Consider the following 283753-nt stretch of genomic DNA (forward strand, 5'->3'; position numbering starts at 1 on the left):
GCATACAGGTCTTTTACCTCCTTAGGTAGGTTTATTCTTAGGTATTTTATTCTTTTTGTTGCAATGGTAAATGAGATTGTTTCCTTGATTTCTCTTTCTGATCTTTTGTTGTTGGTGTATAAGAATGCAAGAGATTTCTATGTATTAATTTTGTATCCTGCAACTTGACTAAATTCGTTAATTAGCTCTAGTAATTTTCTGGTGGCATCTTTAGGATTTTCTATGTATAGTGTCATGTCCTTTGCAAACAGTGACAGTTTTACTTCTTTTCCAATTTGTTCCATTTATTTCTTTTTCTTTTCTGATTGCTGTGGCTAGGACATCCAAAACTATGTTGAATCATAGTGACAAGAGTGGATACCCTTGTCTTGCTCCTGATCTTAGAGGAAATGATTTCAGGTTTTTACCACTGATAATAATGTTTGCTGTGGGTTTGTAATATATGGCCTTTATTATGTTGAGGTAGGTTCCATCTGTGCCCACTTTCTGGAGAGTTTTTATTATAAATGGGTATTGAATTTTGTCAAAAGCTTTTTCTGCATCTATTGAGATTATCATATGGTTTTTATTCTTCAATTTGTTAATATGGTGTATCACATTGATTGATTTGCATGTACTAAAGAATCCTTGCATCCCTGGGATAAATCCCACTTGATTATTGTGTATGATCCTTTTAATAATCCTTTTGATTCTGTTTGCTAGTAATGTGTTAAGGATTTTTGCATCTATATTCATCCGTGCTGTTGGCCTGTAATTTTCTTTTCTTGTGATATCTTAGTCTGGTTTTGGTATCAGGGTGATAGTGGCCCCATAGAATGAGTTTGGGAGTGTTCCATCCTCTGCAATTTTTTGGAACAGTTTGAGAAAGATACTTGTTAGCTCTTCTCTAAATGTTTGATAGAATTTGCCTGTGAAGCCATTTGGTCCTGGATTTTGTATTTTCTTTTAGAAGATTTTTAATCACAATTTCAATTTCAGTGCTTGTTTTTTGAGGTAGGATTGTATTGCTATAAACTTCCCTCTTAGAAGTTGTTGTATAACAAAGGGAGTCCAACTTGAGGATGGAAGATGCCTTAGAGGACTGGGGCGGGGAGAGTGGGGGGGGGGACTCGAGGGGGGGAGTCAAGGAAGGGAGGGAATACGGGGATATGTGTATAAAAACAAATGATTGAACTTGGTGTACCCCCCAAAAAATTTTAAAAAATTAAAAAAAAGATAAAAAAAAAAAACAAAAAAAACAACTTCCCTCTTAGAACTGCTTTTGCTGTATGCCATAGGTTTGGGGTCATTGTGTTTTCATTGTCATTTGTCTCTAGTTATTTTTTTTTAATTTCCTCTTTGATTTCTTTAGTGATCTCTTGGTTATTTAGTAGTGTATTCATTTTTTTCTGTAATTAATTACTAATCTTATAGCATAATGGTCAGAAAAGATGCTTGATACGATTTGAATTTTCTTAAATTTACTGAGGCTTGATTTTTGACCCAAGATGTGATCTATCCTGGGGAATGTTCTGTGAGTGCTTGAGAAGAAAGCATATTCTCCATTTCAGGTGGAATGTCCCATAAATATCAATGAAGTCTATTTGGTCTATTGTGGCATTTAAAGCTTATGTTTCCTTATTAATTTTCTGCCTGGGTTATCTGTCCATTGGTGTAAGTGGGCCTTTAAAGTCCCCCACTATTATTCTGTTACTGTTAATATCCCCTTTTATGGCAGCTAGCACTTGTATTATGTATTGAGCTGCTCCCATGTTGGGTGCATAAATATTTATAATTGTTATGTCCTCTTGGATTGATCCCTTGATCATTACGTAGTGTCCTTCCTTGTCTCTTATAACATTCTTTATTTAAAAGTCTACCTTTTGGGGAGAAAAGATGGCGGCGAAGTAGAGGGACGTGGAGTGCATCCCTCTCCACAGATGCATTGGGAATGCATGGAAGGACGCAGTAATTCCCACAGAGAACCAGCTGAACACCAGCAGACGGCCTCAGACACCAGAAAGGACTGCGGGGAGCCCGACATAGCCGGTAGGGAGGCATCTACGACAGCTCAAAGAGGGTGAAGCGGCAGAGCTGTGGCAGACGGGAGGGAGTGAGAAACATACGGAGGGTCCGCAGCGCAGCTCAGCCTTCCCGGACCGAGACATCGATCCGCGGCTGAACGGAGGGTCCCGGAGCGGGAGCGTGGGAACTGGAGAGCTGGTTCAGGGTGAGAAACATTGTTGCCGGTAGGGTGACGGACCGAGAGGACAGGAGGGAGGAGGTCCGCGGAGAGGAGTGCCCGTCCCTGAGAGCTGCCTGGCCATGATGGCGGCTGGAGGCTGCAGGCTCACGGGCAGGGGGGAGGAGCAGCGCACTTAGCCTCTCTCTCTCTTTCGGTGCCTCTGCAACAGGCAGTGGAGAGATGCCCGTGGGCCACCTAAGGCGCTCAGGGATAACAAGCACCCTCAGGCGCTCGGGCGGGGCTAGATTAAAACCCCTTGCAACGCCAGCAGCAGGGAGACTGCCCAGAGAAAAAAAAAAAAACAACAACAGCAACAACAACAAAAAAACCCCAGAGAGGCCCAACACTAAGACTTTCTGTTTACGCCTGAGCCACCAGCGTCCCTCTGCAACAGGCACCTCCAAGCCCGACTGAAACAACAGTGCGCCACTGCTCACTCACTCCCAGGAGAAGGAGCCACTATTGTACCCTCTCCCTCCCCACACACCGATGCTTACAGACGAACAATAAAGGAACCTCTGCTGGACCTCTGCTGGTCACAGACTAATGCAAAAAAACCCAAGGCAAGGAGAAGGACACTTACAGCTGAGACGCTAAGGAAACAGAAATAGTAGTATCAATACCTTTTGAACTGGTCCGTTCTGGGATCAGTTCTGGATTTTTTTTTTCTTTTTCTTTTTCTCTCTCTCTTTTTTTTCTTTTTTCTTTTTCTTTATTAAATACGATCTTAGCCCTAAGGGATCTACAAGTTTTATAAAATAATTTTTTAATGATATTTTTTATTCTTTTTTTTTTTTTTTTTTTGCCTTTTTATATACTTCTATATCTAGCTAAGTTTTTGGTAGTACGGACAATATATCTCTCATACTTTCCTTTCATCCCTATCTTTTATACATTTCTATTCCTTTCTTTTTATTTGCATATTTCCAACCACATTACACTCTTCTGTTCCCCTTTCTTCCAGCCATTTTAAGTTTATTTTATCTTAACATACTTATAAGCAACACTATCGGTCTGCTCAGACTCCTTGCTCTATTCTCCAGATGACGCACTGCCTTGGTATTTAATATTATGCTTTTGTCTTTATCTTAGTTCTTAGTACAGTTGTCTAATTACATTCTGAGAATCTCCATTCTCTCTGGTGGTACTCTGGCTCTTTTCTATATTTGATCCTAGCTTACAAAATCTGCCTGGATTAATGTTTGTATGTGTAAGGTGTTATTTGTTTGTTTGTTTGCTTTTGCTTTTGTCTCTGATTTGTTCTGTTTCAGTTGTCAATTTCTGCTGGGTTTCTCTTTGAATATCTGAGAGCACACTGGGGTTCTGTCAGGTCTTTCTAGAGCCTTATGTCCTAACGGATTCAGTAATCGTGTGTCTTATACATGTATGTGTTTCCTAGACTTAATATTCGTTTAATCCAATACTTGGACATTAGTCTGAGGCTTGGACAGTCTTCTATAAACACCTCTATCGCCAGGACAAGCAACCCCAAAACTTTGGACAACCATGAGGAAACAAAGAAACACCATGCAGGCAAAGGAGCAGGAAAAAAACCCACAAGACCAAATAAATAAGGAGGAAATAGGAAAAATGCCTGAAAAAGAATTTAGAGTAATGATAGTAAAAATGATACAAAATCTCGATAACAAAATAAAGCACAAGAAACAGTTCATAAGAACTCAGAAAAACAAACAGCAATGGATAACAAAATAACTGAAATTAAAAATACTCTAGATGCTATAACCAGCAGAATGACTGAGGAAGAAGAATGAATAAGTGAGTTGGAAGATAGAATGGGGGAAATAAATGTCACAGAGCAGGAAAAAGAAAAAAGAATAAAAAGATTAGAAGACAGTCTCAGAGACCTCAGTGATAACATTAAGCATACCAACATTCGAAATATAGGCATCCCAGAAGAAGAAGAAAACAAGAAAGGGTCTGAGAAAATCTTTGAAGAGGTTATAGTGGAAAACTTCCCCAACATGGGAAAGGAAATAATTAATCAAGTTCAAGAAGCACAGAGAGTCCCATACAGAATAAACCCAAGGAGAAATACACCGAGGCACATATTAATCAAACTATTGACAATTAAACACAAAGAAAAAATATTAAAAGCAGCAAGAGAAAAGCAACAAACAACATATAAGGGAAAACCCATCAGGATAACAGCTGACCTTTCTACAGAAACTCTGCAGGCCAGAAGGGAATGGCAGGATATACTGACAGTCCTGAAAGAGAGAAACCTACAGCCAAGAATACTCTACCCAGCAAGAATCTCATTCAGATTTGAGGGAGAAATCAAAAGCTTTCCAGACAAGCAAAAGTTAAGAGAATTCAGCACCACCAAACCAGCCTTACAACAAGTGCTAAAGGAACTTCTCTAAGTAGGAAACACAAGAAAAGGAAAACACCTACAAATACAAACCCAAAACAATTCAGAAAATGGTAATTGGAACACACATGTCAATAATCACCTTAAATGTAAATGGATTAAATGCTCCAACCAAAAGACACAGACTGGCTGAATGGATACCAAAACAAGACCCTTCTATATGCTGCCTACAAGAAACTCACTTCAGACCAAGGGATACATATAGACTGAAAGTAAAGGGATGGAAAAAGATATTCCATGCAAATGGAAGTCCAAAGAAAGCTGGAGTAGCAATACTCATATCAGACACATTAGACTTGAAGGTAAAGACTATTAAAAGAGACAAGGAAGGACACTACATAATGATCAAGGGATCCATTCAAGAAGAACATATCACAATGGTAAATATCTATGCCCCCAATATAGGAGTACCTCAATACATAAGGCAAATGCTAACAGCTATAAAAGGGGACATCGACAGTAACACAATAATAGTGGGAGACTTAAACACCCCACTTACATCAATCCAAACAGATCATCCAAACAGAAAATAAATAAAGACACACAAGCTTTAAATGACACATTAGACCATCTCGACTTAATTGATATTTATAGGACATTCCATCCAAAAACGACAGACTACACTTTCTTCTCAAGTGCACACGGAACATTTTCCAGGATAGATCACATCTTGGGTCACAAATCAAACCTCAGTAAATTCAAGAAAATTGAAATCATATCAAGCATCTTCTCAGACCACAACGCCATGAGACTAGATATCAATTACAGGAAAAAAACTGCAAAAAATACAAACACATGGAGGCTAAACCATTCACTCCTAAACAACCAAGGAATCACTAAAGAAATCAAAGAGGAAATCAAAAAATATCTAGAAACAAATGACAATGAAAACACAACAACCGAAAACCTATGGGATGCAGCAAAAGCAGTTCTAAGAGGGAAATTTATAGCAATACAGTCCTACCTTAAGAAACAAGAAAATGATCAAATAAACAACCTAACCTTACACCTCAAACAACTAGAGAAAGAAGAACAAAGAAACCCCAAAGGGAGCAGAAGGAAAGAAATCATAAAGATCAGAGCAGAAATAAATGAAAAAGAAAGGAAAGAAACCATAAGAAAAATAAATAAAACTAAAAGCTGGTTCTTTGAGAAGATTAACAAAATTGATAAACCATTAGCCAGACTCATCAAGAAAAAAGGGAGAAGATGCAATCAACAGAATTAGAATTGAAAAAGGAGAAGTAACAACGGACACCTCAGAAATACAAAATATCATGAGAGACTACTACAAGCAACTATATGCCAATCAATTGGATAACCTGGAAGAAATGGATACATTCTTAGAAAAATACAATCTTCCAAGACTGAACCAGGAAGAAATAGAAACTATGAACAGACCAATCACAAGTACAGAAATTGAGGCAGTGATTAAAAATCTCCCAACACACAAAAGCCCAGGACCAGATGGGTTCACGGGCGAATTCTATCAAACATTTCGAGAAGAGTTAACACCTATCCTTCTCAAACTCTTCCAAAATATCGCAGAAGGTGGAATACTCCCAAACTCATTCTACGAGGCTACCATCACCCTGATACCAAAACCAGGCAAAGATGTCACAAAAAAAGAAAGCTACAGACCAATATCACTGATGAATATAGATGCAAAAATCCTCAACAAAATACTAGCTAACAGAGTCCAACAGCACATTAAAAAAATCATACACCATGATCAAGTGGGGTTTATCCCTGGGATGCAAGGATTCTTCAATATACACAAATCAATCAATGTGATACATCATATCAACAAATTGAAGGATAAAAACCATATGATCATCTCAAGAGATGCAGAAAAAGGTTTGACAAAGTTCAACATCCATTTATGATAAAAGCTCTCCAGAAAATGGGCATAGAAGGAAATTACCTCAACATAATAAAAGCCATATATGACAAACCAACAGCCATCATCATTCTCAGTGGTGAAAAACTGAAAGCATTCTCTCTAAGAACAGGAACAAGACAAGGGAGCCCACCCTTACCACTATTACCCAACACGGTTTTGGACATTTTAGCCATAGCAATTAGAAAAGAAAAAGAAATAAAAGGAATCCAAATTGGAAAAGAAGTAAAATTGTCACTCTTGGCAGATGACAAGATATTATACAAAGAAAATCCTAAAGATGCTACCAGAATACTACTAGAGCTAATCAATGAATTTAGTAAAGTAGCAGGATACAAAATTAATGCACAGAAATCTCTTGCATTCCTATACACTAGCAATGAAAAATCAGAAAGAGAAATTAAGGAAAAATTCCCATTTACGATTACAACAAAAAGAATAAAATACCTAGGAATAAACCTACGTAAGGAGGAAAAAGACCTGTATGCAGAAAACTATAAGATACTGATGAAAGAAATCAAAGACGTTGCAAACAGATGGAGAGATATACCATGTTATGGATAGGAAGAATCAACATTGTGAAAATGACTATACTACCCAAAGCAACCTACAGATTCAATGCAATCCCTATCAAATTATCAATGGCATTTTTCACAGAACAAGAACAAAAAATTCTACATTTTGTATGGAAACACAAAAGACCCCAAATGGTCAAAGTTATCTTAAGAAGGAAAGATGGAGCTAGAGGAATCAGGCTCCCTGACTTCAGATTATACTACAAGACTATAGTGATCAAGACAATATGGTACTGGCACAAAAATAGAAATATAGATCAATGGAACAGGATGGAGAGCCCAGAGATAAAGTCACACACATATGGTCATCTTAGCTTTGACAAAGGAGGCAAGGATATAAAACGGAGAAAAGACAGCCTCTTCAATAAGTGGTGCTGGGAAAATTGAAGAGCTACATGTAAAAGAATGAAATTAGAACACTTCCTAACACCATACACAAAAATAAACTCAAAATGGATAAAGATTTAAATGTAAGGCCACATATTATAAAACTCTTAGAGGAAATCATAGGCAGAACACTCTATGACATACATCAAAGCAAGATCCTTCTTGACCCATCTCCTAGAATAATGGAAATAAAAATAAACAGATGGGACCTAATGAAACTTAAAAGCTTTTTCATAGCAAAATAAACCATAAACAAGGCAAAAAGAGAAACCTCAAAATGGGAGAAAACATTCACCAACAAACAACTGACAAAGGATTAATCTCCAAAATATACAAAAGCAGCTCATGTGGCTCAATATCAAAAAAAACAAACAACCCAATCCACAAATGGGTGGAAGACCTAAATAGACATTTCTCCAAAGAAGACATGCAGATGGCTAACAAACACATGAAAAGATGCTCAACACCACTAATCATTAGAGAAATGCAAATCAAACCCACAATGAGGTATCACCTCACACCAGTCAGAATGGCCATCATCAAAAAATCTAGAAACAGTAAACGCTGGAGAGGGTGTGGAGAAAAGGGAACCTGCCTGAACTGTTTGTGGGAATGTAAATTGGTACGGCCTCTATGGAAAACAGTAGAGAGGTTCCTTAAAAAAACCAAAAATAGAACTACCATATGACCCAGGAATCACACTATTGGGCATATATCTTTCGAAAACCATAATTCTAAAAGATACATGTAGCACAATATTCATTGCAGCACTATTTACAGTAGCCAGGGCATGGAAACAACCTAAATGCCCATCTACAGATGAACAGATAAAGAAGATGTGATACATATATACAATGGAATATTACTCAACCATAAAAAGGGATGAAATGGAGCTATATGTAATGAGGTGGATAGACCTAGAGTCTGTCATACAGAGTGAAGTAAGCCAGAAAGAGAAGAAAAAAAAAAGTATGCTAATGCATATATATGGAATCTAAAAAATGGTACTGGTGAACACAGTGGCAGGGCAAGAATAAAGAAGCAGATATATATAATGGACTTGAGGACACCAGGGGTTGGAGAATGGACAGCTGGGATGAAGAGAGAGAGTAGTATTGACATATATACACTACCAAACGTAAAATAGATGGCTAGTGGAAAGCTGCTGCATAGCACAGGGAGGTCAACTCGATGATTGTGATGACCTTGAGGGGTGGGATAGGGAGGGTAGGTGGGAGGCTCAGAGGGAGGGGATATGGGGATATATGTATAAATACAGCTGATTCACTTTGTAGTACAGCAGAAACTGGCACAACAGTGTAAAGCAATTATACTCCAATAAAGATCTGAAAATAAAATCTATTGTGTGACATGAGTATTGCTACTCTAGCTTTCTTTTGATTCCCATTTGCATGGATTATCTTTTTCCCTCCCCTCACTTTCAGTCTGTATGATCTGTAGATCTGAAGTGCACCTCTTGTAGACAGCATGTATACAAGTCTTATTTTTGTATCCATTCAGCTAGTCTGTGTCTTTTGGTTGGAGCACTTAACTCAATTACATTTAAGGTAATTATCAATTTGAATGTTCCTATTACCATTTTCTTAATTGTTTTTCATTTGTTCTTGTAGCTCTTTTTCTTCTCTTATGTTTCCTACCTAGAGAAGTTCCTTTAGCATTTGTTGTAAAGCTGGTTTGGTGGTGCTGAATTCTCTTAACTTTTGCTTGTCCTTAAAGCTTTTGATTTCTCTGTCAATTCTGAATGAGATCCTTGCTGGGTAGAGTAATCTTCATTTGTAGGTTTTCCCCTTTCATCACTTTAAATTTTCCCTGCCACTCCCTTCTGGCCTACAGAGTTTCTGCTGAAAAATCAGCTGATAACCTTAAGGGGATTCCTTTGTAGGTTATTTGTTGATTTTCACTTTCTGCTTTTAGTATTTTTCCTTGGTATTTAATTTTTGTTAGTTTGATTAATATGTGTCTTGGTATGTTGCTCCTTGGATTTATTCTGTATGGGACTCTCTGTACTTCCTGGACTTGATTGACTATTTCCTTCCCATGTTAGAGAAGTTTTCAACTATAATCTTTTCAAATATTTTCTCAGGCCCTTTCCATTTCTCTTCTTCTTGTGGGATCCCTATAATTTGAGTTTTGGTGCATTTAATGATGTCACATAGCTCTCTGAGACTGTCTTCATTTCTTTTCATTCATTTTTCTTTATTCTGCTCCCTGGCAGTTATTTCCACCATTCTGTCTTCCAGCTCACTTATCCATTCTTCTGCCTCAGTTATTCTGCTATTGTTTCTTCCTAGTGTATTTTTCATTTAAGTTACTGTGTTGTTTATCGCTGATTATTTGCTCTGTAATTCTTTAGGTCCTTGTCAAACATTTCTTGTATTTTCTTAGTCCATGCCTCCAATCTATTTCTGAGATATTGGATCATCTTTACTATCATTACTCTGAATTCTTTTTCAGGTAGATTGCCTATTTCCTCTTCATTTATTTGGTGGAATTTTACCTTGCTCCTTTGTCTGCAACATAATTCTCTGTCATCTCGTTTTATGTATTTATGGTTTCCTTTCCACAGGCTGCAGGGTCATAGTTCCTCTTGCTCCTGTTGTCTGCCCTCTGGCCAGGGAGTTTGGTCCATGGGCTTGTGTAGGCTTCCTGGTGGGAGGGACTGGTGCCTGTGCTCTGGTGTGTGAAGCTCAGTCTTTTCCCTCTGAAACATAGGGCTGAGTCAGATGGTGTGTTTTGGGGTATCTGTGAGCTTAGCATGACTTCAGACAGCCTGTCTGCTGATGGATGGGGCTGTATTCCTATCTTTCTGGTTGTTTTGTATGAGGTGTCCATCACTGGAGCCTGAAGGCAGTTGTGTGGGGCTGAGTATTTCTGTTGATATGGATACCTTCAGGAAAGTGGACACCGATTAATATCCCTGGGCCCAGGAATTCTCAGGCAGTCCAGCATCCTGGACTTGGCACTCCCATCCTGGAGGCTCAGGGCCAACCCCTTGCTGGGGAACTAAGAGTCCACAAGCTGCACAGTGTGGCCAAAGAAAAAAGAAAAGAAAAAGAAAAGAAAACAAAGCTCAAGACAAATAGCAAAAACAACAGCAAAAAAACTGCAGCAACAACACAACACACACACACACACATACACAGAAAAAAAAATAAAATAATTTTAAAAAATTTTAGGGTTTCCTAGGTGGCACAGTGGTTAAGAATCCGCCTGCCAATGCAGGGGACACAGGTTCAATCCCTGCTCCAGGAAGATCTCACATGCTGCAGAGCAACAAAGCCCGTGTGTCACAACTATTAAGCCTGTGCTTTAGAGCCCATGAGCCACAACTATTGAGCCTACGTGCCATAACTACTGCAGCCCACACACCTAGAACTCATGCTCCACAACGAGAGAAACCACAGCAGTGTGGAGGCGGCACATCGCAAAGAAGAGTAGTCCCCACTTGCCACAACTAGAGAAAGCCCGTGTGCAGCAACAAAGACCCAACACAGCCAATAAATAAATACAGAAATAAATAAATTAAAAAAAAATTTTTTTTAATTTTAAAAAAAGAACAAACAAAAGAGTTCAAAAATGAGAACAGTCAATAAGGACTCAGATAACAATAACAAAAAATGAAAAGCAAAACAAAAACAGAAAGCAAACAACAAAAAAGGTGAAGAAAACAAAATATACACATTAAAAGCAAACAAAAAAATAACGCAAAAAATTTTAAAAAGAACAAAAACAAGAAAAAAATGCACAAAAAAAATAAAAATAGAAAAATAAAAAATATGTATTAAAAAATTTAAAAGATAAAAAATAATAAAAGCAACACCTCCAAAAACTGAACAAAATGAAACAAACAAAAATACAAAAATAGTAATAAGAATATTTTCCTGGGGTCTCCTCCGTCAGCGTCCTTGCTCCCACAGTAAGCCAGAGCCAATTCCCGCCTCCCCAGAAGGCCTTCCAATGCCTTAAGGTAGGTCTCTGGACCTGCTGTGTGCACTGTGGAGCCAGCCCAGACTCTGACCTGGCCTGACTTCCACATGTGCTTGATACCAAAGTGCACTGCTGTGAAGGCTAGACTGGTCCTAATCATGGGAACACTCATTGTCTACTTAGGTATTCCACAGAAGCAGGATTTACCAAGCCGATCTTGGTGATTTAATCCACCACTTGTGCAGCTGCAGAGAAAGATTTCCTTTCCTCTTCCTTAGTTGCACCATGCCTGAGGCTCAGCTTTGGTTTTGACACCATCTCTGTGTGTGTGCTGCCCTCAGGTGTCTGTTCCTTGCCCAGACAAGAGGAAGTGAAAGCAGAGGCTGCTTGTGGTGCACATACTCACTCAGACTGAGGAGGGGTATGGCGGCCACAGCTGGGGTGTGTGCGAGTTGCCTGCGGCAGCGGGAACTGACAGTTGCAACAGACTGGGGAGTGCTCGCTCTGGTGGGTGTGCCTCCCAGTGCCCGCCAAGACAGGAGTGGGGTGTGGGGGTGGTGGTGCCCCACTCTCTGCATACCTCTCAACAATGGTGTCTCAAGTTCCAGGCAGACCATGCTTCCCCTAGGGGCATTCCCAACCATGCATCCCCTCACTCCCATCCCCTCAGCTGTATCCACACAGGCAACAGTGCTCCTCTCCCTGGCTTCATTTTCCCAACCGCATGCTTTAGCACTCAGCCCCCACCAGCATTGTGGCACTCTTGTCCCAGGCAAGGGCACCCAGGGCTGATTCCCAAGGAAGCTTTGGGATGGGTGGCGCTCAAGCCCTGGAGCGGAGGAGACCCTGGCCCTAGGGGCGGGAGGGTCCACTGAGATGGGAGGCCCTCCCAGTGCCCACAGAGGTTGAAGAAGCTGGCTGGTGTGGAAAGGGTTTGTAATGGTGGCTTCACCCCTTGCATGCCACTCAACAATTGTGCCTTGCTTCTATGGTGTCCCAGGTGTTTTCTGCAAACTTTCCCAGTTGTGGAGCTCCTTATTCCTGTTCCTTCAGGCTGTCTTTTCACAGCCAACAGCTGTCCGCTCCCTGGGTCCCCTGCAAACGCCACTTTCCAGCCCTCAGCCCCTCTTTGCAACAGGAGACTCATGACTCAGGCTAGAATGCGCAGATCTTCAGTGTAGACCACATATGTAGTTCTTACTTTGTCCTGCCTTCCACAGACCACCTGCTGCATTCTCCTTTGATCCCCCAAAGGCCCTTTTCTGTCCCAGCTGATTTCCCCACTGTGAGGGAATTTTTCTGAGTGTGGGGACCTCCCCTCTCCTTCAGCTTCGCACCAGGGTTGCTGGTCCCTTTCTTGGTTCCTCTTTTCTTTTTTCCTTCTTTCTTTCATCCTACCCAGTTGTGAGGGGATTTTTCTTATCCTTTTAGGTGCCCGAAGTCTTCAGCTAATGTTCAGCAGGTGCTCTATGAGGACTGTTCCATTTGTAGATGTATTCTTGATGTACTTGTGAGGAGCAACGAATTCTGCATCCTCCTATTCTGCCATCTTGACTCCTTTTATATTGAGGTATAGTTATTAGCAATGTTGTGAGAGTTTCAGGTTATAGCAAAGTGATTCAGTTATACATACACATGTATCTATTTTTTTCAAATTAGTTTTGCATTTAGGTTATTACATAATATTGAGCAGAGTTCCCTGTTTTATACAGTAAGTCCCTGTTAAAAATAACAGTCTTTATTAAATGTGTAAAAGTATTCTTAAGGAGATCTCACTTTCTCCTCTTGTCCCTTTAGACATTTTCACTCTTCTGATTTCCACCATCTTTATTACAATGACTTATAAACAACCATTTCCATTTTACTCTTAGCTTTTTAAAAAAAAGTTTATTTTACATTGGAGTATAGTTGATTAACAATGTGATAGTTTCAGGTGTACAGCAAAGTGATTCAGTTATACATATACATGTATCTATTCTTTTTCAAGTTATTTTCCCATTTAGGTTATTACAGAGTATTAAGCAGAATTCCCTCTGCTATATAGCAGGTCCTTATTGGTTATCTATTTTAAATATAGCAGTATGTACATGTCAATCCCAAACTCCCAATCTGTCCCTCCCCCACCCCCTGGTAACCATAAATTCATTCTCTAAGTCTGTGAGTCTGTTTCTGTTTTGTAAATAAGTTCATTTGTATCATTTTTTTTAGATTCCACATATAAGTGATATCATATATTTGTCTTTCTCTGACTTAGTATGATAAGGTTCATGCATGTTGCTGCAAATAGCATTATTTCATTCTTTTTGATGGTTGAGTAGTATTCCACTATATATATATGTATATGTACCACATCTTCTTTATCCATTCATCTGGTGATGGACATGTATGTTGCTTCCATGTCTTGGCTATTGTAAATAGTGCTACAATGAATATTGGGGTGCATATATCCTTTTGAACCATGTTTTTCCCCAGGAGTGGGATTGCTGGGTCACATGGTAGTCCTATTTTCAGTCTCCTAAAGAACCTCTATACTGTTCTTCATAGTGACTCTATCAATTTACACTCCAACCAACAATATAGAAAAGTTCCCTTTTCTCCACACCCTCTCCAGCATTTATTATGTGTAGACTTTTTGATGATGGCCATTCTGACTGGTGTGAGGTGATACCTCATTGTGGTTTTGATTTGCATTTCTCCAACATTTTATTCTTAGCTTTTGTTAGTTTCAGTCTCATATTATCCACAGATTCCTGGGAATATATATTTTATTACCACTTCTGTCTTAATATATCCCAAATAGGATTTACCTTCTTCCCTGATGGCACCCACTCTTCAAACTTTCATGATTCTAGCCCTCACAGAATCCTTCAAGTGTCTGTCACCCAGGTTCCATATCCTTTCATTATCTTTGAATCTTTCTTCCATTTATGTATCTGGGTACCAACACATGTTAACAAGTCATTTATCCAACAAACTGTACCCTTGTCCAAGCTGCCGTCAACTTTTCCTTTAACCACTGCAATTACCTTCTCTTTTGTCTATCTATAATTCATTCTTCACACATCAGCCAAAGAAATCTTTTAAAAATATTACTATCAGGGCATTGCCCAATGCTTTATCACACATAATAATTTACTTCAACTTATAAGGGCCTTGATGATGTAGTCCCTGATCCATTTCCAAATCCGTTTTATCTTATTCCTCGCTTTCTACATTAAATTCACACTTTCTTTCTGTTCCACTGCCACACTAAACTCATTCCCCAATAAGGCTTTTGCATTAACATTCCCTCTGCCTGACGTGCTTGTCCAGATCCTTATTGGCTGGCTGGCTTCTTCTGTCATTCAGGTCTTAGCTGAACTGTCTTGTCACCTGCTCAGAAAAGGCACCCTGATCATCCTCCTCTCCTCAGTTTTTCTTTATGGCATGGCCCTTCATAGCTTTTGTCACTATCTGGTATATTCTTTACTCATATAAGCTCCATGAGAGTTTGGGACTTGTCTCTCATGTTTGGCACTCTATGCCAATGGCTACACAGAAAAAAAAAGCATAGCATTTTGCACTGGATACAGAAATGAATAAGATAAAATGCCATCATTGGAAATGTATCTGTTATTGATTTGGCATTGTTGCCTGATCCATAAGCGATGCAACTAATCGTTCCCTTTCAGACTTCTGTGGTCCAACAGACTATCCCTTTGGATGTACACCTTCTCCTTTTAGAAACATAACGTTGTGAGTGTATTCTGTTATACTTGGTCAGGGAATTTTTCTGTCTCTCAAGTTAGCTTCATGGAGATCCGATGCCATCATTCTGTGTTACTCTTATGTATCACCTTCAAGGCTTAATTATGAAACTGCTTTTCTTATTATTGCTTTATGTGTTTCAGTTCTGTCTTAACTAGGCAATTAATGCTCTGTGTTATTTTCATCTAAAATTCACATTATCATTCAACATAAGTGCACCTAATAAATTCTTTTTGGGTTGATTTTTCAACATTATCTTCTTCTAATGATTATAGTCTCTAAATACAACTATTGGGAAAAGAAGTATTTTGTTCCCTAATCTGTTGATTTCTTTGCAAAACACAGAAAAGAAAAAGAAAATGTGCCTTGAGGAAAACCTTCACTTATAGCATTTACTGAGAGAGAATAAGTAACTGATATAAGGGACAAGGCTGATGGTTTTATTTTACTTCCCAGCAACAGAGTGAGGATACTAATAATGAAAATTTTTGAAATAATCCCTTGAAATGAAAATGTAGCTCAAATTAACTTTTGCTTTATATATTTCTTTGGAGTAAAGATGGCTGAAATTTAATCCTCTACAATTTTCAGTGCACTCTGAATAGTATAAATCCTAACCACGTTTTAATTCATTTCTTTGAGAAAAATTTCTTCTTTATGTCTCATTTCCTGAACCCTACTCTGCAGTCCAGTTTGCTGCCATCCTGAGTGCTGTTTTCAAAATTGATCTAATTGCAAATGTTGGAGACTGCTTGAACTGGGGATACTTATTACCCATGATAATTTGTTATTACTCATGGAAAAGAAGATATGTCAAAAACAATTTATCTAGTATGCTCAAATATATACTTACTACATTAAACTATATATTCAAATGTAATAATAATTAATAAATCAATAACAATAGCCATTTATTGAGGAAGTGTTACAATCTAGGGACAGGATTAAATACTTTATGTGCTGACTTTTTTCCTAGTCCTAACAATTCTACGCGGTAGTTCTTATTACCCCTATTTTGTACGGAGGAAGAAACGTATCTAAGTAAGTGGAGAAGCAGAACACAGCGTTCTTTGTGGCTATGTCTCTAGCCTTAATTTCTTTCCTATGTAAAAATTCATTGATACTGTGGTCAAGCTGACTTGTATTCAGAATCTGCTCTGCCTTGACTATATATAAGCATGCAAGGGGAGCCTGAATGATTGACGGAGTACACTGGCATTGGTAGACAGTTTGGCAGCTGATCACTGGGAATGATCACTAAGACTTTATTTATGGTTTGATGGAAAAAGTAATAGTATTTGGAGTCACAAGATTTGCCTTTAAATCCTAAACCTAGGAATCCCTTGGGCAAGTTATTTAATGAGTTTGAGCCTTAGCTTTCATGCCTGTAGAGTTGATAGTATTAATATTTTCCCCCAGGGATGCTTCAGGTGTTATGTTACATGAAATTATATTGAGGATGGGAATATCTAAGCTTCAGTTTAAGTGGAAGTCCAAAATGATTGGTAAACTGTTGGAAGGGATTTAACAGAAACCTACTTTCTTGGGTACTTTGAAATTTTCTGGCATGTCTGGGGCAATGGTGGAATGACCTCAACATACGTCCTTTTCTAGGGAAATGAGAAGCCTTCAGGAAGAAAATTCATCTTCAGGGAAGGATCCAGGAGTAATACATTTGATCAAATAATAAAAACTTAATTACTGTAAAGGAGGAAGAATTCTAAACAGTTTGGTGTCCATCAGTAAAAATTGTCTCCCAACCTAGTCTTCACTGATCTTTAGACCAAAAGCTAAGTAGAGTATAGGAACTGAAAGAACTGTTTACTAAATTCTTTATAGAAATTTGTAGCACAAGAAAAAGTTGCTTTTGGATTCCTCTGACAGAGGGAAATACAGGAAAAGCATCTCCCTTACTTTGTCACAAACCATCTCAGAAGTTTAGAAACTTGGAGCTTTTAGAAAGTTGTGTCAAAAGCATAAGAAGCACTGTGGCACCAGAAGAAAATGCAATTTATGTGTAAGCTTGATTAGGTTAAGGGATGCCAGATCGCTGGTGAAGATATTTCTGGGTGGATCTGTGAAAGTGTTTCCAGAAGAGATTAGCATTTGAATCGGTGAACAGAGTAGAGCTGATGGCCTGCCCCAATGTAGGTGGGCATCATCCAATCTCCTGAGGACCCAAATAAAATAAAAAAGTTGAGGAAGTGTGAATTTGCTCTCTCTCTGCTTAAGCTGAGATATCCATCTTCTCCTGCCCTCAGATATTGTCACACCTAGTTCTTAGGCTTTTAGACTCAAGTGCAATGGCAATTCATTGGAGAAAAGAACAATCTTTTCAATAAATGGTACAACGGGACATCCACATGCAAAAATTAATAAACTTTGACTTCAGCTTCATACCTCTTACAAAAAATGGACTCAAATTGGTTCAAAGATCTAAATGCAAAAGATAAAACTAAAACTTTCAAAAGAAAATGTAGAAGAAGATTTTCATAACCTGGGATTAGGCAAAGAATTCTTAAACATTACACCAAATGCCTGTTCCACTTAAAAAATGATAAATGGACTTCATCAAAATTTAAAACACTTACACTGCAAAAGAATGTTAAGAGAATGAAAAAACATACTAAAGTCTGGAAGAAAATATTTGCTAATGACATGTTTGACAAAGTACCTTTATCCAGAATATATAAAGAAGTCTCAAAACTCAACAGTCAAAACACAAACAGCCCAATTTAGAAATGGCAAATGATTTGAACAGATACTTCACCAAAGAGGACATATTGATATCAAATAAACACATGAAAAAAAGATTCACATATTTAGCCATTGGGTTAATACAAATTAAAACTACAATGAGGTAACACTAGATAGCTGGCAAAGATACAGAAGAACTGAAACTCTCAGTCATTGCTGTTGGCATTGCAAAATAGTACAGCCACTCTGGAAAACAGTTTAGCAGCTGTTATAAAGTTAAATATACGCTTAACATGTGACCCAACAATTCCACTCCTAGGTATTTACTTTAGTGAAATGAAAACATTATTCACACAAAAACCTGAGCATGAATGTTTATAGCAGCTCTATTCATAATTCCCCAAACTGGAAATAGTCCAACTGTCCTTTAACAATGAATGGACAAACAAACTGAGGTCCATCCACACAGTGGCATACTCCTCAGCAAAGAAAAGGAGTGAGCTATTGATATATTAGTTGGATAAGTCTCGAAGATATTATGCTGATTGAAAGAAGCCAGTCTCTAAATGTTGCATACTGTATGATTCTATGAATACAATATTCTTAAAAAGACAACCTTACCTGACAAACAGATCCGTGGATGCCAGGGGCTGGGGTGGGGAGTGGGAGCAGCTACAGAGGGGCATCATCAGGAACTATTTAGGATGAGGGAAGAGTTCTGTGTCCTGACTGGTGGTGGTTACATGAATCTCTACATGTGTTAAAGCTCACAGAACCGTATACAAAAAAGTCAATTTTACCATATGTTAAAAATAAAAAAAAATCATTAGGGGCAGCACCCTCCTGGGCTCTCTGTGTTACTAAATGCCGGCCTTGTTTTTGCTTTCTGTTGCCGCATTTTTACCATCCTTTCCAAAAGTGATCCACATCTACTTCTACCTACTCCCTAATATTCAGCATACTGCTCTCTGTCTCTCTGAAACCACTCCCTAAAGGCCCTCGTGATCCCTATTCCGCTGCCCATAAGGACTTGCTTAATAATTCCGGCTCACTCTGCCCCGCCATGTCGTGACTCCTATAACTCTTTCTATACCCTTCTTCTTGGCACATATTCTAACACTTAGATTATTCAAAAAATGCCTCAGGTGCATATATTGATCTGTCATAACCAAAAATCTTTTTCCTCAAAAAGCATGCAGATAGAGGGCAAATCCCAGACTTTCTGGAGCCATAGTAATCAAAACGTTCTGTCGAAAAAAGAGCCAATATTATATCTATGAGTGTGAGACTTTGTGGAGGATAGCTTAGGACAAAATACCTAATTCTGACTGTCTACAAAATGATTAATCACAAAATTTCATTGAAGAATATACATACACATAACCCCACATGTAAATGTGTGTGTGCACGCACACACATGCACAACTACACTAAGCATACAATTATCACTATCCATTCAAAATGACTGGTTATGGTCATGGTGAGGTGGGGTGATGGTTTTTATTCTTTTTTTAAAATGAAATACACATAAAATTTCATTTTCGTATCTCTTTTATACACCCCCTGACATATTTGCTTTGGCCTCTCTTCTAATTTAATTATTTTTATTATCTGTATTTTTGCCATCAAGTGCTGGAAGGGGCCAGAATATTTTGACATTGGTGAAGTTGCAAACTATTTTTACTCCAAACATTCTATCTTCAGCCAGACTTGTCTCTATGTGGTTTTCTCTGCTGGAGATGCTCATTCCACACTCGCTCAATACACACTGACTGACAACGCACTGCGTGCCAGGTACAGTGTAAGATGTGAAAAAAGTGATGAATAAAACAGACACGGCCACTGCATTCATGGGGTCTACAGTCTAGTGACTGTTCGCAGACAGATGAGCCAGTACTTACAGGACCCACGTGTAAGGATATGTAAGTTAAGGATGCACATAGAAGAGGTGGCTGACCCAGTCACTGAGAGTCAGAGATGGTTTCCTGGAAGGAATGATGCTTGGTTGGGTTTTGAGAATAAATAAGAGTTATATAGGCCAAGAATGATGGGAAGGGATTGACAGAAGGAAAACATATGACAACATCAGGTCTGATAGTCCTGGGATTCTGGTACCATTGTAACCTGACATCTCAGAAATGTGGCTTTATTCTTCTGCAAAGACTTCCCTTGTTTCTCTGAAACCCAGGCTTTTCTTTTTTCTTTTTCTTTTTTAATTTTTTACAATAAACTGCATATATTTGGAGTGTACAATTTGGTATCCCAATCTCCCAATTCATTCCCCCTCAACCCTCCCCGCTTTCCCCACTTGGTGTCCATGTATTTGTTCTCTACATCTGTGTCTCTATTTCTGCCTTGCAAACTGGTTGATTTGTACCATTTTTCTACAGTCCACATGTATGTGTTAATATACGATATTTGTTTTTCTCCTTCTGACTCACTTCACTCTGTATGACAGTCTTTAGGTCCATCCATATCTCTGAAAATGTCCCAGTTTCATTGCTTTTTACAGCTGAGTAATATTCCATTGTATGTATGTACCACATCTTCTTTATCCATTCATCTGTGGATGGACATTTAGGTTGCTTCCATGTCTTGGCTGTTGTAAATAGTGCTGCAGTGAACATTGGAGTGCATGTGTCTTTCTGAATTATGGTATTCTCTGGGTATATGCTCAGTAGTGGGATTGCTGGGTCATATGGTAGTTCTATTTTTAGTTTTGCAAGGAACCTCCATACTGTTCTCCATAGTGGCTGTATCAATTTACATTCCCACCAGCAGTGCAAGAGCGTTCCCTTTTCTCCACACCCTCTCCAGCATTTACTATTTCTTGATTTTCTGATGATGCCCATTCTAACCAGTGTGAGGTGATACCTCATTGTAGTTTTGATTTGCATTTCTCTAATAATTAGTGATGTTAAGCAGCTTTTCATGTGTCTCTTGGCCATCCATGTGTCTTCTTTGGAGAAATGCCTGTTTAGGTCTTCTGCCCATTTTTTGATAGGGTTGTTTGTTTTTTTGATATTGAGCTGAATAAACTGTTTATATATTTTGGAGATTAATCCTTTGCCTGTTGATTCGTTTGCAAATAATTTCTCCCGTTCTGAGGGTTGTCTTTTCGTCTTGCTTATAGGTTCCTTTGCTGTGCAGAAGCTTTGAAGTTTCATTAGGTCCCACTTATTTATTTTTGTTTTTATTTCCATTACTCTGGGGGGTGGGTCAAAAAAGATCTTGCTGCTATTTACGTCGAAGAGTGTTCTTCCTATGTTTTCCTCCAGGAGTTTTATAGTGTCTGGCCTTACATTTAGGTCTTTTATCCATTTTGCGTTTATTTTTGTGTATGGTGTTAGGAAGTGTTCTCATTTCATTCTTTTACATGTAGCTGTCCAGTTTTCCCAGCACCACTTATTGAAGAGGCTGCCTTTTCTCCATTGTATATCCTTGCCTCCTTTGTCATAGATTAGTTGATCGTAGTTTATCTCTGGGCTTTCTATCCTGTTCCATTGATCTATATTTCTGTTTTTGTGCCAGTCCCATACTGTCTTGATCGCTGTAGCCTTGTAGTATACCCTGAAGTCAGGAAGCCTGATTCCACCAACTCCCTCTTTCCTTCTCAAGATTGCTTTGGCTGTTCGGGGTCTTTTGCGTTTCCATACAAATCATAAAATTTCTTGTTCTAGTTCTGTGAAAAATGCCATTGGTAATTTGATCGGGATTACATTGAATCTGTAAATTGCTTTTGGTAGTATAGTCATTTTCACAATGTTGATTCTTCCAATCCAAAAACATGGTATGTCCCTCCATCTGTTTGTGTCATCTTCGATTTCTTTCATTAGTGTCTTATAGTTTTCTGAGTACAGGTCTTTTACCTCCTTGGTTAGGTTTATGCCTAGGTATTTTATTCTTTTTGTTGCAATGGTGAATGGGATTGTTTCCTTAATTTCTCTTTCTGATCTTTCATTGTTGGTGTATAGAAATGCAAGAGATTTCTGTGTGTTAATTTTGTATCCTGCAACTTTACCAAATTCATTGATTAGCTCAAGTACTTTTCTGGTGACATCTTTAGGATTTTCTATCCATAGAATCATGTCATCTGTGAACAGTGACAGTTTTGCTTCTTCTTTTCCAATTTGGATTCCTTTTACTTCTTTTTCTTCTCTGATTGCCATGGCAAGGACTTCCAAATCTATGTTGAATAGTAGCGGCAAGAGTGGACATCTTTGTCTTGTTCCTGATCTTAGAGGGAATGCTTCCAGTTTTTCACCATTGAGAATGATATTGGCTGTGGGTTTGTCATATATGGCCTTTATTATGTTGAGGTAGGTTCCCTCTATGCCCACCTTCTGGAGAGTGTTTATCATAAATGGGTGTTGAATTTTGTCAAAAGTTTTTCTGCATCTATTGAGATGATCATATGGTTTTTATCCTTCAATTTGTTAATATGGTGTATGACATTGATTAATTTGCATATATTGAAGGATCCTTGCATTCCAGGGATAAACCCCACTTGATCATGGTGTGTGATCCTTTTAATGTGTTGTTGGATTCTGTTGGCTAGTATTTTGTTGAGGACTTTTGCATCTAAATTCATTAGTGATATTGGTCTGTAATTTTCTTTTTTTGTAGTATCTTTGTCTGGTTTTGCTATCAGCGTGATGATGGCTTCATAAAATGAATTTGGGAGTGTTCCTTCCTCTGCAATTTTTTGGAAGCGCTTGAGAAGGATGGGTGTTAGCGCTTCTCTAAATGTTTGATAAAATTCACCTGTGAATCCATCTGGTCCTGGACTTTTGTATGTTGGGAGATTTTTAATTACAGTTTCAATTTCATTCCTTGTGATTGGTCTGTTCATATTTTCTATGTCTTCTTGATTCAGTTTTGGAAGGTTATACCTTTCTAAGAATCTGTCCATTTCATCCAGGTGGTCCATTTTATTGGCATATAGTTGCTTGTAGTAATCTCTTATGGTGTTTTTTATTTCTGCAGTGTCTGTTGTAACTTCTGCTGTTTCGTTTCTAATTTTATTGATTTGAGTCCTCTCCCTCTTTCCCTTGATGAGTCTTGCTAGAGCTTTACCGATTTTATTTATCTTCTCAAAGAACCAGCTTTTAGTTTTATTGATTTTTGCTATTGTTTTCTTTGTTTCTATTTCATTTATTTCTGCTCTGATCTTTCTGATTTGTCTCCATCTACTAACTTTGGGTTTTGTTTGCTCTTCTTTCTCTAGTTTCTTTAGGTGTAAGGTTAGATTGTTTATTTGGGATTTTTCTTGTTTCTTGAGGTAGGATTGTATCGCTATAAACTTCCCTACTAGAACTGCCTTTGCTGCATCCCATAGGTTTTGGATCATTGTGTTTTCATTGTCATTTGTCTCTAGGTATTTTTTGATTTCCTCTTTGATTTCTTCAGTGACCTGTTGGTTATTTAGTAGTGTATTGTTTAGCCTCCATGTGTTTGTGTTTTTTACAGTTTTTTTCCTGTAATTGATTTCTAATCTCATAGCATTGTGATCAGAAAAGATGCTTGATATGATTTCAATTTTCTTGAATTTACCAAGGCTTGATTTATGACCCAAAATGTGATCTATCCTGGAGAATATTCCATGTGCACTTGAGAAGAATGTGTAATCTGCTGTTTTTGGATGTAATGTCCTATAGATATCTATTAAATCAAGCTGATTTACTGTGTCATTTAAAGCTTGTGTTTCCTTATTAATTTTCTGTGTGGTGATCTGTCCATTGGTGTAAGTGGGGTGTTAAAGTCCCCCACTATGATTGTGTTACTGTTGATTTCCTCTTTCATAGTTGTTAGCCTTTGCCTTATGTATTGAGGTGCTCCTATATTGGGTGCATATATATTTATAATTGTTATCTCCTCTTCTTGGATTGATCCCTCAATTTTTATGTAGTGTCCTTTCTTGTCTCCTGTAATATTTTTATTTTAAAGTCTCTTTTATCTGATATGAGCATTGCTACTCCAGCTTTCTTTTGATTTCCATTTGCATGGAATATCTTTTTCCATCCTCTCACTTTCAGTCTGTATGTGTCCCTAGGTCTGAAGTGGGTCTCTTGGAGACAGCATATATATGGGTCTTGTTTTTGTATCCATTCAACCAGTCTGTGTCTTTTGGTTGGTGCATGTAGTCCATTTACATTCAAGGTAATTATCGATAGCTATGTTCCTAGTACCATTTTCTTAATTGTTTTGTTTTTGTTTCTGTAGGTCCTTTTCTTCTCTTTTGTCTCCCGCTTAGAGAAGTTCCTTTAGCATTTGTTGTAGGGCTGGTTTGGTGGTGCTGAATTCTCTTAGCTGTTGCTTCTCTGTAAAGCTTTTGATTTCTCCATTGAATCTGAATGAGATCCTTGCTGGGTAGAGTATTCTTGGTTGTAGTTTCTTCCCTTTCATCACTTGAAATATATCATGCCACTCCCTTCTGGCTTGCAGAGTTTCTGCTGAGAAACCAGCTGTTAACCTGATGGGAGTTCCCTTGTATGTTATTTGTCATTTTTCCCTTGTTGCTTTTAATAACTTTTCTCTGTCTTTAATTTTTGTCAATTTGACTACATATGTCTTGGCGTGTTTCTCTTTGGGTTTATCCTACCTTGGACTCTCTGTGCTTCCTGGACTTGGGTAGCTGTTTCCTTTCCCATGTTAGGGAAGTTTTCAACTATAATCTCCTCCAGTATTTTCTCAGGTCCTTTCTCTCTCTCTTCTCCTTCTGGGACCCCTATAATGTGAATGTTGGTGCATTTAACTTTGTCCCAGAGGTCTCTTAGGTTGTCTTCAGTTCTTTTCATTTTTTTTCTTTATTCTTTTCTGCAACAGTGATTATCACCACTGTCTTCCAGCTCACTTATTCGCCCTTCTGCCTCAGTTAATCTGCTTTTGGTTCCTTCTAGTGTGTTTTTCATTTCAGTTATAGTGTTGCATATCTCTGTTTGTTTGTTCTTTAATTCTTCTAGGTCTTTGGTAAACTTTTCTTGCAACTTTTCGATCTTTGCATCCAGTCTTTTTTCAAAGTCCTGGATCATCTTCACCATCATTATTATGAATTCTTTTTTCGGAATAGTGCCTATCTCCTCTTCATTTAGTTGTTTTTCCTGTGTTTTATCTTGTCCCTTCATCTGGTACAAAGTCTGTTGCCTTTTCATTTTCTCTATCTTTCTGTGGTTATGGTTTTCATTTCCACAAGATGAAATACTGCTGATACTGCTTGATTCTGCTGTCTGTCCTCTTGCGCAGGAAGCTGTCTAGGAGGCTCGTGGGTGCTTCCTGATGGGAGGGACTGATGGTGGGTTGGTCTGGGTGGGTGGACCTCAGTAAAACTTTAATCCAATTTGGTGGGTGGAGCTCAGTGACACTTTAATCTGCTTGTCTGCCAACGGTGGGGCTGTGCTCCCACCCTGATGGTCGTTTGGCCTGAGGTGACCCAGCACTGGAGCTTACAGGCTCTTTGGGCTCTTTGGTGGGGCTAATGGTTGACTCTGGGAGGGCTCACACCAATGAACACTTCTCAGAACCCCTGCTGTCAGTGCCCCTGTCTCCTCGATGAGCCACAGCTTCCCCCCACCTCTGCAGGCAACCCTCCAACACCAGCATGTAGGTCTGGTTCAGTCTCTTATGGGGTCACTGCTCCTTCCCCCTGGGTCCTGGTGAGCACACTTTTTTGTGTGGCCTCCCAGAGTGGAGTCTCCATTTCTCCAAATCCTGTGGAGGTCCTGCAATCAAATGCCACTGGCTTCCAAAGTCTGATTCTCTGGGGATTCCTCCTCCCATTGCTAGACCCTCAGGTTAAGAAGCCTGACGTGGGGCTCAGAACCCTCAGGACTTCTGCAGTATAACTGTTCTCCAGCTAGTGAGTCACCCACCCAGCATTTATGGGATTTGATTTTAACATGATTGTGCCCCTCCTGCCATCTCATTGCAGCTTCTCCTTTGTCTCTGGATGTGGGGTGTTTTTTTTTTTTTTGGTGAGTTCCAGTGTCTTTCTGTAGATGATTTTTCAGCAGTTAGTTGTAATTCTGGTGCTCTTGCAAGAGGGAGTGAGTGCACGTCCTCCTACTCTGCCATCTTGATTCTCCCAGGCTTTTCTGTCCTGTGAACTCAGCAGAATGTATTGCCTGCATCTATCTTTTGGCACTTCTATGCTTCCAGAAATCAGAATAACTTTTTACATGGGTGAGCTAGTTAGGATCACAGGCTCTGGGGTAAGAGTCCCTATGTTTGCTCTGGGTTTGAATTCCAACTGTGTGATATTTTACTACTTATTATCCTCTCTAGAGGATTCAGTTTCATCATCTAAAAAATATGAGTAATAATACCTACCTTACAGGATTATTATTACATAGATTAAGTGAGCTCATAAATGCAATAGTGCATTTCTTTAGAACAGTGCATGCACTATTGTTAAGCACCCAAAATAAATGTTAACTGTTACTAATATGTGTGCATGCCATATTTTCCAGCTAAACTGTAAGTTCCTGGAAGGCAAAACCAAGTTTTAATCAAAAAAGCTAAGAATATTCCACATAAAATTCTGTTTAATTCCTTCAATAATTCCCTGAGTTTTATATTATTTTTTTCTTGTTTCAGATGTGAAGGCTGAGGCTCTGAGATGTTAACTGTAGGTTGCCAGCAAGTAAATGGGAGAATTAATCACATCTCTCTCACTGTAAAGACCCTGCCATTTCCATGACATAATGTAATGAGAGAAGTAAAATGTGTAACTCTGGGGTTTTGGGTTACAAACAACAGAAATGGAGATTGATTTATTTAAGCCAAAAGGAAATGACTGGAAGGTTACCTGGTAGCTCTCAGATTAATGGCATGGCTGGAGGGCAAGGTTTGAGAAGGGAAGTTGAGTGTCCAGAAACACAGCGTGGTTAGTATGCTACCATGGTCCTCAGCCTGAGGCATCAGAGCAGAATCTAAACAGTCCCTGCTTCTTCTTGACAATGCTGTAGATTTATGCAAAGCAGTAAATACACTTTAAATCTGGCAAATGGAGATGTTGGCTTTATCTGTTCTGCTTGGTAGCGCCTGGATTCCAAGCCAACTTGCCAACATAAGTACAGAAAGGAAAGATTCAGGTTTCAAGTGTTGGGTATTTCTATGTAGACTGCGGGAACTGAGGTGGTACAGAACAAGCACCAAGAGGAGAAAGGGGCTGGGATTCTCACTGCTATGAAAGAATCACAGAAAAGTTTCATCATAAGGCAAAAGGAGGAAGAAAAGGAAACATAAACACAAATGTTAACTCTAGCAAAATATCCTAATGAGGATTGGAAGAACAAGACTAGTTTTATATAGTGTTTGTGAATAATTAAAAAAGCAGAGAGTCGATATCTAATAATGTGGGGGATCCCGATTCTGAGATCAAAATAGAAACAACCAGGCTAATTACAGGAAGAGCTTAAAAGGGGCCAAAGGAAGAGACTTGGGGTACTGTGTCAGAAAGAGTTATTCTAAGAGGAAATTAAGAGTTCCAGTTCCCCCTTCCCCTCCCCCTCCCCCACAAGTCTAAGAGGCTGTTGGAGCCTCACATTTTCCAGCAAGACCACAGGTTCCTAACTAGGTCACATGAACACTAAATCCTTTTATATTTCCTTTGGTGTGTGAGGTGGGGTGTCCAACCTCTCTCTAGGCTCATAGCTTCAGGGACAGGCACACAGAAAACAGACAGGGAAAAGAACAACCATCTAAATGCCCAAAGTAGCATAATTTAGTATTAGAGATCAGTGCTGATTTTATCATATCCTCCACCGTAAGCTGCATCTGCATCAGGAGATATAATCAGGATTTTTTCTTGGTGTGAATTGAGGGAATTGTTAAAATCACTTTAACTGTTATTTACTAAGGACTTCATTTCAAGCATTATTCTATGTGCACATTAAATCCTCATGTCAGTCTATGGGGTGAGTAAAATTACTGTCTTTCATGATACAGAAGAGAAAACTGCAGCTTATGGGTTTAGATAATATGCCCAAGTTCACACACAAAGAAAGCTGGGACTTTCACTTGGGTCTGTGGAACACTTTGGCAGTTTCGCTGATTTCTGCTGCAGGTAAAAGAATACTGACTCCTTAAATCCTAAGGCATAAGTTGCTCAGCATAGAGGGGATCTGGGTGGAGGTGCTGTGCAGCAGTACAGTGATGTCATCAAGGACTGGGGTTTCTATCTTTCTACTCTGCCATATGTATTGGTGCTATCTCATGTCCAAGGGCAGGAACAGTATGTAGCAGTTTTAGGCATCCATGAAGACATAACCACATTTGTTTAAAAAGCAGAGGGGGATGTCCTTCATACTATTGACTAGTATTGTCACATGTCTATGCCCAAATCCAGTTACCTCCCAAGATCATGGAATTACTATGATTGGCTTAGGTCAATCACGATGCACTGCCTGAGAGTGTTATAGGAGTCAGCTTCCCTTAGCAAACAAAAGAAGGGGGTGCATAGGGAGAAGGGTGGTGGTGACAGCAGTTGGGAAGGCAAGCAAATCCCTCTGCCACAAATACTACAAAAAAAAATTCTTGTTCTAGGAACTAATTTAGTTCTAATACAAGTGATGGAAATGGAGGCGAGAAGAGGAAAGGAAAGCAAAGGCAAGGAGGGGGATGGGAGGTAATGCTTATTGAGCATTTATTGTATAAATTATGTCAGCCCCTTTAACATACTTCACCATACATTCTTGCTATGGTACTTTTATTGTAGCCATATTCAAGAAGCTCTATAAAGACCTTCAAAGCACACTGCCTCAAAATGGTGGAATGATCATTTTAATCCAAACAGATTGATTAGAAAGTACATGTTCTTTTTTTTTAAAGTTTTTTATTGAAGTATAATTGCTTTACATTGCTCTGCCAGCTTCTGCTGTTCAACAAAGTGAATCAACTGTATTTATACATATATCATCATATCCTCTCCCTCCTGCGACTCCTTCCCACCCTCCCTATCCCAGCCCTCTAAGTCATCACCCATCATTGAGTTAATCTCCTTGTGTTATGCAGCAGCTTCCCACTAGCTATCTGTTTTACATTTGGTAATGTATATATGTCAATGCTACTCTCTCACTTCATCCCAGCTTCCCTTCACCCCCCCACCCTGTGTCCTCAAGTCCGTTCTCTACATCTGCATCTTTATTCTTGCCCTTAACCTAAATGCCCATCAATAGATGAATGCATAAAGAAGGTGTGGCACATATATACAATACAATATTACTCAGACATAAAAAGGAATGAAATTGAGTTATTTGTAGTGAGGTGGATGGACCTAGAGTCTGTTATACAGATTGAAGTAAGCCAGAAAGAGAAAAACAAATACTGTATGCTAACACATATATATATAGAATCTAAAAAAATGGTACTGATGAACCCAGTACATGTTCTTTTGCTATTAGGGGAGATTGATTAGAAATTATTCACTTTAGATTCAAGTATAAAGAAAACTAATATCAAAGGAAAACTGCCATCTTTTTCTGGAAAACTAGTCTAATGCCTCTTGGCTACCTTCAGTTCTCTCAAAACCCCAAGTTAAGCTAAGTCACTAGTTCATTACTTGCATTCATGGCTTTCTCTGTGCTTGTCTATGTTGTACTTCTTGCTATTGGATAATTGAGGAAAAGGAGGCTTTTCTGACCCTCCACTGGATCCTCATTTCCATATATCAGAAGCTATGACAACCATAGACAGTACTGGTAGGGAACCAAGAAAAAAAAAAAAAAAGAAAATTAGAAAAAACATAGGCAGGAATGGTATAAGGAACTCCAAGAGGGGCTTCTAATATTTCATTGTTATTGAAAATTACACTTCATAAAAAGTCTTGTTCATTTAAAGTTCAATGAATGACAGAAAAATGGCTTTCAGACTTAGGTCTGCTAAATGTAAGATAAATCAAAAAAGATGGAACAAGGAGAAACTTCAAGAAAAAACAAAACAGAAAGTCAGTATGTAGTATAAATAACACTTCATTAGTGCTGTAGTGCCTTACAAAACAGCCTAGAAAATTCCACGGTGTAATCGTAGTATACAGTGCAGGAGAGAATAATTTACTGTCATTAGGGGTTTGTAATCCCTACCATGGAAAGGGGAATGTTTGCATATAACTCTTCAATGATAGTGGACTTGCAGACATAAATCCCTAAATGATGAGATGTGAATACATTTTAGAAATTCAAGTTTCTGTTGGGTAAGAAAAAGTCAGGCTGTCTGGTTTGATTGACTTGTATATTGAAATCTATTGCTGATCCACTGAAAACTGCAGCCTTGGGAGTGAGCTATAACCATTCGACGTCTTAAGAGGGGCCACCCTCCAGGGTAGGACAGAGTGGTTTAGTCTCTTGCTCATCAGGCACACATCAACACTATAAACACACACATTTTAGTTAGTGGTAGTCAATGCCAAAGGCATGGCAGCCTGCCACACCATCCAAAAACACTCTCAGCAATAACCCAAGTGTTTTCTGTCAGGAAAGTTTTTTTCTGTGCTAAATTTTAGACGTTCATCTTAGTGTGGGTCCAAAGCAAAAATGAGGAATGGGAAAAATTAATAATTTTACACTCCACCCTCCAAACTCCCTTTTCCTCTCTTAGCAAAGTTTCTTTTCTCAATGCTATTTAATTCTCAAACTCTCTTCAATGAAATCCTCTCTAAAACAAAGATCTGAAACTTATTAACATGGAAATGCAAATGAAAGACAGAAGTTTAAGTGTTACTTCTCCCAGAGGCATTTTATTTTTTTTAATTTTAACCTCTATCCAATCCTTAAGCTAAACAAGATTTAGAAAATTTTCCAAAGGGATGTTCACCGGACAAAGATGCCTAGATGTTGGATGAGAAGTATGAAGTTCCCAGAGGCTGGATTAGACCATATGGGGTGTGTGTGTGCGTGTGTGTGTGTATGTGTGTAGTGGTGGTGGTGCTTATTGGTGGGGAGAGATCATTAGAGTTTAACCATGGGAACCATATAATTATGGTTGACCCTTGAACAACGCATAGTTTAGGGGCACTGACCCCCATGTAGTTGAAAATCCATGTATAACCTTATAACTGGCCTTCTGTATCTATGGTTACACATCCCCAGATTCAACCCATAGTAGATCTTGTAGTACTGTAGTACATATTTATTGAAAATAAATCCACACCTAAGTGGACCAAATCCATGTTGTTCAAGGGTCAGTTGTACAATCAAGGAGGGGAAAGATGTCTAAAGGGGAGACAACACAAACATGAAAAAGTAAGATTCCAGATCAGACACCAGGCAGAAGGGGGCGAGGCTGGGGAGTGGGACCATGAGACTAGGGTTCCAGGACCAGTGGTTTATGGGCAGGCTGTGAACAACATAGAGAATGCTAGAAACTTGCTGTGACATGGCGCAGGTTACATGGGGTGAGCTAGGTTAAATCAGGGCTTCTTCATCTGGTAGGATAGGTGGCAGAGAAGAGTGAACAGTGGTCCATGGACAGCTTTCAAGAGGTCTGGAAACACCCTGAACTCTTATTTATAATGTTGTGCAAGGAGAAGACTTGAAGCTTTGATTAAATTCTCAGAGCAGCCTTCCACCCTAAAGTATGTAAGCACAGCAAGCCAATGAAAGGGGTCTTTGGGCGGCCCTGGAATCCCATTGCCGTTGTAGTGGTCTACTGTCAGTTGTGTGTTCAGCCTGATTCCCACCCTCTAATTCCATCTTCTTTCAGCACCAGCAGCAGTATTGCTAATCCACGTTCATTTCCTCCCTCCTTCTAGTACCCGAAAAGGGGGAAAAATGTTTACTTGACTAGTATTGCGGTGCAATGTCATCTCTCTTTCTCTCTCTCTCCCCATGAAAATGAAGTGACGCATCTTCCCACTGTTACACTCTGGAAATGCAGCTTGTCCGCAATGTCCCATCTGTGCTCTGTTGGCAGACCAGCTAGTCAGCTACAGTCTCCTGTCTTTCAGATTTCTCAGGTGTGAGCCAGATGTCACTCTATTTACGGAGCACCAGAGAACACTCAAACACATATAAAACTCTCCAAAATGCCCTTTTCCCTAGAATTATAGTTGGAGGCGTGGTGAGAATGAAATACACAGTACACTAACAGCACTTTCAAAAACCCTTTTTGATTTTACACTCTCGGGCACTTTAACTTGAAATGTTTTATGCTAGCAAGTGTGTGCCAGGCAAAGTTATCGAAGCCTGTAATTAGGCATCTTCTTTCAAACCCAGTTTGGATAATCTTACTTTGGGGTATGGATGCCTTGGAGTTTATTTTCTTTGAGCCACGGGTATCTTAGGGGTGGCGCAGGGTCCCATGACTAGAAGTGGTCCACAAGAACCAGCCTATCAAAGCACAAGTGTTCTGAAGAAATCAGTCTTGGAAGAACCATGGCTTTTTCTGGTTCTTTGAAAAATAGTCAAACATTTAGTTTACACCTGAAGAGGAGGCTTTCCCGGCCTGCGTTTTACTGTTTCATGTTGATAAGCCTGTTCTTTTAAGGCACATGCTGCTTTCTTTATTGGATGCTTTGAGTGACACATCCCTATTGAAGGGGTACATGTGGCTCAAGGAGAGGCTGAAGAACCAGAGGGGAAGAGAGGCAGAGGAGTTCCCAGGCAGTTCCTTTAGGCAAACTTTTATGTTAACCGGCAGCAGCAAATATTTCTAAAACAGAATATTTGCCATCCAGAGGGTTTTTAGTTTACAGCAGGAGTGGCTTGTGGCCATTCCCAACATTGCTAGAGGAGCCCAGAGGGTTTTCTTCAAAGTCCCAAATTGTTTGTGCTCTTTTTGAAACAGAATCAAATACAGAGATATCTCACTTATTCAGCCCCGTGGGGAATAGGCCTTTCCACAGAAATGTATTTATCAGATAATATTTGTTTGTGCTATGAGAATAAAAATTTGCAAAGTGTTTTTGTTTTTGTTTTTTGTCCTCCCTATTTTATTTTTATCCTTACAACAACCCATAAAATAAGGCATGGAAAGCTTTATTATCCCACTTGTAGCCTGCCTTGCCCCCACGACACAGGTAGAATAACTTGTGTTTGCCTTCCACGGCTCTGCGTCTTTTGATCCCAGGTGTAGTTCCGAAGTCTTTTCAGTATATCACATACAGGATTCTTTGGGAAATCCTATTTCTATTCACTATTAGCGAAGAGAAGAGTTGAATTAAATTGTTTTCAGCTAACTTTTTAAGTCCCAAGTTCTATTAGATACTGTTGAAGTTATTTAGGTTCAATCAAGAACAGAGAGAGAGATGTCGGATTTAGAAAACTCTAGGATGCCATCAGTGGGGCAGCGGGAATGCTACTGACTGTGGCAGAGGCTGGGAGACAGGCCACTACTAGGAGGGCAAGTTAGGAAGGGAAGACAGAAGTGAGAGCTGGATGGACAGATCGGGAACCTGAGAGAGTGGGTCAGAGTAGAATGGAGTCTTTAGTAAGACAAAGCCAGAGCCAGGCAAGACACAGTAAGGTCATGTGAACAGTTGTCTGTTCGCTAGTTAGCAATTTCTTCATATGTGGGATTACCTGGACTCGCCCACTCTTCAAGCATCCAGCCCCACAGCTTCTGGGGTTTGAAGAGGATATGAGATAGAGATAGAATGAGAGACATGGTTCCTGATCTCAAAGTTTTTACCATCCTAAGTTGACCCATAAATTTCTTATTTCCTATGACTATATCATCGTTTCATTAGCTTTTGAAAAAAATGAAATTATCTTACTAGAATTTATGGAAGTCTCCTTCTGTTTTAAGCATTTTCAATACCCTCATTTGGAAATATGTAGATCCCATCCTATTACACATTTAAAGTTGAATCTTGCTCTTTTGAGAGTTGGAGAGCAGAGATATTTGCTGAAAGGAGAAAAGAGAGTACCATATCAAACTTTCAAAAGCAGCATATTCCAGGGAATTCCCTGGTGGTCCAGTGGTTAGGATTCCTTGCTTCCACTGCAGGGGGCTGGGGTTCAATCCCTGGTCAGGGAACTAAGATCCCACAAGCCCCACAGTGCCCCCCCCACAAAAAAAAAGCAGTATATTTCTGAGATAAATGACTAACCAGAAGGAGAAATAGACACATCCTTTGAACACCAAGGAAAGTCCCCCTTATTCACACTTGGTGTATTTCTTCCACATGAAGAAATCCACATCTGCCATCTCCTGACTCCACTTCTCTGCTTTTGCCTTCCCCTCTGCCTCCTCCCACAGGCAGGCTACATTCTTGAGCTGACTTAACTCAATCAACTCCAGTGTTGACCAAAAGAATTCCTACATTTGTTGACCACTCCCAGCTCCATCCAACAGTGACTTCATACTGATGATGGAGCTTTGTGAGCCTGAGGTTCTTGTTTTTGAGTCTGAGTCTGTATTAGCACCTTAAATACACCCTCCCAGCCATTATACACTCTCGGAAACCTACCAGCTGTCCCAGTTCACACTGGAGCTTCTCTTCTGGGCCTTCTGCTGAGGAACTTGTTTCCCAGGTCCCTTCTTCAGCTCCTGCCTTTTCCTTCTACAGACAAAGGAGTTCCTCCCCTGCAGCCAGGCCAGGAGCTACTGCCTGGGTACCCAATACCAAGCCACTGACAACTGTCTGCAAGTTGGTCTGTGCTACAGGATCTGAGTGTCACATATTGCCAGGATTCCCAGCTGTTGGGTCCTAGAGGATGCTATATCATCACGTTAGGTCCTTGGTGGAAACCATATGCGTGAAACTTTACAGAAGACCAAAATAATTTTTACCTCCCCTATTTTAGTCATGATGAACCACCTCTTTTAGTCCCTGACAGTGGCATACCATTATCTGTCTACTGCCAGCCCTGGGCTCTTCTCCTTATAGCTCCTATCTTACTTGGTTACTTACAAATCCTGATGGTAAATAGTCTTAATGGATTATTAAAATCCTCTCTCAAATATTTTCTTAAAAATTACAAAGACTTTCAGGAAGATATAAAATAGTGTTATTTGAGTATTAACTCACATATCAGATTATTTTTCAGTGGAAAATTACAGGCAGCACTAGTGTAGTTAGAAACTTGGGTTTATGTTTGTGTTCAGGGATGGAAGGAAATCTGAACAGATGAAAAATTGCAAGTATAGAGGATTAACTTTTCTCAATTTTGCCAACACTGGCATGAGGGAGTTAAATTTCTGCCTAATAAATGTATTAAACCATAAAAATATTTTTCTTGTCAGTTAACTTAGTTCTGGAAATTCTAAAGGGAGACTTTCAGATAAGCACAATTAATCACTCCAAGTTCAGCCATTCTGAAACACTTAAAGTATTTCTGAAATAATGGAAGAGTCAGGTAATATCTGATATGCAAGTTTTTCGATATACATTTCTGTACCCAAAACTGTAAACTACTTTAGAAGAGAGATCATTTCATGAAGTTTTGCAACTTGAGAACTCTGGAATTGAATAAAACTAGTTCTGCGTTCAGAAATGGGAGCTGTTTTTTTCTGGGTTCTAGTCTATACTTTGTATTTTACTTTTTCTCTTCTCTTGCTTCTATCCACTTCTGAACTGATTGCTCTTTTAAAAAATCCTCTTCAAGCATCTAGTTCTATGATTAAAACTTGGTAGGTGCTGAATAATGTTTGTTAAAATGAATTAAAGTCAACATAACTATATATGGGCCCATTTTACCTACAATTCTAGGGCAAGATTGACTTCTTGTTTTTCTTTTGTGTGATGAAAGCAAGCTGGCAGAGAGTAGGCAACCTTTCATTCCCTGGAATCACTTTTATTATTTATTTACTATTTGTAGTACAAACATGTTTCCAGGAACTTAAGCAACTAAAATGTAGTTTTCTACTTAAATTCAATCCCTCTGTTTAGAAATCTTCTATCTATCAGGGAGAGTTTGGCAAAATTCAGAAACTAGTAAGAAAAAAATGACTGCAACTATTCTTGGGCTAGAAAAGAAAGGAGAAATATTTATTGAATCCCTTCATGCTTAACAGACCCATAACTATTTCCAGAACCAGTTCAAACTAATTCTGTGTCTTTCACTGTTTTATTTTGGGCTTAATGAACTTTAGGACCACAGAAGGGAAAACTGGTTTGGCAAAACATATCAGGCTATTCTTTTCTCTCCACACTTATTCTCTCTTTTTCTTATAGTTTGGGCCTTGGCAAAACCAAAAAGTGTTTTTCCCTAATGCTTTTTATTTTTTGTGTGTTTAATTTTTAACCAAGAATGCATTTCAAAGGAAAATGTAACCCAGCTGTTTCTTATTCTTTTGCACTCAACAAAATGGTACTTTGTAAAAGCCATTCAATGTCCAAGAAGCCTTGAGCCTTTTTTTTGTAAAAAGTAAGGCTTTCTTTTCTTTGAACCAAGAATGCAAGCTTCGCCAAAAGAGAAGAGCTGGAACCAAGAAAGACTGGGATTTGGTTTAATTTAAACACAGAATTTATAAGTGAGAGAATGATTGCAGCCTTGGCAGGATGTAGGTATTTCCAGGTAACTGAAATTTAACTCTTTTATTTATGAGCCCTGACCACATCCAATAGTGGCACTTCTATATTCCTTTCCCTGAGGACTTCTTAGAAGGGAAAATAGTACCTATGTGTCTGTGGATGCTGGGGGTGGAGAGGTATGGGAAGGAGGGTGTATATAATAATCCTGTGTATACAGTTGTATTGGGGAAAAAATAGAATGAACCCTGATTATTTGGGACTTTAGTGTTGAAGAAAATAATCATTTTCACAGAAGCAAAGATAAAATTTACTTTTAAAGTGTTTACAAGTAGTTTACTAAACAAATATAACTCTCAATAAAAATGCAAAGATATTTGCTTAATTTACTCATGAGAGAAGAAATTTCCACATTTTGGAAAGACTTGTTTGCAATACGTAAAGCTGTATTTTGATTACAAACTTTTATGTATTTACTAAAGTAGATTGCTGAAGTTCCTCCACTTGGCAACATTTTGTTGTCCTAATTAGAAGTTATTGGGTAATTGGGAGCAAAAAAAAAAATATTTTTATTTCTCTAAAGACAATTTATAATTCTAACTTTCACTCATGGAGAATAAACTTTCCTCATTTTGTTATTGCTATGAATTAAATTTTGAGTTTAAAAGAGATGTATAAAATATTCTTACAGACTTTGCATTGAAAAAAAGTTGTTCACATGATAAACTCAGGTTTAGTAAGAATTCTGTTGATGCTACAGCAAATTTTGTCAGCACACATAATTTTCTACTGGCATAACATAAGGGCATTCAAAACCATACCACTTTCTATTATAAGACTACTTTTCATCTCTTGTCTCTAATATTCTTTTTGGTATTGCCTGATAGTGTTTTATACTTGTTTCTTCCTTGTAAAATTTTTCTTTTAAATGAGGTTCAGCACACATGTATTGAGAGGACAAAGAAGTACCAGGGCCTCTAACTCATCAGAGCTTTTGTAGGAAGTAGGAGAAGTTCCTGGTCAGGTGAGATGTAGCTGCCAGGCATGATTTGCAAAGTGGACAATGTCTATGTGCAAACAGAAAGGAGCTCATTCCTTTCAGTGGGTACAGCCCTCAGCTTGGAGAAGTTGGCCCCAGCTGGATTTCAGGCTTTGTTTACCCCACTGCTGAACTAGCACAATTGCTCAGACCTGAGAACTGTATTCACAGTCTGGGGAGATGAAAGGAATTTGGAGAAAACCCATGCCCCATGAATAACTTTAAGAAGTTTGCATTGGCGTTTGATAGGGAAGACAGCTTCACTTTACTTACACCTTTGACTCCAAATCCCAGAGTGTTTGAGGAAGTGCCTGAAGTTCCACTAGGGAGACCAAGAGGAGGCCAGGGCTGCAGCAGGAAAGTCTGTTGGACGCAGGGTCACATAATGGTGATGGCAAAGCTGTGACAGAGCAACCAAGGCAAGAGCATCATGCACAGAATGACTAAGAAGTTTGGCCAGATAACCTAAAACATACCACCTGACACAGCCCTGATCATCAGAGAGAAAAGACACAGAGCCAAACACTGGAAAGCAGACACCAGACTCCCCCACCAGGAAGCCTACTCAAGACACTGGACAAACCCTACCACAGGCGGCAGAGGGCAGAAACAAGAGGAAATACTACCAGGCAGCATAGGGAAAGGAGACAGCAAATCCTATAAATTAGACAAAATGAGAAAACAAAGAAACACCATGCAGGCAAAGGAGCAGGAAAAAAACCCAAAAGACCAAATAAATGAAAAGGAAATAGGAAAATTGTCTGAAAAAGAATTCAGAGTAATGATAGTGAAGATGATACAAAATCTCAACAACAAAATAGAGAAAGTACAAGAAACAGTTAATAAGGACTCAGAAGAACTAAAGGGCAAACAAACAGTAATGGACAACAAAACAGAAATTAAAAATACTCTAGACAGTATAAACAGCAGAATAACTGAGGCGGAAGAACAAATAGGTATGTTGGAAGATAGAATGGGGGAAATAACTGCCACAGAGTAGGAAGGAGAAAAAAGAATAAAAAGAATGGAAGACAGTCTCAGAGACCTTGGTGAAAACATTAAGCACACCAACATTCGAATCATAGGCATCCCAGAAGAAGAAGAAAAAAAGAAAGGGTCTGAGAAAATATTTGCAGAGGTTATAGTGGAAAATTTCCCCAACATGTGAAAGGAAATAATTAATCAAGTCCAAGAAGTGCAGAGAGTCTCATACAGAATAAACCCAAGGAGAAATACACCGAGGCATATATTAATCAAACTAACAAAAATTAGACACAAAGAAAAAATATTAAAAGCAGCAAGAGAAAAGCAACAAATAACATATAAGGGAAAACCCATAAGGATAACAGCTGACCTTTCTGTAGAAACTCTGCAGGCCAGAAGGGAGTGGCAGGATATACTGAAAGTCCTGAGAGAGAAAAACCTACAGCCAAGAATACTCTACCCAGCAAGAATCTCACTCAGATTCGATGGAAAAATCAAAAGCTTTACAAACAAGCAGAAGTTAAGAGAATTCAGCACCACCAAATCAGCCTTACAACAATTGCTAAAGGATCTTTTCTAAGCAGGAAACACAAGAGAAGGAAAAGACCTACAAAAACAAACCCAAAACAATTAAGAAAATGGTAATAGGAACAGACATGTCAATAATCACCTTAAATATAAGTGGATTAAATGCTTAACCAAAAGAAAAAGACTGGCTGAATGGATACAAAATCAAGACCCTTCTATATGTTGCCTACAAGAAACTCACTTCAGACCAAGGGACACATATAAACTGAAAGTAAAGGGATGGACAAATATATTCCATGCAAATGGAAGTCCAAAGAAAGCTGGAGTAGCAATACTCATATCAGACAAATTAGGCTTTAAAGTAAAGACTAATACAAGTGACAAGGGAGGACACTACATAATGATCAAGGGATCAATCCAAGAAGAACACATAACAATTGTAAATAACTATGCCCCCAACATAGGAGCACCTCAATACATAAGGCAAATGCTAACAGCCATAAAAGGGGACATTGACAGTAACACAATAATAATAGGAGATTTTAACAACCCACTTACATCAATGGACAGATCATCCAAACAGAAAATAAATAAGGACACACAAGCTTTAAATGACACATTAGACCATCTTGACTTAATTGATATTTGTAGGACATTCCATCCAAAAACGACAGAATACACTTTCTTCTCAAGTGCACACAGAACACTTTCCAGGATAGATCACATCTTGGGTCACAAGTCAAGCCTTGGTAAATTCAAGAAAATTGAAACCACATCAAGCATCTTCCCTGACCACAACGCCGTGAGACTAGATATCAATTACAGGAAAAAAAAAACTGTAAAAAATACAAACACATGGAAGCTAAACAATATGCTATTAAACAACCAAGAAATCATTAAAGAAATCAAAGAGGAAATAAAAAAATATTTAGAAACAAATGACAATGAAAACACAACAACTCAAAACCTATGGGATGCAGCAAAACAGTTCTAAGAGGGAAGATTATAGCAATACAGTTCTACCTTAAGAAACAAGAAAAATATCAAATAAACAGCCTAACCTTACACATAAGACAATTAGAGAAAGAAGAACAAAAAAACCCCAAAGTGAGCAGAAGGGAAGAAATCATAAAGATCAGAGCAGAAATAAATGAAAAAGAAAGGAAGGAAACAATAGCAAAGATTAATAAAACTAAAAGATGGTTCCCTGAGAAGATAAATAAAATTGATAAACCATTAGCCAGACTCATCAGGGAAAGTAAGGGAGAAGATGCAAATCAACAGAATTAGAAATGATAAAGCAGAAGTAACAACGGACACCACAGAAATACAAAAGATCATGGGAGACTACTACAAGCAACTATATGCCAATAAATTGGATAATTTGGAAGAAATTCTAAGGTAAATTCTAAGAAAAGCACAATCATCCAAGACTGAACTAGGAAGAAATAGAAAATATGAAGAGACCAATCACAAGCATGGAAATTGAGACTGTGATTAAAAATCTCCCAACAAACAAAAGCTCAGGGCCAGATGGCTTCACAGGAGAATTCTATCAAACATTTAGAGAGGAGCTAACACCTATCCTTCTCAAATTCTACAAAATATAGCAGAAGGAGGAACACTCCCAAACTCATTCTACGAGGCCACCATCACCCTGATACCAAAACCAGGTAAAGATGTCACAAAAAAAGAAAACTACAGACCAATATCACTGATGAATTTAGGTGCAAAAATCCTCAACAAAATACTAGCTAAGAGAATCCAACAGCACATTCAAAAGATCACACACCATGATCAAGTGGGGTTTATCCCTGGGATGCAAGGATTCTTCAATATACACAAATCAATCAATGTCATACATCATATCAACAAATTGAAGGATAAAAACCATATGATCATCTCAATAGATGCAGAAAAAGCTTTTGACACAATTCAATATCCATTTATGATAAAAACTTTCCAGAAAATGGGCATAGAAGGAAATTACCTCAACATAATAAAAGCCATATATGAGAAACCAAAAGCCAACATCATTCTAAATGGGGAAAAACTGAAAGAATTCCCTCTAAGAACAGGAACAAGACAAGGGTGCCCAACCTCACCATTATTATTCAATATAGTTTTGGAAGTGTTAGCCATAGCAATCAGAGACGTAAATGAAATAAAGGGAATCCAAATTGGAAAAGAAGTAAAATTGTCACTCTTTGCAGATGACATGATATTATACATAGAAAACCCTAAAGACTCTACCAGAAAACTGTTAGCACTAATTGATGAGTTTAGTAAAGTAGCAGGATACAAAATTAATGCACAGAAATCTCTTGCATTCCTATACATGAACAACGGAAGAGCAGAAAGAGAAATTAAGGAAACTCTCCCATTCACCATTGCAACAAAAAGAATCAAATACCTAGGAATAAACCTGCCTAAGGAGGCAAAAGACCTGTATGCAGAAAACTTTAAGACACTGATGAAAGAAATCAAAGACGATGCAAACAGATGGAAAGACATACCATGTTCTTGGATTGGAAGAATCAACATTGTGAAAATGACTATACTACCCAAAGCAACTTACAGATTCAACTCAATCCCTATCAAATTACCAATGGCATTTTTTGCAGAACTATAACAAGAAATCTTATGATTTGTATGGAAACGCAAAAGACCCCAAATAGCCAAAGCAATCTTGAGAAGGAAAGATGGAGTTGGTGGAATTAGGTTTCCTGACTTCAAACTATACTACAAGGCTACAGTCATCAAGACAGTATGGTACTGGCACAGATACAGAAAGGAAGATCAATGGAACAGAATAGACAACCCAGAGGTAAACCCACACACATATGGGCACCTTATCTTTGACAAAGGAGGCAACAATATACAATGGAAAAAAGACAGCCTCTTCAATAAGTGGTGCTGGGAAAACTGGACAGCAACATGTGAAAGAATGAAATGAGAACACTTCCTAACACCATACACAAAAATAAACTCCAAATGGATTAAAGACCTAAATGTAAGGCCAGACACTATAAAACTCTTAGAGGAAAACATAGGCAGAACTCTCTGTGACATACATCAAAGCAAGATCCTTTTGACCCACCTCCTAGAATCATGGAAATAAAATCAAGAATACACAAATGGGACCTCATGAAACTTAAAAGCTTTTGCACAGTGAAAGAAACCACAAACAAGAGAAGAAGACAACCCTCAGAATGGGAGAAAATACTTGCCAACGAAGCAACAGACAATGGATTAATCTCCAAAATAAACAAGCAGCTCATGAAGCTTAATACCAAAAAAGCAAATAACCCAATTCACAAATGGGCAGAAGACCTAAATAGACGTTTCTCCAAAGAAGACATCCAGATGGCCAACAAACACATGAAAAGATGCTCAACATCATTAATCATTAGAGAAATGCAAGTCAAAACCACCATGAGGTATCACCTCACACTAGTCAGAATGGCCATCATCAAAACATCTAGAAACAATAAATGTTGGAGAGGGTGTGGAGAAAAGGGAACTCTCCTTCACTGTTGGTGGGAATGTAAGTTGGTACAGCCACTAGGGAAAACAGTTTGGAGATTCCTTAAAAAACTAAAAATAGAACTTCCATATGACCCAGTAATCCCACTACTGGACATATACCCAGAGAAAATCATAATCCAAAAAGAAATATGTACCATAATGTTCATTGCAGCACTATTTATAATAGCCAGGACATGGAAGCAACCTAAATGCCCATCAACAGATGAATGGATAAAGAAGATGTGGCACATATATGCAATGGAATATTACTCAGCCATAAAAAGGAATGAAACTGAGCTATATGTAATGAGGTGGATAGACCTAGAGTCTGTCATACAAAGTGAAGTAAACCAGAAAGAGAAAAACAAATACTGTATGCTAACTCATATATACGTAATCTAACAAAAAAATGGTTTTGATGAACCCAGTGACAGGGCAGGAATAAGGGTGCAGATGCAGAGAATGGACTGGAGGACATGGGGTTGAGGGGCGAAGGGGAAGCTGGGACGAAGTGAGAGAGTAGCATAGACATATATACACTACCAACTGTAAAATAGCTAGTGGGAAGTTGCTATACAACAAAGCGAGAACAACTTGATGATGGGTGATCCCTTAGAGGGCCAGGACAGGGAGGGTGGGAGGGAGTTGCAGGAGGGAAGGGATATGGGGATATATATATATATATATACAGCTGATTCACTTTGGTGTACCTCAAAAGCTGGTACAAGGGTGTAAAGCAATTATATCCCAATAAAGAGCTTAAGATTTATACCCCCATATCAATCTCTCCTGCAAAAACTTTAGGAAAGTCTGTATTGTTTAATAACACTGTTGGTGCTGGGGAGTCCTTTCCTCTGGGGTATATTAAGTAGTATTAAAATTTGCATCAAAATGAACTTGAAGTTTCAACCGAGGACAAGAAACATCTGAATCAGAAAGTTAGCTAAGCCACTTTCCTGCCTTGGAGTAAATTGCTGTCTAGTGGAGGGAGATGGACAACCTAAACAAGTAATTTAAATCAACTTGGAGGGTGTGCTCTCTCAGAGAGTAGAAGCCAGGTCTAAGCTGTGTCCTGGATGACTGCTAGCAATGTTCCAGGTGTGTGGTGAGTAACTACTTAACAGAACTGAATGAGAGAAACATTGCCACTCTAGGTCTCTCTGCTAATCCATGTTTCCTACCTTGAAAAATTTTACTTGAAGTAGATGAATTATCATTTTATTTACTTTCCCTCAGATCCACAGGAAATGAAATATTTGGGGGAAAAAAAGTGATTGGGCAACTCTGAGGCATTTTTGAAATCCAGCTGGGTTTTCACTACTTCTTTCCTGAGTGTTTAAGAAATAAATACCTGAATGAGATTTAAATTTGATAACTTGTGCAGATTTTTCTTAAATTAGAAATAGAAAGCACTATGGAAGCTTTGTATTATAAGAAATTTGGGCTACTGTGGGCATTTATTTCATAGTAATGAGTGTGTGACAGAAGGGAAAGGATAAAAAAGAGCTATGAAAACGCAGACTTATCACCCTTCCAGACTGGTGTACAAGCTCTCAGGACGACTTAGTGACACATGTCGTGAAGGTCAGAATCTCTTAGCAAAGGGGCTAGGGTCAGTGGGGCCACACGAGGGCAGAGCAGGTTGGTGACAGCTGGCTTGAGCTAAAAAACGGAGGATCGGGAAAATTCAGAGCCCTCAGGGTATCTGGCTAGTTGATATTGTGGAAAGGATGAAAGGCTAGAAAAGGCCTGTACCCCCAAAGTCTTTCTAAAATGAATGTATCATTATCATCATAGTGCCCATAAGTCTTTAAGACTTTTCTTTTCTCCTTGGGGTTTTAAAATTCTAGTACCCTTGGTTTCCATAATCTTTCAGCCATTATGAGTTAACCACTTAACCAAGTGTTGCTTTTTACCTGTGACAACAATTCAAAAAGGCAAGTCTGTGTGGAGGCTGGAAGCAGATATGCCTGGCTGGAGACAGGAAGCTAGGAAGCAATGTGGGAGGAAACAGAAGGAAATCTACGCCTGCTTACCAAATTTATGCAAGAATAGACTTACTCTGCAAAACTGACACAACCTTCATGATGCTGACACTCTGATAATCAAAATTTAAACTCTAATTTTTTTTCTGCTTGCTTGGAGAGAAGGAAGAAAATGCACATGTATTTAGTATCTGCCTAGTATTAGGTGTTTTCATAAATGATTTCTTACGTATTTCTCACAACAGCCACACAGGATGCATGTTTATCATTTCCACAGCTAGCAAAGAAGAGCTGGAAGTTAAACCAGAACTTCAAACTATAAGTCCAATTCTTTTTTTGGTCTTCCAAGGTTTTTTGAGGCTAAAAATAAGCTTGTTCACCTCTGTTTCTACTTCTTTTTTCCCCTTTTTGATCATTCTATTACTGGAATTTTGGATATTCTTAGAGTGAAATTTTCTCAGAAAAATTCCCTGAGTTAGGTATTATTGCCCCAATTATTTTTAATTAATTATTTTATTTTATTTTATTCTTTTCATTTAATGACTGCATTGGGTCTTCATTGCAGTGCATGGGCTTCTTAGGGCAGCGGCTTCTCTTGTTGCGGAGCATGGGCTCTAGATGTGCAGGCTTCAGTAGTTGCAGCATGTGGGCTCAACAGTTGCGGTTTGTGGGCTCTAGAGCGCAGGCTCAGTAGTTGTGGTGCAAGGGCTTAGTTGCTCCACGGCATGTGGGATCTTCCCAGCCCATGGATTGAACCCGTGTCCCCTGCATTGGCAGGTGGATTCTCAACCACTGCACCACCAGGGAAGCCCCTATTACCCCAATTTTTAAGTGAGGCAATGAGGCACAAAGATTAAGTAATGGGCCCAAGGTTGCAGAGCTAGATAACAGTACAGCCAGTACGCAATTTCAGGCATGCTGACTCCAAAACCCATCCTCTGAACCACTGGCAACTCCTCTGCATTAATGTTTCTAGGCAGCTGCTTCCCAGGGTTGACGGTGACCTCCCTGGCATCTTGGGGACCCACTAGCTGATTTGTTGTGTGTATCAGCACAGACATGAGAAAAGTATCTAGTGACCTTCACGCTGAGGCTTTCTGCACCTAGATGCACACAGCATGTCCATTGCACAGTCCCTTCAGAAAGTCAAATCAGTGATGGGAAAACTGAAGAATCTTGCCTGGTGTTGAGTTCCTATGACTGCTTTCACCCTTGACATGTCCAAGACCAATCCAGAATTTAATGGGAACCAGAGTGATTGGAAACATTTTGCAGAGAAAAGGGAATGAATTCAGAATTCTCATTTTATTCTAATGAAAAAACTATTAAGGAGAAATGTCAGGGAATGAACAATGCCATCTTCTCTCCATCCCCCACCCCCCATGGAAAGCAATCCAGCAGCAGGATACGGGGTGTCTCTCATAACCCTGCCCCTCACTTGCGTGTAAATCATTCTCTAATGGCAGATCAGGCGTAAATCGTTCTGAAACCACAGAGCTCACTAAATGTTATTGTGTTATTAAGACATAAATCTTATGTCAGCTCGATGAAATGTCTGAGGCCATCGAGTTAAACAAGTCAAGGCAGCTACTTAACGATTTCCAAACATTCGATTATTAAAGTTCAGACAAGAGGTTTGAGAGAAAAGCCATGTTAAGATGGACTCTACTCAGCCGTTTATCACATTTGTTCAGCAACCTATAGCCATAATGACTCCCCAAACTCTGAGCTCCATCTCAGAAAAAGGGCCTAGAATGGACAATATACATCGCCAAGGAGAAGAAGCCCAGAATTTGGGGAGCCTTTTTTGACCTTTGCAACTTTCATTACATGAATCGCAAGCTTGCTGCCACTCTCAGATATCTCTTTTTTTAATTTGTCTCTAGAGCATCTTCTACAAGGGGATAGTGAAAAGGACTCATTTTGCCAAAGCGATGTGGTCCCAATGAGCTGATTATAGCCCCAATTTATGTAAACAGAAAATAATGCCTTATACTGGATAGCTCCTTAGAGTTTTTTCCACTCTTCTTCCCCTCTCTCCCTGTTACCTCACAGGAAAATTGGGATGATATGAAAAGAACAATCCTGACATCTTGCCCCCATACTACAGATTTATCTGCATCTCTTTTCCTATTTCTGATGTTAGGACAGGAGAACTCTTCTTTCTTCTACCCAAGACATGCCACTCCACCTATTCCGGAATCTCATCACTTTTTCCACTTCTCTTTCCTGAGATGTTTTGCCCTATTAAAAACTTCCTCTTCTGGCTCTATCTGCAGCTTCTTCTTTTTACTGGCCCCTTCCCATTAGCATTTACACGAGCTCAACTCCTCCACATATTTGACTATACAATCATACTTCTGTCAAACTCCACCCCCTACCTACTGTCTTATCTGTGTCCTTCTTTCACTGCTAAACTTTTTGAAAGAGTCTCTCTCACTCACTGTCTTCCATGCTTCACCTCTCATTCAATCCTCACCCCCCCTCCCCAGTCTGACTTCTGCCCCTAAAAACTCCCTTGGAACTGATCCTGCCAAAGTCACTGTATAGGTTAGAAGTCTCTGGCTGCAAGTAACAGAAAATCCAACACAGACTGGATTAAATCAGACTGGAGATTTGCGACTCATATAATTGGGAAACCAGGAGTAAAACAATGGTCAGACTTCACTCAATCCAGTGGCTCCAGGTCTATACTCCTCCATGAGTCAGCTGGGTGCAAGATGGCTGCAATGGATCTGGACTTCACATCAACACACAATGCTCTTCGGAAGAGGAAAAGCCATCTCTTCTAGTGGTTCTCTTTGGGGAGCACAGACCCGTTTCCTAGAAACTCCCAGGAAATTGTTTTAGTTATTCCTTAATGTGAATTTTATGTGTTTTGCTCATTCCTGAAACAAGCCTTCAGGCCAAGGGAATGCCATGTGAGTGCCTTACTTATAAGTGTTGAAATTCTTCTTAGAGCAATGGTTCCCAACCAGCAGTTATTTTGCCCCCAAATGGACAAATGGCAATGTCTGGAGTAAGTTTTGATTGTTATGACTGTGACTGTGGGTCTAATGGCATCTAGTGTGTGGAAGCCAGAGATGCTGTTAAACATCTTATGGTGCATAGGACATCCCCCAACAATAAAGGGTTATCTGGCCCCAAATATCAGTAATATCATCATCCTTCTTAATTATCTCCACACCTCATCAATCACAGCCTCTGTCATTGCCAAATCCCAAATATCTCTGTAGTTTGGCTATCTCTCTGCCTCCTCAGGGCCACTTTCCTCATTCAGGTCACTATAGCTTTTTATTTTTTGTATTGTTTTACTAGCATCATTTTTCTAACTGGGATGCCAAATTTTGCTGCCATCCAATCCACTTAACCCTATGCAGCTTGTATCTGTTAAGGTTTGGCTACATATGAAAGGGGAAGTCTACTACAGGGCATCTTATTTTGTTCTGTTTTTTTAATGGACATAGTGAGTAGTTGTGCCATTTCTACCTCTAAATGCCGCCATCAGCATTTCATCCCAGAATCTGCTGCAGTTGTCTGAGGTCCACAAGGAGTACCAACATGTTAAGGATGGCAGAAGGGAAAGATGAAATATATCTGATTCTTGATGAAATCCCTGAGTGCTGAATGAGTCAGCTCCAGAACTACCCTGCCTTAGGACTTATTAGGTGAGAGACTGAGCATTACTTAGTGTTTAAGCCACTTAAAATTTCATTTTGGGGACTTCCCTGGTGGTCCAGTGGTACAGGGGATATGGGTACAACCCCTAGTGCAGGGGGTATGGGTACAATCCCTGGTTGGGGAGCTGAGATCCTATGTGCCTTGTGGCCAAGGGACCAAAACTTAAAACAGAAGCAATATTGTAACAAATTCAATAAAGACTTTAAAAGTGGTCCACATCAAAAAAAAAAAATTAGAAAAAACCTATTTTCTTCTTGCAACCAAAAGCATTCTAAACGGAACACCAACCCTGAAATGCATTGAGGAACTCATTAAAATGCACTGTACAGTGGTCCACTTTTGATGATAATAAAAAATGGCTAGATGTTTCTTAAATCTAGGTTCAAAAACAATAATGATGTTCTCACATCAAATGCTGAATATATAATATCACTATAGGAATATACTGGATTATCTCTAAATTATATAAAGCTGAATCCAGCTCCTGGAAAACCTGTGCCACACTGCTGTTACACTGAGTATGACCTCCCCCAGGATATTTCACCCTGACACTTTAGTTTTCTGTTCTCCAGTCTTTCATATACCGATATTGTAAATAATCTTTCCCCATATATGCCTTGACCTTAAAAGTATTTAAAAACTTGGAAGGTAGTTCCCTGGGTCATTATCTTTCTAAAATGAATACATTGCTTCAAAATAAGAACCTGCTGTGAAAATGGTCCATTTTCCACTCCCCATTTCCCATCAAAACTCTAATTCATGTTTTTAGCCTGTTTCACATCTTCCTCTGGAGAATATGAAACATGCTGTGTTTGAAAATAGTGTTGGTTTGTGCAAGGGAAATTCATCGGTCATGTTTTCAGGTGTAAGTCCTAAATCATATATTTAAAATAAAATATGCCCTCTCCTCTTGGGAAGTGTGCATAGCTTGACATGGGAACCTAAAAAAGCCTGAAGGTTGTACTTGGCTAAGGAATGATTTGTATGCCTTTTTTTTTTTCTAATTCATCTCCTATTACAGTAGAAAGAAATTCCCTGAGTAGATGAGATTGTTTTAGGTCTGGTTCTAAATATATCCTGGATATCATTAAGTCTAACATCTTTATTTTACAGGGACCTGGGTCACTAGTTGTAGAAAAATAGCAGACAAAGTCAATGGATGAAGTTCCAGTGAAGAAATCTTTACAGTTTCTGGGGTTGCTCTGTAATTCTGGGATGAGGAGAGGGGAGAAGAGAGGCAGTCAGTTAGTTGGATTCTCCCATTAAGTATAAACAGGAACTACAGTGGTAGTCATAGGGCAATAGTATGGGAAGGAGGAAGACAGATGGAGTCAGTGCTTTCTGTGTAGTTTAAAAGGGTGAGGGTTCATAAGTCTGTACTTGGGTTCATATCCTAGCTCCCTCATTTGGTAACTGTGTTAGTGTTCATGTTAGTTCAGATATAGGCTAGGCTTCTATAACAAATGGGTCTTATAATAAATGTTCCAAATAATCAGTTGAAAAGATATAGGAGCCAACTTGAAGGAACACCCAATGGCTAAATTGGGAGAATTTGAACAGAAAGAAAGGAGGAAAGGACAAAGGGAGGGAGGGGGAGAATTGGGGGGAGAGGGGGGAGAAAAGAGAAAAAAGAGGGAAGGAGGGAGGAAAAACAGAAGGAAGGAAGGAAGGAAAGAAGGAAGATGGCTATAGAAAAATCACCACTTGTCAAGCACTACAGTAATAGTTGTTGCAGTCAAGAATCATAATGGATATTAAAATCAGTAGACAAAAGTATGATGAGACACAGGAGATTTGCAGTTTCTCAAAGTATCTTCCCACAAGAAGTCACCATCTTAACCATGCATCAAGATAGCATCAGTACAAAATGACTCCTGATATGATGCACTAAGAAGGGAGAAAGGATACTGTGGTATTCTTGCCAAAAATAAGATACTGAATTAATCATAGGGGACTTGTTGAAAGTTTCAAGGTCATAAAATACAAGAAAGACTGAGGAACAGACCCAGATTGAATAAGGAGACCTGACAGCTAAATGGATCTTAGACTAAAAAGAGGACATTGATGGGACAACTAATAACATTTGAATAAGGTATGTGTGTAGATTAGTTAATAGTATTGCATCAGGGTTTTTTGTTGTGTATTTGGGGGGTTGATAATTGTACTGCAACTACTTAGGATGTAATATATGGGAAAACTGTTTAAAGGATAGACACTTAAAAATTATAAATCACTATATTGTACACCCATAATTTATGTAATATTATAATCAACTATATTTCAATTAAAAAAACATAGTGTTGGGCAAGTCGTGGGAACTTAATAAGTATTTGTTGCATAGATGTTACTAAGACAGTGACACTGGACTAGGAATTTCCAAGAAACATGGAGCTCCTTCAGAGAGCTGACCAGAGTCCCTCTTTGAGACAGGAATCAGGATCTCTGGGGAGAAAACAATGGGAATTATGTAGAACATCTTTGCTAGGAGTTGATCCTACAAGAAAAGCCATCCTGGAGTGTGGACAGCAGAGCCAGAGTTGCCCTGATACAAGATTTTGTTGGCAGGAATTGCCTTAATAAAGGCAAGAACTTTTTGTTTAAAAAAAAAAAGTTAGACAAAAACACTTTGTGCTATTTTGTAAATTTTTCATGGGTCTAAAATTATTCAAAATGAAAAGTCAAAAAAATAATACTAATGAAAAAGAAACATAAATGAATCCAAGCAGGAGTCTCAGATGGGACAGAGAAATGGGCAATGAGAGAGACACAAGTTTCAGATGTAAAAAAAAACTGGAACCCCACCAATACTCTAAACTTTAAACAATACTTCACTAGTAAGTATTACATCCAAATGAGGGAATATAAACTCTAAGCAAGCCACCCTAAAATGGAACGGCTTTTTCTATGGCTTCTTTTTCTTTATGTAGCTCTATGTGCTTCAGAGCTCAACCATTAACTTCTTGACATGTGCAATGTTGCCTGTAATTCTTGTGATAGTTAGCACTGTCACCTTTCCCTGTCCTCATTGGCTGCCATTTGAGCTCCTTACCTTGTTATTTGATGCCTACAATTTGAGCTTCATTCCTTTGACTTAACAATTTATTCTTATTAAAACAAAAGGAAAACCTCCTTGTATATGATAAATCATTGAACCTTAATAATAATTTATATCACACTGTAAAGGAATATTTTCAATACTAATCATCATCATTTTTTTTGACTAGAACCTTCCAAAAAAGATATTCTACATTAAAAGACAAAGAAGAAGCTACAACAAGATGGTAGGAAGGGAATATTTGTGACACAGTCAAATTCCATACCTGCCAGCTGGGCAACCCCCAAACTGGAAAATAATTATATTGCAGAGACTTTCCCACAGAAGTGAGCATTCTGAGCCTCACACAGGATCCCCAGTCTCGGGGCCTGGCATCAGGAGGAGGAGCCCCCTGAGCATTTGGCTTTGAAGACCAGCAGGGCATGATCACCAGAACTCCACAAGACTAAAGGAAACAGAAACTTTACTCTGAGAGGGCACACACAAGGCTTTCTGTGAACTGGGACCTGGGCAAAAAGCAGTGACTGCATAGAAGCCTGGGCTAGACCTACCTGTTAGTCTTGGAGGGTCTCCTGGGGAGATCGGGGGTGGCTGTGGCTGTGGCATCCTGAGGAGGTAGGGAGTGGCTGTGCTGCTTATTGGCATGAGTTCTCCTGGAGGTTGTCATTTTGATATCAAGACCTGGTCCCACTCAATAGACTGTAGGGTCCAGTACTGGGACACCTCAGCCCAAACAACCAACTAGGCAGGCACACAACTCCACCCATAAGCAGACAGGCTGCCTAAAGTCTTCCTGAGCACACAGCTGCCTCTAAACACACCCTTTGACATGGCCCTGTGTACCAGAGCTATAAGACCCAGCTCCACTCACCAGTGGGCAGGCACCAGTCTCTCCCACCAGGAAGCCTGCACAAGTCTCTTAGACCATCCTCACCCAACAGGGGGCAGACACCAGAAGCAAGAGGAACTACAATCCTGCAGTCTGCAGAATGAAGACAGCAAACACAGAAATTTAAAAAATGAGACAGAAGATTATGTTCCAGATGAAGGAAGAGGGTAAAACCTCAGAAGAAGGACTAAGTGAAATGGAGGTAGGCAATCTGCTAGAAAAAAAAATTCAGAGTAATGATAGTAAAGATGATCCAAGGTCTTGAAAATAAATGGAGGCACAGACTGAGAAGATACAAAAAATGTCTAACAAAGAGCTAGGAGATATGAAGAAAAAATAGAGTTGGAGAATACAATAACTGAAATGAAAAATACACCCAAGGGAATCAGTAGCAGAATAACTGAAGCAGATGAATGGATTAGCGAGCTGGAAGACAGATGGTGGAAATCACTGCCATGGAACAGAATAAAGAGAAAAGAATGAAAAGAAAATGAGGACAGTCTCAGAGACTTCTGGGAAAACATTAAATGCACCAATGTCCTCACTATAGGGGTCCCAGAAGGAGAAGAGAGAGAGAAAGTACCTGAGAGAATATTCGAAGAGATGATAGATGAAAACTTCCCTAACATGGAAAAGGAAACAGTCACCTAAATCCAGGGAGTGCAGAGGGTTCCATACAGGATAAACCCAAGGAGGAACACACCAAGACACACACTAACTAAATTGTTAAATATTAAAGACAAAGAGAAAATATTAAATAAGCAACAAGGGAAAAGCAATAAATGACCTACAAAGGAATCCCCATAAGTTTATCAGCTGATTTTTCAGCAGAAACTGTGGGCTAGGAGAGAGTGGCATGATATAGTTAAAGTGATGAAAGGGGAAAACCTACAACCAAGAACACTCTACCTAGCAATGCTCTTGTTCAGATTTGATGGAGAACTCTAAAGCTTTATAGACAAGCAGAAACCAAGTGAATTCAGCACCACCAAACCAGCTTTGCAACAAATGCTAAAGGAAATTCTCTAGGTGGAAAAGAAAAGACCACAACTAGAAACAAGAAAATAACAAATGGGAAAGCCCACCAATAAAGGCAAATGTACAGTAAAAGGTAGGAAATCATCCGCACACAAATAAGAAATGAAATCCAGCAATCATGAGAAGAGGAGAGTACACATACAGGGTATTGGAAATGCATTTAAATTGAGACCAGCAACTTAAAACAATTTTGTATACATATAGACTGCTATATCAAAGCCTCATGGTAACCACAAACCAAAAATCTACAATAAATATACACACAAAAAAGAAAAAGACACAACTCTAAAGATAGTCATCACATCACAAGAGAAGAGAACAAAAGAGGAGGGGGAGAAAAAAGATCTACAAAAAAAAAATCCAAAACAATTAACAAAATGGCAAAAAGAATACAAATATTGGTAATTAAATTAAATGTAAATGGATTAAATGCTCCAACCAAAAACACAGACTGGCTGAATGGATAAAAAAAAAGATTGATATATATGCTATCTACTAGAGACCCACTTTAGATGTAGGGACACAAACAGACTGAAAGTGAGGCAATGGAAAGAGGTATTCCATGCAAATAGAAATCAAAAGAAACCTGGAGTAGCAATACTCATATCAGACAAAATAAACTTTAAAATAAAGACTGTTACAAGAGACAAATAAGGACATAACATAATGATCAAAGGATCAATCCAAGAAGAAAATATAACAATTGTAAATATACACATACACCCAACATGGGAGCACCTCAATATGTAAGGCAAACATTATCAGACACAAAAGGAGAAACTGACAGTACTCAATAATAGTAGGGGACTTTAACACCCCACTTACATCAATGGACAGTTCATCCAGACAGAACATCAATAAGGAAACACAGGCTTTAACTGACACATTAGACCAGATGGACAATTGATATTTATAGAGCATTCCATCAAAAAGCAACAGAATACAAGTGCATATGGAGCATTCTCCAGGATAGATCACACACTAGGCCATAAAGTGAGCCTTAGTAAATTTAAGAAAATTGAAATCATATCAAGCATCTTTTCTGACACTATGAGATTAGAAATCAAAGACAAGAAAAAAAAACTACAAAACACAAACACATGGAAGCTAAAGAATATGCTACTAAACAACCAATGGATCACTGAAGAAATCAATGAGAAAAAAAATATTTAGAGACAAATGAAAATGAAAACACAATGATCCAAAACCTATGGGACACAGCAAAAGCAATTCTAAGAGGGAAGTTTATAGCAATACAATAGTAGCTCAAGAAACAAGAAAAATCTCAAATAAACAACAAAGCCTTATACTTAAAGCAACTAGAGAAAGAAGAACAAATAAAACCCAAAGTTAGTAGAAGGAAAGAAATCATAAATATCAGAGCAGAAGTAAATGAAACAGAAACAAAGAAAACAATAGAGAAGGTAAATGAAAATAAAATATGGTTCTTTGAAAAGATAAACAAAATAAACCTTTAGCCAGGCTCATCAAGAATAAAAGGAAGAGGATTCAAATCAATAAAATAAGAAATGAAAAAGGAGAAATTACAACTGATACCACAGAAATACAAAGGATCATAAGAGACTATTACAAGCAACTCAGAGAAGAAAAAGAAATAAAAGTTATCCAATTTGGAAAAGAAGAAGCAAAACTGTCACTGTTTGCAGATGACATGATACTATACACAGAAAATCTTAAAAATGCTACTAGAAAACTACTAGAGCTCATCAATGAATTTGGAAAAGTTGTAGGATACAACATTAATACACAGAAATCTGTTGCATTTCTATACATTAACAACAAAAGATCAGAAAGAAAAATTAAGAAAACAATCCCATTTACCATCGCAACAAGAAGAATAAAATACCTAGGAATAAACCTACCTAAGGAGGCAAAAGACCTGTATGCAGAAAACTATAAGATACTGATGAAGGAAATCTAAGATGACGCAGATAGATGGAAAGATATACTATGTTCTTGGATTGGAAGAATCACAATTTTCAAAATGATTATACTACACAAGGCAATGTGCAGATTCAATGCAATCCCTACCAAATCACTAATGGCATTTTTACAGAACTAAAACAAAATATTTAAAAAATTTGTATGGAAACACAAAAGACTCTGAATAGCAAGAACAATCTTGAGAAAGAAAAATGGAGCTGGAGGAGTCAGTCTCCCTGACTTCAGACTATACCATAAAGCTACAGTAATCAAAACAGTATGGTCCTGGCACAAAAACAGAAATATAGATCAATGGAACAGGGTAGAAAGCCCAGAAATAAACCCCCACACCTATGGTCTATTAATCTATGACAAAGGAGGCAAGAATATACAATGGAGAAAAGACAGTCTCTTTAATAAGTGGTGCTGGGAAAACTGGACAGCCACATGTAAAAGAATGAGATTAGAACACCCTCTAACACCATACACAAAAATAAACTCAAAGTGGATTAAAGACTTAAATGTACAAAGAGATAATGTAAAACTCTTAGAGAAAAACATAGGTAGAAAACTCTTTGACATGTCACAGCAATATCTTTTTGATCCACCTCCTAGAGTAATAAAAATAAAAACAAAAATAAACAAATGGGACCTAATTAAACTTAAAAGCTTTTGCAGAGCAAAAGAAACCATAAACAAAATGAAAAAAACAACCCACAGAGTGGGAGAAAATATTTGTAAATGATGCAACTGACGGGGGGGGGGGGGGGGTTAATCTCCAAAATATACAAACTGCTTAACCAGCTCAATATTAAAAAACAAACACCCCAAACAAAAAATGGGCAGAAGCACAGCTGATCCTAGCCAATTCACATTAGAGATAATAAAAATTTATTGTTTCAAAAAAAAAAATGGGCAGAAGGTCTAAATAGACATTTTTCCAAAGAAGATTTACAGATGGCCAATGGGCACATGAAAAGATCAATATAGCTAATTATTAGAAAAATGCAAATCAAAACTACAATGAGGTGTCACCTCACACTGGTCAGAATGGCCATTATCAAGAAGTCTATGAACAATAAATGCTGGAGAGGGTGTGAAGAAAAAGGCACCCTCCTACACTATTGGTGGGAATGTAAATTGGTGCAGCCATTATGGAACACAGTATGAAGTTTCCTTAAAAAAACTAAAAATAGAGCTACCATATGAACCAACAATCCCACTCCTGAGCATATATCCAGAGAAAACCATACTTCAAAAAGATACTTGTGTCCCAATGTTCATTGCAGCACTATTTACAATAGCCAAGACACGGAAGCAACCTAAATGGCCATTGACAGATGAATTTTGGGTAAAGAAGATGTGGTTCGTATATACAATGGAATGTTACTCAGTCATAAAAAAGAAAGAAATAATGCCATTTGCTGCTACATGGATGGAGCTAGAGATTTTCACACTAAGTGAAATAAGTCAGAAGAGGACAAATATTAAATGACATTACTTATATGAGGAATCTAAAAAAAATGATACAAATGAACTTATTTATAAAACAGAAACAGACTCAGAAAACAAACTTATGGTTAGCAAAGGGGGAAAGTGGGAGGGAGGGATTAATTAGGAGGTTGAGATTAACATTATATATATACTACTATATACAAGGTAGATGATCAACAAGGACATGCTGTATAGCACAGGGAACTCTACTCAATACTCTGTAATAACATACACGGAAAAAGAATCTGAAAAAGAGTAGATATATGTATATGTATAACTGAATCACTTTGCTGTACACCTGAATCTAACACAACATTTGAATCACCTATGCTCCAATATAAAATAAAAAAATTTTTTAAAAACTACACATAAAAAAGAATTCAGGGCCCTTTGGGGAGAATATATTCTTCTAAAACAGTGGTTCTCAAACTGAATTCCAAACGAGTATTGGGTAGAAGTGTTCAGCTCCTATAATAGTGGGTCTGTTCACACAGTTCACTGAAGAAAAGAAAAAAGTGAATATAATGTCTTCCTTTTTAATTTGCCCTAAGCTTTGCTCTCTTGGAAAAACAGAAAGTACATGTAAATAACAAAAGGTGCTTAGCATAATACCTTGTTTTTTTGTGGATAGTGTGTTGTGGTTATGACTTCACATTACTTACATATAACAGTCATATATCTTCTTTTTTTTTTTTTCTCTGCCTGGTTGTATGTTTACTCTTCTTTTTCATATATCTTCTGATAGCAAAAATGTTCATATATGTTTGATGAAATGAGATAGATAAATGTACCCTTGTGCTTTCTTTACACAGAGTATCATGGCTTCTGGATATTTCCCTGAACATGTCTGAGGATCACTGTGCTACCTAAGAATCTAACAGATGGTGGACTGTGAGTTTGCATCATACCCCCTTTTCCACCAGAGACAGCTCTGTGCCTTACCCAGAGACAGCTCTGTGCCTCATTATGCTAATGTGAGCTTGTACCCAGGACCTTTCCATTAGCAGTAAATTTGCTTCACCTGATAGCCTGAGACTGTACCAAAGCTTCGCGTGAACACTATCATTCGCCATCCTGCTTAATGGTTGTCAAACATAATGAGCAGCCTTTGCCTTTCACTAGTTCTACTATTCCTTTTTTCATTTGGAAAGTTATTTCTAACAATGTCAAGTTTGAATTTATTACTACAAGCTGAGTATTTACTAAAGGTCTCTTTTTTTGTTGCCTTATTAGAGACGTAGTACTCGGGTAGATATTCTGAATAACTGCAGCTGATATAAAAACATGAAATTTTCAAAAATAAATATTGAAAATTTTAAAAATAAGCTTGACACATTCTTGCTATGCTATTTAAGTTTGAGGTTAGACACTGGAATAACCCAGCTTTGAGACATGAACATGAAAACTACATGCAGACGTGGGGTTTTGTAGACTAAGGGCTAGAAGCTAAGCAGGCTGCACAGACAGAGCCTCAGGGGAACACACTCCCACTATGGTCTTGATGAATCCCCTGTACAGTAGAAGGGAGCTCATGGTCAATAGAACCTGAGTTATATATGGCCACCTGGTCTCAGCCCATAGAAGGGCAACGTGGTGGAGTACAATAGAAAATGGACTGGGCCTCAGGAGGCCAAAGCTCTGGACCCGAGTCTGGTACAACCAGACAAATCATGTAATCTCTGGATCTCACTTTCTTTACGTGTACAGTAAAGAATTTGAGCTAGATGACTGCAAGAGTCCCTTCCAGCCCTCAAATTCTCTGATACTATTTTGTGATTTTTGACTGGACACCTTTCATTTTTTATATAAACCTAATTCCATGAGAATTACAAAAAAAATTCATTGCCAATTAATTAAATTGTAGTGAACATGTTTAGAGAGAAGACAAAATAAACTTTTTCTCATGAGAAATTCCCATCCACTATTCAAAACAGGAAAGTAGAAGCTGGCCATAGAACATTGAGTCTTTCCTTATAGATCACTTATATCTTTTTAAGAGAATAAAATATGGATAAAGACAATTTTTGATTGCTGTTTCTGTGTCCTAAACAAGTCCAACTGCAGTTTCACTTCCCTGCAAGTATCTTTCCTCTGACTTGAAACAGATGCCTAACCTCCCCAATACACATTATCTATTTTTTTGTGAACAGGCATTGACTTCAAAAGACCTGGGTTGAATGTGTACAACTTATTTTCTCATATGGACAGTATGAGGATACATTGAATTGTAATTTTTTTTAATTTAAATGCTATCTATCTATCCTTAAGAGAATTAATAAACAGATTTGTGGTTTATCTTTACAATGAAATACTACTCAGCAACAAAAAGGAACAAACTACCTCAACAACATAAGTGAATCTTTAAAACATGCTGAGCAAAAAGACTCAGAAGAAACTCTAGAAAAGACAAGTCTAATCTTTGGGAAAACAAATTAGCACAGTGATTTTCCTGAGGTGAGCTAGACGGGGAGCAGCTGTTAAGGAGAATGAGGGAATTCTCTGGGGTGATGGAAATGTTCTGCATCTTGTTTGGGGTGTTGGTTACACAGGTGTACACGTTTATAAGAACTCATTGAGCTATGCATTTAAAATCTATGAATTTCACTATTTGTAAGTTATAACATTAAACTTGTTCATACTTTTTAAAAATGCTACCCCAACAGTCTCAGGGAATACATCCATACCATCATTTTAATTCTACCAATGAAATTTTCTTTTTCAATTTATCATATATCTATCTGTCCCACTATTCTTTGAACTTAAAAATCAATATGTGGAAATTTGACATTTTTTTACAATATTGAGTATTACCATTCAGGACTGGAGGAAATACTTTGAAATGCTAACAGATTTTTTTTTCTTCCCATGTAATAGGATTCCACAAGTTTATAATTCCTATCATGGGTGACCAAAATATTTTCTTAAATGTATTTATGGAAGTATAATTGAATTTATCCAGGAACAGATCAAGTAACTATCTTTGTGTTCTAATACAAGGGAATGAAGAAGATACTTTCTGCATTCAGATACCCTCTCTAATCTGCCCTGTTTCAAAGTTACAGTAATAGGTAGTCATTCTTCTGAGTTAATGCATTAATTCTAGAGTTAAAACTATAACTACTTCTAGGAGAAAAAAACACATCATTTAGGGATAGGGAAACGAGGCATCAAAGTTCACATAAGTACTGAGGACATTATAGTGTGAAGCTGGCTCTGTATTCTGGAAGGACCATCTGCAAAGATGAAAACATAATACCTAAATCTGTAGCAAAGGGTTTGTGGATAGTCAAGTAAAGCTTTTACTTCCTTTGTAATTATTAAAAAATCTGGGCTACCTCCAAATGCTAAATTATGGTTTGTGTTAGATATTTGGGGGTGCCTAGAGGTTGCAATCCATTTGGTTGAGTATTTCCTGATCTGCATATTATGTCATTTTGATTTTCTTTTGAAGGGCTGTGGGGACTTGGAATGGGCATCCTCAGGGGGTTCAGAGGGACTTTCTGCCAATCTAATCAATAATAGCTCTGGCTTAGCTAGCTTGTTTTCAAAACCATAGGCATTGTTGTTCCAAAATTAATATTTTTGAATATTCAGCACATCCCTGGGGAAGAACAAAGGGCCTCCCCACCTTTGTTTCCCCTGCAAAACAAGTCAAGATGAAGTCTTTGCTGATGAAACTCTTGGCTTCCTCTTGTTCAGCTGTGCTTCATCCCTGCAGCTTTCCCTCTTGGAAATCCCAAAATAGTCACAGAGGCTGGCCTCCAAGGCTAGAGTTGACCCGGTCTGTCTGGCTGCCTTCCAAAAAAGATTTTTATGAAAATATTACTTTGGTTTTTTTTTTTCCTCATCAGAGACTAAAAAAATTAAAACCCAGGCAAAGCTGTGTCCTTCCCCTCTTTACCATTCTTTCACAGTTCTAAAGTCTTTCTTTTTTTTAACCCCATCAAGTGTACAAACTGGGCCTAAGAGTTTCTGAGAGGAACTTTTGAAGTAGAGAAGGGTGGTACCTTGATCATAAAAGGGTAAAGATATTTGAGGTAATGATAGGAAGATATTAAAACCCTGAACAAAACTGTCCTTCTATCCAGGAATCAACTCCCTCTTTTGCTTCAGTGGGAACTTGGTTATATTTTACTTTTCACACATATAAAACAAACAAACAAAGAAACAAAAACTCCACAGCTGTTGACAAAGGCTGGGTTGTAATGAGAAGTCCTACAACCTATACATTCATCGTTCTGTCAAGTGAGACTTCCTTCCCAAATTCCCTCTCAGAATGCTGTGGTTGTGTTAACTAAGAGTAATAAGGGCTTAGTACGCCCTACTGTAACGTTATGGTATATTTGGCTGCATCCCCTATTAGGCTGTGAGTTCCTTGAGAGCCAGATCTGGGCCTCATTCACCTCTACATTCACAGTCCTTCTCACAATGCTCAACATGTAGGAAATGCTCAACAAATGTTGAATTAGATCTGCAGTTAAAAGATCAAAGACATGGTTCTCCTTCATGGCTTACTAGCTAAATGTTATAGGCAGAGTCAGTTAGCCTTTCTGAATCTTTTTTTTTTCATGTGGAAAATGGAAATAATATTACTAAATGCCTGCATGAGTTGTAAGAGGCTTAAATAAAATAATTGTATGTGGAGATGATGTAATTATAAAGAGCTCTGCAAATGGTGACTGTCATCATGTAGGCCGAGGGCAAGGGGGCTAATTGTTCTTTTTCCTTCCTGTATGAATATCACTCCAGGGAGGTTAGGGCTCAAGAAAAACAGGGTTTCTAGTGCTGACCCCAGTATGTACCAGTTGTTTGAGCTTAGGCATGTCACTTTTTTAAGCCTCTTCTTCCTTCTCAGTGAATTGAGGAGATTATATTAGATAGACACATGGCCTAACATGCTGCCCGCACCCATTGTAAGCTCTTAGGAGTTGGTCATGAAGGGGACTCAAAGCAGTGTTGTGGAAGATACGGACTTTGGAGTCAGGCATACATGAGTTCAAAGCTCTGTTCTGCCACTGAACTAGTTGGGTAATCTTGGGAAAGTTACTTAAATTTTTAAACGTCAGTTTCTTCAGCTATAAAATAGAGATAATATTAATATCAACTTCATGGGATGGTTGTGATGATTGCATGACATGATGGACATAAAGTGCTGAGCACATGTTGAGCACATAGCAGGAAAGAGTTTCCTCTTTCCCCGTCCTTCTCCCAACATCAACAGGCTACCATCCTCCCAGATTTGACCTTTGCTGGCAGAGTGCTCTAACCCCAAACATACTAGACAACAGAAAAGAAAGGCTGAGTCCCACCCACCCTCCAAGAGAGACTCATAGGCTAGCTCAGGTTGCCAGATGTGCCTCCTTACTTCTCCCAGGCCCTTATCATTATTTACCTGGTACCAACTACACTGTTCCCCTTTGGACCAGATCCCAACATCTGAAATTATTAATGGCTCTATCAACTTGACAGGCTATATTAGTAAGCACCCTTCTCTTGCATGGAACAACTTCCTTGCAGCTACAAAAGTAAGTAATCCCTTCCTGATCCTTGTCAGACCTGTCAGTGGCCAGGGTATATCAGCAGGTGGACAGGGAACACAATCGGCAAATTCTCTTCTGGGTTTTATTTCTGCAAATGAATCTAAGAGCTGCCATGCAGAACCAGGTCTACTCTCTCTGTCTGGGCATCTTTCTCTGCTGCCTGAGAATCTTGGGTTCACTAATTTGTAGTTACCTATTTTCATGTCTCAATTGTGGTTAAAGGCAGCAATTGCCCAAATTGTCTGATTTAGTTTACTTCTAGCAGATTGACCCAGGAGCCAATTACTTAAACTCTACCACCTTTTCACTTACATTCTGACATTCCATATACTTTTTATTTTTATTTTATTTTTTTTTGGCCACATCATGTGGCCTATGGGATATTAGTTCCCTAACCAGGGATCAAACCCGTGCCTCTTGCATTGGAAGCACAGAGTCTTAACCACTGGAGCACCAGAGAAGTCCCCCACATATTTTTAAACCTGAATTAATTGCTTAAGTAAAGGACCACTGGGATTTTTATCTAAATGGTTTCTGGAATGTAAAATTATGAAAAATCATAAGGAGAGAAGAGCTGAAATTCTGATTATGATGGTTTCATGTTAGTCTAGGGAGGGCTGTGTATGTCAATAAATAAAGTAAGAAGGACACCAATCATAACTGTTATTACTATTCACTGAGGGCTTATTTTCGGTGCCACATGGTTTGAATAAAGCTGTATTAAAGTGGTTGCCAGGCAAAGTACCCTCAAACTTTTCCTATGTGCTCCATCTATAGTTTGAAGATAGATTTCAAAAAGGTCTGATGATTGTACTGTTAGGCTAGCCTAGATTGGTCAATAGGAATAGGGACATGTGGTAACAAGCCAATTAAACCTAAGTATTAAGAGGGCCAATGACAATTTTAATGAAAGTTTTAATAAAGATTTTGTTTTTTAGCACAAATGCTGACCCTTTACATTCATGCCAGCCAATCATTCCATACTCTAGAACTCCTCATTATGAACAACTTCAGTCTTCTGTAATCTCAGTCTCAAACATTCCATGCTTTAACGTAAATTCTCACTTTTCCCTGTATACGCAAGTCAACCATCCTTCAATGTCATTGTTTCTTTTGTTTACTGATCTTATGAACTTCTCACTATTCTCACTCCCCTCCACCTTCCTTGTGCAGCTTATATTCCATGATCTATCACTATAAAGAGTCCTTTTCATACATTTTCAAATCCCATGCCCCCCTCTTACTTCATCATACTTGATTGGCAAACCACAACCTTGGTTCTATCTAACCCTCTGCCCCCTCTTCAATAACACCTATGCAACTAAGTGTGGCTGGAGAAAGACACAAGCCACACTGACTTGTCTTCCTTAAAGTCATTGCCACCAGCTCAGGTGGATCGTTAATGCTGCCTCACAACCATACTTTATTTCCCTTTTCCATTCTGTCTCCTGGTCTCCCAAAGAATGACCTTAACACTCTCTTTCTCTTCCCACCACTCCACTAAAACTGCCTCATCAGAGTCTCAAATGACCTATAAGACGCTAAAACCAAAGATTATATCTCAAAGTTGCTGTATAACATAGGGAGATAAACTCGATGATGGGTGATGCCTTAGAGGGCCAGGATAGGGAGGGTGGGAGGGAGTCACGGGAGGGAGGGGATATGGGGATATATGTATGAATACAGATGATTCACTTTGGTGTACCTCAAAAACTGGCACAAGCGTGTAAAGCAATTATATTCCAATAAAGACCTTAAAATATGTATATATATATATACATGCAATGAAAAAAAAGATTATATCTCAATTCTCATCATATTCGGTTTAGCAAAAATGTTTGACATAATTTTTAAAATAGGGCTTTTACAATAGCTTTGATCCTTATAGCTATTCCTTCTCAAGTTTCTTTTGCTGTTTCTTCCTCACCTCTCTGTCCTCAGTCTTCAATTGTTGGCTGAAGTCACTCCCCAAGTGATCTCATTATTTCTAAAGGCTTCAAAAGACATCTGATACCCAGATTATTACCCCCTAAGCTTTCAGCCACCCTGGGACATAGCTCCATTCTCCAGAGGGCAAAGACAGAGACCTGCCTACCAGCAGACAGACACCAACTCTGGGACCCCAGGGTCCCACAGCCAGAGATGCCAGCACCCAGCTCTCCACATCAGTGGGACAGCATTGGCCCCAGGACCAGCCTCACTCATCAATGGGCAGGCACCAGTCCCAGGACTTCCTAGGCCTTAGTGCTGCCAACCAATGTGTCAACAGCAACTATGGGACACCCAGGGTCTTGCAGTCAGAGACCCTGGGACACAGGTCTGCCCATCTGTGGGCTGGTACTACTCCCAGGACACAGACCACCAACCAGCTGGCTGGCACCAACCCTGGGCCACAGTCCTGCCCAACAGCAGGCCAACACCAGCTCATGGATAGCTGGGCCACTTAGCCAGCCACCCTGGGATCCAGCCCCACCCATCAGTGTGCATACACCAGCTTCAGGATACCCCAGAACCTACAGCCAGCCATGTCAGGAATCAGCCCCTCCTACCAGCAGGCCAACACAGTCTCTGGAACACTCAAGGCTCTGTAGCCAGAGACCCAAGGACCTGGCTTCACCCAGCTGGCACTAGACCTGTGACCCCCTGGGCCTCGGCCTCATCCACCAGCAGGTCAGCAGCTTCTGCAAAAGGCAAGGCTTAGCAAACAAAAGGACCAGAGTCCAGCCATGCATACCAGACCTCCCACTGTAGTTAGTTCACTGCAACAGGAGGGCCCATGAAGCCCACATAGAGGGCACCACTAGAGTATGTAGCTCTGGTGACCAGAGGGGTGTGCACTGCTGGGATGCACAGGATATCTCCTTCAAAAGGCCACTTCTCCTTTGATTGGAAAACACATTCAACCCACCAAACACATAGAATTAAAAATAGTGAATTAGGCAAAATGAGATGACAGAAGAATATGTTCCAAACAAAGAAACAAGATAAAACCCAGAAGAAGAGCTAAGTGGGGAATAAGCAATCTACCTAATAAACAGTTCAAGGTAATGATCATAAAAATGCTCAAAGAACTTGGGAGAATAATGGTTGAAAAAAGTGAGAAAACAGAATTTTTTTAACAAAGAGAAAATATAAAGAAGAACCAAATAGAAATAAAGAATACAATAAATGAAATGAAAAATATACTAGAAGGTATCAATAGTAGACTAGATGATACAGAGGAATAGATAAGCAAGCTGGTAGACAGAGTAGTGAAAATCACCTAAGCTGAACAGAAAATAGATAAAAGAATAAAAAGAATTGAGGACAGTTTATAAAAGACCTCTAAGACAATATCATGTGAACTAACATTCATATTATAGGGATCCCAGAAGGAGGGAGGGAGCAGGGAACATATTTGAAGACATAATAGTTGAAAGCTTCCCTAACCTTTGAAAGAAAACAGACATCCAGGTCCAGGAAGCACAGAGTCCCAAATAAGGTAAGCCCAAAGAGGACCACACCAAGATACATTGTAATTAAAATGGCAAAATTTAAAGATGAACAGAGAATGTTAAAGGCAGCAAGGGAAAAGCAGCAAGTTACATTTAAGGAAACACCCATGAGGCAATGAGCTGACCTTTCAGCAGAAACTTTGCAGAAGGGATTGACGTGATATATTTAAAATGAAGAAAGAGATGAACTTACAACAAAGAATATTCTATCTGACAAGGCTTTCATTCAGATTTGATGGGGGGAGTGAAAATTTTACAGACAAACAAAAGCTAAGAGATCAGAATCACCAAACCAGCTTTACAAGAAATGTTAAATGGACTTCTCTAAGGAGTAAAGAAAAGGTCACAACTAGAAATATAAAAAGTATGGAAGGAAAAAAATCTTAGTAAAGGTATGCAGTAAATCTTACAGTAAAGGTAGTAAATCAACCATGTATAAAGCTAGTAAGAAGGTTAAAAGACAACAGTAGTAAAGTCATCTATATCCACAATAAGTCATTAAGGGGTACACAAAACAAAAAGATGTAATACATGATCTCAAAAACACTGAATGTGGCAGGGGGAGTAGAGTAAAACGGCAGGCCTGTTAAAATGAGTTCAAGCTTAAAAGATGAGCATTTTTTAAGCCTGAACACATTTTAACAGGCCTGCCATTTTACTCTACTCCCCCTGCCACATTCAGTGTTTTTGAGATCATGTATTACATCTTTTTGTTTTATATATATACACACACATATGTAATCACAAACCAAAAATCTATAATAGATATACAAACAAAAAGAGAAAGGAACCCAAACATAACACTACATATATTCATCAAATCACAAGGGAAAAGAGCAAAAGAAAGAGAAAGGAACAAAAAAGAACTACAAAAACAATGAACAAAATGCAATTAAGTACATACCTATCAATAATTAGTTTAAATGTAAATGGACTAAATGCACCAATCAAAACACATAGAGTTGTTGAATGGATACAAAAACAAAACCCATATATATGCTGCCCACAAGAGACTCACTTCAGATCTAATGACACACACAGACTGAAAGGGAGGGGATGAATAATGTCATTCCATGCACATAGAAATCAAAAGAAAGCAAGGGTAGAAAAATTATATCAGAAAAAAAGATAGACTTTAAAACAAAGACCATAACAAGAGACAAAGAAGGGCATTATGTAATGATAAAAGGATTAATTCAACAAGAAGATATAACAATTATAAATATATATGCACCCACATAGGAGTGAGGGAGGAGACAGATGGGCCCCCAGCACAAACAGTTTGAGTTCATTCCCTGTGGACTGATACTCCAAGATAGAAATAACAGGACAACTGAGAGAGGAGGCTGGGCCTTCTCAGAAAGAAGATAAGAGACCACATATTCCTCATTCTCAAAGTCAGGAGACCTCCCCTGACTACATACTCAGAAAGGCTCCTTGGAGGTCAAAAGGGGAGTGATGCCAAGTGGCCAAACCTACCCATAGGCCTCTTCAGTAGAATCCATCTTGGCTAAGAGATGTGTGCAACACATGGGAAAATCCTGAGATACACCAAATATGGACTCTGAACCAGGCAAATCAAAATGATTGGTCAAAGGAAACATGGAAGAAATGCCCCATAAAAGTGATTCAAACTGCCACCAGAGCACAACTCTCTCTGAGCCTGACCATGTGTCTATCCACACATACTGTACTCTTTTTTCCTAATAAATACTTTACTTGTTTCACCACTTTCTGTCTTGGTGGGAATTATTTTCTGCAAAGCCGTAGGCCAGGGCCTTATCACTGACCAGTGGTCTAGTAGCTAGGATTTGGTGCTCTCACTTCCGAGACCTGACCTCAAGCACTGACCAGGAACAAAAACCCTGCTTCAAGCCACTGCGGGTCAAGGCCACCCGAGATCAGGAGCATCTAAATACATAAAGCAAATATTAATAGACATAAAGGGAAAAATTGGCAGTAACACAATAACAGTAGAGAACTTTAACAATCCACTTACATCAAAGGAGAGATCATCTAGACAGAAAATCAATATGGAAACACAGGCCTTAAGTGACACATTAGACCATATGAGATTTAACAGCTATATAGAGAGAATACTCCATCCAAAAACAGCACAATACACATTCTTTTCAAGTGCACATGGAACATTTTTCAAGATAGATCACATGCTAGGCCACAAAAGTCTCAGTAAAATGAAGAAGATTGAAATCATATCAAACATCTTTTCCAATCATAACATTATGAAACTAGAAATCTGTACAGCAGAAACTAACACAACATTCTAAAGCAATTATACTCCAATAAAGATCTGGAAAAAAAATGTATGAAGAAAAAAAAAAGAAACTTGAAATCAACCACAAGAAAAAAAACTCAGAAATACAAACATGTGGAGACTAAGCAATATGCTAATAAACAATCAATGGATCATTGAAATCAAAGAGGAAATTTAAAAATACCTGAAGACTAACATGAGACAACAAAAATCGAAAATCTACAGAATGTACCAAAAGCAGTTCTAAGGGGAAAGTTTACAGAGAAACATGCCTACCTCAGAAAACAAGAAAAAGCTCAAACAACCCAAGCATACACCTGAAGGACTAGGAAAAGGAGAAGAAACACAATCCAAACTTAATAAAATGAAAGAAATCATAAAGATCAGAGCAGAAATAAATGAAATACAGTCTAAAAAACAAAAACAAAAATTAAGATCAATGAAACTAAGACCTAGTTCTTTGAAAAGATAAACAAAATTGATAAACCTTTAGCCAGACTCAACAAGAAAAAAAGAGAGAGGATCAAAATATATAAAATTAAAAATTAGAGGCAGCAGTTACAACAAATACCACAGAAATACAAAGGATCATAAGCTATTACTACAAACAACTATCTGCCAATAGAGTGGACAAACTGGAAGAAATAGGAAAAATTCCTAGAAATGTAAAATCTCCCAAGACTGAACCAGGAAGAAATAGAAAATATAAATAGACCAACTATCAGCAATAATTTTGAATCAGTAATTTAAAAAATTCCCAACAAACAAAAGTCCAGGACCAGATGGCTTCACAGGTGAATTCTACCAAACATTTAGAGAAGAGTTAACATGTATTTTTCTCACACTATACCAAACTGTTGCAAAGGAAGAAATACTTCCAAACTTATTCTGAGGCAAGCATCGCTTTGATACCAAAACAAAAGACATCTCAAAAAAAAAGAAAATCATAGGCCAGTATCGCTGATAAACATAAATGCAAAAATCCTCAACAAAATATTATCAAACTAAATTCAACAATACATTAAAATAGATCACATACCATGATCAAGTGGGATTTATCCCAGGGATACAGGGATGGTTCAATATCTGCAAATCAATTCATGTGGCTCACTGCATTAACAAATTGAAGAGTAAAAATCATATGATCATCTCAATAGATGTAGAAAATTCAACAATTTATGATAAAAACGCTCAACAAAATGGGTATAGAGAGCACATACTTTAACATAATAAAGGCCATATATGAAAAGCCCACCACTATCGTGATTCTCAATGGTGAAAAGATAAAAGCCTTTCCTCTAAGATCAAGAACAAATTAGGATGCCCACTCTCATCACTTTTATTCAACATAGTTTTGAAAGTCTTAGCCACAGCAATCAGAGAAGAAAAGAAATAAAAGGCATCCAAGTTGGAAAGGAAGAAGTAAAACTGCCACTATTTGCAGGTGACGTAAGACTCTATATAGAAAATATTAAAGATACCACTAAAGAAGCTATTAAGAATAATAAGTGAATTCAGTAAATTTATAGGATACAAAATTAATATACAGAAATCTATTGCATTTATATATATTAATAACAAGCTTCCAGAAAGAGAAATTACAAAAATGATATGACCTATAAAGGATTAATATTCAAAATACATAAACAGAGCATACAACTTAATATCAAGAAAACAACAACCTGATTAGAAAATGAGCAGAAGACCTGAATAGGTACTTTTCTGAGGAACACATATATATGTCAACAAAGACATGAAAATACGCTCAACATCACTAATCATCAGGGAAATGAAAACCAAAACTACAATGAGATATCACCTCATACTTGTCAGAATGGCTATTATCAATAAGACAGCAAATACCAAGTATGGGAGACGATGTGGAGAAAAGAGAATTTTCAGGCATTGTTGGTGGGAATGTAAATTGGAGCAGTCACTATAGAAAATAGTATAGAGATTCATCAAAAAATTAAAAATAGAACTACCATATGATCCAGCAGTTCATAAATACCCCTGGGTATTTATCTGAGGAAAATAAAAATGCTAATTAGAGAAATATATATGCACCTGTAGATTTACTGCAGTATTATTTACAATGGCCAAGGTATGGAAGCAACATCAGTATCCATCAATAAATGAATGGACAAAAAAGAACTGGCATATATAAACAATGGCATATTGCTCAGTTATTAAACGAATGATATCTATCATTTGTAACAACATGGGTGGACCTAGAGGGTATTATGCTTAGTGAAATAAGTCATACAGAGAATGACAAATATTGTATGATTTTACTTGTATGTGGAATCCAAAAAAGAAAAAATTGAACAAACATAACGAAACAGACACAGAATCATAGATACAGAGAACAAACAAGTGATTGCCAGAGGAAAGGGGTGGAGGGAGAAGAGAAATAGGTGAGGGATTAAGAGGTACAAACTCCTAGTTGTAAAATATATGAGTCACAGTTATGAAATGTACGATGTGGAAAATATGGTCAATAATTATATAATATCATTGTAAGGTGGCACATCACCAGACTAATCATGGTGATCATTTTGAAATGTGTAGAAATACTGAATCACTATGGTGATCAATAGTGATCATTTTGAAATGTGTAGAAATATTGAATCACTATCTAGTGAGCAGGAACTAACACAGTGTTATAGGTTAATTATACTTTAAAAACAAATTAAAAAACAAAACTCATAGGAAAAGAGATGAGATTTGTGATTGGAGGCAGGGGTAGAGGGGAGGGGGAATTGGATGAAGGCAGTTATAAGATATATAAGTACTGGGGATATAATATACGACATGATAAATATAATTAACACTGCTGCATGTGTGAAAGTTACTAAGAAATCCTAAGAATTCCCATCATCAAGAAAAATGTTTTCTCTTTCTTTAATTTTTTTATCCATGTGAGATGATGGATGTTCATGAAACTTCCTGTGATAATTATTTTATGATGTATGTAAATCAATTATTCTACAGTACAACTTAAACTCATACAGTGCTGTATGTCAATTATATCTCAATAAAATTGGAAAAAAAAACTGATGAGGGCAGTAATTTCAAGCACCGTATATGGCCAACTCCATGGAGACCTTTGTGGTACAGATCACGAGGAGGCATCATGCATGCTTGCTCAAGGAAGGCACTGGATGCTGCAAGAACAGATGACACCTGTCCCACCGGGCACTCTCAGCAGATGGAATAGCTGCAGGATCTATGGATTGTGTGGCTCAAATCATTTTGGAGAAGCAAACTCTTCAGTCAAGACCAAGCAGGAAGAGCTTTTAAAAAATTTTCACCTTTTGGAAAAGGCATAATCTAGATCCAAATAGAAAAATCAAGAACAGAAACTAAAATGTACTGGAAACTGTATTTCTTTTAAAGCACAAAAGGCAAAACAGAGTAAACTGGATGCAAAATTGCCTTGCAAGAGTAAAATATTAAATCACTTTTGCAGGAGTGTAAGTTACATGTAGAGAATTCATCCATTATAAGTGGACCGTTCAATAAGCTTTGACAAATATATACAGTCAAGTGATCAGATCATAATCAAGAATATAGAGGAGTTACATCAACCCCCAAATTCACTTGAGACCCTTTGTAGTATAGGTTATCTTTCATCGAATCGTCTTCTAGACTTTATTGAAGAAAAAGGCACAGACTTGCTGATGGATTGGATGTAAAGTACGGGAGAGGTGAATCAAGGATGCCGCCAAGCTTTTGCTCTGAGAAACTGGGTGCATAGAAAGGCCACTATTCGAAGGAGATACTGGGAGGCACAGCAGTTTTGTGGGTAAAATCAATAATTTAGTTTTGAATATTAAGGAAGAGTTGATTTATGCAAGACAAAACTTAATAAGTGGATAAGCAGTTAGTAGACTGGTCACAATAAAAAAAAAAGAAGATTCTTATTGAAATAACAATGGGGTGCAATTTTACATCTATTACATTACCTATCATTGAAAGAGATGATGCCGTTCAGTATTGGTTGTGTTGGGAGAACTTGCACATACACTAACTGCAGGTAGCAACGTAGATAATAACTGTCATCTGAAGCAAAGCGGTCCACAGATACGAAATGTCTGTGCCTCTTTAACTCTCTCATTCCAGTTCTGGGACTTTATGCTTAGAGAATTATATTTAAAAATTAAACCAAATAATCAAAAAGACAGAAAAAGTTTTATTTGCACCAAATACTCACTGCAACTTTTTCATAGTAATAAAATATAGGTACGAATTAGATGTCTAGGAAAGGAGTGTGTATAAGTTAATAGAATGCAATAAAAGCAGCTAACATCTATTGATTGTTTACTATGTGCTTGCCACTGTTCTAAGGATTAATTTGTATAACTCGTTTTATCTTCCTAATAGGCTCATGATATAGATGCTATATTATCCCCATTTCAATATAAGTTATATTTTAAGTAACTCCTATCACAGGCCAATAAGTAGAAAAGATAAGACTTTATACAACTTTTTATCCACTATTTTTTTGATACCTCAAAAGCCCAGGTTCTTGACCATAACTAAAACCACTCAATGTCATGTAAATGTTGAGGGTGATTACAATGGGTAGGGAGTGGAAATACAGAAAGTAATAGTATTACGTTAAAAGGAAATAAGATACAAAAAATGTTTCTACGCTATAGGAATAGCTATGTGAAACATATGGGGAAAGACTAGAAGAAAATACAAAAATAAGTTTCCATATGAGACTCTAGGATTTTTCAGTTAGAAGTTTACTACTGGTTTTGCCAGCACAATTTCCTTTGAGAGGTAAAGGTGAAACCCAGGTTGAGGAGTGAATGGAATTAAAAAGGTAGAGTAAAAGGAAATGAAAACCATGAGGGTAGACTGGTCCTTCAGAGGCTGGTGGTGTACAGAAGAAAGCTGCATATGTTCTTATATGAAAAGAGGTAGGATTAGTGGATTTGAAACAAGTCAAGGGGAAGAAATTAGATGAGAAGAGGGGAGGAAAGATAGACATAGAAACGAGATGAGAGGAAAGGGAAGAAGAAGAGATAGGATGGGAAGGGAGGCAGAATGTTGAAGAGCTCAAGGAGGAATCAGGAATATGGTACCTTGTACATAACATTTACTCAAAACTGTGTATTAAATCAAGAGTTAAAGCTATTGGTTGAAGAGTTAGGTTACCAGGGCTTACTTATTATTTACAGGAACTCATTTTTTTGTGTTGTGTTTTGTTTGCTTTGTGTTTGTAAAATAAAAATAGCTTTATTTTATTTTTCTGAATATATATAAACACACATATATACATAAATATACTAAGGTATATTCTGAAAGCACAGTAAACAAGAATAAACTAATCTGTAATTCTATCTAAACAAAACTATGGTTAGCACTTTAGTATGTAACCTTCTTGGTTATTTCTATTCACATATGCACACATATAAATTCATATTTCTTTCTGCAAAGGTGTCAACATTTGTAACCCCCTTTATCACTCAAAACCATGCCATGAACATTCTCCATGTTAATAACTATCTTCCCCTTTGTTTTATAGTATTATGTTGTGTGGATGAATATAACATTTAATCAATCCTCTATTAACGGACACTGGGTTATTCTGAATTTTTAGTTACTATAAACAACATTGTGTTGAATATCTTTCTACATATATCCCTGTACAAATGTCCATTTGTTTCTTTAAGATAAACTCTGAGGTAGAATTGCAAGGTCAAAGAGTTTGCACTTGGTAAAAGTTTCTTTTAACACAAATTACACAAGTGACTTCCAGGAAGTTTGTGATTAATATCTCCTTCCAGCCAACTCAGTGTAAGAATGCCTATGTCCACCACACCTTGCCATTTGCGGCATGAGCCTTCTTTCTAACTTTTCAGAAGGACGATGTTGAAATGCACACTCAGAATCTCCTCTTTCTCATTCCATATTGCTTCATGAATATACAATTTATCATAAGAAGTGTCTGGAAACTCTTTTGCAGGATATTTGTAAGCTTCTTCCAGAGAACAGAGAAAGCTGAAAACCATCCAGGCAATGTATTATATGGTTTATACCCTGATAACTAGTTCCTTCTGATTGGAAAATAGAGTAATTACATATGGAGATGCTTAACAAACATGCAAAAATAAGCTTAAGCAATCTAGGGGGCCACAGATTTTCTCTCATGTGAGTCTAACATTATATGTAAGTTTTTTTTTCCTTCATTTTTTTAGGAATAAATATAAAAGCATTGTCTCTCAACCCTGTGAAAATAAGCCTGGTTGTCACACACAAAAATGTTTCATTCTTTTAACTCTGATTTGAGGTTTGGACAAACATTTAGGTATTAATTTAATTTCAGACAAATAAACTACAGAATTCTGGCAATTCATTATGGGTCTAATTTGCAATAATGGATATCAGTAATAGTTCTTTCAGTATTTTAGTAGAAATTTAAAATGTATATTGTATATTTGAAACATTTAGTCACTTCCCCTTAAAAATAAAATATTTTCAGCCTGCAAGTAAAGTGGCCAGATGACTAATTAGGAATCCTGAAATTCAGCTGTATTGTGTTAATAAGTATCTGTGGCAAATGTTAATCGGAGTATCAGATTAACCAGAATTTCCCATTACTCAACATTGAGAAAAACTCTGGTAAATTCAGAAAATGAGCTATCAGAATTGCACACTTTAAAATGGGGGAATTTTATGATATGTGAAATATATTTCAACAAAGTTGTATTTTATTTTATTTTTTATTTTATTTATTTTTGGCTGTGCTGTACAACATGTGGGGTCTTAGTTCCCTGACCAGGGATTGAACCCAGGTCTTGTGCAATGGAAGCACAGAGTCTTAACCACTGGACTGCCAGGGAAGTCCCGAAGCTGTTAATTTAAAAAGAAAAAAAATGATATGGTAAATTTCTAAATAAGACCATTATATTTACAGATTCTTGCTAACCTGTACTGTGATTAGAAATCAAATTGTGGGACTTTCTAGGTGGAGCAGTGGTTAGGAATCTGCCTGCCAATGCAGGGGACATGGGTTGAAGCCCTGCTCTGGGAAGATTCCACATGCCGCGGAGCAGCTAAGCCCGTGCGCCACAACTATTAAGCCCGTGCTCTAGAGCCCGTGAGCCATAATTATTGAAGCCCACGTGCCTAGAGCCTGTGCTCCTCAACAAGAGAAGCCACTACAATGAGGAGCCCACGCACCACAATGAAAAGTAGCCCCTGCTCTCAGCAACTAGAGAAAGGCCGTGTGCAGCAACGAAGACCCAAAGCAGCCAATAAAATAAATAAATAAATTTATTAAAAAAAAGAAATCAAATCGTGCCCTAATTTATCTCCCTTATTTTTTGCTGTTTCCCCTCAACCCCCACACCTCATTTCTACTTTTTTTTTTTTTTTTTTGGCTTGAAGGAAAGGCTACAGATTGTTGGAGTTTGGGGGGTTTTGTTTGTTTCTTGAAGATAGAAAAAGATTAGCATATGTATATATGAAATTTCTCTATTTTAAAGGCTTTGTGGTATATTAGTGAATCAAAATGGATGAAATTTCAGTATCCTAATCAGTCGTTTAGCCACTCTTTCCACAACTGAAAACATTTTTTTATCTGAAGAGGAGGCAACGAATATTGCAAATATGTATTTTTAATTTCTACTAAAATGATGAATGAAATGGAAAATTGTACCTTATGGGAAAAAATGAAAAAATGCACACTCTCATGATGTTTAGTAAATTACTTGCATTCCGGAGCCTGGTCATGTTTGAAGTTACTAAATCCACATTTTCACAAATCTCTGTGCTTACTTTCAAGGACTAGAGAGGTGAATGTATTTATATTTTGTTGAGAAAGTCTAGTAAACCCCTTAGGAAATAAAAGTAACACAAAGATAACGGTTACTACTTAGTTGAAATTGTTAGTGTGAACATTAACTAACATAATGCATGCAGAGAGCATAAACACTTACTTGACTTATGGTGGGTATGCAGTATCAGCTGTTCTTATAAGTGGAGTCACACTACCTGCCGTGACCTGGCCACTTAAGTCCCCCAGGTCTCAGTTTCCTCACTGATAAAATGAGGAGAGTAATAGTACATACTCCACAGAATTTCTCTGAGGATCAAATAAATGCTTAGAACAGCATCCAGCACACAGTAAATTCTCACTAAATGTTAGTTTTTATTTTTTATTATTAGTACTCAACATTAGAGCATCTTGCCTGAATTATTATTAGTTGGGTTTATTTATATTTTATCTTACTAATTAGATTGCAAAAATCTTAGACAATAAAGATAGGGTCTTCTTTTTCTTTCGTAGCTCTGTCCTTTTCTAGCTTTGTATAATAGGCACAAAACTCAAAGTCTATAAATGCCATTGTTTCAAGACATAAGTGATTTAGTGAATTAATATGTAAACTTAAGTGGTATAAGTCATGGTTAAATTGCAACTAACAGGAATGAAGAGAAAACAGAACTCCTCCTCAGTTCATCCAGAGGAATCAAAAGGGGGAACATTAGATATTTCTTATTTACTAATGCTCTATAATTAAAATGACTCATCAGCCATATATGGCTTCTCAAAAACAAAGTGCTTCTGAAAAGAAGGATATTTGTCCTCCTCACATCTGCCCTATTCTATGAATGATAGGTGTGATTAAAAACAACAATGAAAACAACAACGAAACAGATGTCGGTGGTTGCTTAGCTCCTGTGCTGGTTCTAAAGCCATTTACAAATCAACAATGCCACCTGTTGGATAGAAGAAGCAAACCTGATACAATTTTTTGTTGTTCGCTAGACAAGTGTTTATTTCTGCCTCCTCTAGGCAATGCATATTTTTGCACTGCAGTATGAGAAAGAAAGAAAAATAAAAATCAATCCCAACTTGCAATAAGCCTCCTATTTAGTAAAGCAAATGAAAGGTTGTTTCCACTCATAGCTAACGGATGGATATCTATTTCAAAACCTGATCTTTTTCCCCACCAAACTCTCCCAAGGATGATTCCCTATCTCGGCATTTGCACCATTGCTCCTTCATGCCTCGTGTGTTTACTTTCCTTTTATGGTACTGCTGAAAGGAAAAAAATAGCAATCTCTAATATCTGTCACTTAAGAGGAGCCATATTTTTAATAAATCAGATAATTGTCTAAAAAGTCAACAAAGATGATTCCATTTGTGGGGCTTCAGCAGTTTTACACTTTCCTGTCCTTGGCATTGCTGCATAGTCATAATCTCTGAAAGGTCAAGAAAGAAAAATTAGAGTTTGACACTCTGATAGTGAGATGACATGTGGATCTTATTGCCTAACCTAGAAACTCAAAACAATTAGTTTGGGACAGGTTTAGAACGCCTTCAGACTTGGAAACCTACCACTATTGCTCAAGATGGCACCTTGTCACTCACTAATGCATTAGTCTAAATAAACACCCAATGCTATTGCTTTTCCATTGCTAGCAAGTACATGAAGTTAACTTTTGGTTTGGCTTCAGCAGCGGAGAAAATCTGGAATTGCTTGCTGCCATTTCCACATTTATTGAAAAGCCAAGTGGGCATGGCAGGTGGGAAATAAGAGGCACATTATCAAAGAACAGAAGGGGTCTGAAGGAAACAGGCATCTCTGTTATTTATTTATTTTTTTATCTTCGGGCACGGTAATTACCCTAAGACCTTTTTGGGTTGATTTCCTGGCTGTGAAGACCAAACTAGTGGGGTAAGGGAAAAGAGGTGGCACTGAGAACAGCACAGGCCACATGTGTGTCTGTACAAAAATAATGACAATATAAGGCAATGTGCAATGTCGTATGAGTGGCATAAGTGATTTGGGAGTTTATAGGTCCTAAATATTCCAATTAAGATTAAACAGGGAAGACCTACGCAAATTGGAATGGTGAAAGCCAGGAAACTCTGCGAGCCGATCAGAAACAGCAAGCCAGACTATGGGAGTCATTGGGACCGTTCAGTTTTTTTTTCCACCCCTCATTCTTTCAGGAACGTGGTGCAATTGCATTTTCCTGCCTCACTGAAGTCAGGCATGGCCATGTAATGTACACCAGTGAAATGTGAGGGAAAACAGTGTGTGTTATTTCTGGGCAGAAGCTTTAAAATCCAGTACAGCATTTTTCATGAATCCTTTCCTACCTCAGCAATTATAGATCCAAACGTTAAGATGAAGCTTCTCGCAGTCTGGTCTCTGGAAAACTAAGATGTTCAGTCTGCCTGCTGGTCCACACTGGATATATACTTCATGGCGTTAAATCATTAAAATTTTGAGGTTTATCACTGCCCCATAACCTACTCCTTCTGGACTAATACACAGGGTTCCCATGGCATATATATAATAATTAGCTAATAAAAGTAAAAAGAAAAAGCCTTTTTTGGGGGAACTAAAGGACAAGAATTTGTTTAGTAACCTGTAGAGAGAAGATAGATGATAGATAGATACTATCTTTATATATATACAATCTTTATATACATATATATATATATATATCTACATAGAGATTTACAGATATAGAGAATATACAGACATATACTGGTTTAGATGTTTCCAAATCTTAGCCTTCTTCCCATTGAGTACCGTATTGTTTCCCTATTTCCCTCATCCCTAAAATAGCAGCAGCAACAACAAAAGCAACAGCCACAACACCACCAGGGTGGTATCTGTCTTTTCTGATAACACCAGAAGGGAATGTGAGAGGGCTTATTGCTGAGGTTCCCAAATGCAGTCCATGGCAAATGTGTACTTGCCCATGGAGGAAAGAGACAAAAAAGGGCAAATTTTGAGAGTTATTTTTACATAAAGCCAATTTTTAAAGTGCGAGAGTGTGTCCTTAACATCTTTGGTGCTAATGTGTCCTTTCATTTGTGAAATGATGATGGAGTTTGATAACAGCTTTTGGTTTTGCAATTTGTTTGTTTCCTTTTTCCTTTTCATTGTCCTTACTTGGCAAGGTTAAATAGTTTAGTGTCCTCAATAATGTTCAATTTTAAAATATTCTAAAATTAGTTCTTTTATAAGGTAAGAAACTGAAGCCAAGAGGGACACCATGACTCCTGCAGGTTCACAGATCTGCAACTAAAGCTCATCCCGCCTCACTTCCAGCCAGTTCTGCTTTCTTACACAAACACTCCTTCCTCTGAGAAGCTGTTGAGAAAATCCCCTCCCTAACTTGGAGTGTTCTTTACCACCCCCGATGATTGCTCTTTTGATTATTAAGCATTCTGAGGCTCCGGTAGAAAATCAAGTCTCCTCCTTCTCATTTTTCTTTTCTTATTCCTCTCAAGAAAAAAAAGAAAGGTTAGAATCAAGATTGAATACTTTCATTTCTTGCCATGCCCCCAAGGGTGAGGACTACTGCCATAAGTCAGAGTGAAAGAACAGGTACCTTTTATTGGTAACTGCACAGGAAGTAGAGATTTCATTTTCTCCTTTAAGAAAGTTTACTAAATTATCTAAATACTTCTTTGTTGTTTAAGATAACAACACAGAAGTGCATAGAATGAAAGTCCTAACACCCTTCCTTTTCCAGAGAAAACCACAGTTAACAATTTTTCGTATACCCTTCCAGATATTTACACATATAAATAAGTAGCGTTCTAGCAATGACTAGTGAAAACCCTGAAAACTCGTGAAAGAAGAGAAAGCATACAGGAAAAAAAAGTGAGAGAACATATACCACTATGCTAATGGTAGTCATATCTGAGTGGTAGGATTAAGAGGGATGCATAATTTTTATACAAATAAAAATGGTGTTAAAAAGATGACTTCAAGAAACAGCAAGCTAAGGTCACATGGAATACGTAGGGGAGTCAAAGGGTTTAAGAAAGTCATTTCTAATAGGGTGGAGAGAGTCTCAGTGTTGAAGAGAATCGAGAGGTTAAAACTGGCTAGGAGGGTGAGTGGGAGTATTTGCTGTGTGGTCCATTTCGGATGTCATATTGTCCACTCACCCCCTTTACTGTCTCAGATGTTGCCTCGTACATTTCTCAAGTACTGTGTGTGTATATGTGTGTGCACAGGTGTGTGTTTTGCACGTATTCCACTCTACACTTTATTGTAGGCCAGAACCTTGTCTCCATGTATTTATTATCCCCCTAACCAAGGGCCTGCACAGTACCCAGCACTAGGTAAACAAAGAATGTCTGCTGTGTGGAGGTCTGCCTTTGTTTATTCTCTTTCTTAAAGATTGTTTGAGCTAAAGATTATTCCAGCTGTTAAGAAATTCCTCCCCCATCCCTGGCACTATATTGGCTCATGAGCTTCCTTCAATTATGTTTCTTTTTTTTTGCATCTGACCCATAAGCCGGCAGAGAATGCCAAATCCATAGCAGATGACGGTCAGCAGGAAGTGGTCATCACAGCTGGCATGGATGATGCAGTGTGCTCCCTTTGGAGCGACCACAGCCCTGAAAAGAAGGTGTAAATTCTCATGAGCCACATGGTGCACTCTAGCACCTTCCCACCACCCAGAATGTCCTGATTTCTACATGAGAGCCATCTGGGCCACCATCATGGAGTATACATTGTGATCACCATTAGTAAACTTGAAAATCATCAAATTCCAGGATCAAAGGGAATGTTAAAGGTATCAATTCAACATTAATCTTCTTTATAGTTAAGTTATTGATGACTGTTAGTAATTTACGTGGCACATTTATTGTAAGGAAGTTTTCTTTTCACACGTGAGGATTTGAAATCTCCCTTCCTGAAACTGCTACCCATTGTTTGCCCATTAATTAATATTTGAAAATTGAGTTCTTTATTATATGTCAGGTTCTGTGCTATGTCTTGAGGTTAGAAAGATAGGGAAGGCTCAGCTCCTGCTTTCAGCAGCTTCATAGTTGGCTTGGAAATAGTGATATACTTACATAATTAATATACTGTGTGTATATGAAATGATACCTATTTTTGTATAAAAGCAGAGTAGAAAAACATCTAACTCCATGTGATCTGGCAGGGTAATGAAAAGGAATACTCCTGGAATATGAGACATGTCACATCTCTCTCTAGCTTGTTAACCATGCAGCTATTTAATCAGCTCCTAATCAACCCAACTATATCACCCAGATCAAACTTTTATGTCTTTTTGGTAAGCATAATAATGTTTGCTGGGGACATGGTAACTGAATCCTATCATTCTTTCCCCACTCCACTCCCACCCCTTTGTATGAGTAAAAGCAGCAGTGTTTGAGGAACTGACCTTAACTCCAGTCGTAATAGCATATCCCTTGCTAGGATTCCTAAGCTAAGCCTATCAGTGTGTAGCATTTCATCAATGACAATTACTGTTTAAAAAGTGGGAACATTATGAAGGGAAAAATTAAGTTCAAAGCTCATGAGTGGCATGTTCTCTTTCATTTTCTCTTCCCAGAAATTAATAAGGAAACATGTAGCCTATTTTCTACTACTGAACAACTTATATCCATAATGAAGCTGACACTGTTATCAAAACAGACAGAAGGAACCTGGATCCTCAATCATGCTACTGAGCTGCTAGATCAGCCAATGATGACACACACTTCCAAGCATGTAAGCCAATAAATGTGCTTATTTTGAAGCCAGTTTGATTTGGGTTTTCTGTTACTTTCATGTAAAAGCATCTTAAGTGATTAACTGCCTAAAGACTTATGAAAATGAAAGGATGTGATGTCTATTTTTTCTCTCCAACCAGTCTAATAATTTTAAGAGGGGAAAGAAAGTTTCTTTGGTATTCTTTGTTTTTGTGAATCGATTATAGTTCCTTGTGTCCGAAGGCACGTTTTCCTAAAGAAATGTTCTTGATTCACTTAGAGTGTGGTTAACAGTTGGAAGCGATTCAGCTCCACAAGTATTGATTACATACTACTCTTTGCCCTACGTTACGCGAGGCACCAAGGTATATGTAAAGTGGTTCTGAATAAGATATGGCTCCTTTCTTTAAGGAGCCTAAAATCCTTTGGAAATCAAATGTAATATAAGGAGCTTGAGCTTTGGTGTCATATATTCAGTTTCAAATCTTGTGCCGCCTATTATATGTCTGGCATTATACATATGCTGTCTCATTTAATCTTCACATCAACCGTTAAGGTCATTATTTATGAACAAGGAAATTAAGTTCAAAGAGGTAACTAACTTTCCCAAAGTGACTTGTCAGACATGATGGCGCTGGGAAATGAATATAGGATTTAGTCCAAAACCAGAGGTATAACCAATGTTTAGGTGGAATCTGAATGTGCCTTTAATAGGCAAGCACCCCAGACAGACAGTTTATGTCTATTGTAGTTCTTCTGTCTTGGAGATATGCTGTGAAGTCGAAGGTGGTGCTGTTGGTCTTTTAAGGGCAAAACTGCTCCCTGTCCCCCACCCCCCGCCCCAAACCAGGCAAAAGCTCCATCTGATGGCAATTAGTGCAAAAGGCAAGAGCATTCAACAAGCTGTTTTGGTTATTCATCCATTCAATGAAGATTTATATATCTGATATATGACAGGCATTGTGCTAAACACAGTGAAGAATACAGATATTCAAGAGGTCCAGTTTCTGCTCTGAAAGAGCTATGGCCTTTTATATAACTGCCCTGTATCACATGTCCACTAACTGCTAGGCATTTTTCATAAATCATCTGTAATCCTTAAATGGCATTCCAATGTAAGTATTTTTGTTCCCATTCTATGGATGGGGAATCTGAGGCTTGGAAATGCTAGACCCAAGTCACACAAGCAAAGTCGAGATTTGAAAGCAAGTCTGACCCCAAAAGCTTGTGTTCTCAGCCATATATATCTGAAGTCTAAACTTGATTGAGAGAAGGTCTTCTTTTTTTATTCTCCTCTCCTACCACCTAACTCTCATTCCCCTCGACACTCAGTGCCTGCCAAAGTGCTAAGTTTACTTAGGGACTCAGTAAAATCATATCATGTGTTTTCAGCTCTCTAATAGAACTCTATCATCTTTTCCTGAGGCTTGTCAAATGACTGATCTTGAGAAATCTGAGGTCCAAGCATTACGTTTCAAGTTCTGTTGGCCATAATAGGCACTCTTGCCTATAGTGTAGAACTGGATGTATTATTTAGATTCAACACATGCAGTTTAAACACTTACTATATATGCTAGGCACTTCCACATATGTTATTTCATAACTTCCATTTTGCAAATAATAAATTCGAAGCTGTAGAAAAATTGCTCAAGGTGACTTAAATTGTAAATGCAGGTCCATGATTCAAATTCCAGTTCTCTCTATCCAGCATAGTTTTATGTATATGTCCAAATTTTCAATATATTTTTAAGGATATTTTCTGCTACACCAGATGTGAATGCTGTTGGGTTTTGTATGGTGAGAACTACTTTTATTTAAAGCATTTACTCCCATTCTTCCTCTCATTCCACTTCCATGATTGGTTTTGGAATATTCTGTGTCTATGCAACCTTTGCTTTTTTCCTCGGTTTCTCATAATTGCTGGTCCTGGCTCCAAGCTCTCTCCCATAACTATTCCCAGAGGTCATCCCTTGCCATGCTACAGTCTGTCTATCAGTTAAGTTTTCATGAGAAATGTCTCCTTTGTGGCATTTACCGAAGGAAAAAAATCTCCCAAGCTTCTCTAAATAGCACAAAGTAATGCTTTTCTCATAGTCTTTAAAAAAGGTTTTTTTCCTTTTCTTTTTTTTTTTTTTCAACTTGTATGACTTGTCTGATCAGTAGGACCCAGACAGCTTGCCACATGAAAACACTTTGAGTAAACTTTCTACAAACATTTGGTGTGACTAAGTGATTTACCCGCCTTAGCCCCCAGGTAATCTCTTGGGAATACTTTATTATTTTTCAGAAAGAAGAAACTATCAAAATAACATGTGAGATTTATTTTTAAAAATTAATGTTTATGATAAAACTCAACAGAGATAAGGAGCTTATTTGGGTAAGGCTACAATAGTTCTTATGTCTGTTGCCTTATGAAGTTCTCTGCAACAAATTAGATTTTTCTGCATTTCTTCCATAAACCCATCCTGCTTGAAGGCTTCAGTTTGGTGGCCCTTGAAATGAACTGGAAGAGGGAATTTAAGTAGGAAAAGAGCAGGAATCACCCACTGCTACATTCAGAAGCTGTTAAGTGTTTCAGGAATTCTATCAAGAGAAAGTTGGAGCAGAGTAAAGGTAAGACTACTATCTACTTGTGGAGAAGACAAGTACAACAAAATATCCTAGTCTTAACACACCTTTCATCAAAGTAGTGAAGATAAAAGGACCAGAAATAATAGCCTCCTACCCTTCAAACTGGGTGAACTTGCTCTGAATTTTAAGAAGCAGAGTTTTTGGTCAAGCAAGCAAGACATGAACTTCATCTAGTCAAGGAAAGCAGTCAACCACTGGGCAGAGCAGCCATTCCTGCACGATAGCTGCCCCTCCATAGATTATGGAGAACCAGGGAAAGACAGCCAGAAAAGGGAGCCCATCTCCAGCTCTACTCTCTTCCTCCCTCTAGACACCACCATTTCTTTTGCAATGTATTCATAAGCTTTGACACAATATTTCTGAATAAGAAATGGCTCCAAGACTCAGTGGCTTAAAGGAACAATCTTTTTTTTTTCCCCCAATGGATCTATGGATTGGCTGAGCTGGGACTGAGGCTGGGCTCAGTTGGATGGACTTGCTTCTTACTGCAGGTCTGTGGGCCGCTGGGGTAGCTCTGCCCCATGTGTCTCTTATCGTCCTGGGGTAGAGAGCTAGCCAAGCCCTGCTTCTCTCACAGAAGAAGCAGAAGCAAAAGGAAGCACACAAGGCCTCTTAAAACCTAGGTGTGGAACTGGCCCCTATCACTCCTACCCACATGGTCAAAGCAAGTCAGGTGGCCAATCCCAAAGTCTAAGAAGCAGGGAAATACACTCTACCCGCAGTGAGGCCATGGCAAGTATACATAGATGCAGGGAAAACTGAAGGGTTGAGGTCATTTAGTCTACAAACCTGAATCACCCCCAACTAAAAAAGGTGTTTTTTTACAAGAAGAATTTGAACTTTCTTTATTAAAATGATTTTTCTTCCTTCACTTTTCACATCATTATTCAAGGTTCTAAATCCCTTCCATTTCTCCCTTAGCCAGAGTCCAGAGTTCTCTCTTCTCTTCATTTCCTGCCTCAAATTGGAAATTTTCTCCTCTCATGATTCATCAAAGCATGATCACTTTTTGTGCTGTATTTTCTTCAAAATTCTTTGGGAACCAATCTATATAGTGTTTTATTAAACAAATAGTATTAATATTTGTGGTATCACCTAAGTTTACGCCCCATAAATAAATAAGGATATAAGGTGTGCATGTGTGTGTGTGCACGCATGCACGCGCGCACTTGTGCACACACACACACACAAACTACAGCGAGTACCCAAAATGAGGAAAACTTAATTACTGGGTGGGGTTAATGTGAATGACTTCATGGAGAATTTGAATATTGAGTATATCCTTGAAGGAAATTACCAGGCTTCTTAAGGGCTTAATTACTCATGTTTTTTTTTTAAAGTCCAAAAATCCAGTTGCAACATTCTACTCACTGCCCACGTGATGAGGAAATAGATGTGTGGATTGAGTAGTATTTTGCTCTTGTACTTGTTATTTGCCATAAGCCTTTGTACAGCCATCTCAGGAACACAAACTGTTAGTGTAAAGGCAAGTGAGCGAGCGTAGGGATAGCTCACACCTAACCCATCACCACAACTAGACGGAGCTCAGAGCCCATGCAGCTCTGCGAGGGAGGAGTGAGTAGTACGGCTCGTGCACATTCTCTGTGTCTCTGTCTCTTCCGGTGTGTGCACGTGTGTGTGTACATATAATCAAAGAAATTTATGCTGTGCTTGTTGATCAGTTAATACGCACTGGGGATCAATAGATTGTACCATATATTGCTGCTCTCATCATTAGGAGGTATTAATACATCCAAAAGTATATGTGTTTGAGTCACTAAGGTGATGTATTACACAGTTGCTTTACTCTTCTGTTTCTAAATCCAACTTTAAGGTGATATGGTAGAAGCCTCTTCTTGGGTGAAGTACCCCATTCACTTTTTCTACCCTTTATCATAGCATTTACCATCCTGTATTGCAATTGTTCCCTTGTCTTTCTATCCACCATTTGATCACAAGCTCTAGGAGGGCAAGTAAGCAGTTGTCTTTGTTCACCATTTTATCTCCCGGTACAGTACCTGTCATGTGTTAGATGTTCAATAAATAAGAAAGTATTTATTGAGAGAAATAAACACCGTTCCAATATATTTAAAAAAGGACAAGGGAAGCATTTTGTAACTTGCCAAAGTTATATAACTTTTTATAATTGTTATAATCTCTACTAAAATTACCTACTGAGAAAAATTACAATAAGCAAACCCCAGATTACGAATGTACCAGCCGAGGCAATCTGACGAGTTTGTATTTTATCTAATTTAGGGTTTTATGTATATACCTCAACACAAATGTGTACAGTGTATACTTAACAACATGGGCTGCAGGGCATATAAACATGTTTTGTGGTGGGGGGCAGGCCTGTACCCAACTGCCTACACACACACAAACAGCCACATTAGTGACAGATAACCTTGGCGCTAACATTGAGATGGTTTCACTATGAAAGCTCCTCAAGGCTGTAATATAGAACTGAGATTCAAGTGCAAAATAAAATACAGGTCTTACCAGAGAGGGAAAAAAGAGTTTTTCTCTGCATGAAAAAAATGAGAAGTTTTTTTCCCCCCTGAACTATAGGACCGTAATGATTCCATTTTTTTTGCACCAATCAGCATTAGCCATGAGATCCAGACCTGGCACATGGAAATTTCAGCCTTAAGTCAAATATTATTTCAAAGTTAATGACAAAATCTATTTTTGCAGTGGTCTTGTTTAAAATATTTCCCCTTAATACTCTTGAAATGCTGTAATTGAAAGCAGTTATTTGAGATGCCAATGCATACTTCTTTAATTATGTCCTGTACCATCTGTTTCCAATGAAAGGGCAGTATCTGTTTGCAGTTACCAATCTTATGAAAAACAGGCTTGTCCCGAAATAGATTGGAACTAAAACCAGAAAGCATTTCTTTCAGAGGCATCCTCTCAAGCCAATTAACTTTAATCATTATAGAAATGTTTATTTCCCATCTTAGTCTCTCTTCACATGTAAATTCCTTCAGGGGAAAAGATCTCTTTTTGTGACTGTTTGAATAGTTCCAATTTGGATTAATCAGAACCTGCTGGCCTGTTTATGTTCCAATTGTGAATGCTGGCAGATTTCTTGATGAAGGAGGCACACAGTCCCCAAGGAGAGCAGAGCTAGAAAAGCAACAGATACACACCTACTGGTCAGAGAAAGTTCGCTTAACCTTCAGGGTTCCATGTTTGCCTTTATGTTGCCTTCTAGTGTGGGGACCAATGAAGTGATTTGGTGGGTGGGAGACCAGGACTCCTAAGCTGCATCAGTATAAAGCCCATCTCCCCAAAGGAGCCAGACATTCTTTTAGACCACACACTCACATGTCATTCTCATAAAAGCTGTAAGAAAGCTTGGTGACCTTGCAAAATGCAGCATCTGTGGTGGTGGCTTTTAAGTGGCATCACACTACCTAGGGGAGAGTTATTTCTAAATTGCTTCTGTTCTTCAGGGAAATTTTCAATCCACAGGTCAAAATAAAAAAAAGGTCCATGGCACGTTTTTGGATGTTATTATTAAGTAACTTCATTTGTCTTTAATGTAATTTCCTCAAGGGCAGAGATTTTTGCTGATTGGTACATGGTACACCAGTATACCCCAAATACCTAGAACAGTACCTGGGACAAATAGACCCTCAGTGAATATTTTTTAAATTTATTCACTCTTCTAGACTGTAACAATACATTAATATAAGCATATAAATCTCTGCTCTTATGATGTTTTGAAGATGAAAACAAAAGCATCAAAAGATGACATATTGACCATGAGCATCTTTATAATAAAACAAAAAGATCATCTCTGTGTCTAGAAGGTAGATGATGCAAAGTGTCTGGCTCAGAGTTGGTATTTATTAAATATTTGGTTAATTTGGCTCAGCAAGCATATGTGTCTTGGCCAACATCTGAGAAAGCTACCATTTACTGAGCCTTTAATAAGTTCCATTTGCTGTGATGAACATTTTATACACATGATCTCCTATGATCCTCAAAACAAGCAAATAAATACCCTGTGAAATAGATATAAACTATTTCCAATGTTTCGATTCAGAGCTGAAGCTTATGTATGGACAATAACTTACTGAGGTTGATCAGTTAGTAAATGCCAGTCTGAGATTAAGAATTCAAGTCCGTCTTAGTTAAAAGTTGATGTTCATTTTCTTTCATACTAAGCTCAAAGTGGCCAGGAAAGCCTGCCTCTAACACACCAAAGCTCAGGGATTTCATGGTCACATATTTAAAAATTTGAAATCACATTATCATTTGGGAAACAACAATTTCTATTCCCATTTCTCCCTTGAAGTTTCTGGAGTTGTACTTTGACTGGGCCTCCCAAGCTTTGGCTTCCGGAGCATCTGTAGATTTTGGATCTTATTGGCTCTGTCCAAGAATCAGATATTCTCCTTGTTTCCCAAGAATCATGAGGGTAATGTATTTTTCCTCTTTGGAATTGAAATGTTATTCTCTCAAGTTGGATGAACTTGGCAGGCTTGAATTAAAGAAAACCACCCATCTATCCCACGCTCTCTTCCTCTAATGATTTAAATGGAAGTATAACAAAATGCCTTAAACTTTCATAATTTAATCCCATCCCCAACTTTCCAGAAAGCCATCAGAATTCCTGTGGGAATGTCAAATGAGAGGCAGTACAGGATGATGCAACGATGGGAAATGTGGAAGGAAGTGATGGAAAGTTGGGAAAGAGAACACAGGCACCCTAATTATGCAGTGGCTGAACATCTTCACACACTCACACTAATGAGTGGCTTCTGAAATTGTGTGGTCAAGGAGGAAGCTAGCCTCCATGTCCTTGAGCCTGACATTCAGGAGCTATGACTCATGCTGGGTCTGGAGGAGACTAATGAGTTATGAACAAACTACTAGCACTAATTCTACATTAGAGTGGCTATGATCTATTTGTCAACTGTTCATTTATCACTTAATAATATCAATCGCCACTTCTCAGTCTTCATGCATAGTGTACTAAATGCTACCCCAGCAGCAAGGGAGATGTATCTTTATTCAGAAATGTCCCATTTAAGTTCATTAAACACACACATACATAAATATGAGATGAAGATAAGAACTCCCTCAAAGAAAATAAGAATGTTAGAGTACAGGTCTTTTGTCTCCTTAGGTAGGTTTATTCCCTGATGAAAGAAATTGAAGATGACACAGAGATGGACAAATATACTGTGTGCTTAGATTGGAAGAATTTGTTAATATTGTTAAAATGACTATAATACCCAAGGCAACCTACAGAGTCAGTGCAATCTCTACCAAATTACTGATGGCATTTTTCACAGAATTAAAACAAAACATTTTACAATTTGTATGGAAACATAAAAAGATCCCAAATACTTTTGCACAGCGAAAGAAACCATAAACAAGACTAAAAGGCAACACTCAGAATGGGAAAAAATAATTGCCTATGAAACAACGGACAAAGGATTAACCTCCAAAATATACAAGCAGCTCATGAAGCTTAATACCAAAAAAGCAAATAACCCAATCCACAAATGCATGGAAGATCTAAATAGACATTTCTCCAAAGAAGACATACAGATGGCCAACAAACACATGAAAAGATGCTCAACATCACTCATCATCAGAGAAATGCAAGTCAAAGCCACAATGAGGTATCACCTCACACCGATCAGAATGGCCATCATCACAAAATCTAGAAACAACAAATGTTGGAGAGGGTGTGGAGAAAAGGGAACTCTCCTGCAATGTTGGTGGGACTGTAAGTTGGTACAGCCACTATGGAAAACAATTTGGAGTTTCCTTAGAAAACTACAAATAGAACTACCATATGATCCAGTAATCCCACTACTGGGCATATACCCAAAGTAAACCATAATCCCAAAAGAAACATGTACTATAATGTTTATTGCAGCACTATTTACAATAGCCAGGACATGGAAGCAACCTAAATGCCCATCAACAAACGAATGGATAAAGAAGATGTGGCATATATATACAATGGAATATTACTCAGCTATAAAAAGGGATGAGATGGAGCTATACGTCATGAGGTGGATAGACCTAGAGTCTGTCATACAGAGTGAAGTAAGTCAGAAAGAGAAAGACAAATATTGTATGCTAACTCACATATAGGGAATCTAAAAATGGTACTGATGAACTCAGTGACAAGAACAAGGACGCAGATGCAGAGAATGGACTGGAGAACTCGAGGTTTGGGAGGGGGCGGGGGGTGAAGGGGAAGCGGAGATGAAGTTAGAGAGTAGCACAGACATATATATACTACCAACTGTAAAATAGATAGCCAGTGGGAAGTTGTTGTATAACAAGGGAGTTCAACTTGAGGATGGAAGATGCCTTAGAGGACTGGGACGGGGAGGGTGGGGGGGGGAGTCAAGGGAGGGAGGGAATACGGGGATATGTGTATAAAAACAGATGATTGAACTTGGTGTACCCCCCCAAAAATAATAAATTAATTAATTAAAGAAAAAAAAAGATCCCAAATAATCAAAGCAATCTTGAGAAAGAAAAATGGAGCTAGAGGAATTGGGATCCCTGACTTCAGGCTATACTAAAAAGCTATAGTAATTGAAACACTATGGTACTAGCACAGAAACATACACATAGATCAATGGAACAGGATAGAAAGCCCAGAAATAAATCCATTTACTTAAGGTCGTTTAATCTATGATAAAGGAGGCAAGAATATACAGTGGAGAAAAGACAGTGTCTTTAATAAGTGGTGCTGGGAAAGTGGACAGCTACATGTAAAAGAATGAAATTAGAACACCCTCTAACACCATATACAAAAATAAACTCAAAATGGATTAAAGACATAAATAAACTGCGTACTATAAAACTCCTAGAGGAAAACACAGGCAGAACATACTTTGACACAAATTGCAACAATACCTTTTTGGATCTGTCTCCTAGAGTAATGGAAATAAAAACAAAAATAAACAAATGGGGCCTAATTAAACTTAAAAGCTTTTGCACAGCAAAGGAACCCATAAACAAAATGAAAAGACAACCCACAGAATGGGAGAAAATATTTGCAAATGATGCAACTGACAAGGGCTTAATTTCCAAAATATAAAGAGTTCATACAACTCAGTATCAAACAACCCAGTCAAAAAATGGGCAGAAGTCCAAAACAGACATTTCTCCAAAGAAGACATACAGATGGCCAATAGGCACATGAAAAAATGCTCAACATCACTAATTATTAGTGAAATACAAATCAAAACTACAATGAGGTATCACCTCACTCCAATAAGAATGGCCACCATTAAAAAGTCTACAAATAATAAATGCTGGAGAGGGTGTGGAGAAAAGGGAACTCTCTTCCACTGTTGGTAGGAATGTAAATTGGTGCAGCCGTTATGGAAAACAGTATGGAGGTTCCTTAAAAAACTAAAAATAGAGTTACCATACAATGGAGTTACCAGTAATCCCACTCCTGGATATATATCCAGAGAAAATTCTAATTCAAAAAGATACATGCAATCCAGTGTTCATTGCAGCACTATTTACAATAGCCAAGATATGGAAGCAACCTAAATATCCATCAACAGATGAATGCATAAAGAGTTGTGGCTATATACATGCAATGGAATATTACTCAGCCATAAGAAAGAATGAAATAATGCCATTTGCAGCAACACGGATGGACAAAGAGATTCTCATACTAAGTGAAATAAGCCAGGCAGAGAAAGACAAATATCATATCATATTGCTTATATGTGGAATATGAAAAAAAGGTACAAAAATGAGCTTATTTACAAAGCAGAAATAGATCCACAGACATAGAAAACAAACATGGTTACCCAAAGGGAAGGTAGGGGGAGGGATAAATTAGGAGGATGGGATTAACATACACACACTACTATATATAAAATAGATAACCAATAAGGACCTACTGTATAGTACAGGGAACTATGCTCAGTATTTTCTAATAACGTATAAGGGAAGAGAATCTGAAAAAGAATATATATATAAAAATACGTACGTATATATATATATATACACGTGTGTGTATACATAATTGAATCACTGTGCTGTACACCTGAAGCTAATGTGACATTGTAAATAAACTATCAATTTTTAAAAAATAAATAAAAAAAATATCAGAATAGGGCAAAAGTAAATGAAAAAACGAATAATAGCAACAACAATTAATATCATTTATTTAGTTTCTACTGTGTGCCAGGTACAGTGCTAGAAGCTTCATAGTAACCTTATAAGAACACTTTTGGGATGAAAATTCTTATCCCTATTTTACAGATGAGAAAATTGAGACTCAAAGAGATTAACATTAGGTTCCAGGGCTAGTAAATGATAGAAGCAGAATTCAAATCAGCTCTCCTGACTCCAAAACCTCTGCTCTTTCCATATTAATGCAGTTTGTCTAAAGGATCATTAGTAGAGAATTTAGTACAGAAAATTTTATTCTCAAAATGTCATTAGTAGTAGATAACATAGACAGAGGTGGCAGAATTAGAGAAGGAAAAAAGGCATTTAAGAAGTAAAATATTGTCCTTCATAAATTTCGATGTCCTTTGAAATCTTGAAAAAGATGATTTTTTTATGAATCAGTTTAAAATTTCCCTGTGAAAAGCAAAACATTTAAATATATGCACTTAATATTTATGGAAGCATTGAAGTGAAGCCTTGAAATTATACCATCCTGAGCTTCTCTGTGTAATCATGCCTTCAACATTCAAACTCCTGAGATTTAGTCCAATGGCAACAATGAATACCGTCAACATGCCTGGTTACACTTCTCTCCAATATCACCTTTCAGGTTACTTTCAAACTTGAGCCTTCTCAGCCTGTTTTTCTGATCTACAGGGAGTGTCCATTACAACACATCAATGAGGAATCGCCATATAATTATGAAGACTATCTTTTGGTTTTACTGAAGATGGTGGCAGAAGCAATGGCATCAGTTTTTCTATTGAGTCCTCACAATCATTATCACCAAATTAATATGCAAGTCATTTGGGGGGGGTCTATATACTAGCTACAAATTTTCTATGTAGTAAGCATGGTTTATATATAAATCGTAAATTTGTCCAACCAATTTGTTGAAATAATTCCAATGAATTGGAACTGCTAGGACTAAGGATATCCAAAACTTATTACAGTTTTGAGTCCAAATTAGATTTTCCCCTATTATATGGATGGGACCTCATCAATTTTGTCCCCCAGTGTTTGTGTGGGTATGTTTCCTAAAACTGTACAAATGTTAAATATTTAATCGTTGGTGATACGATATTACAAAGAAATTGCTTTTCTTCCGTTATTGTTCAGTTCAGTCATCTTCATATATGCATAATCCTTACTAGTCAGTTGTGTTATTTCATTTTCTTCTGTTGTTTTTTTTTTTTCATTTCCCTTAGTATATCAATGTCTTTGTTACTGGTTTCTAAGAACTCATTTATGACATTTAAGAATGTTAACCATTTGCCAAGCAATGCAAATAAAATACCATATTTTATCGCCATCAATTTACTATGGTGTTTTGTATTTTGATTGTGTATTAAAATATAACATGTTGTGTTTATAAAAAAAGAACATTTTGTTCTGTTAAGGAAGGAGATTGAGAAAATAGAGACGTTAAACACTTAACATAGGATCCTGAAAATATTCCTGAGCTAGAAATTAAAGTTCTATTTTCTGTTACTTCACTAATTAACTTTCTAACTTGAACAAAGTCACTTCACCTTTCCGGGCTTTAGGTGTATCATGTATTCTATCAAATTAAGGAGATGAATTTAATGCTGTTAAGAATTTCAGTGGGAAGTTTTGGTATCTAAATCTCACCCTACTCCTACCTCAGGGTTCTCTGTTGAAGGAGATATTTCAGCAAGGCTGAATAGCTGAATAGGAAATAATATGGAAGAATTTCAGATGTGGGCCTCCTCAGCTAAGTCATTCTAGAGCTTCCTGGCCTTTGAGGCTGTATTGGGCCCTCCTTTCCCTACTCCCATCTGGCATGACTGGATCCGGATAGCGTATTCCAAATTTACATAGACAACTAACCTCATGGATAATAACTGTCAGCTTGTCTCAGCCATCCAAATGCAAGGAAACATAAGGTAAAAATGTGGGTGAACTTCCTCTTCTGAATGGACCAAGGCAGAAGTAGGGGATGGAAAAGCAGCAGAAGAGAAGAGTAATTTCTCCCCTCCAAAAATGACTTCTAAGGTCATTCCTGGTATTACGTGTCTATGGATCGATGAAGCCATTGCCTATAAACAACCAGGGCTAACATTTAATGACTCATTCAAACTGAGACGTAGTGAAGTTGAGGATTATGGATAAAGAAATGACAATGAGATTAAAGGTAGACTTTTAATCAGAATAATAGATAGAAGATAATGGCATAATATATTTAAAACGCTAAAGGAAAGTCGGTAAAGCTAGAATTTGTCACTCAGTGTAACTATTATTTAAGAGTGGAGGGGGGGAAACAGTTTAGCACGCACAGTCTCTCACTGGAAAAATTAACAAATGATGTGCTTCATGACATTATCACTTTTTTAAACGATGAAGCACTATATAGCACTACACCAGGTTAAGATGGAAAGGAGAACAGGTACAGGTTTTCTGCCCCATAATACCTAAAAATGAACAAAAAATTATACATAATACATATGTTGCGTGCATGTGTGTTTAATGAAGATAAATTGTTATATTGTTAACATAGTGTACAAGTGGTCCTACAGGTAAAGAGGATAGACAAATTTTTTTCATGTCCATTCTAAGGCCTGAGTAATTAAAAACAACCTAAAGCATTGTGTTATCTGAATTTTACCGTTGTATGCATGTGTCTATGTATAAAATTATCCATTCCTAAAGGGAAATTGTGCAATCCAATATAATTTACTTTAATCTAGTTCAATTAGTTTATACCAATTCAGTCCAGGTCAGATCAGCTCAGTTAAATTTAACTGAATACAACTGCCTGCTCTAATCTTGGTCCACTTTCGTATTAGTATGAGAAAGTAAAAATCCAGCCCCAGATAACAGCTCTCTGTTGCCAGTGTTTGCTCTAGCCACCCTTCCACTTTCCTCTTACTCACTTGACTAGCTTTTTCCAGTTCTCATCTCCCTGAACGTTTGATCTTTTGGCTTTGTGGCCCAGCTCCTATTACCTGCTTTAGATCCCTCTTTGTTTTGACAACTTATTTGAACCAGTTTCTGTGTCCTATTAATTTTAGTCTATTTCACTACTCTGTTGACTTCTTGTGATCCATTCAAGTTTGATGACTTTGCAAATGAAAATAAGAGACACTTGGTTAAAGAGTAGTTCTAAAAAAATGTCACCAGACTATGAGATTATACCTCGACCTCCCCACAAGTATATAATGCACTATTGTGCATTGAGCCATGGCAAATAAAGTCCATGTAATATGCTGTGAACTAAAAAGACAATAATGCCTCAACTTGTTCACCATTGTGCTTCTTTGTCTTTGATTCTTTATCTTTGATTATTTACACTTATAGCTTCCCATAGTTGGATAGAGCCAAAAAGGCTAACCCAACCTAGAATGCCTTTTATGTGTGCCAATGCAATTCCCAAAGAACGCGTTGGGAGAGGCAGGCACATAACTGAGGACCAGCATCAGTCCAAAGTTCTCAAAATAAATTACTTTCCAAATAGTTCAAAGAGACAAAGAAGGCTGACAGACTCTATATAGCTAGTAAAAAGTTGGCATCAAGGGCAGATGATGGATTTGAGCTACAGTTTGCTGTATTTTTATGCTTTGAGTGACAGCATAAGTGTCTTCCTGTTATTCTTGGCAAGGCAGAAACTCAAATTTTGCCTTTGTGGTTTTTTTCTTTATTATTTTTTTTAACTGAGAAAAAGCATTAAGTCATCTTCTCGACTGCTCTGGCCAAGAGTTACTTCCTATGGTGTGTATTCTATGACATCTATGAACTAAATTAAACTAAATTATGGTAATATTCTCATTGCTTTCTCTGGGACATGTCTCCCAAATCCAGTGATTCTTATTATGTATTAGATATTTATTTCTGATTCTGGTTTCCAAATTTTCTACTCATATTTCTTTGAACTACATCTGTGTTATGCAGTAATCCTAACATGGGGTTATGACCTTCATATTAAGAAAGGCAATTAAACATTTCCCTCAGTTAATGTGCTGAGATTAGGGATAGGTATGTATAAGAGAATGAGATGTTACAGAATCTCAGTGAGGGTCTCCTAACCCCCAAGATGTGACATCTGTTTAAGGTAATCATTACATGTTACCTTGAAAAGAAAAGATCAAAAGATAGCTTGGTGGATGAATTGAATTGGGACAGTTCCAACTCTTCATTATAGTTGAGAGAGCAGGTCACCAACTAATTAGGCTCAGCTTTATTGGATTCTCAAGCTGTTCTATAAGGTCTTTCTATTCTTTCTGTCAAAACTTGAACATTTCCACCCCTTTGTGAGCTCACACAGCTCTTGAGCTCTTGAGCTCTTGAGCTCACCCCTGTGTGAGCTCACAGCTTCTTGATAGCTGTTCTTCCCCCAGTAGCTGTACTTTGTCCAGCATTGTAGAATCTTGCCCTGAGCATGTGCAGCTTATGATTTGGCCAACTAAAGTTTCAAAGTAGATATGTGCAGCGGACAAAGAAATATACCCACTTTAACACTTCTATTTAACATTTTACCGGAGATCCCAGCCAATTAAATAAGGCAAGAAAAATAAATAAAACATATACGTGCTGGAAAGGAAGCTGTAAAACAGTCTTTATTCACAGGTGATATAATCATGTGCAAGAAAAATCCTAATAACTCCTCAAAGAATGTATTATAACTAATATGTAAATTCAGCAAGGTCACAGAATATAAGACAAATATACAAAAATTTAACTTAAGTCTAGATACTAACAACAAAATGTGGAAAATAAAATTAAGAAAACACTAACTTTTACAATAGCTGTGAAGAATATAATACACTTAGAGCCACATATAGTGCTATATATGCAAGACCTATGCATGCAAAACTATCAGTACAAACACTGCTGAAATTAAAAAGTTAAATAAATGGAGAGATGTGCTATGTCCATAGACTGAAAGATTCAATAGTGTTATGTTAGCAATCCAGAAATAAACCGATACTTCTACATTCACCTGATTTTTTAAGAATCCAAAGCAATTCAATGCGGGAAAGAAAGACTTTTCAACAAATGGTGCTGGGTCAACTAGCTACTTATGTGAAAATAAGTGAGCCTCACTCAACCTGCACCTTACGTGATACACAAATGATTGTTTTGAAATGGACCACAGACCCAAATATAAAAATCAAGTGTATATATTGTTTCAAGAAGAAAATAAAGGAAAACACTTCCATGATGTTGGTGTAAGGTATAATTTTCTAGCCATAACCTAGTAAACACTGACCATAAAAGAAAAAATGTGAAATCAACTTTATCAAAATTAAAAATTTTGGAAGATTCTGTTAAGATAATCTAAAGAAAAGCCACAAATTGGGAGAAAATATTATATATTTATACACATACATATATATCAAACTTAAAAAAATGAGCAAAACACTTGAAAAGGCATTTTACAAGGACAATATGCAAATAACTAATTTGTATATGAAAAACTACAAAGTACTCTACACCATTAGTCATCAGGGAAAAGCAAACTGAAACCTCAATTAAATACCAATTGACACTCACTAGAATGGTTAACATTTAAAGACTGATAACACCAATTGTTGATGAGCATGTGAAATAATCAACCTTTTATATATGGCTGGTGGGAATATTATAGGGTAAAACCACTTTGGAAACAGTGTGGCAGTCTTTCATAAAGTTAAATGTGTATCTATCTATGATCCAACTATGCCACTTTTAGCTACTTACTCAATATAGATGAAAGGACATGTTTTTAAAAGTAAACATTCAAAGCAACTTTATTCATAATAATTAAAAAGCTGAAAATAACCCAAATATCCATTAACAGATGACTGAACAAACTGTGGCATATCCATACAATGGAATATTACATGCAGTAAGGCTGGACCTCAAAAAAACATATATATGCTAAGTTAAAGAAGCCAGACAGAAAAGAGTATACCTTGATTTCATTTAATAGTGTTTGATTTTCATTCAACTGTTCTATAATAGTGAAAACAAATCTACAGTTCTCTGGTGTGGGGCAATGGGTGGTTAGCAGGGATTGACTGTGAAAGGGCAAGGAAAGATACCTCTGTTGTGATTAAAATGTTCTCATCTTGGAAAGAATAAGGGTTACATGGGTGTATACATTTGGACAAACTCATTAATCCTTAAATCTTTCCATTTCATCAATATAAATTATACTTTGATTTTAAGAAAAATTTATAATGAAAAAATTCATACTATAATTTTGCCCTTTGATCTCATCTCTCCATAAATGCCTACCCCATATTTTTTTTCACTCCTGATAAGTATTTGAGTATAAAATTAAATTATTTACTTACAAAATTTGTGGCCCTCTTTAACCACAAGTATTTATTTAGTACCCGTGCCAGGCATTGTTATGTGTCCTGCAAATACAGCAATAAATATTCTCCCAGGGATCAGCCTAGACTCATCTTCAAAGAAGACAATCTGATAGGGGCTGAAAACCAGGGACAGAGGGGAGAGAGGTAGTTGGCCAGCCAGAGGAAATGTTGACTTACATTAAGGGTATCTTGATAATAAAAATTGGAGTTTTGATAATTAAATGAAATTAGACAAAATAATTACTGAAATAAGTTTCGTGAATAAAACTCACATTTGAGAGTAACCAGAAAAGTCACCAGGACCTGCTCTAGGTTTGATCCAAGAGATGGGGAACAGCAAACACCAGAAAGACAATTTTACCTAGTAGTGTGGGTAAAGGATAAAGACTGCTGTTAATGTTGGTGTTAGTATTGATGGTGGTAGTTGTTTATTTTGCACTTTATCAAGATCTACTCTTTCAACATAATATTTTCTGGTTCATTCCTCATAAAAGTATTGTCCAATAGAACTTTCTGTAATGATTAAAATATTCTAGAGCTGAGCTCTCCAATTTGGTAGTCACTAGCCACATCTGAAATGTGGCTAGAATGACTAAAAATTGGATTTTAAATTTTGTTTAGTTTTATCAGTCTAAATTTAAATAGCCACCCGTGGCTAGTGGCTACCGTATTGGACAAGTTATTCTCAAAGGTACACACGTACTGGGCTTCCCTGGTGGCGCAATAGTTAAGAATCCACTTGCCAATGCAGGGGACATGGGTTCAATTCCTGGTCCAGGACGATCCCACATGCCACGGAGCAACTGAGCTCGTGCACCACAACTACTGAGCCTGCACTCTAGAGCCTGTGAGCCACAACTACTGAGCCCATGCACCGCAACTACTGAAGCCAGCACGCCTAGAGCTCATGCTCCTCAACAAGAGAAACCACTGCACTGAGAAGCCCGCACCCCACAACGAAGAGTAGCCCCCCCCCCCGCAACTAGAGAAAGCCCTGTGCAGCAACAAAGACCCAACACAGCCAATAAATAAAATAAATTAAAAAAAAAAAAAAGGTATGTGTGTACTGATTGATGTAGCTGCAGTGCCCAGTAGACCTGAAAGGCACTGAAGTTCTCAGTTGTTGCCTTGGCTTTAGAAGGTGAATTAGTACACATTTTTTTCCCATGCAAATATACATCTCAGTCTCTGTAGGGAAGCTCATGACTTTTCTTTCCTCATTTCTCGTAAAGACACAAGGCCTCATTGCTGAGGAGTCAAACACTTATAATACTCATTGTTCCTTCAGTAATTTTTATTTATACCTAAGGCACTGGGAAAGCCACTGGTGATAAAAATGGTGTAGTCACTACCTTCATGGAATTTACTTCCTGTTTCAGAGGTCTTCTACCCTGAGAGCCTCAAGGAAAACCAGATTAAGTAGTTCTACTCTAGACCTCCAGGAGAAACTTGTGTTCTTTCCCTTCTACTTCTTTCTTCCTCTCCCCTTTCTTCACTCAGTATTCTCATTCTTAGGCTAGTCTTCGTGGATTTTATTTTTCATCACAGTGGTACAATCTAAAGCAACATTTCTGCAGGCTTTTTGTTGAACATTCAGTTCACACGATCACAGATTCTTTATCAACTTAAAATTCAGTTATCAAAATTTTAAATAAAACTCCTAGTATTACAAAGCATCCATTATAATGAATACATTATTTCAGTGAAACTATTTACAAATTGTTTCAGCCCACGTGTTTACCTCTTGGGCAATGGAGACAGCTTGACTCATAGGTCAGTTGATCCCATCCTAAATGGAGTAAAAGGTAGTAATTAAAAGCAGGGTTCCCAGGGTTAGCATACGTTGTGTCAAAACCTGCTACCTCTCGCTCACTGTGTGAGCTTGAGCAAGTTAGTTAGAAATGTGCTTCAGTTTTTCATCTATAAAATATAGACTCAAGTTTATAATATTATTATGAGGATTAAGCGAGATAATGCACATAAGATGCCAAGAAGAGTGCAGGGCCAGTAGTATACACTCCATCAGCATAAAGTATCACTTTATCACATGCAATGTTTCTTTTCTTCCTGTTTTTAGTCCACTATATTAGAAACAAAATCAACTCTCAATTACAGATTGCTAGGATTAGCAGCATTTGTTGATTTTGTCAGATTGTTCCAGAAATTCATATTTGACTTTGGACCCAGGAACACTAAAAAGGGTTTTCAATGAAGTCAGTGCTGTGTCAAGTGAACTGTAGACAAATCAGCTAGCTTCACTCACTTGAAGTGTGAAAGGAAAAAAAACGCTTCAGGGCTTCCCTGGTGGCACAGTGGTTAAGAATCTGCCTGCCAACATAGGGGAAAGGGGTTCGATCCCTGGTGCAGGAAGATCCTACATGCCAAGAAGCAACAAAGCCTGTGTGCCACAAGTACTGAGCCTGCACTCTAGAGCCCACGAGCAGAGCCCGTGAGCCACAACTACTGAAGCATGAGAGCCTAGAGCCCATGCTCCACAACAAGAGGAGCCACCGCAATGAGAAGCCTGTATACCGCCACTGCTCTCTGTAACTAGAGAAAACCCATGTGCAGCAATGAAGACCCAATACAGCCAATAAATTAATTAATTAAAAAGAAACCCACTTCAACCTCAGAGATTAAGGCAAATGTTTTCTTAAAAAAAATTTTTTTCTCTTTTCATTTGGCTGTGGAAAGCATTTCTCAGTTCTTTCATGTGTGTGTTGTTTTGTTTTCCTCTGCTTTTCTTTGTTTTTCTCAATGCTTAAAACATCAATTTTTTTTCCAATGAAAGGAGGAAATTCCCAAATGTAAGAGATGAATCAAGATCTCTTTAATTAATTTTAGGGCCAGCTCAGTCTTTTTTCAAAAATCCTAATATCTTATCCTCAATAATAAAAATGGTGATAATATTGTCCCCAAACCAGTAGGTTCTGGCTATATAAGATGCTGAATATGTTGCTGAGATATATCACCTAAGCAAGTCACTGGCAATTATAAAACTGGCCTAATGAAATTTCCAGTGCCAATAAGAAAGTTTTAATGTCATCCCTCATTTCAGAACCTCAAATTGGCACCTTTAACTTGGACAGCCAGAGAACTTTAGTGTGTGTAAGACCAGTGTTGTGTAATTGTTTCTCATCTCCTTGCACAGAATGCTGAGAAGACACATATCAGTCACTGAGATTTAATTACATTTCTTTCAATACTTCTTTTAATTCTTTCATCACGATCATGTGACATTTTGCTAACCATTAACTACTCTGGGAAATATAATAACCATAAAGAGAAGTAGAAACAGCATTCACAGCAAGTTTCAGTGCATTTATTGTAGTTTAGCTAATTGGTCATTTTGTGATTTCTATGAACAGCTAAGGCTTCAGTGTTGGCTGCCTAAATGAGTCAGGATTTAGAAATGGAGATTCTAAAGAAAAAAAAACGATTAGCCACTAACCTCTGAAATTTCTCTATGTGTTCTCATAGCAGCATACACCATTCATATATCATCTCACATTTGCGTAATTTTTTTCATTTTTCTCTTTCCCACTGGACTGGGAACCCAGAGAGGACAAAGCCTATTTTGTTTGGTGTTGTGTAGCCAGTGAGTAGCAGAGTGCCTTGTACCTAGTGATGTCTCAATACACATTTCTTGAACATATAAGTGGATCAATGAGTAAACCAGTCCAAACTGGAAAAAAAACCAAGATAAAAATTTAATATGAAAACTAAGTAAACCATCTTTCATGTGTTACAATAGTTAATGAGTTGCTGAAAGACCAGCATGGAAATTATAGTATTTCAACCTTCTTTCTATTTTATTGTTGGCCTTTTCCAGAATTAAATAAATGCATCTCACTGAACTGATTTAAGTTGTACATTGCTTCAGAAACCAAAGATGAGACACATTTGTCAGCCACATAATTATAGACAGAAAAATGTATGAATTCTACCTTGAGCTTAATAGTTTTTAAAGAGAGATTTTTTCTTGTATGAGAATTCCTGCTAACAAATGCAGAAAGAACGATAGAGATCATCATTTTGTAAACCCTAGTGAAATAACAATCGATGATCATCAATGGATACTACATCATTAGACAAAAAATTGAAGGGGAAAATTAAAATGGGTGATTCAGACTGACAATACCCAAACCCACTGCTATTAAGATCACAAAAAGAAAAGTAACCAGGCATTTTGTGGCTACTGGTATGATGCATAGAACATTCACAACACCATCATCTTTGAGGTACAGGCACACTCCACTTTATTGCACTTCACAAATGCTGAAGGTTTTACAAACTGAAGATTTGTGGCAACCCTGCATTGAGCAAGTCTATTGGCACCATTTTTGCAACAATATTTGCTCCCTTTGTGTTTCTGTGTCACCTTTTGGTGATTCTCATGATATTTCAAAATTTCATTATTATTATATTTGTTATGGTAATCTGTGATTAGTGATCTTTGATGTTATTACTACAAAAAGATTGACTTGCTGAAGCCTCAGATTGATGGCTAGCAATTTTCAGCAATTAAGTATTTTTTTTTTTCCTTTTTTTTTTTAAGAGCATAGGCTCAGTAGTTGTGGCGCACAGGCTTTGTTGCTCCGTGGCATGTGGGATCCTCCTGGAGCAGGGATCGAACCCGTGTTCCCTGCATTGGCAGGCGGATTCTCAACCACTGCGCCACCTAGGAAGCCCCTACAGTAAAGTATTTTTAATTAAGGTATGCACACTGTTTTCTTAGACATAATGCTATTGCATACTTAATAGTGTAAACATAACTTTTATATGCACTGGGGAATCAAAAATTTGTGTGACTCAGTTTATTGAGATATTTGCTTTAATGTAGTGGTCTGGAACTGAACTCACACTATCTCCTAGGTATGCCTGTATTCTTGCCCAAAATCAAATCTGCATCTTATCAAGCTTCTAGATCAAATTTCCAGTTTATAGGAACTACACGGGACAGAGGAACATGCTAGTAATACCACAGAATGCAATAAGCAAATCCAGACTACAGGAAATTCTACCAAATAAACAGCTCAGTTCCCTTCACAAATATATGGCAAGGGGGAAAAAAGAAGGAGAAACCTATGGTTTGGAAGAGATTTGAAAGGCATAGCAACCAAATGCAGTGTACAAACACTTTTGGGTTCTGATTTGAAAAAATTGTAAAACAACAAAACTTTTAAATTATGAGACAATTAGGAAAGTTTGAATACTAAGTATTTTATAGTATTAAATAATTATTGTTAGTTCATTTAGGCATGACAATGGTACTGGTAGAAATCTTTTAGAAATACATACTGAAGAATTTACAAATAAAGGATACGACCCATGGGATTTATTTCAAAACAATCTAGTTGAAGAAGGTAAAGGATATATAGAGAAACCATATTTGGTCATGTTTGATAACTATAGAGGCTGGGTAATAGGTATGTGTAGATTTATTATTTATTGCTACTTTCATGTATGTCTTAATATTTCTGTAATGAACAGTGTAAAAAGAGGGAGAAAACGGGCAGAAATGAATACAGGAAACAGTCCAGGACTGTGGTTGAGAATGCACCTCTCTAATTGTCTGCCTGAGATTGAATTCCATCTTCCCTATTTACCAGCTGAGTGACCATAGCAAGTACTAAATTTTCTTGTGCCTCAGTTTCCTCACCCGTTCAATGGGAGTAATAATGGTATTTTTCTAACAAAGTTGCAGAGATTCAGTGAATTAATACATGCAAAGCACTTAAAACAGATACCAAGTGTATGCGAATACATGTTAGCTATTTGAGGAGAAGTCATCCTAATAACCAGGAGTTAATACTGAAGCTCAGCTGGAAAACATTCCAACTCTAATCATGTAGTAGTAGCTACCTGAAGTCTTGAAATGAGTATGATTTTGAGACCAAGTGTGGGCACAGCAAAAGATAACTTAGGCTTTGCTCTGCAAAGGTGGGGAAAGTGAATGCATGTGGAGATATTTACCAACTCTCTTCTGTGAATGAAGCCCAAGAACCAATAACAGGATAGTTTTCATAAAATTACAGAATTTTGTAACTGAAATCTACTTTATCCCTTTCTTCTACTGAGGAGATAACTGGGGCCCAGAGAGGTCAAGTCATTTGTTAAAAATTACACAACTGGCAAGTAAACAGTCATTAGAATCCAGATCTCAAGATTGCAGTAAGACAAGTTATGTGTTTCTTATATCCCAGTGTGTCATGTATGGGAAAGTCCATCCATGCATGAAATCAGTTATGACTAGAGAGGTAAAGTAGCTTATCTGGGGACTTTCCTAAATATTGGGAAACAGAGAAAGGAATCAGTGTGGTAGGGGTGGACAGTTCTGGAGCTGACATCCAGGCCATCATTTCCTGGTTAGTAGGAAACTGAATCATTCACTAATACTCAATTCTTTGTTTGTTAGGGTCGAGTTTCCAAAGGATATTATAGGTCAAACCTTAGGCAATAGTGCCCGAAGGCACTACTTCAGGTCTCTGGTTTTCTTCATGGCTAATGAGACCCCTCCAAAAACTCAGAAATGACAGTGGTGTGGATCACTTTTGAGGTCTGTCCATAGACATCTGAAAATATCATTTATTTGCCTTGAGCTAAAGGAAACATTTGTTTTACTTGAGAGTGTCCTAACTGTTCACAGGGAACATCCAAAGTAAGCGTATTCTTCCCCAAAAACAGTTTTCAAGAAGGGTGTATATTTCTTGCACTGCCAAGAACAACGCTTTCATCTGTGAGGGACTTGAGAGCTAAAGTGTATTTCAAAGACATATTAAGCTTATCTCCTAATAGGTCAGTTATTCTCAAGAAATTTCAGTGGCTGGATTGAAGAAATGTTCATAAGGAAACTAAAAATTGAAGTTGTTATTCAAAATTTTGTCTTTAAAATGCACTGTTAATCAAAATGGGCCTTTACAAAGGTCAGTCAACGTTTTCTGTGTCCCCTCACCATGTACATTGTTGATGCGGAAGAAAACTGTGAAGCAGTTACTACTCTCAGCTACCATTTGCACAGAGGGAAGCATTTTGTAAACTAAGCAGTGATTGTAACAAAGTAGTTTAGTGTCTTAAAAACAAATTTTTCAATGGCAAATATGTCTGCAAAAGAACCACTTTTCTAGTAATTATTGAACTACGTGTAGTTTCCTTGACATCATGTCTTTCCACATGCCTTTTCCCATATTTGTGGTTATTCTTTGCTACTTTACTAAAATTTGATAAGCAGTCATTTATTAAAGGTTAGCTGCAATGTGGAATTTGAAATCATGTCGAACAAACTTTTCACACTCTATTACATGAAAATCCATTGGTCTGTCTTGCAGTTTGAGGAGATCTTTCACTTACGCCCAATTTTGTAACATCATACATTGGTAATTTGGACCATACTGGTTTACTTAGTCATGCTGACCTTCCAAATGCTGACACAAAGTCACATCTATTAACATCACCACCAGCTTCATCAGAAAAGTCTTTAAGTATTGAGAAGCTGTCACACTCATAGTGGTGGGTGAAATTTTCCAAGATTGGAATTTTTTCCTTAAAACTTTAATTTTATCATTGGCACGACATGCTTGTTTTCCCCAATGTGACAAACTCACTTCACGCGTTTTTGAGAAGAGGCCTGCCAAATACCCAGGTCTGAATAACCATAGTGTGTCATTCCTTCTTTCAAATAAAAAAAAAGTTTCATGAATAAAGTGTTGAATTCAGCTCACAACTCAATCACACAAGTGCTTTTCCTCAAAAATAAGAAGTCACTGTATTTCAATCTGTACAGAAGTGTTTTATGTGTCCTTCCCATTTCATTACACAGAATGTTTAAAAGACTTGTACTAGCTTTGCCTGTTTTGTTTGTTTTGTTTTGTTTACTGTGACTAGTAATATAGTTTGGTGCCACTGCATTGATTCACACTAAAGCACTGGCAGTTTTACCCATCAATGCTTTGCACCATAATTGCATTATTATGAAAATAGTTTGATGTCATGGACTCCTGATAGGATCTCAGGGGACTCCAAGAATCTGCTGATTGCTGATGATGCTTTGAAAACTCCTACCCTATAGTATATAAATTCTGATAGAGTATGATTTGAAATAAAGATTACAGGAGAGTGGCAAAGAAGAAGAGTTTAGGCTCTGAAAATGAAAGTTTAATTCCTACATGGTTTATGTCAAAAGTAACCTTGAATGGAAGATATTTAACGGAGAGTTTCTTAGGGGCAGTCTATAAACTTGATCACTGAAGTTCAAAGGTAAAATGAAGGAAATTACTGAATAAAAATCTAATACAAAATAAGAAACTAAATTAATTGTGATAAAAGCATGTTGCATTTGATATGTGAAAAATACATTTGGATTCTCTCTGTTATAATTTCCTTTTTTCCATGGGGATAATCTTGATTAGATATTTCACTGGGCAAATTTAGGAAAATTCTTGTAGAGTATACAAGAATGAGAATTCCTTTTTCTAAAAGAATTGCATTTTAATTGCATTTCAAAGAAATGTAAATCTGAGGCTTCAATTTATCAATAGTAGATAGCAACTAACCTCAGAATTTGGGGAAAATTTACCCCCAAAGTAAAGTAAGAGATAAAGCCAATTTCAGTGCAAATGTACCTAGTTTGATAAAAATAGGTATGTGGATCAACGGGAAAGTCATTTTTGCACATTGACACATTAAATATTTACCAAGAAAACTTGGTTTTGAAAAGATTTCTCAGATGAACTTTTGTCAGGCAGGTAATCACTTTCTATTTTTAAAAACTTTTACAGGTTGTCTTTTCTAAGCACAAAAGTAAAGCCTTTTCCTTGTATGTTGAATGTGTTCTACGTTTTTTTCTAGTAGAAAAAAGGAAAGAAAAAAGGGGGGAAAGACAATAGAAATTTTCTCTTAATGCCACATTACCATCTTGTATCTTTTGGGGTTTTTTCCAGAGAAAAATACACATTCACTGTAAAAAAAAAAAAAAAAAAAAAAAAAAAAAAACCTAGAAAATATACAAGTAAAAGTTGACACAAGAAAGTGGAAATAATAAAAAAGTGGTAACCAGTGTTAAAATTCTCTCTCTGTCTCTGTCTGCCTGTCTGTCTCTCTCTCTCTCTCTCTCTCTCTCTCTCTGTGTATCTCTCTCACACACACACACTAAACTGGTTAATTAAATATTATAAATTCAGTAGGAATACAAAGCATGAAAGCGTTTTGTATTTTTTTCCTTATCATTGCCTTCAACTAAGCTAGGTAACCACTTTATTTTCTATTTCACACTGATATATAGAAGATACAAAGATTTTCCATTTTAATCTCATAGCCAGTGGGGACTTCAGAACCTCCTGCCCCCAGGTCCAGCCAGGTGAACAAAACTTGAAGTTGACCGGAGAAAATATTCTCTACAGATTCACCCTTTCACCATTTTCCACTCTTCCCCAACCACAGTTATTGCTAAGGTACTTTTTCTGTGTTTTTGTTTATCTTGCTTGTTCTTTCTCCCTATGGAAAAGTTAATATTATCTAAGCGTTTTTCTTATGTCTTTTAAAAGTCTTTGAGCACGATTTTAATGTCTACATATTATAGCACCTCTCATATGATTATTCCATAACTCTCCATTATTGTTGTATTCATTTTGCTTTCATAAAACTGACTTCTACACATCAGATTTTTTTTAAGCAGGTACACTCAATGTGCATTGAAACCACTGAGCACCCTTCTGTGAATTACCCCTTCCCTATAAAATTTCAAGAGTTTTAGCTGAGTGCTACATAAGAAAGAATTTAGTATCAGAAAGAGAAAGTAAAAAAAAAAAAAATCCCTTTTAAAATTGCACCAAAAAAAATAAATAAAGTGCTTAGGAATAAACCTGACCAAGGAGATGAAAGACATACACTGAGAACCATAAAACAATGATAAAGGAAATGGAAGATGATCCAAAGAAATGGAAATATTGGATTGGAAGAATTAATATTGTTGTTAAAATTGCCATACTACTCAAAGCGATCTACAGGTTTAATGTGATCCCTATCAAATTTCCTGCGACATTTTTCACAGAACTAGAACAAATAACCCTGACATTAATATGGAACCATGTTAATTGCCAAAGCAATTCTGAGGAAAAAGAACAAAACTGGAGGCATAACCCTCCCAGACTTCAGACAATACTACAAAACTACAGTGGTCAAAATAGCATGGTACTGGCACAAAAACAGACATATGGATCAATGGAAAAGAAGAGAAAGCCCAGAAATAAACCCATATACCTATGGTCAATCTTCAACAAAGAAGGCAAGAATATAGAGTGGAGAAAAGGCAGTCTTTTCAGCAAATGGTGTTGAGAAAGCTGGACAGCCTCATGTAAATCAATGAAGTTAGGACACTCCTTCATACCATACACAAAAATAAGCTCAAAATGTCTTAAAGACTTAAATATATTTAATACATGACACCATAAAACTCCTAGAAGAGAACATAGGCAAAATATTCACAGACATAAATCTTAGTAATATTTTCTTAGGTTAGTCTCCCAAGGCAAAAAAAATAAAAGCAAAAATAAACAGTGGGACCCAATCAGACTTATAAGCTTTTGCACAGAAAAGGAAACCATAAACAAAATGAAAAGACAATACAGAATGGGAAAAAATATTGCAAATAATGCAACCAACAAGCACTTGATTTCCAAAATATACAGACAGCTCACACAACTCAATATCAAAAACAAAGAAACAAACAACGCAGTCAAAAAATGACAGAAGACCTAAATAGCCATTTCTCTAAAGAGACATACAGGTGACCAATAGGCACATGATAAGATGCTCAACATCTCTAATTATTAGAAAAACTCAAATCAAAACTACAAGCGATATCACTTTATTAGCCACAAATGGCCATCATTAAAAAGTCTACAAATAAATGCTGGACAGGGTGTGGAGAAAAGGGAACCCTCCTACACTGTTGCTGGGAACATAAGTTGGTGCAGTCACTATGGAAAACAGTATGGAGATTCCTTAAAAAACTAAAAATAGAGTTATCATATGATCCAGCAATCCTACTCCTGGGCATAGATCCAGAGAAAACTCTAGTTCAAAAAGATACATGCACTTCTATGTTCATAGCAGCACTGTTTACAATACCCAAGACATGGAAGCAACCTAAATGTCCATTGACAGAGGAATGGATAAAGAAGACATACACACACACACACACACACACACACACACACACACACACACACACACAATGGAATACTATTCAGCCATAAAGAAGAATGAAATAATGCCACTTGCAGCAACATGGGTGGACCTAGAGATTGTCATACTAAATGAAGTAAGGCAGACAGAGAAAGCCAAATATCATATGGTATCACTTATATGTGGAATCTAAAAAATGATACAAATGAACTTATTTAGAAAACAGAAGCAGACTCACAGACATAGAAAACAAACTTATGGTTACCAAAAGGGAAAGGCAGGAAGGATGAATTAGGAGTTAAGGATTAGTAGATACAAACTACTATACGTAAAATAGATAAACAACAAGGTCCTGCTGTTTAGCACAGGGAACTATATCCAATATCTTGTAATAAACTTTAATGGAAAAAATCTGAAAAAGAATATGTACACAACTGAATCACTTTGCTGTACAACAGAAACTAATATAACATTGTAAATCAATTACACTTCAATTTAAAAAAATAAGGAAGAATTTAGCTGGTGTTTTCCCTGGTTCCTGGGAGGGAACCTCTAAATCCTTGGAATTTCCTGAGTGGTAGGAGTGTCTTTGTTACTCATGGTGGCCCCCTGGGACTACACTAAATTTATGCTAACAAAGTGACTCATGCTGGCCCCTAAATAGTTTCTGGCCATGCCAGAAAGACCAACTATGTTACCAGAGCGTTACAGGAAGGGAAGTGGGGCTGGAGATCCAGTTCAATCACGTCCAATCATTCACTTGATTGTGCCTATATAATAAAACCCCAATAAAACTCTGGACACAAAAGCTCAGCTGAGTCTCTCTGTTGTGATACCATCAATGTAGGGAGACACTTCTGTAGTGTTCAAAGGAATAGAGACACCAAGAGGGATGTGCAGTGCAATGTGTCCACTCTGTTAGATATATTAATTATGAAGATCTTTGCCTAGACTTAGCAAAACAACAACAACAAAAGGTTTAAATGAGTGGTAAAAGTGAAAGATTTTTAGGGGTTGAGCAATATCGGGGAGGAAAAATTTTCTCTACCATCCAGGTTCTTTTGGCTGGTCTATTTATTAATTAAATTGATATAAGACAGATTAGCAGAAAAACAAGTTTAGTTACATATGCATGGGATCCCCTTAAGAATATGAGACCCAAGGGCAAGTCAGGTAGTTGAGGCTTATCTGCCATCGGGAGCTAAAGAATGGGATAGGGGCCTGGGATGTCAAAGGGGAAGGGGTAATTCACAGGACTATAAGAAGAGCAGATAGTTGATAATTAGATATTTGCTCTGCCTTACAGGTATGTCATTCAGATAAAAGTTATCTCTGGTAATAGCTCTCTCTCTCTCTCTCTCTCTCTCTCTCTGAGCCAGGCTCCCGATCTAAATTTTTTAGTTAGTCAAGGGAGGGGTAAAAGTGTTCTGTGTTTTGTTTTGTTTTGTTTTGTTTTGTTTTGTTTTGTTTTGTTTGAATCTGCTGGGTCTTAATTGCCTTCAGTGTAAAATAACACATATGCCAAAAGTGGCGCATTTGGGGGTCATGTATTTTGCCCCTCCGTGAGCCAACAATTGAGAATCAAAGTATGGATGGTGTGAATATGCGTTAATTTTTCTAGACTCTCAGTTGAAGGGGACAAGGTGAGTGGTAGAGAGACAGGGTTAAGGAAGGGGCTTTAAACGGAGAGCTGTGGGTGTTTATATGCTGAATGGAAGGCAACAATGGAGAAAGAATACAACAGAGAGAGGATAGTTGACGAATTAACTTCTTTAAAGAGGACATTGGAATAGAATACAGGTAATTGAGTTGATTTAAGAATGAAGGACAACACTCCGCTGAGATTATTGAGCTTTTCTCTAGAAATATTCATCTGCTTGAATGTATTTACTGTCATTAAATAGATTACTTAATTGTGTCCAGGAGGTCATAGTTCGGTCCCCTGCTACAAGGGTCGCTCCCAGTGAGTTACTGTAATTGTTACTGACAGCCCCCTCAGTAAGATGATATGATCGATACATCCTCCTGGGCCTGGAGTCCATCACTTCCAGGATCGTTCTAGCTGTTCGCCCCACCAAACTAATTCCTAGCTGCTTAGGGCCACCAGGACATTCTGGTTTCCTTCATTTAGTTCTATTGAGTATAGGAAGCATTAAAATGAATTATCCAGTAGGGTCCTGTTTCCCTCATAAAGGTGCATTCCAATAATTTTCCTAGGGAATGTCACTTCCTCTTTGCGTGTGTGCTATCTGGGAAAGGCAGGAATAGGAACTCATTCTCCCAATAAATGGAAAAGCCATGGTTAAAGGCCATGGTTAAAGACTCACTGGAAATAATGGAATCCTGGTAAAAGGCCCAATGGAATTAGTTCTTGAAAAACATTTTGATGAGTTAAGTGTAAAAGAATCAGAAATATAAGGATTGGATTTCCCTAGAAATACATATGAGCTGAAAAATGAAGGGAGGGAAAATTCCCAAGGTCCTTTAGGAAGATTTGGGTTTTGCTGCCAAAAAATGACAACCTGTTTTTCCAACACTCAAATGTCATTTGAATTCCCTGCCTTTCCTTTTCAGGCACCTGACAAAAAATATGATAGATTTCTTTCTCCTCCCTGAAGTATGACATTATTCATTCAATTAACGATGGTCCAGGCTCTCTTCCCATTACACAAACTAAAGGAACACCTAGAGTCTCACAAGAACAGCTGATGGGAGGCAGTGGAAGAACAGTGGGAGGCAGACAGCACTCACCAAGTACCGAAGATCTGATGTGCATTGCTCACAGGCTTCTTTCAGGGCCCTACGGGATTACATTGCCACTCAAAATAACAGGGAGAAGTTTCCACCCGCGATAAAGGCTGCTCTTCTGGAATTAAAAGTGTGGGAGATGAGGTAAGGGGAGTACAAGATGTGACCTTTGCCTGCTCCTTCACTTGTACCATTCGTCTTACTGAAAGTAGCATCCTTCTTTTCCCAGATACTACAATAAAAGAGCAAAGAACAGTTGCTCCCTAGGCTTGAGTGACTAAGTGTATCAATTAGCTTTGTGATGTAACATATTACACAAAATTTAATAGCGAAAAATTTTTCAGTATCCTGTGGTTTGCTCAGAAGGTCCTCCAGGTCTGGGCTGGCTCACCTGGAGCCTGAGAGTCTAGAACGGCCTCACTTACATCTCTGGGCTGTGGATAAATTCTGTTTCCTTAGTCTTCCATTCCTATATGTTCCAAGTTATGTGTATAAGCATACATTAATTTTTTGTATAAGAGAAGATATTTTTCTCTCATATATTTTTTCTTTGATGTTTTTGTAATTAGATTTACAATGTTTTATATTCTTGTTTTATTTAGTAAAAATTACATTGTTAGTTTCCCATCTTGAAAAATTCTCCAAAACATAATTTTAATAGCTGCAAAATATTCTTTAATTTTAGATATGCCTCATAGTTGAGTCAATCATTTTTTGTTGATAGTTGCATTATTCTTACGTTTCACAGCATGAATGATACTGTTATGAATATCTTTGTAATTGAATCTCTCTTTTCTGTCTCTTGAAGTGTGATTGTTATGTCACAGGATATGAACCCTTCCAAGGATTTACGTCCCTGAAATATGTGGAAGGAAGGTCCAAATGGGTGTGTCCAGCAGCGCTGGACAACAGGGTCTGCGTATAGCCCCGCACAGTGCTCCCTTGCCGGATTGCTGGGAACATACACTTCCATAAACAAAAAAAGAGAAGGGGAAGTAGTCTTTTAATTTTCATCATTTTGATTATTGGTCAGTTTGAACACTTAAAATATATTTATTGGCCTTTCCTTTTTCCATAAATTGTATCTTCATGACCTTAGACTTTTTTATATTGAATTTTAGTCTTTTTATCACTGTTTTGTAAAGCCTCTTTATATAAGACTATTGACCCACATTTATCATATCTATGGTATATTTTTCCCGTAGTTGTTATTCACATTTTATGTTTTTGATGGTATTTCAAATTTGTAGATGTATAAAGCTACCAATATTTTCCCTTTTGATTTTTTTCCCTTTTTTTATTATTTTTCCATTCAGAGGTCAGAAATTTGCTCATTTTTTCTGCTATTTTTTAAAAAATTGACCTCCCTATCCAACTTAAATTTCTTTTGCTCTACTCTGTGAGTTTAAACTCCAAAATAACTTTCCCGTGAATAACTACTTTTACCTGCACTCTCATACCTTCTGCAGGGTCTTGTGATGCATCCTGTATCATAAACTAATCTCTCATATCCAATTATCTACATCTCTACTAGGACATGTGCATAATTAATGTATAAAAGCTAAACTCCTTATCTTCTTTACCATCCTTGCTCTGTCCCCTCCCCAGGCTTCCCTTCTTACAGAATGGGACATCCATCCTTCTACTTGCTCATGATTTCTCGCATTCTCTCATACCTCCACATCCAACCCATCACCTACTCCGAAGATAAAGTCAGAATCTGACCACTGTTCCTACCTGCACTGAGTCCACTCTGGTCCAGCACGATCATCCCTTGTTTGAATTATTACAACCACCTCTTAACAGCTCTATATATTTCTCTGTATTAGGCCAACTTCAGACTATTCTCAAAACGGCATCACAATGATATGTCAGATTATGTCCTTCTTCTACACAAAGCTTCCAATGGTTCCCCTTCTCATGCATAGTAACTCTGAGGGTACTATACTAGTCACCTCCTGTCCTAATACCTTACCCCTTTCTCACCTCTGTCCAACTATAGTGTGTAGTGGTATCTTTGAGAAGGCCAAGCATGCTCTGGCCCTAGAGCCTGTACACTTGCTGTGTCCTCTACTGGAAGGCCCTTCCCCCAGATAGATGCATGGCACCTCCTCACACTCCTTTCAGGTCTTTGCCTAAATATCACTTTCTCATAGAAACATTTGCTATCCACACTATTTTAAATTGCAAATTGTACCCACTCCTCTTACGCCCAAAATCTCTGCCCCCTTTTCTACCTTATTGGTTTTTTTTTTTTGTAGCATTTATAACTGTATGACATACTACATTTTGATTTTACTTGTTTTTTGGTGGGGGGGAGGGGTTGCTTTTTTTTTTTTTAATTGGGGTATAGTTGCTTTACAATGTTGTGTTAGTTTCTGCTGTACAACGAAGTGAATCAACTATATACATACATATCTCCCCTCCCTCTTGGACCTCCCTCCACCCCCCAACCCACCCATGTAGGTCATCACAGAGCACCAAGCTGAGCTCCCTGTGCTTTACAGCAGGTTCCCACTAGCTATCTATTTTACACATGGTAGTATATATGTTAATCCCAATCTCCCAAGTCATCTCATCCCCATTCCCCCCCCCCACTGTGTCCACACATCCATTCCCTATGTCTGCAAATAGGTTCATCTATACCATTTTTCTAGATTCCACATGTATGCGTTAATATACAATATTTGTTTTTCTCTTTCTGACTTTTACTTCACTCTGTATGACGGACTCTAGGTCTATCCACATCTCTACAAATGACCCAATTTCATTCCTTTTTGTGGCTGAGTACTATTTCGTTGTACATATGTTTACTTGTTTTTTGTCTGTCTTCCCATACTAGAAGGCAACCATGAGGATAGTAATGTTGTTTCATTTTTTCAAGGACAAATCTTCAGTTTCTAAGTTTTTATACTTCATAAGCCCATCAAAGTATTTTTAATGTTTTCATCTTATTGCTTTGAAAAAAAAGAACTCTAGTTGTTTGACTAGATCATACTTTTTGAGAGTCTTTTTTGTTTATTTGCTCTTATTGACTGCAGATAGTTTCTGTATTTTCTATCTACTCTTGAAATTTGGTAGTATGGAAGGCCAGAAAAATTATTATATAATGTGCTGTGCCCTACATATTACATAAGTCTTTTAAAAATAAAAACTTGGCGATGGAGTACCAAGAGTATTACAAAATTTTCATATTTAAAAACTTTCATGGGAGAATCTTGAGTCTCTCTGCAACAATTCTCAAATTTTACTGTAAAATAGAATGCGATAGACTGTGTGCTATAATTGCTTATGGACTTTCCTCTTTTTTCACATTACAAGAATTCACTCTAAATTCAGTGATATGTCCTAAGAATTACCATGTCTACATGACAATGTGATGTAATTAGTCTATCCCCCTCACACTCTCTGCCCCAATAAATTTCCACTTTTCCAAAAAGAGCACTTAAAAAATTGAGGCCTATTGTTTGGAAATTTTTCTTTAGTGTGAAGGTGGAAAGTTTTTTTTGTTTTTTTGTTTTTTTACAAAAATGTGGCATAATAGTTGTAGTTTTAAAGAAATGTTGTTATTAATTCAAAGAAAAGTTTAAAATAACTAAATAAAAAGTCAAATACAATGGACCTAAACTATAATGACATGCTGGGGATGGGGCCAGCATCCTACTTTCCAATCGGTTTTTCCATTAGGTATTGTTTTCCATTAGGCATTATCTTTAGCTTCATACATTTAGCATTCTTATAATTAGATGCTAGGTCATAAAAGAATCAGAATGGTCCCTGCTCATCTTAACCATGTCCTTCACATCTTGAAACACAATGAAAAGAGAAAAAAAGGAGACTCATGGGAGGAGAAAACAAGGACATTTCTTTAGGACAGTTTATAAATGTGGGAAGGATGGACTTCTTAATGTTTTCATTAATAGGAAAGCAATGCCTCCTCTCTCTCTTCTCCCCCTCTCTCAAATCCCTCCCCCGATTGCCTTCTTGTTCTTTCAAGCTTCCATCATTCAATCCAAAGTGTGATGGTTCTCTAGCTCCTCAGCTGTACATTTGAGATTCGCCACAAGATAGTGTCAAAATGTATTTTATCATAAGATGTACAAATAATTTTCTGACAAATCTATGATACCATATATGTATAACATAAAATCACAACCATGGAAACTGTTACTTTGGAAAAATAAGCCTAAATCTAGGTATGATTGATTCTTTAAAATTTTTTCCAGTAATAATGCTTGTTACTTGTTCATTTATTTTGTCAAGCTGAAAATGAATAATTGATACCAAAGATTTAAGCAAAATTTATTAGAAAATTATTTCAAACCAAGGAAATTCTCTCCATGAGCCTAACTTTTATCTGCAAATTAGGAAAGACCCATTATTCAATTAGTGATCAAACTCATGGGTCATTGCCACAGGAAGCAGGAGGACTGTGACATCCCAGGATGCAGAGAGTGCTATGCTAACATTTGTTAATAGATGCTGTAGGATAAAGAATCCCATAATCAAATGAGATTGGAAAATGCTAGGTTAAAGAAAGTTAAATACATTTCTGAGAGTACCTTGGGGGTACTCTGTCATGTAATATGCTAAAGTGCAATATGAATTTGCAAAAGAAGACAGTGACTATAGAATCTTTTGCTCATGGAGCATGTCCTTAAACTGGAAGTCACATAGGGAAATAGTCTCAGAACCTGACAGAGAACCGACCATCTTAGGAAAAAACCCTAACTTCCTATTATAACTTTTTGTAACACATTACAATATATAATTTATATAAAAGAAATCAAATTATAAGAAGTTAAGCATGAAAACCTATGGTAACATTCTTTTTTCTTTCTTGACCTATTTCCCCAGATGTCAATAGATATTCTTGAAATTTAATAAGAAGAAAACAAGGCTTGCTGCCTCAGAGAACAGAGAAGCAGCAGCTGTGAAATGTGGGAGAAGAAATCAGCCTCAGGGTGTGACCCCGTGTCTGGTACAGGAAGGGCGAGAAGGGGATGAGAGTGACCTCTTGTGGGCAGAATCTTCCTTATTTCACCTTTGTACACTCTTTCAGAACCTCATAGAATGTCATGTACGTAAAGTGATAAAAGTCAGGATGCATGAGTAAAGGCTGTTTTTCTACTCTTGACTTTTAACAAAGCTCTCTTAAAATTGTCTCATTTACTTGTGTATTTCTATCAGTTGGATTTTGTTTGCCTGCAAGTGATAAAAACATAAAGCAGGAGACTAGAGGTTTAATTATCTCTATGAAAAAAGCCTATATAGACAAAGCTGCCAAGTCAGCTCCATGATTGCCAAGGCCCTCAGCACAGGGCTTCCACCTCATCATCCAGTCTGCAGTGACTGTGTCCTTGCTGCAGCTGATAGTAAAGAGGAAAGGAAAATCAAAGCAAGCATCTCCACCTAAGGGTGCTTCAAGAATTTGTACATGGACCATGATAAGGGAGGCTGGGAAAAGCAGTCCTTATCACAAGTCATCACTAACTCAGCTAAAATTTGGGAATTCTATTACTGTAGAAGAAGAAGGGAATGCCTCAGTATTTAATAAAGAAAAGTATATGAAAGAAAAGTTTTGAGATACAATAAAGAAAACAAAAGTTTATGAAAAACTGAGAGAGAATGTCCAGCCAGAGAAAATGCTTAGCTTGCATCTTTGGAAGTACAGCCAAATGTTTCTAGTGGGGACATCTGAATATCTCAAAAAGCACCATTCAAAGAAAGCTAACTTACTTCCCTCTTCATCTCTTCTTCTTTCCTACACTCTCCAAAGTATGTGAGAGAGTTGGGAGGACTTGAGCATGAAAAAGAAATGTAACTTAGTCCCTTCTGGAAGCTGCCAGACCACCACCAGCCCTAGCTTGGGGAGGAGACACTGTGATTTTGAGTGAAATAAGTTGGTTTACTTGAAATTGGACAGTTTTTATTACTAAATTGTGAAGGTTCTGCTACTTAAAGAGGTCACAGGACGTTTTAGTAGCAACAGGAGATCAGAAATGTTATAGGTGTGACTGAAGTTTTTATCCAGGAGCAGGGAAAGAGCTTCCCTACTGAATAAAGTTTAAAGGAAAAATGAGAAATAAAAGTAAAGATTATTTGTCATTATATCCTGTGAGTATTGCTTGTACACAGCCATGATTACAGTAACTACCTATCAGGGTTTTTGGTGAAGAGTGTGTTTAAAAAAAAAAAAAGAAAAAGAATGCCAGAAAGCAGTAGAGAACAAGGCATAAAATTTAAGGAACTAAATAAATGTTAGTTTCCTTCCCTTGGTTCATACTATTCAGCCAACAAATATGTATTGAATTCATACTATTTGCCAGGTATGTTTTTCAGAATAAAGACATAAAAGGGGGGAAATCATTGAGAAAAGTAGAAATTAATTTGAAAAAAAAATCATATCTCAATTTTCCTTGTCTAAAGAGAATTCAGTTTCTCTGACTCACTGCCACCTGGCGGCAGCTGTCAAAATTTTAGACACAATTCCCAGGAGGACTCCATCACTTGAGGTTTGGAATTTTAACCCCATTTTATTAACTGAGTCATTCTATAACATATTTCTTGAGTTTTGTGAGATCATTTAGTTATTTTTCTGCTAAATGCTTTTGCCAACCCAAATGGGTCCACACACAGATATGTCAGGGTCTGAAACCATGTCCTACGGGTATTGAGCTAGAGGGAAGCCACTTTCCATTGTGTCAACTGAAGGTGGAAGTTTCCCTTTTCTCCATTAACACGATGAATTTCACTTGCCTTTACGTTTATCTCTAATGTACACAAAATTTATCTTTAGTGACACCTAGTGGTTCCACGTGGTAATGAGAACACTTGCTTTGCTGCTTTCTCCAGCTAACAGGCCCAGAGGGGCTAGGCTTGGATTTGTTTCTCATTTTTACCCTTGTCAAATAGTCTGTGAGAAAAATTACTTTGCATCATAGCAAATCAGATACTCCCACTTCCTGCTTGTAAAATAAAATTGATATTTGTGCTCCGGTATCATCAATGGGATGTCGGAAATCCCTGGGAGAGAGGTGCTATGTTCTTTCAAGTGGTTATAATCCTAAAGCAACTGTCTTTCTCTCCCCTGGAAGATACAGAGGTGTTGCAAACCAAGACTGTAGAGAAAAGAAGAGAAACAATGTCACTTGTTTGATCTCCCTGACTGGAGCAGAGACAGAGTATGAAGATTTTTAGGGAGGAAGAAGCCAATGATTCACATTTTTCTGCCCGGTTTGAACTTGTGATTTTTTTCAAAGCAAAGTGAAAACCAGAATTTGACGTTCCAGATTTCAAAGCCATTTCAAAATCATTTTATAACAGACCCAGTTGTGATTCAGCAGTTATTTATCTTACTCTTGTCTTTTGTTTTCTATCCACCCACAGATTATAAAAAATTGAGCCGAGTCGAGTTCCCAGGGAACAGAAGAATCCAACCCATTATGACTTTCTTATTCTTTCTGCCTAAGTTTTAAATAGAGGAAAACACAAAAATAATATGGCAAACACTCAGGTGTCCATATTTTCTTCATAAAAGAATAAATATTATGAAGGATAAACAATACTATAAATACTAAAAATAATAAATAAATAAAATATTATGGGGAAAGTTGCTCTTATTTTTTTATTTCATTCCAAATTCCCATCACTATCATGAATTTACCCTCCCAGCCCATGTTTTGTAAAAATAATTTTCTTTCAAAATATGCACATATCAAAAATATTAATTGGTGTGTTTTATGTGTTCTAATTGTAAAATATTATTTTACTATATGTATCATTCTACTATTTGTTTTTTATAGCTATCCATGCATAGATATGTAATCTGAGTCCATTATTTTAACTGCTGAGTTTCTTTGTACAAAGAAGTCACAATTTACCTGTTCATTCTCTTACTACAACATATTTTTCTGATTTTTTTCCTATTAAAAGTAAGGCTGTGCAAATATTTTGTAAGTACTCTAAAAATCTATTCTTCCATACAAGCAATGAGAACACAGCAAAATCAACTTTTTTAGAACTAAGGGAATTAATTGAATGTTTGAAATCATCTAAGATGTGTTTATTTTTAAAAATGGCTGAAAATCAACAACCCCAAAATCACAGTAGCTGTGAAAATCAACAGTCTAGCCACTTCTAGAGAAGGCAGAATATATTTACAGATCTCCCACAGGGAACCACCACTGTTTGACATTTTTGTTATCTCCCTGAAAAGGTACCATTCACAGGACCTGTCATTATTTTACCTGATTCAGAGGTCCTTCAGTGCAAACAGCCTTAATCCCAGAGCATCTGCCAAAACTAATCAGTGGCAATTGTTCCTCATTGTAGCTCCCAGAGGTGGCAATACCAGCTGGGACAATAAGAGGCTGACCAAAAAAGGAAAAATTGGGAAATGAGATTCCCATAGGAGGTTTTGAAAGCTCCGACATATTTCTGGGAATCATGTTCAGGGCTCTGCACATGCCAAGGAAAGACCTGAGAAGGTTCTAATCTCTTACCTCTGGGCAACCTTAAGTCTCTTTGCAATCAAGAGGAAAAGGCAGTGTTGTAAACTGCTGGAAGTGCAGAAAGCATTCAACACCATCACTACACACCCACACACACACACACACACACACACACACACACACACACACAGAGCTTCTTGGCAAAGGTTGGGAGACTTATTGATTCAAAACCCTTAAGAAAATCTCTATCCAATCATTAGCTAACTGAACAGAGAATTCAGTAGCCATATATGACCAAAAAAATAGACTTTATAGAATTAGTCCCAGAAAGTCACTACATTCACAAAATAAAACTGCCAACACTCACCATAACGAGCATAACAACAAGCCCTGAGGGGGAGCAATATGATGTCTAGAGCTGCTTTATTAAATTATTTTAAATATACAAATTTTAATAAAAATTATGACAGATTTAAAGAAAAAGGAAATTACGGCCTCTATATAGGAAGAAAAAACAATAGAAACTATTGCTGAGGAAACCGGATGTTGTACCTACTAGACAAAGACTTCTAATAAACTGTTATAAATATAGTGAAAGAACTAAAGGAAACCATGTTTTTAAAGAAAATAGAAAAACAACGCCTCTCTTACCAAATAGAGAATATCAAAAAAGGAAATAGAAATTATGCAACACAGCCAAATAGAAATTCTGGAATGAAAAGTATAACTGAAATGAAAAATTTACTTAGAGGAGCTCAACAGCAGATTTGAATAGCAGAAGGCAAAATCATTGAATTTGCCAAGAGGGCAATTGATGTGATCCAGTTTAAAGAGCAGAAATTTAAAAGAATGAGGAAAAATAAACAAAGCCTTAGTGACTTGTGGTGCATCATCAAGTATACGAAGATATGCCTAATATGAGTTATAGAAGGAGAGGAGAGAAAGGAGCAGAAATAATATTTGTAGAAATAATGGCCAAAAACTTCCCAAATTTGACTAAAAATCAATAAATAAAACCATTAGCCTATACACACAAGAAGCTCAAAGAATGTTAAGTAGCATGTCTAAAGCCAAAAACAAAGAAAAAATCTTATAAGCAACAAGTGAAAAGTAGTTCATCATGTATAAGATATTGTCATAAGATTAATAGCTGGTTTGTCATCGGAAACATGGATGGCAGAATGTAGTAAGGTGACATGCAAAGGTCTGGGAGAAAAAAAAACTGCCAACTAAGATTTCTCTATCTGGCAAAACTATGCTTCAAAAATTAAGAAAAACCTTACAGAAATTGAAAAGGTAATAAGGGAATGCTCTGAATAATTTCATGCCAATAAATTACATAATACATGAAATGGAGAGATTTCTAGAGAGACACAAACTATCAAAACTGGCTCAAGAAGTAGAAAAGAAATGAATAGAACTATAACAGGGCTTAAATTAGTAATCAAAAATCTTCCTACAAAGAAAATGCCAGAAAAAAACAACTTTAGTGGTAAATTCTACCAAAAGTTTAAAGACAAATTGACACCAATCTTTATAAACTCTTCTAAAAAATAAAAGCATATTGAACATTGTCCAACTTATTCTATGAGGCCAGCATTACCCTGATACCAAAACCAGATGAAGACATATCAAGAAAACTACAGACCAATATCTCTTATAAATATGGGTGCATAGATAGATAGTGCTGATGGTTGTACAAGTCTGTAATTATAATTAAAACTATGAGTTGTGCAGTTTAAAAGCATGAATTTTATGGAATGTAAATTATATCTTAAATTTGTTATGAAAATAATTTCATATTTTCATAAATATAAAAATATATATATATTTTTATAACTTAAGTGAACATCCTTCCCCATGCCTCCTAGTACACCAATTCTACAAATGTTGCTGTGTATATGGACCAACAATTAGAAATTCTGGGTTACAGTTTTTCAATTTTACTAAAATGTAACAAATTCCTCTACAAAGTAGCTATATCATTTGTACTTCCTCCAGTGGTGTAAGAAAGTTCCAGTTTCTTATATCTTTGCCAATATTTATAATCAATTCTAAAATTTTTACTTATTTTTAGTTATTTTACTTTTACTTATTTCTTGTGAAATGGTATTCTATTGGCTTGCATTTCTGTGACTTTGAGGAAGATTAAGCGTCTTGTAATATTTATTGAACATTCAGTTTTCCTGTTCTGTGAATTTTCTATTCATATCCTCCGCCCAGCTTCCAGCAAGCTGTTGGTTTGCAGAGCTACCTTTCAGTGGTCATAACATAAGAACCAGGAGCTTCCCTTCCTAGGAGTGACAGTGAGCATTACCAGCCACCTGGGCATGTCAACACTTTCTAGGCAAGAACCACATCCATTCCAGAATGGAATCTTTGAAATATATGGTTGTCATGACAAGCGACAACATCTCAAAGGGTTCCTTTGGTTGATAGAATATTTTACCTTTGGCTAAGAGTCAAAACACTTGAGTTTCTCTTCACTACCTTACCTTCTATCAATTACAGAGAAGTTACACACAAGTAAGTGATTTTTCTTCTATTAATCTTTCAGTCAGTCAAAAGCCTGTCTTCTTTCTAACCTTGACTACTTAGTTTTTGTTCTGTTGAAAGAGAGACTTATGGATATGCTCACCATGGGCCCTCCTCTAAAGTTCTTACCAAATTTTCCAATTGGAAGAGTTCATCTTTGTTAATTAATCTCCTAACTCCATGTCTATCTTCTTTTCTACCATCTGAACACATCTCTTCTGCCTCACAGGCATCTTAAGCACTTATATTAACCTATGGCAGTCTACACCTTCAAAGACTGGTCTCACCTAAAGCACTTAAGCTCTAAAATTGAACTCCCCTCCAGGAAACATTTTATTTTTCTCAATGAAGCTGAATTTCAAGGAGTCAGGAAATAGAAAATTCATCAGCTGGTGAAAAGCTCATCAGACTAATTTAAACATCAATTTCTTAAAATGTTAGTCACAATTTATTTATTAAAACAAATAATGCACATGTAAAAACACAGAGTAGGAAAACTTGTATCACAGGGAAAATTCTAGATCTGTTTTAAATTTTCTTCATATCTATATTCAATCCTGTGAGAATTTTAAAGGGCAAACTTTTGCTAAAGCTAAGTCTTTGATAGGGTAGACTGGTAATATACATTTAGTAAATATGGAATGTTGAAAATAACAATGAAAACACTCCAGTAATAACATAGCTGAATTGTGAGTAAATATGACATCTCTGGAATGAAGCTTTTGTTCAGATGTTTGGATTCAGTGATACCTCCCTGGAAGATGAATAATGCTTTTTGGTGGGGATGGAGGCATGAGGAAAGCCAGATGAACAGCTTCGATGGAAAAATGGAAATGGAATATGCGCACTGAACACCTTTCATTCTGGTTTGAACCAAAGATAAGCTGGTGAGGCTGGACTATAAGAATTCACAAATATAAGCTATTGTTGCAGGGAGGTCAGGATGCAGGAGGTAAATTCTGGAGTTGCCCAGATCAAATAGCAAGGGAAGAGTAAATCTAAAAGAGCAAATTTATACCCACAGTTCTGGGTCAAGAGGAGAATTTCTCCATTCGGAAGTCCATCAAACATTTGATCTGAGAGTAGCTCATCTCATTCAATACTGAGTAATCATCAGAATGGAATCAAAAGAGGATATTAAAAAAAGAGTTTATAAGAAAAAAGCAGAAATATAATATAAAAATAATGAGAGTTAAATAATTCTAGAAAAACATCACAGAACAGATTAAAAAGGCTTTATAATTTAATGAAGCAATTTAATCTGTAAAATATAATCTCGAAATAGACACATAAGAATTTAGGGAAAAACAGTGCAGCTTCGGACAGAAGTGGAGGGGAAAAAAATATACTCACAAAAACAAAGGCCATGTTGGAAATAGTGTGAAGAAAATAAGCATTGATGAAAATATGGTAAGGAGCATGAAGGACAAGATTGAGGTAAGCTGGAAAGACTTTAAGAAAGAAATATAAGCATAAGTGGTGTCACCAAAGAAGAGAATCAAAATGATAGGAAAAATACTTCAAAGTTTTAATATAACTTTTCATGAAGATATAGATTGAAAAGCAGACTATGCCCCTAGAAAAATTAACTCTAGACAATCAAAGAAGCTATATTAGTAAAGTTACTAATTTGCAAAGATAAGGAATGCTTTGGCAATCCAGGAAAAGAAAAATATTCAAATAACCTTTCTGGGAGAAGAATAAATCCAGTTCACCTCGGCCTTCTCCATAGGAATACTAGATGGCAATGTAACAGTACCCATAACATCCTTGAGGAAAGTGTTGTGGCCTAAGAATGTTATACCTAGGCTGACTTTAACTCAGAGGGAGTGTGAGAAATGTTTTTTAACATGAAAGAACTCAAGGAATGTGATTTCCTTCTTCAAGTTCATTTCCCTTCAAGAAAATGAACTTCAGCTCAACAGGAGATGAATAGAGAAGGCATGGCAGGGTGCATGGAATCTATTTAAAGAAAAGTGGGGATTATTGTTACAGAGCTGAATGTAAATGTTATAAACCTTGTAAGTATAAAAATTATGTAACTAATAACCCAGGAAAATTAGGAAATAAGGAGGAAGGTAATGTAAGTACATTGATTTCTTTATTATTGAAAGGGGATTCATAAATCATCAAGTAATATAAACAAAAGGCATAAAGTTTTCACCAAGTAACTTAATCAACTAAAATCGTATAGGGAATGAGGAAGGGGAAGAAATAGAAATGAACAAATTTCATCTTTGCTCACAGTTGGGCATCAACAGATTTGGTCTAAAGTTTTCTTAATCATAATCACAACAGGAATATAAAGCTTTCATAATAAAGAAATACACAAAAACACACCACATCTCTCTCTCTCTCTCTCTCTTTCTCTCACACACACACACACACACACACACACACACACATGCACATGTACACACACAAAGAAAGTTAGGGAAAAAAATACCAAATAATAAAGAACTTAAAAGTAACAGTAGCAACAACAACAACAAAAGCATAAAAGACAGACCAAAAGGAAGACCAAAATCTGTTTTGTAAATAAATTTAAACAGATTGAACTCATCTATAATGGGAAAGGAGTCTGGTTAAATTGAAAATAAAACCCAGCAATAAATATGCGACCCTACTAGAGACATTTATAAAACAAAACATCTCAAAAAGGTTGTAAATAAAAGGATGGGAAAAGTATGCCAAGAAAATGTAAATAACAACAACAACAACAAAGTAGGGGTCAGGATCTTAATTCAGACAACCTTGACTTTAGGTTTGAATTACGCTTTAAAGCATTAAATGTGATTTTTAAAAAGCATCACACAAGAAGAAAGTCTCTAAACCATAATGAAGATAAAATAATTATAAAATCCACATGGTAAGAAGAATTTTAAGATGTCCTCCAATATCCCTGTCTCTTGGTACACATGCCTTGTATAAATCACTCCTCTAGAAGCTAAAAAATCAAGGGAAGATAAAGGCTGGAGTTCTGAATATGATGGGGTATGATTATGTTACACAATATAGCAAAAGGTATTTTGTAGATGTAATTAGCTCACTAGACAGTAGGCTGTGAGTTAATCAAAAGGAATGTTATGAATGGGCGTGATGTAATCACATGATCCTTTTGAGTCTAGATGTTGGAGACAGAAGTCCTATTGGTAGTGTGAGAAGGCCTGTGAAGGGGCCACAGAGAAAGGAACTGCAGACAGCTTCTAGCAGCTGAAAGATGCCCTTGGACACAGTCAGCAAGAGAGCAGGATCCTCAGTCTTTCAGCCTCAAGGAACCGAATTCTGCCAACAACTTAAATGACCTTGGAAGAAGATTCTGAGCCTCAAGTGAGATGGCAATTCATACTGACACCTTGATTCCAGCTGTGTGAGACCCTAAGCAGAGCCTGACCTTGTTGACCCACAGAAACTGTCTAATAAATGGGTTTTTTAAAGCCATTACATTTGTGGTAACTTCTTACACAGTAATCAAAAATTAATATGATCTACGTACCATATAACATAGTAGCACCAAAATTCATAAAGCAAAACAGAGCTATATGTAAGTTATCGGTTTATGTACTGATACAAAGTACTCTTTTTTTGCAGCATTAGTAGCAGGCTTTAATTCGCCTCTGTCGGCATGTCATCAAGAAGTATTAAAGCAAGTAAGAATTTAGGATACACTTCAGACAAAGGTAAGTGTGTATCTATGTGTGTAGGAAAGAGGGAGAAACCCATATACGAATCTCCATTCCTGAATACAAAGAATATACCTTTTTTTCCCTAATGCCCACAAAAAGGGCATCAGATGTCCTTTTTTTTCTAATGCCCACAAAAGATAACCATATGCTAGGCTAGAAATTTCTGTATAAATTCCAAAATGTAGAAATAGCAGAAATATTCTTTGATCACAATGCAAAAAAAAAATTAGAAGCAATAATAAACTTATGAAACAAACAAAAAAACCACCTCACCATGTGTTATATAAGGTATTCTAGTTTAAACAATTCTTGGGTTAAAGAGAAAGTTAATACAAAAGTTACAGAATATTGAAGCACTACATATCAGAACCTATAGCATAGAGCTGAAAGAGGGCACAGGGAAAAAGCTATAGCTTTGAATACATAGAATTATAAACCAGAAAGGATAGAAATAAGTGAGTCAAGTAGCCACAAGAATTTAGAAAAAGAACTTCAAAATAAACCCGAGGAAGGCAGAAGGAAAGAAGGCGTACACAAAGATGAAGCTGCATCCCTGAATTTGATAAGAGAATCATAGTAGAACTACTGAATACATTCAAAATCTGATCCTTTCTCATGATGAACAGGACTTCACTTCTGTGATATTTTTCCCAAAACCTATATTTCCAATCAAATCTTGAGAAAAACATCAATCAGGTAAATGCAAAATGAGGGGCAAGCCAAAATATCTGACCAGCTACCCTTTTCAAAACAGTCAAATTCATGAACAAGGAAAGATTACAAAATAATTACAGAACAGAGGAAACAAAGGAGAAATGATGACTAAATGGAATGTGGGGTCCTGGTTTGGATCCTGGAACAGGAAAAGTACGTTAGTGGAAAAATAAAGTCCACAGTTTAGTTAGTGAAATTGTACCCATGTAACTTTTTCCATTTTGACAAATGTGCCATGGTTATGTAAGATGATAACATTAGGGGAAACAAGGTGAGGGGTATACAAGAACCCTATACTATCTTTGCAGCTTTTCTGTAAATCTAAAATTATTCCACAATAAAGATGTTATTTCAAAAAAAGAATTACAGAAGACCTAGAAAATTTAAACAGAACAATTAAAGTGAAAGAAATAAAAATAATTATCAACAGGCTACACCATCAAACAAACAAGCAAAAACATACCAAGTTCTAAAGGTTTTATAAGGGAGTTTCATCAAACATTTCAGTCATTGATAACTCCAATTCTAATGGAATCATTCTGATATCATAGACAAAGTTAAAACGCACTCATATTCTTTCCCATGAAGTAAATAATTTAAAAATAATATAGTCTTTTTCTTTTCAATTTTAATATACTTATTCCTTTCTATTTTCTAATGACATTGGATGGAATGTCCAGAACTGGCAAATGATAGCAGTGATAATAGTCATCTTTGTCTTGTTCTTTAACGAGAATGCTTCTAATTATTTCCTTATTACATCTGACTCCAGCTTCTGTGTTTATATGTCACATTAAGAAAATGACGTCTATTTTATTAAGAATTGTTATCAAGAATAGATTTAAAATTTTATCAGAATTTTTTGCCTCAATAAAAATTATCATGTAATTTTTTTCACAATTACTGTTGGAAATCCTTGTAAGTTTGAAATAAATACCACTTGGTTGTGGTTCATTGTTCTTTTAATGTGGCTCTGTATTCTGCATGCTAAGTGTTGTTCAGTAATATTTGTAATAAATTTGAAGGGGGGTGTGTGTGTGTTTGTGTGCATGTACTATCGTTGTTGGGCTTTGCCATTAAGGTCATACAAAGCTTTAGATTTGGAGATATGCTCCAACAGGTGGTAAGAGTTCATTCCCTTTTAACTAGTCTCCTTCTTCTCCCCGGCTAGCAACTAGTCTCCAGAATCCGCAGTCCAGTGTCATATGGCACCGAATAGTAAGTGCTATTTATGAGGATAGTAATATAACTGAAATCTGTGGGGGGGGACAAACAAACAAACTTGTTCACTGTCTCCATTACAAGCCTGTCACGATCGATGTTTAAAATATATTTGTGTGGGTAGGTGGAAGAGGGGAAAAGGGCAGTTTGGTTGAAAACTGTTTTTAGCTTTTTCTTCCCAGAAGAGTCATATTCTTGCTCACCCTTGTGTGCCCCTGAAATGACCTTCAACACTAATTCAAAGGATGAAACCTTTGACCCATCCCACAATTTTTCCCATCTACCCTTACCTCCTGACTAGTCTGCTGCAACAGTTATCCTTCCTTCCTTCATCACTGTGGAAATGCTTCCCACCAAAATGGGTCAGAAGTAATGACCACTAGGAAGAGGACAACAAGTCATGCCATGGGCAGACGAGAAAAGAAAAATATTTTTTCCCAGTTCATAGCTACAACCTCAGAGAAATAAAGACGGGGGACAAAGGAAGCTGTGAGAGAGGGAAACCCCATTCCCCACTCCAATGATAGTAAAAATAGCTAACACTGATGTAGCATTTACATGTTAGTCATGCCCTGAGTGCTTTACATGAAAAACTCATTTAATCCTCACAACAGTCCTACAGAGTGAGTATTACTATTATCCCTGCTTGGCAAATGAGGAAACTGAGGCAAGAGGTGACCTGCCCCTTGGCACATAATTTTTAAGTGGCAGAAGCAGGATGCAAATTCATGGAATCTGGTTCCAGAGTCACTGGTCTAAGCATCAAGCTACACTGTGTCAACCCTAAAACCAAGGATCTTGCCTGCCCTTGGGATCAAGGAAGACCTGTGAATAAATTATGAGGTTGAAGATTTTAAATAAACAGGATTCAGCATTAATGATAATGGTGAAGCTGTTTTAATAAACAAAAGAGACAGAAAATTCATGAAATCAGACTTAGAAGTCAATAAGGGAGACAACACTCTAGGAGGGAATATAGGGTGGGGGTCAGCGAGAAGAGAGGGATAGAGTACAGTGGAAGAGTTACAGGGAAAAAAAAGAACAAGTCTCCAGTCTTCTCAGCCAAAACAGTGTTATTAGCACTCTTACATCTGCCTGTTTTATCTCCAGATAGAGAAAGACTTAGAAACTTTTGTGTTATACTATACATGTGTGGGCATACTTTTTAAAATGTTTAAACAAATCAGGTATAATGCTTCAAAGTTTATTCAAAATGATGCTTCTATAGATAATCTAAGTTTCATCACCGGAGCAATCTATGCATTTGCATCTAAATTTGAAATCCATCTCTTGCTCTTGTAAAGGTGCTGTTTACTATGTGTTTCTGTGAATGTCCCTCATCCTGAAATCATCAATTTTATCTTAATTTTTATCTTTATTTTAATTTTATATTATTGGATTTTTTTTCTTTGTCTCTCAGCCACCCTCTGGGGAAGGGGGATATTAATTAATAAAGTAAATTAATAGAGAGCATCTTACTATGTGAATTTGAAACTTTTGATTCATTGCTATTAGGGATTGCAAAGTGGAGATTTGCTATCAGTGAAAAATAAATATACTTTGTTTTGATCTAGTGGGATGTATACACTGTTGGAGAAATAGAATAGTCCAAACACAATCATTGCCAATAGGGTGACGAGTTTTGTTGATAATATGAAATGAACAGAAAATCTAGAAAACCTAAGGAGTTAATTTATGCTATTTATATTATAGAAGCAAGTTCATTAGATTCACCAGTTTTTCTCTGGAGGCATAGTAGGAATCAGTAAGACAGTTGCTAAGCCTGTAAAGTAAGAATATAGTCCTAAGAAGGTTAAAACTGAACTACAATTTCAGTTCTTAATTTGTTTTTCAGAAGCAGGGTCTATATTTCATTTAGCTATGGACAAGATCAAGTCCAAAAACCAAATTGTAGTCAAGAGAATGACATAGACTTAGGCTGGAAATAGTTGTTTATATAAAGGAGATGGTCAAATGGTTCATGGGACAACAAGCAAATTTGTTTCATGTAGAGGTCACAGTTTGAGCCTAAATTGAGTCTTGCTAGAGTTCAGGCATGTCTGGACCACTCCAAATGAGACAGAACTACCAGGGTGGAAAAGTCTGTGAGAGAAGAACACATCTTGTGTGAAGATATTATCAAGGTAATGTACATAAGTGTGATTCAAGGACAATGGGCTGGTATCAGAGGGGGAAGAATCTCGCAATAGCAGAGCCCCAGCTGCTGGGTCCTAGAAAGATGGGGCTGTTGTAAAAGAAAGAGAAACAATGAGTAGCTAAAATGGTGAGAGAGAATGAGGTCACCTGTGGCTTTTGCTATGAAGTGAGAGCATATTTTGTGCAATGCTAGTTTTGTCTCTCTTTTTAAATTGAAGTATGGTTGAATTACAATAGTATATTAGTATGACCCAGGAGCTCAAATCCTTTGTATTTATTTGAAGAAAACAAAAACACTAATTTGAAAAAATAGATATGCCCACATGTTCATTACAGCATTATTTACAGTAGTCAAGATATGTAAGCAACCTAACTGTCCATTGACAAATAAATTGATAAAGAATATGTGGTACATATATACAATGGAATATTACTCAGCCATAAAAAAAGAATGAAATCTTGCCAGTTGCAACAACACTGATAGACCTGGAGGGTATTATGTTAAGTGAAATAAGCCAGTTCTCTTGATGATGGGTATCAGCAGTCACGGGACTCTGTCAGCAAGCATAGCAGCATTATCAGTGCCTTTGAGAGATGGTAACAGCAGCTTCAGCAGGAATAGTCATTGCTATTCAGTCACAGCAATAAAGAAACTATCACACCTTTCAACTATTATGGATAGCTCAGCTAGTTAACACAAACTCTTTCAAACTCTTTCTATATCTAATTAGGCAAATTTATCAAATTACTCCTCTTTTTTCAAAAATGAATTGGCTAATTTTACTCATTTACACTTTCAGAAGAGCTTTGGACTGTGCTTGTGGAATTTCTCCCAGAATTTCTTTTGGCATTTGGTTAGAATTGCACTAAATTTATAGATCAGTTTATGGAGAATTTATTTAAATTATTGTCTTGTCATCAGCAACATATTTTTTCCCTCTCATCTGAATCTTCAGTAAAGTTTTTTCTTCATGTATACCTTAAATATTTCTTAATTATTTATCTAGGGAAATTTTATAGATTTACAGTTATTGGGTATAGAATATATGATTTGCAAATATTTTCTCCCAGTACATTGATTTTTTTCCTTTCCTTAATTGTGTCTTTTGAAGAACCAAAAGTTTTAGTATATTGATCAGTTTATCTTTTTATTCTTTCGTTGACTGTGCTTTGGAGGCTGTATCTAAGAAAAATTTTGCCTAAACCAAACGTGACAAAGATTTTCTCCTGTGTTTTTTCTAAAGGTTTTTATAGTTTTAGCTTCTTACATTTAGATCTATTGTCTATTTTGAGTTATTTTTGTGTAGATGTGAGATAGGAATATAAATTCTTCTTTTTGCATATAGATATCTGTTGTTCTATTTTTTTACTTTTAACATATAATCTCATAGCATTGTTGCAGCAGAATATGATCTGCACAATCGCTGTCTTTGGGAACTTAGAGTTTTTGTGTGTGTCTGTGAAGTGGATATATGATCAACTTCAAATGCTTTTTTAGTTTTACAAAAGTGGTATGTTTCCATTTTAAAAAATGATGCAATATAGATGAGTTTTTAAAAATACCTAGGTGGCAAATCATTTTCTCTAAAAAATAAAATTTAAGGCATGACATATTTTTCTGGTTTCCAGTATAACCAATGAAAAATCTGTTCGTGATCTGATTCTCTCTAGTCTTTGTCATATGTTTTCTCTTTCTGGGAGACTTTAAGATTTTTCTTCATCTTGGCTAAACTGAAATTTCATAAAAATAGGTTTAGGTGTATTTTTATTCAAATATGTTAGGGACTTACTCATGCCAATCTAAAGATTTATTTTTTATATAATTTTATTTATTTATTTACTTATTTTTTAATTTATTGGCTGTGTTGGGTCTTCGTTGCTGCATGAGGGCTTTCTCTAGTTGCAGTGAGTGGGGGCTACTCTTCATTGTAGTGCACAGGTTTCTCACTGTGGTGGCTTCTCTTGTTGTGGAGCACAGGCTCTAGGCACAGGGGCTTCAGTAGTTGTGGATCGTAGGCTCTAGAGCACAGGCTCAGTAGTTGTGGTGCACGGACTTAGTTGCCCTGCAGCATGTGGGATCTTCCCCGACCAGGGCTCGAACCCATGTCCCCTGCATTGGAGGTGGATTCTTAAGTACTGCGCCACCAGGGAAGGCCCAATTCCAGACATTTATCTTTGAAAAATTATCTTGCATTATTTATTGGACAGTTTTCTTCCTTATGTTTTCTTCATTCTTTCCTTCTAAGATGCCTATTTGTTAGATATTGTATTGTAGCATTTTAAGAAATCCCAAGATCTCATGGCTTTTATCTGAGACACATGAAAACATGCTGAAGAATTAATTTAGGACAGAACCAAAGAGTTTTTCCTGGTGGATGGATTGAGTTGTGTGTATTGGTGATTTGACACGTCAGAATGTTCACTGACAAGACAGTTTCAACAATGTTCTAGGAGGACTGTTTGAGGAGAGATTAACACCTTAGATATTCATATAATTAAAATGTAGCTTTGTGGTTCATTCTAACTGCTGTTGTTAAATGTCTGCCCAATAGTAACAGTAAAAAGAAATGTGGAAGTTTTTTTAATGTATGCATATTAACATAATCACTGAGCTAATACCCTCTATCCTGCCTTCAGGGGTTACTAGACTACTTGCTGGAATGTTTGTTGTTCTCCATGCGTAAGACTTGCCAAGTCAGTGTTATCACTTCCAGCTACCAGATAACATTGACTAATGAGGATAATAACAAAGAATTTTCTGCCTATTGGAGATTTATTCACTTAAAGGGGAATCTTTCAATACTGAATAGAGAAGTAGTTTGTTAATATGAACCACCTAGAATTATTAGTGTTCATAGATATCATTAATATTGTCAAAGTGGATAATGTCATAACAGATGGCAAAGTCCTGGATGGCCTGGGTAAATCTGACTTGAAATTGTTCTAAAATATGTGCCTGTTCTATAGGCTTTTCTAAGATGTGGGGATTAGGAAACAAGGTTTGCATCACCAGCTGGCTAAACCTTATTAATTATGTCGAATAAAAACTTTCTGCTTCAATGGATATCATAGAAGAGTTGTGAAGAATGTTTATGTCATTACACTAATCCTTAGTGACCTAACCCAGAGGTCTAATCCAGGTCTAAACTAGGGATATATTAGAGAAAGGAGCTATAAGTAGGCTTGGAAAAATAAGAGAGTATCTAGGAATCCTCATCCTCTTGAACCACTGAAGGTGATGTGAACATGATGGTTCTCATTACCTGTTCTGCTCGAGGTTTTTTAAATTATATTTACATACTAATAATTCTATGCATTACTAGTTTTGAGGGCTTATACAATTATATTAAAAAGATGAGAGGGAAAGAAACCAGTAAGTTTTATCAGCGAATTCTATCAGATATTGAAATGAATGTTTATGAATATAAGGCTCCAAAGTGGGCAATCACCAACAAGTTTTGGAATGAAGTCACAATGAGACTTGGACTTAAAACAATACTTTAAGGTTGCCAAAGGGGAGAGGGGTGGAGAAGGGAAATACTGGGAGCCTGGGATTAGCAGATATAAACTATTACATGTAGGATGGATAAACAACAAGGTCCTACTGTAGAGCACAGGGAACTATATTTAATATCCTGTGATAAACCATAATGGAAAAGAATATTAAAAAAAAGAATGTCTATATGTGTATAACTGAGTCACTTTGCTGTACAGCAGAGATTGGCACAACATTGTAAATCACTATACTTCAATTAAAAATTAAAACAACAACAACAAAGAAACACAACACTTTAACCAGTACTAGGTTGATATTACTAGGCAGTGATATTGGACATACTAACTGGTTATGATGTCCATGTATACTTAAGCTTAAAACAAGTTCCTCTTTTTGCTGTTCCCAATGAAAGAAAGTGGAAATCTTCCCCACTAAGGAAGTGAGGGATATTCAGGTCTCTGTGTTTGTGGAGGTTCTCTGCTTTTATAGTCATCCCTCAAGAGAGTATACTCTAGTAGCCATCAATAATAATGTAGTTCAAAAGAAATGCTCGCTTCTCTGTTTGGGGTAGAGAAATCAAAGAAAGCACCAGGGGAGAAATACAGCTGAGAAAAATGATAAAGGGAAAGGTATAAGGTCTCTAGGCATAGAATATCAAGTTTCAATGAGTATTAATACGTCACACCAGAATCAGTAAAATGACAAGTATTGTACCCAGCACACATGGTTCTGAAATGGAAACAAATGGTCTTGCCACAATAATACAAACTTGCTCTTTTGAGAGTCTCACTTGTTGACTTTGGTCATGTTAAAAGGAAAAGTAATCTTTGGCTAGTAGAGTCTTTTTCTTTGTTCGTGTCTGAAGATAGCTAAGGACCTCAGATCCAAATGTGAGACTTGAGCTGAGTACTCAGCATGACCACTTGTCAGTCTGGGCATATACAGAAACCCTCTACTGAGTTATTCCCACCTAGGTCTCCACTGGCTTTCATGTCTCAAATCCAACGAATAATTTTCTCGTTCTTGTATGACCTTAAAGCAGCATTTGATACTGCTACCAGTCACTACCTATCTTTCTTTTTCCACTACCAATATTACAATCCTTGTCTATTACAATCTCTCTCCTCAATAACCTTCTCTTGAAAACAACTTTATCTCATTCAATCAGATCTTTACAAAGCAGCCCTGTGATCTTGTTCCTCCTTCTATTAAATAGCTCCCACTGTCCTTAGAGATGAGGAGTAAATCTTTGTTACTCATGAAAGAGCTCACGAAAGGACCAGCTGTGATTCAGCCCTTCTGGCCCCATGACTTACCATTCTCCTTACTCTCTTTGCATCATCCATGTGGTTTCCTTTCATGTCCTCGAATACAGTGGTTTTCAATTCAGGCTTCATATTAGAATTACGTGTGGAGATTTTTTAAAAAAATACTGTTGCTGGGGTCACACCTTCAGAGATTTTGATTCACTTGTGTGGGATGAAGTCTACACATTTATATTTTTAGAAGGGATGCAAGTGATTTTAAGGCTCAGTGATTTCAACCCTTTGAGGGTTGAAAACCATGTCTGTAATGCAACAAACCCTTTCTCAAGTTAAGTTCTTAGCCCTTAGAGTTTCTCTGAGAAACTCTTCCTCTGCTCTCTTGAACCCCATGATCTCTAAGTTTGAGCTTAAAACTTCTTAGGCAAACAAATTTTCCTTGACACCCTCTGCTAGTTTAACTTCCCTTAATCATCCCTGTAATACCTCTTTTGAACACTTACCAATTTCCTTTGTTTCAAGTTTGCTTTCCCCTGAGATTACAGGCATAAACTATCTGTCTTGCCCTTGCTCTAGCCCCATTGCTTAACACAGTGCCTGGTACATAGTAGACACTAAATAACTATCTGATGATCAACTGAAAATGTCTGTATCCTGGGAATTCGATCTTGCAGAGATATATCTAGTTCTTCATCCTTCCACGACAAGATTCTTGGTTGAGAGGGGAGATTTGTAAGGATGGCAAAGGCTTTTGATGAGGGAAGTGTGTATTTGGGGTCCCATCATGAGCCAAGCTATGTTGACACTGGGACCCTAAAATGTCTGGGGATTTGGTGAAGTAGGCCTTCCAATAGTGTGTGGAGTTAAGGGCCCCACAACTCCTTGGAAAATAACTTTCTAAGGAAAGACAGTGGAGGCACAAAACTAGTTTAAAGTAATTAATTTTTAAAAAAGGAGTAGGGCAATTCTATAATTGCCCCATAATATATAATTACCCTATAATATAAAAGCACAGTAACTTTCAGGAATTTGTCCCACCAATCTTCCCCAGAGTTTAAGTCATAAGTAAGGAATGAGTATAAGCACAAGTGAAAACTGTACGAACTACAATACTGGGAGTGCACAGTGTAGTTATGCTGGTTCTGGTGTTTTTGCTGTAGTAGAAAATAATTTAAGTAGGTTTTGGAGTAGGGGGTGAATTTATTCTGGGTGTTGCCTTCAGCTCTCTTAGTATCTGGCCTTGGCAGTGTTGGTAGGGACACCAGAACATCAGCAACAGCATCACTACCTTCAGTAAGGCACCAGCACAAGATAGGAAGCCTAAGAGGTAAGGGCATTGGATATTCATGCCCTCAATTCAGATGCCCTGTCTCTCTGCACTTTTGATATTTTGCTATTGTCAGAGAAAGGAGACATTCTGATGAGCAAGAGATGAAGGAAAAAGTACAGACTCACATAGTATTCTAGAAGACCAAGTCCATGTCTCCCTTTGAACATTCCCAGGGTAGTTTGGGAATTATCAGAGGGGAGTTCAAATTCCCTAAGAATGATTCTTATAATAATATCATTTTATCCCTGGCTAAGGTGGCATAAGAAACACACATTATCTGTATGTGATTTGAAACATCTGAGATTTAAGAAACTAGTCAAGTTGGCACAATTCCAATTCTTCTGGCCAAGAATGACGAGCGGTATTGAACAAAACTGTCAATGATATAAGATATATACAAAAAGCAGATGGATAGTTTAGAGAACAAAGCCAAAATAATAAATAAGGAAGCTTAAGGCCCGCTAGACTGGCTGTAGAATCCAGTGTTATCAAATATATTACAAAGTACAGATTTCCAGGACTGTGACTGTTTTATCAATTACTGTGGGTTTCCAGTGAAGAGCCAGAGTGATTAAAGAGTAATTGAAAATTATATAAAAGATAACTTATCCATATAATAGAAGTTAAAGCCAGAATGATAATCATATCTCCCCAGAGGAGGCACTGAAGAATTTCTGGGAACACTGGTGAGCACGTTATATATTCTGAACAATAATAAAAAGCATAATTTGGAAAAGCAGGTGAAATTCCTGGCTAAATCCTATAACTCCCTATACTGACACCTCTGGAGAACCAGTATGTGCATGTTAAACAATCCTTAATGCTTATCAATGTGTGCATTGGCTTTGGAATTAGATAAATGTTAGCAATATATATGGTGCAGGTGAAAGCATGTTTATAACAAGGAAGAGATATTGCTGTAAATCAGTGAATCAACAAAAGATGTGATGCTAAAGTTATATGAGCATAACAATAAGTTGGTGAGGGAGTTGTGGCCCCATGAAAAAGAGAGATCCTAGCTAACAGAAGGGAAGCAGAGGTCCACGTTATTATAGATCAACCTAATGACAATTGTTACTGTACAAGCAAACCACAGGATTAAAAAGGGCTTCTCAATTCTGGCTGTACATCAAAATTTCCTGGAAGCCTTTTTTTTTTTTTAATGTTGATGCTTGGTCTTGAATACAGACCTATTAAATCCAAATCTCTGGAGATGTGGCCCAGGAATCAACATCAATATTTTTTAACCCTTAATGTACTGCCAGTGTTGAGAACCAGTGATTCAGATCTAAAATGTTACAAATTAATTTCCAAGGACTCAAGCCCAGTTAGAACATATTCTATAAGAAAAGTTTCCATTGGGGCAATACTGCCAAAGGTTTGATTGCTTATATCAAACAAAAAGTTCAGTTAGTCACTGCCCAGAGAAACACAACTAGTGGATTCCTGGCCAAATTAAAGTGGTGACAAGGACAAAAATGTCTTCCAAAATAGACAAATCACCATTATACTTCCATGTTACAGTGAGAGTTGTCTGCCATATAGAAGGTTCCATGCTAGGTAATGATAATATTCAATATGCTAATAAATAACATAGCAAAGAATTATCGTCTTAAGATTAAGTAAAATCATGTTTGGTGTTGTTAGGAATCAACACTAGATATAAATATAAATATTTTAGAGAAAGGAGAATAAGCCCTCTGCACCACTCAGTCTGAGCACAGCCCAGAGAAGACGTGTTGGACAATGATCAATGTGGTGCTTCCCAGGAAGGTCATGGCAGGATGCTTATCCCCAGTGGGGAGATGCTATTTTTTAATTCAGATCGCCAATCAGGAAGTTTCTTTTACTATCTCAGTCAGTTTGGGTGGGTTTAACATGGTACCAGACAATGTGTGGCTTAACAACAGAAATTTATTTCTGACAGTTCTGGATGCTGGGAAGTCCAAGATCAAAAAATGGCAGATTCAGGACTGGTGAGATTCTTCTTCCTGGTTTTCAGACAGTCATCTCTCCTTGCATCCTCACATGGTGAAGAGAGAAATTGAAAGCAAGCTCTCATGTCTCTTCTTATAAAGGCTCTAATCCTATCATAGCGGTTATCCCTCATGACCTCATCTAAACCTAATCACCTCCCAAAGGCCCCACCTCCTAATATCATCACATTGGGGGTTAGGGTTTCAACATGGAAATTTCACAAAATGCAAACAATGCAGTCCACAATACAGACTTAATAGACAGGCATATAGCTCTATCCATCAAGATTGCTCTTATGGGGCTTCCTAAGTGGTGCAGTGGTTGAGAACCCGCCTGCCAATGCAGGGTACATGGGTTTGATCCCTGTTCCAGGAAGATCTCACATGCCGTGGAGCAACTAAGTGCATGCGCCACAACTTTGAGCCTGCACTTTAGAGCCTGTGAGCCACAACTATTGAGCCCGTGTGCTGCAACTACTGAAGCCCACACATCTAGAGCCCGTGCTCCGCAACAAGAGAAGCCATGGCAATGAGGAGTCCACGCACCACAACGAAGAGTAGCCCCCACTCACTGCAACAAAAAAAGAAAGCCCACACACAGCAAAAAAGACCCAACACAGCCAATAAAATTAATTAATTAATTAATTTAAAAAAGATACTTACAAAATGGATAAAAAAAAAAAGATTGCTCTTATGCTCCACAGAAGCAGAACATAGATCCCAGAGGACACTCAATGCTGGAGTCAGTGGAGCAGCACTGAGCAAACAGAAAAGGGCTTTTTTTTAGGGTGAGAAGTAAGCAGGAGCAGTCATTTGTCTATGCACTGGAGGGAATAAATTCCCTTTGAAATATCATTATTATAGAGCACTACCTAAAAGAGAACTTTGAGCTATTTCAGAAATAGAGACTGAGAATTTCTATAAACAGCACTAATGGGCCTGATAAAAGAAAGTGACATTGCATGAACAAGAGTGGAATGTGCAGAGGAAAAGAGATGCTATTCTATTAGGCCTTCTCCAGTTCTGCAATTCTTGAATAAAGCAGTGGAAATTCTTAATGGAACCCTATTGATTATCATTTATAAGTTTAAATAGTTATATGAGACACCTATACATTGACCTGTACATGGTCCTTATTCTATAATAGTGTGTGTGGACATTCTTCAGTAAGACCTGACTTAAATTACCTTGCTGGTATCTTCATAGATAGATTCCGCACTGAATAGATTGCCCTTAACTGTTAGAGTGGTGTATAGGAGGGCACCTGGTAAAGAGCATTCCTAACAAAATTTTGTCTGGAAATGCTAATTATATAAGCACAGTGGTTGGCTGTAAAAGGCCAGCATTAAGTATCATGTGTAGGTTTAAATTACCATTTGTCTGGTTTCAACACTTCTATAAATCCTTGGGTTTATAATTCAAGTCCACTTTGGTCCCTTTGGTCTCTGTAAAAGACAGAATTACACATGATGTTATGAGCCCCACAGGTCTGTCATCATTGACTCTTTTCTTTCTCCTGCTACTCACAGGCACAAAGAGCTACCGGCCTATGGGATACATACTCAGCCCTGCTAAGTAATCAAGCCATGATCCTGGCCACGAATTCCGGGTATAATAAACTTTAATGCTCTCTTATTTCACTGATTGAATACTTTTAAAATGTAATAGATACATATCAGAAATGTGAAAAATAAAAAATTACTCCAAATTCTACCACCCTATTTCAGCAACTATTAGTTCTATATTTCTCATGTTCTTTTTAAATCCTTCTGCATTGCAAGAATAGTCAGATAATCTAATTATTGCAGAATCATAAGCAGGTTGCACATTCAATTTTCTATACTACTTTTCATTTGTGCTTTGTTTTAATTTTTAATTTTTCTGTAAAATCATATTTTCTTTTTAATGGCAACAGAATATTCCCAAATTTTGACATTTTGTAAATTATATTTTACCAACATTATGATAATCATTCTCGTACATAAAAGATTGTATCTGCTCTGAAATACTTCTTTGAAATACTCTTCTGAGAGTAAGGTTATTGATTTAGGTGATAGGCAACCCATGAACATGCCTTGCTGTGGGGGATCTTCATTGGTCGACAGCTCCAGTTGCTGGCTGTGTAGATTTACAAGCACAGTCTGTGAGCTGGTCCCACAAATGACCCAACATGGTAAGACAAGCAACTCCAATGGGTGACTTCAGCTTGAGGAATCACCATCAGCCAGGCTGAAATGAATCCTCCTTGGAACTTGCTGCAGTCCAAGACTTTGCCTATCCTAATCCTCCTTCCTTCCGTCTCTGCTTCTTTTGGAAATCTCTTGTACTTCTAATCCTTTTTTGGCATTTCTGTCCCATGAACCCAAAGTAATACAGATGAGATGAACCTTCTTAGAGCTTTTAAGTGTCAATTTGTTCTTCATAAGAATTGCACTTATATGTGTTTCATCAAAGCCTAGTCACCTAGAAGATACGCATACGTATGTACATAGATCCATGTAAGCAAAATTTGGCCAATTATATTATTTTACAGGGTTCATGGAAAGGCAGACCCTGGATTAGAATCTCCTCTATATTTTAATTTAATTTTTTGATCTACTTAAATGGGTTAAAAATCTCCCACATAATAGTTTTCCTTTATTTTTTAAAATTTATTATAGATTTTGCTTTTCATATTTTGACCAAGTATTATTTAGTACATAAAGATTTACACATGTTATATCTTCATATATAGCTATACAATTTAGTAATACAAATAAATTTTATTTGTTACTATTAAACCCATATAATAGCTTACTTCTTTTTTTAAGTAATTTAATCCTTCTTAATTTTTATTTAGTTCCTGCTTCCTCTTTTTCTTGTCTTTTAAATCTTTACTTAAACATGCCATTATACTTATTATTTCCTGTTTTCCTTTTTTTAAAATAATGTATTCATTTTTGCTTATGTCCTTCATTTCTTTGGTTGTATTTTTGGTCCTTTTAAAATCTTAAACTATATGCTTAGTTTGTTATTTTTCTCTCATTTTAAATAAGAAAAAATCTTGATAGTATTTAAGTACTTTGAATTTCCTAATTTTTAAAATAGATTTTTCATTGTGATTAGAGGATGAAATATATACCATTTTATATGTTGAAACTTTCTATGGCTAAGTATATGAAAAATATTTATTAGCATTCCATGATTATGTAAAAAGATAATACTTGTTACCTCATCGAATACAATTTATTTATACTCCCTTATTAATTATATTAAAGATCTTTTCTTTTGCAGAATTTTAATTTTCACCTACCATATGCTAATAATTGAATGCTTATTCTTCACCTAGATCTGTATTTCTTCTTATATCTTTAATAATTCAATAATTTTTTTACAAAATTATCTTTTAATAATTATGTTTAATAAATCTTCAATTTTGCTTTTATGTGCTTTGAGAGATCTTGTATTAATAACAATGCCTTTTATTACTTTATAATAATTGTATATATCTCTCTTAATACTCTTTCATTTGAATTAAACTTGTATCATGTTACTATAACCCTCCTGATTTATTTCTGATCATGTTTAATATGATTTTCCCATGTTTTATTAGGAGGCATCTACTTTCCTTTATTCAATTGTGATTCTTGAAATTATACTTGCAAAAAATTTGCTTACTGATTTTACATAATACTTATTGCTTCAAAATAGGAAGAAATAAAACATTTTCAAGAAAAATTTTTAGTACATTTGGCTTATCTCTACTTCTCACTTCACTCTAACATTTGAAAAACATATTTCGCTCAAGGATTTAACAAAAGCATACAGTAATTTGTGAGGGATGCTTATTCTTTCCTCTCAATTTCTTTCTATAACACCTGGTTATATATCTTGGAATATAAGAGAGGATTTACACTGCAGTTCTCAATTCTAAGATGCTGCTGGTTGTAAAACACATCAGTAATTTAATAACTGCTCTTTTGAAAATAAATTACATGTAGGCCAAAAAATGCATGCTTGCTGATAATTGCCCATGTTGACCCATATATTTGCATTGGACTTTCTTCTTTAGTATCGCCAATAACTGATCCTCAGCCTCCTTCACATGTAAAATGTCAAGATTCTTTGTCCATCAGAAGTTATGAATGGCATCAGAGTATCATGCTACTTTCCTTTTCTTTGTTCATGACATGGACCATTTTAGCATTTTTAGGACTGGCAATATGATTTCAAAGTACATTAAAATACACTATTTTCAACTTCATTAATTTTGCATTTTTCTAAACCAAATTATATATCCCTAGAAACCTACCACTGAAAATACTACTGGAAGCTTTTGATAGGTAGCTATTCAGTGTTCGAAATTCATTGGAGCCCATGAAAAAGTCAAATCACTTTTCCCAAGATTTGAAAATTGTCTAATATATTCCAAGAGATTCCATTTCAATGGATATCAGATACTTAGATCTCCTCCAGTACAGGAAAAAGATTCTGAGTTCAGCACAAGATTTCCTACCTTACCAACCATATTACCATCTTTTAAAAAAATAACTATTTTCACCTCAAAAGAATCAGAAGCCACTATTATCCAGATCACATTTATTGAAGGAACAACAGCCATGTCACAACTTATCTTTTTAGCTGCTGATGGAAAGGTTTCTTCTGCCATCAATTGGAAGATGTATCCCAAAATCAGAAATATTAAATGTGAGAAACATAGTATCATGGACTAGAGAAAATGTGGCAGTAATATATTTCTACTACCTAAATCTCAGCATGGCTTTATGGGCTTGGCTGGGAAGGTAACCACCCTTTACATTATTATGTCTATGGAGAAATATATTGTGAATTCTAAATAACAGATTACAAATGATTTTTACCCCCCAAAAGATTCCTTTATATTTAATGTACCATCGTTATTTTTACACTAATATTTAAAATCCATGTTATATAAAGCCAAAAGTTGGGCCTTGTTTTCTAGTACACTGTCCCTTAAACTAAGAAAAAGCCACTAGAGTTAGGTTATATCTGTTCTTTCCTCAATTTAATAATTATACCTCTTTCTTGTCAGCTTTGTGGATCCCTTATTACAATTTGAAACTCAGTTGAAGATAGTAGAGTCATCCTTTAAAATGACATTTGCTATACCAAGTCTTGACAAAGTGAAAGAAAGTGGGAAGAATGAAGATGACAAAGAGGACCTGGAGGTAAGACTTTGCTTCCTTTAATCATAATTAGACATCATTATGCACCACAGCAATCCCACAGAATGTCTGTCCAAAAGTTGTAATCTTTGTTTCTCCTTCACTCTTTTAGATATAATAGATAAATAGCACATTCCAGCACTAATCTATAACCCTGGACTCCCTGTGAATTCTACAACCCAGGGGATTTAATGGATTGTATAGGATTTATAGGAACAAATGGGTGAAGAGATTTTGGTTAATTTGTTTAGCAAAAGAGCAAGTTTACTGGCAAGTGCTGCAAAGAAGGAAATAGGAGCCAAGAAAGGTGGAGGTAGGAAGAGTCCTGTAATAAAATCAGCTACATCTGTGGTTTTTATTTCTCAGAATAGCTACACAGTTCACTTGCCCTGTAAGTTATTGAAGCAATTCATGGCCTACTGTATTGAATGAGGTCTTATCTCCATAGCTACCTTTTTCCTTTCTTACCTTCAGTTTATGGGGAGAACTCAGGACCCCAAGATCCAAAACTGTAGGCAGTGGTAAAATTTTATCTAAGGCTGGCTGGCTGGTTGGTTGTGCAACTTTCTTGTTTTTCAGAATTTATACCAAACTATTTTAAACATATTTGAGGACACTCTTCTGATCTTAGTGTCTAAAGACCTCTACAAACTGCAAATCTTAAAGGTAAAGGGAAAATAAGTGGCTTTGTTTTCTTGTCATAAATCTAAAAGCGTATGCTATATTTTACTTATTACTTATACCATTTGCCATACTTACATCTCCTTCAAGTGTTTGGTAGCTGGAAAATTTTTTTTACCTTTCAGAATGTGTCATTATCTCCCAATGAAATCACTTCCTTTTATTTGAATTACAGAGACACAATTTTAAGAATTCAATTTTGGGAGAATGGCATCAACAGACACTCAAGAAGCCAAGTGTTATGTGGCAATGTAAGAGTGAACACAACACAGGGTAGCAGAGCATATGATGGTTGATCTAAACAACATTCAGGTCCACTTAACAATGAGCCATGTTCTAATTATGTCAGTATGCATGTTCTTCCCTAACAACTCTGGGCTAGGGAATTCCATGAGCATCCTATCTTCACGGGTACCATAGTATCAGAGGAAAGTCTAATAACCATCCATAACCCCACTTTTCACATCCAAGACTTCACTGCGTTTTTAATGTGCCAGCCAGAGACAGAGACTGATCTGGACCTATTATGACCTTCAATTTTGCATTTTTAACATGATGGCATCAGGAGGCAGCTATCTGAAAATACTGAGAAGCTAGATCTTCTTACTGTACCATGAACATCATGGGATTTCAAATCATAAAATATATTCAAGGAAAGAAGCAGAATTGGTATCTATGATGATAAGGAGAAATGTAGGGGATAATAAAATATACTGAGGTAATTTGTGCCTAATTTTAGCCAAATATTTTCCATGCATTTAAAACATTTTAACCTCACAACCTTAAAGTATTTATTATTACCCCATTATTAGAACCCTTTTCCCATGTGTGCTCTTTCAGCCACCCTATGCTGCTTATTGAGCATTTACTCTATGTCAGGCACTAAGCTGAATACTTAATATATGGGTTATTTAATTTAATCCTTAAAATAACCCTATGAAAAAGTCAAAGTTATTTCTCTCATTTTGCAGATAAGGAAATGGAAGTAGAGAGAGGAGCAATAATGTCCGTGCATCTAATGAGTAGAGGAGCTACTCTGACTTGGGAGCCTGTCACTTAACCACCTTGTTCTTTTTTTATATATATACATTTATTTATTTATTTACTTATTTTATTTGTTTATTTATTGGCTGTGTTGGGTCTTCTTTGCCACACATGGGCTTTCTCCAGTTGCTGAGAGTGAGAGCTACTCTTCATTGTAATGCATGGGCTCCTCATTGTAGTGGCTTCTCTTGTGGAGCACGGGCTCTAGGCCCGTGGGCTTCAATAGTTATGGCACGTGGGCTCAATAGTTGTGGCACACAGGCTTAGTCTGCATCATGTGGACTCTTCCCAGAGCAGGGCTTGAACCTGTGTCCCCTGCATTGGCAGGTGGATTCTTAACCACTGTGCCACTTAGGAAGTCCAACCACCTTGTTCTTATACCTACCACAACTAGAAACTCCCTTGATCCTCAAAAAGGGCTGACCCTCATCCCTGGAAAAGGAAGAGGCTAAGCCCCCTGAGATTTAGAGACTCTTCCGCCCTAGAAAACAAACTTCAGAACAGTTTTACACAATGGGAGCAAGTGAAGGGGAAGAAATTTGGCCAACCATTGGCATAAATACTGAGGACTCCAATAATGTTTCAAGAAGTCTACTAATGGTGGTTGACATGTGAGGCATATGCAGCCTTCTTCCTTTCCCAAGGTTATAAATATATCTCTGCATCTGAGGATTTAGAACAAATAGGTAGGAGCTACAAAAGACAGATCAAAGTTAGCAATGAATCAAAATTAGCAAGAACTTTCTCACTGAAATGTCTCCAGGAATATACGCTAAACCATGAGCAGAAAATATCTGGATGGTGAATTTGCAGAGGAAATTCTGGGATAAAATGACATTTCAGGACCATATGACATTTTGACTCTTTTTTAAAACTTCAAATCAGATCCTATGATTTAAAAAGAGAAAGAGAGAATATGTATTTTGAAGGAAAAAGAGGAGAAGTAGCTGATGATAATCCCTTCATAGCCTCATGTTAAACATTTCATGATGCTTGGCAAAGCGACTTTTATAGTGGATATTAGTACATACTTGTTTGATAGAACTAAAAAATAAAAACCAGGTGTAGCTACTATGGCAGATGAAGTACTACACTGGACAGTAATATACCAGCTTATTGTCATACTTTTAAAATAAACATAGGATAGGTGTAAAACCATTGGGAGACCATGGGGAACCTTGACTTGGTGAAGGTGGTGATCGGAAGAAAGGGACTTGTGGAAATGGAAACACCATGGTTCTAGGATGATTCTTGCATTTTCCACAGGAAATGGCTGTATGGATGAATGAAGATAGTGCATACATGCAGGAGAGAGCCATGGTGATCATCAGCAGAGTGCTAAGCCTGGCATCCAGGAAAGCCAGGGGTCATGTAAGTCACAGAGTAATCATGCCACCTGCTTCTGAAGACTGCATTTCTGCAATGCTGCTTTCCAAGTCTTAGGTCTTGAGAGTGCTAGATGCCTGCTTGGTATTATCGTTCTAGTAAAATGGGATAGTGGTAAAGGAGTCAATATCCTCCATGACTTTATGTCAATTAGAGCCAATTTTCTCAATTGATTAAGGTGCCTCATGCTTTCCATGAACAGTATGAATGTGTCAAAACCAGGCTTTTGCTACCTCTCTGGATTCTTCTCTGTGGACCACAATCAGTGTTACTTGTAAACCTATAAATTCTTCCATCTTTACTTTCCTTCTTATTTCTCTTTTTCCTACAATATTTTTAAACCATTATTTACTTACTTTAAATGTATATAAGTAATTCTTGAGTACTTTCATTGCAAAACATGCTAAAGACATAGCAGAAGTCCTTCTTTACTATCCTCTCCACCCTAATCTCCTCCCTAGCCATGGCTGTGTGATGTGTGTCCTGCCAAACAGCTATGTACATATCAGAATATACAAACACACACGGAGATACATAGCTTTGTTACTTAGTTTTTCTTTACTACAGTTACATTATGTTTACATATGGTCCTGCAATTTGCTCTTTTCACTGAACAATATGCTCAACAGGTATTTTCATAGATTAACTTCATTCTTTTAACTACAGCTTATATCCTATAGTGTTGATGTATTATGATCTACTTAACTATTCGTCAGTCAATCAACATTGAGGTATATTGTGACTTTTTCTACCTCAATCAATACAAAAATGGTCATCTTTTTGTAAGTAGGTGAGTACATACTTAGAAATGCTAAGAAAAATAGTAGATCGAAAATTATGAATAGCAGTGGACTTTCAAGATGGTGGAGGAGTAGGACATGCAGATTACCCTCCTCCCCACAAATACATCAAGAATACATCTACATGTGGAACAGCTCCTACAGAACACCCAGTGAACGCTGGCAGGAGACCTCAGACTTCCAAAAAGGCAAGAAAATCCCCTGTAAGTGGGTAGGGCAAAAGAAAAAAGAAAAAAAAAGGGAGACAAAGGAATCAGGATGGAACCTGCACCTCTGGAAGGGAGCTGTGAAAGAGGAAAAGTTTCCACACCCTAGGAAGGCCCCTCAATGGTGGGGATGGGGGAGGGGGGAGCTTTGGAGCCTGGGAGGAAAGGGCAGCAACAAGGGTGTGGAGGGCAGAGCAGAGAGATTCCGGAAAGGGAGATCGATGGTGACCAGCGCTCACCAGACTGAGATGATTGTCTGCTCACTCACCGGAGCGGGTGGGGGCTGGGCACTGAGGATTGAGCTTCGGAAGCCAGACCCCAGGGAGAGGACTGGGGTTGGCTGTGTGAGGACTGTCTGGGGACAGGGCGGGGGGGTGGGGCTAGTGTACCACAGCTAGCAGTGGGGGAGTCCAGGGAAAAACCTGGGCATGATGGAGAGGCAGGAGAACTTTGTTGCTTCTTGCTCTGGGCACTCACAGATGGCAAGGCAATGCCTATGTGAGCATGAGCCATGGCTGTTATCTCAGACTCCAGAGGCTGCCACCATGGCCACCAAGGGTCCTGGGTGCAAGGCCCCAGAAGAACACACGGTGCACCACAGTCCCTTGCAACTTTATGCTAGTCTCTGCTGCCGCAGGCTCTTCCCACACATTTCAATTGTGACTGCCATATCCCTTGCTCACCCAAGCCTGAGTGAGCATGTGAGACCTAATCAGCCATTGCTTTTGCCCTTCTTTTCTGAGGGCAGCCCACACAGGGTGTGGGGGGCAAAACCAAAACTGAGCCCCAGGGGCTTGTGACCAAAGAAGAGAAATGAAAACCTCTCCTTGCAACCCTAGAAGCAGTGGGAATAATCCCTGCAATTGGCTTGGTAAACCCTGCATCTGTAGGTTACCTGAACAGACAATGAGTATTCCTATAATTGAGGCTGCAGACTCTGGGGGCAACTGTGGACTTTGGGGGCAAGTACATGTGAGATAAAGGCCAGATCAGAGTCTGAGTTGGCACCACAGTGCCCACAGCAGGTCCAAAGACCTACCTAGAAGTACTGGAGGACTTACTGGTTTGCTTTATGCATTTGATTTGTTTCTGGTTTTATGCTTTTGTTAGTAGCTTTTAGTGTTTGTTTTCATTTTGGGGCTTGTTTATTGATTTGGTTGCTCTCTTGTTTGTTGTCTCTCTTTTTCTTTTCTTTTTTGAATGCATGCGTGTATGTTTCTTTGTGTGATTCTCTCTGTCTAGTTTTGCTTTTACCATTTGTCTTGGGGTTTTGTCTGTTCTCTCTTTGTTTTTTCCTCCTCTTCCTTTTCTTCTGTGCCATGCAGCTTGCAGGGCCTTGGTGCCCTGGTTGGGAGTAGGGCCTGAGCTTCCAAGGTGGGAGAGCTGAGTCCAGGACGTTGGACCAGCAGAGAACTCCTGGCCCCATGGACTATCAATTGGCAAGAGCCCTCCCAGAGGTCTCTATCTCAACACTAAGATCCAGCTCATCCGACAGCCAGCAAGCTCCACAGCTGGACTCTTCATGCCAAACAACTAGCAAGACAGGAACACAACCCACCCATTAACAGATAGGCTGCTTAAAGTCTAACTTCACAGACACCCCAAAACACACCACTGCACATGACCCTGACCATCAGAAGGACAAGATCCAGCTCCACCCACCAGAACACAGGCACCAGTCCTCCCTACCAGGAAACCTACACAAGCCACTGGATGAATCTCACCCATTGGGAACAGACAACAGAAGTAAAAGGACCTATGACCCTGCAGCCCAAGGAAAGGAGACCCCAAACACAGTAAGTTAAACAAAATGAGAAGACAGAGAAATATGCAACAGATGAAGGAACAAGGTAAAAACCCACAAGACCAAACAAATGTAGAAGAGATAGGCAGTCTACCTGAAGAAGAATTCAGAGTAATGTTAGTAAAGATGATCCAAGATCTCAGAAATAGAATGGAGGCACAGATGGAGAAAATGTAAGAAATGTTTAACAAGGACCTAGAAGAACTAAAGAGCAAACAGTGAGGAACAATACAATAACTGAAATTAAAAATAGAAGGAATCAATAGAATAACTGAGGGAGAAGAATGGATAAGTGAGCTTGAAGGTAGAATGGTGGAAATAACTGCCACAGAGCAGAATAAAAAAAAAATTGAAAAGATTTGAGGACAGTCTCAGAGGCCTTGGGGACAACATTAAATTCACCAACATTCAAATCGTAGGGGTCCCAGAAGAAGAAGAGAAAAAGAAAGGGTCTGAGAAAATATTTGAAGAGATTATACTTGAAAACTTCACTAACATGGGAAAAGAAATAGTCAATCAAGTCCAAGAAGCATAGAGAGTCCCATATAGGATAAACCCAAGGTGAAACATGCCAAGACACAATATCAAACTATCAAAAATTAAATACAAAGAAAAATAATAAAAGCAGCAAGGGAAAAGAAACAAATAACATACAAGGGAATCTCCATAAGGTTAACAGCTGATCTTTCTGTAGAAATTGTGCAGGCCAGAAGGGCATGGCAGGATATATTTAAAGTGATGAAAGGGAAAAACATACAACCAAGATTACTCTATCCAGCAAGGATCTTATTCAAATTCAATGTAGAAATCAAAAGCTTCACAGACAAGCAAAAGTTAAGAGAATTCAGCACCATCAAACCATCTTTACAACAAATGCTAAAGGAACTTCTCTAGGCAGGAAACACAAGAGAAGGAAAAGACCTACAAAAACAAACCCAAAACAATTAAGAAAATGTTAATAGGAACATACATGTCAATAATTACCTTAAATGTAAATGGATTAAATGCTCCAACCAAAAGACAGACTGCCTGAATGGATACAAAACAAGACCCTTATATATGGTGTCTCCAAGAGACCCACTTCAGAACTAGGGATAAATACAGACTGAAAGTGAGGGGATGAATAAAGATATTCCATGCAAATGGAAATCAAAAGAAAGCTGGAGTAGCAATACTCAGACAAAATAAACTTTAAAGACCATTACAAGAGACAAGGAAGGACACCACATAATGATCAAGGGATCAATCCAAGAAGAACATAATTCAATTGTAAACATTTATGCATCCAACATAGGAGCACCTCAATACATAAGGCAAATGCTAACATCCATAAAAGGGGAAATCAACAGTGACAAAATAATAGTAGGGAACTTTAACACCCAACTTACACCAATGGACAGATCATCCAAACAGAAAATAAATAAGGACATACAAGCTTTAAATGACACATTAGACCATCTCAACTTAATTGATATTTACAGGATATTCCATCCAAAAACTACAGAATATACTTTCTTCTCAAGTGCACATGAACATTCGTCAGGATAGATCACATCTTGGGTCACAAATCCAGCCTTGGTAAATTTAAGAATACTGAAATTGTATCAAGCATCTTTTCTGACCACAACGCTATGAGACTAGATATTAATTACAGGAAAAAACTGTAAAAAATACATACACATGAAGGCTAAACAACACATTACTAAATAACTGAGAGATCACTGAAGAATCAAATAGGAAATCAAAAAATACCTAGAAAGAAATGACAATGAAAACATGATGACCCAAAACCTATGGGATGCAGCAAAAGCAGTTCTAAGAGGGAAGTTTATAGCAATACAATCCTACCTCAAGAATTAAGAAAACTCTCAAATAAACAAGGTAACCAAACACCTGAAGCAATTAGAGAAAGGAGAACAAAGAAAACCCAAAATTAGCAGAAGGAAATTATAAAGATCAGATCAGAAATAAATGAAAAAGAAATGAAGGAAACAACAGCAAAGATAAATAAAACTAAAAGGTGGTTCATTGAGAAGATAAACAAAATTGGTAACCATTAGCCAGACTCATCAAGGAAAAAAAGGGACATCTCAAATCAACAGAATTAGAAATGAAAAAGGAGAAGTAACAACTGACACCACAGAAATACAAAGGTTCATGAGAGACTACTACAAGCAGCTATATGCCAATAAAATGGATAACCTGAAAAAAATGGACAAATTCTTAGAAAAGTACAACCTTCCAAGACTGAACAAGGAAGAAATAGAAAACATGAACAGACCAATCACAAGCACTGAAATTTAAACTGTGATTAAAAATCTTCCAAAAAACAAAAGTCCATGACCAGATGGCTTCACAGGTGAATTCTATCCAACATTTAGAGAAGAGCTAACACCTAATCTTTTCAAACTCTTCCAAAATATAACAGAGGGAGGAACACTCCCAAACTCATTCTACAAGGCCACCATCACCCTGATACCAAAACCAGGCAAAGATGTCACAAAAAAAGAAAATTACAGGCCAATATCACTGATGAACATAGATGCAAAAATCCTCAACAAAATACTAGCAAACAGAATCCAACAACACATTAAAAGGATTATGCACCATGATCAAGTGGGGTTTATCCCAGGGATGCAAGGATTCTTCAATATATGCAAATGAATCAATGTGATACCCCATATTAACAAATTAAAGAATAAAACGCATATGATCATCTCCACAGATGAAGAAAAAGCTTTTGACAAAATTCAACACCCACTTATGATAAAAACTCTTCAGAAAGTGGGCATAGTGGGAAACCTATCTCAATGTAATAAAGGCCATATATGACAAACCCAAAGACAACATCATTCTCAATGGTGAAAAACTGAAAGCATTTCCTCTAAGATCAGGAACAAGACAAGGGTGCCCACCGTCACCCCTATTATTCAATACAGTTTTGGAAGTTTTAACCATGGCAATCAGAGAAGAAAATGAAATAAAAGGAATCCAAATTGGAAAAGAAGTAAAACTGTCACTGTTTGCAGATGACATGATACATAGAAAACCCTAAAGATGCCACCAGAAAACTACTAGAGTTAATCAATAATTTGGTAAAGTAGCAGGACACAAAATTAATGCACAGAAATCTCTTGCATTCCTATACACTAACAATGAAAAATCAGGAAGAGAAATTAAGGAAAAATTCCCATTTATCATTGCAACGAAAAGAATAAAATACCTAGGAATAAACCTACCTAAGGAGGCAAAAGACATGTATGCAGAAAACTATAAGACACTGATGAAAGAAATCAAAGATGATACAAACAGATGGAGAGATATACCATTTTCTTGGATTGGAAGAATCAACATTGTGAAAATGACTATACTACCCAAAGCAATCTACAGATTCAATGAAATCCCTATCAAATTACCAATGGCATTTTTCACAGAACTAGAACAAAAAATCTTACAATTTGTTTGAAAATACAAAAGACCCTAAATAGCCAGAGCAATCTTAAGAAAGAAAAACAGAACTGGAGGAATCAGACTCCCTGACTTCAGACTATATGACAAAGCTACAGTAATCAAGACAGTATGGTTCTGGCACAAAAACAGATATACAGACCAATGGACCAGGATAGAAAGCCCAGAGATAAACCCACGCACACATGGGCACCTTATCTTTGACAAAGGAGGCAAGAATATAGAGAATGGAGAAAAGACAGCCTCTTCAATAAGTGGTGCTGGGAAAACTGGACAGCTACATGTAAAAGAATGAAATTAGAACACTTCCTAACACCATACACAAAAATAAACTCAAAATGGATTAAAGACCTAAATATAAGGCCAGACACCATAAAACTCTTAGAGGAAAACATAGGCAAAACACTCTATGACATAAATCATAGCAAGATCCTTTTTGACCCACTTAGATTAATGGAAATAAAAACAAAATAAACAAATGGGACCTAACGAAACTTAAAAGCTTTTGCACAGCAAAAGAAACCATAAACAAGATGAAAAAACAACCCTCAGAATGGGAGAAAATATTTGCAAACAAAGCAACTGACAAAGGATGAATCACCAATAGATACAAGCAGCTCATGCAGCTCAATATCAAAAAAACAAACAACCCCATCCAGAAATAGGCAGAAGACCTAAACAGACATTTCTCCAAAGAAGTCATACAGATGGCCAACAAATACATGAAGAGATGCTCAGCATCACTAATTATCAGAGAAATTCAAATCAAAACCACAATAAGGTATCACTTCACATCAGTCATAACGGCCATCATCAAAAGATATGGAAACAATAAATGCTGGAGAGGGTGTGGAGAAAAGGGAACCCTCCTTCACTGTTGGTGGGAATGTAAATTGATATAGCCACTATGGAAAACAGTATGGAGATTCCTTTAAAAAACTAAAAATAGAACTACCATATGACCCAGCAATCCCACTACTGGGCATATACCCGGATAAAACCATAACTCAAAAAGATACATGTACCACAATATTCATTGCCGCATTATTTACAATAGCCAGGACACAGAAGCAACCTAAATGTCTATCGACAGATGAATGGATAAAGAAGATGTGGCACATACATACAATGGAATATTACTCAGCCATAAAAAGGAATGAAATTGAGTTATTTGTCGTGAAGTGGAGGGACCTGGAGTCTGTCATACAGAGTGAAGTAAGTCAAAAAGAAAAACAAATACCAAATGCTAATGTATATATATGGAATCTAGAAAAATGGTACTGATGAACCTAGTGACAGGGCAGGAATAAAGATCCAGATGTAGAGAATGGACTTGAGGACACAGAGGGGAAGGGGAGAATGAGACATAGTGAAAGAGCAGCTTTGACGTATATACACTACCAAATGTAAAATAGATAGCTAGTGGGAAGATGCTGCATAGCACAGGGGGATCGGCATGGTGCTTTGTGAAGATCTAGAGAGTTGGGAGGGGGAGGATGGGAGGGAAACTCAAGAAGGAGGGGTTGTAGGTATATGTGTGTAAACATAGCTGATTCACTTTGTCTTACAGTAGAAACTAATAACATTCTAAAGCAATTGTACTCCAATAAAGATGCATAAAAAAGTATGAATAAGTTAAAGTTTAGTAATGCACAGTTGCCTTTCAATCTGCATTCCTGTGACTATTAGAGTGCCCATTTCCTCACACCTTCACAAACACCTGGATATTATCAGACTTTTTAACTGTTGCCTTTCAGATAGAGAACAAATAGGTATCTCATAACTGCCAATATTTACTGAGGTTTTATATATTTTGAATAACACTATTTCCTGCCTTCTAAGAAGCCTCAGACTATCCCTGAACATTTCTCTCTCTTATGTATACTGTGTTTGCAGTCTCTGTTCCACAACTCACCCTTCACTGTGATTTTTAAACATACTCTACTAATTGCATATCTGATTGCTTAAATCAGTTCAGGAGTTCAGTATGAAGGGGTTCAGAAACATGCATTTGTGATGGTTCTTCATGTATGCATTTCTAATACTTGTAGAGTCTCTAGACATATTGAGACAAAGAGCCTAGATCAACCTTATAATATAGCTGAATTTTCATTATTTCATTATATTATTTGTAACATAATATAATTTACATACATGGGGAAATATAGTCCATGATGTTCTTTGCATCATGCTGATTCCCTATCTCAATGTCCAGAAAGAGAGACTGAGTGGCTTGTTTAAATATTCTGATTGTTTGGCCTGGGAAGGCAGTCTCCCTCTATTTCAAATCGACCCAGAAAATTTTGCACTCCAGTCTGTTTTCTGCATAGTTCCTAACATGCTTTATATACTCCACAAGTATTTGATGGGGACTATTCACATCCCTCTCTTTGCATTTATATATATATATATTCTATTTATATACCTATACCTAGTGTATATTTATATACTAGATATATACTCTGTATGTGTATATATATATATATATATATATATATCTTCTAGTGAGTTCTACTCAGGTGGCAGGTAAGACATTTGGGGGTTTCATCTTCTTCTATCACCTCTACTCTCTCTCAGTTACAGTTGTAAAGTTCATTCTCCCCCGCACATAGCCAACCCCTCAACCATGAAAGAATAAATGTGTACATTCATACGTGCAGCAGAAGCTTTGCTAAGCTATAACTGAGACTTGTTGAGAAGCCAAGTGAATAACCCATTCCTCTGTTCTGCAATGTCTGCTGAATGCCACCAGGTGGAAGCACACCAACATTTTCCAGAAGGTGGGAACGAAGCTAGCCTCAACCAGCTTATCACAGCCATGGAAGCATAAACCTTTACTAAATGAACTTTCTCTTTAAAATAATGTCTTCTAAGGATAATTAATGGTGGTGGAGGGACAAATGCATAAAATGATAAAAAATATCATTAATGAATTAAATCTAACTTCCCACAGGGAAGATCTATGTATCTCTATATCCAACACATTGTAAATAATAAATGAAGATTTGTTCTGCCCTTCTCTAACTAAAGGTAACTACCCATTCTGTTCTCATGTTCTGTCCATACACTGGATAAAGACTATTTTCTTCATAAACTACCCTAGCCTATGTCTTCCAGATTCTCAGAGGCTCTTGTCCTATTGAACAATCTTTTCATTTGTATTCGAGCAGAAATATATCTTAAAGTAGTACTCCTCTTACATGACCTGTGCGTCCATCAGGGTGAGGAAGGTGCGACACTCAAAAACATATTTGTCCTTTCAATTAAACTATTAAGTTTTCAAACAGGTGAAGAAATGTGAGCTAAATTCATCCCCTTATCTCATTAGCAGAGATTCTTCCTAGGTTTGTTCCTTTGGCACATGGGCATTTAAAAGACAGGTGGAAGATTTTCAGTTGAAGCTAACAGATTGTCCACGTATCCATCTCTTCTCCCTCCAAAAAATGACAGTAATAAAATTTGTTTAATGTATAAAGTGACAGCAACAAAGAGAATTAGTAAAGGCTTCTCAATGGGCTAGCAATGTCAGCAAATTTCTGGATAACAGAATAGATAAAAGATGGTAACTGATGAAGCCTGGCAGGGGAAGCTGAAAAGCAGGGTCACATGCACGTCAGGATGGAGGATAGCTGAAAAGGCAGGCAGTGTCCCTATGGAACCCTGCAGAGTCTGGAGCTATGCAAGCCCAAGTGATGATGAAGGGTGGGAGGCAGAGGAAAGCTGAAGACATAGGTATTCACTGAAAAGACTCATTGAAAGTTTATACGGAAAGATCTATATTGCCTCCCATCCCCCTTTACACATACACACTATATTCCACAGGGACATGAGTCCATTGGTAGGCAAAATTTGAGGAATGTTTCTCAAAACAATTGTAAATTCCCTGAGACAATCATCTTGGTTCTGTTGTTTACATACTTCAGCATGTTTTTGTTTAGATACTTCAGCATGACCCCAGCCTCCCCACCCAACTACTCTGTAAAGCCAAGACCACTTGTTCACATACAAAATCCCACCAGGGGCATCACATTCTTAAACATGACAAGACAACCAAGATTTGCCAGACATTTGAGAAAACCCTCCAAATACAAGAGATCGCCCCAGGTAAATAAAGAAAACAGAAATGATTATCAAAAATAGATAGTTCTGAGTACAGATGAGAATTTAGTCTCAAAAGGAGTAGAGAGGACATATTTATATGCCAAAAGGAAATATAACTCAAAGTGCGTATAGCCTATGTACTGATTCATCACAGCAGGAATAGATAGACAATGTCCCAAAGTGATGTTAGAACAAAAGTGGAAGTCCATTGTTTAGAAATGTACAGTTGACTTCCAGAAGAAGTGACCAAAAAACTTAGAAGTGGTTCCCTCTGGAATTTAACCCTTAAAACTGTCATAATTGTTAAGATAAGGAACTGGAGAGGCCATATGTATGCAGGAGAGGGAATCTAGTAAGAAAGGGCCAGAAAACTAAGGAGGAGCACTTAGCCTTAGGAACAAATACAGAGAAGCCACTTTTCTCCAGGTCTTAACTCTTTCCTTCTTTTAGCACTTTAGATAGATTTTCTTTAAAAAAAAAAAAAAAAAAAAAAAAAGCAGGTTAAACTGTACTAAAAATTACCAAAGTCTTGTGTTTGAGGGGATTTGACTCTAGTTGGCACACTTGTGAAGGGACTGTGCAGGGCATAATCCATGTGTTCCACAGTTCACACAGCCTTACTTCTCTCTTGGCATGGCCTAGGTCATGTCTCCCCTCCTCCTACAACACGCTATGCAATCTAGACATGGCCACTCTGCTAGAGATACACATCTAGGGAGACCCTATCTGCCTTCATTAGCAGCTTCCTTTACAAAGACACCTGCTAAGAGTTACACTTCCACAAGTTCATGAGAAAGGATAATCAGAGAATGCTCAAGAAACAAAAACTATGACACAATAAAACTTTAGGGCCAATCCCCTGTAAATGGTCCCCAGCTTCAGTGAGCTAAGGTGTGAGAAGTACTCCTCTGGTTCTAGGTACTTTCACTAGAAGTATCTTTGCCATAGACATCTTTGTAGCATAAATAATTGGCCGTGAGACAATTTTTTCATAAAAGATAAAATAATGAAAAATAAAAGTGTGACATTAAAAAGGTCATAATGAAACATGAAAAATTAATAACACAATTAAAAGGCTTTCTTGCAAAATACAATTTAAATACATTTAAAAAGTGTGTAAATTCATGGCAATCATGCCAAATAATTGATTTTATTTTGTGGGTTGTACTTAAGCACTTGTCTTTGATGTCTTGCACTCACAATATAGATTTTTTGCTTGTTGATTCATCTCCTCATTTAACATGGCAGGTTTTTTTTTTGCTAAAATTTCTTTCTTCATTAGGATAGGTATCAGTTTCTGAATACCAGGATGCATATTTGTAACTGAGCTTTGTATCATGTTGTAAAAACCTCTGCACTGTTTTCCGTTCTTGGCATCTTGTCACATGTCTGTTCATATACGTCCCAAAGTTCTATGGGAAATGTAGATTCAACTCTGCACCTTAGCCTCTTTCTCTTCAAATGTAGTGTGTTTCAAAATAAGAAACCAACTCTTGGGGCAAATCATTGTCATCTGTCAGCTCAATAAAGCCATCAATAAATGGCTAACTGAAAGAAAGCCTAACTCATTTCAACCAGTTGAAACCAAAGTGTCAAACCAAACTGTCAACTAGTTATTTTATCTTTCACAGCAAAATTGCCTTACAGCCAGTCAGTCATGTGTTTAAAATGTTTGCAGTAAAAATGCTGGTGGCAAAGATGTTTATGGCAGAGAAGTTTGTGGCAAAAATACCAGACACATACTCATACTCCTCCATCACTCCCAATAGAGAAACAGAACACCTTGCCCTTTATTCTTAAACCCATAATGCAATGGTGGTTCTTAAGATCTTGCCACTCACTGGAAAAAGAAACTTGGAATGCAAACCAAAAGAAGAGAATACCCAGGGGAAAATAAAACACTTCTTCCTAGGGCCTAGAGTAAATAGCAACCTCTACTGTCTGCTTCTAGATTCTCCTAAATTATAGGACTCCTGAAGTAGAAGGAGGCCCAGGTAGCCTTACAAAGAAGTATAGGCTGAAAGAATTCAAGAAAGACATCCACAGAGGCACGCGATTATCTTCCCTTCTTCTACTAAGACTATCACTCCCAGCTTCCTAATTTGCTTATACCCTTGGCCCATGACCTAGGTAACCTTACATTCTTCTGCAGGAATGACTCCATGTATGTGTGTGTGTGTGTGTGTGTGTGTGCATGTGTGCGTGTGTGTGTGTGTGTGTAAGACTGAGACGAACAGACAGAGAGATGTGAGTGGGTCAGGCAACAAGAGAGGTAAGGATAAGGGTATATGTGAGTAACACAGAGAAGGAGAAACAGGTCTTGGGATCTCCCCGGAAGGTTGATTTGGACTCTAACTTTTACTACCAACCATCAAAGCATCTACCTCGGAAAAGTAATCATTTGTCTTAGAGACAAGAAGATTTTACACGCCCACTAATTTAGCAAACCTGCGTGTGGGCAGAGTCCTTTTTTTTTTGAAAAAAAAAATGGTAATAATGCTCATACCTTCACAAAAGCAAAACGTCTCTTCCATCTCTCCTCTCTTATTTTTTTGTGTCTACTCCCTTCTTTATTTGCATTTGATCTGGCCAAACAAATCAGTCAAGATGAAAACCTAAATATTTGTGAAGCCTGTGTGTCAAGGAAGTTATGTGGGGGGGGGCGGGGGGCGGGGGAGGGATTCATAAATGTTCTGAGTTTTTTAAAAAACTAATTTCTCTGGGAAGAATCAGAGCAATACTAGTAAGAAAGGTCACATTTCTCCAGTGACTTACAGCATAATCTGAAGTGTTTCATACATGGAGAAGGAAGCACAAAAGCTTTTGGATATTCACTCCCCCAACCCCAGTATCCTAAGAATATGATACCTACAAATAGCTACCTAATGCATGGAAGAGAAATTAACATTAGTTGAGTCTCTATTATTTCCAAGCACTTTGCTAGGAACTTTGTTTTTTGTCATAAATGTTACCCCCTTAGTTCCCATAATAACTGTTACTTGTGTTATATGCATTTCATGGATGAGAAAATTGAGGCTCAGTAACAGAGCAAGGATTTTAATATAGATTTTGTGAATTCTAAAGCTCAACTCTAACCATATTCTGATACACAGACACACACACACAGACACAGACATACACACACACATATAAAAATAAGACACAAACATTTAATGTTGACTATGCATACGAAATGCATTTTTCTACTTTGTTCTTTCACCAGACAAGTGTTGATGCTCCATGTTTGGGTGTCCTGGCAGCAGAACTGTCTCTTTTGTGTTCCCATACTGATCCCTCAATCACACAACAAGCATCCTTGGGAATGTATCACCTCCTCTTCATTGCAAAGTGTCAGAATGGTAAGAAAGATTCATCTTTTCTAAGGGTTACTAATAATCTGTTCCTAATTATTCTACTTGTGGGTCCTACAGAGGCTCTATGTGTGTAGATTTTTAAATCCTGCCCCAAGATCTATAGCTCCACTTTTTAAAATGTATTTTTAAATCTTTTTTTAAAATTATTTTTAAAATGCGATAGCTGGTTCTTCAATGTCTATAATACACTATACTTAGATTAGTGTTGCGTGTTAAGTGGGGACAGGAATGCTGGGTGGAGGCAGGGAAGAAGGAGAAGAAGAAAAATTACCAGTGGGACTTTTTAAAAAGAGGCATACTTTTTTCCTGTAATGGAGCATCAGATAGAATACTCAGATTCTTGCTTCAATGGTGGGGAAAAATTAGCCCAAGATCTAAATAAATGATGCTCTGGTTGGCCTAACAAAGCATAAGAGCAAGGCCTTATGTTATCAAACTATTTCCAAATACTTTAACAGAGAATAGATTTACCATCCCATAATAAACAACTATTTAAAGGTTATATATACTATCTGTTCTCAAGTCATTGGACATCAGATAACAAAGGACAATAATTCCTGAGAGATGGGAACAAATGAACAAATAAGGCAGAATCTACAAATGACTGAGTTTACAAATTAGGGTAAGTGTCTAGGCTACAGCCCAGAAAGGAGTAAGCCAAGGATCTCACCAAGTTGAAGAGACAGAATTGGGAATCCAGAGAGATCAAGATATCTAGAGTCCACAAGGCAGAGCACCAGAAAGGCATGCACAAAGAGAGAGCTCCAGTGATCTGCAACACACGTGTGAGAAAACTACCTGAGGCTTGGCGGTGGGGGGTGGGGGGCTTGTTGGCAGTAACACCAACAATTATTAAAGAGGTAAATCCCCTGAATTCCAAAAGACTGGGAATGGTGCCTATACCTATAAACTAGAATTTAAAACTTCATAATTCACAAATAACGAAGCAGAGTACTCAAAGAGATTTTTGTCTCATCAGGAGGAAAAAATTATCCCTCAATTATTTTAGTGCCACTTAAAAAAAGTTGAAAACAAGACCTAAAAGTATCAGCTGATCACCAGATACTTTGCTTATCAGAACAAAGCTCAAACCTACTTCTAGGAATACAAAACTTCCATCACATAACAAGTTAAAATTAGCAATGTCTGATATGCAATAAAAAATTACTAGGCATACAAAGAAACAAAATACAACCCACAATAAGAAGCAAAATGAATCAAAACTGACCAAGAAACAACACAGATTATAGAATTAGTAGAAAGAGACATTAAAACAATTATTATACCTATATTCTATTTATTTAAGGAATTAGAGAAAAAGATGATCATGTTAATGAGAGACAAAGTAAAGTCTCAAGTTTCATTTCAGGAGATGAAAACTACAATGTCTGAGCTGAAAAACACTCTGGCAGGGATTAACGGTGTAATCTTTTTTACTGAAGTATAGTTGATTTACAAAATTATATTAGTTTCAGGTGTACAGAATAATGATTCAGTATTTATACAGATTTTACTCCATTAAAAGTTATTACAAGATAATAGCTATAATTCCTTGTGCTATATAATATATCCTTGTTGCTTTTCTACTTTATACATAGTAGTTTGTATCTCTTAATCCCATATGTCTAATTTGCCCATCCCCTCTTCCTTCTTCACTTTAGAAACCACTAGTTTTCTAAACTAGTTTGTTTTCTATATCTGTGAGTTTGTTTCTGTTTTACATATACATTTGTTTGCATTATTTTTTATTTTTAGATTCCACATGTAAGTGATACCATACAGTACTTGTCTTTTTATATCTGACTTATTTTATGAAGCATAATATTCTCTAGGTCCATCCGTGTTGCTGCAAATGGCAAAATTTCATTCTTTTTTTGTGGATGAATATATATATATAATCACATCTTCTTTATCCATTCTTCTGTTTATGGACACCTGTGTTTCTTCCATATCTTGGCTATTGCAAATAGTGGTGCTATAAACATGGGAGTGCATGTATTTTTTCAAACTAGTGTTTTCATTTTTTCTGGATATATACCGAGGAGTGGAATTGCTGGATCATATAGTAGTTCTATTTTTAGTTTTCTGAGGAACCTCCATACTATTTTCCATAGTAGATGAACCAATTTACATTCCCACCAACACTGTACAAATGCTTCCTTCTCTCCACCCTCTCCAACATTTGCTATTGTAGACTTTTTCATGATAGCTATTCTGACAGGTATGAGGTAATATCTTGGTGTTTTGACTTGAATATCTCTAATAATTATTGATGTTGAGCATCTATTCACGTGCAATTGTGTAATCTTAAAGGGAGCTGAGGCCAGGTGGGGGGAACATTCCATTCAGAGTAAAGGTAAGGTAAAGGTAAGGTAAAGATTATAGCAAATTTCTCATGAGACAATGCAAGCCATAGGCAATGAAGCAACCTCATAGTGTACTGAAAGAAAAAGCTGTCAATCTAGAATTATTTAGCCAGCAAAATTATCTTTCAAAAGCAAAAGTGAAATAAAGACATTTTAGATATATATAAGAGCTGGTAGAATTTATCACTGTAGATCTGCAGTATGAAAAATATTCAGTAAAATTATTCAAGGAAAAAATGATGTCAGATGAAAATCTAGGTCTACATAAAGGAATAAAGAGCACTGGATTGCAACTATGTATGTAAATACTAAAAATTTCTCCTCTATTTTTTTTTTCTTAGATATCTGGTATTTTTTTTAAATTTTATTTATTTATTTATTTATTTATTTATTTATTATTTTTGGGGGGTACACCAAGTTCAATCATCTGTTTTTATACACATATCCCCATATTCCCTCCCTTCCTTGACTCCCCCTCCTCGAGTCCCCCCCACCCTCCCCACCCCAGTCCTCTAAGTCCTCTATTATTTAAATCTCTTTAAATGAGAATCAACTGTTTAAAGAAAACAAAAAGCCAACAGTGTAAAAGCTAAATATGTGACAACAACAGTACAGAGGCTTGAAAGAGGGTGAAATATGAATACTGTTTAAAGTTCTTATCCATAAATTCATAGAATATCACTTCAAAGTAAACTGTTATAAGTTAAAGATGTATAATATAAATTCTAAAGGAAATACTTAGCTAATATAGCAGAGTTATATATAATGAACCAAAATGGAGATAGAGTCATAAAAAATACTTAACCAAAAAGAAGACAGAAAAAGAAGAAAAATAGAAATAAAAACAGATGGGAAATATAGAAAGTGAAAAGTAAAATGAAGACTTAAATCCACTCATAATAAATATAAATGCCTTAAAAACCTCCAATGAAAAGGCAGAGGTTATCAGATGGGACAAAGACTCAACCATATGCTGCCTGTGAGAAACCTACCCTAAATGTAAAGACACAAATAGAATACAAGTTAAAAGTTGGAAAATGATATAACATGCTAACACTAGTCAAAAGAAAACTGAAATGGATATATCACTATCAAAAAATACACATATTTCAGAGCAAAGAATGTCTCCAGGGAAAAATAGGGTCATTTCATTATGATAAAGGGGTCAATTAATTAAGAAGACATAACAACCCAAAATGTTAATGTACTTGAAAACAAAGCATATTAAAATAAAAAATCAAAATACATTAAACAAAAGCTGATTGGACTACAATGAGAAATAGATCCACAATTACAATCAGAGAATTCAATACCACTTTCTCAATAAACTAATACACAAAAAATTGAATAAGGATATAGACTTGAACCAACTAGAACTAACTGACATTTATACAACACTCTACCAAAAATGGAAAAATAAACATTCTGTTCAAGAAAAAAAAAAAAAACAGAAAATTTACAAAAATTAACCATATTATAGGCCATAAAACAAGACTCAAGAAATTAACATGTAGTTAAGTCATACAAAATATGACCAAAACAGAGTTAAATTAGAAATCAAAAACAGAATCTTTTAACACCATACACAAAAATAAACTCAAAATGGGTTAAAGACTTAAATGTAAGACCAGATACTATAAAACTCTTAGAGGAAAACATAGACAGAACACTCTTTGACATACATTGCAGCAATAACTTTTTTGATCCATCTCCTAGAGTAATAGAAATAAAAACAAAAGTAAACAAATGGGACCTAATTAAACTTAAAAGCTTTGGCACAGCAAAGGAAACCATAAACAAATGAAAAGACTGCCCACGGAATGGGAGAAAATATTTGCAAACAATGTGACTGACAAGGGATTAATCTCCAAAATTTACAAACAGCTCATGCATCTGAATATCAAGAAAACAGACAACCCAATCAAAAATGGGCAGAAGACCGAAATAGACATTTCTCCAAAGAAGATATGCAGATGGCCAAGAGGCACATGAAAAGATACTCAACATCGCTAATTACCAGAGAAATGAAGATCAAAATTACAATGAGGTATCACCTTACACTGGTCAGAATGGCCATCATTAATTAGTCTACAAACAATAAATGCTAGAGAGGGTGTGGAGAAAAGGGAACCCTCCTCCACTGTTGATGGGAATGTAAATTTGTGCAGCCACTATGGAAAACTGTATGGAGGTTCCTTAAAAAACTAAAAATAGAACTACCATATGATTCAGCAATCCCACTCCTGGACATATATCTTGAGAAAACCATGGTTTGAAAGGATACACACACCCCAATGTTCATTGCAGCATTGTTTACAATAGCCAAGTAGGGAAGCAACCTAAATGTTCATCAACAGAGGAATGGATAAAGAAGATATGCTACATATATACAATAAAATATTACTCCAGTAAAAGAATGAAATAACACCATTTGCAGCAACATGGGTGGACCTAGAGATTATCATACTAAGCGAAGTAAGACAGAGAAAGACAAATATCATATGATATCACTTGCATGCAGAATCTAAAAAAAATGATACAAATAAACTTATTTACAAAGCAGAAACAGACTCACAGACTTAGCGAATGAACTTATTGTTATGGGGAGAGGAGGTGGAGGGTGGGGAGGAAGGATAGATTGGGAGTTTGGGATCGACATATGCACATTGTTATATTTAAAATGAATAACAAACAAGAACCTACTGCATAGCCCAGGGAACCCTGCTCAGTATTCTGTAATAAACTAAATGGAGAAAGAACTTGAAAAAGAATAGATACATGTATACATATAACTGGATCACTTTGCTATACACCTAAAACTAACACAACATTGTTAATCAGCTACACTCTAATATAAAATTAAAAAATTTTCAATTAAAAAAATTAAGTAAATAAATAGAAGTGGGGAAAAAGATTTATTCAAGTTAAATTTTTATCAATTTTTAAAGCAATGGACACTGAAAATAAATTTTTAAATTAAAAAAAAGAAAGGTATCTGAAAAATTCAAAATATCTGGAAACTAGATAACCTGTTTCTAAATAACAAATGTGTCAAAAAAGAAAAAAAAAGAAATAAGAAGGGGAATTAAAAGTATTTTGAACTAAATGAAAATGAAAATATAAAATTTAAAAATTTATGGAATGCAGCTAACCAAGATTGCAGAGGGGAAATTCTTAGCACCATATGCCTACATTAGAATAGAGAAAAGTTCTCAAATCAATGACCTTAGCTTCCACCTTAAGAAAGTAGAGAAAGAAGAGAAAATAAAACCAGAAGTAAGAAAAGGAGAGGAAATAATGAATATCAGAACAAAATCCAATAAAACTAGAAAGGAGAAAAACATTAAGGGAAAACAATGAAGCCCAAAGCAAATTCTCTGAGAAGACTGGGGGAGAAATAAGAGAAGAGACACAAATGACCAATATAAGGAATGAGAGAAATAATATCACTAAAGATTCTATGGGTATTAAAAGAATAAAAAGTGACATCATAAAAAACTTTATGCCAATAAATGTGACAACTTAAATAGACAAATTTATTGAAAGACAAATTACCAAAACTCAGGAAGAAATCGATAACCTGAATATTTTATATTTAGCAAAGAAGTTGAATTTGTAGTTAAAAACCATCTTGCAAAGAAAACTCCAGATCCACAAAGAAAACTCCAGACTGAAATGATCTAGCAAACATTTAAGAAAGAAATTATACTAATTCTATACAAATTCTTCCAGAAATGTGTGGATGAGGGAATACTTGCCAACTCATTCTATGAGGCTGGCATTTTTCTGACACCAAAATCACATAAAGACATTACGAGAAAATAAAAACAAAAACAAAAACTACGGATCAATGTCCCTCAAGAACAGTGATGAAAAAATTTAATCAAGTTTAGCAAATCAAATAGTATACTAAATAAAAAGAATAATATACCGTGGCCATGTGGAATTTATCCAGAAGTGCAATATCAATTTCACATTTGAAAATCAACCAATGTAACTTACATCAACAGATGAAAAAAAAATAACCACATGATTATTTTAGTAGATACGGCAAAAGCACTAGACAAAATTCAACATCCGTTTCTAATAAAAACTCTCGGAAAATTAGGACTAGAAAGGAAACTTCCTCCACCTGCTAAAGAACATCTATGAAAAATCTACACCTAATATCATACTCAATGGTGAAATGCTGAATGATTTCCCTGAAAGACCAAGAAAAAGACAAGGATATGCACTGTTATTTCTTCTGTTCAACATTGCTTTGGCTAGAATAGAATAAAGAGTCCAGAAATAGATCCACACATGTACGGTCAAATGATTTTTGACAAAGGTTCAAATTCAATTCAGTGGAGAAGTGATAAACTTCAACAGATGGTGTTGGAAAAATTGGTGACATATGCAAAAAAAAGAACTTTATATATATCTCATACATATAAAAGCTAATTCAAAACAGATCGTAGGACTACATGTAAAACTTAAAACTATGAAACTAGAAAAAATCTTTGTACCTTGGGTTAAGCAAAGATTTCTTAATTGTAAGATGACCTGTAAATGAAAAAAAAAAAAGATAAATTAAGTATTTCTGCTCTTTGAAAGACACTTAAGAGAATAGATAAGCCACAGACGGAGAGAAAATATTTGCAAATTACATATCTGTTAAAAGACTTGTATTCAGAATTTAAAGGAATACTCAAAACTTAGTTAAAAAGCAGACAACCAAATTAAAATAATAATAGCAGATTTGAGTAGTCATTTCACTAAAGAAGCACAGATGGGAAGGATGCACATCAAAGGATGATCAAGATATAGTCATAAAAGAGGGATAAATTAAAACTGCAATGAGATACCACTGCACTCCCATTAAAATGTCTAAAATTAAAAAGACTGACCATACAATGTACTATTAAAGATGTGAAGCAACTGGAACTCTCATGTATTGCCAGAGGGAATGTGAAATGATACAGCAGCTTTGGAAAATAATTCGGCAGAAGATGTGTGTTTGAGTCCTAAAAATTCAAACACACATCTACCATATGATCCAGTCATTCCACAGCTTAGTGTTTACCTAAGAGCAATGAAAGCAAATATCCATTCAAAGACTTGTATATGAATGTTGATAGCACCTTTATCTGCAATTGCCAAAAACTGGAAACAACCCAAATGTCTACCAAAAGGTGAATGAATAAGAAGATGGTGGTATATTTGTACAATGGAACAGTGTTCATCACTAAGAGGAATCAACCATTGATACATGCAACAACATGGATCAATTGCAAATAATTTTGCTTAATGAAAGATGCCAAACAACAAAAGAGTACGTACTAAATGGTTCCACTTACATAAAATTAGAAAATACAAACTTGACAGAATGCAGATCAGTTGTTGCCTTTGAACAAGCAAGTGGGATCTAGGAGCAGGTTTGAGCAATTACAAAAGGACACGAGGAAACTTTTGGAGGGAATAAATCCTTTTTTTTAATTGCAGTAATGTTTTTATGGGTATATACATATATAATAACTTACCAAATTATATACTTTATGTTGCATATTGCTTATATCTCCATAAAGCTGTTAGCAAACAAACAAAAGTCATGTAAAACCTACCTTCTCTAGAACTAAAGACATCTGTACCTGAAACTTATGTTGAGGGCTTTTCTCTTTCTTGCTACACCATTCCCCCAGCTCTTTGCAAATGCCTCCAAGTCTGATCTTTTACCAATATACTCTCCAGCTTAGTAATAGCTCTTCCACTGCACTGAACAATGCATTTGATAGCCTAAAGGTACTTGATATTTGGTCAACTGATTAAAATTATCTATGTCCTTTATTCATAGTTTACAAAGGCCTCTCTTAAACACTATATAAACTCTGGGTCAACGTAATCATAATATTTTATATGACTAAACTGTCAGCAGAGAGTTAAACATTCAGAAAACTTTATATTTCCAGAATCGGGCAGGAAGAGGAAATTGGAAATAGCAATGTTATAGAAGGAACAAGTGATCAAATAAAAACCTTTAACTCTTTTCCTTAATACAGAGGATACTGCAAAAAATAGAAGTACAAAGTATGATAAACCTGGAAGTCATTGCCTCCTGCCTTGTCCCTCTGAATTTCTACCCAGGGTCTTGCAAAGAGACAAAAGTAAAATTGCTCAGGTAACTTAGACCCTACTTTATCCTATGGCTTTCTTTTATGTGTATTATTACTTTTAGTGGCAACTTATTTCAACAAAATTTATATATTGTTTGATTGATTGATTGATTGGCTGCGTTGGGTCTTCATTGCTGCTCGCGGGCTTTCTCTAGTTGTGGCGAGCAGGGGCTACTCTTCATAGTGGCATATGGGCTTCTCATTGCTGTTGCTTATCTTGTGGAGCACGGGCTTTAGGTGCATGGGCTTCAGTAGTTGCAGCACGTGGGCTCAGTAGTTGTGGCTCATGGGCTTTAGAACACAGGCTCAGTAGTTGTGGCACATGGGCTTAGGTGCTCTGCAACATGTAGGAATCTTCCCAGACCAGGGATCAAACCCGTGTCCCCTGCATTGGCAGGCAGATTCTTAATCACTGCACCACCAGGGAAGTCCCCAAATTTATATTTTTAATAGATTTTTTATGTTTTATTTAAATTCAGTAAAACAAAGAGTAAGTGATATAGTATTTGGCTTCCTGATTTTCATCTCTATTAATAAGAATTATTCCTATTATTCCAGGATATAGCAATTTATATTATTTTATTTAATCCTTACAGAATGCAAATGAGTTAGGTGTTTCCTAGTTGTTATACTTCATTTTGTTTAGCTAATAAGTTACTAAAGATGGGGGACTTCTGGTTTTCTAGCAAAATTAATGAAGTCAATAATTAACAGGCTTTTAAATAGTAATATAATTTACTCAGCAAACATCAAAATAATGTAACCTACATTAAAAAATCTATTAAATTTAAATTTGTTAAAAGTTTAACTGATAAACCTCAGTACCAAGTAAATAATTTTTACACTGACCCAACCTTTGGGGAAAATCACAAGGCTCAATAACTCTATACACTCCCTCACCTTCTCCTAAGTATATGCGCTTATTCACACGCTTGAAAGTTCACCCAGAACTGATGCCTAAGTCACACTGTCCAACAGATGCCTTCTAGCTACACATACTGATTCAACAGTTCAGCAAAGCCTGCTGGGGAGGCCCTTCAGGCTAGCTTACCTCTTGAGTTGGGACGATCTCTTGGTTCCCCCTAAAACTACATACATAAAGCAGTGCCTTGCCCTCCCATGGCTGATATAGATAGAACTGTGGAGGCTGAGGAGATATGAAAGCAATATCTCAAACAATATGATCAAAAATGCCACATAAATGTCCTAAATATGCATCTGCGTGATGATGCATCTTTCCAAAATCAAGCATTATTCTTAATCCACCTCTCCTCAAAAGTCACAAGCCTGGTGGTTGACTATGAAGTTGTCTGTTTACTTAAAGAAACCAAGCATCTGTGTAGGTTTACTAGAAAATCCTTTTACATCCTTCCTTGCTTCACTCCAGAGCCCTAGAATTGAAATCCTGAGCCCCACAATTAGACTAGTGAGCCTAGGACTGGTAGTTCCTCAGGGCCTCTTCCAAGTGGTTTATGAGGCTTACTATCTCCACTTCCAGTTTAGCATCCTCTTATCTGAGTTTAATGTCCATCAGATTTAGAAATCCTTGGATTTGGGGGAGGGTGCTCTGGGTCTTGGTTTTGTGACTTGTTATTCAGTTCTCAATTGTGAGATCAAAGCAGGTCTAGTACTAGCACTGTGTGCAATAGCAGTAGTAGGGACTTTCAAAGGTAGATTGGGACAGTTGGGTGAGAGAATCTAAAGTTGTAGTAAGGGAACTAAGAGGATTACAACCAAAGACAAAGTCCAAAGGATACAAATAGAGGATAAGCATCAAGGTTTTTAGCCAAGAGAGTTAGATCGCATTTCACAAAGGGAGCCCTATCATTTGGTGTATTCTACTGTCATATCTATACCTCTGTTACTGAGTCCAAACTGGTACTGCTCACTGCACAATAGGCCAATAAATCAACAGACAGGGTGTGGGGCAAGGAATAGTGACTTTATTTGAAAAGCCAGCAGACCAAGAAGATGGTGGACTAGTGTCCAAACGAACCATCTTACCGGAGTTAGAATTCAGGCTTCTTATACATTAAAAGAGGATGGGGAGTGTGGTTGGTTGTTGCAAACTTATTGGTGATGAAATCCTTAGTTCTTGCAGCTATCCAGGTAGGTCTGGCCACAAGGTTCCTGTAAACCTCCAACAAGACAACTGTTATTTTCTGTTCTGTAACTTTTTATCTCTATATGAATGGAAATGTGTTATACCTTTAAAGATCAAGCCTGGGAGACCGAATATGGAGAAAGGGCTAGTATGTATATTTCAGGCTATAGGCAACATTCTTTTACTGTTTGAGACAAAGGTACAAAGCCAGAATGACTAAGCATAGGCAATGGAGGGCAAAGGCTCCTCTACAGGAACAGATCCAATATGGAGTCAGGTTTGTTCTTCTTTGCTACACCTTCACATGACAGAAACTTCTAACGTTATCTCTGTTTCACTAGGAATTGCTCCTTCTACAACTTTTTAATAAAATATTTTGTTGAGTAAACAAATATCCAAAAGAGAATATTCTCTCTTCCAATGATTTTTTTAATTCAACAATTTATATAATTAAATCTGGCTTTCTCAAAGTAAAGCAAACTATTTATAATATTCAGTTCACCTCACCAAGCCTTAGTGACCCTCCCTTATCTTTCTTTCATAGCTTTCCAAAAATACTATCCCTCACCCCTCTGCCCAGCAGGAGGGAGCCTGGTAGTCATCAGTTTTCACTCAGACCTCAGTCCTTTCCTATTGACCAGACGGAGCTGTGCTCAATTCCTTTAATGGGGATGCAGAAAAGCTTTTATCGCCAATAGTGACTACTTTCTGTATTTTAGAGAATGGCATACATACACACACACACGTACACACACACACACACACACACACACACACACAGGAAATTTGTATATATACATATACATGTACAAAAGGAGGAAATGTGGTTCATTCATCTCTCTTAACTGAGAGAGCCATAATATTGTGATTTTGTTCACATTTTATGGTCCATGGATATTCCTCTAACTTTAAAAAGAGTTGATTGTTCGAATTGTAGTTGCTGTACCTCAATCATGGACATATAGGCCTATTTTTCTCTTCCCACTACTTGATCCTCCTCTGAGAGAGAAAAGTCCAAACCCTTGAGTGACCCTGCCTTTCTTACCCGATCCTTTCCTTCATCTTCTACAAATCATGCTTGTTTCTGATCTGAGCAAAGTCATTTCCAAAGCTGACGTTCACAATAATTTCTAGTATTTAAATAGCTGAAATGGGGTAAAATCACTTCTCCCTGACTTGCCCCCAGAGCTGACCTATTCAGATAAAAATGATTTAATTGCTTTAAAAATCAGATAAAAAGTATATAATTCAGTTTGAATTGCAGTCATCTTAGAAGCAACATAGTTGTAAAATATAATTTTTAATATTTTTAATGGAGGAAGAGGCCCACAACAGCAAAGGTGCCTGGCACCCACAAAAATCATGTGCCCCTGCCTGGCCCTGGAGCTTCCCTCAGGATGTCTGGGTTCAGCTGTCTTTCTTCTGTTGATATAATTAAGGCCTGAGAACATGACTGTCCTTTTGGTTTCAGAGTGTAGGACAAACCTTATCGCCACCCTTGCTGACTGACTTTGTGTTGAGTCTCCTGATGAAACTCTCTTCACCTGATGAAACAACTGCATCTGAGGCAGCAACCATACTAAAATTGACTCTGGAATATTATCCCCATAAGGTCACCATGGTAAGATACTTGACAATGAGCAGGGGAGCATAGAGTGTATTCTCTAATGGGCTCTTACTGCCTTTGTTACATGCCTACTTCTTTTCATATATATTTCTTGCCATTGTTCCTTATGTCACGTCAATAAAATTAGGCTTTTCGTGTGAAATATTTCAAGCATACAGAAAAGTTTCAAAATAATGTAATGAACATTCACCCACCTATCATACCAAGTTGTAACATTTGGCTACACTTGCTTCAAATTTTAAAGAAATACATTAACAACAATAAAATAGTACAATTATAATTGAAATCCCCTCTGCAACAATTAAGGAAAGTTTTAAGAACTCTCAGTTTGCTGAAGGGCTGGCCACATAATTTATGGGGCCCAGTGCAAACTGAAATGTGGGGCTTCTTACTCAAAACATAGTAAAAAAGTACTATTAGATGTACAAACATTTTTTGCCCCTCTCCCTCTCTCTCAATTTGTCATGGTGTTGTTATTTTCTAAGTAAAAAGAAAAAAAAAAACTAAAATTTTAAAGTAGTAGCATAAATTTTGCCATCCATCTTTCTATTGTGCAATGCCAGTTATAGATGCAAATATAAGAGCACACAATTTAACAAAATACTACAATTCATATTTCACGTTTTGTACATACATATGCATTTTATGCTTAGAAGAAGAGTCGTAAACACTACACAAAACTAACTTAATTGTCTCTATTTCACTTCTTGTCATGCACACATTCTATTAACACTCTCTGTCTTCATGAGTAAGGAAAGGTTGAAAGGAAAAGAATTTATTGATTACTACATCTTTAAATGCAGCATGCTCTTCTTTCCTTCTGCGTCATCATTTTCAGCCTAAGTGATTGAGGCATCAATAAATGTTTATCTTATACCTGCTTTGGTTTCCCACTGAACTCCTACACATCACGGGTCCACTGGAATTCTGTGTACTTAGGGCACTGTGAATGCTGCCTCTGAATGGGGCTGCAGGAACCACAGCTGACTCATATGTTGCCACACACACACAGCCTCCATTGTCCCATGGAACTTCATTTACAAAACACAAGCTTGAGGAAAAACTTATCTAAAATTTTAATATGATGACAGCAGAGCTTTACACAAAGTGAGGAACCTTCTGAGTGCAGAACCTTGTGTAAATGCATAAGTCACATGCCCATGAAGCCAGCCCTGATGAAGACATAAGGGCTGAACTCCCAGCTCCCTCTCCTGACATAGCAGTGCTATGTGATTGTAGATAAACTGAGTGCTTGCACTCAAATTCAGAGAGCAGGAAAGGGGAAGTAATGCTTCTTATGCTTCTACAGAGAGGAGCATTCCAAAAGGCAAGCAGACGAAGGGGAAAGCTGGGGGACAACTGTCATTTCCTTAACAAAATAAAGATCTCTCATGCAGTGAGAAAAGGAGCCTAGGTAAAGCCATATCAGGTCCTGGAGAGAAAGAGAAGCTAAATAGATGTGTAAAACTAGCCTGTGCTACAATGAAATCATTAAATATGGAGGAAAAAACTGAACAAAAATGGGGTTCAGCAACTTATTTCCCCAACCTAGCTCCCACAAACAATTGAACTACTGAATAGAGTGGAGTCTTGGCTTCAACAGGGTTAGGTCCTAAGGTCAGTTATAATGAAAAATTGTATTAAAATTACCCTGAGAATCTTCTAAATTGTAAATATAGTTTGTGGGCTTACAATTTCTAAATAACCCTAACACAGCATGTCTATCCTTGAGGACTGAAGGAAATCATCATTTCTACAATTGAGCATACAGTAACATAGCTGGCTTGGTTTAGAGGCATGCTGTATTTAAAGTAGGAGGAGGAGGATGAGAAGAACAAGCTCTAAACCCAATAGTTATGAGATCTGTGGAGAAGAACAATGGTTTATGTCTCCCATTTCATATTCACCTTGGAGCGTATGTGGTAGGATGAATGTTTTAAGCTAAACACTTCATTTTGTTTGTTTAGAGTAGAGAGTTGTGCACACAATTCAGTTGTATATGAGGCAACTGCAATGGAATCTAAATTCACATAAACCAACTTTTCAACTTATGATCTCTGAGAAGTACTTTCAAAATAAGAAATGAGGTGATCTGGGTAGATTACATTTAATATTGAATATACAACCATTGGTTTGAGAAAAATCCCAGGTCTAGCTAAAACTCTCATTCAAAAATGATGAGGGATTGGAAACAAGATGGTGGAGTAGAAAGACTCGAGTTCACCTCCTCGCACAAGTACACTAAGATCACAATTGTTGAACAACCATCAACAAAAAAGACTGGAACCTACCAAAAAAGATATTCTACATCCAAAGACACAAAGAAGAAACCACAATAAGATGGCAGGATGGGCACACTAGCGATATAATCAAATCCCATACCACCCAGGTGGGTGACCCACAAACTGGAGAATAATCATGTCACAGAAGTTCTCCCACAGGAGTGAGAGCTCTAAGCCCCATGCCAGCCTCCCCAGCATCAGGAGGAGGAGCCCCAGAGTATTTTGCTTTGAAGGAGGGTAATGAGGCTTGACTAAAGGAGCTCCACAGGACTGGGGGAAACAGAGACTCCATTCTTGGAGGGCACACACAAGTTCTTGTGCACACCGGGACCCAGGGCAAAAGCAGTGATTTCATAGGATCCTGGGCCAGACCTACGTGCTGGTCTTGGAGGGTCTCCTGGAAAGGCAGAGAGCAGCCATGGCTCTCTCTGGGGTCATAAAAGCTGGTAGTGGACATATCAAGGAGAGTTCATCTACATGAACTCTGGCTGGAGGATGATATCTTGCTTGGGTCCTTGGCACTGAGACCTGGCCCCACCCAACAGCCTGTAGGCTCCAGTGCTGGGATTCCTCAGGCCAAACAACGAAGAGGGCAGGAACATAGGCACACCCATCAACATACAGGCTGCCTAAAGACTTCCTGAGCCCATAGCCACCAACAGACACACCCCTTGACATGGCCTGCCCACAAGAGGACTAAGACCCAGCTCCACCCACCAGAGGGCAAGCACTGGCCCCTCTCATCAGGAAGCCTGCACAAGCCTCCTAATCAGCCACACCCACCAGAAGCAGATGCCAGAACCAAGAAAATTATGATCCCACAGCCTGCAGAACTGAGTATGCAAACACAGGTCAGAACCTACCCTGGGACCAGCAAGTCCCTGGACATCAGGTGATAAAAGGGGAGTGTACTGCTATGACACAAAGGACATCCCCTACAGAGGGACACTTCTCCAAGGTCAAGAAACATAACTAACATACTACATACATTCAAATACAAATAAAAAAAATTTTTTTTAAAAAGAGATGGCAAAAGAATATATCCCAGACAAAAGAAAAAGATAAAACCCCAGAACAACAACTAAGTGAAGTGGAGATAGGCAATCTACCTGAGAAAGAGTTCAGAGTAATGAACATAAAGATGATCCAAGGACTTGGGAAAAGAATGGATGCAGAGTGAGAAGTTATGAGAAATTTTTATCAGTGAGTTAGAAAATAAGAATACAATAACAGAAATGAAAAATACACTAGAAGGAATCAATAGAATAAATGAGGCAGAAGAATGAATCAGTAAGCTGGAAGACAGAGTGGTGGAAATCACTGCTGCAGAACAGAATAAAGAAAATAGAATGAAAAGAAATGAGGACAGTTTAAAAGACCTCTGGGACAAGGTCAAATGTACCAACATTCACATTATAGAGGTCCCAGAAGTACAAGAGGGAGAGAAAGGGCTTGAGAAAACATTTGAAGAGATAATGGCTGAAAACTTCCCTAACATAGGAATGGAAACATTCACCCAAGTTCAGGAAGTGCAGAGACTCCCATATAGAATTAACCCAAAGAAGAACACACCTAGACACATAGTAGTCAAACTTACAAATATTTAAGACAGAGAAAACATTAAAAGTAACAAGGGGAAAGCAACAAATAACACATAAGGGAATCCCCATAAGGTTATCAGCTGATTTGTCAGCAAAAATTCTGCAGGCCAGAAGGGGGTGGCATGATATATTTAAAGTGATGAAAGGAGAAAACCTACCCAGCAAGGCTCTCACTCAGACTTGATAGAGAAATCAAAAGCTTTACAGACAAGCAAATGCTAAAAGAATTAAGCACAACCAAACAGCTTTACAATAAATGCTAAAGGAACTTCTCTAAGTGGAAAAGAAAAGCCCACAACTAGAAACAAAATTATGAAAGTGGGAGCCCATCAGTAAAGGCAAAATTACAGTACATGTAGGAAATTACCAACACACAAATAAGATATCAAAATCAGTAATCATGAGAAGAGGAAAATACAAATGCAGGATATTTAAAATGCATTTGAAATTAAGAGATAAGGAGCTTAAAACAATTATACACAGAGAGAGAGAGAGGGAGGGAGGGAGGGATAGATTGCTATATCAAAATCTCATGGTAACTGCAAACCAAAAATCTGTAATAGATATACATACAAAAAAGAAAAAGGAATCCAAATACAACACTAAATATAGTCATCAAGTCACAAGAAAGAGAACAAAAGAGGAAAGAGTGAAAAAAAAGGCTTACAAAAAAAATCCAAAACAATTAACAAAATGGCAATAAGAACATACATATTTATAATTACCTTAAATGTAGATGGGCTAAGTGCTCCAACTGAGTGGCATAGATTGGCTGAATGGATACAAAAACAAGACCCATATATATGCTGTCTACAAGAGAACCACTTCAGATCTAGAGACACATACAGACTGAAAGTGAGGGGATGGAAAAAGATGTTCCATGCAAATGGAAATCAAAATAGAGCTGGAGTAGCAATGCTCATACCAGACAAAATAGACTTTAATATAAAGACTGTTACCAGAGACAAAGAAGGACACTACGTAATGATCAAGGGATCAATCCAAGAAGAAGAAATAACGATTGCAAATTTATATGCTCCCAACATACTAACACCTCAATATATAAGGCAAACATTATCAGATATAAAAGGAGAAATTAATAGTAACACAATAATAGTGTGGGAATTTAACATGCCACTTACATCAATGGACAGATCATCTAGACAGAAAATCAACACGGAAACAAAGGTCTTAAATGACACATTAGACCAGATGGACTTAACTGATATACATGGAACATTCCATCCAAAAGCAGCAGAATACACATTCTTTTCAAGTACACATGGAACATTCTCCAGGATAGATCACATGCTGGGCCACAAAGCAAGCATCAATACATTTAAGAAAATTGAAATCATATCAAGCATCTTTTCCACCCACAATGCTATGAAATTAGAAACCACTATAAGAAAAAAACTGTAAAAAACATGTGGAGGCTAAACAATATGCTACTATACAACCAGTGGATCACCGAAGAAATCAAAGAGGAAATCAAGAAATACCTAGAGACAAATGAAAATGAAAACAACAATCCCAAACCTCTGAAACACAGCAAAAGCAGTTCTAAGACGGAAGTTTATAGCAATACAAGCTTACTTCAGAAAACAAGAAAAATCTCAAATAAACAACCTAAACTTGCACCTAAAGCAACTAGAGAAAGAAGAACAAACTAAATCCAAAGTTAGTAGATGGAAAGAAATCATAAAGATCAGAGCAGAAACAAATGAAATAGAGACCAAGAAAGCAATAGAAAAGATTAATGAATATAAAAGCTGGTTCTTTGAAAAGATTTTTAAAAATGATAAAACTTTAGCCAGACTCATCAAGAAGAAAAGAGAGAGGGATTAATTCAATAAGAATAGTAATGAGAAAGGAGAAGCTACAACTGACACCACAGAAATACAAAGGACCATAAAAGACTACTACAAGTAACTATACACCAATAAATGGACAACCTAGAATAAATGGCCAGACTCTTAGAAAGGTAAACTCTCTCCCAAAACTGAACCAGGAAGAAATAGATATTATGAACAGACCAATTACAAATACTGAAATTGAAACTGTCATTTAAAAACTCCCAACAAACAAAATTCCCAGACCAGATGGCTTCATAGGTAAATTCTACCAAACATTTAGAGAAAACATCTATACTTCTGAAACTGTTCCAAAAAAATTTCAGAGGAGGGAACACTTCAGAACTCATTCCATGATGCCATCATCACCCTAATACAAAAAACAGACAAAGACACCACAAAAGAGAAAACTGCAGGCCAATATTAATGATGAACATACATGCAAAAATCGTTAACAAAATACTAGCAAACTGAATCCAACAGTACATTAAAAGGATCATACACCATTGTCAAGTGGGATTTATCCCAGGTATGCAAAGATTTTCAATATCTGCAAATGAATCATAATGTAATATAACATCAAAAATTGAAAAATAAAACCATATGATCATCTCAATAGAGGCAGAATAAGTTTTGACAAAATTCAACATCCGTTTATGATAAAAACTCTTCAGAAAGTGGGCATAGAGGGAGCATATCTCAACATAATAAAAGCCGTATATGACAAACCCACGGCTAACATCATACACGATGGTGAAAAGTTGAAAGCATTTCCTCTACGATCAAGACAATGATGTCTACTCCCTCCACTTTTATTAAACATAATTTGGGAAGTCCTAGCCAAAAGAAGAAAAAGAAATAAAGGGAATCCAAATTGGAAAAGAAGAAGTAAAACTGTCACTGTTTGCAGATGACATGATACTATACATAGCAAATTCTAAAGATGCTACCAGAAAACTACTAAAGCTCATTAATGAATTTGGTAAAGTTGCAGGATATGAAATTAATAAACAGAAAACTTTTGCATTTCTATACACTAACCATAAAAGATCAGAAAGAGAAATTAAGGAAACAATCTCATTTACCATCTCATCAAAAAGAATAAAATAAATCTACCTAAGGAGGCAAAAGACCTGTACTCCAAAGACGCTGATGAAGGAAACTGAGGATGATACAAAGAGATGGAAAGATACACCATGTTCTTGGATTGAAGGAATCAATATTGTTAAAATGACTATACTACCCAAGGCAATGTACAGATTCAATGCAATCCCTATCAAATTACCAATGGCATTTTTCTTAGAATGAGAACAAAAAATTATAAAATTTGTATGGTAACACAAAAGATTCTGAATAGTCAAAAAAATCTTGAGAAAGAAGAAAGGAGCTGGAGGAATCATACTCCTTACCTTCAGACTATACTACAAAACTACTGTGATCAAAACGGTATGGTACTGGCACAAAGACAGACATATAGATCAATGGAATAGGATAGAAAGCCCAGAAATAAACCCACACACCCATGGTTAGTTAATGTATGACAAAGGAGACAAGAATATAGAATGGACAAAAGGCAATTTCGTCAACAAGTTGTGCTGAGAAAAGTGGACAGCTACCATGTAAAAGAACGAAATTAGAATATTCTTTAACACTATACACAAAAATAAACTCAAAATGGATTAAAAACCTGAATGTAAGACCAGATACTATAAAATTCTCAGAGGAAAACATACACAGAACACTCTTTGACATAAATCTCAGCAATACCTTTTCAGATCTGTCTACTAGAGTAATGGAAATAAAAACAAAAATAAACAAATGAGACCTAATTAAACTGAAAAGCTTTTGCACAGGAAAGGAAACCATAAGCAGAACAAAATACAACCTACAGAATGGAAGAAAATATTGGCATATGATGCAACCAACAAGAGATTCATTTACAAAATATACAAACAACTCATATAATTCAATATCAAAAAAAACCCCAAATAACCCAATCAAAAAAATGGGCAGAAGATCTAAATAGACATTTCTCCAAAGAAGACATACATATGGCCAACAGGCACATGAAAAGATGCTTTATAATAATCACTAATTATTAGAGAAATTCAAGTGAAAACTACAATAAGGTATCACCTCATACCAGTCAGAATGGCCATCATCAAAACATCTACAAATAATAAATGCTGGAGAATGTGTGGAGAAAAAGGAACCCTCCTACACCATTGGTGGGAATGTAAATTGGTACAGCAACTATGAAGAACAGCATTGAGTTTCCTTAAAAAGCTAAAAATAGACTTACCATATGATCCAATGATTCCACTTTTCTGGGCATACATTCAGAGAATACTATAATTCCAAAAGAATCATGCACCCCAATGTTCATTGCAGCACTATTGACAATAATCAAAATGTGGAAACAACATAAATGTCCACTGACAGATGAATGGAAGAAGAGGTGCAGCATGTATATACAATGGAATATTACTCAGCCATAAAAACTAATGAAATAATGCCCTTTGCAGCAACACAGATTATCATACTAAGTGAAGTGAGCCAGACAAGAAAGACAAGTGTCATATGACATCACTTATATGCAGAATCTAAAAAAGAAAAGAAAAGATACAAATGAACTTATTTGCAAAGCTGAAAGTGGCTCACAAGCATAGAAAGCAAACTCATGGTTAGCAGAAAGGAAGCTGGGGGAGGAATAAATTAGGAGGTTGTGATAAACATATACATACTATTATATATAAAATAGATAATCAACAAGGGCCTACTGTATAGCACAGGGAACTATACTCAATATTTGCTAATAACCTATAAGGAAAAAGAATCTGAAAAAATATATATATATACATATACATAAAAGAATATATATAAAATATTATATTTTATATAATATTAAATTAAATACATAAATGCATTTACAAGATTATTATTCAGTGTTTACCATTCTAAGCCATTCCCTCAACACATAGTTCACTCCTTCAAAATATAGATTCACGTCTTCTTTAATTGTCAAACTTTTTGGAAGTATATTGTTCCATTGTTATTCTGTTACATTAATTTGACTTTCTTTGTAAAGGACTTGAATGATATGTATGCTTTCTAAATTGAGCTTATATGTTTTATATAATAAAGTCTACCCACCCATAGTAAACTTAAAAAAAAGGGGGGTATTCTCCCACTATCCATAAATGCATAGGTTGGGAGGCAACCAGGATGGCAGAAAAGGAGGGCCCTGAGCTCACCTACTCCAACAGGCACACCAAAGTTACAAAATTACAACTATTTACAGAGCAACTATTGATGAGAAAGACCAGAAAACTAGCAGAAAAACATCTACAACTAAAGGTATAAAGAAGGAAGCATAAGGAAACGAGTAGGAAGGTCAGAGACATTATAGTTAAGATCCACACCACCAAGTAGGTGATCCACAAACCAGAGGATAATCACAATTTCTAAGATTCTGCCCAATGAGCGAGGAGTCTAAACCCCACATTGGGCTAACCAACCAGGAGTCCTGCACCAGAAAAATGAGCACCCAGAACATCTGGTTTTGAAGACCTGTGGGGCTTGCTTTCAGGGGAGCCAGAGGGCTGTAAGAAACAAAGACTTCACTCTTCAAGGGGGCACAGTAAACCTCACATGCTCCACAAGACCCAGGACAGAGCAGTAATTTGGAAGCAGCCTGGGTCAGACCTTCTTATGGATCTTGGAGAGCCCCCTAAAGAGGCAGGAGTCAACTTGAACTCACCTGGAGACATAGACTCTGATGAGTAACGGAGACGAAATGTACAATGTAGGAAACATAGATACAAGAATAATGTAACATCTCTTCATGGTGACAGATGGTAACTATGCTTATCATGGTGAACATTTTGTAATGCATAGAAATATGGAATCACTATGCTGTGCACCCGGAACTAACATAGTATTATAGGTCAATTATACTTCAAAAACAAATAAACAAATTTATAGAAAAGGAGATCAGATTTGTGGTTACCAGAAGCTGGGGGTAGGGTTAATTTCCAGTTAGAAGAAAAGCAAGTACTAGGAATATAACACACAACGTGATAAACGTAATTAACACTGCTTTACATTATATATGAAACTTATTGAGAGAGTAAATCCTGAGAGTTCTCTTCATAAGAAAAATTTTTTTTCTTTTTCTTTTATTTTGTATTCATACGAGATGATAGATGTTCACTAAACGTACTGTGGTAATCATTTCATGATATATGTAATTCAAATCATTATGCTATACACTTTAAACTTATACAGTGCTTTACGTCAATTATATCTCAATAAAATTGGAAGAAAAAAATAAATGCATATGTTTATTTCTCACGCAAATAAGCATTTTCATTACGCAGTAATACATATAAATATGCTTGCCACTATTGCTTATATGCGTGTTAATTGCTGCCTTGGTCATTCTGAGAAGGACTGAATTCTTATGTCTAAGAAATGCCTTGGTTTAGAAGTGGCCGTGGAATGAGAGACAGTTATTGACCTGTGAAATTGCTTTTCCAGGTGTCTAAAATTGTGGATGCTACTTATAAGCAATTGTGTGGAAATGCTTCCCCCGTTCTGAAGCAAGCTATGTTACGGGTCATCACCTTGTTGACACGTACTTCACCAAAGAAGGTCATCTTTCAACTTATGGACTACCCAGTCCCAGCAGACAAGTAAGACCCCTCGCACCCTTTCCACAGAGTTTGTTCAGTCTCCAGAGTCAGACAGACCTGAACAAGTCACATCTGGTTTCTTTTTTTCTGAAAGAGAATATCTATTCATATTTTCATGCCACATGGGATGGTGCTAAGGCTTAAATAAGATCATATATAGTGCTCATATCTTTATAAAATATGAGGCACACAGTAGACCACCAAGAAATAATAATTGTTGCTATTATTTATCTGAGGCTTTAAGTTGTGTTCTGCTGCATATCTCACATTGAAAAACCTCTCCTCAAAGTGATAATGGTTTTTTCCTCCATGTGATAAAATTCTTAGTGTTTTTTCTCATTTATGGAGGACAGACATAAGATATTTCCACCCACCTATAAAATAATAAAACATTTAAAATTTCCAGGTATAATTGATAGTCCCCAGTCCCTTAACTATTTGTCTGAAATTCATGATCCAGGGTCATGAAAAATATTTAAGAAGGAAGCATGCTAATGTGAGCCTATGTGACACTATGAATCTAACAGCCATGTTAGAAGAGCTTATTAAATCACATCACTCCATTCTATAATTGTACATTGGAAGAGAAGGTATTAATTCTCTACTATTAACAGTGTAAAAGTAGGAAGTTACATTAGGGAAAGGAGTCAGGCTTTGGAAACAAATGAATATGAATTGCATCCCAGCCTTGACCCTTATATCCTGTGTGACATCATGTAAGTTTCATAAACTCCATAATCCTCAATTTCCTCACTGTGAAATAAGGAAAGTTCTTTTCATCTATAAAGCTGTTACATGGATTAAATATTAATGTCTATAAGAGGGCAATGAAGTCAACAAAATGCTAAACCAGTTATGAGAGTGACTTTCTTTTTCCAACGAAACAATTGCATTTTTTAGGAAGCTTAAACTCACAAAGTATTTTACTAATTAGAAAATTCCTGGAAACTAAAAATATTCATAAGCCTCAGTGTTTTCTCATTCAGGAAGTACCTACTATGTGTAAAGTGTTCCCAGCCTTCAGGCATTTTGTTGCAGAGAGTGAATATACCCACATGGATACAAGATAAAAGTTGTCAAAGAATCCTTTACAAACAGTATGTACTGAGCAGGTACAGAAAGCAAACGTAATTAGAATTAGGTGACCTTAATTAAAATAGTCACCAGCAGGTCGTGTGCAATAGTAGGTGAGGACTGAGGTAGAAAAGACTGGGATTTGTAGGCAAGCTTAAACAGAGAAACAGAAAGAAGGTGTGATTAAGAGGTAAGGGAATGAGACAGGGCTTGAGAGATTTGATGTCCATATGGTTCTAAGCATGGTTCTATGAATAAGCCACGCAGGCAAAAGCAATTGAGTGCTGGGCTTCTAGGAAGATGGGTGTGTCCATCTTCTGAGAGACCAGGTCCCCATATTAGGAACCAAAATGCAGAGAGAAGGAGCAACAGAGTTCAGAACCCAGCATGGCTTGACAGGTACCAGTTTTTAAGATAAGCAATAGTAAGAATGATCTTGAAGACTGGCAAGTATGTAGGGAAAGGAGCCAGGGAATTAGAGATTGAGAAGCCAGGTTCTAGTCACATCTATGTTACTGATTATATGTGTGGCATTTGGGAAAATGGCTTAGTTTTTAAATTTAATTTTCTAATTTTTAAGTTATCTAGTTTTTTATTTAGTTAGCTTTTGATCTAGTTCTATTAATTGATATATTTATATTTTAATTTGTATTTCCATACCAGTTTTTAAATATTCTATTATTGCTGGACAAACAAGGTCACAAGGTGGGAGGGAAGAGTATGGGGTACAGAAAGCTGATCAGTTCCTGACATTGAGCTGGACAGATATTTAAACAGCAGTAGGAAATGAACTCACAGACCCACAGTCTGTATTTTCCACAAGACCATTCTGAAATTCTTCCTCTGTTTTCAAGGACAAGAAACTCAATGGGATCATTTGGAAGTAGGAATATCAGTTTGTTTTTGGACTGCAGTTTCTTTGCTCTATAAAGACATAAAACCAAGACTCTTTTCCTGATTTGTGTCACAGTGTTAAGAAATGAAAAACCCATGATTCTCATTATCTGGGGTGGGGCTGTGTTTGCAGCACTTTGATACTGATGTGGCAGGCGGCCGGTTCTGAGTCAAATGTGGCCCCTCATGTGCTGAAGACAATCTTGTTAATACTCAAAGGAAAGCCTGGGGAAATGGAGGACAGCATAACGGAACAAAGACGTTTCTCTCTCGACACTACTAATATGATGCCCGTGGCGGTAAATAATACAATTTTTTCTTTTTCCTGGTGTTGTTTTCTTAATCATGAACATCTCTATCTGCCCACAGACTCAGTCATACTTCCTAACACAGTCTGGCTCTCATTCTTTCACTCAACACATATTTATTTAGTGCCTATTATTTGCCCCACCCTGATCATGAAGCTTACATTTTTGTAAGAGACACAGAAAGTCAACAACAACAACAAAAACTGTGTCATATGTCAGATGATATAAAGCTTAGAAGAGATATAAAGTGGCGTGGGGAAAAGAAAGTGGCAGGGAGGGTTTAGGTAGATTGGTTAGGGCAGGTCTCTCTGCTGTAGTGACATCTAATCAGAGACCTGAATTAGGTGAGGGGGTGATCCTTGCAGATATCTGGGCATGAGAGTTCTAGACAGAGAGAAGGGCAAAAGCCATGTGGTGATGGAGCTTACCTGGTATGTCAGTGAAGCAAGGAAGCCAAAACATCTGCAGCATACTGAGCAAGGGTGAAAGCGTAGGAGATGGTATCAGAGAGGCAGCCACCAGCCAGATCACATAGACTTGATAGGCATGGGAAGGCCTAATTTCATCTGTGTCCATCATTACATATCTCCCAAACACCCAAATCGCCACTCTTGGGGGTAAATTCAAGTCTTATAGAGATAAAATTGGAAAAAAATGGATAATGGTCCCCAAATGTGAGGTGGTGAGATGTTTCTCTGAGATAGTGGGTACTGTAGTGGTCGTGGAGCCTTGGGAGGGATGCCTTCCTTGGGAATCAGCTTGCCTCCTGCTGGTTTGGCAACCAGGTACTGTTGATAGTGCATTGGGAGCCTATGGCCAGAGAATGCTTGGCACAGTTCCTGCTTCAAAATGGACTGTTATTGAATGAATGAACACACATGCATGTTTCAGGCTTCCTTGAAGGAATTTGGGGGAGGAGTTACAGAGTCCCTCCCTTTCCACACACTTCACCACTGCTGACTGGATTTAAAGGGAGATGGTTACAATCTTGACTCTTTTTTTCCTTCCCTTATAGGCATCCCAGGCCCTGTGCACATTGCTGCCTATTGGTTCTTACAAGAAAGCAGTGGCTCAGTTTTTCCCCCAGCTCTTGATGGCCCTCATGCTTCAGCTCTTTTACAGCAGCAACCTGAGACTGATGACAGAGGACAGGCCTTTGTGAGAGACTAGTGGTTGTTTCAGACTGAATAAGAAATGAGCTTTCAGCTGTCAAATATTTCTCCTCCCTTGGGTTCATGTGGAAGTGTATAATTCCATGTGCAGCATATTCATTTATTACAGTTTTCTCTCCTCTGAAGGGTAGGATGCCTTTGGAAAAGTCATGATCCTAAGTACCTAGAGTAAGCTGAGACCTTCCCTGAATGTGTATGTAGCGTATAAAAAACCACTCCCACAGAACATGGTTTATTCCTGCCACAAAGGGAGGCCACCACGTAGAGAGAGAGTAGGAAGCAGCAACAGGTTCCAAAGTCAGACACGTACTAGCTCTGCCCTTTTACTCTGATAGTGATCTCTCAGGGCCAACTACATGTAAGGTAAGATAATGTGTACAAATGTGCTTTGTGAACTGTAGAGTTGTTCTGTGGTTGGTGATGTGATGTGTGGGCTTATGATAGCATGCAGTCACTCTGTCCACCTGAGGTAAGGTTCTGCCTTCTCTTTTGCCCAAGAGATTACAGCTAACTTTGCTGCGCTCCAGGGAAATCTGCACCCAATTGTCTGCTATATGCCCTGGTGTGGACTTCTAAGCCAGGCAGGCCTCTAAAACACCATCAGTCTCATTAAGATATTTAATCCACTCTCTATCTTTCAAGGAGACGTACATCAAATCATCACAAGGAGATAAGAATGTATTTATTTAAAGCATCCAAAGAAGACAATCAGCAGACACCTTTATCATGTTTTCACAGCACTTAACATCTTTTGCTAATAAGCTTTTAATAAACTAATAAACTAATAAGATGCTCTATGATTAATCCTAGAATTTACATGCTACAATTTCAGTTTAACCCCACATTCCATGTCCTGTTAATTGGGGGAGATGAAGAACATTTAGTGGTCTTTTCCTTTGAAACACCCCCTTTCCCAAAACTGGCATCCTGCCCAACATAGAATGAGAAGACAGATCACCTGTATTTAGTTATGTGAAGCCCACTGGCAGGTGATGACTCTCCTCTTCTTTGGGACCTTAGCTATGCCCGAGATGCACTGAGAGTTCTGCTGAATTGTTCTGGGCTGCAGCAAGTGGATATTGCGCTAAAGAGAAAGAATTGCTGGAACCAGTTTTCCCAAGCGCCGTTTCACCATCACGGAGTCTACCTTGTTGCCAAGTAAGGACAGGGACTTTGAGAAGTGTTCTCGGTCTCTCTCCCACCTGTCTCATTTTTCTTCAACTAAGCCACTGTGGAAACACAGTCAATATCCAGTTCAGCTTCCAAATCTCTCCTAATGATCTGAATTGCCATTTGACTTCTACTTTTTCACTTATTTCGAGGGGCTTTTACTTTTCCTTGCCTTGCTCTCTTACCTAATGATATAGATACCAAGTTATCCTCCCTCCACAGAACAGTTTTCTCTTTCAGATGTGGGGAACTGGAAGGTGAATCTGCTTTTTCCTTCCTCTGTTGTTAGCTGATTCCTGCTCTGCAAGCATCAGACAATTATAAATGTGCTCCTACTTTAAAGAGGTCTGATAAAAAACCTGTGCCCAAAGAGACAAATAAATTTGGGAAAGTATAATACAAGAGGACTTTTATTTTCCTTGTACTACAAATTTTTGTTTTCTAATTAGCCCATTAGTGAATAGCAAGCTCCTAATTATGGGAATCAGATTTTCTGATCAAGAATCACAATACATGACCTTGACAACATAATAGACCATTTGAAGTTGTGACTGACTCAGAAAGTACAGTCTATATGGTTTCTAGGCTTTTGGTGCTTTTAAATCAACATTTCATTTGCACATAGATTTCAAGAACACATCTTATTGTGAAAGTGAAGTACATCTCCACTCTGCAGATAGAGTCATTCGATCCTTAACACCTTTGTACATTTGAATCTTCTTACTAAAAATGTGGTCCAGGACTTCTCTGGTGGCACAGTGGTTAAGAATCCACCTGCCAATGCAGGGGACACAGGTTTGAGCCTTGGTCCAGGAAGATCCCACACTACGCGGAGCAACTAAGCCTGTGTGCCACAATTGCTGAGCCTGAGTGCCACAACTACTAAAGCCTGCGCTTCTAGAGCCCAAGTTCCGCAACAAGAGAAGCCCTGGCAATGAGAAGCCCACACACAGCAACAAAGAGTAGCCCCTGCTCGCCACAACTAGAGAAAGCCTGCACATAGCAACGAAGACCCAATGCAGCCAAAAAAATAAATAAATATTTAAAAAAAAAAACTAAATAAAATAAAAGTGTGGTCCACATACCAGCAGCAACAGCATCACCTGGGAGTGAAACATGCAGAATCTCAAGGCCCACTCCAAACCTACAGAATCAGAATCTGCATTTTAGAACGATCCTTGGTTGATTTGTATCCATATTCAAAATTTTGTTATAAATTTATTTATTTTTTTATTGGCTGCATTGGGTCTTCATTGCTGCACTCGGGCTTTCTGTAGTTGTGGAGAGCAGGGGCTACTCTTCATTGCCGTGCACAAGCTTCTTATTGTGGTGGCTTCTCTTGTTGTGGGAGCACGGGCTCTAAGCACACGAGCTTCAGTAGTTGCAGTGCATGGGCTCAGTAGTTGTGGCTCACAGGCTCTAGAGCACAGGCTCAAGGGCTTAGTTGCTCTGCAGCATGTGGGATCTTCCCGGACCAGGGCTCAAACCCGTGTCCCCTGCATAGGCAAGTGGATTCTTAACCACTACACCACCAGGGAAGCCCAACATTCAAATTTAAGAAGTGTTAGTTGAGTGCTTCTCTGCCTGGAGACTTCAAATGGAATCTCTATTACATCATCCTTCCTAGTCCTGCCAATTTGATCTAGGCCAGCATGTCAGGACAACTGTGAGCCTTGTCACTGCCCAAGTGTGTTATAAGGAATGGCTCAGTGAATCAGGGCTCACCACTTCTTCTCCTTAACAACCCAGGTCAGCCTCAAATTCTCTTCTTCATTATATCATTGCAAGGAAGGATTTGGTCTAAAACCACAAAGATGACCTGAGTGGCCATCTTGGATTGCCAAGATATTTATTTTGCACTATTTATTTTTTCTCCCTTTGGTCATGGATGGGAGCGAGCAGTAACATAGGGCAGTCTGCACTGTGGCACCGGATAGGAGAGACAGGAAAGAGGGGGTGATGTTAAGGAAAGAGGTGTTATCAGTGATCCAGGTACACATGTATAATTAATTCCCCAGAGTCTGCATAGAATTCATAATGAGGCTGCAGTTTACCTTGGATTAGGGAATATTTAAGAATATCTTTCTTTTTATCTGGGTGATACAAAATATGAGGACAATGTTTCTCTCTTTTCTACCATTAGCATTTGAAAGTATTTTCATCTTCTTTGCTAATTCAGTGTCTTATTCTCCTTTACAGAACTCTCAGTGACCATAACTTTCCACAGTTTCCAGAGACCTTGCATTATCTCTACAAGCTCTCTGTGGAAGGTCCTAGAAGGTCAGAAGACAGTGTCATCACAATAATATTCCTCACTGAAGTGAGTCTTATTAGGAGACTGAACAACCGGTTCTCATTCCCTTTCCTTATCCACACTTAACATTCTAATGTTTCATCTCCCTCTCCGAATATTGATTCTTATCAAAAGGGAAGACAATAAAAGACATCTGAAGCTGAGGGGGTAAGGTGAAGATAGATTTGGATTATGAGAGGGTTGTCCATTTAGACTGTTGCATGAGTTGGCCTTTGTCGTTTACTAGGGGGTGTGGATTTGCACAAATTATTTTTGTAGTACTAGTTCTTATATCTCTGCATGCTTGTTAAAGTACATAGAGATAACTGAGTTTACTAAAGGTGGTAGGTAACATCTAGGATCTGAATGATACTTCAGACTCTCTGGGAAAAAAGGGAATGGACTAAATAAGTGGGCAACGTGAAGACATAGAACTGTGTTACTTTGTATATGAATATTACATCAAATGTTGGAACGCCATACTAGAGTCAAGCAAATTGAGGAAGTCTTTTTACCTACAAAAGGCACATAGAAAGTTCTATAAACTGAAATTACCTGAGTCAAATCTAATTTTCCATAAAAGTAATATACGATAAGCAAATATTGATCTAAATTACGATGCTAAATATTTCCAAAAGTTTGACGTGATTTCAAACTTCATAGCAACACAGTTAATAAACTATAAGGCATACCCATACATTATACTATGCACTTCTAAAGCTTTCAGAAGGATACATGAATTCATTTAACTTCACATTGCAGTAGCAAATCACCAATGTTTTTCAAACATTGAAACATTGCTTAATCTATGTGAATCTCTCATTATTTTTATTGTGACATTATTTTTATTGTACTGTCCTTTAAGTATGTACAAATATCAAATAGGTCTAAATATGACATACAAAATCCCTCCCATAAAATGATACTTTTAAAAGAAATTTATAGACTACATAAGACTGACATAAGCATCATTAATGTACCCGATGATGTTTAATGAAACCTAGTTGCCTCTCTCACCATGAACGTAATGCTTACTGCTATTGGAGATTGGCATACTTGTCCTTCCAGGAACTCAGCAATGATCACACTCTTCCACCACTTTCTCTGTTTAGAACTTCCGGGCAGTGGTCAACTTTCCAGTTCAACTGTGCAGTCCCTTGGCCTTTAGTTATTCTGAGCACACAATCCATGTATTTTACCTTATTTTGGTCTTATCAGCCAGTAATACCTAAGATAGTGTGACCAATGTCTATGCCATTTATATATGTCATTTCTAGTTTTCTACTAATATAAATAACAATCGAGTTTACATCTTTGTGCTTACATCTTTCTTATGGCATTTTAGATTATTTTCTTTTAATAGATTCCAAGAATCTGAAGTAATAACTAAAAGGTATAAGCATTCTCAAGGCTAAGGATTTTTAATGCCAAACTGTTATCTCGAAAGCAGTGCCAATCAGTGCTCCCCACACAGCTTGTGGGTGTGCTCACCCCATGGCACTCGCCATCACGGACACACTTTCCAATGTGAGAGGTAGACATGATGTCCTGTGGCTGATTTGATTTGTCCTTATTGTTTAAATTTTTACAGAGGTTGAACATTTAAAAATATTATTATCTATAAATTAAACTTCCATATTATGAACAACCTGATCTCTCCTTTACCCATTTACTTATTATGATCTTAGTGTTTTTCTCAATGAATTGTATAATTCTCTCTCTCTCTCTCACACACACACCCACACACACCACAGATTTGTGAAGGATATCAAGTAACATGTGAACACGATGCTTTATACATCCTTAGTGAGATAAATTGCGAGGACAAAAAGAAATCTGTAAAGAAATATTTATTTTTCCTCAGGAGGTTTATTGATGTTATATGTGTTGACTTCATAATTTTAAGACTATGGTATGCATTATATGGTAGGAAACTAATAAGTAAACATATTAATACTATTAGGCACCAAGGTTTTCCAAGTAAGAGAAAGATGAGGCAGCATAAAAGTATAAAAAATTAACATAAACTCTTTTATTCCATGTGTGAACATTTCTTTCATCATATACATATAAAACAAAGCATGTATTTTTTATTACATATGCTACTTCTTTTCTCTATGGGCACAGAAATATATGTAAAAATATGTGTAGGTATTTTGAGTTTTCATGTGATTTGTATTGTTTTTACTGAAAATATCTTGATTTTTATGACTGAAGCAAAAATCATGCTTGGTCATTACTCTGCCTATGAATGTAACTGTTTTCTTTTAGCTTCTCAATAACTTCTTCAAGGACCCATTCCCAGAAGAATTTTTGGTTCTCTTCAGAAACTGGGTCAATGACTGCGATCCTGAGGTTAGCAAGCTGAGCCTTCAGAAACTTGCCAGCATGGCACCAGTCATCAACGAGGTGTGTGTGTGTGTGACTGTGTCTGCCAGCACATCAAAGTCATAATCTGAGGTTTGATACAACTCAGAATCCTTACCGACAAAGCACTGATTTTTTTTTTTTTTTTTAGTTTATACATCACTAAAGCAATATCAAAGCCAGGGGTTTTATCAATAAAGAAACTGGGTTGAATGGAAAGGATGTGTTGTCAATGTATTGGCTTTCTCACCTTATTTATACTTTTTCCCAGAAAGTCTTTCATTATACTCAGAATTTATCAGCATTGCCCTCCAAGAACACTCTTGTTATGCTCTAAACGACACCTACATAAGTTATTTTCCACTCCAGCATGCACACGTGCATACATTCCTGTCTCAGAACACTCGCTCAAGCTTTTTCTTCCTTTATATCACTTTCCTGCTTCACTCATTCACATTTTTCTTATTTTTCAATGATCAGCTCAAGTCAAATGTCACTGAATATTCTGGTCTCTAGCAGCCTCATCCCTTTCAGGGCCACACCAACTATAAGCACTTGCTTATGTAATATTTTATATTTATGGCTCTCTACCTATGACTCTTGAACCAGCAGCATCAGTGTCTCTTGGAAACTTGTTTAAAAATGTACAGTATCAGGCCCTATCACAGGCCTATGGAATCAGAAATTCTGGGGGTTGTGCCCACCAATCTATGTGTTCAAAAGTCCTCCATGTGATTCTAATACATGTTACACTTAACTACTGTCCTATATCATTTCCCACTGAGTCATGTGAATATTTCTTGCCTTCCAGGAAGAGTGCATCAAAGCATACACCTATGTTTTGTAACTCTCTTGTAAATTTCAAAGTACCTTGCACAATGCTGAGATTGTAGATATTCTGAAAATTATTACAGATTTAATAATAAATTTAATAATAAATCCTAGTATATCTATTAAGTGTAGTCTCTGACAGCTTAAAGCCTGTCAGTGGGCACTCATTTTGCGTTTAGAATGAAATGAGCCATAGTTTATTTGCTGTAGATAAATCATACAAGTCAATAGTATGTATTGTGAACAGAAAGCTATTTATTGCCTTGTCTAGTGCTCTTACCAATGTAATTAACAACTGAAAGGGAGATTCTGTCAAAAAGTTGTCTAGGAAAGTGAGAGAAACAGTGGAGAGGGATCTGGACTGAGGCTTCACGTACTATCTATTGGTAAAGACTCAATTTTCCAGCCAGACATAAATGTCTTCTGGCTATTATTTTGGCAAATAATATTTATTTCTTTTACTTCTTTTCTTTCCAGCCTTTCTTTCACTTCTTTGGTGTCTCCTTTTCATCTTTTAATTGATATTTCTGTTTGTCTCTGATCTGTAATTGAAACCCATGACCTGGTTCAGCAGCTCAGAGGCGCTCATGTCCAAACAGGTCATTGTTACCTAGTTTAGAGGTTATACTGCCAGTGGTGTGTTGGTAAATGTTTAAACAATCAGCTCTGTGAAAATAAGACCAATTTCTCTGGTGTAAATACTCCGACCATGGTTGATTTCAATCTATCAAAGGGACGTCAGTAAACATGGATTTGGGCAGAGATGCACAGTAGCACATCATTATTTAATATTCCCACCATGCAGATATAATACATGTAAATAACCTCAAAGGCATAAAAGAGCAAAATGTAGCAAAAGAAATAGGAAGTGAGGTGTCTTGAGTATTTATTACCATTGTTTTCATTTATTTCTAAATTTATAAAATTTAATTTAAAATAGTGATTTTTTTTAAATGATCAGCTTGCAAACTGTTTGACAATTTAACAATTGACTCTTATAAGGCAGGTCCAACACATCACTGCCTGCTGCCCAGACCCAGAGGTGTGCATACCAAATGCTACCTCAAGTCTCCTTCTAGTTCCTAAATCCCACCGTTTTCTTCCTTTTCTATGTAGATAGAAAATGTCTGCGGCTTGTTAACATCCATCTTGGATGCCTTCCTTTCCAAAGACAACACTGTTGTAATTTGGGCCTTGATGGCCCTTCGAAGACTTTTAGACAAACTGGACAAGGTGACCTACTCCTCCCTGTGCACCAAAATTGCTTGCAGCTACTGTCCTCTGATGGATCATGTGAGTTATTCACAGTTAGATATGTGAGATCATTAGGTTTTATCAATCAGCTGAAGCCCCAGCTAATGATATTACATCCCAAAGTAAGTCAACAGAAGGCAGTCATTTTGTGTAGAGCTACAATTTTTTTCCAGAGATGATAATATTAATCAAGTAAGCTCTATGTTTGTTTGTCTTCAAACTACACTATGAGAACCTGGAAAAGTCTGCCCATAGGAGAAGAGAATCAAAATGTAGCCTCCATTCGTAGATGAAAGAGGAATTGTAGTTTAGTGGCTGTATTTGTTAACCCTGAATCTGGACTTCCTAGGTTCAAATCCCTGTGCTGCCACCGACTAGCTGTGAAATCTTGAGCAGGTGGTTCAGTCTCTTAGTACATCAATAGAGTAAGTAGCAGGCATATTATGGGTATTAGAGTTGACATGTGTAATGCCCCAAGTGAATATGTTATTATCATAGGAAACTTTAATTAGAAAGTATTTCATCAGAAAGTTGTGCATTTTGAAAATTGTCATTTTTTTATGGTAAACATATTCCAGAAAAGTTGGATGACAGTAATATAGTACTTTAATACAAGAACATTTTGGTATTCTATTGGAAATCTATTTGTTTTTAAAGATACCTTTGATGAGTGCTTGTGAACCAGAGAATTATTTCATAGTAAATTGTCTTGCTAAAATTTGTAACTTCTTAGTTCTGCAGATTTCATTGAAGAAAGGCTCGATATCATTAAATTATAGAAAGAGGAAACAGTGGCAGAAAAGATTTTCATAAGGACATAATGATAATAATAGTAATAATAGTAGTGGCTAAAATTTATTGAGCATTTACTCTGTACCAGGCACTATTCTAAGGGATTTATGTGGGCAATTTCATATAATTCCCTAAAAAAATCCATTACTATTATCCAATTTACATATAAGGAAACTGAGGCAAACTGAAGTGAATATTTGGCCAAGTTCACATGGCTAATAAGTAGTTGGCATGTCCTTGTAAAGAATTATTTTCAAAATGGAATCATAAACTTTTTTAGAAACTGAAGGTGATATTATATTCTAAAAAATTAACCTCTTCCTCTGATTTGCAATTTTTCTCTTCTAGAATCTTTATAATCTAATCACTTTCCTATTTAACATAAGTAAGCCCTTGGAAACCTGGTACTACGCCAGTATGCAAAGAACTCGCATTGGTATTCACTGGCAATTCTGCAAAGGCCTCTGGCATTTGAAGACATCATGGTTACATTACCCTAAATATTTTTATAGAAATTGTCTCCAAGTTATACAGATTTTTACATGTTATATTTTTAGAATGCTATTAAATTCTATCTTCCTAAATTTAAGAAACCCACTTTTCACAGGGGATTTTCTTTAATGTAATCTGAATTTTGGTAGGCAAGTCTTATTTAAAAATTAGAAGAAGAGCTGGCTTCTGAGACCCAAGGTGAATCTTTTCTAAAAATAAATGATAATAATTATATATATACATACATCATATATCATATATATGCATATATAAATATACTATATAGTGTATATATGTATACATACTATATATTAGTATATATAGTATATAGTGTGTTTGTGTATATATATATCCTCAAATGTGGTCTTTTCTGTGTGCATATTTCAGGCTAATGGAGGCATTCGGAGTATGGCCATTCAACACTTTGGTGAGTTACTCAGGGACATGAGTCAGTACACGTGGATGCTGAATGATGTGGTTTTCGGAGGCTTGGTGCCTCTGATCTTGTTTTTGGAAGATACAGAGGCAAGAGTAGTTAAAGTAAGTCCTGTGATTTTTGTATTGCAAAGAATCACAGTGTTTTATGTACCACCAGATGAATAGATCTTTACTGACCTTTTTCTACTTCACAGGCATGTAAACATACATTAGAAATCTGTGCCTCAGAGTTAAAATGGTCAACATCATATTTGCTCAAGGATGAATATTACAGTTTTGAGCTGGTAGTGCTCAACATCTGTAACAATCTTGTAAGTGACCCCTCAGGGTTTACTACCATAAAACTCATAGAAAGAACTTTAAAGGATATCCAAAGTGTTGAAAAGCGTGATGGGCACAAGGGTGAAACTTGGAGAAGAAATAAGGAAGAAATGATAATAAGTGAACAATTACAGCTGGGTCTTGAGACCAGAGAAAATTAACATTTTCCACTTTCTTTTCCTCGACATTGATCATCTGTCTTTTCTTCCTCCAACCCACCTACTTTGGGCAGTGTAAAGGTAGGAACAGCACTTCCAATCACCAAAAGAAAAGCTGGAACTACTTTTCCATAGCCAAATGAGCTGGTTATCTGAAACCAGCATAAACTGCAACAATAGACAAATGGGGATGGAAGGGGGTTAAGCAAAGGTTGGAAACCCGAAGTCTGGATACCATGTATAATAAGCTGAATGATACCTGCAAGCAAAAGAGCAACGTTCAAAGATAGAAACTCCCAAATTTTAAACTGGCCCTGATGTGGTATAAGCGACCAAGTTTATTTTTCCCCTGGGAGCCTTTCTGGAGATAGCAAATGTGCTTTTTCAAGAAGTAAGAGAATGTTTTTTTCCTTTTTATTCTCAGCTTATTTTTCATCGGAAATACATTACAGATCTGATATCTGATACCTTAGGATTCCTGAGGAGTTCCAGAGCATATCTGAGAAGAGGATCAGTTATTTTAATAGGTAAGTAAAATTCAATTCTCATTTCCTAATTTGCCTTAAAAGGTAAAGAACACAGTAGCAGCTAGAAGTTTTCATTGAAAAAATTAAAAATTTTCTTTGTTTATGATGTTTACCTTTTATGGTGATATCTATGATGAACAGAAGTTAAAATATATGATGAGACTAGAGTTCTATTTTATAATACACCGTGAGTATAGATGTGTGATTAAATTATCATACCAAGTACATTCAACAGGATGAATTTCAAAATTTAAGATGGTGGTAAACCACTACAGTTCTCCTTCACTGCTTAAAAATCACCACCCAAAGAATAAGAATAATATATTTTTTAAATGCCATTTTCAACAAAACATGAACATCTATAACCACAAACTACAACAGATGGGGAAGAGCTAGCAAATCCAATAAAGTTTAAAAAAGAAAATGTAGAGGGAGTTCAGGAAGATTCTAAAAGAAGACAACTAAAATTTTTGACCTTAGACAAACCTGACCAATCAGTTTTTTCCCACTAGATTCTCACCATGAAGATCAAAACTAAGAATCCTTCATTTGGAATGATAGGAAGTGAGTTCCCAACTTGGTAGTGGAATCTTCCCTTGACCTCATTTGCCATCATAGAATAGCTGGGGCACCAAGGAATGAGGAAATACTTAGTCACATCATTCTTGTATGGAAGTGTCTGTCATTAGTCAAGGTAGATGACAAACTGAATTATGATCAGCGCTATAGTTCATGATCTGTGTTGATCAGAGAGGAGTAAAGGATCACACACGTGCGCTCATGCACACACACACACACACACACACACAGAGAGAAAGGGAAAGAGAGAGAGAGAGTGAGAACCCTGTATTATAAGAACTTTATTTCAAACCATAAAGAATTCGTGCTATTCTGAAATCTACACTGGAACTTTCCACAAACTCCTCTGTGTATAATATTGCAAGCTCTAAAAATAAGTAATTAAAAAAGGAAAAGGCATTATCTTTCTAAAGAGTTATTTCCAGGAGGAAAAGAGAGGAAAGAAAGAAGAAAATCAAATTTTAGAAAATGTTTCTACAGAGTATTTGAAAATCACGAAAAATATATTTATGAACCCAAAACTTTTTAAAATAAAGATCTAAAGATATAAGCACACAGGGAATATATAATAGGATAATGGGAGCACAAGAAAAGTGAGTTTTGCATTTCTTTAATAATTAGTGATGCTGAGCATTTTTTTCATGTGCTTTTTAACCATCCATATGTCTTCTTTGGAGAGATGTCTATTTAGATCTTCCACCCATTTTTTGATTGGGTTGTTTTTTTGATATTGAGCTGCGTGAGCTGTTTGTATGTTTTGGAGATTAATCTCTCATCGGTTGCTTCCTTTGCAAATATTGTCTCACATTCTAAGGGTTATTTTTGTTTGTTTGTTTTGCTTATGATTTCCTTTGCTGTGCAAAAGCTTTCAAGTTTAATTAGGCCCCATTTGTTTATTCTTGTTTTATTTTCATTACTCTAGGAGGGGATTCGCTACACACCTGAAACTAACACAACATTGTAAATCAACTACACTCCAATAAAAAGTTTTTTAAAAAACAGACAGTGGAAAGAGAACATCAGGAGTTCCAGACACTGAAGTTATCTGACATAGATGTTAGATATATGTTTTAAAAACTGATTAATATGTTCAAGAAAATAAATGGCAAAATAGAGAATTTCAAAAAAGAAAAAAGAAAAATAAGCTTTCAAAGCATGATGGAAAGTGTAAGAAAAATATATAACCGTTATAAAAAGCTACATTGCAGACAACAGAAGAGCAAATATATATCGTTGACAACCCAGTAAGGAACAAGGGGTAAAGGGTTGAGAAATGTTACCAAATTAAAATATAAACCAACGAGAAACAGTTAGAAAAATTAAGAAGCAATGATAGATATAGAAGATAGATGAAAGAAATGCAAATATGCATAGATGATATCCCTGAAGAAAAATGAAAAATTAGATAGAAAAAAAAAGCATTTAAACACACAATTTAAGAACTAAAAAATTTTTGATTAAATATACTGAGATGGTAAAAAGTTTTCAAGAAATATTTTATACAGAATGAAGACATTAAGACATTTCCTGACAAAGTTATGGAACTTCAGAGTTAAAAAATTCTTTGAGGATTTGGGCAAAGAAAAGTCACCTATGCATTACAAAATGAATAAATGTGGCATTAGATTTCTCCTCTTTAGTATTCAACTTTAAAATATAGTAGAATAGTGCCTACAAATCCTAAGTAGAAAAAACTGTGACTGAAGAATTTTATATTCATCAAAATTATATCTAACTATAAAAATAATGAGAAAAGATTTCTAAAACACAAAAACTCAGCCTAAGTTCATTACCATGAATCCTTCTTGAAGAAATCATTGATGGATTGAATTCAGCCAACTAAAGAAGAAATGGATAAACTATTGCATGAGGACATACAGTATCTACTTAACTGTAGGACTTCCAGCTTCCAACCCATTCTTCACCATTTTTTACAGTTCTCTCTGCCTGAAAAACTGATCTCTATGGTCTATGTCTCCCAAGCTCCCTTGCAAGCTTGCTTCCAGGTTGGTATAGCATTTAATGTCCATTAATACATTTAATGTTACAGGAGTATGCTTAATATTCAATAACAATTGTAACAGTGCTAGTCACAAATTATCCCATCTAGAATCCTCAGAGCCCCTACTGAGAAATATTGATCAATAAGTTCAATGCAATTATAATAAAAAATACCAACTGATAATTTCATAGATCTTGACAAGTTGATTCTAAATGTACATGGAAGAGCAAAAGACCAACCAACATATGAAAACATAACTAACTAATTTTAGACAATCTGTTACTCACTCAAGGAAAGACAAGACCTGTGAAACAGTATAGAAAGCCTAGAAACAGATCCACACATATACAGACACCTAATATAAAAATCAGAACTGGTAGCAATTATCAGATCAGAAATGATGGGCTGTCTAATAAAAGGTACTAGGACAATGGGAATACACACATAGACATACACAAATTCCTACCCGACACCCTGCACAAAAATCAGTTCTAGGTATATGAAGTCATGTATTGAATAGATGGAAGGAAGGAAGATCTAATAAGAAACTTTTAAATGTATGCAATATTTCTATGAAGAAAACTTGCAAACGTTACTGAAAGACAAAAATTTTAAATATAGAAAGGTGTAAACCATATTTTGGGAAAGAATCAAAATTTTAAATATGCCAATTCTTTCCTAAATTAATCTATACATGGAATGAGATGCCAATTAAAATATCAATAGGGCTTTTTTTTCACAATTCATATGCTAATTTTAAAATTAATGTAGAAAAGTTACCATGGAAGAATATCCAGGAAGTTCTAAGCAAAAAAGAATGAGAGAGGATTGGCCTTATCAGATATTAATATACCTACAGTACTTCAAATCATGTGGAATGAATAGACGGACAAAGGGAACAAAATACCATCTAGAAATAACTGCCAAAACATGCAATATTTTAAAATAAATCATTGGCTTTAACTAACAGTGATGAAAATATGGAATATTCCTTAAATGGTTTGGGGACACCTGGTGAGCCATCTGGAATTTTTAAAATTATTTTATTCCTAACCCACTTTTTACACTAAATGAATTCCAGATGGTCAAAGGCTCAAATGCTAAAAATAAAAACATAATAATAAATAAAATTAGATAAAATGGTATAGAAGAATTTGCTTTATAATCATGGGGTAGGTAAGATCATTCTAAGTAAAAGCAAAAATCATAGAAGATTGACAACCTATGTAAAAATAAATATTTCTGTGCGGCAAAACCACTATAAACAAAGCCAAAAGCCAAACTGAAGTAAAATATTTATGGCACTTATCACATATAAAGGGTACATGAACTCTTACTGTCTAAAGAATCCTTACAAATCCATAAGAAAAGACAAAGAACCCACTAGGAAAAAGGACAAAGTACATCAAAAAAATTATTTGGCTTATATATATAAAATTTTCACAGCTTCATCCAAAAATGATGCAAATTGAATTGATAAAGTGTTTCCATCCATCAAACTGACAAAGAACAAAAAAGGTTTATACTACACAGTTTCATCCAGGTTACAGGAAGTAGGCAATCACTTACATTACTGGTCAGAGTGTAAATTGCTAACAATCTCTAAGAACACTTTGGTGATATTCATCCGAACGTGAAATGCATATTCCTTTTGACTCAATAATCTCTTCCCAAGAGAATTTATCCTCTAATATAGTCCCATATGAGAAGCGATATGTGTATGTAGATGTTCATTGCATCATCGGCTTTAAAATGCCATCATCCTTAGCATGTGGCTTTTATTCTTATTTGTGTTTTCTGATTACCTTCAGCATTTTTGCAGTGTTACACCAAGGAGGAAAAAAAACATAAAGGGCAAAAGATGTCACTGGGTCAACCTAATTTTACAAAGCTTTCTTCAAAATCCCAACCAGTGACTTGTCTTACACCCTCCAGTGACCAGAACTGTCACAATGCCACCATCATTTGCAGGAGATGTTTGGAATTTTTTCATGGGCAAGAAGGGGACAATGATATTAGATTGACAGCTAGCAGTGTGTCATAATTGCCAACACTTAAAATTTAAGAGTTTTCACGTATGTACCTGTATTTCTAATGATTTGATGGGGGAGGAGATAAGGCTACACTGAACCTGCATTTCTGCTGGGTAGCAACTGAGCAGAGCTGACCACTTGTGAATGGAGCGCGTACTTCCTGTTCCCCGCGCTCCCCACCACTATCAATCACATTCTTCCGCTCAGCTAAAATCACACCCACATCCACCTTTCTGGCATTGTGTTTAGTCTGCTATGTTTTTTAAAACATCAAATTCTATTTGAAAGTTCATTCGTAACTTTCAAAAAACACCATTTAAGTAGAGCCATTTAATTTTCAGGTGCTTTTGCCTAATTTTGCCACCTATTTTTCTCCTTTGATGGTAATGTATTTCTGAAGTTCCTACAGTATAAGAAAGACCCAAATGTAATTACAGCTTAAACAAAATGGTAGCATATTTCTCTCATTTAACAATCCAAGTATAAGTAGACCAGTGTCAGCTCTTTTGTTGCTCTAGTATTCTCATCACACAGTTTCCTACAGCAGGTCCAAGATGTTTCCTCCAGCCCCTACAACCACTTCTATTTACGAACCAGCCAATGAAAAGGGAAAAATATCCAGAGGTCACAGCCATCTATTTAAAGAACAAATATAACTTCTGCTAAATGATCATTAGCCCAGAACATGGACATGTTGCCATACCTAGCTGCAAAGATGTCTGAAAAGTCTAGTCATTTGCTGGACAGCCATGTGTCCAGCTAAAACTCAGCTGTTTTAGTAACAGGACAAAAGATAAAGAAGTAATTTCACAATAAGGGAAATTAGTACTCTCTAGCGTAAGAAATTTTTATTCATTTATTTGTACCCGCCATCTAATTCTAAAAGGAAATGCATTGGATTACAGAATTCAGCAAAAGTGTGCCAATTAAGGATACCTCCACAACACAGGGCTGTGTTTTTAAGTATTATTCTTAAATTTTTAAGCCCATGTTCCACAGGTCAATAATAATATCTTGAGCTTTACTATCTGTAAATTGTATTATGAAAATAATGTATTGTGATTTTTGTGGTCACTATTTTGACTGAAGCAGAGGCAATGTGAAATATTGGTGAGAGTAGATAAGCTTCCTTTGAAATCTCAGAATAAATACCCACTAGCCGTGTGAAGTTCACCAAGTTACTTAATCTCTATGAAATTTATCACATTAAAATGAGGATAATAAGAACAGCAACAAAAATATTTTTTATCTTTCTTTTTCTTTTTATTTATTTATTTATTTATTTATTTATTTTTGTGGGGGGGGGGCACACCAAGTTCAATGATCTGTTTTTATACACATATCCCCGTATTCCCTCCCTTCCTTGACTCCCCCCGCCTCGAGTCCCCCCCACCCTCCCCGCCCCAGTCCTCTAAGGCATCTTCCATCTTCGAGTTGGACTCCCTTTGTTATACAACAACTTCCCACTGACTATCTATTTTACAGTTGGTAGTATATATAAAATATTTTTTAAATGTATCTGAAAACATTTAAGAGCTTTTATAAAGGCAGAGAAGAGAAGAGTATAAAAAATCAAAAGAAGTAGGCCTGATATTTGGGGATTATTTTCCTTTATAGATTTTGCCAATTCTAAATGCATAAAGGGTAGTTGGGAGGCTGATAAACTGCAGAAATTTTAGCTGTCTCACTGAGCTGGAGGAATAAAACTTGGAGTGGACTAACAATGAAGAGGAATCCTGGTAAATACTCCCAAGTTTTCAGCTGGGATCCCTGATGTCTCTAGCCTAGGAGTAAGAGTAAACTACAAGTAGACCAGCCCTTATAATTATTGAATCTTTGAATATCTAACTCCCTAGTTGGATTAAGGGGATATACCTCTAGCCCAACTGTCTGCCAAAAAAGCAAAAATAAACCCTCTGTGGGTGAAGATTAATTACCCAGAGATTAAAATTGTCTACACAGAATTGTATACACAATAGCTGAGATTTAATAAAAAATAACCAGACATTTAGATTTTTTAATTACAAGGAAAAACATAGACACAGAATCTAGTATATGCAATTATTGAAGTTTATCAGATATGAACTTTAAAATAAATATGACTAGTATGTTCAAAAGATTAAATAATGATATGGAATGCAGAACTCAGTGGATGAAATTAGCAGCAGATTTAGAAAGAACTGAAAAGAGATAAAGAGAATTAGAAATGTCAGAATAAAATATTCAGCCTCAAGATCAAAGCTTGAAGGGATAAAAATGGAAAATATGACAAGAGCATAATAATATGAGATATGCTTAAAAGGTGTAACATACACATTCCATAAGGATGGTGGCAAAAGAATGAGACAAAATAAATATTTGAAGAGATAATCACCAAAAATTTTCCAAAACTAAAATAAGGTAATAACAAGACATAAAATGTATAAGTTTGGAAAAAATGAAAATAAAACTTCCAAAATTTGCAGATAAATGAGTATTTAGAACATTGGAAAGAATTCAGAATAACTATTGGATTAAATAAATTTAGCAAGTTTTCTACATATAACATCAATATACAAAGATCAATTGAGTTTCTACACACTAGCAATAAACGAGAAAATTAATTTTTTAATGCCTAATGCATTGTACCAAAATCCATTGAATACCTTAAAATAAAACTAAGGAAAGATATACAAGACTGATACACAAAGCAAAAATTACAAAATGTTGAGAAATTTTTAAGAAGACTTAAATAGAGTGATATATCATGGATTAAAGGATTAAGTATTGTAACAATGTCAACTCTCCCCAAATTGATGGGTATATTCAATGCAAGGCCAAACAAAATTTCACCAGGGGTTTTGTGTGTGTGTGTGTGTGTGTGTGTGTGTGTGTGTGTGAAATTTGAGAAGTTGATTCTAATTTTTACATGAAAACTTAAAGGTTTGAGAATAGGCAAGATAATTTGAAGAAGAACCACACGGTTGAGGAATTTATACTACTGGATATCAAGACCCATTATACACTAAGGTAGTATGGAAGTGGCACAATGATACAATGGAGTCAAGACACTGACCCCCGCACAATTTATGATATAGAGGACCCTGCAAAGCAATAAGGAAAGGACTTTTTTTTTCTCTTTTGGTGCTAGATTAATTACATAGGTAATTAATCTCAACCCCCTTTTTTATGCTATATTATTCCAGTTGGATTTGCCATCTCAAAATGTGAAAAAGTAAAGCAATAAAGTTTCTGGAATTAAATATGGGAGAGTATCTTTATGACCTTGAGACAGCAAAGATTTCCTATCAGGACTCCAGAATTCACTACCCATAAATTGAACTACATTAAAATTAGAGACTTCTGTTCATCAAAAAAAAAAAAAAAAGATACAAATAGAAAAGTTTAGCCCTGGGTAGGAGAAGATATTTACAATGGGTGTAATATTTTAAAAGATTAGTATCCAGAATTTAAAATGCCTAAGAATAAACAATTAAAAAACAATTCAATATAAAAACAAGAGACTTACTCGAACAGACATTTCAGTAAAGAAATATCCAACTTGCCAATAAATATGCAAAACTAAAACCATCACACCCATGAGACTGACTGAAAGGTAAAAGACTAACAATATCAGGTGTTAGAGAGGACTTACAGCAATGGAAATGTTCATAAAATAGTGGTAGGAGTGAAAATTGGTACAACCACCTTGGAAACTGTTTGCAGGAATTATTAAAGGTGAACATAAGCATATCCATTAGCCAATAAGTCCACTCCTAGCTATACACCAAACAGCAATACACTTACAAATCTACACCAAAATTTGTGTACAAGAATGCCCACGATAACATCATTATTCATAAGAGCCCAAAATTGCCCATCATAAGCAGAATGGCTAAAAAGTGCTGCATCAATAAGATGGAATATCATATAAAAGCATTCTGCAAACTCTTTCTGTAAAGAACCAGATAGTAACTATTTCAGGCTTTGAAAACTATATGGTCTCTGTGGCAACTTCACAACCCTGATGTTGTAGGGTGAAAGCAGCCATAGATGATCCATAAGCAGGTGAGCCAATAAGCATGGCTGTGTTTCAGGAGAACCTTGCCAACCTCTGTTGTATAGCAATGGAAATGAATGAACTACTGCTATGTTTAAAAACATGGATGAATCACACAATATAATGTTGAGCAAAAGAATGTATTCTGAAAGGTGAAGGAGGAGATTGGGAAGGGCATGAGAGAGGCTCCTAAGATAATAGTAATATTCTATTTAATGACCTAGATGGTAGCTAGAAGTATTCACTCTGTGGTCATTTACTGAGCTATACAATTATAATTTGTGCACATTTGTACACACATATATCTCAATCGTTTTACTAATAATTATTTGAAAGCATAAAAGATGATTCAAGGATAATCTAGAGATGCCTTGCTTTGAAGAAAGCAATGAAGGTAGCCAGATAATATCAGGTAATATATTTTTATAATGTATTTTGGGGTAACTTTAATTTTACTTTGTGCATAGGGTACTTGGCAAAATTGGGTGGCCATTTATTGGTCAGAGATGAAATTGATGTCATGCTTGAGGGTAAGTGTTGAAGTTATAGTGAAATCTTCATGTATAGGCCTAAATAACTTCACTATTTGTGATTCAATTTATATCTGAAGTCTATAGTGATTCCAGGGATGGGAAGAGGGTGGTAGAGGTAGCTAGGTGGTTAAGGGGAAATCAATGGGAGGACTGAGTTAAGGGGCATCTTTTTTATTTTTTATTCTCTCTCTCTCTCTTTTTCCATTTCAATCTCTGCATCTATCCCTCTCATTATTTGAGAACTATCATCCTAGAGTCCTTAGGAACCACAGAGAGTTAAGAATTCATTCACTCATTAATCCATTCAACAGATATTTTCCCAGTATCTACTATGTGACACCACTATTCTATCTGCAGGATATACAGCAGCAGATAAAGTGAAGTCCCTTCCCTCAGAGCATTTACATTTTAGGGAAAAGCAACATATGCTTGCACCAGAAGAAATTAAAGAAGGGTAAAGTTTATTCTATCAGTGTTTGGATTTTCAGCATCTCTCAGCCTCTGCCTATCTCCCCTTGGGGATCAGAATTACAAACAGGTGAGGTAGAAAATAAGGTGGCTGCCTGCCTTCCTTTCTTGGTAATAGACTTTATATTTTATAGCAGTTTTAGAGTAATAGAAAAATTGAGTGGAAGATAGAGAAATTTCCCCTATACCTCCTGCTCCCACACACGCATAGACTCCCCCAGTTACCAACATCCCTCAGCAGAGTGGTACATTTGCTACAATTGATGAATCTACATTGATGCATCATTATCTTCCTTTCTTTTTCATTTTTTCATTCATTCATATTTATTGACTGCCTGCTAAATACTAAGCATTCCCTCCATGTCGCTCAGAATATTTTTATTCTTTCTCTCTTACTCCTCCTCCTTGTCCTCCTCCTTTTTCTCTCTTTTCTAAATCTGTCCTTTTTCCCTTCTCTGTTTCTTTTTATTAAGAAAGAAAATAATAACTTCCCACAAGCTAAGCATCTGGAGATAATGATTATTAGCATTTGGTATATATCTTATTGAAGATATTTTTAAAGACTATAAACTATTACATATTTATTTGTAAAACTATTATAACTGTTTTATAACTTTTTCACTTACTCATGTGTCATAAACATCGTTTCATGCCAAGAAATATGTCTACATCATCATGTTAATGTGTATGTGCTGTTTCACTTCATGATATTTCTAATTTTTAAGCACTTTCCTATTGATGAACATTCAGACTTTTTCATTATTATGAGCACTATTGAACCTCTTTATGAATATATGTTTAGACTTCCTAGCAGAAAGCTTAGCACATAATAGGCACTCAGTAAACGCTTAGTGAATATTTCTGTTTTTCTTTTAATGAGGTCTGCTGAGAATAGAGGACAAAAACTTCCTGGATCCTATTTGTCAAAATAACAAAAATTGCAGGAAGGGTGGCTTTTGTGAAGGGTGGTGGTTAGAGCTTCTCAGATTGTGAGAGCAATGTCGTGAATTAATGGCCTTTCTGCTGTTACAGCTATTGACCGAGTGCTTCGGGATGAAGATCCTATGATCAGGGCATTTGCAGAAATAACAAACAAAATTTTTATGGAAATAGCTCATAGATTGGCCTCCTCAAATATTAAACAAAGCTTCCGAAGACTGTTTAACTTAATCTACATCAAAAAATTGAAGCCTCTCTATAATTATAACCTGCCCAAGGACCTGACAGGCAGTACTGCGGGGATTAAAGAAACCAAGAATGATAAGGAAGCCATTATAGAAGATAATTATGAAGAAGTATTGGTAAAGAATGAAGATGTATCGTAAAGAATGCAAGGTTCACTAGTGCCTTGGAGCACACCTCTGCAGAGGAATGATTTTCCTTTCCCTCTTGATAACTTTAGTCCATTTGTAGATGCTTTTAGAAGGACACTAGGAGCCGCTAGTGTCTCTTCTTGATTCTCTACTCAAATACAGAAATGTGTTGCCTCTCTCTGACGGTAATTAGAAGCCTTACTTCATCAAATCCACTAATGAAATTGAAAAAACACATAAGCAAAGTGTTTGAGGAGAAGCTCTTGAAGATTGATGTAATTAATACATACCTATTGAACATCTTCTAAGTGCCAGACACTGTGCTAGACAGTGGGGATGTTTGGATGATGTACACAAGGTTCCCAGCCTCAGGAAGTCCAAAGTTTAGTGACACATAGCGTGGTTATTTCCATCCTGCCCTGATGAATGCTGCCGAGGGTAGTATTTACAAAGAAGAAATGGAACTTGCAGGGGAAGAGGATTTAGAACAGGAAAACTATTCCAGGTAGGGACATTGAGGTGAGAAGAGTGTTGGGGGAAGCTGGAGAGTTTGTTGTGGACACAGGTGGTTAAAGAAAGAAGAATAGGGAGAGCTGAGACCTGAGGGGAAGTTGTGCTGTGCTTTAAAGTTTTTGAAATGACACCTGAATAGTCAACATAGTTAGTGGTTCCCATGGCCACCAGGATCCAGTTTAACACTTTGCCCAATTTTATAAAAAAGTTGATACATGAAGGTTGATCTGCAGTGATCTTGCTTAACTTAAGGCTCCAGGCTCATCTTTCGCTCATCTCACCTTACCTTCCTTCCACCCCTGTATCCTATCCTAGCATAAACCACTCCAGCCACAGGGAAGTACTTGCAGGTAGATGAAAGCCCCATTTCCTCTGTCGACTCATGTGGCTTTGGAATGTGTCAATTTGCAGTTCACACGTTTTCATTTCTCTGCAGGCTTGACTTGCTGGTGTGGGGGCAGCAGCCATTCTACCTCCCCTTGGGTCCTCCTTCAGCTTCTCTAACTTCTGGGTCAGGTGGGTTTAGTAATGTTGACAAAGGACACCAGCTTCTCCTGCAGGACAACTGCATCATCAGCATTATCAGTGTTGGAGACAATAAGAAACTGACATAATCCCAAGCTTGTGGTTCTATCTTGTCCCTGCTCTCCACTTTACACCCGCCCTCCCTTCCCAATTGCCTGCCTTGCAGACATCAAGCTCCAGCACCAGATGTGAAGATGACAATCTTGTAGAGACTTCTCAACCCGCTGCCACAATTGCTTACACTCAAACCTCTGGTTCTGCCTCTCTAATTGAACCCTTACTAATATATCTGCGATACATTTCCAGTCCTTTTTTTTGGGGGGGGGGGTATAGTTGCTTTACAATGTTGTGTTAGTTTTTGCTGTACAACAAAGTGAATCAGCTATATATATATTTATATACATATATATGTGTGTGTATATATATATATATCCCCTCCCTCTGGGACCTCCCTCCCACCCCACCCCCCCACTCGCACCCACAGAGCACCGAGCTGAGCTCCCTGCACTATATAGCAGGTTCCCACTAGCTGTTTTACACATGATAGTGTATATATGTCAATCCCAATGTCCCAATTCATCCCACCCCTCTCCCCACCCCTGTGTCCACAGCATTGTTTTCTTCGTCTGTGTATATATTCCTGCCCTGCAAATTGGTTCATCTATAACATTTTTCTAGATTCTACATATATGCATTAATATACGATATTTGTTTTTCTCTTTCCGACTTACTTCACTCTGTATGACAGACTCCAGGTCCATCCACGTCTCTACGAATGACCCAATTTCATTCCTTATTATGGCTGAGTAATATTCCATTGTATATATGTACCACATCTTCTTTATCCATTCATCTGCCAATGGACATTTAGGTTGCTTCCATGTCCTGTCTATTGTAAATAGTGCTGCAATGAACCTTGGGGTGCATGTGTCTTTCTGAATTATGGTTTTCTCAGGGTATATGCCCAGTAGTGGGATTGCTGGGTCATATGGTAATTCTATTTTTAGTTTTTTAAGGAACCTCCATTCTGTTCTCTATAGTGGCTGTATCAATTTACATTCCCACCAACAGTGCAAGAGGGTTCCCTTTTCTCCAAACCTTCTTCAGCATTTATTGTTTTTAGATTTTTTGATGTTGGCCATTCTGACTGGTATGAGGTGATACCTCACTGTAGTTTTGATCTACATATCTCTAGTAATTAGTGATGTTGATCATCGTTTCATGTGCCTCTTGGCCATCTGTATGTCTTCTTTGGAGAAATGTCTACTTAGATCCTCTGACCATTTTTTGATCGGGTTGTGTGTTTTTTGACATTGAGCTCATTAACTGTTCATATATTTTAGAAATTAATCTTTTGTCAGTTGCTTCGTTTGCAAATAATTTCTCCCATTCTGAGGATTGTCTTTTTGTCTCCTTTATGGTTTGTTTACTGTGCAAAAGCTTTTAAGTTTAATTACATCCCATTTGATTATGCTTTTTTTTTTTTCCATTACTCTAGGAGGGGGTCAAAGATCTTGCTGTGATTTATGTCAAAGAGCGTGCTTCCTATGTTTTCTTCTAAGAGTTTTATAGTGTTTGGTCTTATGTTTAGGTCTTCCATCCATTTTAAGTTTATTTTTGTGTATAGTGTTAGGGAGTGTTATAATTTCATTCTTTGCCATGTAGCCGTCCAGTTTTCCCAGCACCACTTATTGAAGAGACTGTCTTTTCTCCACTGTGTATTCTTGCCTCCTTTGTCATAGTTAGGTAACTATAGGTGTGTGGGTTTATCTCTGGGCTTTCTATCCTGTTCCATTGGTCTATATTTCTGTTTTTATGCCAGGACCATACTGCTTTGATTACTGTAGCTTTGTAGTATGCTCTGAAGTCAGGGAACCTGATTCCTCCAGCTCCGTTTTTCTTCTTAAGATTGCTTTATTTAATCAGGGTCTTTTGTGTTTCCATACAAGTCATAAAAGTTTTTGTTCTAATTCTGGAAGAATGCCATTGGTAATTTGATAGGGATTGCACTGAATCTGTAGATTGCTTTGGGTAGTATAGTCATTTTCACAATATTGATTATTCCAATCCAAGAATATGGTATATCTCTCCATCTGTTTGTGTCATCTTTGATTTCTTTCTTCAGTGTCTTATAGTTTTCTGCATAAAGGTCTTCTGCCTCCTTATGTAGGTTTATTCCTAGGTATTTTATTCTTTTTGTTGCTATGGTAAATGGGATTATTTCCTTAATTACTCTTTCTGATCTTTCATTGTTAGTGTATAGGAATGCAAGAGATTTCTGTGCATTAATTTTGTATTCTGCAAATTCATTTATTAGCTCTATAGTTTTCTGGTGGCATCTTTAGGATTTTCTATGTGTGGTATCATGTCATCTGCAAACAGTGACAGTTTTACTTCTTCTTTTCCAATCTGGATTCCTTTTATTTCTTTTTCTTCTCAGATTGCCATGGCTAAAACTTCCAACACTGTGTTGAATAATAATGGTGACAGTGGGCACCCTTGTCCTGTTCCTGATCTTAGAGGAAGTGCTTTTGGTTTTTCACCATTGAGAATGATGTTGGCTGTGGGTTTGTTGTATTTGGCTTTTATTATGTTAAGGTAGGTTCCCTCTGTGCCCACTTTCTGGACAGTTTTTATCATAAATGGGTGTTGAATTTTGTCAAAAGCTTTTTCTGCATCTGTGGAGATGATCATATGGGTTTTATTGTTTAATTTGTTAATATGGTGTATCACATGATTAATTTCCATATATTGAAGAATCCTTGCATCCCTGGGATAAATCCCACTTGGTCATGGTGTATGATCCTTTTAATGTGTTGTTGGATTCTGTTTGCTAATACTTTGTTGAGGACTTTTTTGTCTATATTCATCAGTGATGTTGGTCTGTAATTTTCTTTTTTTGTGATATCTTTGTCTGGTTTTGGTATCAGGGTGATGGTGGCCTCATAGAATGAGCTTGGGAGTTTTCTTTCCTCTGCAATTTTTGGAAGAGTTTGAGAAGGATGGGTGTTAGCTCTTCTCTAAATGTTTGATAGAATTCACCTGTGAAGCCATCTTATCCTGGACTTTTGTTTGTTGGAAGATTTTTTTTTTTTTGGGGGGGGTACACCAGGTTCAATCAACTGTTTTTATACACATATCCCCGTATTCCCTCCCTTCCTTGACGCCCCCCCCTCGAGTCCCCCCCACCCTCCCTGCCCCAGTCCTCTAAGGCATCTTCCATCCTCGAGTTGGACTCCCTTTGTTATACAACAACTTCCCACTGACTATTTTACAGTTGGTAGTATATATATGTCTGTGCTACTCTCTCGCTTCTTCTCAGTTTCCCCTTCACCCCCCGCCCCCTCCCATACCTCGAGTTCTCCAGTCCATTCTCTGTATCTGCTTCCCTGTTCTTGTCACTGAGTTCATCAGTACCATTTTTAGATTCCGTATATGTGAGTTAGCATACAATATTTGTCCTTCTCTTTCTGACTTACTTCACTATGTATGACAGATTGTAGTTCTATCCACCTCATTACATATAGCTCCATCTCATCCCTTTTTATAGCTGAGTAATATTCCATTGTATATATATGCCACATCTTCTGTATGTTGGAAGATTTTTAATTGCAGTTTCAATTTCATTACTTGCAATTGGTCTGCTTATATTTTCTATTTCTTCCTGGTTCAGTCTTGGAAGGTTGTACCTTTCTAAGAATTTGTCCATTTCTTCCAGGTTGTCCATTTTATTGGCATATAGTTGCTTATAGTAGTCTCTTATAATCCTTTGTATTTCTGTGATGTCAGTTGCAATTTCCCCTTTTTCATTTCTAATTTTATTAATTTGCATCTCCTCCCTTTTTTTTTCTTGATGAGTCTGGCTAAAAGTTTATCAATTTTGTTTGTCTTCTCAAAGAATCAGCTTTTAGTTGCCATTTTTTCCTTCATTTCTTTTTCATTTATTTCTGATCTGATATTTTTGATTTCTTTCCTTCTGCTAATTTAGGGTTTTTTTTTGGGGGGGGGGTTTCTTGTTGTTCTTCTTCTTCTTTCTCTAATTGCTTTAGGTGTAAGTTTAGGTTGTTTGTTTGAGATTTTTCTGGTTTCTTGAGATAAGGTTGAATTGCTATAAATTTCCCTCTTAGGACTTCTGTATCCCATAGGTTTTGTGTCATCATGTTTTCCTGGTCATTTGTTTCTACATATTTTTTTATTTCCTCTTTGATTTCTTCAGTGATCTCTTGGTTATTTAGTAGCATATTGTTTAGCTTCCATGTCTTTGTGCTTTTTACAGGTTTTTTTTTGCTGTAATTGATTTCTAATTTCATAATGTTGTGGTCAGAAGAGATGCTTCATACAATTTGAATTTTTGTAAATTTACCACAGCTTGATTTGTGACCCAAGATGTGATCTATCCTGGAGAATGTTCTGTGTGCACTTGAAAAGAAAGTGTATTCTGCTGCTTTCAGATGGAATATCCTATAAATATCACTTAAGCTTATCTGGTCTATTGTGTCATTTAAAGCTGTTGTTTCCTTAATTTTCTGTCTGAATGATCTGTCCATTGGTGTAAATGGGGTGTTAAAATCTCCTGCTATTATTGTGTTACTGTCAGTTTCCCCTTCTATGGCTGTTAGCATTTGCTTTATGTATTGAGGTGCTCCTGTGTTGGATGCATACATATTTATTCTTGTTACATCTTCTTGGATTAATCCCTTGATCATTATGTAGTATCCTTCCTTATCTCTTGTAACAGTTTTTATTTTAAAGTCTAGTTCATCTGATATGAGTATTGCTACTCCAGCAATCTTTTGATTTCCATTTACATGGAATGTCTTTTTCCATCTCCTCACTTTCAGTCTGTGTGTGTCTCTAGGTCTGAAGTGGGTCTCTTGTAGACAGCACAAATACAAGTCTTGTTTTGGTGTCCATTCAGCCAGTCTCTGTTTTTTGGTTAGGGCATTTAATCCATTTACATTTAAGGTAATTATTAATATATATGTTCCTATTATCATTTTCTTTATTGTTTTGGGTTTGTTTTTGTAGGTCTTTTTCTTCTGTTGTGTTTTCCGCCTAGAGAATTCCTTTAGCATTTGTGGTAGCACTAGTTTGGTGGTACTAAATTCTCTTAGCCTTTGCTTGTCTATAAAACTTTTGATTTCTCTGTCAAATCTGAGTGAAACCCTTGCTGGGTAGAGTATTCTTGGTTGTAGCTTTTTCCCTTTCATTACTTTAAATATATTCTGCCACTATCTTCTAGCCTCAGAGTTTCTGCTGAAAAATCAGCTGATAACCTTATGGGGATTATTTTATTTTTTAGCTTTGTATTTTATTTTTTATCTTTTCCCTTGCTCCTTTTAATATTTTTTATCTTTTCCCTTGCTCCTTTTAATATTTTTTCTTTGAATTTAATTTTTGTTAGTTTGAATAATATGTGTCTTGGTGTGTTTCTCCTTGGGTTTACACTTGTATGGGACTCTCTGTGCTTCCTGGACTTGGATGGCTATTTCCTTCCCCATGTTAGGGAAACTTTTGACTATAATCTTTTCAAATGTTTTCTCAGACCATTTCTCTTTCTCTTTCTCTTCTTCTTCTTGGACCCCTATAATTCAAATGTTGGTGTGTTTAATGTTGTCCCAGAGGTCTCTGAGACTGTCTTCATTTCTTTTCATTCTTTTCTCTTTATTCTGCTCCTTGGCAGTTATTTCCATGATTCTATCTTCCAGCTCAGCTATTCGTTCTTCTGTCTCAGTTATTTTGCTATTAATTCTTTCTAGGGTATTTTTCATTTCAGTTATTGTGTTGTTCATCACAGTTTGCTTGTTCTTTAATCCTTTTAGGTCCTTGTTAAATATTTCTTGTATTTTCTCAATCCATACCTCCATTCTATTTCCAAGATTTTGGATCATCTTTACTATCATTACTCTGAATTATTTTTCAGGTAGGTTATGTATTTCCTTTTCATTTATTTGGTCTTGTAGGTTTTTACCTTGCTCCTTTGGCTGTAACACATGTTTCTGTCATCTCATTTTTTTTGATGTGTGGGGCTGTGTTCCTGTCTTGCTGGTTGTTTGGCCTGAGGCATCCAGAACTGGAGTTTGCAGGCAGTTGGGTGGAGCCAGGTCTTGGTACTGAGATGAAGGCCTCACACCAATTAATATTCCCTGGGACCTGAAATTCTCTGTTAGTTCAGCGACTTGGACTCAGCACTCCTACCACAGTAGCTCAGGCCTAACTCCTGGCCTGGAACCAACACCCCACAAGCCACACAACATGGCAAAAAAAGAAGAAAAAAAGCTAACAAACAGAAAAAAGCAGAACAATAACAAAGAATAAAAAAATGAAATAAAATTAGAAAAATTAAAAAATATATGAGGAATAAAACATAAAAATGAAACAACAAACAAAGCAAAACAGAACCACAACAGCAAAAATATATATATAAAATGAAATAAAGGAAATGAAAAACTTAAACAAATTTTAAATTAAGAATAAAAATAAAAGTTAAAAAAATTTTTTTAAATAAATAAATAAATAATTCCCTGGTTCCTCATCTATCAGTGTCCTTGCCCCCACGGTGAGCTACAGACTACCCCCACCTCCCAGTAGGCTCCTAAGACCTCTAGATAGGTCTCTGGACCTGCTGTGTCAGCCCTACATTTGTGTGTCTTCCTCTCTCCAGTGTCTGTTCCTGGAGCTGGCTCAGAGCACACATGTCCATGCAAGCCAGCTGGCTCAGAGCACACATGCCTGTGCAAGCACAGGCCTCTACAGGCACACCCACAGGGGCTGGCACAGCCAGAAAGCACCTTGGAGGGGGGTGGCACTTGGGCCGCCAGGACCCACACAGCCAGAGGAGGCCTTGGCAGAGGTGGGGTTAAGCCTGGAACCCACATGGCCAGAAGAGGCCATGGTAGGGGGGCCGGGGGAAGGTGCTCAGGCTTGGGACCATACAGCTGGAGGGGATGGAGGGGGGAGGGGATTCAGGCCCAGGACCCCAGCAAACAGTCTCACCAGGCCTGAGCAGACGGGGGAGATGTTGGCCATGTTCCCTTCTGATCCCCATCCCCCAAAAGTCCCTCTCAGTCCCTGTCAATCCCCTCACTATGAGTGGGCACCTCTGAGCATGGGAACTTCTCTTCTTCCCCAGCCACCCCCTCAGGGGCACTGGTCCCATCCCACCTCCACTTTTCTTTTCCCCCTCCTTCCTTCCCACATCCTACCTGGTCGTGTGGGGATTCCTCTCATCCCCTTAAGTGTCTGAGGTCCCCCATCAGGGCCTAGTAGGTGCCCTAGTTGTGAGGAGACATGAACCGCATGTCCTCCTACTCTATCATCTTGACTCCACCGCTTCCAGTCCTCTTTGAGCAAGTAGCTGGGTATTATTCCCCTGTTTTACCTATCATTGCATTCATCACACTGTAACGAAATTATTAATGTTCTTCTCTCTCTGTCCCACAAAATTGAAGTTTCCTGAAACCACATGTTGTTGTATCTTATACTTGGGTAAGTACTCTGGCATTCACAGTCCTGGCACATAATATAAGCTCAATAAATATTTGCCAAATGAATAAAATGCTAACAGGACATATTGCTCTCATGCTTCAATAAAATTTTTCAGATATTTATGAGTGTTACTTAATATTAGAAATAATGAAAGGACAGATGATTTTAATTTACCCCTTAACCCCTATTATTTCATATCACTCAGATGTCCCAGATCCAACTTTACAAAGGCAGGGCAAATTTTCTTTTCCACCTTGTAAACTAACAGGATGCCTACTGTGGTAGGCTGAATAATAACCTCCCCAAAGATACCCAATTCCTAATCCCCAGAATCTGCAAGTATGTTACCCTACTCGGCAAAAGGAAATTTGCAGATGTGATTAAATAAAGAATCTTGAGATGGGGAGATGATCCTGGATTGTCTGGGCTGACCCCATGTAATCAGAAAGGTCTTTATAAGAGGAAGGTGGAAGTTAGAGAGGTAAGATTTTTGAAGATGTAATGATGCTGGCTTTGAAGAAGGAGATGGGGGCCATGAGGCAAGGAATTCCAGGAATGCAACTCTAGAAGCTGAAAAAAACAAGGAAATGGATTTTCCCCTAGTGCTCCCAGAATGAACACAGCCTTGCCAATACCTTGGTTTCAGCCCCAGTGAAACCCATTTTGGACATCTGAACCCCAAAACCATAAGATAATAAATTCGTATTGTTTTAAGGCAATTTGTGGTAATTTGTTAAAACAGCAATAGAAAACCAATATATCTACCAGGATTTCTAGAAAACAAAGCAAACCAAACCAATTGATAACCCCCCATGCTTCTCCACCCCACAACCACCCCCCCACAAAAAAACCCAGACATAGCAACAAGTATAGTGGATCTTGTACAAATGTTGAGAATTTTGTAAAAGGTCAGATATTCTGTGATATTTACATGTTCTTCAAAGTCCTTTAGGTTGGTGACCAGGAATTTCTTCCTTACTTTCAACCTAGAATAGTAACCTCCATCATTTCCTGGTTCTCTCTGCTCTTTCTCCTTCTCTAATTTTTGTTATTTTAATTACAATGTGTCTTGTTGCGTTCCTCTTTGAGTTAATCCTGTATGGGTCTCTCTACACCTTCTGGACTTGGATGTCCGTTTCTTTTCCCAGGTTAGGGAAGTTTTCAGCTACTATGTGTATGTCTATCACAGCAACTGAAATAGCTTTTTTTTTCAAAGACTAGAAAGTATAACTTCTGAATATGGAGTTGAGTGGTGGTGGAATATATGTGGCAGGTCTCAGGAAATGATTCAAGACAAAGGGAAGTACTCCATAGCTTAGTCAGCTAATTACCCAGCATAGGCACATGGCTACTCAACCAGACACCAGTCCCATTTGGACTCTGGGTGGCCAAAATTCTCACCATAGAAAGTGAGCAGAAGCAAAGTGTAAAACTTTAGCCTAATCACTTGCTTAAGGAGGAAATCTGCTCTATCCCTTCCTGATGGTTGAATGTGGGTGTGGAACTCAGCTTCGAACTTGCAGACAATAATAATATTCCCCTTGGAATATGGCAAAGTCCCTACCAGCATGGAAATCTGGATGACTTCTCAGAGCAGGTCCTAACCCATGCTGGACTTTTATATTAAAAGGAAATAAACAACTACCTATTTTTGTCTTCGCATTTACAGATCTCTTTACTGCAGTGATTTAGGCTTTACTCTATTTAACATAGCCCCTCTCCAGACTCCCAGCTCCCTAAAGCCTGAAATTACACTTTTAAATCTTTGTCCTTTGCCATACAAACAACTCTGTTAAAATGCAAACACCGTATCTCAAGAAGCATTAGCATAATGAGGTAGCATTCAGTTGTGTCTACAAATAAATGAGTCTAAAGAATTCTTCCTGAAGGAGAATGAAGCAGAGAACACAACTCTTCTATTCCACCAAAACATCCCGCTTCTCTGAGGAAGACAATGAATGGTCTCATCCAGGTACTGCTCTCAGCTCCAATTCTGTGACCTCTGAGTGACATGACACCCCCACTACTTAGTCAGGTGTGCCTTTCCACGGTCTGGTCCGTGGCAGACAATGGCAAAATTCTTCCACTGGACTGACAAGAGCAGAGTTGTATTCTGATCCAGAGTTTTCAGTTTTGTTTTTGCTCTGAACGTTGTTTTCACTAGACTCTGCTGATTCCTCTTCAAAGAAACCTCCCCTGCCTTCCCCCACCACCTCACCATGACACAGAGAGAAAATCTAGTGGAACTATGAATTTATAGAATGGAGAGTGGTAGGGAATATTCTTTTTGGAGGTCCTTTGTCAGAGGACACGGGAATCGCAATTCTATAATACTGATTGCAACTGGATCACCACTTAGAAATACATTCATGAGTCCAGAAACACCAAGCTGTCCTACAATGTCAGGAAATTTAATTCCTGATATTTCAGGCTCTTATTTCTTTACATCTTGATTTCAGTTAATGCCTTTATCCCTTCCTTTTTTTCTCCCTTTTTACTTCCAGCATATATGAAATATGTCCCAAAATAAAACTTCCTTCACAACTATCAGCTACATATGAAAGTATTCCATAAAGGGGTATAACTATGGCCAAGAATTAACCCCAAAAGTGACTTTTTAATTGAAGAGAAGCAATGAATGGAAGAAAACCCGCAAGTAATAGGAGTTGTCTAGGCCAACAGTGGCTAAAATGAACATGACATCCATTGGAATAAATGAGTTTGGTAATTCACAGTGTTCTTCAAGAAGATACTGAGGGTATAAATCAATAAGGCCTAATATACATGTAATATTAATTGCATAAATCATTATATAACATCTTGGAATTTGTTAGTATTTTAGGTCATTCCTTGCTCATAAAGTGTTCATCACTTTACAGATGTGTGTACTGAAAATCATAAAATAACCCCAACGATGAAATATTCTCTAACTACTTCAGAAAAGTTTAAAATAAGCAGAATCCATGCATGTAGAGGATATTACACGTTTCAAACACTTAAGTCTTTACTAAATGAAGAAATATTTTTAATACTATTCTCTCAAAGCATTAACACTGATTTCTAAAATTTCTTTGCAATTTTTTAAATTTGCCACAGTTACAAAGTAACAGATACCTGCTTGTCTTTGCAGGTTCCATAGGTTTCCCACTTCCTTCCCCAAAGTATGTTTCTATGTCTAAAGCTGAGCACAGTGAACTTTTATTGAACTCTTTGAGTAAATTCTTCCCAGCAACCAAGCACTTTACACGTATTATATAATTTCATACACAATCTCTGAAGGTAAGTACTTTATTCTCTTTTCATAGACAAAGAAACCAAGGCACAAAGACAGAGAATAATTTGCCCAAGGACACATGACTAGTACATGAAGTTCAAGGGTTCAAACCCAGATTTCCTGACTCTAACCCACCCAACTGTTGATTGATAAGCTCTGCTGCTTCGAATCTTATGAGGCTTATTACATCACACTTTATAGTTATAGTATCTTAGTCATACAAAGATCCTGATCATCGAAAACCTTTTAATCTCTTATCTTCACAACAACTTTATTCATTGTAGATAGGATATATCCCTATTTAATATTTTTTAAAAATTACACTTTAGGCTTATTACCTTTGCTATTTAAAAGCTGGTCACAGACTGAGCTAGATTTAGATGTATGGAGAAGTGTTAAGCCTGGGGCATCAAAAGCACAATAGCTTCTCTCCCGAAACCAAGCCCAGGTACACTCCCTGCAAGTCTTTCATCTGTCACTGAGTTAATATTTATCAAGTGCTGTCTGTCAAGTAGTACTAAAGATGCAATATTGAGCTTTTGGAGTTAACTACTACTCGGGAGGCAGCATTAAACAAATTAGCATATAAGTAAGTTTACAATTATAAATTCTTAATGTATGCTGTGAAAGGAACTACAATGTGCGCTGAGATCATGTCCTAAAGGGACCTATTATAAAAGGTGGATTTGAGAGGTTTCTTTAAGTTGAGATATAGGGGTTATAAGGAGTGTAGCAGTGCAAGAACTGGAGATCACTCAGGATGATGGAACAATGTGTGTGAAGCGATGGAAGCAGTAATGAGTTGGCATGTTTAAGAAACAAAATAAATCAACTACACGCCAATAAAAATTTATTTAAAAAAAAAGAAAGAAAACAAAAACAGTCAGGGTTGATGGAGGACAGTGTGTGCAGGTTGAATGGCACAGGATGATACTGGAATTACTGACAGGGGTGAAATCTGCGCCGAGAATTTGAGGTTTTATTTCAAGTTTAATGAGAAGCCATTGAAGAGTTTTAGGCAGGAGAATGACATCCAACCTGAGGGTTTTGTTTCTTTGTTTTATTTTGTTTTGTTTTAAGCTCTTTATTGGAATATAAATGCTTTACACTTTTGTACCAGCTTTTGAGGTACACCAAAGTCAATCAGCTGTGTTTATACACATATCCCCATATTCCCACCTTCCCGCGACTCCCCCCCACCCTTCCCGTCCCAGTCCTCCAAGGCATCATCCATCATCGAGTTGAACTCCCTTTGTTATATAACAACTTCCCACTGGCTATCTGTTTTACAGTTGGTAGTATATATATGTCTATGCTACTCTCTCACTTCGTCTCAGCTTCCCCTTCACCCCCTCCTCAAACCTCGAGATCTCCAGTCCATTCTATGCATCTGTGTCCTTATTCTTCCCTTGTCACTGAGTTCATCAGTACCATTTTTAGATTCCATATATATGAGTTAGCATACAATATTTGTCTTTCTCTTTCTGACTTACTTCACTCTGTATGACAGATGCTAGGTCTACCACCTCATTACATATAGCTCCATCTCATTCCTTTTTATAGCTGAGTAATATTCCATTGTATATATATGCCACATCTTCTTTATCCATTCATTTGTTGATGGGCATTTAGGTTGCTTCCATGTTCTGGCTATCGTAAATAATGCTGCAATAAACATTATGGTACATGTTTCTTTGGGGATGATGGTTTTCTCTGGGTATATGCCCAGGAGTGGGCTTACTGGATCATATGGTAGTTCTATTTGTAGTTTTTTAAGGAAACTCCAAACTGTTTTCCATAGTGGCTGTACCAACGTACATTCCCACCAACATTGCAGGAGAGTTCCCTTTTCTCCACACCCTCTCCAACATTTGTTGTTTCCAGATTTTGTGATGATGGTGATTCTGATCGGTGTGAGGTGATACCTCATTGTGGCTTTGACTTGCATTTCTCTGATAATTAGTGATGTTGAGCATCTTTTCATGTGTTTGTTGGCCATCTGTATGTCTTCTTTAGAGAAATGTCTATTTAGGTCTTCCACCCATTTGTGGATTGGGTTATTTGCTTTTTTGGTATTAAGCTGTATGAGCTGCTTGTATATTTTGGAGGTTAATCCTTTGTCCATTGTTTCGTTGGCAACTATTTTTTCCCATTCTGAGGGTTGCCTTTTAGTCTTGTTTATGGTTTCTTTTGCTGTGCAAAAGCTTTTAAGTTTCATTAGGTCCCACTTATTTATTTTTGTTTTTATTTCCATTATTCTAGGAGGTGGGTCAAAAAGGATCTTGCTTTGATGGATGTCATAGAGTGTTCTGCCTATGTTTTCCGCTAGGAGTTTTAGAGTGTCTGGCCTTACATGTAGGTCTTTAATCCATTTGGAGTTTATTTTTGTGTATGGTGTTAGGGAGTGTTCTAATTTCATTCTTTTACATGTTGCTGTCCAATTTTCCCAGCACCACTTATTGAAGACGCTGTCTTTTTTCCATTGTATATTCGTGCCTGCTTTGTCAAAGATAAAGTGCCCATATGTGTTTGGGCTTACTTCTGAGTTCTCGATTCTATTCCATTGATCTTCCTTTCCATTTTTGTGCCAGTACCATACTGTCCTGATCCCTATGGACTTGTAGTATAGTTTGAAGTCAGGAAGCCTCATTCCACCAGCTCCATTTTTCCTTCTCAAGATTGCTTTGGCTATTCAGGGTCTTTTGTGTTTCCATACAAATTGTAAGATTTCTTGTTCTAGTTCTGTGAAAAATGCCATTGGTAATTTGATAGCGATTGCATTGAATCTGTAAATTGCTTTCGGTAGTACAGTCATTTTCACGATGTTGATTCTTCCAATCCAGGAACATGGTATGTCCCTCCATCTGTTTGTGTCATCTTTGATTTCTTTCATCAATGTCTTAAAGTTTTCTGCATACAGATCTTTTGCCTCCTTAGGCAGGTTTATTCCTAGGTATTTTATTCTTTTTGTTGCAATGGTGAATGGGAGAGTTTCCTTAATTTCTCTTTCTGCTCTCCTGTTTTAGTGTATAGGAATGCAAGAGATTTCTATGCATTAATTTTGTATCCTGCTACTTTACTAAATTCATCAGTTAGTGCTAGCAGTTTTCTGGTAGAGTCTTTAGGGTTTTCTATGTATAATATCATGTCATCTACAAAGAATGACAATTTTCCTTCTTTTCCAACTTGGATTCCTTTTATTTCACTTTCTTCTCTGATTGCTGTGGCTAAAACTTCCAAAACTATGTTGAATAATAGTGGTGAGAGTGGACACCCTTGTCTTGTTCCTGTTCTTAGAGGGAATTCTTTCAGTTTTTCCCCATTTAGAATGATGTTGGCTTTTGGTTTGTCATATATGGCTTTGATTATGTTGAGGTAATTTCCTTCTATGCCCATTTTCTGGAGAGCTTTTATCATAAATGGATGTTGAATTTGGTCAAAAGCTTTTTCTGCATCTATTGAGATGATCATATGGTTTTTATCCTTCAGTTTGTTGATATGAGGTATCATGTTGATTGATTTGCATATATTGAAGAATCCTTGCATCCCAGGGATAAACCCCACTTGATCATGGTGTATGATTTTTTGAATATGTTATTGGATTCTGTTAGCTAGTATTTTGTTGAGGATTTTTACACCTAAATTCATCAGTAATATTGGTCTGTAATGTTCTTTTTTTGTGACATCTTTACCTGGTTTTGGTATTGGGGTGATAGTGGCCTTGTAGAATGAGTTTGGGAGTGTTCCTCCTTCTGCTATATTTTGGAAGAGTTTGAAAAGGATAGGTGTTAGCTCTTCTCTAAATGTTTGATAGAATTCGCCTGTGAATCCATCTGGCCCTGGGCTTTTGTTTGTTGGGAGATTTTTAATCACTGCCTCAATTTCCATGCTTGTGATTGGTCTGTTCATAGTTTCTATTTCTTCCTGGTTCATTCTTGGAAGATTGTATTTTTCTAAGAATTTATCCATTTCTTCCAGGTTATCCAATTTATTGGCATATAGTTGCTTGTAGTAGTCTCTCATGATCTTTTGTATTTCTGTGGTGTCCGTTGTTACTTCTCCTTTTTCATTTCTGAATCTGTTGATTTGCATCTTCTCCCTTTTTTTCTTGATGAGTCTGGCTAATGGTTTATCAATTTTGTTTATCTTCTTAAAGAACCAGCTTTTAGTTTCTTTGATTTTTGCTATTGCTTCCTTCCTTTCTTTTTCATTTATTTCTGCTCTGATCTTTATGATTTCTTTCCTTCTGCTCACTTTGGGGTTTCTTTCTTCTTCTTTTTCTAATTGTTTTAGGTGTAAGGTTAGGTTTTTTATTCGATAATTTTCTTGTTTCTTAAGGTAGGACTGTATTGCTATAAACTTCCCTCTTAGAACTGCTTTTGCTGCGTCCCATAGGTTTTGGGTTGCTGTGTCTTCATTGTTGTTTGTTTCTAGATTTTTTTTATTTCCTCTTTGATTTCTTTAATGATGTCTTGGTTGTTTAATAGTAAATTGTTTACCCTCCATGTGATTGTATTTTTTGCGTTTCTTTCCTGTAATTGATATCTAGTCTCATGGCCTTGTGGTCTGAGAAGATGCTTGATATGATTTAAATTTTCTCAAATTTGCTGAGGTTTGATTTGTGACCCAAGATGTGATCTGTCCTGGAAAATGTTCCGTGTGCACTTGAGAAGAAGGTGTATTCTGTCGTTTTGGGATGGAATGTCCTGTAAATATCAATTAAGTAAAGATGGTCTAATGTGTCATTTAAAGTTTGTGTGTCCTTATTTATTTTCTGTTTGGATGATCTGTCCATTGATGTAAGTGGGGTGTTCAAGTCTCCCACTATTATTGTGTTACTGTCGATTTCCCCTTTTATGGCTGTTAGCATTTGCCTTATGTATTAAGGTGCTCCTATGTTGGGTGCATATATATTTATCATTGTGATATGTTCTTCTTGGATTGATCCCTTGATCATTACGTAGTGTCCTTCCTTGTCTCTTGTAATAATCTTTACTTTAAACCCTGACACCTGTATTAGCTTGTTAGAGCTGCCGTAACAAAGTACCACAGAATGGGTGGCTTAAACAACAGAAACTTATTTTCTCACACTTCTGGAGGCTACAAGTCCCAGATGAAGGTACTGGCAGGTTTGATTTCTTCTAAGGCCTTTCTCTGTGGATTAGTCAGGATTCTCCAGAGAAACAGAACCAATAGCATATATGTAAATGTGTACAACAGGAGATTTATTGTAGGAATTGATTCACATGATTATAAAGGCCAAGAAGTCCCACTGCCTGCTGCCTGCAAGCTGGAGAACCAAGGCAGCTAGTGGGATAATTCAGACTGAGTCCAAAGGCCTGAGAACCAGGAGCTCCAATGTTGGATGGCAGGAGGAAATGGATGTCTCAGCTCAAAGAGAGAGAGAGCAAATTCACCCTTCCTCCACCTGTGTGTTCTATTCAGGCCCTAAATGGATTGAATGATGCCCACAGGCATTGGTGAGGACAGATCTTCTTTACTCACTCTCCTGATTCAATAGCAACCTCTTTCAAAAACACTCTCACAGACACGCCCAGAAATCATGTTTTACCAGCATTACTGAGCATTACATCGCTAAGCATTACTTAGCCCAGACAAGCAGAGCCCTAAAGTTAACCATTACAGCTGCTTTCTCTCTGTGTCTTCACATAGTCTTTCTTCCATGTGTTTCTGTGTCCTGTCTTCTCTTCTTATAAGGGCACCAATCATATTGGACTATGGCCTGTCCTAATGACCTCATTTAACTTTAATTACCTCTTTAAAGATCCTGTCTCCAGATAAGAGGTACTAGGAGGTACTAGGAGTTAGGACTCCAACAAAGGAATTTGGGAGGATACAATTCAGCCCGTAACATTCATTCCTACTACACCTGGTCTTCCACTTTAGTAGGACATCCAGACTCTGAGCCCATCCTCTCACATCTTCATTTTCTTCTTTGCATGGCCTAGGACTCTTGTCTTTTACTTCAGCCACCCTGCTAACAAAAGCCACAATTCTGCCATCCCTCTTCCATTGAACCCATCTAATAAACACATATCATGGATCAATTCATCTGTTATATGTCTCTTCTCTGCTCCTAGATTAACATTACTCCTGGAGAAAAATCACACAAGCACATCCAAAATGGTGCTACCACACATGAACGAGCTATGTTCTGCTAGCAATTTATATTCCTCCACCCCAATTAGACCTTGGGGCCCCAGGCAAGCCTTACAGCTATTTCCTACATTCTACACTCTCCTGAAGTCTGTTCTTCTACCACTTGCCCACTCGTTCTCAACAGATGAGTTTGCTCCCTGCATGGAATTAAAAATAGAAGCCACCACCCAGAAAACCACTCAGCTCCATGTTCCTGACCCATGAACATTTGTTTCTTTTCCCATTCTTACCACCAATCTGATTTGGAATCAATTTTATTCCAAAACTCATACATTCTATTTCTGTTGGAGGCAGGGGGTACCAGAGGTGATAGGAGAGAGAGAAAAAGGAGTTAGCAAGGTTATTTCTAATCTGCAGTCAAGCATAAAAATAAAACAAAATATTGTGTTCATGTTTTAATGCAGCTTTGAATTTTATTCATTTTGTTTGAGGAGCTTTAATATAAAATCATATCCTATCAGGATTAAAATATGTAGGTTTCTTCTTTCTTCAGAGGCTATCACAAGATCTTATAAAAGTTACAAGTCAAATTTGAAAACCAGTGCTCAGGAAATTGAGCAATGGTTGTGTATGTGCATGATATTCACTTGAAACACTTACCTACTGGGCAGCTGCCCTGGAACTATTTCTCAGTCTAACATCTAAGCCTATTAGACCACAGTTATCAACTGTGTAGAATTTGGATGAGGATTCCAGGTGTCCCTAGTCCATCGCTCTAGGCCTCTCCTTCCTTTTCAGCTCTTTTCCCACTCTCTGCTTTTTCTTAAACTTATTTTTAAAAAAAAGAAAAAGAAAAGAAACTTCCATTCTTATGTATAGCTCCTGTACTCAGTTTTCTTAGAGGTGATCACATATAAATCACTTTTTATCTCTAGTATAGCCATCAGCTTAAAGATATGAACATGAAATAATTTAACTCAATTATTATGTTAGAAATGAAACAAAAATCAGAAAAGAAGCTTAGCTGCAAACCTGGAGGAGTTTTTAGATTGCATATATGATATTTTATCAATCACGCATTTTTATAGTAAAAAATTTATCTTCTCAACAAAGAAAAATGATTCCTTTCCAAACATTCACCATGCATTATTGCAGAGCTATACATCACTAACATGTGAAAAATCTGGCAGTCTTTTCTAAAGTCAATTTCAATATCTCTCACATTTTTTACTGACTTTATTTTTTATTCCAAAACTTCTTTCCATCTATTCATTTCCCTTCAATATGTACACATTCTATGCTTATTTTTTAAGACTACATCTCTATAAGGAGAGCCTTAAAAAACAAAATACAAAACCTTAGAAGTGATGTCTCAGATGGTCCTTCCACACCTGGTCATGGAGAGATCCCCAAACTCCAGATTCCTCAGGTTAATACCACTGCACTGTGCCTAGTGCTTTTCTATGTTCAAAGGCCCTGTGTGTAATATCTCACATTACTGTTACACCAGCAGCATGAGATACATTCTAATGAATGAGGAATCTGAAGTCTAGAGAATCTGAGTTGTGCATGATGAGGTAGGTAGCTGGTGAGGAGAGTTAAATCTTTAACTCCACTTTCAAAGGTTCAATCTACTATATTAATATGTTTCCAATTTGAACTTTATTATAATTATTATTTTTAATTATGGTGATATCTTTACCTCTCAGTCTGTTAACTCATAAAGTGGTATAGTCTGAGACTCTAAACATCCAATAAGATATCTGGATAGTCTATCACCTTTTCTTGAAAGCTAGGATGTCAACAATTATGTATTGAAGAAAAACTTTATTTTCCTATCCTTGGTCTCCTAGAGCAGCTTTAACAGAGGACAGAAGTATATTAAGTACCTGTAACTCTGCCTTTAGCATATATAAATCAGCCAGAAATGGGTTAGGACCAAAGATCTGAGAACCAGTGAAGGTCAGATAGTAGAAATAGTACCAACCCCATCTTGTGTATATTTATCAGATGCTTTCACTTTTCCCAGCTTTTGTTTCCCAGAAATTAACATAAACTATCTGACATTTTATTACTTCCCACACGAGAGTGATACCAAGGACAGAGCCAGAGAGCTGCCATTCATAAATCTCTGACTATTATCACCTCTAAGGAGATGATGTCTCCTAGGAAACCACCATAGGTTATCATTTCAGAATATTATCCTAGTTATGCCTAACAGTCAAGTCATGAGGGATTTCCAAACATATACCAAGCATGTTGGCTTACTGACATGTATTCAACTTAAGAGAAGATGAGGGAAGAATTTATTAATAATAAATCATAATATACTTGATTAGGGGCTCTTCCATTTATAGTGAAATTGTATTGATTTCATTTACAGCAGTAAAAGCATTAGGGACTTGACATTTAGTCCAGGGCTGTTCTACATGGAGAAACAGAGAGGGTGACCTTCCTGTAGGCAGGATGGCTCTGAAAGAGAGAGTTCAAGGGGCTGAACCCAGCAGGCTCGGTCTTTACTCCAAATGCTACTGGGACCTCATCTCTCACTCTCACTTCCTGGGCTAGGTTAAAGTGCAGACTCCTCTGCTTCTTTATAGCTTCAATTCTGGTGCTGCCCATCATCACCACAATGCCACTGACTGCCAACAATGCCTGTAATCGGACACAAAATCACAGACAGTTGTGTCTACATGACCCATGCATATGACTACAGGAACAATTGCCCAAATGCCTGCCCTCTTTTGGGGCCATGAAGTCATGGCTTAATTTTTTATGAAGGAGAACGTATTTTTTAAATAGTGTGTAAAAGATTTGTACCCACTGACTAGATGAGAGACACAATTTTCACCTGAATGAAGAGCCAATGTATCCTGGAACCCCAGATACTTTCTCTTTAATTTCAACAAACAGGCTGCCCAGAAATTTCCCATAATAGTAATACTCATCCCAATGCTATTTTCTCAGGCTGTGTAATCACGAAGTCAAATACAAAAACATTTACAGAGGGCTTCCTAGTTGGCACAGTGGTTAAGAATCCACCTGCCAATGCAGGGGACATGGGTTCGATCCCTGCTCCAGGAAGATCCCACATGCCCCAGAGCTACTAAGCCCGTGTGCCACAACTATTGAGCCTGTGCTTTAGAGCCCGTGAGCCACAACTATTGAGCCCATGTGCTACAACTACTGAAGCCCACGCACCTAGAGTCTGTGCTCCGCAACAAGAGAAGCCATGGCAATGAGGAGCCCGCACACCACAACGAAGAGTAGCTCCCACTCACCGCAGCTAAAGAAAGCCCACGCACAGCAAAAAAACATCCAACACAGCCAATAAAATAAATAATATATATATTAAAAACAACATTTACAGAAACAGTAATGCCCTTTGAAGGTGGCACAAATAAGAAAAATACTGATGCTGTCATCTTTGCTGCTTATGATTCCTTCTCAGGTAAAGAGTTATCTAATCTAAATCCTCTTCTATATCCAATTATACTATTTGCTTACTACATACAGCTGACAAACAGTTATTTCACTCTTCAGGACCCCATTTCTACACCCCTACACCTTCATTTTGGGCTGCTCTTCTCACTAACTGCAACCAAGACATTCTGAATTCATCTGTCTGAACTCTTCTATAGAACTAGAGGTTCAGTTCCTGCCTTTGAAATCCAGCAAGCCTTGGTCCTCCTTGTTCAATCATCCTCCTGGTAAGAGCTTTTCACCATATTCCTGATGTATGGGAAGGTTTTGTTGGCACTATCCCTGTTAGTCTTTTCTATATTTGTATAGACCTAGAAGCATCTCCCACCACTCTGATTTGCACTGACATAAAGGTACTTTAATGGAAGAAATGATTCTTTTTTTCTTCAAATGGAGATGAGAGTGGTACCTTCAATGTCACTGAATAAATGACTTTTTTTTCTTTCAAAGACATTTTTCTCATTTTTTAACTTTGCTCTGGTAGTCTGACTAAAAATGAAAGGATGTTTCAGAAATTAAAATTCTTAGTAGTGAGCCTACCTAGTTTTATAATCCAGCTTCATAAACAAATTTTATCCAAGTCATGTTTTTCCTCTTCTTTGAAATAAGACATTTGATTCAGCTCAATGTGTAGAATACTTTCATGCCACTCAATTGCTGGGGGTATATCAAGTATAGGTGTATCTACTTGTCTACACACTCCAGGTCCAATCTATCATATTTAGCCATATTTTGTAATGTTAGCTATATTTAATATAAAATTATTTATCATAATTTTAGCTTAAATATATATCTTTTGAAAATATTTGCATTATTTAAATGTTTTTCAAATATGTATTCAAATTAGGTGATTATATAAAGTTTGGGTAATTAAGATGGGGCTTTGCAGAAGCCAAAGCCCAACTTTTGGGAGAAATTAAACCTCCCTAGGACTAGGCTACTCTGCATTTGACACACTTAACTCTGCTCACCACAAACTCCTGTCTTTCCTTTCTATCATTCTTTTTTACTATTTTTATCCCACATCAATTGACACTTTTATTGAGCACTTTCTGTTTCTAGGTCCTGTGCTAGGCACTGGGGGTACTACCACAAGTGTAGTATGTATTCCCTTCCTCCAAAGAATTTAAAGGATAATTGAAAAGACAAGACAAATAGGAAATCAAATAATACAAGATATAATAATAACTCAGTGCAAAATAACAAGCAAGGCAGAACATAAAAAGTTGCCATGAGTTAGGAAAATGGAGTCATAGGGAAAACTGGGACTTCTGAGAACCTGCTTTATGGTGGGCTCTGTACTGAGTGGTTTTATAGTTTAAAATAAGTTGGGGACTTCCTAGGTGGTGCAGTGGTTAAGAATCCACCTGCCAATGCAGGGGACACGAGTTTGATCCCTGCTCCAGGAAGATCCCACATGCTGTGGAGCAGCAAAGCCCATGCACCACAACTATTGAGCCTGTGCTCTAGAGCCTGTGAGCCACAATTATTGAGCCTATGTGCCACAACTACTGAAGCCCGTGGGCCTAGAGCCCGTGCTCCACAACAAAAGAAGCCACTGCAATGAGGAGCCCGCACACCACAACAAAGAGTAGCCCCCGCTCACCGCAACTAGAGAAAGCCTGCATGCAACAATGAAGACCCAACACAGCCAATTAAAAAAAAAAAAAGTTGGCAAACAAGTTTTGTTAATCAGCATTACGTAACTAAGGCCGCTTCCCTGAGTTTTGCTGATTTGAGACTTCAAAGTCCTGATTGCAATTGTAAATAGTCATTAAATGTAGGAATTTACTATTATAACACATTCCTATCAAGTTGCTACTATCAATATCCTCATTTTATGAAAAAAATTGAAGCTCAGAAATATTAAGTAATTTGGCCAAGATCAAATATCCAATAGGTGGAAAAAGCAATTTTTTTAATTCTAGACTTTATGTACGTCACACAAGAATTTAAGAGTATTGCAAAGCCACACTCTGGAATAGGAACAAGATGACTCTCTCTGTAGATAAATTAAGCATAAATATAAGTAGTGTTAGCTAAAACAGTGGTCCCCAATATTTTTGGAACCAGGAAGCAGTTTCGTGGAAGACAATTTTTCCACGGACTTTGGTAGGGGGGACAGGGGGCAGGTGGTTCAGGCAGTAATGCAAGCCATGGGGAGCAGCACATGAAGCTGTGCTCACTCGTCAGCCACTCACCTCCTCCCGTGTGGCCCAGTTCCTAACAGGCCACGGCCCGGTACCTAACAGGCTGCAGCCCACTACTGGTCCATGACCTGAGGGTTGGGGACCCTTGCCCTGAAAGACATGAAGCAGAATGATGATATGAATGTGCAGTACTCCTTACCAAGATACTGGCCAAGGAAGCCATAACCCCTAGCCTGTGTGACCAAGGGTACCAAATCTAGTATGGTATGGTCAAGTTTATGTACTGGACTTTCCTGACCCTTAAACTCAGCAGTTCTCACATCTGGGGAAGGTTTTTGCTTTTTTTCTTTCAGGGCTAATGGGTAAAGTTAGGTACTATTAGAGAAGTGATTAATTCCTGGGCTTCACCCTTCATGTCTTTTTTTTTTTTTAATATTTTTATTTATTTATTTATTTATTTACTTTAGAATTTTTATTTATTTGCTTATTTATTTATTTGGCTGAGTTGCATCTTCATTGCTGTGCCCGGGTTTTCTCTAGTTGCAGCGAGAAAGGGCTACTCTTTGTTGCAGGGCATGGGCTGCTCATTGCAGCGGCTTCTCTAACTGAGGAGCACGGACTCTAGGCATGTGGGCTTCAGTAGTTTTGATGCACAGACTCAGTAGTTGTGGCTCTCAGGCTCAGTTGCTCCGTGGCATGTGGGATCTTCCCAGACCAGGGATCGAAACCTTGTGCCCTGCATTGGCAGGCAGATTCTTAACCACTGCACCACCAGGGAAGTCCCTATTTATTTATTTATTTGGTTGCGCCAGGTCTTACGGCAGGCGTGCTCCTTAATTGTGGCGTGCAGGCTCACCCTTCATTTCCAGAAATGAAACCTAGTCATGGTAATCTGTTTTATTTTGATTTGTAATCCACTCAAGTTATCTTGATGTTCACTGCTGTTTAAGAACCATTGCTCTGACAAGAGGGCAGACAGCAGTATCAAGCAGTATCAGCAGTATTTCGTCTTGTGGAACTGAAAACCATAGCCACAGAAAGATAGAGAAAATGAAAAAGCAGAGGACTTTGTACCAGATGAAGGGACAGGATAAAGCCCCAGAAAAACAACTAAATGAAGAGGAGATGGGCACCCTTACAGAAAAAGAATTCAGAATAATGATAGTGAAGATGATCCAAGACTTTGAAAAAACACTGGATGCAAAGGTTGAAAAGTTTACCAAAGACCTAGAAGAATTAAAGAGCAAAAAAACAGAGATATGCAACACAATAACTGAAATGAAAAATACACTAGAAGGAACAAATAGCAGATTAACTGAGGCAGAAGGGCGAATAAGTGACCTGGAAGACAGAATGGTGATTATCACTGATGCAGAAAAGAATAAAGAAAAAAGAATGAAAAGAACTGAAGACAGCCTAAGATACCTCTGGGACAATGTTAAACGCACCAACATTCGCATTATAAGGGTCCCAGAAGGAGACGAGAGAGAGAAAGGACCTGAGAAAATATTGGAAGAGATTATAGTTGAAAACTTACCTAACATGGGAAAGGAAATAGCTACCCAAGTCCAGGAAGCACAGAGAGTCCCAGGCAGGATAAACCCAAGGAGAAACACGCCAAGACATATAGTAGTCAAATTGACAAAAATTAAAGATAGAGAAATATTATTAAAAGCAACAAGGGAAAAATGACAAATAACATACAAGGGAACTCCCATAAGGTTAACAGCTGATTTCTCAGCAGAAACTCTGCAAGCCAGAAGGGAGTGGCATGATATATTTCAAGTGATGAAAGGGAAGAACCTACAACCAAGAATACTCTACCCAGCAAGGATCTCATCCAGATTTGATGGAGAAATCAAAAGCTTTACAGACAAGCAACAGCTAAGAGAATTCAGCACCACCAAACCAGCCCTACAACAAATGCTAAAGGAACTTCTCTAAGCAGCAAACATAAGAGAAGAAAAGGACCTACAAAAACAACAACAAAACAATTAAGAAAATGGTAATAGGAACATACATATCGACAATTACCTTGAATGTAAATGGACTAAATGCACCAACCAGAAGACACAGACTGGCTGAATGGATACAAAAACAAGACCCATATATATGCTGTCTACAAGAGACCCACTTCAGACCTAGACACACATACAGATGGAAAGTGAGGGGATGGAAAAAGATATTCCATGCAAATGAAAATCAAAAGAAAGCTGGAGTAGCAATACTCATATCAGATAAAATAGACTTTAAAATAAAAAATGTTACAAGAGACAAGAAAGGACATTACATAAAGATCAAGGGATCCATCCAAGAAGAGGAGATAACAATTATAAATATATATGCACCCAATATGGGAGCACCTCCATACATAAGGCAAATGCTAACAACTATGAAAGAGGAAATGCAAGGCAGAAATAGAGACACAGGTGTAGAGAACAAACATATGGACACCAAGTGGGGAAAGCGGGGAGGGTTGGGGGGGGAATGAATTGGGAGATTGGAACACCAAATTGTACACTCTAAATATATGCTGTTTATTGTCTGTTAACTGTATCTCAATAAAAGTTCTTAAAAAAAAAAAGACCCATTGCTCTAATGCATGTTTCAGGGCAAAACAGATTAGGTTTAGTTTTGGCTTGTGTGACTAAATAAAGATGACTTACAGTGATTTATCACTTGATTTCTAGAGCTGTTTGCTTAGAGCTAAGCTGTTTGCTTAGTGCACTGCTCTCTGCAAGTACAGAAAGCCCATGCACAGCAACAAAAGCCCAATGCAGCCAATAAATAAAACAAATTAAATAAATAAATAAATTTAAAAAAGAAAAGAAGTAAACTCCCTCAATTTTCTACCATCAGATCTAGAAACTAACTTTATCTACTTGATCCTTACTTCCTTTCCTCTTGTTTCAAGAGAAAATGTACCCAGTCTCCCAAAGTCTATCCCTCTGCTATGCTCTGTCTACCACTGCTTTGTACCATCAGGATCCTTGCTCAATCAAGAATCCCTTAAAAAAAAAAAAAAAGATACAAATGAAAGGTATCATGTGAATTCTCCGTGGTTATAAATTCCAACCAGCTCCATGAACCTTATCTATTTGCTATTTTGCCTATTTAATATGTCATCCAACTTAACACACATCCAATGTTTGTGTGTGTGTGTGTGTGTGTGTGTGTGTATAATAGTGAAGTTAACTATTTATGTGTCTGCCTCCTTTGCTAGACTCTGCACTCTGTCTTATAAATCCTTATATTGTCAACAACCTCAGTGCCTGACACATGGTAAGAATTATGAAATATTTGTGAACTAGTCAGCTAAGATTTGAATAAATCAATTAACATCTTTCACATTTTTTTGCCTAAAAATAAAATAAAATAAGTGGGTTAATCAATAGGTAGTTCCAAGTGGCAGCAATACTTCTACATAGAAGCATCTGGAAATGTATGGGCACAGGTTTTTTTATTTTCCTAATGCCAGAGATGCATCACTGGCATTTATTGACTGAGTACCAGGCAAGCTAAATACACCACAATCACTAGGATAGTCTCACACATTGAAGAATTGCCCTGCTCAAAATATTGTAGTGAGGTCCTTCAGAATTTTAATCCTTAATATCTTTTCAAGTTCTAAAATTCTATAATTCTAAGTGGAAAATAAATTTTGAAAATTATTCTTTTAAAATGCAGACATGATTATCAAGCTAACTGCAGCTAATAAGGTTCCTGTTTTGCTTCTTATTTGCCTTTAGGTATGCTCCTAGCTGGCATATTTCTCTCAAATACAGTATGGGGAATCTGTGAGTGAAATGGCCAGTTTTTCTGGTGTGAACCTCAGACTCAGGTCCCTATTCCTAATGGATCCAAAACCAGCCTGGGAAATCTTTTTGGCCCTTGTACATCAACCCAGATCCAGCTGAGAGAATCTAGGAAATGGAAAAGGGCCGAAAGACTCTCTTATTCTTCCACCGCACACCCCCCCCAAATTTATCAAAGCCACCAAGGCAAGGAATCTTACTCTAATGAGTCATAAAAGTGATTATCCTTATTCCTCAAGCCTCCTGCTCTAGATAGAAGGCTAGTGTTAATTACTGCCTTTTTCCTGGTGACTTACAGTTATTTGTAACTTGTGCAACTGATGGAAACTCAGAGATGCAAGGTAAGCTATTTTTTATTTAGTTCCTTTCATCATAGCCCTTTGATTTTCCTGCTCCTGAGGTAATATTTACAGTGTGAGTAACAGCAACCTTGCCCTTTTGTAAAAGAACACCAGGTAGAGGAACCACTCAGTGCCTATGGTTAGATTCAACTTTCACGTCTATGTTTCTCAACAGGGCATCCCAGTGTCAAAAATCTCTGCAAATCACAGCCAAACTTTGTCACAGACTCCTGTTCTAATTTTTACCTATTTGTTAGTGCCCAGATGAAATGTGACTTTTATTACCCAAGTTCTACAACATTTTGGTTTATTTTCTTGATCAAAAAATTTTAGTTCAGTTTTATTTTTTTAATTGTATTTATTTATATATTCATTCATTCATTTATTTAATCTTAGCTCTTTCATCCATTCATGTGTAATTAACCCCCAAGGTAAAGCATATATACAACTTGGTATATATCCTTTTACATTTTTATCCCTAATCAAAATCTATTACAGATTATATTAATGCTTCTCACCACGTTTCTCATAGCCATTATCTTTCCTTAATTACCAAGCTCTGAGAAACCAATAAGTCATTTGGGTTATACCCCTCTTCTCACTCCAGGCCCATAATATGTGAAGGTTCTCACGGGAAACTATAGCTGACATCTGTTTCATTTATTTATTTATTTATTTATTTATTTATTTAATTTATTTGCTGGGTTGGGTCTTCATTGCCATGTGCAGGCTTTCTCTAGTTTTAGCAAGTGGGGGCTACTCTTCATTGTGGTGCATGGGCTTTTCATTGCAGTGGTTTCTCCTGTTGTGGAGCATGGGCTCTAAGTATGTGGGCTTCAGTAGTTGTGGCACGTGGACTTAGTTACTCCATGGCATGTGGGATCTTTCCAGATCAGGGACTGAACCCCTGTCCCCACATTGACAGGTGGATTCTTAACCACTGCACCACCAGGGAAGTCCCTGGCATCTGGTTCTTACTTCAGACTCATTCCACTGAAAATTGTCCACCCATTCCCTTAAATAAGACATCTCAGTGGACTAATGACTAATCATCCCAGTCTCCCATGTAACTGTGGTGTCATGCATTTGGTATCTTTTTAGTTTGAGGGGATGCTGTGACTCAGCTATGGCCATCAAAGGCCTTAACACAGTCAAGTAACTTGTAGCTAAGCTCAAATTGATTATTAATGACCAATGTCATAACCATAAGGGGTTAAATAATCAATTCTTGTCAGATTTAAAAAATGTAATTATAAACTTGTACACATATTATCATCAAACAACATTATCTTAGCAAGCCCTCTTAACCTTTAGCTGTACACATTGTACGGGTATCCACCCCGCTTCCCGAAAGTTTGTTTTATGCCACTTTGCCTTTACAAAAGACCTATAAAATTACCTGTTTTCACTAACCAAAAGAAATACAAAGATGTTTACTTTTATGAAAAAAGACAAGAAGTGAAAATAGCGTTTAGTGTTTGTTTTGCAGGAGCCCTTACAGAGGCAGTGTGTACCCCAAGCAGCGAGAGTGGCACCACCAATCTCCTTCTCTGGGAACAACACTCAGCATCTCAGCATCAAGCTGCCATAGCTTTGAACTGAGTCTGTGAGCATCTGTGCTTCATCTCTATTTATTTTGTGCATCCTTTAGCAAGGTAATTGCTTCTTCCCATTAAGTCATTGGCTTACAAAAGTTTTCATAGGAATGTTCTACTTTTGAATAAGGCGACCTGTATAAGTTCATCTTGCCAAACCCCCAAAACAAGACTCTATAACAACTCATACAAAGCCTAAATAAGGTTAACTATCCCATAATTTATAGCATATTTTCTCCAATTATAATCTCAACCAAACATATTCTAGCCTAACTCCTAATTAAATGACATTTTAAAACATTAAAATGTTTCCAAAAATTAAATTTAATGGGCTAGAATGTTTTTTTATTCTTTAATAGTTTTAATATGAGCCCTCTCTCCCCATACTGACATTTCAAGATTTTTATGGAAAGGAATTTCTATTAGATCTGATTTTGTTAATGTAGCTTAACAATTAAAGCAAGGCACTGAAAAATGCCTGGATGAGTTTATAAAACTTCATTAACACACAGAACTGGTCCTAGTCTTTCTATTAATTTTCAATAAAATTACACTTGTAAGTATCCGCATCCCATTGAAAACATCCTCTAGATCAGTAAAAATTAAAAGGAGGAGGCATCAAGCAGAGTAATAAATAGTTCATGATGCCTTGCTCAACTACACCCCACAGGAGACATCTGTTATTAAAATTAATCTATAAGGAAAGTTTGACTGAGTTACATTAACTTGACATCAGGGTTTGTAAATTTCATGCTCCCCACCAAAGTCATGCAATTAACCCATATTTTAAAAAATTTATCATGAAGCATGTTTAAGATAATTAATGCTAGTTAAGTTTTAATTTAAAAGCTACGACTAAAATTTAAACAACCTACAAAAGTGACTTCAATATTTCTGGTTACACAATACCTAAGATTCAAGCTCAGATTAGATACCCCATTATGCTTAGACTTAAACTCACATAATTAATATCACAAATTTCTTGCCAGAGTACCACTAGCAATAGCCTAAAACTCAAAGGACTTCATTGTCTTTTACATTCCTCTGGAGGAGCCTATTCTATAAGTGATAAACCCAGATAAACCTCACTGCTCCTTGCTGATATAGCCTATATACAACCATCTTCAGTGAATTACAGTAAGCATAAATATCAGCATAAAAACATTAGGTCAAGGTGTAGCTTATGGGTGAAAAGAAATAGGCTACTTTTTCTACTTTCAGAACATTAAAAATTATATGAAAGCCTTTAAGAAGCTAAAGACTAAAGGAGAAGTTAGTAGTAAATTAAGAATAGAGAGCTTAAATGAATCATGGCCATGAAGCATGCACACACCATCTGTCACCCTCCTCAAATAAAAATTTCATATTTATAATTATCTAACACATGAGACAAGTCGATGTACAAGATAACATACTGGAAAGTGTGCTTGAACAAATCAAATTGCAGCTTAAGTCAAGAGACTAATTTATACCCCGGAGATTTCATCTTCAAATGACCACTTTGAACTAAAGCTAGTCCAAACTTAACTAAACTTAACAATTATACTTAAATTAAACACTTATTTACAAATAAAAGTATAGAAGATAGAAATCTTAATGGGTGCTATAGAGAAAGTACTATAAGGGAATGATGAGATAAGCATTTAAAGTATTAAAGAGTAAAGTTTACCCCTTTTATCATTTGCATGATGAATTAAATAGAACAATTTCAGAAAGAAGACTTAAGTCAAATACCCCAAGACCACATGAGCTACTTAGTGGGCAGTTTAAAGAACAAACTCAACTATGTGAAAGAATAGTGAGAAGATCTTTAGTACAGGTGAAAAGCCTACTGAGCCTGGTGATAGCTGGCTATCCACAATAGAATTTTAGTACAATTTTAAATTTACCTAAAAAAATAATGTCGCATATAAACAAATGTTAATGTAAAAAGGTACAGCTCTTTAGACATAGGAAATAATCTTCCTTAGAGAGTATTAATACATCCACAGTTGGCTTAAAAGCAGCCATCAATTAAGAAAACATTCAAGCTCAACAATTTTAATTTCAGTAATAAAAATTGACTCAATACTGAATTAATCAATTAATAGAAGAAAACTGTTATAATAGTAACAAGAATTATTTTTATAAGCTTAGATCAGATAATGACTGATATCTAACAACTAAATAAATTTAACCTAATAATTAACTATTAAATCAAGTGTTAATTCAACACAGGCATGTGCCTAAGAAAAGATTTTTAAAAGTAAAAGGAACTCTGCTAACATAAACCCTGTCTGTTTACCAAAAATGCTATCTCTGTCATTTCTAGTATTACAGGCACTGCCTTCCCAGTGACATAGGTTTAACAATGCAACATCCTGACCATGCAAAGGTAATGCAATCATTTGTTCTCTAAATAAGGACTTGTATAAAACCCACACAGGGTTTTACTGTCTCTTACTTTCAATCAGTGAAATTTACCTTCCTGTAAAGAGTAAGGAATAACAAAATAAGATGAGAAGACCCTATGGAGCTTTAATTAATCATCCAAACACAAATATTTCAACCAAACTGAGGAATAATAAAAATGTGAATGGATTAATAATTTTGTTTGGGGTGACCACGGAGTATAAAAATTTTGATGCAACTAGTCAAAATACACTTTGTCCCTTATTGATCTAAAAATTGGTCAACAGAGCAAGTTACTCAGAAGATAACTGCGATCCTATTCAAGGGTTCATATTGACAATAAGGTTTATGACCTCAATGTTGGATTAGGACATCCCAAAGGTGTAACCCCTATTAATGGTCCTTTTGCTCAGTGATTAGTGTCCTACATGATCTTAGTTCAGACTGGAGTGATCCAGGTCAGTTTCTATCTAATGTTTTTTTCCAGTATGAAAAGACAAGAGAAATATGGCCGACTTGACAAAAGTGCCTTTGACATAATAGATGATATAATCTAATTAATTTCTTTTTTATTTTTTATTTTTTTATAAATTTATTTATTTGTTTTTGTTTATTGGCTGCATTGGGTCTTCGTTGCTGTGCAGGCTTTCTGTAATTGTGGCGGAGCAGGGCTCCTCTTCATTGTGGTATGCAGGCTTCTCACTGTGGTGGCTTCTCTTGTTGGGGAACACAGGCGCTAGGTGCACAGGCTTCAGTAGTTGCGCAGCATGGGCTCATTAGTTGTGGTTCGCAGGCTCTAAAGCGCAGGCTCAGTGGTTGTGGCACACGGGCTTTGTTGCTCTGCTGCGGCAAGTGGGATCTTCCCAGACCAGGAATTGAACCCATGTCCCCTGCATTGGCAGGTGGATTCTTAACCACTGTGCTACCAGGGAAGCCCTAATCTACTTAATTTCTATCAACCCTGACCAATAACAGGGCTTATTAGAGTGGCAGAGTTCAGTAATAGCATAAAACTTAAACCTTTATAACTAGAGGTTTAATTCCTCTTCTTAACATTATGTCCAGATTTAATCTTCTTCTGTTAATTGTTCCTATTTTACTTGCCATAGCATTCCCTATACTAAATCAAACAAAAAGCATTAGGTTATATAGAACTTCATAAAGGACCAAATATTGTTGGTCTTCATGGTCTGCTTCAACCCATTGTCAGTGTTTTCAAATTATTTATCAAAGATATCCCCTCACACATCTCAGAATGGCTGTCATCAAAAAGACAATAACAAGTGTTGGCAAGGATGTAGAGAAAAGGAAACCCTTGTACACTGTTGGCAGGAATTAAATTGGTGCAGCCACTAAGAAAAACAGTATGCAGGTTCCTCAAAAAATTAAAATAGAAGTACCATGTGATCCAACTATTCCACTTCTGGGTATTTACCAGAAGAAAACAAAAACACTAATTCAAAAAGATACATACACCCCTATGTTCATTCCAGCATTATTTACAGTAACCAACTGCCATCTGCAACAAAATAAATGGACCTAGAGGGTATTATGCTAAAGTGAAATAATTCAGACAGAAATAAATACTGTATGATTTCACTTATATGTGGAATTTAAAAAACAAAACAAACAAAACAAAGCAGAAACAGACTCATAGATAAAGAGAGCAAGCTGGTGGTTGCCAGAGGGGACAGGCATGGGGGTTGGGTGAAATAGGTGAAGGGTATTAAGAGATACAAACTTTCACTATTGTTTGTCTTTCAGTCTCTTAATTATATAAAACTAAAACTAACACAGTATTCTAGGCTGTGAAGGACTAAGGTTAATCTCCTCTTGATATAAACTCTCTCAATTTTTGTTATTTTTATGAGTCATTTATTATTTTCACAAATTGATTATAAATATAAAATTGTATTTGAATGAATTTGTAATTTACAGATCTTTCATTACTTTAAGACCATAGCAACTTTCAAATTTAATAAATTAATAAAGTATTTGGATAATTTTTTTTTTTTTGGATCCAGCTTTTAAAATTTTTTTTTAATTTATTTATTTATTATTTTTGGGGGGTACATCAAGTTCAATCAACTGTTTTTATACACATATCCCCGTATTCCCTCCCTTCCTTGACTCCCCCCCCGCCTCGAGTCCCCCCCACCCTCCCCGCCCCAGTCCTCTAAGGCATCTTCCATCCTCGAGTTGGACTCCCTTTGTTATACAACAACTTCCCACTGACTATCTATTTTACAGTTGGTAGTATATATATGTCTGTGCTACTCTCTCGCTGCGTCTCAGCTTCCCCTTCACCCCCCACTCCCTCCCAAACCTCGAGTTCTCCAGTCAATTCTCTGTATCTGCGTCCTTGTTCTTGTCACTGAGTTCATCAGTGATATAAAACTTTGGTCACTAAAACTAGCTCATAAATTTTTATTATTTTAAAGCTCTTTATTGGAATATAATTGCTTTACACTGTTTTGCCAATTTTTGAGGTACACCAAAGTGAATCAGCTGTATTTATACATATATCCCCATATTCCCTCCCTTCCATGACTCCCTCCCACCCTCCCTGTCATGGCCCTCTAAATTTTTCAATGGCTAGGGGTCAGCAGGTGTGTAAATGAATTCAGATAATGTTGATTATGGAGGATTTTTTGCCTTTTTAAATTTATTAAGGTGATATGAAATGTGTTTATGAATAAAAACAGCTACATAAAAAAAGAGGTACAAACTTTCAGTTATAAAAACATGTCATGGGGATGTAATATACAGCATAAGGAATACAGTCAATAAAATTGTAATAATTTTGTGTGGTGACAGATGGTTACTAGACTTACTGTGGTGATTGTTTCATAATGTATTTGATTGTCAAATCACTATGCTGTACACCTGAAAGTAACATAATATTGTGCATCAACTATCCTTCAATTTTTAAAAATGGGAAAGAAGGAAAACAGTTATTAGTCAATGTAAGTCGACTTTAAAGTTTTATTAGAAACTTTATGACTATTAATATCATCAATACGTATTTCACTACCCATACCATGTCCATGCATCAACACAAATTTAGGTGTATTATTCTTATTAGCTGTATCAAGTTTAGCTATTTATTCTCTGATCAGGATGAGCTTCAAGTTTAAAATAGCCCTTAATTGGTACATTCTGAGCTGTGTCACAAACAATGTCATGTGAAGTTGTTGCACTAGCAATTATTCTATTATCTGTATTACTTGTAAATGGATTATTTATGTGATCAACCCCAATTATTACTCAATAATATTTATGATTAATTTTCCATCATGACCACCAGCCATAATATGATTTATTTCTACCCAACAGAAACCAACAAAGTCCCTTTTTTATTATCAGAAGGAGAATCAGAATTTGTCTCTGGTTTTAACGTCAAGTATGTAGCAGTCCCACCTCCCTATTTTTTTCAGCAGACTATGCCAAGGTTATCATAATAAAAACATCAACAACAATTGGAAATATTCCACAATCCCTATATACCAGAAAATTATACAACTATCTTCATTATTAAAGCCCTTCTATTTTATTTTTATGAACTCAAGCATCATATCCATAATTCAGATATGAATTTATACATCTCTTATGAAAAAAAATTTTTACTCTAACACTAGCCTTATGTGTATGGCATATATCAAATACCATTATTATATCAAGTATTCCATCACAAAGAAATATGCCTGATAAAAGAGTTACTTTGATAGAATAAATAATAGAGGCTTAAACCCTCTTATTTCTAGAATTTTAGGGACTGGACCTAGTCCTAAGAATTCAAATATCTCCATGTTACCATATTACATCATACTCTATAGTAAAATCAGCTAAATAAATCTTTGTGCTAATACTCCAAAAATGTTGGTTTATATCCTTCCCATATTAATAAATCCTCCTATCTTTATTATTAGTATTTCATTTACTGTTACTACAGATACCATAATATTATATTAAGCTCACATTGATTAATAACCTGAATTGGTTTCAAAATAAATATAATTAATATTCCAATCATAATCAAAAATTATAATCCATGATTATGATTAGCAACATTGAATTCATTAAGTATCCACTAAATATTTCCTAACAGAAGCCACTGCATCTACATTTCTCATAATAACTATCACTATTAAAATAATATAGTCAATAAATAACTACTAAAATTTTTAACCTAACAGCATCTTTTATTATTACAAAGCCCTTATTATAAAACTTTGACTTTTCCCATCCCATTTTTTGAGTACCAGAAGTTATACAAGCTATTCATTCCATTAATATCAAACTTAATCTTACCAACATGACAAAAACTTGCACTTACCAGTTTTATATCAAATTTCATTATCAATTAATCTAGATATATTCATTATTGCTATCATATCAATTACAGTTAGGATGCTGAGGAAGGCTCAACTAAACACAACTACAAAAAATTTGGGCCTATTTATCAATTGGCCATTTAGGCTGAATAGCCACTATCATGATCTATAACCCAACAGTTACAGCTCTTAATCTATTAATTTATGTTATGTTAACATTTAGTACATTTGTATTATTTATTTACAGTTTATCACAACACTTCCACACACATGAAACAGAATACCTTTTTTTGAAAAATATAGCTCATTAGTTTTACATAATAAATTCATACAATATTGATAGTATCGTTATACTGTCAGAATAGTGAAGATTTATGAAGTATAAAAATGTCCTTACTTTCATAACACTGCCAAAAAATTTATTTTTTTTAATTTTTTAAGCTCTTTATTGGAATATAATTGCTTTACACTGTTGTACCAGCTTTTGAGGTACACCAAAGTGAATCAGCTGTATTTACACATATATCCCCATATCTCCTCCCTCCCATGACTCGCTCCCACCCTCCCTGCCCTGGCCCTCTAAGGCATCACCCATCATCAAGTTGATCTCCCTTTGTTATGCAGCAACTTCCCACTAGCTATCTATTTTACATTTGGTAGTGTATATGTGTCTATGCTACTCTCTCACTTTGTCCAAGCTTCCCTTTCGCCCCCCCGCCCCCCCAACCCCTTGTCCTCCGGTCCATTCTCTGCATCTGCATCCTTATTCTTGCCCTGTGACTGGGTTCATCAGTACCATTTTTTTTTAAGGATACCTTTAACTACTACCATAATTCTTCTAATTATATTACCCCTAGGATGCCTCCCACAAAAAATAGCAGCATTATTATGCCGACATTAATAGCTATTGTAGCATTACTTAATCTACATGTCATTAACTTATTCTATATCACTAACATTATTCCTATCAGTAAATAAAAGAAAAACAAAATGACAATTTGAAAGTATAAACCAAATTTTTTTTAATCCCCATCCATATTGTATCAGCATCAATCTTTCCCCTAACACCAATATTATCAGTACTGGACTAGGGATTTAAGGTAACATAGACCAAGTCCCTTCAAAGCCCTTAATAAGTGTTATCTACTTTGTTTCTGAAACATGGATTTCAAGTCCCTACCTTGCATCAGGTGCATGCAAATCAAACACTTCCATTAAGCTAAATCCTCACTAGACAGGTATGCTTCCATCCAATGAAATTTTAGCTAACAGTGAAATACTCTAGTCAACTGGCTTCAGGCTTCTCCGGCTGCTTAGGGGAAAAAGGTGGGAGAAGCCTGATAGAACTGAAGCTGCCTCTTTGAATTTGCAATTCAATCTGTTATTCACTACAGGGCTTGGTGAAAAGAGGATTCAACCTCAGTCTTTAGATTTAGTCTAATTCTTACTCAGCCATTTTACCTATGTTGATAAACCTCTTATTATTCTCCACAAACCATAAAGATATTGGCACATCATATTTACTATTTGGTGCTTGAACCAGAATAGTAGGAACCTTCCCTAGCCTTCAATCCATGCTGAATTAGGTTAAACAAGAGCTTTCCTAGGAAATGATAAAATTTATAATGTCATTGCTTACACATTCTAATAATCTTTTTTATAGTAATATCTATTATGATCAGGAGCTTTGGCAGTTGATTAGTACCATTAGTAATTGCAGCCCCTGATATAGCATCTCCTTGAATAAACAATGCAAGCTTTTGCTTTTCCTACCATCACTCTTACTTGTTCTTGCCTTATCTATAATTGAAGGAGATATTGGAAGAAGATGAATAGTATGACTGCCCTTAACCAGTAATTTAGCTAATGAAGGACTTTCTGTAGATTTGACTAACTTTTCATTATAGTTGGTAGGTGTCTCATCAATTTTAGGCACAATCAGTTTTATTACTAAAATCATCAGTATAAAACCACCAGCCATGTCTCAGTATCAAACATCACTATTTGTTTGATCCATTCTAATTATAGCTGTACTATTATTTTCACTCCCAATACTAGCAGCTTGTATTACTGTATTATTCATCTTTCCTTCAATTCTGAATGATAACCTTGCTGGGTAGAGTATCCTAAGCTGTAGGTTTTTCCCTTTTAGCACTTTAAATATATCATGCCACTCCCTTCTGGCCTGCAAAGTTTCTGTGGAAGAGTCAGCTAATAGTCTTATTAGGTTCCCTTGTATGTGACTATTTGTTTTATTCTTGCAGCCTTTAAAATTCTCTCTTCATCTTTTGCCATTTTAATTATGATATGTCTTAGTGTTGAGACTCTTTGGGTTCATTTTGCTTGAGACTCTCTGTGATTCATGTACCTGGAAATCTGTTTCAGTTTGGGGAATTTTGAGCCATATTTTCATCAAATACATTTTCTCCTCCTTTCTCTCTCTTCTCCTTCTAGGACCCCCATTATGCAAATGTTAGCATGCTTGATATTGTCTCAGAGGTCCCTTAAACTAGCCTCATTTTTTTAATTTGTTTTTCTTTTTTGCTGTTCTGATTGTGTGTTTTTTCATTATTCTATCTTCCAGATCCCTTATGTGTTCTTCTGTGTCACCTAGTCTGCTGTTAATTCCTTCTAGTATATTGTTCATTTCAGTTGTATTCTTTAGCTCTGACTTGCTCCTTTTTACATTTTCTGGTTCCTTGTTAAAATTCTCTGTGTTCATCTCTTTTCCCAAGTCCAGTTAGCATCCTTATTACTAATGTTTTGAACTCTTTATCTAATAAATTATTTATCTCTGTTTCATTAGGTTTTCTTTCAGGGTTTTTTTTTTCTTATTCTTTCATTTGAAACATGTTCATCTGTCTTCTCATTTTGTTTAACTTTCTCCGTCTCTGTGAATTAGGTGAAGCAGTTACTTATCCCTGTCTTGAAGGAGTGTCTGTGTGGGAGCATTCCTATGCAGTCTGCCTGTGCTCAGTGGCTTTGATGAGAGAGCTGCAGTTTTAGAAATCAGTGCTCTCTTATAAAATAGCATTCAAAGAGTTTTCTGGGATTCAACTAATCTTGAAGGGAATGTGTAAACAGTGGAACATGTTAGTTAATGACATGTTTGACTTGGATTTGTCTTTATTTTGTTGGACTTTTTAAACTTTCATTTTATATCATTTTTGGCCCTTGTCACAGCCTGTTGGGATTCATGATCTCTGCATATAAGCAGATAAGTAAACAGATGGAACTGATAACTTAATTATAGTCCCAGAGAATGGGTGAAGTTCCCAGCCATACCTCCACTAATTGAAGGGTAATTCTGCCTCTTTTCTTTGGGAGGCAAGCAGGAGTGTGATGAACACCCACTATAGAGGAATACATCAAGTACATTGAATTTGCAAGAGGCATATTCATTTAGAAATTCTCTTCCCTAGAAAATTTCTTAAAAACACAACTACCTACTTATACTTTGAAGCTTTTTAGTAAGATCACCTCACAGAAGACTTATAACACCCTGAGCAGTGGTTCACTACAATAATGTGGTTTCTCTAAAGCAGAGGTAAACCTGTAGCTAAATCTGGTCCCATTTGCTCTGTACAACTTGCAAGCCAAGAATTGTTTTTACATTTTGAAATGGCTGGAGGAAACTCAAAAGAAAAATAATATTTCATAACATGAAAATTATATGAAATTCACATTTAAGTGTCTATAAATAAGTTTTATGGGGACACACCCAAACCCATCAATTATCTATGGCTGTTGTCACACTACAGCACAGAGTGGAATGGTTGCAACAGAGTCTGTATGGACCACAAAGGTGAAATATCTGCTATCTGGCCCTTTGCAGAAAAAGTTTGTCAGCCTCAGCTCCAGAGCCCATATGAGGAAAGAAGGCACTGAATCCCTCTGCACAAAATGAACATCTCTTTACAAGCTGGTATAAGCATTTTTCAATGAAGTTATAAGGACTGTACAAGACAAGGAACAGAGAAGAGAGTGAGCTAGTAACATCTAGGTACTTAGTCCTAACATTCCTTCAGGAAATCAGTTGTCATTCTTCTCACTGAAGCACCGACATTTAAACTACTGCCTAGAACCTTGAAACTACAGGATCCAGAGAAGAACAGTCGTATATAGTGTGTAGAGAATGTGACCAGGAATTAAGAGTAATCTCATGACCAACCAGGGATACCTCCTTGAGATGCTACACCCTCTGAGCTAAATAATTCTTCATAATGTTCTCTCTCACCACTCCAGAGAACATGAAGGAAAACACATAAAAGCATTTGGAAAAGAAGGGGCAATGAAGCAGGGAATGGCCACTCCCCCAGCCAGAGCCTGGGCGTTTGGGATTCCGAAAATGAAAGAGAGCTTTGCAGAAAGCTGCAGCAAGTAAAAACTAGGCAGAGGTGCCTAGGATAGAGACTGGGGCTAGTAAATGGGTCCACTACAGATGAAATATACTGCTGCAAAGGGCAGAATGCGGAAGAGTAGCCTTTTTCACCTCTTGGAGAGAGACAATAGAATCAGAGGCAAAGGTAGAATCCGGTGTGTCCTGCTCATCCTTAGATGAAATAAGGTTATAGGAATGGTACTGTTTCCCAAAGAAAGTATCCGTAATCACTATAGTTTGTGTAGCATTAGAAACTAAAAAGACCTCTACAAGAAGAGAAATGAGAGGTGATAAAATCATGTGAACTGAATTGCAGCCTAGAAAATTTAGTGAACCTCTGATTTAAAAAAACAAAAAACAAAAACACTTTTTTTTTTAACCTATAACACACATTTACTGTTTAGTAATTGCTAACTACATGCCAGGTTTATATATACACATATATAAATGTATAAATATAAATACATATACATATTTCCTCTAAGCTTTGTAACAATTGAGCGAGATAGAGAGCAGTAGCGTAGTATCTTCATTTTATTAATGAAGAAAATAAGAACTGGAGAGGTTTAATGACTTGCCCAAGGCCACACAGCTATAAGTGACTGAACTAAGGTTTAAAATGTCTGTGACTCTCCACTTCACCATATTTACTTTAGAAATGAGCATTACCACCTCCAAAGGACATAAAAAGGCAATTCCTCCAGAATTAAATACATGCAAGTTTACATTTGCTGAGGGGACTCACTGAGTAAAATAATTGAGGTATCATAATTTTAAGTGATAGAGGGATATGGTTGGTAGGGAAACAGTTTTTAGAAATATCAATATACTTCATGACTGGGAGTTTGGTACATTTTATTTAGTTTCATCAGCAACATAATTTGATCTGGTACTCATGGATCAATTAATGGATTTGATCTTTTCCATGACTGCACACTGGCCAGAATCAAAGAAATACAAATTTGAGAAATCTAGGCCTTTGACCACAAATGTCAAAAGAGAGGATAGGAGGAAAGAGAGAAAACCTATCTTCGCTGCTGGATATCTCAATTAAACAGCTAGTTTTCAAAAGTATTGAGGGGCTACTATGAGACACCCACAGAAGAATTAGAAATGAGAAAAATAAGTTAAGTTTTCAATAACACATCATAAAATGGAACAGAAAACTGCAGAGTCATCTATCTGGGACAAATGCCTTGGTCCCAGGACAAAAGTACAGGAGTGTGAGCAGTAGACTGGGTTTACTAGGGCTAAAGGGAAAGCAGGAACTGGGCGGCCAAGGGACTGGAGCACAGTCCCACCCTTGATGGGGAGTTGATGCTGCCCTCACTTGCTGGAGGACTGGGAAATGAGTTCCTCTTTAAGAGCGGCTCCTCCCACATTCCAATAAATCCCCTAGAGTGTTGGTTCAGAGAAGCATTTTTTCTTCCAAATTGCCCAAACGTCTTGGACAAGACTTCAACCTACAGAAGAAAGGGAGATAAAGAAAAGGTAGAAAAACAAAAAAAAGGATGATATTGTAATGATTTGAGAGGGAGGAGAGCGGATTGATAAATGGAGATGGAACATGCTATATTTACACCAGATATGGCCAAAATGAGAATGACAGATAATTCATGTAGATCTTTTTTTTCTGAGAATTAAGGATTATGATTTTTGTCATCCAAACCTACTTCTCTGCATATCTGTGATTTTGTCAAAAAAGAAAACAGAAGAAGTAATAGTAGGATCTAAACATATTGTCAGGAATAGGAAAAGATTAGGAAACAATTTTTTTCAGAAGAGAATGGAGGTTGAGGGTAGCAGCTAGTGGGAAGAAGTTGTTTTTAGATAAAAAGACTTGACTTTTTTTTTAATTGAGAAGGTAAAGAACATTATTAGGGGAGGAATCAGGGTGACTACCTGGCATACTAAAATACAGATATAACCAGACCTTATTCCTTGTCAAGTCTTATGTCAAAGTAGAAAGAAAAAATAAATATTAGTGTGTATATATATATATATATATATATATATATACACACACGTATTTATATTTGTTTCTTCATTCATATATTACATAAATGTTTGTGGGTATAAGTATGTGTATATGTGTTTTAGTTGTGAATTTCCTCTTTCTCCTATTCACTCTCTCTAGTAGAGAGTAAATGACAAAAGGCTAAGGGCAAAGATGATAAATATTTTGCTAGATCATCAGCCCTTTAATTTTGAAGAGTTGACTGAAAACAAAGTGTTTCTTTTGGGGGGAAGAAAATACTCTCTTTAAAAATTAAAGAGAAAAGCAAAGTGTAGTTAGATGACTAAGAAATGTTCTGATCTATTTTCATTTAATATTGCTTTCTTGGTGCAAAAATAAAATTTCTTTTTAAGTCAAAGAGTGATACAAAAAAACCCAAAAATGAGTCATCAATACTGTTGCTGGAAAAGTGCTCTGGGCCTTTGCACAGGCAACCATGGTGAAGAGAGTGGCCATTATCGGAGCTGGCATCAGTGGCTTGGCCTCCATCAGGAGCTGCCTGGAAGAGGGGCTGGAACCCACCTGCTTTGAGAAGGGCGAAGACGTCGGGGGCCTGTGGAAATTCTCGGTGAGTGCGACACCACTGCGGTAGACAGGGGAGTGAGGTGAGAAGTGTGAGAAGCAAACCAGCTGCCATGGCAGTTACACTCGCTCTACAAAGCAGAGCATCAGGAGCAGGTTGGAAAGTAAATCCCTTACTTACTTCAGATGTAAATGAGATAGTGGGCTGCTTAGTCTCTGTGTACGGAACTCAATAAATCATTAATAAGTGAGTCACTTGAGGATAAAATCCATAGTCAAATATTGGTTAGGGTTGTGTAACAGAATTACATGAGTTACTCATTTAAAAAAGCAACGGCTCTTTCCATTCTTTTGTTGAGGTTCTGGAAAATCCTGTCAGTGATTCGGACCACAGATTTTAAGATTTAAGATGCTGACTTTGGTCTTGCCAAAAACACATTATTGGTGAGATAGTTACAGGAGCAACCAAAAATACGACACACTGATTTGAAGTTCTTCAATGACTTTTTACTTTTTTTTTTCAATTCAATAGGAATGCCATTTATTCCCTTGCTCATGTCACTGACATCTTTCCATAGGGGCAAATATAAATGACTTTTTACTTCTATGCATTTATATTAAGGACTCTCTCAGCAGACATGCTTATAACCTGCCGTTAAATCACTTCCTTTGTTGCCTGACAAGCATATTACCAGGTATGGGGGCTTTCCTGTGCCCCCAATTCCCTCAGTGTCTCCAACCTTAGGAATACTATCTGGCTAAGCCTAAACCTGTTTTATTCTTTTCCTTCTGATAAACCATCAATACATATGCAAACATAGGAAGATCAGTAACCCTTTCTAAGCCACTATTTCCTTCTCAAATGCAAAATTAATGTTAAACTTTATACCTCAATAAAAAGGTTATATTTAAGGAGACAGTGTTGGTGACAGTTCTTTAAATATTATAAAGATACGAGAATTACTCTTTTTTTAAGCTCTTTATTGGAATATAATTGTTTTACACTCTTGTACCAGCTTTTGAGGTACACCAAAGTGAATCAGCTGTATTTATACATATATCCCCATATCTCCTCCCTCCCGCGACTCCCTCCCACCCTCCCAGTCCTGGCCCTCTAAAGCATCACCCATCATCGAGTTGATCTCCCTTTATTATACAGCAACCTCCCACTAGCTATCTATTTTACATTTGGTAGTGTATCTATGTCTATGCTACTCTCTCACCTCTCTCAGCTTCCCCTTTGCCCCCCACCCCAGCCCCGTGTCCTCAAGTCCATTCTCTACAGCTGCATCTCCACTCTTGCCCTGTCACTGGGTTCATCAGTACCATTTCTTCAGATTCCATATATATGAGTTAGCACACGGTATTTTTTTTTTTTTCTCTTTCTGGCTTGCTTCACTCTATATGACAGTCTCTAGGTCTATCCACCTCATTACATATAGCTCAATTTCATTCCTTTTTATGGCTGAGTAATATTCCATTGTATATATATGTTGCATCTTTATCCATTCAACTGTTGATGAGCATTTAGGTTGCTCCCATGTCCTGGCTATTGTAAAAAGTGCTGCAATGAACATTATGATACATGTTTTTTTTGGATTATGGTTGTCTCTGGGTATATGCCCAGTAGTGGGATTACTGGGTCATATGGTAATTCCATTTTTAGCTTTTTAAGGAAACTCTGTACTGTTTTCCATAGTGGCTGTACCAACTTACATTCCCACCAACAGTACAGGAGAGTTCCTTTTTCTCCACACCCTTTCCAACATTTATTGTTTCTAGATGTTTTGATGATGGCTATTCTTACTGGAGTGAGGTGATACCTCATTGTGGCTTTGACTAGCATTTCTCTAATGATTAGTGATGTTGAGCATCTTTTCATATGTTTGTTAGCCATCTGCATGTCTTCTTTGGGGAAAAATCTATTTAGGTCTTCCACTCATTTGTGGATTGGGTTATTTGCTTTTTTGGTATGAAGCTGCATGAGCTGCTTACATATTTTGGAGATTAATATTTTGTCAATTGCTTCATTGGCAATTATTTTCTCCCATTCTGAGGGTTGCCTTCTTGTCTTGTTTATGGTTTCTTTTGCTGTGCAAAAGCTTTTAAGTTTCATGAGGTCCCATTTGTTTATTCTTGATTTTATTTCCATGATTCTAGGAGGTGGGTAAAAAAGGATCTTGCTTTGATGGATGTCATAGAGTGTTCTGCCTATGTCTTCCTCTAGGAGTTTTATAGTGTCTACCTTACATTTAGGTTCTTTAATCCATTTTGAGTTTATTTTTGTGTATGGTGTTAGGAAGTGTTCTAATTTCATTCTTTTACATGTTGCTGTCCAATTTTCCCAGCACCACTTATTGAAGAGGCTTTTTTTCCATTGTATATTCTTGCCTCCTTTGTCAAAGATAAGGTGCCCATACATGTGTGGGTTTACCTTTGGGTTCTCTATTCTGTTCCATTGATCTTCCTTTCTATTTTTGTGCCAGTACCATACTGTCTTGATCACTGTGGCCTTGTAGTATAGTTTGAAGTCAGGAAGCCTAATTCCACGAACTCCGTCTTTTCTTCTCAAGATTGCTTTGGCTATTGAGGTCTTTTGCATTTCCATACAAATTGTAAGATTTCTTGCTCTAGTTCTGTTAAAAATGCCATTGGTAATTTGATAGGGATTGCATCGAATCTGTAAATTGCTTTCGGTAGTATAGTCATTTTCACAATATTGATTCTTCCAGCCCAAGAACATGGGTTGTCCCTCATCTGTTTGTGTCCTCTTTGATTTCTTTCATCAGTGTCTTAGTTTTCTGCATACAGGACTTTTGCCTCCTTAGGCAGGTTTATTCCTAGGTATTTTATTCTTTTTGTTGCAATGGTGAATGGGAGAGTTTCCTTAATTTCTCTTTCTGCTTTTTCTTTGTTAGTGTATAGGAATGCAAGAGATTTCTGTGCATTAATTTTATATCCTGCTACATCGCTAAATTCATCAATTAGTGCCAACAGTTTTCTATGTATAATATCATGTCATCTGCAAAGAATGACAATTTTACATTTTCTTTTCTAATTTGGATTCCTTTGATTTCATTTTCTTCTCTGATAGCTGTGGCTAAAACTTCCAAAACTATGTTGAATAATAATGGTGAGAGTGGACACCCTCATCTTGTTGCTGTTCTTGGAGGGAATGCTTTCAGTTTTTCACCATTTAGAATGATGTTGGCTGTTGGTTTGTCATATATGGCTTTTACTACATTGAGGTAATTTCCTTCTATGCCCATTTTCTGGAGAGCTTTTATCATAAATGGATGTTAAATTTGGTCAAAAGCTTTTTCTGCATCTATTGAGATTATCATATGGTTTTTATCCTTCAATTTGTTAATATGATGCATCACATTGATTGATTTCCGTGTATTGAAGAATCCTTGCATTCCAGGGATAAACCCCACTTGATCATGGTGTGTGATCTTTTTAATGTGCTGTTGGATTCTGTTAGCTAGTATAGTGTTGAGATTTTTGCATCTATATTCATCAGTGATATTGGCCTGTAATGTTCTTTTTTTGTGTGACATCTTTGCCTGGTTTTGGTATCAGGGTGATGGTGGCCTCGTAGAATGAGTTTGGGAGTGTTCCTCCTTCTGCTATACTTTGGAACAGTTTGAGAAGGATAGCTGTTAGGTCTTCTCTAAATATTTGATAGAATTCGCCTGTGAATCCATCTAGCCCTGGGCTTTTGTTTGTTGGGAGATTTTTAACCACAGTCTCAATTTCAGTACTTGTGATTGGTCTCTTTATATTTTCTGTATCTTCCTGGTTCAGTCTTGGAGGATTGTACTTTTCTAAGAATGTATCCATTTCTTCCAGGTTATCCAATTTATTGGCATATAGTTGCTTGTAGTAGTGTCTCATGATCTTTTGTATTTCTGTGGTGTCCATTGTTACTTCTCCTTTTCCATTTCTAATTCTGTTGATTTGCATGTTCTCCCCTTTTTTCCTGATAAGTTTGGCTAATGGCTTATCAATTTTGTTTATCTTCTCAAAGAACCAGCTTTTAATTTCATTGATCTTTGCTATTGTTTCCTTCATTTCTTTTTCATTTATTTCTGATCTGATCTTTATGATTTCTTTCCTTCTGCTCACTTTGGGATTTTTTTGCTCTTCTTTCTCTAATTGTTTTAGGTGTAAGGTTAGCTTGTTTATTTGATATTTTTCTTGTTTCTTGAGGTAGGACTGTATTGCTATAAACGTCCCTCTTAGAACTGCTTTTGCTGCGTCCCATAGTTTTTGGGGTGTTGTGTTTTCATTGTCATTTGTTTCTAGGTGTTTTTTGATTTCTTCTTTGATTTCTTCAGTGATTTCTTGGTTGCTTAATAATGTATTGTTTAGTCTCCATGTGTTTGTAGTTTTTACAGTTTTTTTCAGGTGATTGATATCTAGTCTCATGGCATTGTGGCCTGAGAAGATGCTTGATATGATTTAATTTTCTTGAATTTACTGAGGCTTGATTTCTGACCCAAGATGTGATCCTTCCTGGAGAATGTTCCATGTGCACTTGAGAAGAAAGTGTATTCTGTAGTTTTTGGATGGAATGTCCTATAAATATCAATTAAGTCAAGACAGTCTAATGTGTCATTTAAAGTTTGTGTGTCATTATTTTCTGTTTGGATGATCTATCCATTGATGTTAGTGGGGTGTTAAAGTCTTCTACTATTATTGTGTTACTGTCGATTTCCCCTTTTATGGCTGTTAGCATTTGCCTTATATATTGAGGTGCTCCTATGTTGGATGCATAGATATTTACAATTGTTATATCTTCTTCTTGGATTGATCCCTTGATCATTATGTAGTGTGCTTCCTTGTCTCCTGTAACAGTCTTTACTTTAAAGTCTAATTTGTCTGATGTGAGTATTGCTACTCTGGCTTTCTTTGGACTTCCATTTGTGTGGAATATCTTTTTTCACCCCCTTACTTTCAGTCCATATGTGTCCCTTGGTCTGAAATGGGTTTCTCATAGACAGCATATGTAACGGTCTTGTTTTTGTATCCATTCAGCCAGTCTGTGTCTTTTGGTTGGAGCATTTAATCCATTTACATTTAAGGTGATTATTGACATGTATGTTCCTATTACCATTTTCTTAATTGTTTTGGGTTTGTTTTTGTAAGTCTTTTCCTTCTCTTGTGTTTCCTGCTTAGAAAAGTTCCTTTAGCAATTGCTGTAAGCCTGTTTCAGTGGTGCCAAATTCTCTTAGCTTTTGCTTGTCTGTAAAGATTTTGATTTCTCTGTCAAATCTGAGTGAGATTCTTGCTGGGTAGAGTATCCTTGGCTGTAGGTTTTTCTCTTTCAAGTTTTTAAGTATATCCTGCCACTCCCTTCTGGCCTGCAGAGCTTCTGCAGAAAGGTCAGCTGTTATCCTTATGGGTTTTCCCTTATATGTTATTTGTTGCTTTTCTCCTGCTGATTTTAATGTTTTATTCTTTGTGTTTAATTTTTGTTAGTTTGATTATTATGTGCCTTGGTGTGTTTTTCCTTGGGCTTTTTCTGTATGGTACTCTCTGAACTTCTTGGACTTAATTAATTCCTTTCCCATGTTGGGGAAGTTTTCTACTATAAACTCTTCAAATATTTTCTCAGACCCTTTTTTTCTTCTGGGATGCCTATGATTCAAATGTTGGTGTGCTTAATGTTTTCACCAAGGTCTCTGAGACTGTCTTCCATTCTTTTTATTCTTTTTTTCTTTTCCCTGCTCTGTGGCAGTTATTTCCATCATTCTATTTTCCAACTCACTTACTCATTCTTCTGCCTCAGTTATTCTGCTGTTTATACCATCTAGAGTATTTTTAATTTCAGTTATTGTGTTGTTCATTACTGTTTGTTTGCTCTTTAGTTCTTCTAGGTCCTTATTAAATATTTCTTGTATTTTCTCTATTTTGTTATCAAGATTTGGGATCATCTTTATTATCATTACTCTGAATTCTTATTCAGGCAATTTGCCTATATCCTCTTCATTTATTTGGGCTTGTGGGTTTTTATCTTGCTCCTTTTCCTTCAAGGTGTTTCTTTGTTTTCTCATTTTGTCTAATTTATAGTATTTGCTGTCTCCTTTCCCTATGCTGCCTAGTAGTAATTCTTCTTGTTTCTGTACACTGCCTGCTGTGGTGGGGTTGGTCCAGTGTCTCGAATAGGCTTCCTAGTGGGAGTGTCTAGTTCATTCTTTCTGGTGTGTGGATCTGAGTCTTTTCCCTCTGATGAGCAGGACCATGTCATGTGGTGTGTTTTAGTGTATCTGTGAGCTTAATATGGCTTTAGGTAGTCTGTGTGCTGATGGGTGGGTTTGTGTTCCTGTCTCGTTTGTAGTTTGTTGTGAGGTATCCAGCACTGGCAGTTGCAGGCAGTTGGGTGAAGCCAGGTCTTAGACTCTGATACAGGCCTCTGTGAGAATTCTCTGTAGTTAATCTTCTCTGTGGCTGAGGACTCTCTAGTGGTCTAGCATCCTGGACTCAGTGCTCCCTCCCCAGAGCCTCTGACATGACTTCTGATTGAGGAATCCAGACTCCAGCGGTCACTCGTCCTGGCAATAAAGGAGATTAAAAAGACTAACCAAGCCCCAGACTAATGTAAAACATTAAGTCAAACAAACAAATACTGAATCAAGGAAACATATACATGCACAAGAAATATAAAAACAGAACCCAATAGAATATAAAGCACTAGAACAACCTGACAGAAGAACCCCAGAATGCAATCAGACAATTGAAGAGAAAACCAACAAAAATTCAAAACAAAAACAAACAAGCAAACCAAAACAGGGAAATTGTGAAAATGGGAACCAAATATAACAAAGAGCAAGAGAACAACCAGGTAGACTGAAAATCCCCTAAACGAAATCAAACAAATTATAATTAGAACTAAGATAAAGACAAAACCTAATAACAAAAGCAAAGCAGTGTGTCATTTGAAGAATAAAGCAAGGAAATAGAGCAGACCAATGATATTGATTAAAAGTATAATAAAATAAAATACAAAGGGATAGGACACAGAGCAACAGAAGGGTGTAGTATGACTGGAAATACAAAAAGAAAAAGAAAAGAAAATAGAAATGTATTAAAGATAAAGAAGAAAAGAAGATAGAGGAGATAAACTCAGCAGTATAAAAAAGCTATCTAGAAATAGAAATATATAAAAAGGCTAAAAATAACAATAAAAGTAAAAAAAAAATAAAAATATGTTATAAAATGTGAAGATCCCTCAGGACTAAGATCATTAAAAAAAAAAAAAAAAAAAAAAAAGCTAGTACTGACCATAGAATGTATCAGATCAATAAAATTAATAATAATTCTGTTTCCTTGGGGTCTCATCTGTAAGTGTCTTTGTACATGCCTTGAGCCTCAGGCCACCTTCACCTCCCCAAGAGGTCCTCTTCTGCCTCTGGGTTGGACTCTGGACCTGCTGTGGGTCCTATGGGGTCCACTTAGGCTCTGATCTGGCCCAATTCCTGTGTGTGCTTGCTTCCTCAGTCCACAGCTGCCAGGGCTAGACCTTTTTCATTTGTGGGAACATTCATTGTCTACTCAGATATTCCAAAGACGTAGGGTATACATAGTTGATCCCAGGGCTTTAATCTGCAGTGTGTGTCTGATGGAAAGATTTTAGAACCTCTTCCTTAGTCCCCTGGCACTGGCATTTGGCTTTGGTTTTGTCCCTGCTTCTGCGTGTGGTCCAACTGCCAGAGTCTGGTCCTGAGGCTGCCTTGGAGCTCTTTGGGTCTCCCTCAGTGAGCGTTTCCTTTACTGTTCATCTGTAGACATAGGTATATGGGGAGAGAGGGGCTTTGATAGTGGCTCCTCTCCCTGCATGTGACTCAACAGTAGCACCCTGCTTGGATGGTGGGAGCCCCAGAGATGACGCCGAATGTGCAGGGTTGCCAGCCACTGTGGGTATAGGAAATCTGGCCTTAGTATGGTTCTTTACTAGTGCCTGGTTCAAGGCACCTGAAGGGCAGAACTTTGGGGCTTTTTGTATTACTCTGCGACCAGTAGAGCTTCCTTTATTGTTTGTCTCTAGGCATGAGTGTGTGGGAGAGAGAGGCTACAACAGTGGCTCCTTCCTCTGAGTTTGAGTCAGCAGTAGTGCCCTGCTTGGCTTGTGGGAGGCCTGGTAGTTGCGGCACCAATTGCAGTGGGAAGCCGCTGGGCTTGGGTGTAATAGGAATGTCTCCAGAGATGTCCTCTGCAGGCTTCTTCTGGCTCTCAGCTGCAGGCACACCAGCCTAGCCCCTCCAGGGGGCTTTTCCTATGTCTTGTTGATTGCAACAGCCAGGCCCAGAGGGGACCTCCCTTTGTTCATCGCAGGCATTGAAAGAGAGGCTACAACAATGGCTCCTCCCCCTTTTTGTGAGTCAGCAGTAGCACACCACCACTGTGGCTGCCCAGCTTTCTGCATAGGCATTCTCCATTGCAGATTTCTTCCCTCCTGTCCTATGGCCCATCTCCCTACAGCCAACAATGTTTCTCACCCTGAACCAGTTCTCCAGTGCCCACTTTCCAGATTCCAGACCCCTGCACAGCTCTGAACTCACATCTCAGTCTGGGACACTCAGAGCCATGGTACAGACCCTCTGTGTGTTTCTCACTCTTTACCATCTGCCACAGATCAGCCACTTCACCCTCTCTGGACAGTCCCAAATGCTTCCCTTCTGACCCAATCAAATTCCCTGTTGGAGAGGGGGTTTCCCCATCAGATGAGGGGGGTTTCCCTGAATTTGGCAATCTCTCCTCTGTTTCAGCTCCCCCCACCCCAGGGTGTAGGTCCCATCCCTTTCTTTCTTCTCCTCCTCTTTCTCCTTTTTTTTTTTCCCTCTGTCCTAACCAGTTATGCTGGGATCTTTGCAGTCCTTTCTGGTGTCCAACTTCTTCTGCTAGTGTTCAGCCAGTTTTCTGTGGTATTTATTGCATCTTTTGATGTATTCCTGATGCATCTGTGGAGAGAGATGCCCTCCACATCCTTCTACTTCCCCACCATCTTTTTCTCTAGACCCATTCTTTTTAAACCTTCATGTTTATATTATTATAACCATGTAAATACCATTCATTGCTACATTTTCTTCTTTTTTTTCTTTAAGAACTTTCATTGAGATACAATTGACATACAATAAACTGCATATATTTAAAGTGTACAATTGGATAATTTTTTCTTATTAGTAATGTATATATGGCAATCCCAAACTCCCAGTTCATACCACCCCAACCCCCCCACCCCTGCTTTCCCCACCTGGTGTCCATATGTGTGTCTCTGTTTCTGCCTTGCAAACTGGTTGATTTGTACCATTTTTCTATATTCTGCATATATGTGTTAATATATGATATTTGTTTTTCTCTTTCTGACTCACTTCACTCTGTATGATAGTCTTTAGGTTCATCCATGTCTCTAAGAATGTCCCAATTTCATTCCTTTTTACAGCTGAGTAATATTCCATTGTATATATATACCACATCTTCTTTATCCATTCATCTGTGGATGGACATTTAGGTTGCTTCCACATCTTGGCTATTGTAAATAGTGCTGCAGTGAACATTGGAGTGCATGTGTCTTTTTGAATTATGGTATTCTCTGGGTATATGCCCAGTAGTGGGGTCACTGGGTCATATGGTAACTCTATTTTTAGTTTTTCAAGAAAATTCCATACTGTTCTCCATAGTGGCTGTATCAATTTACATTCCTACCAACAGGGCAAGAGCGTTCCCTTTTCTCCACACCCTCTCCAGCATTTATTGTTTGTAGATTTTCTGATGATGCCCATTCTAAGTGGTGTGAGGTGATACCTCATTGTAATTTTGATTTGCATCTCTCTAATAATTAGTGATGTTGAGCAGCTTTTCATGTGCCTCTTGGCCATCCATATATCATCTTTGGAGAAATGCCGATTTAGGTCTTCAGCCCATTTTTTGATTGGATTGTTTGTCTTTCTGACATTGAGCTGCATGAACTGTTTATATATTTTGGAGATTAATCTTTCATCTGTTGACTCATTTGCAAGTATTTTCTTCCATTCTGAGGGTACATTTTCTTTCTTGAATAACTTTTTGTTTTCTCTGGAGTTAATAATTGCCTTGCATCCTCTGTTGGTTTAACATTACAAATGCTGTCTCTAGTTCATCCTCGAAGATATCCCACAGAATTTTGATTCTCCTCTTAACATGTTTAAACACATAGGGTGTTTCACCAGCTTAATTCTTCTCTTAACTGTCTCTTAAAGATACTCTTCTGGATTGTCTTCTTTTTCCTAGGCAAGCCACACTGCTGTTACCCTGGGTATCCCTATCTTCTGGAAACCTTATCTTCCTACTATTTTGTTTATTCTCTCACTTTAGTAGAGTATATGAGAGTTCATCCTCAGTAGTTTCCTGAGAAATTACATATGGGAAGTAAAAGATTGTAGACCTTGAAAGTCTTATAGTATCATTATTTGATCTGGATTCCCATTTAATTAGCTCTATTCTTAGCTTTCACCTTTTTTTGGTCCGTTAAGTCATTTATCACTCATCCATCTATGTTCTACTGTCAAAATATTGTTGCTATTTCTTATTTGCTTCTACTTTTTTTTTCTTTTTTTCCTTATGGGTTTATACCTCACATAGCTTTACAGTAATTTTAGTGGAAGAAGAGTTAAATGCATCTACATAATTGTTCATGCTTAATCATAAGTCTGGATTACTTTTGTAATCAAAAATAAATAAAAAAGAAACTTCCTAGGTGGTGCAGTGGTTAAGAATCCACCTGCCAATGCAGGGGACACAGGTTCAAGCCCTGCTCTGGGAGGATTCCACATGTCACAGAGCAACTAAGCCCATGCACCACAACTATTGAGCCTGTGCTCTAGAGCCCATGAGCCACAACTATTGAGCCCATGTGCTGCAACTATTGAAGCCCATGTGCCTAGGGCCTGTGCTCCACAACAAGAGAAACCACTGCAATAAGGAGCCTGCGCACCACAATGAAGAGTAGCCCCCGCTCGCAGCAACTAGAGAAAGCCCATGTGCAGTAACGAAGACCCAATGCAGCCATTAAATAAATAAAATAAATAAATAAATTTATAAAATAAATAAATAAATAAAGCTACTTCCATAAATAACCAAGGTTTGGTTCTTTGTTGACCACTTGCCCCCCTAAAAAAAATTATATTTGAGAATGCAATTTATGACTCTATAGTCATTCTCTTATGAACTTCCTCTCTGATCAGCTTAAAAGAATCAGTCTATAAACATAGGCTCTGAGATATCCTATAGGAACAGTAAGATTTCCATGATGTATTTTTGTGCTTTTTTTCTTTAGAAAAAAAAAAAGCAAATCATAAATGGTGTGTTTAGCTGATGCTATAACTCCTTTCTCAGTAATCATGGCCTTTTGGGAACCTAAGAAAAAACTGAAGACCAATCAGCTCAGCATTGCTAGGGAGATTTATTGAAGCAGACAAAGTTGCAAAACCACCTCAAACCTGTCTCAAAGGTTTGCATCATTTTTATCGTATGAAATTCCTCCTTTGTTGTCACATTAGATAATTTTTCCCAAGTTTGGCTTGGTCCTAAACCTTACCTTTGGCCTTGTATTAGTTTTCTATTTCTGCACAGCAAATTACCACAAACTTAAGCAGCTCAAAACAACACTTATTTGTTGCTCTCAGTTATACAGATCAGAAGAACAGCATAGTTCAGCTAGATTCTTTGCTTAAGGTTTCATGAGGTCAAAAATAAGGTGCTGGCTGGGCTGGGCTCTTATCTGGAGGTGAAAGGGAAGAATCTGTACCCAAGTTCATACAGGGTGGTGACTGAATTCAGTTCCTTGCTATTGTAAGATTAAGGTCTTTGTTTCCTTGCTGGCTGTAAGCTGGGATTCCTCTCAGCTCCTAAAGGTTGCCAGTATTCTTTGGCATATGGCATCCTCCATCTTCAAAGCCAGGAACAACAAGCCGAACCCTCATACTTCAAATATCTGACTTCTGCAACCAACCAGAGAAAACTCTGCTTGTAAAGGGATCATGTGGTGAGATAACACATAACATAGTCATGGAAGTGATATGATATTTACAGTTTTCACTCATACTCAGAGGGCAAATGACTGTGCAAGGATGCACTAAGGGTCATTCTTAAAATTCTGTCTACCAAATGCCTCATGTTATAAGTTGAGGGAAAGTGATGAAGCATGTCAGCCAACCCTAAAACTCTAACTCTGTCCTGGGAGATCCTCTCCCATTTTCCCCTACTAGTTCTTGATATTTTGCAACATTTTGTCTGTAAGTAATGCTAGACTACTAAGTATTCAGATCACTCTCTTATGTCTAGCATAAATAGGACAACAGACAAATATCCAGAATTACATAAAGAGAAGTATAAAAGCATTCTAAGACACAAGGAGTACCCCCAGTTGGTACAACTTAATCTCTAGGTTTCTTTTGGGTCAATACTCAGTCTTTTAGGTCCCATCCTTGCCCCTCAGCTCTTTCAAAAATTGTATCTGGGCTTATGGAGAAAGAGAACTTATATGACCCTGTGGAAAAGGAAAGCCAAAGTTTCCTAAATTCAAACACAGGTCTTGAGACTGTCCTCTGGCCCCTCTGGTCACTTGATGTTTCTATCCTTCAAGAGGATAAAACAGCAGTTGATGAACCTGGAGACTGTCCTCTCTTAGCTTACTCAGGAGCCACTGAATCTCCTTGCTGAATAGACTGTACTTGCCAGGTCCAGTTTTCTCATTGAGTCCCCGACCCAAGTGGTCCACTCTGCACCCCTCTTAAAATGCCACTAAGCTCCCTTCCACTACTAAGGTAAACTACCTACTAAGATTCTCAGATAATTTCTGCATCTCTGTTGGGAGCAAGTGCGAACGCCTATGTTTTGTTCAAACTGAATGGATTCAAGAGAGCTAAACTAAAGTCCTACCTCTTCCTAATCATTGCTACTTGACTCTCCTGTGTCGACCTGCCCCTAACCAAGTTGCTTCAGGCGGAGCCTTTGAAGTGATATCTTACCAGAATTTCAAATGTAAAAACAAAAGCCCCTTTACCCTCAGTGTTCCCCTCAATCTAATTAACAGGAGGTTATGTTAATTTCAAATTTTCGGCCCAAAGAATAAGCTTAGGACTTAGGTAATCCACCATCACCCCCTTTTCTGCCTCCTATTCCCCTTTCTACTTAACCAAGTCCCTTTAAACCAATGTTTTTCAAACTGGAGATTATGACCCATTAGTGTGTGATATAAATTAATGAATCAATCTTCATGTTTAAATAGAATGGATAGAAAGTATGTGTGCAACTCAACTTTTGAAAATGATTTATTTCATAAAACTTTTGTTCCCACTGTGTGTATGTGTGTGTGTGTGTACACTGGGTCGCAAAATAAAATATATTACTAACTATAGGGTATGGTCAAAAACATTTGAAAAACACTATTCTAGGCATAACCAAAGTTCTCTCTGCCCTAGGTACATAAGAAAATATTATGATCTAATCCACCAGAACTACCTGAAGATATGCTAAAGGAAATTCTTTTCATTGTGGTAAATAAACCACCATAAAGATTTACCACTTAACCATTTTAAAGTGTAGAGTTCTGTGGCATTAAGTTGATTTACATTATTGTACAATCATACCACCATCCCTCTCCAGAACATTTTTAATCTTCCCAAAGTAAAACTCTGCAGAAATTAAACAATAACTCTCGATTCCTCCTTCTCCCTGGGCCCAGGCCACCACCACTCTTTCAGTCTCTATAAACGTGATCACTCTGGGTATCTCAGATAAGTGGGATCATGCAGCATTTGTCTTTCTGTGACTGACTTATTTCATTTAGAATATGCCCTCAAAGCTGATGCATATCACAGCATGTATCAGAAGTTCGTTTCTTTTTAAGGCTGTATAATACTCCATTGTATGTATACATCACATTTTGTTTGTCCATGCTCATGTGTTGACACATTGAAATCATGTGCAGGTGAATTCTGGAAAATACTTATCACTGTTTTTAATGGCTCAAAGGAATAAAATTATACCAGTTACATCTTCTTAAAAGGACATGATGAAATTCAGAATTTGTTCTCTTAGAAAAGAGGTTAAAAAAGATATATTTTTCCACATTCTAAGTTCTTTTGATTATCAGCAAATTGTTTAAATGAAGTTAGTTTATGCCTCATCTTATTGCATTTACTCGTGGGTAAAGGCTGACTGAAAATGAGTGATAATTATTTGGAACTGGCCCTGACCATGATAAGTATACTCATTTACAAACTCTCTTCCATTTAAAACAATATTTTCACAGGACCATGCAGAGGAAGGCAGGGCCAGCATTTATCGGTCGGTCTTTACCAACTCTTCCAAAGAGATGACGTGTTTTCCAGACTTCCCGTTTCCTGATGACTTTCCCAACTTTATGCACAACAGTAAACTCCAGGAATATATCACCGCATTTGCCAAAGAAAAGAACCTCCTGAAATACATACAATTTAAGGTAAGACATTATCAAATAATTAATTTGGGGCATTATTGTGAGGAATTTTATATTTATTGGTAGATTTCCATTTGTTCCTTTCAGTATCTCTTTTTATTTGTCATTGTTTTTTAACAATGTGGCTTCTCTGACCCTAGATTTAGAGAATACACATTCGTCTCAAGAATATGTAGGAAATTTACAAAACTTGACCACATACAGTTCTTAGACCAAAATGCCATGAACTTAGAAATCAATAGCACAGAAATAAATGTAAAATAGGTATGAATTTATAATTTAAGATTCTTTCCTCCTAAACAATTTATGGGTCAAAAAAGAAATTGCAATGGAAATTTTAAAAATATTTAGAGCTGAATGATAATTTAAATTCTACATATCAGTATTTGTAGGAAGCAGAGAGAGCAAAACTTTCATGAAAATTATAAGCTTAAATGTTTATATTAGAAAATAAGCTGTGGCTGGGGCTGCTTTTAGGCTACGAAACTCCCCCTCCATCCAGTCTAATTTCTTGGCTGGTGAGAAGCCTTCCCGAGGTGTGGGAACCTTTCCTCCTTCATAGCGCACTTCCGGGAGCACAGGCCCCATCCTGATTCCTAAGGTTTTTCAGATAATCCTTATGCACACTAAAATTTGAGAAGAATTTATGCTCTGAATATAGACAGCATCTTTCATTTTAAGACGATAATATTAAAAATAAAGTAGCTAATGAAACACATTAGGAAATAGTTGTTACTTACAAAAATTATTGGCCACCAGATTATTTACTACATGTGCTACGTGCCTCTTATAAACTATGATTCAATTCACTGTCATAGCTCCAAAAGGAATCACTCTTGTACTGCAGAAAATTCTGGTCGTACAAGGAAACATGCAGTGATAAAAAGCATATAGACCATTTAATGTTTTGAATTATTCTGAAGGAATTTTGAATTTGTAATATGTACCTTCATAATGAATTAAGTATTTTTCCTAACCCACTATTAAGTCTTTCTTTCATCCTTTTTGACCAAGTTGGTGCCAAATCTACCTGTTAGCATAGAAAAAAAGAAGGCTATCTTTCTGTGTTTCTCTTAGACATTTGTATCCAGTGTAAATAAACGTCCTGATTTCGCAGTCACTGGCCAATGGGATGTTACCACTGAAAAGGATGGTAAAAAAGAATCAGCTGTCTTTGATGCTGTAATGATTTGTTCCGGACATCATGTGTACCCCAATCTACCAAAAGAGTCCTTTCCAGGTAAGGCAAAAATTTAGGCTGCCATGTACCAGTCTGGCATGAATGAGTACCCTTGATAATGTCTTTCTCATATATATAAAAATATAGTTTATAAAAGTACACATTAAATTAAAATATGCTTCTATTCTATCTAATATATCTGCAGTGTTAAAATTCCATATTACTGCAACTGTATTCACCCACAAGATCTGTTACAGCAGTTTTTTAAATGAAAATCAAAATGATTCATATGTTTCTCACTTTTCACTCAGGACTAAAACTCTTTAAAGGCAAATGCTTCCACAGCCGGGACTACAAAGAACCAGGAATATTCAAGGGGAAGCGAGTCCTGGTGATTGGCCTGGGGAATTCAGGCTGTGATATTGCCTCCGAACTCAGCCACACAGCTGAACAGGTGTGCCTTCCAGATGCTCAGGGAACTATGTTTAAAGGGACAGACACACCATTTGAAAGGTGTGATACGAAACGGGAGAGGAGCAGGATGCTTGATAGGAAGACTAAGTAGTTATTTCATATAGTTCAGTTTCCCTTGGTAACGTGAGATTTCGAATAGCTTAACGTGGCAAAGGCAGAACATCAGCAAAGAGTGATGTTGACATTCTCTTCTTTGGGACATGTAGTGTCTAATGTGTGTCCAATAAATTCCTCCAAAACTAGTGGGATCATTTTGGGATCATCAGATAAGCACTAGAAGAAATATGACTAGAATTCAGTTATCAGTCACCAACACCAGAGATTTGATTAAAATACGAAAATTTACCTGGAACGGTATGAGAGGGTGTTGATCCCAAAATGTAGATTATAGTGTAGGAAGTTTATTTGGGAGTGCTCTCTGGATGAATACCTCTGAGGGAAGGGAAAGAAGTTTTCCTTTACTTAGTCTGAAGCTAGGACAGTCCTTTTGAATTGTCCCTAGTTGAAGTGAGAGGCTGGGCCTTTATATCCTTCCATCAACCAGTCACTGAATGCAGGGAATCCAAAAAGAATAAAACTTATCAGAGTAACTCCCCAAGAGGCCTGACAACTGAGGGTTGCCTTCTGGCCACACCCCCAGCCACTGGTATAGTAACTCCCTTCCTAAAGGTAGATCTAAGGGACATATCACAATATCCACTACAAACGGTCACCACCTTAATGGTTGAACTGGCGCTTTTTTCAGGTCATCATCAGCTCCAGAAGTGGCTCCTGGGTGATGAGCCGGGTCTGGGATGATGGCTATCCATGGGACATGATGTCACTCACTCGCTTTGAAACCTTCCTCAAGAACAACTTACCGACAGTCATCTCTGACTGGTGGTATATGAAGCAAATGAATGCAAGATTCAAGCACGAGAACTACGGCTTGATGCCTTCAAATGGGTAAAGAAAGCAGAGTTAAACAGGATATGCCTGCTAACTTTTATTTCAGTGTCAACAGCCCTAGTGTGTGTTGTAACCCCTAAACACACCGAAGTAATCACCTCTCACATTTCAGAGGATAAAGAATTGCAAAAATTAGGGGTGTTCTCGTATTTCATTATCCTATTTTGCAGATTTGCACAGCTGGAAAGTTATATAATACCTCAGGAATTAGTCCCTGGAGTTATGATAATAATAGTCCATATGTTTTAAGCCCGTAACACTTCAGAGTCTTATTAAGTCTCTGACATGCATTATCTCACTTTATCCTCACAACTATGAGGATGGCTCTATTATAATGCTCATTTCAGAGGTGAGAAAACTGTGGTTCAATGTAGTCAACTTTACCAAAGCTGCACAGCCAGGACGTTAGAAGCAAGTCCACATCTGCTGACTACAGAGCCCCTCACTCTTAGCCACCTTGCTCTAATGCCTCTTTCTTAACAGCAAAGTTAAGTTAAGCAAAGCAGGACTGTCCCTGTGCTTCGCTCTCATCACCGCCCCTTAATGGAGCCCCCCCACTGAACCATGGCCACCGTGTTTGCATCTTCAGTTATACCCTGTTTACATCAAAGTTAATTCACCAATCCAACAAAAGTTTATTAAGCGTTTATTGTGTGCCAGGACCTGTGTTAAGCCCTGTGGATACAGCAGTGAACAAACACATAAAATCCCTGTCCTCATGGAGCTTACATTCTAGTAGTGGGAAACAGACAATACATATGGTGACGTGTATCAAGGAGAAAAAACAGAGCAGGCAAGGGTAGCAGGGAGTGCCATCAGGACAATTTTAAACACTCCAAAGGGGAGCTTTCACTGAGAAAACTTCTAACCAAATCCCCAAAGGAGATGAGAAAATGAGCCATGAGGATATCTGGAGAAGAGATTCCAGACAGCGGGAACAGCTACAACATCACCTCTTCAAGGGTATGACTGGCATGTTCAACAAACTACAATGAGCTTCTCTTCCTGGAGAAGAGGGTTGGGGAGAGTAGAAGGAAGTGAAATGAGAGACATCAAAATAGCTGGTTGACGTTGGGTCTTGTAGGCCATTGTAAGGACTTTAGCCTTTACTCTGAACGCAGTGGGAAGCCATAGCAAGCATCTGAGCAAACTGGAGACAAGATCTAAGTTAATTTGAAGAGATCACTTTGGCTGTTACGGTCATCACTCAGTGTATTGGGTAGGTCAAGGAAGGAAGTGGAAAGACTGGTTAAGAGGCAGTTGTCAAAAACCCAGATAAGAGGGGGAAGGAGGTTTGAACTAAGATTGTCAGCAGTTTGTGTTCAGCAGTGGTCAGATTTTGGATACAGTTTGAAGGTAAACCCAAACAGGACTTTCTGTTAGATTGAATAACAGATGCAAGAATAAGGTCAAGGATGTCTTCCAGACTTTTGATCTGAGCAAGGGGGCAAAGATGGAGGTGACATCTACTGAGATGTGGAAGAGCATGGGAGGAGCAGAAATTTAGTTTTAAATGTATCAAAGCTGAAATGCCTATTCGACATTCTCACAAAGAATGCTGAGCAGCAGTGGGATATACATGACAGGAGAGATTCAAACCACAAGTTCAAAATGTGGACTGGTTGGAATAAAGATAGTACTTAGAGAAATGAAAACTAAATGACATCTCTTGAAGAATGAATGTCGAGGGAGAAGACAAAAGCTCTGAGGGCTGAGACCTGGGGCATGTCATTGTTTAGAGGTCAAGAAGAGAAGAATTCAACAGGAGACCCTGAAAAAGAATGGCGAGGTAGGTAGAAAGGAATCAAGAGTGAGTGATGAGCTGAAAGCAAAATGAAGACAGTGTTTCAAGGAGGAGGAAACCTTCAAGTGTATCAAATGTTGCTAATAAGTTGAGTAAAATGAGGAGTAAGAGTGGACCACTGGATCTGGCAGCTTGAAGATCCTGGTGGCCTTGACAAAAGAAGTTTCAATGTGGTGGTGGGTTTAAGATAAATGGCAGGCGGGGAGGGCGGGGAGGGAGTTGCAGGAAGGAGGGAATATGGGGATATGTGTATAAATACAGCTGATTGACTTTGGTGTACCTCAAAAACTGGTACAAGAGTGTAAAGCAATTATATTTCAATAAAGAGCTTAAAATATATATATATAAATGGCAGGTAATTCAAGGAGTTGAATCCAGCTTTTTTCCAACCAGCATTCCAACCAATCTCATTGTCTGGCTTAGTTTCCTCCCCAGTGGAGTCTACCTATGGCTCTCTGTCTCTCACAGTTCCCACCATCCTATAAGAACAAAGTCTTTTCCTTCAGTTCACCCCTAAGTTCAGATTCATGTGCAACTCGCTAGAGATAATACTGAATAGAAAATAATAAACAGATCTCTCTGTCCAGATCTGCAGTGGCCTTTTCCTTCTCCCGGCCTTATTTAGATTCCTAGACACTCCCTCCCTCACCTGACTTGTGCCTTTGTCTGCATGGGGCTCACACTTCACCCTCTATGATAAAACCGGGCTGCAGGCTTCCCTCCTCTTATGTGATCTTCTTTACATCACAATGACCACTTTGGAGTATATTATATTAAGAATAATGGCTAATATTTCAAACACTATCTATGTGCTGCAAACTATGCCAAATTCTTTGTATTACTTAAGTCTCCCAATGACCCGAGGTAAGTATAACTGCTATTGTCACTCCAGATGAGAAAGGTGAGGCAAGAGAAATTAAGAAAACTTAACTTAGTCAAGGTTCACAGTTGATAAGTAGCAAAGAAAAAAATTTAAAGACCCAGGTACTCTGACCTTAAGACTTTTTCCTGATGTAGGCTTTTAACAGGGGAAAGGGCCTGCGTGCTTATTCTGGGATTTGGAGAGAGCTCTGTGGACGAGAAGAGAAAGATCACAGGAAATAGAGAAAGGATCAGCAAAAAACAACTTCTCTTACACCACAATGTTGCCTTACATCAGTTTTGTTCTTCAACCATATTGGTGACACTCCAGGGCACATTAAAAAATCTTGAGTAGTTTTCTCCTTCCTTATTAATTAACTATTAACAGCTATTAATTATTATAGACCAATAAAATAAAGAGGAAATGTTACTGTTCTAATGACTGTCTCTGTTTTCCATACAGCACCCTGAGGAAGGAGCCCGTGTTCAACGACGAGCTCCCGGCTCGCATCCTATGTGGCGCTGTGACCATTAAGCCAAATGTGAAGGAGTTTACAGAGACTTCGGCCATTTTTGAGGACGGGACAGTGTTTGAGGGCATTGACTGTGTCATCTTTGCAACAGGCTATAGTTATGCCTACCCCTTCCTTGATGATTCCATCATTAAGAGCAGAGACAATGAAGTCACCTTGTTTAAAGGCATCTTCCCACCTCCACTGGAGAAGCCAACCTTGGCAGTGATTGGCCTCATCCAGTCCCTTGGAGCTGTCATCCCCACAACTGACCTGCAGTCTCGCTGGGCAGTACAAGTAATAAAGGGTAAGCAGACAAAGAAGCTCATTGATGGAGAAGATGGAAGCAATGAGAATGCCTCTGAGTCTTTGTGAAAACAATAATCCTAATAACAAGGGGCAAATCCTAGGTCCCAGCCCGTTTCCAGAATCTATAATTTTGTATTTTAGTATTATATTTTATAAGCAATTAATAATATATCACATTGGATTGTCATAAACAATAGTACAAGATATTATTCAAGGAGCATTTTGTGATTTATAACTCCTTAGAACTGTCAATTACCCAAGACCTTTCATTAAACTTGAGAATGCCAGAGCTTCTCATTTTAAATGCATAACAACTTTATAAAATTAAGATTTCAAAACTCAATAGAGGGGCTTCTCCAGTAGCACGGTGGTTAAGAATCTGCCTGCCAATCCAGGAGACACGGGTTTGAGCCCTGGTCTGGGAAGATCACACATGCCATGGAGCAACTAAGCCCTTGCGCCACAACTACTGTGCCTGCAACTCTAGAGCCCTCAAGCCACAACTATTGAGCCCACATGCCTCAACTACTGAAGCCCGCGCGTCTAGATCCTGTGCTCCACAACAAGAGAAGCCATGGCAATAAGAAGCCCACACACTGCAATGAAGAGTAGCCCCTGCTTGCCACAACTAGAGCAAGCCTGTGCACAGCAATGAAGACCCAATGCAGCCAACAAATAAATAATAAAATAAAGAAATTAATTTTAAAAAATCTCATTAGAATGACATTTCTTTTTTTGTTATTATTTATTTAGTTAGTTATTTTTGGCTGCTTTGGGTCTTCGTTGCTGTGCAGGCTTTTCTCTAGTTGTGGCAAGCAGGGGATACTCTTTGTGACGGTGCGTGGGCTTCTCATTGCAGTGGTTTCTCTTGTTGTGGAGCACTGGCTCTAGGTGTGTGGGCTTCAGTAGTTGCAGCACGCAGGCTCAGTAGTTGTGGCTTGCAGGCTCTAGAAGGCAGGCTCAGTAGTTGTGGTGCACGGGTTTACTTGCTCTGCAGCATGTGGGATCTTCCCGGACCAGGGCTCGAACATGTGTCGCCTGCATTGGCAGGCGGATGCTTATCCACTGCACCACCAGGGAAGTCCTAGAATGACACTTCCTGAAAGATTAATAAAAGAAGATGTGTCAAAGCCAATATCCAGCCAACTTTAAATATCTACAGTCATGAAAAAAATTATCATTGCTAAAGAGGAAGTGGCTTTCCTGCTCTGTTTTCTTCGCTGCCATGGGTCAGATAAAGATAAGCAGTGGATCACTGGAAGCAGAAAGCACTTGGTGCAGTAGACAGTCAGTCTCTAAGGAATACTAAGTCCCTGTATTTTAAAAAGAAAAAGGAAACAACAAACTTGATTGGGGCCAAGCAAAGAAGGCAGGCCACATCATCCAACCCTGGATACTGGGATCAGATTCACACTAAGGTTTGAATGCAGTGGTGGGCCATTCAGATAATAAGACTGGTTTAAGAGCAAAGACACAAAGATAAAAGATTATTTGAGTAATGGCTTTTAATTATTGTGACAAATATCATCACCGAGAAGACTGAGAATGACCTGTATGTTTGTTTCAAAATTTTATTTTGCTGGACAGTGACAAAAATTTGGAAATACTAATGTGATTCATAACTCATTATTAAAAAGGAAACATTACAGGCTGTTCCTGTGTCAGACTTATTTAACTATTATCATGCTTTTCCCTTTTTTTAGGAACTTGTACTTTGCCTTCTGTCAAGGATATGATGAATGATATTGATGAAAAAATAGGGGAAAAGCTCAAATGGTAAGAGCATCTATTGTAAAGGGGATCTAGAATTTTCAAAGGAAAACCAGAATTTGTGAATACTTGGAACTGTTTTAGTAATAAATGATCCTGAGTGAGGTCATTAGGGTGATAGCTATGACCTAAATTCAGCCATCTGACAAATATTTTATAGTGAGGATCTATTTTGCACCTGATACCCCACTAAGTCCTGTTTTACCCCTCCATAGCCCCTGAAATATAGAAAGAAGACCCAGAAAAATGAGAAATCAGAGGAGTTTGGGAACACATGGATTTAGACTTCAGTTTTCTAGCCCATAAATTCTCCAAGATGTAAAGGATGCCTTCCAACAGATGGCTGTAATAAAACGGCTCAGCTAAATGAGAACTAGCCAGGAGAACTGCGCTCTGGTCCTACCTCTGTCACTAATTAGCTCAGTGGCCAGGAATTAGTAACTTCACTTGAGCAAGAGACAATTTACCTACTTGTAAAATAACAATGCCTTTCTTAGCCGCCTTGCAGCAGAGGAATATCCAAATGAGATCAGTGTGAAAGTCTTTCAGTAAAAACTACACACCACACGATAATGAGCAATAGTCCCCTTTCCAGCACAAAGGACCGATGTTGATTCCCACGGATAACAAAATGTGAGGCATTTTCCCTGTTCTTTTTTCTACGCAAAGCTTGGATGACCACAGTCTTGTTTCCTCTCCTGCTTCTAGGTTTGGCAAAAGCAATACCATACAGATGGATTATATCGTTTACATGGATGAACTTGCCTCCTTCATTGGGGCAAAGCCCAGCATCCCGTGGCTGTTTCTCACAGATCCACAGTTGGCCTTGGAGATTTACTTTGGCCCTTGTACCCCATACCAGTTTAGGTTGGTGGGCCCTGGGAAGTGGCCAGGAGCCAGAAATGCCATCCTGACCCAGTGGGACCGGTTATTGAAACCCACGACGACAAGAGTTGTTGGGAGTCCTCAGAAGCCTTGCTTATTTTGCAATTGGTTCAGGCCCGTTCTTATTTCTGTTCTGTCAATTGCTGCTTTCCTTGTGTTGTTCTAAATCATCATTCCATCTAGGATTCTGAAAGTTACTAACAATACCTGGGAAGAAACTTTGCTATTTTAAAATTAAGAATTTCACACCTCTTACTTTCCTATTCAGCAGGCATTAGTCAGTAAGACAGTACTATTTCTAGGCTTTTAAATAAGCCCCTTTAAGAATCTTGTCATGATCTAAAGAACATTAATCGTTTCTCTCTGGTTTCCACTAACATTTCATAATTCCGTAACATTTCCATAACATTTCATAATCAGATATATGCTCTTTGTCTGTAACCTAAACATCTCCTGAAACATTTGACATGATTCCTTTTCTCCTTAAACAATGTTTGAAATATGTATTTCAAATTGAAACAAAAAGCAAATTAAGCAGAGTAGTTACAATATGATGGTCTCAGCCTACTACAGGAGAGAATTTGGCTATTATATTCTATTTTTGTTTTCTGCCGTGTCCTCCAGGCAATTCCTCCTATTCCCAGGTCAAAAAATATAGCATGGAGATCTCATTTATAATGAAAGTTAGCAAGAAGTAACTCATTTTATTTACATTCTCAATAAGGAAACAAACTTTCCAACATGTAGCAGCAAAATAACAACAAAAATAATAGCAATAATGAATAGAACATCAAATACACCTTTTAACTGAATGGGACGTCTTTAAAAAATTAAATATTTACCCAAAGCTGTGACCGAAGCCTAATAAAACCTGATATAGATCATATAGAATTATATACCCTTATAGAATCGGGTGCCAGGATAAATCTAAAATTGTAGTTGTTGAAGTATTATTACATGTTACAATTAAATTCTGATAGTCAAAAGTTTGACATTAGGAGCAGATAAAATAATCTGTCGGCATCATCAGTCACTGGTAGGCTCTGTGTGTTGTTAAACTCCGTATTTCTTACTACAGCTTCATTTCCTTTTTTTTTTTTCCAAACAAACTTTATTATTAAAAAAGATCTTGTGTTATACTTGGTTATGAAAGGACAGTCACAAATCTGGGGGGAAATACCATTTTATCTTTCTTATTCATTATTCCTTTCTCTATTATGCTTCTTTAGATGAAATACTCAGTACAAACTCCTGGAACCTGTTAAACCTTCAACAGTTCCTAATGACTACATGACAAGTCCTGCTAGGCTCGGAAGTCAGCATAGGCCAGGCAGGACGGCTTCTTTAATCAGAGACCAAGGACACACACATATCTTCATTTTTAACTGAAGCCATTAGAGCAACAAGAGGAGGAGGAGACCACACTTTTCTCTAACATTTTCTTCCTTTTTTTTTTTTTTAAATTCTCTTGATATTTTAATCTTTGGACCTAAGATTTGTTATGGGTGTTGTACACAATTTTAAATTGTTCCCCTTTCCTAGTTGTTTAAGGTAGCAAAATAATATTCTGCTTTTAAGGTCTTCTTACAAGATGTGAAATGTTCCCAAATGTTCCCAAGTGAAACAGAACTTTTCTTGAAACCTTGTGGCCTAAATGGAATCAAGTAAACAAATTAAATACATCACATAAAATTTATTTTGTTTGATGTTATAAATGGTAGTATGCAAAAAAATTGAAGATTAAAATTGACATGATATAGTTTCTGTTATTCTTCTGTTATGATTCTTTAAGTTTTTGTAAACATTAATTGGCTCATGAATGATATAATATTCTTCCTAAACTGTTGTAGCCAACACACTCTCTTAATAGTCCTATTAATATCCATCTATTCACATACTAAACCGAACTATTACCAATGCCTTAATTACCTTGGTACATAATAGTAATGATTCTCAATCATTTAATTCTGCATATTTTACTCTGATAAGACTAAATGTGTGTGTGTGTGTGTGTGTGTGTATTTCAGCCAACTTACACAATTTGAACATATGCAGAACAAAAGATTTTTTTCACTCCCAGTTTCATCTAGAAATTCTTACCAGTTCTTAAAAGTGCATAGTCAGATATTAAAAATAAAATGTTTTTTTGTACAACTGCCATAGCTATACTGATTAGGTACCAAGCTGACCTGCAGGATCTTGGGATTATTGGCCACGCCCAGTTTCCATGATGCAGGGAAGGACCTTGAAACGGATTTTGGCAATTTAGCCATTCAGAGGTTTCCAGCTTCTGAAGCCAAGTAGTAGTTTTAGCCAAATACTGAAGCCAGAATCAATCTTCAGGGTGTTTACCTACCAATCTTCTTCACTTCCTCTTTTCCTTCCTTTCTTCTTCCTCTTTATCTTCCTCTTCTTTCTTCTGTCACTATTCTTGCTTCTTTCTTTTGTTCTCCAACTTCATCTTCCTTCTTCTCCTTCCTTCTTCCTTTTTCCTTTTCCTTCAGCAGAAATGATTGGAGCCAGGAGTATTCACTTTGAAAGACTCTTGGATCTTCTGGGATGGTGTCCCACATGCTAACCCAAACAGTCTTCCAAGAAGTGAACATGCTCCCCTAGACACAACCAAGCCACATGCTGTGATGAAAATGCTAAGTTAGATATGGTCCCTGTCTTCAGTCAGGCACTGTCTGGTATGTAACAGAGAACTGAAGAAAAAAAAATCTAGCTTTGCCCTGAGCAAGCAGAAAAACTTTTTATAGGAACCCAGCTTCTGTGTTCTCAGTTGCCCAAGATTTTCAGAAATTGCTAACATCTGCTATAATGTTAGAGTTTAATTAAAGTACTAAAGTTTAATTAAAACTCAGAATAACCCTTTGGCATAGCTCATATCACCAGGGCTCAAAATTCAAGAGAAGCCTCAGACTTTTTTCTATCAGAACCTTTTTTTTAATGAAGAAATGTCAAAAATATTATAAAAACTAATTTATTTTAAAAGTTTATATAGGACAAACTAAAACTTTAAAGCAAAAGAATATGATGCAAGGGACTTCTCTGGTGACACAGTGGAAAAGAATCCAACTGCCAATGCAGGGGACACAGGTTCAATCCCTGATCCAGGAAGATCCCACATGCCACAAAGCAACTAAGCCTGTGCGCCACAACCACTGAGCCCACAAGCCGCAACTACTGAAGCCCGAGTGCCTAGAACCCATGCTCTGCAAAAGGAGAAGCCACCGCAATAAGCCCATGCACTGCACTGAAGAGTAGCCCCCACTCACCACAATTAGAGAAAGGCTGTGCAGCAAAGAAAGCCTAACACAGCCAAAAAATAAAATTAAATAAATAAAGAAAAAAGAATATGATTCAACATTACATATGCATTCACAAGAATAATTACAGGTTTTATTACAAAAATAGAGATTCAAAATACCCTAGCTGTACCCTAAGACAAAGCTGCAAATTCAGTGTTTTAAGATAGAAAGCTTCCTTCAGCTTTATCACTGTGAATCTCATTTGGAGACAACATCAAAAGCATAAATGTGAGGTCCTTTATTAAAACGAATCTGGGGCCAAGTGGTCTCGCCGATGGCCCTTCTGATCAAGATCTTAAAAGTTAGTAGTCCTCAACACAATCCAAATAATGTCCCCTTTTTAATAGTATTTTACAATGCTCTATTTACAGTCCTGAAGTGGAATTTATATACAATATAACCTACCTACACACATAAAAAATATATTTTAATCACTGTAGCCCCATTGCAATGTATAGGTCCTCTTCAGGTTTTTATCTAGAAATAGACATCCATTGGGTTTCAAAAGTTGTTTGAAATATTGGACAAATCATTGTACAGGACTTTATAGGGTCTCTAATATCTAGTACTCCCCCAATCATGCAGCAACAAAAACTGCCCTTGTAAATTCCAAAAAATGTCCTAAATGGAGCAATATTTCCCCTAATAAGAATCATTATATAATGGTTGAAAAATCTGAGTCTTGGAGATTCTAATTCAGGGTTACACACTCATCCAGAAAGGGCACAGTTCAAACTAAAGCCACTTCTCCTGATGTATAATCCAGTACATTTTTTCAGAATGTCACAACTGCTCCTAATTTGGAATGGCTTTTCACAGTGACATCTGACCTTTTTATCTGACCTTATCTGTCCAAGGTCTGTTGATTTTTAGAGACACATAAATCATGCAGCACATAGTTCGCTTCAGTACAAATAATGTAGAAATCATAGTCCAACCTACTGACATTGAGAAATGATATTAGTTCTGTATAATCAGCTCTTTGTGTTGACATACAGAAGTGATGAGGAATGGCTCTAAATTCCTTTATTTGAATCATTTGTAGAACCATTTATAAATTTTCTAGGTCTATATATACCACCACCTATAACCAACCCACACAGGTATACCCCAAACTTGCTCCTTCCTCAGCCTTACTCATCCTGGTAATAAGATGTCCAAATATTCAGTTTCTCAAGCCAAAAACCCAGGCATGATACTTGATTACTTTCTTTGTCTCATGTATTAGGTGGCTAGGGGTGCCTAACATTTCAATTTCTAGGCAGCAGCAAAGGTGATTTTTCTCAAACACAAATAGAATCTGTCACCCCCAAGACCAAATCCCTACAATGGTGAGCCATTGCAATTAGAATAAAATTAAAATCCCATCATGATCTACAAGATCCTGCGCTACCTTCAACCCCATTTGATACTTTTCTCCACCTTTCTATATTCCCACCAGACCGACCTTCTCTCAGACTAAGCTCATTCCCAAATGAGAACAGTTACATTTGCTGTTGGTCTGCACGAAATGCTTTCTCTCTGCATACTGGCATTTTCTTATACTATTCACATCTCAATTGACATAGGACAATCTCAGAAAAAAAATGCCTTTTCTGGCTACCCAACTTACATCTACATAACCCTCTTTCAAACCATCGTGTTTTATTTCCTTCTTGGCACTTCTTTTTTCTGAAATCACCTTATTCATTTTTTTTTACTTGTTTCTTACCCATCTTCCTCTTTCTCAGCCCCAATTACAACATGAACATAAACCCCGCCTGTTTTATTCTCCACTATATCCCCAGTGCCTTCAACGTGTCTGGTACTAGTGGATACTCAACAAATATTTACTAAATTCATAAATAAATTTGCGTGTGTATTCACTACATTTTATAAAGCATGCATTTAATACATTCTTAATATATATCTAAATAAAATTCTTTAACATGTTCCTTTTAAAGTCATTTTTATTCTGTGAAATCAATAGTATTGTTCATTACCCTCGAATTGTGACATATTCATTATGTAAAATGATACATCCATTGGCATTTGGGTAATGAATATAAATTGACTTCTACAGGTCCTAAGTATTATAGTTATCAAGATGACTAGTATCAAAATTAACCTGTCATAACAAATCATATCAATATTAAATATTAAACTAATTAATATTAAATCAATAAATATCTTTTTAAGCAATTCTTTCTAATCTCCAATCTATTGTTCTTGAAAAGAGGTTTAAAATAGACCAGGTGACAGATCAGGTGAAGTCAAATTTGTACTCTGTATTTGATACAGTCACATTTATAGAGGCAAATGGGAATACTTGAAGGACAAAGGAATCAGATTCTTAAAAACAAACCAGGATAGTATCTATTTTGAAGCTGACTATTTGGGGGTTAATAGTCAACTAATGGAAAGAAACCCATATTACTAATCCATGAGGCTAACCAACCTGCTGCATAAAGTACAGAGGTACCTGGTTGCCCTTGTTAATTACCATCACCCGCCCTCCCCAGAGAGCATTACCTGGTACTATTAGGACATCACACTGTTCTCCAAGTGCCTTCAGATTTACTTTTATCCTCCTCTTTTCATGAAGAGCATGTAAGCTTACCAGCACATTCTTCACGCCTATACTGCAGATGAGGAAATAAATACAGAAAGAGGTAGTGGTAGAGCCATGGGTCTTCCAACTCCCTGGCAGGGTGCAGGTTAATTCTGTGACAAAGTATAGGAAGAAAGCAACTACAATCTAGAAACCCAGTTCTCTATTGAGCGTTTTCTTGGGTTAAGATAACACTACTTAACAAAGGAAATTCTGAGCACCCTTTCTAATCTTGAGATGGTACCTACAGTTCCCAAACTTTTTCTTATAGACTTTGTACCTACTATATTCACAAGTGCTTTTCACAGACTCAGTTACCAGACTTAGCTCTAGAGGAAGCCCTGCAAATAAACAGCTTACTAAACTGGAAACACAAGTTGGTCAGAATAACTGCCCATTTCTTCTTGCCAAAAGGATTAAGTTGTCACGCTACATCCCACATGGAAATGTACAGCCTCCTGCTTGTTGTATAACTGTGTGGATATCTGGCAAACAGAGATTTCAACTCTGCATTGAGTCCATGACACGGATATGTAGAAAGTCCAAGGCACTCCCTGGCAATGGGAAAAACTATGGAGGCAATGAGGTTTGCTTTAAAATACCAGCTTTCCCTTTCTGCTTTTGTGCTCCTTGGAATATCTGCCATGTTATTCAAACATCCACTGTTTTCACATTTCTCCTGCTTTCACACAAATCTCCCTAAGGAGTCTGTAATTCACTCTCATTAAGGATTACTGGAAGCAGCCAAAACATCACCTCTCCTGGAGTGTATATATCCATATCTCATTTAGATGATTGGTACTTTAATACTTTTTTTAAGAACTTTTATTGAGTTACAGTTAACACACAATAAACTGCATATATTTAGAGTGTACAATTTGGTATCCCAATCTCCCAATTCATTCCCCCCAATCCTCCCCGCTTTCCCCACTTGGTGTCTATATGTTTGTTCTCTACATCTGTGTCTCTGTTTCTGCCTTGCAAACTGGTTGATCTGTACCATTTTTCTATATTCCACATATATGTGTTAATATATGATATTTGTTTTTCTCTTTCTGACTCACTTCACTCTGTATGACAGTCTCTAGGTCCATCCATGTCTCTACAAATGTCCCAGTTTCATTACTTTTTACAGCTGAGTAATATTCCTTTGTATATATGTACCACATCTTTTTCATCCATTCATCTGTTGATGGACATTTAGGTTGCTTCCATGTCCTGGCTATTGTAAATAGTGCTGCAATGAACATTGGAGTGCATGTGTCTTTTTGAATTATGGTGTTCCCTGGGCATATGCCCAGTAGTGCGATTGCTGGGTCATATGGTAGTTCTATTTTCAGTTTTGCAAGGAACCTCCATACTGTTCTCCATAGTGGCTGCATCAATTTACATTCCCACCAGCAGTGCAAGAGCGTTCCCTTTTCTCCACACCCTCTCCAGCATTTACTGTTTGTAGATTTTCTAATGATGCCCATTCTAATCGGTGTGAGGTGATACCTCATTGTAGTTTTGATTTGCATTTCTCTAAAAATTAGTGATGTTGAGCAGCTTTTCATGTGCCTCTTGGCCATCCATATGTTTTCTTTGGAGAAATGCCTTTTTAGGTCTTCTGCCCATTTTTGGATTGGGTTGTTTGTTTTTTTGATATTGAGATGGATGAACTGTTTATATATTTTGGAAATTAATCCTTTGTCTGTTGATTCATTTGCAAATATTTTCTCCCATTCTGAAGGTTGTCTTTTCATCTTGCTCACAGTTTCCTTTGCTGTGCAGAAGCTTTGAAGTTTCATTAGGTCCCACTGATTTATTTTTGTTTTTATTTCCATTACTCTGGGCAGGGATCAAAAAAAGATCTTGCTGTTATTTACATCGAAGAGTGTTCTTCCTATGTTTTCCTCTAGGAGTTTTATAGTGTCTGGCCTTACATGTAGGTCTTTAATCCATTTTGAGTTTATTTTTGTGTATGGTGGTAGGGAGTGTTCTCACTTCATTCTTTTACATGTAGCTGTCCAGTTTTCCCAGCACCACTTATTGAAGAGGCTGCCTTTTCTCCATTGTATATCCTTGCCTCCTTTGTCATAGATTAGTTGACCATAGTTTATCTCTGGGCTTTCTATCCTGTTCCATTGATCTATATTTCTGTTTTTGTGCCAGTCCCATACTGTCTTGATCACTGTAGCCTTGTAGTATAGCCTGAAGTCAGGAAGCTTGATTCCACCAATTCCGTCTTTCCTTCTCAAGATTGCTTTGGCTATTCGGGGTCTTTTGCGTTTCCATACAAATCATAAAATTTCTTGTTCTAGTTCTGTGAAAAATGCCATTGGTAATTTGATCAGGATTGCATGAGTCTGTAAATTGCTTTTGGCTCAACATTGCTAATCATCAGGGAAATGCAAATCAAAACCACAATGAGATATCAACTCACATCTGTCAGAATGGCTATCATCAAAAAGAACCCAAATAGCAAATGATGATGAGGATATGGAGAAAAGAGAACCCTCATACACTGTTGGTGGGAATGTACATTGTTGCAACCACTGTGGAAAACAGTATGGAGGCTTCTCGAAAAACTAAAAATAGAACTACCATATGACCCAGAAAATCCACTCCTGGGTATATGTCCAAAAAAAATCAAAAACACTGATTCAAAAAGATACATGCACCCCAATGTTCACAGTAGCATTATTTACAACTGCCAATACATGGAAGCAACCTAAGTGTCCATCAACAGATCAATGGATAAAGAAGC

At 37.2% G+C, this 283753-nt stretch overlaps 2 protein-coding genes across 3 annotated transcripts; both read left to right on the top strand.

Moving 5' to 3' along the window:
• Positions 1-11849: 11849 nt before the first annotated feature.
• MROH9 (maestro heat like repeat family member 9) lies at positions 11850-210056 on the top strand. The gene is made up of 21 exons (XM_057727196.1): positions 11850-11972; positions 140675-140754; positions 144196-144331; positions 144908-144994; positions 147320-147424; positions 161042-161177; positions 169597-169715; positions 173286-173435; positions 183717-183871; positions 185973-186138; positions 187163-187305; positions 188340-188477; positions 190689-190809; positions 193054-193191; positions 195097-195273; positions 196906-197058; positions 197151-197267; positions 197860-197962; positions 207083-207145; positions 208649-208937; positions 209879-210056. Exons 1-21 carry the CDS (start codon positions 11850-11852, stop codon positions 210054-210056), a joined length of 2877 nt encoding a protein of 958 aa, XP_057583179.1.
• A 40690-nt stretch (positions 210057-250746) lies between these two features.
• Positions 250747-276848, top strand: LOC130849455 (flavin-containing monooxygenase 3). 2 transcript variants are annotated; one of them, XM_057728348.1, is made up of 9 exons: positions 250747-250830; positions 251710-251924; positions 266175-266363; positions 267438-267600; positions 267852-267994; positions 268760-268959; positions 272091-272446; positions 274152-274224; positions 274927-276848. In XM_057728348.1, exons 2-9 carry the CDS (start codon positions 251793-251795, stop codon positions 275267-275269), a joined length of 1599 nt encoding a protein of 532 aa, XP_057584331.1. In that variant the 5' UTR covers positions 250747-250830; positions 251710-251792; the 3' UTR covers positions 275270-276848. The 2 variants fall into 2 exon arrangements, with proteins under 2 accessions (XP_057584331.1, XP_057584330.1); XM_057728347.1 differs by having other exon boundaries at positions 251787-251924.
• Positions 276849-283753: the final 6905 nt, after the last annotated feature.

The sequence above is a fragment of the Hippopotamus amphibius genome, chromosome 3, assembly GCF_030028045.1.
Source record: "Hippopotamus amphibius kiboko isolate mHipAmp2 chromosome 3, mHipAmp2.hap2, whole genome shotgun sequence".
NCBI classification, from domain to species: Eukaryota; Metazoa; Chordata; class Mammalia; order Artiodactyla; family Hippopotamidae; genus Hippopotamus; species Hippopotamus amphibius.

Excerpts from the sequence above, each read along its gene's own strand:
- MROH9 (XM_057727196.1), top strand. The coding sequence starts at position 11,850 with ATGGCGGCCACAGCTGGGGTGTGTGCGAGTTGCCTGCGGCAGCGGGAA. Across the intron at positions 183,872-185,972 it reads TACCCAGTCCCAGCAGACAA|CACTTTGATACTGATGTGGC; the intron begins GTAAGACCCCTC and ends CTGTGTTTGCAG. Across the intron at positions 193,192-195,096 it reads TGGCACCAGTCATCAACGAG|ATAGAAAATGTCTGCGGCTT; the intron begins GTGTGTGTGTGT and ends TTTTCTATGTAG.
- LOC130849455 (XM_057728348.1), top strand. The coding sequence starts at position 251,793 with ATGGTGAAGAGAGTGGCCATTATCGGAGCTGGCATCAGTGGCTTGGCC. Across the intron at positions 251,925-266,174 it reads GGGGCCTGTGGAAATTCTCG|GACCATGCAGAGGAAGGCAG; the intron begins GTGAGTGCGACA and ends ATATTTTCACAG. Across the intron at positions 267,601-267,851 it reads ACCAAAAGAGTCCTTTCCAG|GACTAAAACTCTTTAAAGGC; the intron begins GTAAGGCAAAAA and ends CTTTTCACTCAG.